Raw genomic sequence first — 243,793 nt, forward strand, 5'->3', positions numbered from 1 at the left:
GCACCTACCCTTCTGAAACATTGCATGTTTCTTAGGGACACCTCTAGGCTGCCTCTAATTCTCAGAACAATGCTCCACAAGGAACTAGGGGTGGAGATAAGCATGTCCTCAAGACTGCTCTTACACAAAAGCCCCCGTGGCTACACTTGGCAGGTTTGATTCCCTAATATTTTCATCCCAATTCCACCAAGATTTTTTTTTTTTAAAAAAAAAATCGACTTTGACTTTTAAAACCAGTCCTCTTTAAAAACAACAAAAAAGGGCAAAATGTAAAGCTAAGTAGCATACATGCACACAAAAACTTGAACCTATTTTTCTGTCATTGAGTGGGCTTAATCCCCTTCTCAGATACTATTACGCCTGCCACTATAATGCTATCCTGAGCAAGAAGGAAAAACATTATAGCCATTAATTTTTGTATTTGCCATGGTAATGAATGGGAAGCATGAAACTTCAGTTTTCCAATCCTCAACTCAAATTTGGTACTGAGTTAAAGTGGATTGGTCAGAGCAGAACGGGCCAATTTCTGAATTGTCAAATCAGGATCCAAGTCAAAGTGGGGGTAGGGGTGGGAGGTCGGTCCACACCTCTGATACCTGAAATACCACAGAGGAAAAAGCACCTGGAGCAGGGGTGTGATTTTGAGGTTGGGGAAAAGCTAGTGGGGAAGACAATTGAGCAACCTATCCTTTCTGCCAGCAAGCCAGCTATTTGCCCACTAAAATCACAAACTCCAAGAGTGCTCTTTTACTGAAAGAACAAAAACAAAACGTTGGTGCTCTGCTACATACCATCGTGTGAAAAAGAAAGTACACCCTCTTGGAATTGCATGATTTTACATATCAGGACATAATAACAATCATCTGTTCCTTAGCAGGTCTAAAAATTAGGTAAATACAACCTCCGATGAACAACAAACATGACATATTACCCCGTGTCATGATTTATTTAACAGAAATAAAGCCAAAATGGAGAAGCCATGTGTGAAAAAGTAAGTACACCTTATGATTCAATAGCTTGTAGAACCACCTTTAGCAGCAATAACTTGAAGTAATCGTTTTCTGTTTGACTTTATCAGTCTCTCACATCGTTGTGGAGGAATTTTGGCCCACTCTTCTTTACAACGTTGCTTCAGTTCATTGAGGTTTGAGGGCATTTGTTTATGCACAGCTCTCTTAAGGTTCCGCCACAGTATTTCAATCGGGTTGAGGTCTGGACTTTGACTGGGCCATTGCAACACCTTGATTCTTTTCTTTTTCAGCCATTCTGTTGTAGATTTGCTGGTGTGCTTGGGATCATTGTCCTGTTGCATGACCCAATTTCAGCCAAGCTTTAGCTGTTGGACAGGTGGCCTCACATTTGACTCTAGAATACTTTGGTATAGAGAGGAGTTCATGGTCGACTCAATGCCTGCAAGGTTCCCAGGTCCTATGGCTGCAAAACAAGCCCAAATTATCATCCCTCCACCACCGTGCTCGACACTTGGTATGAGGTGTTTGTGCTGATATGTTGTTTGGCTTTCACCAAATGTGGCACTGTGCATTATGGCCAGACTTCTCCACTTTGGTCTTGTCTGTCCAAAGGACATCATTCCAGAAGTCTTGTGGTTTGTTCAGATGCAACTTTGCAAACCTAAGCCGTGCTGCCACGTTCTTTTTAGAGAGAAGAGGCTTTCTCCTGGCAACCCTTCCGAACAAACCATACTTGTTCAGTCTTTTTCTAATTGTAATGTCATGAACTTTAATATTTAACATGCTCACTGAAGCCTGTAGAGTCTGAGATGTAACTCTTGGGGGTTTTGCAATTTCTCTGGGCATTGCACAGTCTGACCTTGGGGTGATTTTGCTGGGACGTCCTCTCCTGGGAACTGTCTTGAATGTTTTCCACTTTTGAATCATCTTTCTCACTGTAGAATGATGGACTTTAAATTGTTTGGAAATGGCCTTATAACCCTTCCCAGATTGATGGGCAGCAGCAATTGCTTCTTTAAGATCATTGCTGATGTCTTTCCTTCTTGGCATTGTGTTAACACACACCTGAATGTTCCAAACCAGCAAACTGAAAAAACGTCGACTTTTATAGAGGTGGTCATACTTGCTGATGATCAATTAATCACGGGCATTTGATTAGCAGCACCTGTCTGCTACTTAGCATCTTAATTCCTATGGAAGCAGTAAGGATGTACTTACTTTTTCACACATGGCTTCTCAATTTTGGCTTTATTTCTGTTAAATAAATCATGACACGGTGTAATATGTCATGTGTTGCTGTTCATCTGAGGTTGTATTTACCTAATTTTTAGACCTGCTAAGGAACAGATGATTGTTATTATGTCCTGATATGTAAAATCATACAATTCCAAGAGGGTGTACTTTCTTTTTCACACGACTGTACATGTGCATTTAATAATGTGCAATTTGTCTGTTAGTCTCAGTGCAAGAGCCAAGGAAATTCAACAGTACTGTTTTCATACTGGGGCTTTTGAGCACAAGTGGCAGAAGGACTTTAATGAATAAAGACAACATACAAAACCTGTGAGAAATTCTTATACATGGTGTGAACAGTTAGATGTTTACAAGCCAAACTTCCACAATATTTTTTTTCTCAAGTTCAGCAACAAATCTCAAAAATTAATCTCTCACAAGTAATGTGTTGTAAACATGCTTAACCTTATTCACGTGAACCAAAACAGATTCTAAAGAATATTTGGATTTATTTATTTATTTATTTATTTACCCCATTGGATTCAATGGGGTTTACTCCCAAATAAGTCTGTATCAGGGTGAAGTCATTTCCATTTACTTTAATAGGACTAACTGCTCTATTCTGTATAAGCAAATAACTCATTACAATGAGGTGCAATGACCATTATACCTGTGATGTGTTACACCAAATGAAGCTGCATCCTCTTGCAGGGGTATAATCCTGACATTGCAGGCAGATGCATCGCTGTAGACTGAAAAAGAAATCAAAGCCACCAAAGGGCTCAAATAGCTGTAAAAATATGTAGGACAGACACAAGGAGCTGTATAGGAAAACATAGTATTATATATTCATAATGTGTTCGAAAATTTATTCTTGCTCAAGGGATATACTCTTTACAAATCTGTCAAGGCAATAGACCTGCTCAAACTATGCTGAACTGAAACTGGGAAGGTGAAATTTCTCAAGCAATGTAAAAAAGCACCTTTTTTTGGCTCTTCTTTGGGGTGGCTGTTACCAGGATCAAATGCATTTGCCCCTTTAGAGTGAAGTCAATCCTTCCTACACTCACTCTGAAACAGCATTGTGACATCATCACATAGCCGAAGCTTCTTGGCTATGTGGCACCATGGTGATAATTCATTCAGAGCAAGAGCAAGTATTCATCTCGTTCTGAATTGGCTTTGTGATGTTAACACAATGCCAAATCTGATCGGCTACATTATGATGTTGTTGAGTCATGATGTCATCATCCTGACTATGTGATCCTTGATTGGCTGGGATTATGTAGCCATAAACCTCTGCTTTTTTTAAAAAAAAAAAAAAGGCACAGAAAGAGCTACTGAACAGAAAGCAAACAGCTTTAAACAAGGGCAAAATAAGTAAGCCTGCTGGTTACGCCCCAAAGCACGATTTTTGCTTAACAATATTTGAGTATGAACAATTGATGCAGCTCCAGTTTAACATGACTTCAAACTGACTAAACCTAAACTAACTAAAACAGATTACATCTTCTAAAGTTTTAGGTGTACAGTTGGAAAAAATCTGTATTATTTGTTCCTGTTATGTTCTATTCTTACAAGCCCAGGCTCTTGCTTACATGGATGAGTCAAGAACTCCATAAAACAAAGATTGATATCTTTGTTCTTTGGAGCTCCTGATTTATCCAAGAGGCTGTCAGATTATATTAATCAGATTACAAAAAGGCCTTGCTCAGAAACCTCAGATTAGAGAGACAGTCCAGTGATACAATAGTGAGTGAAAACTATATACAGGAAGTGAAAACATAATTACCAAAAAGGTAATGTATTTCCCCCCTCCCATTAATTCCCCACCAAAGACACAGAAGGCCAATGTGAGCATTCCCTTCAATAGGGAGTACAGTAAAACGCAGGGAATTATTTTAGCATTTCATTTTGCAAATGTATTAAGAAGAATACATTGTAAATTTATGGATATTCTTATCAGAGCTGACATGAGCACAGCTGTGAGGGAATTAACAGAACTAAATACTGATTTTTGCCTTATTATACGACGTGGGCATTTCTGAAATTGCACAAGTCATCTTGATGAATAAAGAAGCAACAGGCCTGGGGGCGGGGGAGGGGAAATCTCCTCCATACAAGTGGCAATTCTGAGCACCATCTTTCTTTCTTTCTTTTTTTAATCATTGTTCCAGTAATTACTATTGTCATATCTTAATAAACTGTTTAGAAGCAAGGGAAGGAAGCTGACATTGGCAATGAATAACCTGATGATTTGGAACACAATTCTAATGAAGAACAGGAGCGTGGCTTAGCAAAAACAAAGTTGCGTTGCGTCTGTTCCTCCCTCAGAATGAAAGCCATCCTATTCCCTCCATTCCCACATACAAAATGCATGTGATCAGTGGCATTTACAAATGCCATAAATATGAATACATTTCAGTTTCTGCCAGTGCAGAGATCGTTATTGCAACAATGCTCCTGTGTATTCTGCCAGCAACAGTTACATTTATAATCATGGGTGGAATTTTTAAAATTATACAGTTTGTGTTTAATATGCACTTGGGAATCTGCTCCCAAGTAAAAGATGCCCTGAGTATAAGAGGTAACATAGGAAGCAGCAGCACAGATAGAACAATAGTTAGTGAAGTTTAATGTATTGTTAACTTAAATCACCCTTCCCCAACCTGATGCAATTGAGATGTGTTGGACTGCTACTGCCACCATCCTAGCCAATGGCCATACTGAGTGGGGATGATGGAAGTTGTAGTCCAACCCATGTGGATGGCACTAGGTTGGGGAAGAGTGACAGACTAATCATTCTTCTAGCCCCATGGTTACTCTGTCTCTGGAGGGAGTGGGTTAGTAAGCCATAGGGTGACCATATGAAAAGGAGGACAGAGCTCCTGTATCTTTAACAGTTGTATTAAAGGGGAATTTCAGCAGCTGTCATTTGTATATATGGGGAACCTGGTGAAATTTCCTCTTCATCACAACAGTTAAAGCTGCAGGTGCCCTGCCCTCTTTTAAATCTGGTCACTCCTGCACTTTAGCTGTTGTGATGAAGAGGGAATTTCACCAGGTTCTCCACATATACAAATGACACCTGCTGAAATTCCCTTTTCTATGCAACTGTTAAAGGTACAGGAGCCCTGTCCTCCTTTTCTTATGGTCACCCTACATAACATTTCAGTTTATGGGTTCTAGGAAGCGAGAGAGAGAGAGAGAGAGAGAGAGTAGCTTTTATTGAAAGTTCAGTACAAACTGTAAATCTAAAATTCAACCCATCAAAAATCCAATGTGTTTGTTTATTTCCTTAAGTTGCCTCCTGGTCTGGGATCTAGAGACCGATTGAACCGTTGCAAAAAACAGGCAGAAACTCTTCCAGATTCTTCTGTTACATTAAAGCAACCACAGAACATGGAAGTCGGAACTTTTGGAATAGACTATCAACATTCCAGACCTTAGTAGCACTCTTACACAGCTCCCATTCATCTCAATGGTGCTTGTGCAGGAGAACGTTCTGATGGATTGTGCCTCTAGTCTTTTTTCTTGATGATGGTTTATTTTTAGTTGGGGCCCTCATACATGTAAATATAAGAGCTGTATGAACTGTGCCCTCCAATTTCTATGTGATGCATTACATGATGGCCTTTTTCTGTATCAAACTCTGCGACAGAATTGTATGTTGCAGTTCAAAACGGAAGTGAAGGTTCAGCTAAAGCTACAAATCTACGTGCGCTACGCATTACAATTTATTTTAGTAATTGCAGCTGCTATGGTTACCAATTGTGCACTTGGCTACTTTCAGTTGAGGATGTTCAGTGTCATGATGTTGTGCATTGTCTAAGAGAAGCTAGGGATAAATCACGTGGGAGGCTTGTAGATGTGACTAACTACCCATTACAGAATGAACAAGTTTGCACATTCTTGACGAGTCACATGGGAGAGGGCAGCATTCTACAGCCTTTTTACAGATGCATTCAAAGTCTTTTCAGGAGTTTGTAAAGTTGGACAAAACAAACTACTTTATAGCTGGCTACTGTATCCAGAAATAGGGCATAATTTGGCTGTAATATACAATGTGTTTACTCCAGATATTCCCATTAAAATTAATAGAATGGTTCAAGAGTAGTTAGGGATTGCAGTTACTGAAATTCATCTTTTAATTTACTTAACATCTGGGCGTAACAGTGGACAGTATTCAATGAAGTCATTCCAGGAAGTCAAATAGCACTAGTGGAGCTCCGCCGAATCTTTACATTATGTAAATGGTTGCCCATTATGCTTATGCAACCGGTTGTGCAAGCAGTTGTGCAACCAGCTGTACAATAATTATGCACAATCGGTTGCCCAATGTGTTGCACAAGCATAATGGACAACCACATGCACAATTGTTTTTTACAAACATAACTTATTTATTTATTTATTTATTTATTACATTTTTATACCGCCCAATAGCCGAAGCTCTCTGGGCGGTTCACAAAAATTAAAACCATCATAAAACAACCAACAAGTTAAAAACAAAAATACAAAATACAATATAAAAAGCACAACCAGGATAAAACCATGCAGCAAAATTGATATAAGGTTAAAATACAGAGTTAAAACAGTATAATTTAAATTTAAGTTAAAATTAAGTGTTAAAATACTGAGAGAATAAAAAGGTCTTCAGCTGGTGACAGTGTAGGCGCCAGGCGGACCTCTCTGGGGAGCTCATTCCACAACCGGGGTGCCACAGCGGAGAAAGCCCTCCTCCTAGTAGCCACCTGCCTCACTTCCTTTGGCAGGGGCTCACGGAGAAGGGCCCCTGTAGATGATCTTAAGGTCCGGGTAGGTACATATGGGAGGAGGTGTTCCTTCAGATAACCTGGCCCCAAACCGTTTAGGGCTTTAAATGTCAATACCAGCACTTTGAATCGGGCCCGGACCTGGACTGGCAGCCAATGAAGTTGTAAAAGGACTGGCGTAATATGATCTCGCCAGCCAGTCCCTGTTAGTAAACGGGCTGCCCTGTTTTGTACCAGCTGAAGCTTCCGGACCGTTTTCAAAGGCAGCCCCACGTATAACGCATTGCAGTAATCCAAACGAGAGGTTATCAGAGCATGGATAACTGTAGCTAGGCTATCACTTCAGTTGAATTCTCTTCTTGCACATAGTTTGGAATCAAATTTCTGCTAGTGCAACATCATTTGTGTTAACATAATCACACAGTTAGATAATGGCCTATGTCTCCTAAGCATTTCTTCTCCTTCAACCCTGAGCACTACAATAATAGCAGGTAGAGTATAAATCAGACTTCCCTAACCTAGTGTCCTCCAAATATATTGGACTACAACTCCCATGCCATTTATGCTGGCTGGTTATGGGAATTGTAGTCCAACACATCTTGATGGCACTAGGTTGGAGAAGAATGCAAAAAAGAAATGAAGAAGCCCTTCTAGAACGTTGACATGAGTCATACACGGCAGTCACAATATTTATTCCAGGCCTGCTTTGCTGAAATTCCACCTCTACAGTATCATTTTTGAATCCGTCATCATCTATGAATTGTTGCCTCCAAATTCAGACAAATGCTACAGTTAATGTCCCCCACTGTCAGCATTACTGTAAATAACGTAAGACATCATGGCTAACCAGCAAAATGCAGACATATCCCGCCAGTCCTTCTACAACTTCATTGGCTGCCAATTCAGGTCTGGGCCCGATTCAAAGTGCTGGTACTAACGTTCAAAGTCCTAAACAGCTTGGGGCCAGGTTATTTGAAGGAACGCCTCCTCCCGTATGTGCCTGCCCAGACCTTAAGATCATCTACAGGCGTCCTTCTCCGCAAGCCCCTGCCAAAGGAAGTGAGGCAGGTGGCTACTTGGAGGAGGGCTTTCTCTGCTCTGGCACCCTGGCTGTGGAATGAGCTTCCCAAAGAGGTTTGCTTGGCGCCTACAGTATACTCCTTTCGTTGCCAGCTGAAGACCTTTTTATTTTCTCAGCATTTTAACACTTAATTTAACTTAAATTTAAACTTTGCTGTTTTAATTCTATATTTTAAACTGTATCCATTTTTGCTGTGTGGTTTTAATCCTGGTTGTGCTTTTATATTGTATTTTGTATTCATGTTATGCTTTTCATGGTTTTAATTTTTGTGAACCGCCCACAGAGCTTCAGCTATTGGGTGGTATAAAAATGTAATAAATAAATAAATATGTTCACTTAAACATTTCTCCAGGAAATATCCTGAGAGATGCTGGTGTGGTTTGTACAGTACTCTGATGGAGTCATAGATTAGCGCAAGTTACATAAGTAGATCCTCTACATGGTTGACTTTACATGGCAGGCTTGGGTACTTTTTCGCAAATAATTTGCACACCGCTCTTCTGCAGGTAACAAGCTGCACATCTGCAAAGAGCAGCAGCAACATAATTCGGAGCGGAAATAACTGAACTGACATGAGTAAAATTAAAATTCACAATAGAAGCTTATCAGCACAATCTTATGTTTACTCAAATGTATGTCTCATTGAGCCCAAGTTACCTTGGTATAGAACTGAAGCCTAAATCAATGGAATTCTATTCATGAGATACAAGTGCTGTACAATATAGATCCAAGATGGAATATTAATAAAAATTATGCTAATTATGCAAACTGTCGCTGCTAATTTCTTATCCACTGGTAACTGCAGTGATACCTTGAGACACCATTAATTATATAGCTGGACCTCTTTCCTAATTAAAATGTTAATAATTCAGCCACAGGCCAACAGGAACAAATCAAGCAGAGAAGAGGCTGATCCATCTATCTCTGTGTGGTGTAAGACATGGGCAAGTAAGACTTGGGTTCAAATCATTTGTCAGCTAGGAAGTTCACTGCTTGGCTCTAGGCAAATTCTCCTACACTGGTTGTGGAATTGTTGTGAAGATGTGAGATAATTGTAAAGAACTCTGTGCATTGAAAGGGGCTACCGAGATCCAGAATAATAACATCAATAATAGCATGTAGAAGAGCAGGGGGCAGGAAGTAGTTTGAGGCCAAGGGGGAAGATAATCTCCTATCTGGCCCTCCATGAGCCGAATGATGTCAGGGGTGTGGCTGCGAAGAGGCAAAACCAAGGAGCTGGGAGGGTGATCAGAGATCAGAGGTAACGACAGAGATTCTTCCCCTTGCCCTCCTGATAGCCTACAGGTAGCAGGACTTGGAGAAAGGCAAGGCTTGGGGAGCCAGGGGAGCCCAAGCTTCCGTGGGCCAGTTGGGGAACCTCTGTAGACCAGTTTTGGCCCATGGGCTGGAAGTTCCCCATCTCTGTAGTAGAGAGCAGAGAGTTGCCTTGCGAACTGGTAATTACTGTGAGCCTTCTTAGCTTGCTCTGCTTGCTTATCCTCTGTTTGTGCCTATGAGTATGACTTGGGCTTTGGGGGGGAAGTCACAAATCCCCACCACATCAAGGGACATCTCCAGAAACTGCAGAACCGAGAAAGAGAGGGAGCTATCCTTCCAACACACCCTGCCTCTGCTGCCTCTTCCTCGTTCCTTTTTCAGGCTCTCCCTGGGCATGTCTACACCAGGGGAGGGAAGGGGGAGGATCTCGCGATATGCTGATTGCGAGATCCTCCCCCTGGGTTCACATGTGGCGTGCAATGTCCAAGGAGTTAGCAGGATGTCATGCCTGCAATTTATTTATTAAAAAAAAAAAAGACAGGAGCTGGAGCACACCTGCACTCCAGCGAAAAAGTGTGGGTTTTTTTGTTTGTTTTAAAAAAAGCCCCAACCCCGCTCTTCCCCCGATGGCCCTGGACTTTCCTGAGCCCAGCTCCTTCCCTCTGATGACGCCCCCCCCACTCGCGGGGAAGAAGGAAGAAGCCGAGATGGGCGGTCACACCACCTGCGGTCCTCAGGATCATTCTGGGACTGTGGGAAAAACCACGAAAAAAGTGTATGGGAATATCCTGGGGAAATGGAGGGATCATCCCTCCCTGCTTCAGGATCCCCTGTGCATCATGTGGATGCACAGGGATGGTCTGGGAAGATCCCCAGGATATCGTCTGGTGTAGACATACCCCCTGTGTCCTCTATGCTGCCAAAACCTTGCTCTGTCCATCATCTCCCTCCTTCTGATCTCCACCTCCAAGCCTGCATGTATTCCCTTCCTTCCAGTTGCCCCCTCTACTCTCCTTCCTATTGTGCTTCCTTGCCCCTCTTCTAGGCCTCACAGCCACCACTCACCCACTCACCCACCCAGATTTTCAGTGGGAAAATAGCCCATGGAATTGTGAATCACTTCATTTGATTTTGAATGAAATATATGGAAATGGTGATGATTGATGAATGGGGTAATTAATTGAAGGGGAATACCTTAATTTTGGAGCAGGATCTGGCTGAGAATTGGAAAATTCATTTGGGACATGACCCCCGTGATTTGTCCTTGATTTGCTTTTAGATTAGCACTATGTCAAATACTGTGGAAACTCCTATTTTGGTGCAAAACTTGCCATTTGTGTCTCTGTGTTGTGAAAGGGCTGAGTTAGAAAGCAACCAGCCATTCCCGCCTTTGCAAGTTTTCACACGATTGCAAATTAATTTGTAACTACTGATTTGGGATGATCTGGTTTGAGATACACGTTTCTTGAAGAATGTATTGGAGGAGATTTGGAAGAGAAATATCTGGCTGGCTTTGCCTTCTGTGAAATGTCAATAAATCATAGTAATTGTTTCTAAATGTGCATATATAGATCTAATTTAGTATATGCAAATGTTAAGCAGATCTGTGTCCTGTGGGCCTGGACCCCAGATCTTTTAAGTGCCTGGCAATGTTCCTGGTGGCAGTATTCAGAGATCTGCCTCTTCAGTTGTTTGTTTCATAGCTTACAGAGGGCACTGCTGCCAATGTATTTGGAAAGGAAAGGAACCTCTCGTGCAAGCACTGAGTCATTACTGACTCTTGGAGGGATGCCAGCTTTCGCTGACGTTTTCTTGGAAGGCCTTATAGCGGGGTGGTTTGCCGTTGCCTTCCCCAGCCATTATTACCTTTTCCCCAGCTATCTGGGTACTAATTTTTTGGACCTCAGGAGGATGGAAGGCTGAGTCGACCCAAGCCGGCTGCCTGAAACCAGCTTCCGCTGGGATCGAACTTAGGCTGTGGGGAGAGTTTCAGCTGCTGAAACTGCTGCTTTACCGCTTGCCCACAAATGTTCGAGTGTAAGTTTTATTTGCAAGTTTTGTAGAACTCTGACAGTGATGTTTGTAATAGAGCTTTGGGAGATATTTTAATAATTATTTTGACTAGCACTAGCTCCAGGTCTTGGAGGGACCTTGGACAAGACACCCTCAGTGGGCCCGTTCAGAAGACACCTTAAACCATGGCTTTAACCATGGTAGATAAGGCTTTCTGGCTTAACTACCATGGTTAAAGCCATGGTTTAAGGTGTCTTCTGAACACGGCCTGGCTTTCTGGCTTAACCACTGTGGTTAAAACAATGGTTTAAGGTATCTTCTGAACAGGGTCAATAAGTCTACCTTCTCACCACCACTGTCACCACCTGCTCTTGCTCCTCATCTTCTTGCTCATCATTCCTACCATTTGGTTACTTGACAGGCAGAAAGAAGTCAGTGAACAAGCAGGTTGTGGCATCTCCTGCTTCTCCTTCTCATCATCTGGGCCAGAATGAAAGGCAGATGAACAAGTAGCTTGAGTGGTGAAGAGAAGAAGGAACTCCGGGGGGCTCTTAACAGTGGGGCGTGGGCCCTTGGCAGGTGCCTGACTGTGCTTACTCTTAATGCCAGCCCTGATTTTAACATATATACAGTAAAGTACTTTAAAAATGCAAGATGTTCTGTATGCATCCCTGTGAGGCAAGCTGGGAGCATTACCATTTTACAGATGGGTTGATAACCTAGAATCATAGAATAATAGAGTTGGAAGGGGCCTATAAGGCCGTCAAGTCCAAACCCACCTACCCCTGCTCAATGCAGGACTCCACCTTAAAGCATCCCTGACAGATGGCTGTCCAGCTGCTTCTTGAATGCCTCTAGTGGAGGAGAGTCCACAACCTCCCTAGGTAACTGGTTCCATTGTTGTACTACTCTAACAATCAGGAAGTTTTTCCTGATGTCCAGCCAGAGAGATAGCGGCTGTCCAACCTCAAAAGCCAGGCACTTCTGATTTGATCCTTCTTTCTGTCCCTTTCTATTCTTTCTCAAAGTTATCATGTGTACTTTGGCTTCTCTTTCCATGCCCACCTCTTTCTATTTCCTGCTGGACTGCTTGCTGTAGCCCTGCCATATCTGGCTCCATTGAACACGCTTTGCAATAAAATTAAGCTGTTAACGACTAACCCTTGCGTACTTCCTTGAAATCTATTTACATCTATCTTTAAAAAGCTGTACAGAAATAGTGCATTTGGGGTAGGGGGTGGGGAACATGCTTCCCAAAATAGCACTTGTAAAATGATCGGTTCACATGCCCATGTAAATACCTCCTAACCTAACAAGATGAGACACAAGACACCAAGAGGTTGGATGAAAAGTACAAACAGGATATTCATGCTGTTTAAATATTCTGAGTCAAAGCTGCAGTGTTGCAGGATTGGCTTAGGTTGGAGCGGACCTCATTCACTGTGGATTGGATTCACTGCGTTAACTGTGTTCAACAAAACAAATTTACAGGTGCCTCATTTGTTTTCATATACAATTTGATTTCATATAACATATATTTCATTACACTTTTGTATGGTGACCATGTGAAAAGGAGGACAGGGCTCCTCCTTCATCTTTAATGAAGAGAGCTTCGGCTATTGGGCGGTATAAAAATGTAATAAATAAATAAATAAATAAATAAATAAATAAATAAATTTAACAATTGCATAGAAAAAGGAATTTAAGCCGGGCTCATTTGTATGCATGCAGTACCTGGTGAAATTCTCTCTTCATCGCAACCATTAAAGCCGCAAGAGCCCTGCCCTCTTTTGTAGAGTGACCAGAGTGACTGTCTAACAGCTGCCTAGCCCTTAAGCATATAATTTTGTGGCAATTGGGTTTAACAATTTAAATGAAGGGAAATGTTAACCTGCTCCTCCCATCCCCAACACACACACACACACACACACACACACACACACACACTGCAAGCCCTTGTTGGGACAATGCAGTCTTAGAGGTTCAGTAAGTGGAGAGGCGGGTAAGAAATAAATTACTGTTATTATTATTTATTAATTATGCCATTAGCACCACCTTCACCATCACACAGGAAAGTTGCTGGTTAATTCATTAAATGACTTACATAATAATAGGTGATCCAGTCGATTTCCTATAGTTATTTTACTCATTTGTTCCAAGTCAGATATTTATTTATTTATTTATTTATTACATTTATATCCCGCCTTTTTTCCTCCAAGGAACCCAAGGTGGCCTTCTGCCTTTTAAGTATCAATGCATGGGGACTGAGTGTGGGGTGTTTTTCTCCCACCTTAACACTTTTTTGTTGTTATTCAGCACACTGTATATTCAGCACCCTGGAAGTATTATTATATGAGTGGCAGAGATGAGGAATAATGCGGAGCAAATTTCGGAATAGCACACACACACACACACACACCAGAGAAGGCGTAATAAAAAGCTGGTGAAATAGTCTCACATAGTCATCTTGTCAGTTTTTCCTTCTACAAGGAGGAGAGAGAGAGAAATCCTTCTTTTCAAACAATCCCACAAGTTTATTTTCCAAAGGGCTTTTGGCAGGCTGTCACAGAAGGGGGAGATTATGATTAACTGAAATGTCATCAGCCTGTTATTCTCTGCAGAGGCGATATGAATGGGAATTAAGTAATGAACTTCTGCAAACAGATGATAGGAGAGCAGGAATTCCAACTCACCAAAGCTGATTTCTCATTTTAAAGCACGGGATGTGCTGACGGGTTGAGAGAAGTGAATCTCGCCCTCTCCCTTGCTATCTCTCTTTGAGCTCTAGAACCAAAGCAGGCAGTGGGGCACGGGGGGGGGGGCAGCATTAATAGCTAACCTTTCTGCAATCATAAGAAAAGAGAAATATAATTCCTAAAGAAAATGAATGACGTTTCTGGAATTGGTAATGTGCAAAGTTTGATTTAATTTTATGACGTTGTGCATGCTGCTTGCTTGCTCTTCTTCATGCACCCCATGGTGATGTTTCTGTAGTAGTAACACGGATGCCTTTAAAGCCAGAGAGTCAAAGGAATAAAGAAAACTCTGTCCTGTGGGAAGTTAATGCCTGATTCAATCAAACACTCTTTAATTACATTTTTTTTATCAAAAGGGAGAAGGCACATTACAAATTAGTCCATTATACAATTATAACTAGGGATGAGTTTTAGCCACATACTTTGTATCTGCATTTCAAACACTGGTTGTGACGCTAATGCTCAGATCTAATTTCACCCTACATTTTGTGGGTGTATAAGCCCCGCTACACAAGCAGATCTCTGCTTGTGCTTCTTTGAGGCTAAGCTGCAGAGTATCTGGGGATGTTTTCACAGCGTTGGGTTGGTACGGCGTCCCTCGGAAACCCTGTGCTTTTCCTCCTCTGGGTTGGCATTGGGTAATCCCAATGCCAAGGATGGAGTGTGAGGTTTCTGGTTGGCCACCCAGAGACTGGAGCCACCCCAGCCCTTTTCCTGGTGGAAGACGACCAATCATAGGTCGCCTTCCACGAGGCACTGCCTGGCCATGCCTCCACTGCATCTCCGGAGTGAGGCTTTGGGGCTGTCTTGACGCCATCTTACACATACTCGCCTTGCTCCAGAGAAAAAAGTCTGAGTAAGTCCCTGACTTTTTTTCTCTCCACAGCATCAGAAGACAGCCCTGGGGTGGGTGAGCGATTGCAGCAGCAGCAGCATATAATCGCAGCTGAGGGGTCTGTACAATCATTCCACCCAAACTGTCATGCTACCCTGATAGGCTGTGCCATTTGGTGGAATCTGAAATGCCAGCGCCTTCAATGCAGCTGTTGTCCTTAACATCCTCCATGAAATGAAGGCAGCCAAAGACCCAGTGTCAGGGCCAGACCAACAGGTTTTTCCACTTGAAGCAAAACCCAAATCACACAACTACCCAGCCCACTTGCTAGCACCAACCCTTGAGAAAGTCTGGCTGCATCATTCAGACACTAATTTCTGCCTTCATTCATTGCTTTGCCACCATGGTGCCACCTGAAGCTGTGGTCTCTTCACATTGGCCCCAGCTTCCCAGGAGCGTTTGCAAAAGAAACAGAAAGAGGCCATTGGCAGCTTGAGCAGAAGTTCTGTTGTAGACTGGTTGCTTCCTGCTCCTTACCTGTTCTGAGGTCCTAGCCCCTTGATCCTGTCTACTTCCTGACCACCATGTGATGAGGAGGGCCATATGTCCTATTTTACAAATGACATGACTCTATTTGAAGGTGTCCTCTGCTTGAACAGCTGTCTGGTCCAAGACTGGCCACCCTTAAGAACCATAAGAAGGGAGAGAAGGAGGCTTGAAGTCCATCAAAATTTAGCACTCGATAGCCAGCTGGAAATGCACATGGATCACCTGACTGCAGTCTTCCCCATGATGTGAAATGTAGCATTCTATTTAATTTATAGTAATTCTTTTCAAATGTGCATCTACACATATAAATTTAAACATGCAACTTTTATGCAAATCTGTCCCATCTTCACCCTCTTTTTTGGTGATGTATTTCCTCTTTTTGCATGATGTGTTAGTGGCCAACGTTATATGTGATTTTGCCTTAAAACTAATCCCAGACCAAGTTCTGCAAAGACCCTTGGCCAAGCTCTCATATTCCCACCCATGATTGGGATTGTTTGAGATATAGTGGAGCAAATTTGCAAATCTCTCTTTAATACATCAATGTATGTGATTAGTGTATTTAAAAATAATTTTAAAAAACAGGTTTGGGGCCTAATAATGTGACAGCATTTTGGCCAAGATCCCAACTGGTCACACACAGGACTTCCATGAGTATATGGTGGCTTTTCTGACCCTTCCTGAAAGTTAGGAGATCCTCCAGTGCAGGAAGTAAGTGCAGGCAAGTAAGGGGAGAGATGATAGAGATGTACAAAATTGTTCATTGTATGGAGAATGTGGATAGGGAGATATTTTTCTCCCTTTCCCATAATAGTAGAACCTGAGGTGTTCCTATGAAGCTGATTGGTGGGACAGATAAAAGGATGTACTTCTTCACACAGCGCATATTTAAACTAAGGAATTTGCTACTGTAAGATCATAGAATCATAGAAGAGTAGAATTGGAAGGGGCCTATAAGGCCATCGAGTCCAACCCCCTGCTCAGTGCAGGAATCCACCTTAAAGAACACCTGACAGATGGCTGTCCAGCTGCCTCTTGAATGCCTCTAGGGTAACTGGTTCCTTTGTTGTACTGCTCTAACTGGTTCCATTGTAACTGGTAACTGGTTCCATTGTTGTACTGCTCTAACAGCCAGGAAGTTTTTCCTGATGTCCAGCCAGAATCTGTCTTCCTGTAACTTGAGCCCATTATTCCGTATCCTGCACTCTGGGATGATCAAGAAGAGATCTTGGCCACCAATTTGGATGGCTTTAAAAGGGGGTTGGATAAATGCCTGGAGAAGAAGGCTATGGATGGCTACTAGTGCTGATAGCCATGTGCTACCTCCAGTATAAGAGGCAGTAAGCCTATATACACCAGTAGCTGAGAACATGGGCAGGAGGGTGCTGTTGCACTTGTGTCCTGCTTGTGGCCTCCTGGTCAACAGCTGGTTAGCCAATGTGTGAACAGAATGCTGGATGAGATGGACCCTTGGTCTGATGCAGCATGGCCCTTCTTATGTTCATAAGAGATAGAACAGAGGGAAGGAGGGTGGGCAATTTCCCTGTGCACATGCAGAAGTGCTTTCTGCTTAAGAAATTTCCTTATCCTGTGACAGACCATTCATCCATCAAGCGCAGTATTGTCTACTCCACATTGACCGGCAGCCAGTCTCCAGGATTTCAGGCAGGGGTCTTTCCTAGACCTGCTTGGAGATGCCAGAGATTGAGCCTGGGACCTTTGCATACACAGCATTGACCATGCGCTCTGCCACTAAGCTACAGCTGTTCCCCAGCCTTGTGCATGGGACTGTTTGGATCCTAGGTTTCAATAGTGCCCATATTCTGCAACAGCACCAGTACTGAATAAAAACCAATGGAATTATCTTCTTCACCAAATTATGTTTTACTGCTTACGAGCTGGATTCGGTTGTGTTCCATTTTCTTAATGTTGTTCAGATGGTGGAAAGGGAGCAGTCCCAGGGAGGGTGTTCCTAGTAGAAGGGCTGACCCTGTAGGTGCACCTGACTGTGTCCTATAACTGTCTAGTTATACCTCCTCTTGTAATTGGGACAGAGGAGAAATGAGGAAAACAAGCATTCTGCTGGAAAGCCACCATCGTTTTACAGGACCTCAGGGAAAAGATGCCATTAAAACACCACAAAACCAGGGCAGTGAAGCAAGTAGCTGGAGTCTGTAGCAAGCTTTCATTGCATTTTCTTTGCACATTTTAGGCCATTGCCTGTATTTATTTATTTATTTATTACATTTTTATACCCCCCAATAGCCAAAGCTCTCTGGGTGGTTCACAAAAATTAAAACCATGAAAAGCATAACATGAATACAAAATACAATATAAAAAGCACAACCAGGATTAAAACCACACAGCAAAAATGATATACGTTAAAATATAGAATTAAAACAGCAAAGTTTTGGAGGTAGCATATTCATTTGCTTCCTCAAAATGGCTACACAGGTTGTTTTTTCTGGTCAATGGCTCTGTACTTTTAATGCCGACATTCAATAGAAGCTTTCCTTTCAATCATAGCCGTGCGCAGCACATTTCATATTCCAGGGATATATATTTTTTAAGGTAAACATTGATTGAATATTCAGTAATAAAGGACTTTTTTTCATTCATCAAACGAAATAAACGAAAACTGAAGTAAACTGTATTTTTTAATTAACAAATAATCTGTACTGCACTGTTGTAATTATTTGATTGGGACTGAAGTAGAGGAGCACTAATTTTACTGTACTTATTGTCTTTAAATATGGTTAAATATCCCACAGTTACCTTGCTATTCTATTTCTACAATTCTTTTTCTCCTGTCTTTTTTTCATCCTCTCATCGTTTTCAGGCTGCATCCTGTGCACATTTACCTCAGAGTAAGTTTGATTGATCTCAGTGGGGCTTACTTCCGAGTAGACGTACATAGGATTGTGCTGCAGCTCTGTTTTAAAGTGACGCAAGATACACACATACCATGTTTACCAAAAGAATGGCTTGAAAAAAGGTGGTTGGACACCTTAAAATAAGCAAGGGCAGATAGGAATTGTTTTAGCAAGCTTTCTGAAAAAGGTGCTGCTGAATGAACCCTCCTTAGCCAGGAGGTCCTGGGGGGCACTGCAGTTCTTTCCCCTTCCCCTTTTCTTTTCTCTTGCTGGAGTCCAGACTGGGGTGGGCAGTAGGACAGCGATGAGGACAGAAGGCACATAAACATACAGCTTCTCTTTCTCCCAAACATTACAGTACCTGCAGGGCTGATGAGGAGAGGAGGGCAGCAGCTCCGAATGGGGGAGGGCCCCAATCCGCAGCTCCGGGCAATCTTACTACTTACAGAAACAGCCCCTCCTCAGCTCCACCATGTGCTGCTTCCAGGCCCCAGTGTGGCTGCTGCTCCCCACCTTGTTCAGCAACTGTCGGGAGAGGTCAGGCAGAGCAGCTGGGAGCAGGGAACAGCTGAGTGAGTGAGTGAGTGAGTGAGTGAAAGAGCGAGCGAGTGAGCGTACAGGGGTGGATGGGCAGCCTTCCGGAGGAGCAGGGTGGGGAGCAGCTGAATTTGTTGCTCTTTCCTACAGCTAGCACCGGCCCTGCTACTGCAATATGGCGGCAGTGGTGGATTAGGGTGTTCAACTGAACCCTTTGAACCTGTTGTCCACACACCAATGCTTTCAATGGATATGCAGGAATGGGAAACTATGTTTGCCACAGAATCATAGAGCTGGAAGGGAACTGGGAGATCATCTGGTCCAGCCCTCTGCTGCTCAGTGCAGGCTCGGCAATGCAGGATGCAGCCACAGCATCCCTGACAGATGACTGTCCAGCATTGGCTGAAATACCTCCAGTGAGGAAGCACTCATCACTTCCCAAAGCCGTCTGATCCACTGCCAAACAGCTCCCACTGTTAGGTCTAGTCCTATGTGCAGTGGAGGCTGATGACTCCACAATATCACTGGGGTTGTGTATTCACTCTGGATTTCAGCCAGAACCAGTCAGAAAGATAAAGGAGCTATACAAGGTGCAGGGCTGGGCTGGCTGCTTCTGACTGAAACCCGGAGCAGATTCACTGCCACCAGCCTCCACTTCCTATGCATGTTGAGAAAAAAGTAGGACATTTTTCTCTCTAACTATGTGTAGGATTGCACCTTTAGGAAGTTTTCCAAATGTTTAGAAGAAATCTGCTTCCCTGTAATTTCTACCAATTGGATGTAGTCCTGCCCTCTGGAGCAACAGAGAATTACTCTGCATCACTTTCCAAAGACCACTATCATGTCTCCCCTTAACCCAATCTTCACCAAGCTAAACATACCAAGTTCATTCAACCATTCCTCATAGGGCTTGATATCCAGATCCCTCACCATCTTGTTTGCTGGTCTCTGGATTGGCTTCTGTTTGTCAGTATCCTTCTTAAAACATGGTTCCAAAAACCGGACACATTAATTCAAGTGAAACCTGACTAATGTAGAAGCAGAACTATTATTTCCCATGACTTGAATGCAGCCTAAGATTACATTAGCATTTTTTGCAGTTGCATTGCACTGTTGGTACCTAAATGCAAGACTTTACATTTATCTCTGTTGAATTTCATCTTGTTAGATTTGGCCCAGTATTTGGCCCTTTTGAATCTCAAGCATGTCTTCTATGATGTTGAATGATTATCTCGCCAACCAGAAAAAAAGTTGTAAACCTTGACTTCTGGCAACTCATTCTAGCTTGATCCCCAACAATGCCTAGTTTGTCTTTCTGGCCTGCTTACCCATGCAGACAGATTTGTCAAGCTACAAGCGTTCTCTCTGGACTTGGGTGTTGCTAAATCCCTGCTGACACTACTTATGACCCAGTGCTGCAAGAATCTGGAGTGTATTCAGGTTTTGCTAAACTAAAAAGAAAACATACCAATATCACAGGACCTTAAAGTAGAGGCAACGTTCCCAGTTGTGGGGATGGGATGTAAATTTCTGTTGACATGTACATAAAATGACCATGTTTGTATAACAAGAATACAGAGTTAGTAGGATAGGAGGAGGATCCTTTCAAGGCTGCCTTGATCAATTTGTGCAAGTTCAGGCAAAGAAGGAAATATCGTATGGGTCAGACTCAGAATACATTTCAGCTTAGGATGACATGTCCTCTAACCAGGCACTAATGATGCAACCCTATGCATATCCATTTGGAAATCTCAGGGCATCATCAGCAAGTGTTTATTGCACACTCGTTGCTGGGAGGCAGATGAGGTCCCTCTCATGACCTCGTCTTCCTCCCGCGCACCTCCTGCCCCTTCTAGACTTCTTTACATGACAAAAACATGCCGCAGTAAATCTGACTTATTTTTTGAGACAGAACTTGCAGGAGAAGCAGCTCAATCAAAACAGTCCACTATCTGGAGGACGTTGGGGGTTGTAGGACTTCTTTCTTTTTAAACATGCATAGGATTGCACCTTCAAAGAACCTAATGCAGAATAACATTTCAAGACAAGAAGCTCACAACTCTATGGGGCGGCTAACCAAGAGATTCGACAATGGTCACTGCTTTCTCAGTGCTATTGATACATAAAAGCCTTTGAGGCATGTCTAGGAATAAAAAAAAACTGCTTAATTTTCCTGCCAGCTATCAATCTGCCTTTCTTCTTCTATGCCAAAATTAGAGCATGATTGTTTATTGATGAGGAGTTCCTGTTTCCTACTTGCATCAGCTCCTCTTGGAACACTACAATGGACCACCTGCTGCCTGCAGAATAACCTACAGCAAGGCCACGTCTGGAGTTCGTAGAAGATCAGTTACTAGTATACCTTTGAGCAGGACCTAAAAAGTAGTGCACTTAGTCTCATTAGCCTTTTGCAAATATATATGGATGATATAAGTTCAATAAACTCTTGAACCAAATAAATTCAGATCTATAATTGAAAACATCACTGCTTTAATTTACAGTGCACCTACTGGTATATATGTAAATGATATCTTACCGATAAAACTGTTCCTATGCAGATACACAAAGCAGCCTCTCCAATATGTAACAGATTCCTAATTGATTTAAATTGATTCAAATGTGGAGAATACAGTACCCCGTGAGCATCCATTTGTACATGCTGTCTCACTTGAAATTAATCAGGAAGCCCTTGTATGCAGGAGCTCAGGACACAATCACCTGTTTCGCATGGCATGTCAGCCTCATTTGGGGGGGGGTACCTTTAAATCAGTCATGGTGGCCAGATTTGTACAACACAGCAACCCCGTAATCACCCCAATCGGGGGTTGCTGCTGATTCAGTCCTACTTACCTATGAGTAGACATGAAGAGTATTATCCTGCTTATTTATGAGGATTATCCTCATAAATAAGAAGCTTGTGAAGATCCAACTTTTGAGTAGCCCTAAAATTGGTAAGAGTTGCATCCCCCCACCTGCTGCAGCTTTTGGTTATGCCCACATGGGATGCAGTCCCCAAGACTTTTCCCAAATTGGAATTCTGACCTTGGACTGAAAAATGTTTTCCACCCTGTGGTGTATGAGAATAGCATTATTAATGATACCTGTTTTCTGTAGGTCACTCCCTCTCTCTGGATGATCAGGGTCAGAATCAGGTCTGCATTAGCAATAATAATAATAATAATAATAATAATAATAATAATAATAATTAAAGTGTTAGGCTGAAATGATGGAGAAAGTTTATGTAACGAATCCAGTTTTTCCTCACCTGCTTCTTTCTGTTAAGGCCCCCGAACAAATACTATGCCCAGACTGTGGCGAATCCTCCATTGTAACATCTCTACACTTTCCTAGCTGGCTTGGCATTATGCTAGGTACTACAGAAATCACTTGGAGGATGCATGACATGGTCCTCCCAGATTATTGACCGGTCAGTTTGAATCTCGCTCCCTGGCACCTGCCCAGCGCCATAGAAATACTTTGTATCTTTGAGATTCAGGACAAATAAAAGGAAGTACTTCTTCACACAGCGCATAGTTAAATTATGGAATTCACTACCAAAAGATGTAGTGATGGCCACCAATTTGGATGGCTTTAAAAGGGGAGTGGATAAATTCTTGGAGGAGAAGGCTGTCAATGGCTACTAACCCTGATGGTTATGTGCTAATTCCAGTATCAGAGGCAGTAAGCCTGTGTGCACCAGTTGCTGGGGAACATGGGTGGGAGGGTGCTGTTGCACCATGTCTTGCCTGTTCATCCCTGGCTGATGGCTGGTTGGCCACTGTGTGAACAGAGTGCTGGACTAGATGGACCCTTGGTCTGATCCAGCAGGGCACTTCTTAGGTTCTTAGATGTTCCTTTATGTCCAGTTGGCTGGCAAGCCAGCTTTATTCACCATGGTTAAAGCCATGGTTTAGGGTGTCTTCTGAATGGGCCCACAGAGTAAGAGGTGCCACTACATGGGCTTCTCACAGTGACCCTGTTAAGATGACACACTAAACCACGTTGATTAAGCATTTTGATCTAAACGTTATGGTTAGCGTGCCATGTGAACGTGCCATGTGAGCCATTCCTAAACATCCTCAAGAGAGGCATTTCAACCTCTCAGAATGGGCGGGGGGGAATGCATGAAAACCAGCAAGCAATGAAATGATCAGCAGGTGGGGGAAGGGGGTGGGGCTAGGGGGAAAGTGTGTGTCCCCACCCCCAGGGAACTCCAGAGAGACGAATTGGGACCCAGGAAGGCCAGATTTGGCCCACTGGCATGAAGTTCAATAGCCCTATTGTAGTGTTTCTCAAAAGAAAACCATTTCACATCATTATTATTTAGTGTAATTTTAAGATGTTTTAAAATGATTTTAGGATGTTTTAACAATGTATATTATGTTTAATTCAGTTTTATGTATTTTATATTACTGTTGTTCCCCGCCTTGATCAGAATGGAGAGGCAGGTAAGAAAATAATAATAATAATAATAATAATAATAATAATAATAATAATTCCAATAAGATTTATTATTTATTTATTTATTACATTTCTATACTGCCCAATAGCCGGAGCTCTCTGGGCGGTTCACAAAAATTAAAACCATTCAAAGTATAAAACAACAGTATAAAACCATAATATAAAATACAATATAAAAGCTCAAGCAGATAAAAACAGCAGGAATGCAAAGTGCAATGACAGCTCAATTCCTGATGGGAGCACAATTCCAGGAAGTAGTAGAGCACACTCATTTCCTGCCTGAGGGCTCAATTCATGCTCTTGCTTCTTCTGGCATAACCATGATGAGGCAGGGAGGGAAGTAGCCTCAGGGCAGACGCTCTTTCCTAGGAGCCTATGAAATGCTGTTGTTTGTCCTCCTTCTAACCACTCAGACTCAAAGAATCAAAAGACTTCAGATTTTTTAAAACTTGATTTTGTTCTAACTTTATACTGTTAGTTTTACCCTACCCAGTGCCTGTTTACCCTACCCTGTGCCTGTTTGCATTCTCTTCCCCTCCTTATTGTTTTATTATGATTTTATTAGAATGTAAGCCTATGCGGCAGGGTCTTGCTATTTACTGTTTTACTCTGTACAGCACCATGTACATTGATGGTGCTATATAAATAAATAAATAAATAATAATAATAATAATAATAATAATAATAATAATAATAATAATCCCTCTCAGAACAACAGGCAAAGGAAAGCTAACATGCCCAAGATCAGGACTAAATTTGAGGCTCTTGTTTTTAAAATGAGCATCGGTCTATTTAAAGTATTTATATCTCAACCTCCTTTGTAAAATCGGGGCAGCTTCCAACAACCAAGTTACAAAATAAATCATATTGTAAACACCCAGATACACAGGAAGTCTATACTGACATCCTGGGAGAGGCCAGTCATATATCAGGCTGAAAATCCTTTGCAGAGTTGCCAGTTATTCCTTGGTTGAGGAAAACAGGAAGAGAAATATTAAAATTTTTACTGCTTTAAAGTTTGGCTTGCGTTTTGAAACTAATGCAGCCCACTTCTCTTGCAAATAACTTGCGGTGCAGTCCTTCTATCAGTTATGCACTGCAGTGGAGGCTGGTGGCTCTGAGGTCACTGGGGCAGTGAATCTACTCCAGGTTTCAGTCAGAACTGCCAGAACTCTAAGGGGACAATTGAAGCACCTTGGCGCTAGCTCCATTAGAGTTCTGACTGGTTTTGAGTGAAACCTGGAGTGGATCACTGGCCCAGTAACCTCGGAGTCACCAGCCTCCATTGTATGCACAGTCTTTGTAGGAGTTATGTCCAAGTACAGGGCTGCAGGGCTGCAGATTTTAATCTCATGTGCAATCCCCCTTCTGCTTAGTTCAATGTGTGTGTGTGTGTGTGCGCGTGTGTGTGTGCGTTTACCCATTAATTTGATAGGATTTGCTGAGGAGGCTGGACTACTCCTTTTCCTAGTGAGGCTGTTAATGGCAGCACTCCTAGTGCTGCTGACACATGCTATAATCATAGAGGAAGCAAAGGGAAAGAGAAGAGCCTTGTAGGAAAAAAGGAAGGATATAAATGTAATAAATAATAAATAAATAAACTACAGGGGCTTAATTCAGTGCTTCCAGTAGACTTCCCTGAGTAGGGAACCGTGGGCCGGGGCGGGGAACAACTGTCTCATTCATTGAACAGCACCTATGGGGCGGATGATGTTCAGTTCTACTAGCTGGATTCGGCCCACCCAACCCTGGTATGGCCATTTCAAGTGCTGCATGACCCAAGAAAGCAGGTTTTTTAAGGTAGTGTTTGCTCTGCTTTTCTTGGCTCATGTGCTACTGATGGACCAAAGCCAATTTCATGAAAATCCGGATCCAGAATAGACCTATCACAAGCACTACACACCCACACTGCACCCTGATTTTCATCAGGACCACAGGATGCAGAGAGGAGAGTTAACCATTTCCTCGCCAGTTGTTAGTGTGATGAAATCTCCTCCTTGCTAAACAGGCATAGGATTGCAACCTAAAGCTGTTAAAGATGGTCATCATCACCATACATTTTATACTGTTGTTTTTATATTTTTGATTGTTTTAAATTTTGTATACTTTTTAATGTTCATTGTTTTTAACTTTTGTAAACCACCCAGAGAGCTTTGGCTATGGGGTGGAATATAAATTTAATAAATAAATAAATATCTAGTGGAAGAAAATGTAATAGTGGGCTTGAGGGGGGGGCATAATATACAGGGAGGGGAGATTTAACTGTTCCCTCACCAGTTGCAATCCAGATTCACGTCCCCTCCCTACCCCCAGCAATGCTATTAGTCATGGGGTGGGAAGCTCCTGTTGTTGCCAACACATCTGGAGTACATCAGGTTGAGGAAGGCTGATAGAGATGGATTATTTCAAAATTTATTTAAATATATCATTCCCGTCAATATGTTTGTGGATATTTTTATAACATATTTCTTGGTGGTTTGGTGGTTAAGATACTGTTTCTGAACTAATGTGAGAGGTTGTACAGATTTTGTAAAAAGTATTAGTCTTCCCGCAGAATGGTACTATCTTACAGTCATCTCCCTCCAGTTTTTCAAAAATAGCTAAGGAGAGTAATGTAACCACAATTTGAGCATTAACCAATCATAATGCAGCTGTTAACAGAAACTATCTTATAGGGCCTCCACCTGCCTCCATTTCTTCTTCTCTCCTTGTTGCTAACACACACACACACACACACACACACACACACACACGGGTGGGAGAGAGAGAGAGAGAGAGAGAGAGAGAGAGAGAGGAACTGTTCCATAAAATCCATTACTGTCATATAAATTCATGATGCTGAGTAGAATTGCTTGAGATCCACACCATTTAAATCTGGCTCTGGGAGTGAATAACATATTTGGCTACAACTAACAAAGTGTTTCAGATCTATTCTCTTTGCTTTTAAATGGGTCCCCACTGTCCTTTTAAAATGATAAGCATGTAATTAGAGCAAGTGTAAGCAATGAAAAGTTTTGTTATCTTTGAGGAGCCCTGTTCATTGTGTGCGGCCAATAAACGTCCCATAATATTTCTGACCGCTTGACATTTCCCTAATATATGGGCAAGCTTCAGGAGTCAACCAATTTTTACAAATTAAAATCAACACAAGCTCAGGAGAAGCCCACACATTATAGGACTGTACATGCGTTCAATGCATGCTGTGTCCTGCATGCACTGAATGCACAAGCTGTGAGCAGGATCACATCTGCTGACAAAGTGTCAGTGAGAAGCATTGCACATGTGTAAGGCTCTTTCTCTCAGTCCATAACCCTAGGCTCATGGATTCATGATCAAGAGAAAGAGAAGAGCCCTACATACGTATAGCTGTATATGTAATTTTTTTTATATAATTTTTATTTGTTTTCTACACTATATAAACATACAACATTACAATAGTAATAATAATAATAAAAAGAAACATCAAACAACTGCTACATACATATTGAATAAATGTTGAGTACATATATGTTGAATAAGTATTACCTATACATTATCATACTACAACATAATCATTCTTAACATAAAAGTGCACCCCCCACCTCGGGATCTATTCCTGAGTCCAAAATCTGATCGTTTCTTCTGCTGGCGGTTTCCCACTTCCCTTAGTAAACACGAATATTAGGAACTGCTTCCAGATTCCTTCAAACTCATTTATTTTAGTTACGCCTTTTCTCCACTTAATATTACATGTCAGTTTATCATTAATGGCTATATCCCATACTTCTTTGTACCATTCTTCAATAGAATATTCCCCTTGAATCTTCCAGTTCCTAGCTACCATCAATCATGCTGCAACCAGCAAACTCGATATCAGCTCTATAGTTTCTTTTCCACACTTTATATCTTCAAATAGTGACAGCAATGCAATCTTTGGTGTTTGTTCTATTTTCATTCCCACTATTTCTTCAATTTCTGAAAACACCATCTTCCATAATCTTTGTACATATTTGCATTGCCACCACATATGTAAATATGTTCCTTTTTCCCCACAACCTCTCCAACAATTTGTCGTAGGGTGACAGCTGAGGCCTGGCAGTAAATCTGTAGAGGACAGAAGCATTTACCTTCTTCTCCTTCTGGATCCATCAGTTATGGTGCTGCGGACCAAGCCCTCTTCAACTTGTAATAAAAATCATCTGAAAAAGTAATGGCAGCTCTCTACATGTTATGGTGGCTGTTGGAAACACCAATGTTTCTTCCAGCAAATGCAGACCCATGAACTGTCCAGTTCAGCCCTGTAAGGGCAGAGTTGTCACCCAGGGGAGGGCTAGGAGGGTGAAGAGTCAGCTTTCCCCCTCCCCCCAGGGCCCCCCTCAATGCTGAGGAGCTGAATAGCTCTTATCACCTTGTATAAGGTAAACTGAATTGATATATTATACATACATGTTGATGAGCAAGGAGAGGAGGAACCAATTTTTGTATCTCTGGTATGTGTCCTATTTACATTGCTATGGCAAGGTTCTGACCTTCAGGATGAAATTGTCATTTGCTCGCTTTGGGACTAAAGTGGTCTGCAGAGGAGTAACTGAAGTGCCCCCCATTTTGGTGAACCAGAGGCCCTTTCTACACCTAAGGGTTATCCCCGGAAATGGAGAGGTCATCTCTGCCTGCTCCTGGGATCCCCTGTGCGTCATTTGGATGCACAGGAACGATCCTGGGACGATCCAGGGGTTGGGGGGAAGGCAGGTGTAGAAACGGGCAGAGGGACCTTTGGAGTGGCCGACAGCAACGTTTTCCAAGGAAGAATTTCATGTTTGTCTTTGAACTAAGAGGGATTATTGTTTGCATTGTCTTGTGTTAACACGTTACTTGTGCAGTTAGTTCTCTCTGGGGAATTGCTGTATTGTTTTATGTATAACTGTGGTTTTAACTCAAGAAAACCTGCTTAATTCAAGTCCTTGCAAGTTTTATTCCAACAAAACCCAATATGACCCATAGAGGTTCTGCAAACACAAACAGTGTGGATGTTACACACAAATGGACCCACACCCATGAACATGCACTCTGGCTCATTCAGCATTTCCAGGTAAATGCACCTGGGTTTTAAGCGTGATCTTTTGCACATGTATGCATTATGTCCACACTTTACTTTCTTTTTGTGGACTCTTTTCCCACAACTATCATAAGAGGTGTTCAAATGAACCCACTCACATGGTCAATGACTGCCTCCCCCATGCTGACACTTCCGGGAACCATGACCCCTGGCAACTATGTGTCTGATGCTAATGAAAAGGCCTTTAGCACATACAGCTACAAGGAACCCAAGGCGGCATACATAATCCTCCTCTTCCTCCTCTCCATTTTATCCTAACAACAATAACCCTGTGAGGTAGGTTGGGCTGAGAGTCTGTGACTGGCCCAAAGTCGCCCAGTGGGTTTCCATGGCTGAGTGGGGACTAGAACCTGGATCTCCTGCCTCCCAGTCCAATAGAAATACAATGCATCTCATCATAGTGGGGAAGACCATGACCTGGTGACCTGTCTGCCTGCTCAGTCTGCTGTCCAGATGCTAAGAGTTGATGGGCTGATTCAAGGCTTTTGCTCTCCTGGGGTTCTTTATCTTTACACTGGACTTGGACTGGACAGCCCATCAAACAGAGCATGCCTTCAAATTGAGGACTGCCTTCTGTAAAGTAAGACACATGATCAGCCTAATATCTTGTGGCAAACTATAGTGCATTTTAAAATGGAGATTAAAATATGTAATTCTTTGTGGAGATACAACATGCTGTACATGAGTTAATTGCTATCTCTAAAAGGAGTGTTAGTTTCTATTGCGTCTACTTCCATTGTTATGATCTGCAGGACCAGAAAGAAGACTTTTTTAAACAGTAGACTGTCTCAGGCTAACGTTATAGCAGTGGTTTCAAGAGACAGACAATGATTTCTTGACCAGAAATCCGGATAAAGTGTTCTTCAAACATGAAAAAAGTCTACTAAAGGTATTTTGTTTGGTTTGTGGTTTGTGTACTTTTGTCTTAATTATCAGGAAGAAAATCTAGGCAGAGACCTTTCTGTTAGTTTGTGTTCTTTGGGCCAGACAGGAATTTTGTAAGTCAACTCGGAACTTATTTTTCTTAACAAGGATATCCTGCGACCTTTTTTCCTCTAGCTTTCTTAGTCACTGGTTAAATTCTGCAAGCTGTATAGCAGACTCTCCGACAGACATCCCAGAAAGTTGCATCAGGAAAGGACTACAGACTATTTGAAGAGCCTATTTCTGAATCGTGAGCTTAGCCGCAAGGGCTCATTCAGGCAGACGTGGGTGTGAGTGATTAAAGGGGAAAATTGGGATATTAATTACACTGTCTCATGCCATAGTTTCAAAATCATGTCTAGAGCTACCACACAGCATTTATTTTGAATGGAATTCAAGTTTATAAACCTTGAAGCCAGGGACAGAAACTGTTTGGGGGAAACAGGGAATAATATTGTGGGAATCGTAGATTTTTATAGTTGCCAATTAGCTAGAATTTTAATTTTACCTTCTTGGTCTATTGCCAGAAATAGGGTGTGGAAAGATAAACATTATTTGAAGTTAAATCACCGTGGAAGTACACTCACTGTGTTGTATACAAATGTACAACTCACAGTCCAGGACTGAGATAAAAGAAATCCAGTCTTACCAGTTTAGATCAGAAGCTGGCTATGACAGCAATGACTGGCTGGCGCTTCAGACATCACAAACCCATCTCTGCCCTAATTACTAGAATGATTTTGCAGCTCTTTCAAAATGGATTGATGGGAGGTGCAAGAGACAACTGAGATTAGCGTTTGAACTGCTAAGTACATGTGTCAAACACATTGCAAATTAGGATGAACCCAAGCTTGTTCTACATGAGGGAGGGAAAAGCATGGTGAATGCTGTTTAAGCATGTGTTTGAATGCACCTGTAGCCCTGCTATAAGGAGGTGGAGTTAAAGTATACTCCAAATGCACTTTTCAATGAAGAATTTACACAGGAGTAGGCCCAGAACGTGGGGGCTGTCTATACACCCTGGAAGTCCTGAAGTGGCTCCAAATCCACACTGCGTTGGTTATATGACGCAGCTGCTGATTCGGTGCCATCCCAGATCAAAGAGCTGAAGATGCGCAGCAGAAGAGTTTGAGGCTTACCCCCCCACCTTTTCCTGCTCGAGCAAGGTCAGTGTGGCCCTTCCCCATCTGTCCTCGCTCAGGCGCTGCACCAGGGGTGTTCCAGGGCAAAAGGTGACTTCTCATTGGTCACAGGAAGCCGCAAGAGGGGCAGGCACAGCAAACCTAATGCCCTCCATGTAAATAACTTGCCGCCACCCTGTGCCAGCAATGCCGTGGGGTTTGGCGGCAGAGCAGCACCAAATTGGCGCTGTGAAGACAGCCCCCTGGTCTTCTGAGGATTGTCCCTTTCATAATGTCCCCATATTTCAGTCGCATGCCCCTTACCAATTTCTTTCTGGAAACAAAAACACATCTGGACATAAAATATTCCAAGGATTTCTTGTTTTTGCCTCAATGTGATTTATTGGGGTAAATGCCCCACCCCACTCTACTGACAGGGGGGATTTTATGGAGATACTGAGAAGAAGATGAAACCATGGGGTTTCATTGGGGAACATACACCTCACCAGAGACAAACTTGTTATTGCTGTTAGAAAAATACACCACACAACACCAAAAACATTAGTCTTGCTAATAATGGGTTTACCTTGAGGATTTATGATATTTCCCCATATTTTGAGTCTAAAATATAGTTTTCATTGTTTCAAATTGAGAACAAAAACAATAGTTTTTTTAAGGGAATTGATATTACATTGGTTATTCTATATGCAGGCGGGGAAGGGCAAGCATGTACTGAAAGTGTTGTGAAACACTTCTAACATCGCAGCCATATATTTCTTAGTGGGATGTTTTACCACCCAAGGGTATGTTGGAAGATAGCTTGGGGCAGTAAAATCACCACAAACGTGTATATATATATTATGAGTTGTGGTTGAGGGATAGAGGGTGCAAAACCAGAAACATTTGCAGGCAAGATATTTTTGCTAAGATCTGGTCTGGGGTTGACCCCCCCCCTTACAATTTAGAGGGCACAGGGCAGGAGGAGGAGAGGATGCAGAAATCCCTTTCTGTCAGTGATATCCATTCCACAGGTTCAATGACAAAGCTGGATCCAACCTTGTTTCTAATTGGCTTGAAGCCAGCTTAGAAGTGCCCAGGGAATTCAAATATGTACCCCAAAATGTATATTGTTAGTTTATGTGCAGCTAAATTGTTTCGTTTGTGTTCTGCGCCTCCTCAAAAACACTCTGGCCTTAGATCCATTTTTACAAATAAAAGTTGTTTCCTTTCAATGACCTGAATCCTACTAAAAAAAGCAAAACCCTACAACAACTTGATCCCCTTCCCAAAGAAGAGCTTCTGTGACAAGCACTCAGCCTGAGATGCTGGCAGCCAAAATAGGTTCAATCTAGGAACAGCGCCCAATGTTGCTGTATGGGGGGGAGGGTCAGATCTTGGGCCTAAACCCAATGGCTTTGGGGTGATTTGGGCAGTGGAATTCACCACAAGAAAAGTGTCCATTTAATGTATACAGTTAAAACAAAAACTGGCAGGGGGAAACCACCCTAGCCCTTTTCTTTTCTGACAACTGGCCCAAAGAATAAAACAAAGCAACAGCAATAAAAGCCACTGGCCAGGCCTAGTGGTTAAGATAATGTCTGCTCAGGCTAAAGAAATTAAGGGTGCAATCCTATACTCACTTACATGGGAATTAGCCCCATCCAACTCAATAGGCCTTGCTTCCAAGTAGATGTGTATAGGATTGTGCGTTAAACCATTGTACACTGATAAACTATTTCCCTTGCTTTCCTTCTCACACCACAGCCTTATCTATTTTCTACACATGTCTATCATCGCCTCTCAAATTTGGCTCAAAGCTGTACTTTGGCACAGCTGAAACTCTTATTCAGACGATAATCACTTCTTGTCACAACATTAATGCTTTCACTTCTGCAGTGTCTACACATAGAAGTTCATTCGTGATTTAACTATTATTTCCCTCCGATATGCCTTTTGTGCCTGGAAACATGAAGTTATGCTTGTTTTTGTGTTCCTGACCTGCCAGTTGGGGACTTCACGACAGAGGGCCATGGATGTCCAGAGGCCTTTATTAGCTGCTGGAAATCGCAACATGTCTTTGAGTGCATTTTTTTTTTAAGATTATATATCTGTAACTTGAGTTGTGGGAGATCTTCTACTGCTAGTACCTTAACCCAGCCTTCCGCAACCTGGTGCCTTCCAGATTCACAACAATCAAGACAGTCAAACTTGTAGCAATGCTTTCCTACTTTGAATTTCCCCCCAATTTCCCTTTTAGGGATTTTAGAAAAACGAGATGCAAAAGTTATTGTATTTGACAAAGGTATATTTTGACATAGTTTAATTTGGCAAATATTTCCTCTCCTCTGTCTGATTGGGTGGTTGTTGTTGTTTTTTAGGATCTGGGGTGTGACAATGACATTAATGACTTTAACTTATTATATAAGAGCTAGAGAAGAACAAATATCTGAGGAAATTTTGGAATGATAAATGTAAAGATAATGTTAGTCCATATTTGTTGTTTTCCCTGATTGATTTTTTGTTGTTGAAAGATACGTACACATGTATTGGGTGAGCATTCAGTGTGTGTGTGTGTGTGTGTGTGTGTGTGTGTGTTTAAAGTATGATTACCATGTGCTCTAATCACTGTATTGAAAGTTGTCATGAAGGTGATCAGGTGCAGTCAAAAGACCACTGTCAAATTTACAGCACAACCAGTTCAGTTAATAATTATAGAAAGTATATAGAATGTGACTGGGGCATCCAGATGCTTTCCTCTGTGAAAGGAAGTAATTTACAAGATGAAATTGAATAGCTATTGGTGATCACCTTATAGATCAAAAGCCATCATTGCTCATAAACATCAGAGCTGCAGGTACAATTAATTTTAGAAGCACATATTTATAAATACACTTTCTGTTAATATCAGCCAGATTAATTCATCATAGTAAGCTTTTTGATGCTCATGCGGTTGCTTGAGTCATACAAATTGCTGGTGAACAACAGTGGGAGATAGCTATTGCCTTCATATCCTGCATGTGGGCTTCCCATGGGCATTTGGTTAGCCAATTTAGGAAACAGGATCCAGCAGAGCCCTTCTAATGCTCTTATGGAGTGATTTACTTATGCTCACCCAGTGAGATTTCCCCCCCCCTTTTCCCCCCATATATTCCATACCACAAACTTCTTTTTGACACACACCTCCAATTTTCAAAAACAGTTTCCCATGTTGCACCAGCATTTCTGTTCTAGGGGTCAGGGGGGCAAGTCTAAAATCCAAAGAGGATGTGACCAGGACCAGCCCTACCATTAGGTAGAGCAAGGTAGTGGGTGCTCAGTGGTGGTGGGCAATGGCAGCCAGGACCCACAGGGAAATAGGAATATTAAAATCACAATCACAACATCTTAGAATTCTTAGGTTTAAAATTCATCTGGGCAGGCCTGCTGGAAGAGACTGTTCTTTAAGGCTGTCTTCCGGCAGGCCATTCCACATTCTGGTGGCAGCAGAAGAAAAGGTCCTCTGGGTAACAGTTGTCAGCCTAGTTGTGGCTGACTGGAGTAAAACCTTCCCAGAGGACTTGAGTATGCAGGGCGGATTTTACGGGAGAAGGCAATCTCACAGGTAACCTGGACCCAAACCATGTAGGGCTTTAAAGGTAATAACCAACACTTTATACTTCACCCAGAAACTAATTGGCAGCCAGTGAAGTGATTTTAAAGTTGGTGTAATATGGTGAAGTACTTTGAACTTTGAGGCTCAACTTCTGCAATGCGTTCTACATAGGGCTACCTTTGTACCTAATCCGGAAGCTTCAACTAGTTCAAAATATGGCAGCCAGGCCATAGGGGTGACACCTAGGGGTGACCACTTTACATCAGTTTTAAAATCTCTTCACTGGCTGCCAATTATAGTTACATCCCAATTACCTGTTTCCCTCGAATTATCCCCTGCAGCGCTAAGCTGCCGGCATTGTTGTTGTTGTTGCTAGCTAAATCACACCCCTGGCGGCAGCGCTCCTAAGATCCTTTGGGTTTAAGGGGGGGGGAATGTAAAAAATCATTTAAAAATCAATGGATAACCCAATCTGATTCAAATTTGGTATGCTTAAAGCTCTCCTTAATATCTATTACTGTGCCATTTTTTATGTTTTTATCTTTAAAACTTACGCAGATGTAAGCATTTGTTTAATTTGTCTTTAAACATATCAAATCCTGCTCCTGCACCCCCAGTGGCCGCTCGGAAAACAACAAATGATTCGCTCCAAAAGTAGTACCAAAATAGGTCGGGTCTTTTGCCTTTGAAGCACAATTAAAGCAGGATGCATGGGAGTACTTCACCGTCAAAGCAGATTATAAACTGGAAAACTTCAGAGTCCTTTGCACGCAATTCATAGTGATTGCACAGTATAATCCTGGTGTGATAAAGCTCTTGGTTTCTGGGTGAAGTATAAAGTGTTGGTTATCACCTTTAAAGCCCTGCATGGTTTGGGTCCAGGCTACCTGCGGGATTGCCTTCTCCCGTACAATCTGCCCTGCACACTCAGGTCCTCTGAGAAGAATTTACTCCAGTCAACAAAAACAAGGCTGACAACTATTACCCAGAGGACCTTTGCCTCTGCCGCTCCCAGATTGTGGAATGGCCTGCCGGGAGAGATTCGTCAACTTAATAGTCTTCTGGAATTTAAGAAAGCCATAAAGACTGATCTCTTCCGTCAGGCCTACCCAGTTGAATTTTAAGATGCCTTTTAATAAAGTGCTGCTTTTAATAATGTATTTGTTTTAAATGTTTTAATCAATTATATGTATTTTATGGTGTCTGCATTTGTGCTGTACCCTGCCTCAATCCGGAGGGAGAGGCGGGTAACAAATATATTATTATTATTATTGTTATTATTATTGTTGTTGTTGTTGTCGTTGAAGTTTCCGACCTGGGTACAAAGGTAGCCCTATGTACAATGTATTGCAGAAGTCAAGCCTTCAAGTTACCAGAGTGTGCACTACCAACTTTATGTCTTCTAATTCTAGGAAGGGGCGCAGCTGGCGTATCAGCTGAAGCTGATAGTAGACACTCCTGGCCGGGATGAACAGGGTGATTGCTCTGGGCACCAAATTCTGGGGGCAGAAAACAACTCCCTGAAGATCAGCAGCACTCTTCATCCTCCTATCCAGCACCAGGAGCCACAGCCACATGCCCTTGGCAGCTGGGAAGATCAGAGCAGAGGACAAACTCCTAGCTCTGAGGGGTTCTCAGAGTGATGCATCAGCTTGCCTGGCACTCCAGAGGGCTACACTGGATACTTTCTTGCTGGGCAATGTCTGGCATATCAATCTGGAGCACTACCTGCCCAACGTCTAACTCTGAGAACCCCTCAGAACTTAGCATGGGGTATACTCTCTGGGAAGCCCTGCTGGTGTCTTGCTCTAGCTAGGTTCAGCTCTTTGCTATGCAAACATAGAGTTGATTACAATAAAGAGAGGTCAATTTAACAAGCAAAAGCCAAGCACAGTTTTTACCAGGCAAATATGGATTTTCCAGAGAGAAGTCAGAAGAGTAGCCAAGGTCAAACACCCAGGATATCAATGAAGTAGAATCAGAATCCAACAGACAAGAGTCCAAAGATAACACAGAGGTCTGAATATGAGTGAAGACTAGGGTACAAAATACTGGAACTGAAGAAACGGCGTTGTTTTGAGCAGCTCTCGATTTATAACTAAGAGGTGTATTTCTTCGATTCTAAGATGCACTTTCCCCCATATAAACATCTCTAAAAATGGGGTGTGTCTTAGAATCGCAGGTGCGTTTATTATTTCTTGGAATCAAAGCTTTTTTTCTGTTAGTGGTACTGAAATTAGTGTGTGTCTTACAATCGATGGCATCTTAGAATCGAAGAAATACGGTAGCTAGATATAGGTGATATATCAGCTGCATAATGTTAGAGACCTGTGACAGATGAGGAGAGCCCAACTCATGAGTAGTCCTCTTCAGTAAGCAGGCATCCCTTCGCCAGGCCACTGTCCTATCAAAAATCTTAAGGTGCCAATGCTTTGGGGGCTACTTGGTGGCCCAGTATCCCCCTCTGCTGCAGAAGCTGAGCTTTCCACCTTTTGAGGAGAAAGAACTGAAGCCCTCTCTCCAGAGGGCCCAGGACCCTCCTGGTTAGCCCCAAATCCACTGAAGTGACTTGTTCCCTGAGGACATTCAACTCAGGAGGCTCCTGATCATCTTTTGAAGAGGATTCCTCCAAGAGGGGCATGACAAATAGTAGAAAAGTTGCTTGTGAGGCTCTTCAGAGAGCCCATCTTGCGGCAGCAACTGAAATGCCTCAATGTGAGGGGTCCTTCATAGTGAGGCACTGAGGTGGCCTTGGAGATTGCCAGTGCTGTGGCAGCATGGTCAATCTCTAGGGCCAGCCTCACCCAGAATGTCTCACTAGGAAGGATCCTTCATGGCTTGGACAGGTGCTTGGACAGGTTCACACAACCATCTCCGTATTGGATCCTTGCCCCTCTTGGCTAATAAAAGCTAGCAGGGATGGAACAACTGGCTGGGCCAGGGAAGTGATTAATGCCTCTTTGTGAGAGGGAGTGGTCCCAGGCCACCTGAAAGAGGCGGTAGTGAGACCACTCCTGAAGAAATCTTCCCTAGACCCTGAAAATCTTAATAACTATAGGCCGGTAGCAAGTGTTCCATTCCTGGGCAAGGTCCTTGAGTGGATAGTTGCGAGCCAGCTATTATCTGGAACTATTATCTAGATCCATTTCAGTCAGCTTTCAGGCCTGGTTTTGGTACGGAAACAGCTTTGGTTGCCCTGCATGATGACCTATGTTGGGAGAAAAACCTATGTTGGGAGAAAAACAGGGGGAGTGTGACTCTGTTGATTCTCCTTGAGCTCTCAGCAGCTTTCGATACCATTGACCATGGTTTCCTTCTGGGACAACTGTCTGAGTTGGAAGTGGGACAAGTCGGCTCCAGAAGGTGGTGCTTGGGGGACATTGCTCAGCCCCGTGGATTCTCCAGTATGGGGCTGTGAAGGGGTCAGTCTTGTCCCCCATGCTGTTCAACATGAAACCATTGAGTGCGGTCATCCTGAGTTTTGGAGTGTGTTGTTATCAGTACACTGTTGACACACAGTTCTATTTCTCCTTTTCATCTTTATCAGGTGGGCTGTGAATGTGCTGAACTGGTGCCTGGCTGTGACAATGGACTGGATGAGGGCTAATAAACTGAAACTCAATCCAGACAAGACTGAGATGCTATTAGTGGGTGGTTCTGCTTACCGGATGGAGGGTGTTCAACCTGTTCTGGATGGGATTGCACTCCCCCTGAAGGAGCAGGTTCGTAGCTTGGCGGTTCTCCTAGAACCATCTCTGTCACTTGAGGCCCAGGTGGCCTCAGTGGCACAGAGTGCCTTGTACCAACTTTGGTTGGTGGCCCAGCTATGCCCCTATCTGAACAGGGATAACCTGGCTTCAGTTGTCTATGCTCTGGTAACCTCCAAGTTAGATTACTGCAATGGACTCTACGCAGGGCTGCCTTTGAAGATGGTTCGGAAGCTGCAGCTTGTGCAAGATGCAGTGGCCAGATTGATAACAGGGACCAGAAGGTTTGAGCATATAAGACCCACTCTGGCCTGCTTGCATTGGCTGCTTGTATGTTTCCAAGCCCAATTCAAGGTGCAGGTTTTAACTTATAAAGCCTTACACGGCTTGGGACCACAATACCTGACAGAATGCTTTTCGCGACATGAACCTACCTGAACACTATGTCCAACATCTAAGGTCCTCCTCCAGGTACCTACTCTGAGGGAAGTTCAGATGACGGCAACAAGAGAAAGGGCCTTCTCTGTGGTGGGTACCCCCCCCCCAACTGTGGAACAATCTCCCTGACGAGGCCCATCTGGCTCCAACTTTGTCATATTTTTGGCGCCAGGTCAAGACTTTTCTCTTCTCCCAGGCATTTAGCAATATGAAATGAGCCTGGGTCTGTTTTTTTAGGCTGATAGTTTTTAAAGTTGTTATAGTGGTTTTAAATGTATGTGTATATTGTATGTTTTCATGGTTTTTAATTTTTGTATATTGTTTTTAGTGTCTAAATATTCTGTAAACTGCCCAGAGAGCTTTGGCTATGAGGTGGTATACAAATGCAATAAAATAAATAAATAAATGGCAAGTGAAGCATCTGGAAGTGTGGAGGATGGTGGTAGCCAAGGGGGTGGGGAGAAAGGAAAGACAGGAAGAGGAGGTGATGGCAGCCAGGATGTCAGTGGATTATGGTGGTGGTGATGGTGGCGGTGGGAGAAAGAAGTCAAGAAGGAGGGTAGAGGTGGCAGCAGTTGCCACCGTGGGGGATAAAAGAGAATTCGAGGATGCATCAAGCACCAAAATACCACCTTGCATATGACACCAAAATAGGTTGAGACAGTCTTGGCTGTGAAATGGTAAGGGCATAGAAATGTGTTTAACACTAGGGTGCAAAGCTGCAATGCTAAGCCCATTTCTGCACATTAACCTACATGGATATGTAATTGAACATCGGATTTTGAGGAATACTCAACAACTTTGGCAGTTTTGTAATTGTTGGCAATCCAGCCCCCTCTCCCACGCACTCCTGTCCTACAGTATACTGTAGGTGGCCATCAGGAAGTTGTTCAGTGGAGAACTACACAGAGCAAAACATCAGTGATCGAAGAGCTATACAAAAAATAACCACAACTATAAGAAGCAGAAAATATTTGCTTGCTGCTTGATTATCTCAAGTGACTTATTCAAAGCATTGTCAAAGTCAAACAAGATCTTACAAACTCAGTACTAGGGAAAGATTCTACAGCAGCTCGTTCATTAACTAATTTGTACATGAGCAAATAAAAAACAATTTAAGTTGGCTTAGTGCCAATGAAGTCATTGAGCTTAGCTTGTTTCCGTGCAAGCAGAGTGACTTAAAGGGGTTCGTGGTTGCAGGCTTTGTCACTGGTGGGGCAGTTTGCTCTGAAGTGAAAAACAACCTCTATGGATGCCAATATCTGCAGCTCAAAGATGCAATCAATGTTTCCAATTAATGAGTCCTGGCAGCTTTTGTTGTTTGCAGTGACTCAAAGTATGATGTTTGATAAGTTTTAATCTTTTTTCAATACTGCCATTTAAATAAAGGTCTGAAAATCTATAAGACCTTGCTAGGAACTTTCAATCACTTCCTTTGTTTGCTCTTCAAATGACTCAGTACTTCCTTCCATATGTATATCACAAGCTGGCATCCAGTCTGATTTATATTTTGAGTGAGTCCACCGGAGATTAAAATTCAAAAGTAAATAGCACATTGATAGGAAAAAGAAAGAATAGTTGTGACTATACCATTGCAGGAACCAAACACTATAATTCACTGAATTGTTTAAGCATTAAGAAAAGTTAGAAAACAAGAAGCCAATATAGGGTAGGCAAACCTCAGCACAGAGAGGGAAACAAAACCAAACCAAACCACAGAAAGTACATACCTTAAAATTACTTATTTTATGTTTAAAAAATACTGGATTCAATGGGTATCTTGGGAAAATGGCAAGTGTTTAATTACAGAACAGGGAAGATGGCAGGCTTTGGAAAAGAGAATTATGTGTACTCATATTGGCATTAATGCACCTTTTAATGTGTGGCCTTCCTTTTCAAATGTACCGTCAGTGTTTTTCTAACTTTTTAATTAAGAGCATAAAAGTAAAGACGAAATAGTTTTTCGATATAACGTGATGAGAGCAGATTTGTGGTTATGCAAGGGGAATTAACTTATGCAATTAAACACCATTAATTCATGGTTTGTGGCAGGGAAAATTTCCAGCTAAAAAGGTTCAGGCAGTAAGGGAGACTATATCCAATACTACTCTGAATATCATCTTCTTTGATATGTCAGTTTTGATTCCCATCCCAGTATGCAACAATAGGAGAGAACTTTGCTTTCTTGGGACCAGATAATGATGGTTCCCTAGTGCACATCCATGTTTTTCAATACCAGACAACATTGAAGCAGCAATAAAATCGCTTCTGAGGATGTGTACATTCCTTTCACTAATAAGTAACCAAAAATACAGCTTCTAGCTTATCTGGGAGCAATGTTGTTGGGTGTGCTGTCCTGGTGGGAAGCAGCAGGAGTCAACACTGTGGCGCCTGATGTCTGGCTCCATATAGAGGCCCAGGAGCCAATCGGGGGCTCTGGTTGGCTTGGCGTGTCTTTGCGGGCAGACCAGAGGAAGAATCATCTCCCTCTGCTCTGCCCATGGCCTATAAAACTGGGCCTCCTACTTGGCTTTGGCATTGCCATCAGCAACTTCTCCACCCATTCACCCCAAGGTAGCATATTACTTGCTGTGGCCTGAGATCAGTCACCAGTTAATAGGGCAGGGGAGGAATTTTATCTGCATATAATTGGCAGCACTGTACCCTGTAATAAAGCCCAACTAACAACTGGGGATAAAAAAGATGGGGACGGGACACACAACCCATTTTGGTGGACAGTGCAACTTTTTGTATGCTGTTTCTAATGCTAATAATTTATTCTCTCAAAATAATAATAAAAAATCTGTTGCAATTATTTTAAAAGTTTGCATGTATTTTTCACTAGTTTTACTGGAATAGTCCCAAGCGCTATGATTCTCAACACCATTGCTTTGAACACCTTTCTTGCAGTGACTTTCCAGTGATACAAGACGATTTTGCTCATATTCTGATTGTGTGTGTGTGTGTGTTTTGTCCAGTACTTACATGATAATTTTTGCTGTCTTTTTACTGTGCTTTTCACACCTTCTCCTGTACCTTATCCTCTGTGTCTGTTTATGTCAATGCTATGACTTCTTCTAAAGAATGTGTGGTGTAGATATTTATTTGTGAGCATATATCCTTCAGTGTATAGACTTTCATTTGTGTTTAGCTGTTTTAATTATTAACCTCTATAGCATTTTAAATGCACAAAGTGCTTTACAATGCTTGTGTATCTTCAGATCAACACTGGATTAGGTAGACACTACCCTTTTGTAAAAGGGAGAGCATTCATTTCAGCTCAGGTGTCTGTCAGCATATTATTGAGGGTATTTAACTAGTGGACTGTGAGGATGAGGACAAGGCAGATATGACTTATTTGTGAGGGAATGATGTAATGAAGTGGAACATAATGACTTGTATTCCCTTTTATTGGCCATGTCTGCATTGCAGTAAACTTGCTTGTTTAATGTAGTGTTAATGTAGTGCTTTTGCTTACAGTACTTCACAGTTTGCTGTCTATTCCTTTAGTGTGCCAACTAATATTAATATTTTCCATATATATTTATTACTGTTTATTTATTTGAAGTGTTTTCATGCCCCTTGTCAGCCAAAAAGCCCCCAGAGCAGCTTACACATATCACTGTAAAAAGACAATCCCTGCCCACAGGCATAACACATAAGGAAAAAGGAACCGGGAGGGAAGATGGAAAAAATAAATTCTTTTAGCAGAGCTGCTGGGAAAGCCTTGCTCTCCCTCTCATCTCAGTCTGTATGCCCTTCTGAAATGGCTGATGGAGGGTGAAGCTGAGGGAGGAGGAGCCTTCATTCAGGGAGGTCTTTAACAGAGATAGGCTGTGCTCTCCTTCTCATCTCCCTCAGCTCAACCAACAGTGAATTTAATACGCTGATTAAATGGATAGGACTGAGCTGGAGGAAGAGAAAATGAGAACCAAAATGAAGTCATGCATGCAACCTGCACCCAGGTGTACCCTGTTTTTGCAGATATAAGAACATAAGCAGACCAAAGGCCCATCTAGTTCAGCATTGTTCCTACAGTGGCCAACCAGATGACTATGGAAAGTCCACAAGCAGGAAATGGGTGCAAAGCACCTGCTTGTGTTCTCTAGCACCTGGCATTCAGAGGCATACTGCCTCTGATACTGGAGGTAATATATAGCCATTATGATTAGTAGCCATTGACAGACTTCTCCTCCATGAATTTGTCTAATCTCCCTTTAAAGCTACCCAAGGTGGCCATGAATATATCTTGTGGAAGTGAAGTCCATAGTTTAACCTTGCACTACATGAAGAACTACCTCTTTTTGTGTGTCCTGAATCTCACCATTAAGCTTCATTGGATGACCTTGAGTTCTATTAGTATGAGAGAGAGAGAAACTTCTCTGGATCCACTTTCTTCACACCATGCATATTTTACACACCTCTAGCCTATCCCCTTCCCCACTTACTTGTCTTTTTTTCTTAAGCTAAAGAGATCCAACGGTTGTAACGTTTCCTCATAGGGGAGTTGTTCCACCCTCATGATAATTTTAGCTCCTCTGCAAGTGGACACCTGCTCATGCAACAAGACTTCCCTTCTCTCTCCTCTCCATTGCATCCCCACCCCCAACTGTTCAGGAAGGTCCCACAACTCTCCAGAGCACAGAGCTGCAGGAAAGAAGAGGAATCCATTCTGCCAATGTTCCACTGATTGCAAGATATCATTGGATTTCATTCTATATTTATATAGAATTTATATTACTTGGAAGTAATTCCTATTATGATTAATAAGATTTAACAGATTGCGGGGCATCTTTCATTTGACATTCAGAAGCACAGACAATGTCAAGAGCAGATATGGTCAGGCACCCACCAAGCAGGGGCCCACTGACAAGTCTCCTGGAGTTGCTCCTCCTCCTCCTCCTCACCATTGTAACTTGCTTACTCACCTGCCTCTCACTCTGACCAAGACAATAGCAGTAGTGAGAAATAGTAGTAGATGCCATTATCTACTTGCTCACTGGCTCTCTGGCTGTCAAGCAAGCAATGATAAGAGGATGAGGAGCAACAGCAGCTGATGACAACGGTGGACTCACTGTGGGAGGGGGTCTATTTTATTTGTTTATTATCTTGCCCAATGGCCCACAAAAACCTGGAGCTGGCACTTTTCAGAAGCACTGAGGAGGAAATGAGTATGTTCTGTTTACAAGCTTTATATATTTTTAGGTGATACATTTCTTTCCTATTTATTGCTTATCACAACATACCATCCCTCAAAGGAGCCTTTCTGTTCATGGAAAGCCTGGTTTTCCAAGTGGTCATAGTGTGCTATTTTGTAGCTGTGAAAACATGGTGCTGTTATGATTACTGTGTAGGATGTGGTTGCATGAGTGTCACTATTTGTGACATAGTGGTGAGCCACAAATGTTACCCTCCCTCTGCACCATTTGGTGCTCTTTAGTTTTGTCTTTAAAATAATTATTTGGAAGCAGGGATTATTATTATTATTTTGAATGGCACAGTCATTCTCTATACCTACAAATGCCCCTGTACAGTGGTTAAAATGGTAAGGCTAATGTATGGGAAGGATGAGTTTGAAATCCCCAGTAAGTCTGATCTTGGAACAGTCGCTCTCAACCCAACTTAACATACAAGATAAAATGTTGTAAGGGAGAATCCTTTATGCTGGCTTGGAAGTCCTTTTGTTAAAAGGTGGGATACATTTTCAGATTTTTTAAATTTAGTCAAAATTATATATTTAGAGTAATGCAGCCTAATCCTGTGTGTAATTACTCTGAAGTAAGTCCCAGTATGTTCTCTAGGTTTTTACTCCCAGATATGGGAGTATGGATGGGATATTGGAACTTTAATACAACTGTTCCACTGTTTGTGAAACTTCTTGAATTAGGATGCAGTCCTGTGCACAATTACCCGGAAGTAAGCCCCAGCGGGACTTACTTCCGAGTAAACATGCATTGGATTGGCCTGTTAATCACTAGTTTGTATGGCGCTGAAAATATTTTTTCCCCTTGTTGGATGGAGTCACTGCTTACTACAGAAGTCGCTGTATAGGAAGGCTTCTGCTGCACCTTCGGGTTTGGGCAGTGAAGCATTATCAGATTTCCAGGCCCTCCGTACCAGTCCCCACACTGAATTTATAAAGGAAAAACGCGCGGGGGAGAATTTAATCTCCCTCTTAGCAGCAGCATTTGTATTATCGATATCAGACGCTAGTAGGCTGTTTGCAGCCGCCAACACGAAGAAGCTGTTGGGGGCGCTCAGGCACCCCCTCCCGCAAGCTCCGTCCGTACAGCCAGCCACTGCTGCAACTGCGAGGACGCGGCATGTGTCCCGACATGCAGCGCCGCTGCTGAGGACAGAGCGAAGCTACCGCAGGAGCAGCAGCAACAGCAGCCGCCCGGGCAGCTTCGCCTTCGCGCAGGCTTCGCCGTCCACCGCTAGGCCGGCGCTTGGCCGTTACCATAGAAACTACCGAGGCTCCTCTAGCCTGCCTGCCTCTTCGGCGAGGCGTGTGGCGGTGGCCGAAGCAGCAGAGTCGCGGCTTCTCTCGCGAGACTTCGACTGGTAGCAGGCGGAGCAGGCAGGCTTGCTGGGTGAGCTCATCCCGGGCGCTGGAGAGAGGGAGAGAGAGGGAGCGAGCGGCAGCAGCAGGAGCTCCTGCAGAAGCGGCAACAGCAACTTTGTTGGGTGAGTTCTAATGAGGCAGGCGGGCTGCACAGCGCTGGGGCGGGCAGCTGCAAGGGCACGCTTCGGAAACACCGGTCCCGGTCGCCTTCCTTGCACTGTAGCCCCTGAGTGTGACTGAACCTGAGGAGAGACGTGCATATATACATCCTCCTCCTCCTCCTCCACATGCCCGGGGCGTTGGTGGGGAGGGGGAGGGAGAGAGGACAGGACAGAGCGGACCAGACCAGACCAGACCTTCCCCCGTCCTCCAACCCAGGCTTTTCCCTCAGCCTGTGGCAGTCGCAGTAGGAGGAACCTGAAGACGTGAATGAAACGGGTGTAGGAAACACGCCCCCTCTTTTCCTCTCCCCCACTTCTCCGAAAACCTCCGTCCTTCAGCCTTCCTTTCTGCACAATCTCACTCCCTTCCCTGGTAATTGACTCCTGAGACCTTGAGTTTTCTGTGCTATTGGTCCTCCCCCCTCCCCACCGCTTCCTCCTCCTCCTCCTCCCCGCCCCGAAGTCCTGTATTCCGCTGCTGCATGATAGTTCGTCTCCTCTGCCCCCAAATTCATTTAATGAGAGCCCCTGCTTCTTTGATAGATTGGTCTGAGAAGAGAGGAGGGCTCCCCATCCCACTCTTCTCGGCGCCCTGGGTCCAAATATTTCCTTATATCCCCAAGAATGATCTGCACGGAAAGTCTGGGAGCTTTTGCATGCGACTGATCAGCAAGAAGAGCGTAGTTGCTTACCCTGCCCCCAATTTAAACAAGGAAAAGAGAAGCAGAGGTATTCACTTGGCTTTCCTTCTTCCCACCCCCTTTCTGTTACTTCGTGGATTCATCTCTGTTCCAGGCAAAATAATAATAATTAATAATAATAATTAAAAAAAAATCAAGAAAAGAAAGGAAGATTCGTATTTTCCCCAAACCTATTGAACAAGTTGATTATTTTTTCCTGCCGGCAAAAACTGAGAGACGGCTGCAGTGGAAAGAAGAGGGCAGCAGTAGCAGTGGGTTTTGTGCATACGTGCTTTTTTCCCCTTAGCAAAGGAATTGGGGGGGGGATGGGCTGAAACAGTCGTTATGAGAAAACGAAAGGGGGTAAGTTACGTGCTCAATCAAATATATGCCAAACTCTAAAAAGACCCAGGAGAAAAACATGTAATACTCAACAAGAACGATGCATTTTTGGCGAGGGTGGGGGGATCGATATAATCCAATATCAAAACTTTTCATTTATATTTAAAAGGCATTTCTTCCAAATATGCAAGCAATTTTAGTTGCCAGCTTCGCTATAGTTACTTTGTTCTGAGTCAGTTTGGACACCGCGATAATAATTAGCTAATTCAAAGCTGATGCCGTTGGGGATATTCTGCATGTTTATAATGTGGGAAAGGGAGTGGAAGAATGAAACGTAGTTTCTGTCCTTGGAGTTCATAGAAGCGATCAAGGAATGCCTTAAAACTGGATCTTGTAGAACAGGTAGGAAGGAGGTTGTTCTTTGTGTTTAAATTAAAACAGTGAAAATGGGTTATAATTGAAGTAGAACTTCATTTTATTTCCTGTTTTAAATGTTCTATTTTGGAAACAAGCAGGTCCCATGATATGATTTTAAAATTAATATATGTATACACATTGGCTAATTGTAGATTGTGTTTATTTGCTGAGGAGTACACTCCTCTGCATTTAGGGAAAAACAGGACTGACAATGATTATAATAGGAAACTCTCCTTGTCTAACCTTGACTGCTGCTATTCATTCTTTATTTCTCTGTAACAAACCCAGCCTTCAATTTTTTTTCTACAACTTATTTTCTCTAAGATGATCTTTTAAAAAAATATGCATTGATTCTTAATGTGCTGTTTTAGTAAATCCTTGTTTTTTTTTACTGTACTAAGCTTGGATTATTGCAATGTACAATTTGCTTTTGGAGTAAAGGTGTGGGGTTTCAGTAGATTCCCCTGTCTGTTTAGATAAAGGATCATTGGTCCTTCCTCTTTAAATCATTTCCTGCTGAACCTGTGACTCAGACCCTCCCCTCTGTTACATATGGGGAGTGTCTTCACTTTTCTTCATTTAAATTGTAAATGAGTTTCATAAAATTTTTTAGCATCTTACTGGTTGTGCAACATGTGTCTGCAATTTTGCTTGAAGTTGGAGACTAGTCATTTACTTTTGTTATGTGCAGGTGAACAATGCACACCATTTTCTGCTTTGGGGGCATAAGGAGAAGTATAAATTATTTTTAATGATAAAACTTTTTGCAATAAATACTATCACATATACGCTACTTTCTATAAGTTAGGTTGTCAGTGATTCCAGAGGGGTAGTTGTTTGAGTCTGTTGCAGCAAAATCAACAAAAGAGTTTTGCGGCACTTTAAAGACTAACAAATATTTTCTAGCATAAGTGACAATATCCACAAATGTTCAAGCCAAAATAAATATATTGGTTAATAGTCAGAGCTCAACAATGGGCAACTCGACTTTGAGTGTTTTATTTTTTTAAAAAGGTCCATTGCAGTGATGGTCAAGCAGCAAAAAGACTTTTATACCCAATTTTTGTAAGAGGAGCCTACTTTTTCCTTCTGCATGAGGAATGATCAGAACTGGTCACCTGTTGGGGGAGGGGAGCAGATGAAGCAGTTTCTATCCAGGAACTGCTTTTCCTGATCAACTGTCTGCTGTATGTAAGGTGCATAAACATTGCATGTACTTGCATGCATGTTGGTTCCCCATTCATATACCCTGCAACAGCCTTTTGTCTCCCGGCCTTCCAGAGCAGATTTTTGAGGGTCTTTAGGGAGAGTGGGGAATTTGACAAATATCCCCTCCTTTCTGCCAGCAGGATGCCTCTACTGGCTCAGAAGCCTCCTGCAGATGGAAGGAGTCCTTCCATCTACAGGAGGCAAATGCTGGATTCAACACATTATTTTCTGTCTGAATCTTCCATGCAATTGGATTTCCTTAGAGTCAGTTTACTTAAGGAGGTAGATGATATACATTTGTCTTTTGTTTGAAATGCTGACAATATTAGTGGATCAACAAAATTTATTTCAAAGATGACTTTAGGCTTGGCCTTGTTGGGTTGATGTTTGAGTTGGGATGGCTGTCCATCTCCTAGCAGACATAGATTTGATCTTTAGGCTAAAGAAGCAGAGTATAAATTGAAATAGCATGTGGCATGTTTCATTCCCCCAACTGTGTGCACAGCTCTGCATATGTGGGAGGGAATCCTTCTAAGACAATACTGAGCCAAACTTCCCAGCTTGTATACACAGTTATAGGGAGGAGCAGAGTTGTCGGATCACTTTATAGCAAGGGTCAGGAACCTGTGTCCCTCTAGAGGTTGTTGGATTTTAAATCTCATCAGTTCTAGCCAGCATGATCAATGTTTATGGACGATGGTTGTTGTAGTTCACAACCTCTGGAGGACCACAGGTTCTCCACCCTTTCTTTATAGCAAATGCGACTCGACCTCTTATTGTAAGTAACTGGCATGTGTATTTAAGTGAGGTACTGCAATATTTTATTTTAAATGTTTAGTTAAAACAAAACTTTTATATTTATAAAAATAAACTTGCAACTATGCACCTAAGTTTTCTGTTGTTATCATGGATCTCTAATAAGTTTAGTATATGGTCTAGAATCTAGATAAACAAGCAGTTTTGCAAATGTAATTGTTATCCTAATAGTGAAACGTGTTTGAACTTACTAATAAGATTTTCCTTTTTTTCTTACTTCTTTTAATGCTTATGTATGTTGAGCTAGAGGGTTTCACTTTTTGTATTGTAGATGGAGCAGGACAAATTGAAAAGCTAGAAGACAACCATTGATTTAGACAATCTACAAGAGCTGAAAGAGAAAGGGGGTTGAGCTCCCCCTTGAATTCCCTTTGTATTCATCTTCATTTATAGTACTATAGTATTTCTCTTCCATGAAAGAAAGAGGCACAGTTTTCTCCATATCAATAGTTCAGTCTTTGCACCAAGGGTCTTGCTGCTTAATATTCACTGCTTACAGGATATTTGGGATACCCCACTGGGAAGTAGCAAAAGCTCCAGTGTTGTTTTTAAAAATGTAAATCCTGCAGTTTGATTGGCTTTCTAAAAGCTGTTTTGTTATTATCAACTCTAAAACTATTCCTAGTGAAAGTTGGGATTACTTTTTGATATGTCAGCAAAATACTTGTTTATTGTCCTATGGGTGTTGAGCTTTCCCCCAATTTATAGAAGTTCTTACCACTTAATAATGCATTCTAAAATTGAACATGATTGAGTTTTTAAATATCCTAAGTGGTGATAACTTTGGGTGTTCTAAAGACAACTTAAATTATCTGTTTTCTGTATGTTCTGTAAGCATGATGGGCAGAGCAACAGCCCAGTGGGGAGATTCGTTGTGGAGCCACTGTTACATCCAGAGCCCTGCCAGGATATAAGTACCCAGGACAGAAGGAGCTGTGTGCTTTTGTTGTTGTTGATTTTTCTTCCAGAAGATCTTGGTCTTCGTCTCCTTAGTATTGATTCTAATGGGTGGGAAAAAGTACCTCTGCCAGTTGGCGTCAGTTAGGTGCCTGAATCTGGGGCGTCAATGAGGAATAGAGGTTGGAAAATCCTGGGAATTGCAGGACTTTGTTGTGTTTAAACATGCATAGGATTATACCCTTAGTGTTTTATTTGTGGACATTTGTTCGGTTTTTAAGCTACTGTCAACTAGGTAAAATTGCTATGCTTCTTTGTATTTTAGGTGGGGTTGGGGTTTGGAGCAGGGAGATTTTGGGCCCTTCTGCAATTTTTCTCAGTTTTATATCATTTTTCTCTGTTCTGTATTTCTCTAATCTATAACAATCTTCAGTTTTAAAAGATCTGGTGTTTGATAGTTCTGGATTTTTAAAAAAGTTTATGTTAAATATAATCTTATATCTAGAGGAAAATATGTGCCACATTGCTCTGAGTTTCACGTTTCCTGGGTGATACAGCTCTGCTTCCAAAGAATCTGTGTTAACCTAGGTAATAATAATAATAATAATAATAATAATAATAATAATAATAAAATTATTTCTTACCCATCTCTCCATTTTGATCGAGGCAGGGTAACATTTCCCAGTTGATATTATTAATAAATAATATTATTTATAATAATATATTTATTTATTTATTTTATTTATACCCCACCTTTTTTCCTCCAAGGAACCCAAGGCGACATACATAATCCTCCTCCTCTCAATTTTATCCTCACAATAACAATAACAACCCTGTGAGGTAGGTTGGGCTGAGTGGGTTTCCATGGCCTAGTGGGGACTAGAACCCGGATCTCCTGACTCCCAGTCCAATACAACTACAATTCATCTCATAGTGGGGAAGACCATGACCTGGTGACCTGTCTGTGAGGTAGGTTGGGCTGAGAGTCTGTAACTGGCCCCAAGTCACCCAGTGGGCTTCCATGGCCGAGTGGAGACTAGAACCCGGATCTCCCGACTCCCAGTCCAATACAACTACAATTCATCTCATAGTGGGGAAGACCATGACCTGGTGACCTGTCTGTGAGGTAGGTTGGGCTGAGAGTCTGTAACTGGCCCCAAGTCACCCAGTGGGCTTCCATGGCCAAGTGGAGACTAGAACCCGGATCTCCCGACTCCCAGTCCAACACTTTAGCCACTACACTGGCTTTATTCTATTTCTCATTTGAAACGCTGTAGCATTTTTAAAATTTAAACAGCACTTTGGTAAACTTGGCATGCTATGATTGGTGGACCTAAATAAGCTTAGTGGTGGTCATTCTTAATTTTAACTTGTATCTTAATATTTATACTATTAATTATGGATGTCAGTCAGGAAAGAGGCAAAGCCCAACGAGGCTGGCTTCTCAGCAGGTCTTGCTTTCCTTCTCTGTTCGTGATGGAATGACTGCTGGAGGAGTGGGAAAACTGGCTATTTTTATATGTAAAAATTAGATAATCATCTGGTTATTATTAGACATTTGACCAGATAGTAGGTTATTGAACTAATATTTCTGTCATCTTTAATTTCGCCCAGTTCCATACCTGGCAATACTACTTATCTCATTGTGATATTGTAAATCCTGAAGGAGAATATGTGAGAGAAGATGGATGTGTCATAACAAAGCACTCACCTTGGTGTTGGACTAGTTATTGAGGTACATGGCACTACTGTCTGAAGAGGGCCAGAAAATATTCCCAGCATGCATGAGCATGGTGGTGTTCTGGATTGTATTCTAAATGGCACAAAGGTGGTACTACTAGTTGTGAAATCCACTATGAGATCTGATTGTTGAGGAAGAAAGGTTTAATCTGCACAGTAGCTGAAAAAGCTGCATGGAAAGCACTTGTTAGGCTATCTAATTCTATCAAGCCCTCACTAAACTCTAATATATGCTACTCATAATCCATAAGAAGCCCAAGTGTTTAACACAATTTTAATACAGTTCTCAAGTAACTGTATTCAAAAGAGCTTTACCACAAACTTGACTTCTTAGCCTTTTTAGGTTAATTTCCCTTCTTTTATTTATATCCCTGATGGAAAGTGCTGAAGGTCGAAACTTGTTGAGATTGGTTACTCTTCTGTTAAATTCTTGATGAAAAATATAAGTGGTGATAACTTTGGGTGTTCTAAAAAACGTTTCCATCGCTTAACTGACAGGGTGCTGCTTTAATTTCCCTTGAATAAACATGACTAATGTACATGCTTTGAATGCAAAAGATTCCAGTTTCAGTCCCTGGTATTTCCAGGTAGGGCTAGGAAACCCTGGAGAGCTTCTCCCCATCAGTATAGACAGTACTGAGCAAGATGGACTAATGGTCTGACTTGCTAAAAGCTTCCAATGTTCCTATCAGTTGGAGGGCAGTAGACGTTTTGAGGGTGGTGGTGGTTCCTTTTATTGATGTACAGGTACTTGTTCCCTATGAAATGATAGGGACTTTAAACTTTTGGCTATTCATCTTTTAATTCCCCCCTCTAAAACATTTTATTTTGCCTTCAAGCCATCAGAACAAAAACCAATGCCAAACAGCAAGCAGCAGATTAAAAGCCAGCAAGTAAAAACACTTAAAAACATTAGGGAGACTCAATCAGCTTATTCATTCGGTGAAATTATAATTTTGTTATGCTAAAATAAAAAACAACCCTTCAATCAGCTAAAAACACCCTGGAGAGTCAACAGGAAAAAAAAAGCTAAACAAAGTTGAATCTAGCCTCTAAAGGTCAAAGGCTTTCTTGAAAAAGAAATCTTGACAATGTGGCAGAAGGCCAAAAAAGAAGGTGTGAGATAGGGCTGTCTAAGAGCGTTCTAGAGCCTAGGTGCTGTCATAGAAAAGGTCCTCTCATATGAACCAAATATGGCATTAGGACTTGAGAGCCTCTAAAGTTGATATTAATATGCAAGAAAGCTCATAACGGGAGAAGGCCTTCTGGTATCCCGGTCCCAAACCATATAGGTCTTTCATAGAATCATAGAATAGTAGAGTTGGAAGGGGCCTTTAAGGCCATTGAGTCCAACCCCCTGCGCAATGCAGGAATCCACCTTAAAGCATTCCTGACCGCCAGCTGTCCAGCTGCCTATTGAAGGCCTCTAGTGTGGGACAGCCCACAACCACCCTAGGTAATTGTCATAATGTTTTTTCAATGGGGAGCGGTATATAAATATTCTAAATAAATAATACTGTTCTAACAATCAGGAAGTTTTTCCTGATGTCCAACCAGAATCTGGCTTCCTGTAACTTGGGCCTATTATTTCGTGTTTCAATGTAACAATCAGCACTTTGAATAAGGCTCAGAAGGAAATACCTTGGTAAATTCTCAAGGTGACATTAGAATCTTGCTTGTCCTTAAGTAGTAGTCCTGCTGTCCATTCCATCTAGCTAATTAATTACTTAGTCAAATCAAAAGCTGGGTCATATTTCTTTTTTAGGTTATAGAAACTGGTGAACCTTAACCATCATCCTGAGCATTTTAGTACAGTTTCATCTTTGCAAACATCTCTGAGGTTTCAGTGCACATGTACTAGTCTTGTGCATAAAGCAATACAAAATTGCATGGATAACTTTAAGAGATGTTCTTTTTTTAAAGAAGTGACCCCTGCAAAATATAACTATAAAAAAAATGAAACCCAAGACTTTTGCTTATTGCTACCTGTTACAATCTCATCTATCATAAACTCCTTTCATGTGTTATATGCCTTAAGGGATCCTTACGTGATTGCCAGGGAGTGGGGCCACTGTGATGGCAAAGTTTGAGGTAGCTCAAATTCTCTTGGTCATGAATTAGGTGTGGAAATCTGCAGAGGTAAAACCTGTGTCTCTAGGCTTCCCAAAGAATCATAGAATCATAGAATAGCAGAGTTGGAAGGGGCCTACAAGGCCATCGAGTCCAACCCCCTGCTCAATGCAGGAATCCACCCTAAAGCATCCCTGACAGATGGTTGTCCAGCTGCCTCTTGAGTTGTCCAGCTGCCTCTTGAGTTGTCCAGCTGCAACCCTGCGTGGTTATGGTTCTAGTTCCTGGGAAATCCTATGTGCATAAAGATCAGAATGTGTAAGTTTCTCCCAGCAGAGGTCCACGCCTAATACACATGGGGAGTGGGGCTAGGGAAAGCTGTATGCCCCAGGTAATCATGTGATGATCCCTTCATTCATATTAACTTAAAAAGGCGGCTCTAGTTGCTTTTAGATGAAATCTCGTTGCTAGCAGTTTTCCTGATTTATATTGAAAGCCTAATGGTATCATGTTTTTTAGCCATGCCTTTCCTGAATGTGCCTATGTGTCTGCCAACTAAGGCTTATATGCTTATATACCCATCCCTCCACTCACACTTGCCAGTTCATGGCTTTTCCCCTCACCCTGGTCTTCTTTAATGTAACTGCATATAGGAACAATTCTTGGTTCATTACTTGGCGTGCAGGAGCTAGATAGTACTGGTAGTGGTCCTAACAGAGCAGTCCTATGCATATTTACTCAGAAATAACTTCCATTAAGGCAAATGGGATTTCTTGTCTAGTGGTTTTAGAATTGCAATTAAATGTATTAAATTAGTCTTTCCTAAACTGGTGCCCTCCAGATGTGTTGGACTACTACTGTTAGCATCCATCACCAATTGAACTATTCTTTGTAACACAGGAATAGAACCAAATTGGCCATGGAAGAATGATAGGGAGTATTCTTGGAAGCTATTTAGGAATACATGGACAATTGCCTGTTGGGAAACCTTTTGGCTACTCTTGGTTTGCTGATCAAATTAGTACCTTCCATCTCCCATAGCCTTGTGAATGAGTTCTTTTCTTGTCCTTTTAGTGAACTTTGACGGATACCTGTGGCATTAACATTTTGGATTATTGCCACTATTTGGATTGATGTCTTCTCTTCTAATAAACCAGATTTTTCTACAACATTTCACCCAGTTCTAGTAAATAATAATTATTTTTATTGGAAAAGTGCCCCATTTGGTCCCTCCTACTCACCTGACCTAATAAGGTTTGACAGGGTTAGCAGGAACCTGTGAGTTGCTTCAGGTTGTTCACATGAAGCAAGTTGCCAAGTAGATGAAAGTGATGCTATAGGGACAGTTAAAGCAGCACTTCTTGAGGTGATAACAATACATTGGAAACGACATGAAAATTACCCTCAATTTTTAACTAATGTTTGTCCCCTCAGTTTTGAAATGTGTGCACGATAAGACTTTTATGCTAATACTGTAATCCTTTTGTTAAACTGGCAAAATCATTTATTGCTCTGGTTTTCGTGTTGCTTTTGAGGTATGTGTAGTTGTGTTAATATGTGTGAACTTGGCAGCCTAAATAATAAATGAAGCTGGGAAGACAGCTCTCCAGTGAAAAGGAAACTTGGAAAGAGTGAGAAAGAGACCAAACATTTATATAAAAAATAGTTTGTTTTCCATCTCCCCCTGAAGTTATTGAAGAAGATTATGTGAACATGGGCACCTTGACTCCCCCACTTGGCATCCAGCTTTGCAGTAGTGTAGTTGGGCTATTCTTGATGCACTTCTGTTTCTATGTTTAAAATGCAGAACTTAAAGCAGCAAAAATAGAGAATATGCAATTAAATTATTCTCCTACCTATTAATAACTACTAAAAACCTGCGTACAAAAATGTCCTAGATTTTTGCCTTCAATGCTGCTTTGAACAATAGTCTGCCATTAACTTTATTTATAGATATTGTTGCAGAATCGGTTTACATAAATTCATTTTTAAAAGCTAACAAGCGATCTTGAGGTGGCCTGATGTTAAGATTTGCTGTGCTGCATTGCAATTTCTGACTGAACACAAACAGCTAGGAGAGGAGGTGGGGCGTTCATTTTTCACTAGGGTTCCCCCCTCACAAATCTCAGAAATCCCCCCCCCCCGGAAGTGATTACAATGAGAGTGGAAATACTTATGCCAGCCTGAGGGGCCTCCCTGGGCAATTCAGGGGCTTTGGATTGAGCAGATTCAAAGCTGCCCCAGTTTGGGGGCCTTCTGCTGGGAGGAACACTGTCAGGGTTAATTTTATACCTGTGGAACTTTCTGCAGTTGTATGTGGGCCTTGGAACAAATGGATCCCTCTGCCGGTGGAGCCCCTCTCTTCTGGGGGACTTCCGTGGCATCCTAATCCCTCCAGTCAGGATTAGGATTGTCTTGTTACTTTATCCAGCAGTATAAGTCCAGTGAGTTAATAGTGTTCAAGGATATGTATTTTTATCTTCACAATATAGTTGATAATCTTTACATTTAACCTTGAATTTAACCTGCATTGAACCGCTTAGGGATTTTACTATATTAAGCGGTATAAAAGTATTATAATAAATAAATTAACCTTCTTTGATATACTGGGTTTTTACTTCCTCTCTTGTTGCTGTAAGTCAGGCATACAATTAGAACTTGATTTGAAGGCATATTATTCAGGAGGAAAAGAGTGTCATTTATTTTATTTATTTATTTATTTATTTATTTATATGAAGACCTTTTTATTTTCTCAGTATTTTAACACCTAATTTAACTTAAATTTAAACTTTGCTGTTTTAATTCTGCATTTTAACCTATATCAATTTCTGCTGTGTGGTTTTATCCTAATTGTGCTTTTATATTGTATTTTGTATTTGTGTTTTTAGATTGTTCGTTGTTTTATTATGTTCTTAATGGTTTTAATTTTTGTGAACCGCCCAGAGAGCTTCAGCTATTACATTTATAAAAATGTAATAAATAAATAAATAAATAAATGAGTGTCATTTAGGCTGGTTGGTGTTAGATATGGAGCTTTGTCCTCAGTCAGGACATATGAAAAAGGTAAGCCCCTCTGGCTCACATGTTCACACATTGCTTGAGGCTTCTAAGGCCTTAGCTAGACATAATGTTTATCCCAGGATTGTCCCAGGGTCATCCTTGTTCATGTAAATGACACACAGAGGATCCCGGGAGCAGGCAGGGACGATCCTGGGATAAACCTTAGGTCTAGCCTAAGAGTCACTTATGCAGAATCTTGCCTCAGGTTTTGGTGCACAGACAAGTCAGTGTGGAAAAGTGTTTCTAACTCTGCTGGGTTCCTGCTGCATTGAAAATGGGCTGTGTGACTTGCTGTTCTACAGGATGAGCAAATTGGTCACTCACAGTTAAGCTTTGCCTCCAGATCTTCTCATTCACTCAAAATATACTAGGATGTACCGGTATGTATCAAGTTACCATGTTAGGTAATCTGGAATGTGCCTTCCAATTATTGAAAATAAAAGGTGCATTCCAGATTAATAAAAACAAGATAGTCCCTGCCCTTGGCCTTACAGTCTAAAATACATGACAAAAAAAGGAAAAAAGGGATCAGGAGGGAAAGGGTGGGGGGGGGGAGAAAAGAAAATTAAGGCAGCAATCCTTAATGTTATAAAGACTGTATAATGGCCAGCTGTGGTAGAAATAGTTGCTGCTTACAGTTGGAGAAATTTATGTAGATATAGGTCTGGTCTTTTTTTGTTTGTTTTAAATGCTTTTGTTACTATGCATTGTGGGAGGTAGAAGGCTCTAAAATGTTAGTTATGTGTTTAAAACAGACATACATTTTTTAAAAAGAAATTAACATAAAACATTGTTTTTCCATCACGAAACACCAAACAAAATGGAGAACATGTTAAGAGAATCCTGCAGTTGTTTTGGTCAGCCCTGAAGACTGTTTGTGTCCTGGAGGGTATTGTTAAGAAGATGTACATGGGAATGGAACCAATGCCTAAAGAATGCAAAGTCAAATTTCTTGCTCTAGACCAGATTTGTGCCCCAAATCCTTTACAAAGTTAGTGTGGACCAGCAATAGCAATATATTTTGTTTCCAGTATCCACCCTCTGATATAATCTGTCATGCTTTGAGTCTTAAAGTGTCATCTGTCTTTAGATGACTCCCAGAAGTAAAGCCTGGTGATTAGTATTACCACCTTTGTCAAAGAGTGGGCTGGTTGGGTAATAGTTGTCTGAGCAGCTAACAAGAATTAATAGCTAGTCTGTCTAGCAGTGGTCAGTCAAAACCTCTAATCCAGCTTCCTTTCTTTATTCATGCATATATATGTATATTTAAAAAGTATATCATTGATGTACTAGTGCTCACACTTACTGCTGTTACTAGTGGAATATGTTTCCCTAGTGATTAAGACCTTTCTTTAAGGGCTTCCCATTAACATTTAATTTGGCCTGGCTGTTATATTCATACTTTTGTTGGTTGTCCGGAATATTGTTAAGACTGACCTAGTGGTTCACCTGCTTTTTTTCTTTTTTTGGTTGTGGTTTCATGGAGAAAAAATTCTCGTGATGCAATGCACATTATTTCAATAATATTTTACAGGTGGTAGCACATAGTGGCAGCTCTTGGCTATGCTTCAGTATGTGGGTGTTTCATGCCTGTTCTTGCAGTTAAGAGCAACAACATTAAGCACTGTTAACAGCGCTTCTTAGAGAATGAACTGTGTGCATTTTATTATGCAAATCACACATTGGGATTGGTTAATGATAACTGATGTGTAAGAGTTCTGGTACTTGGGCTTTAAAATGGTGTTGCTAGGTTAAAAAAAAAAGAAGTATTCCTAGAGAGCATTCCTATGGGATTACTCTGTCAGTAGACAGAGGGCTCTGAGATTGAAGGGCTCTGTCCATCCTATGCCCTGCCAGCAAGAGCCCGGCAGGGTGGGAGGAGGATGGAGTAGGGTGGCAAGAGGATGCGATTTCACCTCTTGTCCTAATTTAAAATAGAAAATTCAGATAGATGAGCTGTTATGGTATGGAGAGGCCATTTGGATCTAATGGGCTCTCCCCTCCCACTGGAATACCCCCTTAATGACAGCCACCGCAGTGGCTTCTGCAATAGAAGTAAGGGGGTGGGGGGGAAGGATCTCTGTTTCCCCCTCCCAAGATCGTAAGAGTGCCTATGGCAGGGGTGGACATACTTTCTGCTTTATAGGTAGATATACAAAATAGTTGAGTATTCCTTCTCATTGGACTAATTCACTGGAGATTGAATTGAATACCAGCTTTTTCCAATCCTCAGCCTTTTCATTTCTTTTGGAGGGTCATGCTATAAAGTTTAACTTCCTTTAAAAGATCGTATGAACACACAAACCCCCCTCCCTAAAACAACTGAATTATATCCAGCATGTATTGTGAATATTACTACTGTTCTTACATTACCCTCTTTGGATGCTGTGAGTGTTATATTAAATACTGAGATGACAAGTTGTATCCAGTTTGCTTGCAAATCTCCTGCTGATTACTTGTAGTGGCAAGACTAGAGTCAGCAGGGGCCTATTGAACATAAATACTTCCTCAATTTGTTGTAGTTTAAATGTCATTAGCATAACATTACCAAAAACTTATTCTGATCTAGTTACTGAATATTGATGTTTGCAAAATGAATGTCCTCCCCTCCAAATATGGAAAACTTAAGTATTGGTATGGTCTAGTCTTATTCCTTCTATTACTTAAGGACAAGTTACCGAAATGCATCAGCAATGTTTCTGTAGAAATCCAAATGAATATTAGAGTTAATTCCCCCCTTAAAATGAAGTAAATAATTTAAAAATAAGCAGTCACAATCAAACATTTAATCTTGTACTTTGTCTAGGAGTGGAGCAGTGCAGAAATAGAACTGCTCTGCTTCGTTGCCCTCCAACACACACTGCGTGTGTGTGTGTGTGTGTGTGTGTGTGTGTGTGTGTAATATTGTTATTTTGAAGTTGCAAGCAGAGGCTTGTGCTAAGCTTCATGTTCAAGGCAGCAGGGATTTGGCCAAGTCTAGGGCAGATCTGTGTTTAGCCATAGGCTTTTAGAATTCATTGCATGTTTGGAGTCTGCCTTTTTGTAGATTAAATAGCATTTTAGGTGTTGTAACAAATGTTATTCCAAATCATCTAGCAATACAAATTTTCTGTAATCCTCAAGGCCCAAGACTAAAAGAACCTTCTCAGGTTCAGAAACCCCTGAGGTTTGGACTTTATAATATTGTCATAGGATTTGATGATGAATAGAGAACCTTATACACTACTTAGTTAATTATCTGTAGTACACACGTGCCTATATTATCTTCTTGATGTAGACTTTTGTAGAGTGACAAATGTGCCACTGAGATCAGCTAGTCAAACAAGTGTATCTGAGGTACCAAAACACAGAAAACGTTATGCCAGGGCTTGACGTTGAGGTGTGCTAGGACCAAAGCTGATATTTATGTATTAACTTGTTACACAGCCCTTGACTAGAATCTTGCTTTCTTGCAACCTGTCCTGTCTGCTTGTAAAATTATTTTCCCATGAGTGTCAGATAAGAATTAGGTTAAACAAGTAGTTAAAACTAGTGATAGGTGAGCCTGCTCCCCCCCTTTCCAGATCACATTCCAATGAGTTCCACATTTTTGAGCTTTCTCAGGTAAAGCTTGAGGGTCTTTCTAAGAATTCCTTGAGAAAGTTCAGAAATACAAGGCTCGGGGAGGACCCTACCAGCTCTTTCCACCCCTCTTTCTCAGAGCTTACCTTTGCTAAAAAGGGAGGTCTGCCACCAAAGGCTGATGTGGAGGGCTTTAGTAGTTAAGGCTTGGATGTTAAAGAGGATTGTCATTATTGCTGGGCTAGTTTGGGAAATAGTTTTCAAAATACCTCTTCATTTATTGATGAAAGGAGCCTCGTGTGGTGCAGAGTGGGAAGCGGCAGTTACTGCAGCCGAAACTCTCCCCATGGCCTGAGTTCGATCCCAGCGGAAGCTGGTTCTCAGGCAGCTGGCTCAGGTCAACTCAGCCTTCCATCTTTCCGAGGTCGGTAAAATGAGTACCCAGCTAGCTAAGGGAAAGGTAACTGTGACTGGGGAAGGCAATGGCAAACCACCCCGCTACAAAGTCTGCCAAGAAAACGTCAGCGAAAGCAGGTGTCCCTCTAGGAGTCAGCAATGACTCAAGTGCTTGCACTAGGTTTTCCTTTCCTTTCCTTATTGATGAAGCTGGGAGGCATTTTTCATGTTCACTGATAGCAAAAGATGTTCTGCACGAGCATCCATATCTTAACTATGACACCTTTGCCATTGCCAAGCCCTTCATATCAGTATTCTTTGCCATTGGCCTTCCTTCTTTGCAACTGTAAGTTTTGGGAAACAGAAGAAATGGGTGGCAGGGGGAGGGCTTTATAGTTCTGGGGTGAAACTCTTATGAGCCCAATCTGATTTTTGGCAGGATTGATAAGCCTTATTTTCTGAACTAGAGGACTTCATTTCTGATCCCCTTCCCAATTCATAATTTTGCCACCATGCTAGTTAAAGCATGGTTCTTCAGGACCACTGTTTAAATATCTATGCCATGTGTTGGAGTGGGGTTGCACCAGTCTCAGTTGTATTGTAGCACAGACTTCTCCAACATGGTGCCCTCCAGTTGTTTTGGACTACAACTCCCATTAACCAGCCTGGATGATGGAACCTGCAATCCAGCTACATCTGGAGGACAAATACTTGCCTGCCCTAATCTTATGACAAAGTTTGAGAATTCGGACAAAGTTCTATATTTGGAATGGCCTGCTGGAGGAGATTCATCAACTTGACAGTCTTTTAGCATTTAAAAAGTAATGAAGACTGATCTATTCCGGCAGGCCTATCCAGTGGAATTTTAGAATGTTTTTAGGATATTTTAATCATGTATACTATGATTTTCATCAGGTTTTATGTGTTTTATATTCACTGTTGTTCCCCACCTTGATCCAAGTGGAGAGGTGGGTAGGAAATAAATTATTATTATTATTATTATTATTATTATTATTATTATTATTATTTTGGCCATTGTTGGCAGGGGCTTTATTGGAGTTGGAGGGCCACAGATTCCTCATCCCTTCCATAGTGGATTTTCTCAGATTAAGAAGCAAAACACTTTGGGCCAGGCAAAACAAAGACAGCTCCTTGTGTAAAAAGCAGTAATTCATTGTATAGCATCTTCAACCAACTCACAAGAACAATTGGTGAGTGGGGACAAGACTTTACTTTGCTTCATGGCATAGGCAGAATGTACATAAAACTGGGGTGTGTCTATGTCAGAGAGCATTACCTTCCCAATAACGGTTTCCATTTCTGAGGCAAGGTCTGCCTAGTGTACGCCGCCCTGAGATCCTTCTGCACACCGCCCTGAGATCCTAATGGTATAGGGCGGGATACAAATGTTTTAAATAAATAAATAAATAAGTGTACCTGATAACTGGGCATAGAGTAGATATAACCCTTCTATAGTTTAATAAAAAAATAGAAAGCAATGGAGTATTTGATGTATTAGCATCAGGAAGTTCTTATGGTGTGCATCATGAAGGATGCCCAAATAAAGTCTGATGAATGTGGATAAATGTGTTGCATTTTGTGCATCAATATTTATATTGCTGTAATTGCACTTGAAGCTTTTGTTTGTTTGATGCTTTCTGCTATTGATTTTGTTGGAACAGTCAGAACAGTGCAAATTAGTTTACTACTCTAAATACTCTAGTTGCTTTCCGAACACATTCATTATTCATACCCTATTTAAACGTTGTTTTTATTTACTGTGATAGGCTGCCAACTTTCAAAAGTTAGAGACCTGTATACTTGTGACATAGTCTTCTAGCTTGTCATGTAGATCAGATAGATTGTCTTGGAAAAGATGTTCCAGAATGATGCCTTTCATATTAACACTTTATAACACATTTTGTTATTAGCTTACTTTGACTCTGTTTAAAAGTGTATGTGTGGGGTCGGTTATACTCATGTGTTTGAGAAAGATTTAGGCAGGCTTTGATGCCTGTATGGTTTGACCTGGATTTCCAAGAATTTATTGTAGCTGTGTGCCTGAATAAGGCTTGGTCCAGAAAGGCATTCTGTTACATAAACTTAGAATTGTATTCAGTTTCTTAGTATAAATGTCTGCCAGCTGATTCTCTTCTGCACATACTGAATAGTTGAGAAATCCAAGAATTCTTGGAGAAAGCTGCTGACACTACGTCCACAGAACTTCATGGTGATGAGAGGGGTACCATACGGTAACCCCTCAGCTTTATAAACCAATGAACTGTGCTCTTCCATCTGTTGGATTGCTTAGAGTGCTTGTCGATACCGTTTTAAAGCCCTAGACGCAAGGGTTCATAAATTTTGGCTGATCTTGGATGTCAGACAAAACGTTGTACTTACAGTGAACATGCCCTAGAGGTGTGATCAGCATATGCCAAAGACAGGTGCCTCCATAATGCAAAGTCAGGGAAAATACCTTGCTGCTGCAAGGCACTAGGAGAGGTCTCAAACTGGGACCTCCAGCAGAACTAGTGCTCTGGTTCCTCAATCAGCCAGACAGATTAGACTCTGTGAATCAAGGGTGCCCTCTAGACTGCTGTCAGCTGACCTCACAGCATGAAGATGGTCAGCTGATCTCACAAGCCAAAGAAGATTTCAGCAGGCACGATAAAACTTTTCCTTACAAGCCAGCTCTTCATTCTGGCTTGTAAGGAACTCTTCAGCTCCTCTTGTATGTGGTTTCTTCTGAATTTTGGGGGGGCTTTGTCCTCATCCTAGTTGTTTAGCAACATATTAACAGTGACCAAACCCACTAAAAGCCTTAGCACTCAGTGTTTATAAAGCAAATACTGAGGCTAACAAGCTCTGATACAGAAATACAGACCAGGAGAATTACTGTCAACACATGGTGTCAGATTTAAGGACAGCCAGGGCTTTCAGCCGAATTCCACAAAGAGCACAGAGATTTGATGAGAGATTAGAAGAGCTCATTGTTCATCATTCAGCTACATTCACTTTTTTTTTTTGCTGGTACTGGCAGTACTGCAATTTTGATTGTGTTTATTACATTTATCATGAGTGGTGCCCTCCAGATGTTTGGGGCTAACTCCTATAATCCCTGCCCACAGTCCAGAACATCTGGAGGGCATCAGGTTGCCTACTCCTGATGATCAGCTATATGAATCGTTCCTTGTAAATAAGCCAACAAAAGTTACTAGGCTACTCCCCGCCAAAACTGGCCATTTGCCACCAACTGCTCTATAGGAAGAATTCCATGGAAAAGTTGGATTCTCTCCCACCCACCCCACCCCCAAAATCTCAGGGCCATCTGCCACCAACAACCCTGTGGGGGAGGATTCCAGGAGAGAGGGGAAGATGTGGATGATACCAGACACTTGCTCCTGTACCACCTGGATTCCCCCTGCCCCCAGGACCATATTCTACCAACTATCCTGTGGGAAGGATGCTGATTATTTATTTTAAAATGTTTATTTTTAAATTTGTTTGCTGTTTATTGTTACGTTCTTATTTTTATGTTACTTTTAAGCCCCGTTGCTAGGATTTGTATCCTGAAAGGCAGCCTGTAAATAATTGTAATAAATAAATAATAACAGGCTAGCAGCCCTCCTCCACTGCTAGCATAGAAATGCAAGCTACTAATCTATTAGACTAGGAAAAAGAAATTGCCATCTATCAAGCATACTGGAGAAGGAGGGCAGAAAGAGTGCAGAAAAGGGCAACTAAAATGATTAAAGGACTTGAGCATCTCCCCTATGAGGGAAGGTTACAACAGCTGGGATTGTTCAGCTTGGGGGGAAAAGGAGGCTAAGGGGAGACTTGATAGAGGTGTACAAAATTATGCATTTTGTGGAGAATGTAGGTAGGAAGACATTTATCTCCCTCTCCCATAATACTAGATCCCAAAGGGGTCATCCCATGAAGCTGATTGGTGGGAGATACAGGACAGATAAAAGGAAGTACTTCTTTGTTAAACTAGTTTAACTATTGTTAAACTATACTATTACAAGATATGGTGATGGCCACCAACTTGGATGGCTTTCAAAGGGGGTTGGATAAATTCCTGGAGGAGGCTATCAATAGCTACTAGTCCTGAGAGCTAAGTATTGTCTCCAGTCTCAGAGGCAGTGAGCTTATATACACCAGTTGTTGGGGAACATGGGCAAGAGGGTGCTGTTGCACCCATGTCCTGCGTGCCCTGATCGACAGCTGGTTTGCCACTGTGAACAGAGAGCTGGACTAGATGGACCCTTGGTCTGATCCAGCAGGGCTCTTCTTATGGGGGAACTATCTGTCCTCCTTCATTCAGCTGCTTCGTTTCTGTTGGTCGTGGACGAAGGGACTTCCCTTCTGTGATTAGGCTCGCAACCCAAACAGACTGGCAGAGATCTGTGCCTCTCACACCAGCCTGCTCACTTGCTTACATGGAATTCCTGGTTGCCTATGGCTACCAGGCAAGTTGTTAAATACAACACTGATATGACCCAGCATGTGAATATTTGCTCCAGATTTCATCAGATAGCTACTCTTTCTGTTATGATAGGAGTACCACCATTCTTTGTTCACTCATTAGACTTGTGTAAGTGTCTTGGTAAGACTGACTTTGTCTTTCTGGGACCCTAGATTTATCTGCTGCAAATGAAGAAGAAAAAATATATTTGTCCATATTATTTTTGTATGTTGAGTTGTGTATACTTATTTATTTATTTATTTATTTAAGGATTTTTATGCCGCCATTCAGCCAAAAAAGGTTCTCCTGGCGGCTTACAAAAGTATACTTGCCTAGAAAAAAACCCAATAAATAAATCTGAGTATATGGTTGCCTATTGATGAGTTCAGTCTTACAAATGGAGGACAAAAATCAGATTTTTGTATGCATACACTGCATGAAGGTGGTGGTATAATTCATATGATTAGGGCCGTCTTTCTATGTGTTGGTGGAAACATAGGTATAGAAAACGTGTGTTATAGTTTGTGAAAAATATGTTGAAAATATGAAGGGTGGGTTCTGTTGCTGCTGTTTAAAAATTCTTCAGCATTATACAGTCTGTCTAACTGAGATCCCATTGATCACCAGCATGATAGCTAACATGTAATCACATATTGCTGAAAATACTTCATTTGGTATATCTTAAGCATTTTGAGATCTTTACGGTAACGTGGTATATCCAGCAAAATCACGTCTGTTTTGAGTTTTGTTTTTGTAGGAAACTTAGCCTGGTTTGTTTGTGATTTCACTTCCACTAACAAAAATATGCACATGTGCATTTGAGAAACCTGAGTAGTCTCAGTGGTATACTAACATCATAAACCTATCCCCTCCTTGCCCTTTCTGTTCTCAAGTCTGGCTTCTTTTTATTATCCAAATTATTTTGACAGTTTCCAAAAAAACTATTAGATGATCCATTTGTTAGTGAAAAAGTCTTGAAAATCCTAATTACTAGCCATTCAGTTCTTAATGGCTAGGAATGAACAGTAAATATATCCACAGCTGGTTAATGATGTAAGGAAGAGTTTTCATGATATAGTGGTTGAACCGAAGAACTACTCTGATTCTCTCTGTTTGCAAAGCTCATGTGGTGAGTGCTGATCCCTATTTAGTCAAAGTGGTACCATTCGTACACAAGTAGGAGGTGTCAGCAGTCTTGACGGATCCCCAAGGTTTATAGAAGTAAAAGAAATCTTGAGAAAAAACACCCTAAGGTGAGCAAATGCCCCAAATCAGCCCAATGAAGACTGAGTATTTTCAGTAGCCATGGAAGGTGAGTAAGTTGGGAAAAAAATCATAAGGGCATAATAGAATAGGTTGGCTGGAAGTGGCTTATGATGGGGAGGGCATGGGTGTGCCCCCCCCCCCCCGGGAGTCTTCTAGTGCTACTGTACTGATGAGATGGCAGGTGGGCAGGAGAGGCCAGCTGAGACAGAAGGCAAGAAGCATTCATGGGACTGGAAGGAGAGTTGAAAGTGGGCAGTTATCTCCATGGTATTTTACTCAATTGCATTTTGCTCCATTTTCCCTCTTCTCTTTCCTCCTCCAAGTGAACCAAGTAAAAGAGGATGGAGGAAAAGGCATATAGTACTGAGAAAAAACATCTCGTTCGGGTAGGTAATTTCCTAGGACACACTGAGCAGCTATTTTTAAATGTTCTCAAGAGAGCTGCACAGAAATCAATGGAGAAATTCAAGATTTTAATGTAGCATTGGGCACCAGTGTGTCCACTCCCACCCCACCCCCTGCAGTGGCAGTAGTAAAGAGATTTCCTGCTTTATCCAACTTAGTTCTTATTTATTGTGAAGCATCTTTTTAGAAAAAAAAGAAAAGAAAAAAGTAGCCCTAGTAATGCAAATTCTCCCCATTTATTTTGAAAAATATAACCTGCCTTTCCAATGTATTTGAATCACTCAGGCCTGATAGATTTGGAGAGTGGGCAGGTTGGTACGGGAAGAGACAGTCTTTTAGGTATTGGACCTAAGATAGGAAGGGGCTTTGATTTATTTATTTATTTATTTATTTATTACATATATTTACTGTCCGATAGCTGAGGCTCTCCAGGCAGTGCACAAAACTATAAAAATACAATAAGTATACAATAAATGAAAAGGTAAAAGTACAATATAAAATCAGATAAATTACAGTCCAGGGAAAGCCTGTGTGAGGAGGTATGTTTTTAGGAGGTGTTTAAAAGCTATTACATTTTCTGCCTCCTGAACCAAACGAGGGAGGGGCTCCAGAGCGTGGGTGCCACTACAGAGAAGGCCTTCCACCGAGGTTCTTCGTGGCAACATTCCGTCCGTTTTGGAATGGCCAGCAGTTGGGAAGAATTCCTTATGACTGTCTTGCAGTGTGGTTCACACAGTTCTGCAGCTCAGGCTCTGAGTAATTTAAAACAACCCTGCAATGTTGGCCTATGGCAACCCTGAAATATTTTCGAATCCTTTTATCCTCCCATGGTGAGCTGGGAGTGTAGTATAAGAAAACTGTGCATTGTAGTTCACTGTTATACCCCTATTTCAGGTAGGAGGAGGAGGATGGAGAGAGAGAAAGAGAGAGTAGCTTATGGCAGCCCTGCAATTGGGCCCACTGTTAGTATTGCCGGGCTGAGGCCAGATGGGATTCCCAGTCAAAATTCCACCATACCTCTTGTGTCAACAGAATCTAGGCAGCATGGCTTGTTGGAGGGGAAAATAGCCCTCAAATAACCCACAGTGATTGTGTGAACCAATTCATTGTCTGTACCCTATAATAAACCCACCTTTTGTATGGCAAAGATGTAGTTGAAGGGATCATTGCTCAGATGGTCTTGAATTCAATGGCCACCACTAAAAGTCACCCCAAATAGACTTTCAGTGCTTCCAAAATGTCTGTGTACCTTCATTTTAAGGGGCTCCACAAAGTTGTTGCTATTAGTATACAGATAGTGCTTCTTTCAAAAAGTGGTCTTTGAAGTCACAATGACTCAAGTCTTTACACTGGTGTTTTAAATGGCCATAATGCAAAAACAGCAAGAGAAAAGGAAAGTAATGTTGTACATCATGTTATAAGTTGAAATTGCTATTCCTGGAATGCTCTCAAATTATTTCTCAAATAATACAGCTGTGTAGGCTGAGAGAAGATTCAGTGGAATTTTTCTAGCATTTCTGTATGAATCCTGTGCTCTGGTACTTCTGGTCTGACACACCATGTGAATTGATAGAATATGGTCCTCTGTTCCTTATAGCAATTAATTTTCAGCAACTGCTATATATAGTTCTCTTTAAATAGTACAATCTGGTTTTTTTTTCATATTTTCCTTCTATTGGGGTATTTTTCTTGAAATCTCTCTTGGCTACCAATGAACTCTCTTGGGTCCAAGAAAGCTTATTCCAAATCTGCATTAGTCATGAGTTTAGAAAGCAATCCTAAAGCTCGAACTGGAGAATTCCCACAAATTCCTGGAAGCCAATACCATATCGTTGTTTTAAGTTAGTGCTGCATCCTAATTAAAGAAACAAATTGGCTTAGGCTGCAGTCCTGTACCTTTCATGGGAGTGGATCTCATTTAATTCAATGGGACTTGCATTTAAGTAAACATGCATAGGATTGCACTGCTAATTGATTAAAACATGATGATTTATCTGTTGTTTTGATTTGCATATTCATACAATAACACCCCTCCTCCCAATCAAAAAAGTTTTTGCTGGCTGTTTTTGTTTTTGACTTTGGGAAAGAATATTCCTTTCCCCCTTGTCTTACGCATGCCCATATTTACATGCCCGTACGCACACTGTCAGCCAAGACTTCTTGTAGCCAAGATTTCCAAAAGCTATTATATTTGATAGCTTTTTATCTTGTAGAGCAGCCTTCCTGAACTTGGTACCTCCAGGTATTTTGGAGTTCCACTCCCATGAGCCCTGAATACAGGCCATGCTGGTTAGGGCTGATGGGAATTTAGGGCCCCAACATCTGGAGAGCACCATGTTTAAGAACGCTGTTGTGGAGATATGTCGTGTGTTTGTGCCTTGAGAGTGAATACATCGGTACCAGATTTAAAGCCTGCTGGAAGTTCACAAGTGGGTGTTGTCATGCCCTGCATAGAGATGGAGTCAGGAGATGAGGAGGAGGTGGCAGAGGCTGGACCTAGTACCGAGAAGCCCAGCTCAGGTAGTGAGGAGGCTGGACTGGCAGAGACTGTGGCAGAGCCTCAGGGAGAAGAGCCAAGGCCAGCTAGGACCTCTGCTAGCTCTGAGGGCCTGATGCCAGCAAAGACTACGGAGGAGCCGCAGAGGTCTGAGGAGGAGGCGGAGAAGCCTGGTTTCAGCCAGTTGCGGGCGGAGAAGGCAACCAGACGCCAGTCTCGCCGCCTCCACCAGAAACGCCAGGCAATTAGGGATCAGCTGAGAGACCATGACTCAGGACTCTGACTGAGCATTCTGGCGGAAGCCTTTGCTCTTGGATCTTGTGACCTCGTGCCTTGTTCCTGAACGCCTGGATTCTGATTCCTGTCTTGATTCCCGGACCCCGTGACCACGTCTGCCTACTCTGGATTCCTGCTTCGACCTTGGACTGGTTTGTGAATACGTCTTGCCTGTTGTTGCCCCTGACTCTGGACTGTGTTACTGGTTTGTTGCTGATTGTTGGCTGTGTTTGAACTTGGACTGCATTATCGAATCTCCTCTTTGCCACGCTCCCTTGACTTTGGACTGGACATTGACTACTCTACAAGCCTGCTCCTTGAACTGTTCCTGTTCCTTGACTTTTGCAGTCAAACCCCCGTTTTCCCCTCCTTTCCCTGCACTGTTTAGCTTCTGTAAATAAACACCTTCATTGCCTAGCTACCGGCTGGTCTTATCCTTCTTTGTCAAGCCATTTGGCGGCTTTCCCAGACAGGTGTAAAATATGGAAGCACTGACAGCCATTCAAAGATTTATATATGGAGCATGGCAGCAAAACTGCAGTGGAATAGAACAGCATAGGTTCATAATCAGAAGGAGGTCTTCCCCAACAAAAAGGTCTGGTGGTGGTAAATGTTGGTCCCTTCTTGCATATTTGTTTCCCAAAAGAAGATGCTGGTGCACAGGCTTCTCTAAATTGAGGGAACTGGTAAGAAGGAAGTTGAACGGTGTCAAGAGGGTTAAATCACTACAAAAGCCTGGAGATTACTCAAAGCCACAATAATAGAAGCTCAGCTAGAATACAACTGGTCAGGAAAAGATAGCATGAAGTCTAAGAAGGCACCAATTATTTAGGTTGGTTAAAACAAGGGATCGTGAAGAGTTCCAAAAGAATCTCTCCAAGCTAGGAGAATGGGCATCAAAATGACACATGCGGTTCAAAGTAAGCAAGTGTAAAGTGATGCATATTGGGGGGGAAAACCCCAACTTCATGTATATGTTGATGCACTGCTAGGAATTTGAGCAGCAGTGACTGACCAAGAAAGAGTCTTGAGTTGTATGTACGTTGTCTGAAAAAGACAAACTCCATGTTAGGCATAATTAGAAAAGGAATTGAAAATAAAACTGGCACTGTCACACTGCCCTTGTACAAATCTATGGTGTCACCACACTTAGAATACTGTGTACAGTTCTGGTCACCGTACCTTAAAAAAGATCGTGTAGAGTTGGAAAATTATTGCGGGGCTGGAGCAATTCCTCTATGAGGAAAGGTTACAATGCCTGAGACGGTTAACTTAGGAAAAAAGATCTGTAAGGGGCCCATGATAGAGTTGTATAAAGGTATGTGTGCTATGGGAAAAGTGGATAGGGTGACATTTTTCTCCCTCTCATAATACTAGAATCCAGGATCATCTTGTGAAGCAGATTGGTGGGAGATTCAGGACAGATACAAGGAAGTTCTTAACAGTGTATAGTTAAACTATGGAACTCCCTACCATAAGTCATAGTGATGGCCTTCAATTTGGATGGCTTTAAAAGAGGATTAGACAAATTCATGGAGGAAAAGGCTGTCAATGGCTCCTCGTTATGATAATTATATGCTACCTCCTGTACCCAAAGTAGTATGTGAATGTATACCAGCTGCTGGGGAACATGAGTGGGAGGTTGCTATTGCATACACGTCCTACTTGTAAGTTTCTCACACTCACAGGCAGCCAGTTGGCCACTGTCTGAACAGAATGCTTGACTAGATGGACCCTTGGTCTGATCCAGCATGGCTCTTTTTATATTGCTCATATCTGATAGTATTTTAGATTGTGCGAGTGTGTAAAAGAATGTAAAGACATTGAATATTGCAAGAAAAGAGGTATAGAATTTGGCATGAATGCATATTTTTAGAAATCACAAATTCTGCAATAGAACCTCAAGAAGAACCTAGACTACTCAACTTTGTTGGATTTTTTTCTTTAAAAGTTGGTCTAGATTTTTTTATCTCGGAAACTGAAGTATTGCAGTAGAATTATGGATTTTGCAGGCATTTCACCGAGGGTGTAGATAAAGCTGTTCTAAAATGTGATGTGAGATTTCCTGATCAATTGAAGCACTGCTAAAATATCTGCCTGATTTCTGACATCTTGCAGAATCTGCCAATACTTGTTTGTGGAAGAAAAGAGCTGGAAATATAAGCTGAAATGTTTAGGATTCGGAAAGAATGGTGATAAAGATTTTCTATTTGTAAACTGCTGTTTTTAAAACGACCTGTCTATTTAGCTTTTTTTTGAGTGCTAGATTTAACTGGACAACAAGTTGAATTTGTTCTAGAAATTCTGTATATGCTTTCTGTGGAAGGAGAGAAGGAAACAGGAGAAACAAAACAACAAAGAACTAGTTAAATTAGGTATGATTTGTTTTTGGAGCTGTGTGTACTCTGAGCAAAATTTCTGTGCCAAGTAAGATTTCTGTCGCTGGTATAAATTATGCAAATTGAGCACACTCACATAATTTACCTTATTTTGCTTAATTCTGCAATTTGTGATGACAATCTTCTCTCTCTGAGCTTTCAACAGGCATTACCCACAGTCTTTCATGAAAATCTTTACAAACGTAAGACTGAATTGATTTTAAACCACTAAGACAAAAGAGCTTTTAAATCCTTGGTGTACCTCAAGTTGCCCATTCTGAAATCCATGTACTTCCTAAACAACATTTAGTTGCTGTAACAATGAAAATAGATTGGTTTGCAACTAAATTTTCCTACCTTGGGGCATAATCTTAGACCAGTCTTCCCAAACCTGATGCCCTCCAGATATGAAGACCTCACAAAGGTTACAAATTCGGCTTGTCAGGGAAAGAGACAAACCAGTATTCCTGATTTGGACATAACACAAAACACACCAGGCACAGAGAATCCCTGGGTTGTGTAGCCATTCCCACTGGCAGGCAGAGCCAGCAAGAACAAATGAGCCACGTGCACTAGCATGCCAGCTTGCTCACAGTAGCGCACAGTAATTTCTGTTAATGCGTGAACCTTCTTATATACTACGGTGAAGCACTTGGTACATTGAAAAGGTAAAGAAATTATATTAAAAAGTTATGCTTCATCTATCATATTTCAAAGCTCAATGTGCCCTGTGTTTTGGTTTAGAGAACAGAGTTGTTTCAAAATGTGCTAAATCAGCCTTTGAGGTAAAAGTGGATGAGACTTCGGAAAATTGTGTTCGCCCATATGTACCAGGTGGCCCAAAAGTAAGTATACAGTTGTTTAGAATGTTGATGGGAGGGGGAGAGAATGTGTGAGTAGAAGATGTGTGGGTGGAGTCAGAATGACAGTTGGGAAGAGTGAGAGGTGTGGAGAGTGAAGCCCAAAAATAGGTATACAGTTGTTTAGTTTTTTAGTTTTTTTTTTTTTTTACTGATATTGTGAATGATAGCAGTGAACTTGAGTCAAGAACAAAGAAAGTGGATTCTAAAGCAGTACTGAAAGACTGAAAATGCCGAGCGGGTGCGCACAGCATGGCAAGAAGCATCTGACACTCCTCCACCAACACATCTGACAATTTATCGTCTTAGAGATAAATTTGAAGCAACAGATGCAGTGGCTAATGCACCAAAATCTGGACGTCCTAGGACGTCTCTGACAGAAGAAAATGAGATGAGAGTCGCTCTGACATTTGTGAACAGTCCGAAAAAGTCCACACAACGTGCGTCTAAGCAGCTATCCATACCTAGAATGTCCTTGCAACGCTTAATGCGTAAATTGAAATTGAAGCCATACCATCCAAGACTGTTACATGGTCTTCTGGAGGACAACCCAGACCGTCGTTTGCAATTCTGCGAGATGATGCGTAACCATATCTCTAACGAACCAGACCTTCTTGATAAGATCATCTGGTCAGATGAGGCTTCTTTCAAGTTGTCAGGCATAATGGGCAGATGGAAATCCTCATTTGACTATCTCAACTGAACCAGCCAGGTGTCACAGTGTGGGGTGCACTGTCCAGTGAAGGTGTTGTAGGACTGGTTTTCTTCGATACAACTGTGGATAGTAACAATTACCTAAAAATGTTATGCAATGTGGCAGTGCCACAACTCAGAATCAAGGCTAACTTTGCTGAACTGTTCTTCCAACAAGATGGGGCACCTCCTCATTATGCTTTTGCATTAAGGGACTATCTTGACAACACCTTCCCACAGCATTGGATCAGACAATATGGCAGCATTGAATGGCCGCCACGTTCACCCGACTTAACACCAATGGACTTCTTTTTGGGGGGCGTAGTAAAGAATAAAGGTTTTTGAGACAAATCCCCAGACAGTGAACAAATTAAAGGAGTTCATCTCGGAAGCATTTATGGACATCGATGCAGACCAGAATTTGTGTCGTACTGTGTGTCACAGTGTTCTGGACAGGTTCGAGGAATGTTGCAACATTGATGGAATACATTTCAAGCTGTTACGAGATTAAACAGTGTTAAACAAATGTAAATGTAATAAACAATGTAATAAAATGCAAATAAACTATACTGTATACCTAATTTTGGGCCACTCTGTATTTATGTCTTAGGCTTGGATGATGAGTCTGGCAAAGTCACTATTTTTCTACCTCGATGACTTACATTTAGAAGATTAAGGAAAAGAATTCAAAGAATGTTGTACAGTAACACTTTTAAAATAGTTTAAATATCTGACCACTACTGCAAATTGCACTCGCTTACATTTCTACTCCTAAAGCATACTTTTGTTTTAAGAGTTGCAGCTCAGGATTGCTGGATTCAGTTTAATACAGCATAAGAGGGATTTAGCCGGACTTTCAAAACATACTTCAAAGTGATTGACCTGGTTCGCACAGCATGACATCCCATGGTCTAAACAACTCATGGTCTGATGTGCATGAGTGGGAGAGAACAGTTATGCTGCCTGCAGCATGCCCACTTCTTTTGTATTTTCTTAGCAATCTATGATAGGTTACTTAGCAATCTGTCATAGGTTTCTTAGAGTGTTGTCCGAACCAAGAGTGCTGGGTTGTTTAAGGACTAAACGACTCACCAGTTAACCCAACAACAAGCCATGGAAACTCAGAAGTAGCAGGCATACTGCAGGTAGCATATTCTTCTTCCCTGCTTGTGCATGTCAATCCATGTGCTGCCATGTTGTGTGAACTGACCTCTCCAAACCTCTAGAACCAAAGTCTTTTTGTCTAAATTTATTCAGCCTTCCATATCTAGTTTTCCTGTGTTCTGTATATGTGTGTGTGATTCTCTGAGCATTACTAGTTTGCTGTCTGTGAAATTGGTATTTTGTTGTGCTTTGTGGGGGCAAAAATATGATTTGGTATTTAGGGCTTATACCTCACCTTTGCCTGTTACTCTGCTTTTTGGCAAAGTAACTTGTCTCCGAGCCGTATCAGTTTGACTTCTGTGAAATGGGTGTTAAAGTAGAAAACTGGGGGTTCAAAAGTGTATTTGTGTTCTTGAACTCAGATCCTATCTGTGCCCTGTTACTTTTCTTCTAGCTTCAACAGCTTGCCTTCTGGACATGGTAGCTATTTTGTGATAGCGCCCACAACACTATTTCAAAATTCCAAATATGCCCACTGCCCTGGAAAGGTTGGGACCCCTGCTGTGTAGGATTGGAGAAGAATCTAGGGAAGTAATGTTGACTTTGGGCTCAAAAAGTGAAGGTAAAGAACTGAGTGTTTCCTCCTTCTGGCTGCTGTTAGCCAAGTGTTGAGATGTGAAAGTCTTCCTTATTTGCATCCTTTCTCACACCTACTGGAATAAGGATTTTCATCAAGGGATTAGAGCTGGTTGAAGGAAGGAAGAAACAGGAAATTTTCAATGCAGAACAATTCCCAGCTGCTTTTCGTCTTCTTGCAGCAATACGATTGCTCCTAGAGTATCATCTTTTGCCCCTATGTGGTTGGGGGAGTTGCCTTTTGATTGAGAGCCCACAATCAAATCTAATGTCTTATTCTCTATCACAGTTTCAGAAAGTCTGCAAGGTTCCTGGCAGAAGGCTCAGTGAGAGACGTTATAGTGGGAGAAGGCTTATTGTGCCCTCCAAGCATTCAATCGAATGCTTGGAGAACCCCTTCAAGAATTTTTGAGTATTCAACTTTAATGCTCAAAGGACGCAGTGCATTTTTGGGGTGACTGCTTGCCCATCCCTACAAAATATTTCATTGTGTAAGAACTGGTGGCTCCTGTCACTCTGGTCTGTCAGTGGCCGATCTTCAGAAAAAAATCATGACAAGATGATTGCTATCTAGTTTCATTTCAGTAGAATAATGATCCTGAATACTTGATTCCTCCCTCCCCCAAATTTGGGGGGTGTTGTACTTAAGTGATGAGTAGAACTGATCTTAAGAGAGAAAAACTTTTGAACAATCTACAAACTGCTATTTCCATTTTCATGGAGATGTTCATTTCTGGTTTTATAGACATTTATTTCCCACCTTTTGACTTGTCTTTAATAAATTCTTTGTTGCTGTCTTGAACACTTACATTCATGTGTTTCTGCCCATTTCCCACTCAATCAGTGGTAGTGTTGTAACACTATCACTGTTTCCTATACAGTCCATCTTTTCCTGCTGTGATCTTTGTATCAAAATTAATCCCTTCACTGCAAAGCAACCAAGGATGCAATCCTATGCAAGTTTAAGGGCTGAGGAATGCTAGGTTGTAGGACTTTTTAAATTCTAAACATGCATAGGATTGCTCCCTGAATGATTTATCTGTCTAAACCAAACTTTCCTTAGAGAAAGTAAAAATATTTTCTGTGTATGTAAATAAACCTTTATTCATTATTCAAATGCCAAAGTGTTAACACATTGGTGTTTAAGATGCACTTTAATTTGAATCTAGTTCACTGTGAGGCCAGTACATGCAAATGGACACACTTACACAGATCCCTTTAAGGTATAAGAGAGTCTTGTTCGCTCACACCATGACATGCTTATATGGGCCTTTAACATGTTGGGGCATTATAATGAACAGCATAATAAAAGTTTGTTCAGGCACCTGAGAATGTTTTCTCTTCTGTTTTTGATCATTACAGTGAACACGAATCCTATATGGACCTCCCGTATCCCCATCCAGCCTTCCACTTCATAAAATAACATAATTGACTGAGTGGACATGGAAGAGGCCTGGATTTGGGAGTCAAGCACAAGCCTCCCATTCTCTCTAATGACATGTCACACTGTGAGTGCCCATATGCATGTGCCATGGTAGGAACAAAAGGGGGAGAATAGAGGCTACATTACACCCTGTGGGGATCCCTCACATGTTGGTGCTATGCCTGTGGTGAACTGGATTGAGTCTTATATGTGCGACTGAATAACTAGATTTTTCTCAAGAACATTTCATGATTATACCTTGCAACTTATAGACTTCTTGTCTGCTGCATTCTTACCGTGTTAGACACTTACACTTTAAAGTTATGCTGGACTATTCAGTGTCTTATTTTTGCATTCCTCAAGTGAAATAGATGGGAAAGTTGAGAGATATTTCTGCAATTTCTGTTTTAGTTACCTGTCTGCCTTTATGTTTATATTTATAGTGGTGCTGGGGTGGGGATACTTTTAACATTACAGAAAATGATGGGAGTATACTGTAAGGGTTGTGTGAATACATATGTAATTATTGCAGTTACATGTTGTTCTCAAAAGCAAGCTTGTAAAATGCATGGACAACATTTGCCAAGATTTGCCTCTTGGTGGTCAAGCAAGAAAGCTTTTCTAAACTGGGAGTGAGTTGGTTCTTTTTAAAATCATCACTGTGCTGCAAATAAGAATAAGTATGGCTGGGTAGGTGGGCTAGTAGCTTTTGTGCACATATTTACAACCTCTATATTGACAATACAGTGTGTGGGAGACCATTTGTAAGCATTCCTATTGTGGGAATAGCCTGATGTGTAATGGAAGACTGTTGAAAGAACCATATTTTCTTTTATTGTTGATGGCAATATTGGTTGTTAGAGTGCAGATTTTTAGGATTGTGGCAGTGAGATGAAGAACTAATTTACTCAAATGTGATTGCAAGTTGGTGGCTGGTTTTTCAAGCGCCTCTGATGTGATTTGAGCTGCTTCCCGGGGAAGCTAGGCTGGCTCCCTCCTTGATGGGCTTTCGGAAGCAGGCTAAAACCCTTTTGTTCCAGCAGGCCTTTGGAGAATAATCTGGCCCCTCCATCTATGTTAATGTCTTATAATTTTGTTGTGTGTTTTAAACGTTTATGGTCGTACCTCCTCAATGTATGTTTTAAACTTAGTAAGGCCGCCTTGAGGCCCAGCATTGGGCAAAAGGCGGGATACAGATGATAATAATAATAATAATAATAATAATAATAATAATAATAATAATAATAAAGGTCTGGTGCTTCCTTTCTAACAAACATACTGGCTCTGACCCCTTATGATAATACAGTTTATACAAACAGAAATTTATTGAGGTTCAACTGAATTTCAATAGAATTAATGGTCACTAATATTGCACTCCCCCATCCACATGGTTTTTGGAAATGAATGAAGCCCTTATACTTCTGTTTACCTTAGATAGGGTGTTCTCAGTCATGGGGAAGCATTTGGTTCAATGCATTTAATGTGTACTCATGACTCCTTAAACTGAAAGTGCAACTGAACTCTTGGTTTCAGAGGATTAAATACTGGGGGATTGGGTTGCACACAAGTTCGATCACGCATTCATGGTTTTGGAACATACAGTCATGCTTGGAAAAACTGAATTCTGTAGATTCCAACTGCATTTGGAATTTACTACAAATCAAAACATTTGATATACATATACTTATAAAAAACTTTTCTCCCCCCCCCCCTCAATCTTCTTATTTTACAGTTGAAATACTTCATGGTTATATCGCACAGGGATGCCATCAAAAAGGATAGCAACTTTAAAGTTATGTTAACGAGTCATTAGGAGAATAAAACATGAGGTAAGAATGTAAACTTTGAAGCAGCAAATTATTTGAATAACTTAGTTTTTCTATGTAGTCTTTTGTTGTTGTAGATTGAACAGCAGAAAGTGCTTGTCTTTGTGGCTAGTTTTGAATTTTCTTTGTTCAACTAGGTGAGAAAAGAGGCAGTGTTTCAAGTGAGGTGAGGCAGTGGACAGAGCTTCTAGGCCAGGGCAATATTCTTAGCAAGGTTTAAAAAATTGCTCTTGGATATAATCAGGACTAAATTGTGACAAAGAGAATTTTTTAAAAGCATTTTTGTGATGACTTTATGGAAACCATTAACAGCAGCATTGTTTTTACTACTTGTCAGTTATCTTCTTTTTTTAAGCAAAGGGATTTGTGCTTTATCATCCATACCTACTTTATAAGCCGAGTTCATAGTATGTTGTTACGGCCCAGAGGTAGGTGTTGTAGTCCAACACTTCTAGGTGGTGTTGGACTACAACCCCCATCATCCCTGACCATTGGCCATGTTGGCTGAGTATGATGGGAGTTGGATTCCCAACAATCAGTCAGTCTGTTGAACAAGTGACTTGGGCAGAAATACTAGTGTTCCTGAGGAATAATTGCATTTGGTTTGAAATATGCATGTTTTGTGAGCTCTGGAAATAATGTCTCTCTATAAGATGCCTTTTTAGTCTTACAGTTGGAGTGCAAAAATAGTGCTAAGCTGAAAAGTAGATTTTTCTATAATTCAATGTAAAAGAATGTATTTTTTATAAAACATTTTATTTTGACATCTTTGAATATTCAGTCACTTATAGTGATACCTGTGTTTTGAAAGTTCACTATGATAAACTTTAATGACAAAACTTTAAAGTTGAGGTGCCGGAAGGGCAATACCCTATCTTCCAGAGCTTGTGACCATCAAGCTGAAAGGCTTCTGGCATTTCCTTGCTTTTACAAGTTGAGAGTAGTTCTGGATGAAGAGAAGCATAATTTGCTCTTGAAGAGCACAGCACTTCCTTACTGCCTGGTGGCTATTGGTTAGAAGCAAGAGCACTTGATAGCAGAGGAGTTATGGTGGTAGAAAAAGAGCCCTTTACATGTTTGATCTCCTAATAAGAGGTACAACTTCTAATCATTGCACTGGATGGGTACTTTTATGTGTAGTCAAGAAATGTAAATCTTACTAACTTGGGCATTTTTAGGTTACAGGACACACTCTCAATTTCCTAATTATGTATATAGTTCAAATCTTACTTGCTATTTTGTGTCCTGGTAAACAAAATATAAAATTAGACACAATGTTGACAGGCCTCATTCTCACAATGCTCCCATCCTAAATACCTTCAGTTTATGTACATGGCTGAAAACAATGCTATTTTTTCTTATAATATTCCATCATCAACTTTTTATTTTCTCGATATAAACATATAATAAGTTTCCAGGCATTCCTATAGAATGTTTCCAGTATACTACAAACCCTAAAGGGCAGTTTCTGTCTTTTAGCTCAGGGGTTAAAGACAGAATCTACTTTGTATTTTATTTGAATCCTGAGATCCACCAACCAGACCCTGATGCAGAAGACATGCATTTAAAATTAAAGAATTCTGATCTCAGAAAATTGTTTGAATACTAGAATTGAACAGAATTCACATTCCTTCAACATAAAAATCCACTTCTGGTTACCCCAAGCTTTCTTCTATTCAGTAGTATAATGTAGGGCAGGATAGGGGAGTCATTTTGTTGCTCTTGTTAAACAATTGAGGAGGCAGAAATTCTTGCTGAGCTCTGGCCTTTGTGGTGTAGTGATTACAGGTTCAGATACAACACCTGTATAGACTTGTGACTCTTCCTAACCCAGAACTATAGCTGCTTGGCTCTCTTTCATATCGATGCTTGCTATATATAGATGTCCCTATTCAACTAAAACTACCGCCTAAGAGCAGGCAGCTTTAGGTGTCTTCCTATGGCATTGGTTTCTGAATAGAAATTGCTGGTTATCCTTCATAGGTAAAGGAATAAACTAATCTGAGATGGTGTCAGACATAGTCAGCGTTAACTAAATCTGAGCAGTTGAGGTTCCCTTTGAGCTACTAAGCAGTTACTGAGTCTGGAGCATCTGGAACGGAGGGGCAAATGATACACTTCGCTCTGATCTCTGTAGAGATCAGAGAGTGATTCAGGCAAGGGTGCTTGCTTAGATGAACACTGGTTATGTTTGAACTCTGTGTGTGTGTGTGTGTGTGTGTGTGTGTGTGTGTGTGTGTGAAAGAAGCTTTCAATAAAAGATTACTTTAAATTGCCAGTCACAATTCTGATTTAATAATAATGGTTTAGGAACGGAAAACTATTATCAGTATGCTTACTTACAAAAATCTATAAACTGTTGTTCTAATTTCTCAGTAAAACATTTGTAAATAGTGTGGTGTAGTAATCAGTGTCAAGAATGGGGAGACTGAGGTTGAGATCCATACTCAGCCATGAAGTTCAGTGGGTGACCTTGGGCCAAGCACCCTCTTGAAGTCTTACCCTACCTCACAGGGTACTTGTGTGGGATGGGGGAAGGGAAGAATCATGTACACTGCCCTGGGTTCCTTGAATGGAAGGAAGAATATACGTAGTAATAAAATAATGCATAAATAAGCAGAACTTTAAAGTGCAACGCAATCTCAGTAAGGACATAGGGAGCTGCCTTATAGTGACTTGGCTTGGATCATTGTGGGTTGGCAGCCCCTGGGCACCGAGTTGCCAAACCAAGTCCCAGCCGTAGCTTGTCATGTTGTCAGAACCTGATGAAGGTGACTTGCTGGGGTGCTTAACAAACCACTCTACAACAGGCCATGAATTCTTTGTTAGCCACCCTAACAAGCCACTCTTGCTTTGTTTGGACGACACAAGAAGCTGCACTGGGCGAGGGTAATTATGCAAAACAGCCGGCACACACAGTGTGGTTAACATGCCACAGTGACTAGTTAACCGCTCTGCGATCATACAAACTGGCCCACACAGTCAGACCATTGGTCCATTTAGGCCACTATTGACACTGACTGGCAGTAGCTGTCAAGGGTTTCAGTCAGGGGTTTTTTCCAGCCCTACCAAAAGAAGCCAGGGATTGCACCTGGTAAATTCTCTGTGCAAAGCATGTGCTCTAATGCTGTACTGCAGCTTTCCCTTAAAGTAAATAGTAATATGAATACAGATTGAGACTTGCTGACATTACTGGATTTTACCCCTATTTCAAGGCCAATCTAGAAAAAGAACTAAATTTTATTCAGCACTGGCTAATCATTTGGGTTTACAATCACTGTGCTGGTTGGGATAGATAAGCAATATGTTGAACATAAGGAAATGGAACAAAATTAACTGTTTGCATACACAGTTTGCAAAAACACTGCAAATGGGGTTAGTATTGCATGTTATTCATCAGACTAGCCAGGAACTTGTGATCTTGATGTGGTTATATCTTTACTCAATGTCCAATTTTCCAAGTTATATAAAATCCCTGAGCCTATTATGTGCTCAGCCATCAATTACACAAGCAGCTGCTTTAATCAACACAAACAGTCTGTGTTTGCTCTTGCAATCTAAAATATATAGGTCTTTAACTTACTTTACTTTCAGAATGGGTCAGTTTCTGCCTTTGTAAAGATCTTTTTAGTTAAGAGACATGCGCATACCTTGTATAAAAGGACAGAATCAGTTTTATTTTTTCCAGAATGGATGCTGAAGCTTTCGATCGACATTATTCTGATCCTTTTATCTGTTTCGTTCTAGTCTCAACAAGTTAGTTCAAGTAGTGGTTACACTGAGGTTAAAATAGACTGTGACTTACAGGATATCTCTCCAAATGCTTAGGTGTTTAAAACACAAATATCTTCAGGCTACTATAGCATTCAGTTGTGTAATTTTTTGGATTATGTACAGGGTTAATTACATAGCATGCGTGTAAGTTATCCCTAAGTGCTTCAGTAATAGTACATAGGTGTCTGATATAAAGATGCAAGCCAGCATGTTATTTTGCAAGTATCTGCAAACTTCATGTATGCCATTGAATACCTTGACCCTGAGGCAATATCCTATCCTATCCGATAGAGAAGAATGTCTTCTTTACTTTGCAGCTGGTATGATTTGGAATTGGGAGGGTTTTCCCTGTTGCTCTGTGGGGGTGTGGAATCTGGATCAACACTTCAATGCTAGGCTTATAGTATAATCATTAGCATTTGGGGGAAAGAGGAGATGGCCAGGGAAGGTCTCACAGAGTTATCTGGAGAACCCTGGAGGACTGAATTGGGACCCTAGGCATGTTGGATTTTGCCCAGGGGGATGAGGTTTGACATCCCTGGCTTATACAATGGGAAAAATACGCCTGCAATAACAAAGGATACTATTTGTGTATGGGGCGGAGGGGGAATATCACATTTCCCCAGGTAAAAAAGGTTGTGAGTTGAGTGCTCAGGAAATTGCAGTATTCTTGTAACAGAAGGACACCCTTCAGGGAAGGCATTTGGACTGTGTACAACAAATAACAAATACACTCATTGCATAAAAGAACTGTGTAGGAGCTTTAATTAACTTGAAAAATATTGTGATGTTCTGGATTATTTTCAGACTAATGTTTTATGCTTTACCCGACTTACCTCATGTAAAGTACCAATATCTATTTTTCTTCTCTTTTTAGTCTTTATATACTGAATTTTGTAAGTTACTTGACTATGGGTACAAAAGTGTACCCACTGTGCTTGTGGAGTGACTCATACAGGCTTTTATGAAAATCCTGGCCAACCCCTGAAAATTACTTTCACATGCACTTTTCTGAGCATGCTGTGACTCTGCATGCTCATTCAATAGCAGCCATAGCTCTCCTGAATCTCCCTGGCATCATCTCATTGCTGGCTCTTCCCCAGGCTCTTCTATGCATGTCTCTGCTCATGCTTCAGCTGGGTATATTCTTCGTACTTCCCTTCTGGATCACTGTGTACTCTAAAAAGAGTGCATGGAAGCAGATAGTAAAGGAGGACTGTCACAGAATTTTGTGAGAGCTGCTCTGTGAGCACAGGGTGGAAGATTGTACTCTGTGAGACAGTTTGCACGATCACTGCAGCCCACTGTGTGTTTATTTAAGCCACAGTGGGTTGTGGCACATGCCAGTGATCATTTTAACTATTCATCTCCTAGCAGAGGCTTTCCATGGTTTGTTGTGTCATCTGAACCTAGATAGCAGGAATTGTTTGAGGGTTAACCATGGGTTATTTGCTACTGGGGTTCAGATAACATGACAACCCATGGCAACTCCTTGTCGGGAGCGGACTATTCTAAATGGCCATCAGCATGTGTCGCAACTTATTGTGGCCTAAATAAGTCGCAGTGGGCTGCAGTAATCATGGAAACCCGGTCTGTGGCTTGGATTCTAACTTCCCTTCCATGAGTGGAACAGAGTTCATGTTTGTGGAATGGGGCGTTCCTGCCTTGTGATTCACTTTGTAGCTCCCTGTGCTCCCCAGTCTCTTCTTGGGACTGGGGGACCATTGGAAATAGTGTGGGATATAGGACAGGGGGCTGCAGGCAGAGTGGGAGTTAATGGAAATTGCCCCTCCATTTATGTGATTAGAGGAGCACCATAGGGGCCAAGTCTATGTCTTGAGGAGTACATTGCTATGCATTCTTTTTAAAAGTCTGGGAACATAATAGCTATGCTGGATCAGAGCAAAGTCTGGGAATATAAGAACTATGCTGGATCACACTAATTTATTTATTAATTACATTTTTATGCTGCCCAATTGCCGAAGCTCTCTGGGTGGTTCACAAAAATGTCATCTCATCCAGCATTCTGTTCATACAGTAGCCAAACGGCTGCCTGTAGGAAATTCACAAATAGGACATTGGTGCAATAACATCCTCCTGCTCATGTTCTCTTGCAACTGTTAAATGTAGGCAAACTGCTTTGAGTACTGGAGGTAGCATATAGCTGTCATAACTAGTAGCTATTGATAGACTTAACCTCCATGTCTCATCCCATTTAAAGCCATCCAAATTGGTGGCCATCACTACCTCTTCTGGAAGTGAATTCCATTATTTAACTATATACTGTGTGAGGAAGTACTTTCTTTTATCTGTCCTGAATCTCCCACCAATCAGCCTCATGGAATAACCACAGATTCTAGTATTAGGAAAGAGGGAGAAAAATGTCTCCCCATCTACTTTCTCCACACCATGCATAATTTTTTATACCCCTATCATGTCTCCTTTTTTCTAAGCTTAACACTTATTGAGTTGCTGTTAATCCTAATTAATAGCAATTAATAGGCAAATGTGTATAGGACTTTGGGTTTGCCTTGAAACCTACTGGATGAAAAGAAGCATTCTTCTTCAGCTGCCTCTCAGTAAAGCTGAATCCCTCATAATGAAATTAATTCATTTGGAAGCATGGGAAGCTCTAAGGATGACCAGCAGAGTAACTGAACCAATAATGTGATGCTATAGGTGTGCCTCATGGCCTGCCCAAGTTCAGTTCTGTCAGTAATGTGAGGTAATTCTAAATGTGTTGTAACTTGTTGCACTCTACTGGCTTAGTTATAAGATGCAGATTAGTGGAACTGTTTGTGTAGCCTAGTCCTTGGAATACTTCAGCCATGTCAAGCTCCAATACAGCTCGTCAGGTTAGCAAAAGTATAGCACTTTAGGGATCAGGACACTTAGAAATAATGCCTGTTGCCTGTTTTTGGTAACACCCTAACTAGCAGATGCCAGGAAAGCGCTCTCTCTCTCTCTCTCTCTCTGTGTGTGTGTGTGTGTGTGTAACATTTTGATATTTGATAATCATTGTTTCAAGCAGCCTTCTGAACATGTAGAGCAACTACTTTGTCTTGTATATCAAATTATGTAATTTGAATAATGCATATTATTGAAATAATACCTGGTTATGTAACTAATTCTCACAGCTACATTTTCAAGGTGGTGTTAGGTAGTCCATCTCAGGTGTGGAAGGTGGTGTGTCTCTCCTTTTTCAAGTGTAGCCTGGCCTTTCCCTTCACGGGTTTGCCTCTGTGGATGCAACTCAGATGTGAAGCGAGATGGAGACTGGGAAACCAGTTTTGCTGTAGGCAGCCATGCATCACACCATCTGTGTGGTGTGATGCATGGCTATCTTATCCTGAGGTTTTCATAGTGCCACATTTCATAGTGTTCAGACAGGCCTATCCAGTGGAACTTTAGGATGCTTTTAGGGAGTTTTTTTAACAGTGTATACTATGTTTTTAATCAGTATTTTATGTATTTCAGTATTTTATGCTTGCTGTTGTTCCCCGTCTCGATCTAATCGGAGAGGCGGGTAAGAAATATATCATCATCATCATCATCATGCTAACCCATACTCAGTGGTTGAGTGTAGGTTGTTTGTTGAACTGTGGATTAGGGTGTTGTTTGAATCCCCTTAGGGTGGTTTGTTAACCGTGCAGTGTAGCCTATTTTCTCAAACAAGCCACCTTGAGAACCTTTGGTTTGTTGTTGGGTTGTTCAGGGTGGTTAATAAGCCACACTGCAGATGTTCAGACAACACTCCAGCCCACAGTTCAACAACAACCCACACTCAGGCACTGCATTATGGAAACCTGGTAATGTAGCCAGAGATAATGACCAGGAATTTGACTTTCTATGGAGAATTATTTTTCATTTGTGTTTGTCAGAATTCCCATTCCATAAAATATAAGGCCTGATTTGTACATAATACAAACCCATGATGTGGTTTGTTGAATTCTGAGTTGTTGTAATGTGTGAATGTGGCTGTGCTAACAGTGGTTTGTTAACCATGAAGAACCCTGAAAGAGAATTCCTGGTTTGTTGTTGGGTTATAAACTCTGTGTTGTTTAAACAATGGATTTTCAATACATGTGAACCCAGAACGATGGGTTATACATGGGTTATTTTGCCAGACTACTGAGGCAGTGGGCAAGACCCCCCAGCTGCTCTACATGCCAGTACTACAGTGCTGCAAAGGCATTTGGGATACAGAGAAGGAGCAGGTGAAGGAGGATGGACACAAATAACCCAGGCATTGAGAAAGCAAACCATGACTTGTTCGATTTCCAGACAAACCCTGGTTCAGGCAGTAAACTATGGGTTAAATTTATTTATTTATTTATTTATTTATTTATTTATTTATTTATTATTGCATTTATATCCTGCCTTTTTTCCCCTACAAGGAACCCAAGGTGGCGTACATAATCCTCCTCCTCTCCACTTTGATGATTAGATCTGGGTGTGGCTTGTTGTGGGTTATTTAATCCCCAATGATCATATTGCATATCCAACCCTTACTGAGGCATTGTCATGTTGTTTGAACCTGGTGACTGTGGATTATGCGAGGGTTAAGCAACCAAATCACCAATGTGGTTAATGACCAGTGTCAAGAAATCTATTGTAGAGAAGAAGGTTTCCTTCAGAAAATGGAAGACCTGCTCAAATGAGTCGAACCAAAGTGAATACAAAGTTGCACAAAGGAGATGCAAGCAAGACAATAAAATACGCAAAAAAGCAATTTGAGGACCATATAGCTAACAAAATCAAGTCCTAAAATAAAGAATTCTTCAAATATATCAGAAGCAGGTAACCAACTAGGGAGTGTCAGGATTGGGCCCAGACTCTCCGCAGAGACAGTGGAAGTGGATTCAGAGTCAGAGGGGGGGATAACCCACCCATTTTCTAACCACACTAAAGCATTTTAGACATTATTCTCTTAGCACAGCCACAATGTTTGGCATCGTTTTGTTTGGAAATGTTTTGTTCAGTGTTGTGCAAAAATGTTCCATAGATACACTAAATTAACATATTTTAAGTATGCGAAGAGGTTTTTAGGAATAAAACATGCCTATGACAGAACACAAAATTAGCCCAAAATACGTTAACAAAAAATACAAATAGTCATGTGTTTAGCCTTTTACTGCAGTAGTCAGGAAAATTATGCCTAAGATCTGCTCCATCTGCTCTCTCCCTCATGTATATCTGCGTCGCACATGTTGTTTGCATGTGTATATCCAGATGTAAAGAGCAGCCCTAAGTTTTTGAAAGATAAACACCCTTCCCCCATTTGTAAATATTCTCTAGATATATTTATGGTATAGAGCAGGCACAGTAGAAGATGGGACAGCTATGCATGAGGCACACAACCTTGTGTTAATTGACAGATGGTATGTGTGTTGAGCATCTGTCTTTAACTGAAAGACAGCCCCCAACATGTCATACATAAATGTTATTTTTGCTTGCATTGCACACATGAGGCTTATTTTAGGATATTCATTTAATCCCCCTTTTAATTTTGTTCTGTTCTCATTATCAGCATTTCATCAAGTAAACCTGCGTAGGAGGCTGTTGTATTACGAGCACTAAACAAAATTTCCTTCTTATTACTGCAGGATTTTTGTGATGCTTAGTCTTGTGGAAGTTTGTAGATATGTTTTACACATGATCTGGGTTCTTGGAAAATAGTGTAAGTAAGTTAACAACTTATGTGAAGCATGTTATTCTAGAACCTGATGTTTAGAATGGCCTGTTCTGTGCTTTGACCTTGTCTTGGCTTTTTGTACTTGGTGTACTTTCTTCATTGCCTGTCGTTTTGCAGGCTGTGTACATGCAGATTTGTGATAGTGCTCAGCTCATTCTTATCCTTTATGATTCTACTGAGTGTTGCCGGCTGTATGTTATGCTCCTTCCTGTATCTGTTTTGTCCTAGACCTTTCAGCGCAGCTGAATTATTTGTATAGTTTCAATTCAGGAAATACCATGAATATGTGCAGTGTGTATTGGTGCACTAAAGCCATTCCATTTAGTACTGTTTCACTGGCATAGCAATCATTCTATTTTGCTTAATAAGACACTTAGCAGATTCAGAAGTTATGGTATTCATTTGGAACAAGAGGTTCAAATGCATTGTGCTTCCTGTTTCTTGTGCTCTTAGGTATTTTCATCTCACCATGTAGGTAACAGCTTGCACATCTCCCGCAGCAAGAGATGTATGAGTTCTGCTCCAGATGACACAGAACTGCAGGAAGCTCTTGTGCTTCTCATGTAGTCCTGCACTCCATAGCTTACAAAGCTGTTCTTGAGTTAAAGGTAGATGCTGAGATAATTGCCTAGATGGTTTTTCCATTCAGTGGCAGAGGTGGATAACTTATTGCCCTCTAGATGGGTTGGCCTACAAATCCCATCAACCCCCACCATTGGCTTTGCTGGCTAGAGCTGATGGGAGCTGTAGCCAAAATATCAGGAGGGCCATACATTGTCCACTCCTGGGACAAAAGCTAGAATTGAATGCAGTGAAGAGGAGAATAAGTAATGTCTTTAGTTCAGCAAGAGGAAATCCTGTAAATTTGGTATTTTAAAAATAAAATGTGACAAAGAATGTAATTGTTTGTACATATGGGGATAAGGACATGGAACAGAGGGTTCACTCATCTAGTAACTTCTGGATTATAAAAGAATAAGGAATGCTAATATATATGATTCATTTATCCTAATATAAGTACTGGCATTTCACAAGAAAAACTTTCATTCTTGGAAATTAATGATTGGAAATTGTAAAGTCGATAAACTTGTCAGTTGTTGAAAACACATTTCCTCTGGAGAGATTTTAGTTATGGATAAATCCTAATTATATTTAAGGTCTTAACAATAATTATTCTTCATATAACTGTGGTGATAGTGAAGATTTTAACCATTTTGCTATTTTACATTGTAATTGTGTTTGGAAGACACAACAACCTACCATGGCTTGTCACCCATGATGGGTTGTCATGTTGTGTGAACCTAGTTAGTGTGGCTCTACAAACCTGGCTAATTGGTCCCGCAGAAACAGTACAATTGCCATCTACAAAAAGGTTTACTGATGATCAGTTTGAGTTTAATTACCAGGAAACTAGATACAATAAAATTACATGATCTCCAGTTAGAGCATACCTTTAAAAACAACATTAAAAACTACTAAAATAATAACCAAAAAATAAATGGGGTAATATGTAGCTGAAAAGCGTAAATAAAGAAGATTTTAACTGTGTAGCTGAAATGTGCATGTGTCTTCTTCCCCCAGCTCTTAACAAGTCACTGTTTTTTGGACTTAACAACAGGTTTTCAAAATCTCATTTTGAAATCTCTCTTTGTAAAACCATGGGAATTCATCACTTGAGTCACACACCTCCTGATGAGCCAACATCAAATGCTTTGTTTGACTATGCCACAATTGGAAGAAAATTGTTTTGTGCTATTCTTTTCTGGAACAGGAAAATCAGCACATTAGCAGCCTGCTAACAATTGTATGGGGATCTGAACCAACAGCCTAAAACTCGCACAAAAAAGTGCAGGAAGGACTTGATTTTAATAATTGTAAATTGAGCATGTGTAAATAGAGTAAATTGAACGATAATGGAATAATTCAAAAGGCTGCAAATCTTAGCAGCCTTAGGAATATGTTACAGCTTTGCCTCTGTGCAAATAGGAATACTCATGAGTGGACCGTTGTGTGAGTCGTCATACAGAAATGGAGATGTTCAATCCCCTCTTCTAAAAGCTTTTTGCATTTTGTTCGTTAGGACAGAACTATTTCTGCTGAGTTCTGATATGACTAACACGGAGAACAGTAAATACAACTTTGAAGCATTTACATAAAATGTTCTTGGTGGGATTTCTTTTTCTTCTACTGTCTTTTGGGAAATACCACACCTCAAAAAGGAGATTGTAGAGCTGGCAAAGGTACAGAAAAGGGTAAGGATAAAGGGGGCTGAGGCAACTCCTCTGTGAGGAAAGGAAAGGAAAGGAACCTCTCATGCAAGCACTGAGTCATTACTGACTCTTGGAGGGACGCCAGCTTTCACAGACGTTTTCTTGGCAGGCCTTATAGCGGGGTGGTTTGCCGTTGCCTTCCCCGGCCGTGATTACCTTTCCCCCAGCTAGCTGGGTACTCATTTTACCAACCTCGGGAGGATGGAAGGCTGAGTTGACCCGAGCCGGCTGCCTGAAACGAGCTTCCACTGGGATCGAACTCAGAAACTGCTGCTTTACCGCTCTGCGCCACACGAGGCTCAAAGGAAAGGAACCTCATGCAAGCACTGAGTCATTACTGACTCTTGGAGGGATGCCAGCTTTCGCTGATGTTTTCTTGGCAGGCCTTATAGCGGGGTGGTTTGCCATTGCCTTCCCCGGCCGTTATTAACTTTCCCCCAGCTAGCTGGGTACTCATTTTAAAGGTAACAACAATAGATGCTTTTTAGCTTTGAAAAAAACAAGTAAGGGGGGCATGACAGAGGTGTATATACAATTATGTATGCTGTGGAGAAAATGGATAGTGTGTGTGTGTGTGTTTCTTCCTCTCTCATAATAGTAGAATCAGGGCTCATCCACTGAAGCTGAATGGAAGGGGATCGAAGAGACAGAGTGAAGCAATTATTCATAAAGTGCACTATAGAATTCGCTTGTATTGGAAGTACTGTTGGTTGCCAATTTGGACAACTTTAAAAGGGGATTAGACCAATTGATAAGGCTATCAATGGCGGCTAGTCATGATAGCTGTATGTTTGCTCAAGTATAAGAAGCAGTTACTGAGAAACATGAGTATCAGGGTGCTCTTGTGCTGATGCCCTTAGGCATCTGGTTGGCCATTGTGGGAACTAGATAGGCCTTTGGTGTGACCCCGCATGACTCTTATGTTTTAGGCATTAGCCCTTTTTCAGTTTTAATTTGGCATTTGGGTTTCTTTGCCTTTTCCAGGCAAGTACTCCATATTTTGGCAATTTTATAACACACAATTAATGATTACTGCATGTTGAATTAACTCCTGTTCCCCTTGTCTCCATGACCATGCATGCAGCTCAGCGCTTATTGGCTGGGATTGTACTTACTGTGTTCTAGATATTGCATTATACAGGGTATAGGGAAAACATCAAATCAATAGGATTTAATAATTGCTGGCATTATACCTCTGACATATGGAATCTCCGTAAATGCATAGTGATCAATAAAGGAAGAATAGCGCAATGGCTTTTATCTAACCACTACTTATAAGTACATTATACTTCTAATGTTCATTCTTAAAGTAGATATTTAGCTATATCAAATATTTTTTTTAAAAAAAACCTGTTGCGCAGTACCAGAATAATAATGTAAATGGATGATGAAAAGCTATCCGCATTTTTATAAGTATATAAATGTTATACAACTAACAGTTAAATTTAATAATGCTGGTTTTGAGTTAAAATGTTTACCATTATTTATGATGGACTTAATCAAACAGATTAATTCTGGTTGTTCCTTGACAGCTCATTGACCTACCTACTACATTGTTTCCTAAATCTTTTATTTAAAATAATATTTCCAGGGACATTTTCTGCTGATTAACCAGCATGGCCACAGTGGTACAGGCATTAGTAATCTCAAGACTGGATTATTGCAATGTGCTCTATGCAGGGCTGCCTTTAAGGCTGCTCTGATAGCTGGAGCTCGTGCAGAATGCAACAGCTCAGCTGTTCTTGGAGCTGCCTCTTTTCAGCATGCAACTCCTTTGCTGAGAGAACTTCACTGGCTGCTTATTCATTACCAAGTCTTGTTTAAGTTTTTGGTACTAGTATACAAAGCCCTAAATAACTTAGGACCAGGATACCTGAGAGAGTGCCTTCTCCCTTACCATCCTGCCTGATCATTTATTTATTTATTACATTTCTATACCGCCCAATAGCCGAAGCTCTCTGGGCGGTTCACAAAAATTAAAACCATGAAGAGCATAAAAACAACCAACAATTTAAAAACACGAATACAAAATAAAACCACATAGCAACAATTGATATATGTTAAAACACAAAACAGCAAAGTTTAAGTTAAATTAAATGTTAAAATACTGAGAAAATAAAAAAGGTCTTTAGCTGGTGACGAAAGGAGTACACTGTAGGTGCCAAGCGAACCTCTCTGGGGAGCTCGTTCCACAGCCAGGGTGCCACAGAGATCATCAGAGGGCATGCTCCTGGTAGTTCCACATGGACCTATGGCCTGATTGAAGTCCACCTGGAAAAGTGTCTTCATTGTGGTGGCCCCGTTTCCATGGAACTCCCTGCATCTAGAGGTAGGGCAGGTGCCAACACTGTGTTGTTTCCAGCACCTGCTCAAAACAACTGTATTCCAGGAAGCCTTCTTTAACTGACTAACTAAGGTTTTATTGGCACTCTGTTTATAAAACAGAATAATTTTAATATGGTGCTTTATTATATATTTTTAGTATTTTATCTCTTATTGTTCACTGTTCCAGAATCTTTTTAGATGTAGAGTGGTATATAAACGTTGTAAATGTTCTAAGATAGTAAGTAATTGATTCCAGATTTCCTAAGATTACTTTATCCCTTTCCTTCCTTCACAAAATTGCATCAGATACATAACTTTGACTCTTTGTAGCAGTTATAGGCAACCTGGTACCATCCAGGTGTTTTGGACTACAACTTCCATCATCCCTGACCCTATTGGCCATACTGGCTGAGGGTGATGGCAGTTGAAATATAAACAACATCTGGAGGTTTTCACGTTCACCTGCCCTTTCTCAATTCTGGCTGCAATTAATATATTGATGTCGGTAGCAAATATATCATGCCTAATAATTCCTCCTGTAATCTTAATTTTATTCATATATTTTAGGCTATTTTAGTATGTTTTTAGGATGCTTTTAGGATACTTTTAAACAGTATATACCATGTTTTTAATCAGTATTTTATGTATTTTATGCTTGTTGTTCCCCGCGTTGATCCAATTGGAGAGGCGGGTAAGAAATAAATTATTGTTATTATTATTATTATTATTATTATTATTATTATTATTATTATTATTATTTCCTCCACCTATACATATCTTTTGCATTAGATCCACCAATATGTATCCGATAATATGCCACAATACCACCACCAATTTTTTGTAATCTCAGGGCAACAGAGAAAGAGAGAGGGAGCGCTTTGCTGCTCCTGCTGCAAGCACTGCTTGCCAGGTAATGTTAGGGAAGGTGATGCTGTTTTTTGGCCAGTGTGAGACTAGCCAGAAGGTTTTGTTGCAGATGTGAGGTGACATGAGTAAGGGAGATGCCAGGAGTTCTTCTCTGGCTCATATTTTGAGAGATTCAAAAGCTAGCCTCTTATATATTGAAGGTTTTTACAAGCCCCTGAAGTTCATAGTGAAGTCTGGCTGGGGAAAACTTGGCTAGTACCATATTTCTTCGATTGTAAGACGCCATTGATTGTAAGACGCACACTAATTTCAGTACCACCAACAGAAAAAAAATACATAGACACACCCGCGATTCTAAGACGGACCCCATTTTTAGAGATGTTTACATGGGGAAAAAGTGTGTCTTCGAATCAAAGAAATAGGGTATATGCCTAACATTCAAGCAGTTGATTCCTTGGCTATAGTCTGAAGTGCTGCAGTTCAGCTGGCAACATACATCATGAGAGGATGCTGATGGTAGTATTTTTTGGTTCTCAGTAATGTTTCCCCCTGGCTTTGAGCCATTACGTCCCTTTTGGAATATTTAAACTGTGTTTTAAAGTGGCAAATATTGTCTAAACGATAGAGAAAAGCTATCTTGGTTGTTTCTGAATGTTTATAACAGTATTTCACAGCAAATTAAATCATCTTGTCTTTGAGGTATATCTTGGACAGGAGACTGACTGGAAAATACTGGGAGTTGTACATCTTTTTTCTGTCTAAATATGCATAGGGATTGAGCCCTAAATATTCTAACACTCATTTTTAGATTGTGCTGTCTTAACCATTATGGTCGGTTTCCATTTATGTTGGTCTCCTGAAGGTCTGATGACTGATAAAATGCATTCAATCATTAATTCTGTTGCCTCACACTTCAAATACTAATGTGGTATAGCAGGTTATGTAAGGCTATTATAGCTAATAAAACATGCATACATTATGGTGTTGATTGCTGAAACTAGTATGTTTCCTGAGCTTCATTTGCACATCAAGGTGTAATGATTATCTACGAATAGGTGAAGCGTCTCTTTCTTTCTCCCTGAAAAATTAGTTATAAGCTGCTTCAGATTTTGACGTAGTGGGAATATAAAAAGAGTGCAATTAACAAAACCCCAGAGTAACTTTAAAATCTTCACACATCATTGTGTAGCATTAATAATCAATAAAATAAGAAATCAGTATCCATATTGTTTTAATAAAAGAAATGAATGAAGTATAGTACTCTTGACTTTGAAATATACATATTTGCAAGCTCTATTGATATCATATGGATCTGGGCATGGTCTTGGGGAGGAAATAAAGAACAGCAATGCATTTGCAGTCAACAGAAATCACATTTTCCCTCATCCTTCTCAAAGGTAATACAAAGGCTTGTGAGATTTATTGCTAGCTAAACCAATTGCCCTGATCCCAGATTTTGGAAATGGGTAGTGGTGAATAGAAAGGCACTCCTTTACCATCAGCAACAAGTGCTGATTATTTCTAGCCAGTTGTTTCCCATTAAAAGACTGCAAAACTGTTCAAATGATTTTCACAGCCAAGGTGGTGGTTGGAAATGTAGTGCTTCTAAATAGTTGTTGTGCAGTTATTCAACAGATATGGCTTAGAACTCAATTCTAAGCCCCCCTGTGTTTCCTCTGTTGCTTGCTTGTACACTCAGAAGAAATAAGCCAGTGACATGAAAAGAAGTGGGATAGTCAGGTTAGAAGTCTGAGATGTTACGGTAGAATGTAAATATATCTATCTTACAGTTCTGGTGTTTGTTTATTCACTTTGGGTTGTGTTGAGGGTCTGCCTTCCTAGAGAGAGAGGGATCTGATCGTGGAAGGTCTTCCACCCAATTTTGGGGATCCCCCTTCCTTAATGCAACAATTCACCCTATTCTGCAGGGGCACTGGACTGGACTGGACTGGTTGCTGTGAGAAACAACGGTGGGAAAGTCCATTCCTGCCTGGGGCTTAGTTTATAGTCCTCTTTATCGACTTAGTTCAGTATTATTCTCTAGTCAGTGTTTACCCTCCTAGTAGCACACAGCTCAGCATACTTAAGATTCTTTCATGAGATAAGCTAGGAAAATTTCAAATAATAGGGTAGAAACAGATTGCTGCTGTTTTTTCGTGCAATTTATGAGGTGTTTTTTTTTTTGTTATCTTCAGGCAGGTTTCAGGGAGCAGTTGTCATAAATGTAGAATGGCGTGGACGTTCATAAATATGGGTGGAATATAGCATTTCAGAGTAAATACTACTCTTCTGGTCTGTAATGGTTTCCAAGTGGATGGTATAACCCCAGGGCATATTCTGCTGGTCCTGCCTGTGTCTGAAACTCTTAAGTTACTGGTGATCTCAATGCTAGGTTAAGTTTCTGTTACTTAGATGCAATTGCTGCTTGATGCTGCTATGTGATATTAGCATAAAAAGTGATAGAAATATTATACAATAGAAAATAAAGTTGAGAGCTCTGTTGCCATTTTGAATATTGTGACTTGCTTTAGTGAAACTGATTTTATGTTATATTTTATTTATTGTTTATTAAAACATTTGTATCCCGCCCTATATCACAAGGATCTCAGGCGGCATACAGATAAAATCATACAAACAATATAAAGCAATAAATATACACAGCTAAAAACAAATTAAACCATTAATCACACTAAATCCAGTATAGAATTTAAAAACAGTAAAAACCAATTAAAACTATGTGCAGGCTTGGTGAATTTAGCCATCAAAGGCTTTGTTAAAACACTTACTCTACCCTGTGCCTGCTTACCCTACCCTGTGCCTGTTTGCATTCTCTTCCCCTCCTTATTGTTTTACTATGATTATATTAGATTGTAAGCCTATGCGGCAGAGTCTTGCTATTTACTGTTTTACTCTGTACAGCACCATGTACATTGATGGTGCTATATAAATAAATAATAATAATAATAATAATAATAATAATAACAACACTTGGTGCCAAAATGAAACCAGCGTCAGGGCCAGTCAGGCCTCCAAAGGGAGGGCATTCCACAGCTGGGGTGCCACAACAGAGAAATCCCTCTCCCATCTCCCACCATAGCATATGTCTTGTATTGATGGGATGCGGAGGAGGGTTCTTCCAACAGATCTCAAGTCTCAGGCATGCATATATTGGGAGAGGCTCAATACTCCCTCAGTTATCAAGGTCCTAAGCCATTTAGGGCTTTAAATATCATTAGCAACACCTTGAATTCTGACCAGAAGTGTATAGGCAGCCAGAGCAATTCCTTTAAGACCGGTGTTATATGGTCTTTGTGGGATGTACCAGTCAGCAGTCTAACTAGCTGTAGCTTCTGAGTCATCTTCAAGGGCAGCCCCACCTAGAGAATGTCCACAGTTATGTGGGAAAGGTCTGGGTGCTAGTAGTATCTGTAGAAGAGAATGAGAGGCCCATGCATACAGGTCTCTCTTGTAGAAGATCCAGATAATATGACAACTTGATCTGTTGATGATAATTTGTGAAACGTACATAACAGAAACTTTAGCATTTTTTGTGAAAGGTGGGATGGCTTCATGGTGATGGCTTCTTGGTGCCATAGTAAAATAGTTTGCGCAGATTGATTATTTGTATTGAATGTGCATTATTCAGATTTTTGGAGAGGCAGGGACATCTAGAAACTTCATCAGGTTGATCTCAGATTCTTCTATCGTTATGTGCTGTTTTGGATGTATTTGTAGCAGGAATTTATGTGACAGAACTTTGTAGTGTTGCTTTTGCTTTTCAAACAGTATTTAAAATCTCCATGTACTTGAAAGACTATTGGAGATTTCTGTTCATGATAAAGTCAATAACACTAGATCAGAGAATATATGCATTTAAAGCTATTTCCACATTCTAAAAGGTGGGTGAAATTATGTCATGTTTCGTTTACGAAGGTAAACATGGAGCTTTAATCCTCCAATTCAGCATAATGACAATAAACAATCTGTCTTGCTACTCCTTGTAATAGCTTTTTGTTCTCTTCATTTAGGTATCAATGACTTCTCGTATCTTTGTTTTTGATGAAGTAGTGGTAAGACAAGACAGGTCTGTTTTTCTGTGATTACTGGTATCATCAAATAGCTGAGATTTGTTTCTTCAATGATGCATTATCATTCACCAAGATTGTATTTTACTACTGTTACTAAACAATAGTTGTACTAAAGGAATATCTTGAATACCATTGATAATTGTTGCTTCTAGGTGAAAAATGCTGCAGTGGCTGCTAGTGTTAACCTCCATCCCATTTCTTTCCTGGCTTTAAGGGCAAGAACTTTGCCATTTTCTTCTTCTTCTAGGAAAATGCTGTGTTGTATTATGGCAGCCTGTTAGGGTGATGGAGAAGGAAAGAGGTCTTACGTGATGGAAGTGGCAGATGAAAATGCATTTGAAAAGCTAGAAGTTTTAGCTATTTTGTTGGTGGGTGGCACTGAAATTATTTGATGGCAGAGCTTGAAGATGCTTCTGGTGGTTTTTTGGTGGGGGGAATAAAATGTTATGAAATGATGATGACTAAATGTACAATGTTGTGCGTGTGGGGTGGGGTGGGGTTGGCAAATGAAACTGAATGTCAGAAGTTGCGGTAAAGAACAAACTAGATGCTACAGATAGCTAGCAATGTTTACAGGGCTTAACTCAATAACTGCTGAAAGAATACTTCTGTTTCTTAGTCTCATGCTATTAATTTTTATTTCTGATTTATTCTTCTTTTTCATTAATGTTAGTCTTGTCAGGTGTATCGTGTTCCTTCTCAACCACTCCTCTGCTATCTCTTTTTCAGCAAAAATTCTTAGTGACCCCTGTTTTTCTCATTGGAAAACAGTGGTTTGAATGCCTGGCCAGCAGAGTTGCAGAAGCTGGTGGTTGGCCAGACTGGAGCAGAGAGGTACCATAATACATATAATAGCATGACACTCATAAAGCTCGCAAGCTGAAGATTCATTCTTGGCTTCAAGGCGCTCATTTGTTATATTCTTATAGCATATGGCTTGCGCTGCAGACTCCCATTTTTATATATTTATGAAGTGCCTTTCCTGAGTTGCCCACACAGAGCAAGTGATTAGCTAAACAAATAAGGGTAAATTGTTTGGCAAATGCTTCTGGCTTGAATCCAGAAATATGTTCCTGCTCAAGAAAGGTGCCTCTGCCCTATTCCCACAGTTCCCTCAGATCCCTGACTAAAGTTCACCCAATTCAGCAGGGCCCTCTACAAACCTTGAGAGAGGTTTTAGTATAGGCTGCTGGGGGCGGGAAAGAGGGGGGAAGGCTATGTATGAAATTTAGTCTTGATCTTGCAAATGCCCAGCACTTCAAAGCCACCAGCCCCATATCGGGGAGATACTGGAAGCGCTGAATTAAGCCTCTGTACTTTACCCTACACCTCTCCCAACTCATTGGAATATTTTGGAAAGTTAAATAGGCTACTGTGTTATTGTCAATGGAGAAAACAGCATCACTCCTCAGGCGGTAGGACTGGAGCGGGAGCAGGCGGATGACTCGGATTATGCACAGCAGTTTATTTGTGTATGGCAGTAGTTTATTTTCAAAATAAGCTACAATGTGTAGCTTATTAAGCCATCATGGCTTAAGGTGACGTCTGAACCAGTGTGGTTCTGTAGACAGAGAGCTTGGGCCCATTAGGAATGGATAACCAGTTGAGATTAATAGATTTTCACATAACTTTAGGTTATTAGTTATACTATTAATTAATGAACTGACCCATAATTAATTATACTATTAATTAATGAATTGGCCCATAACAGAGCAAATACAACATTAAAATGTGTAAAACAATATAAACTATTAAAACTAAAACAACAACAACACCACAAACTTCCTTGTTTTATGGCCACAAAAATGGGTATTTTTACACAAATTGTGTAAATTGTGAAGGTTGTGAATATAGTTTGAAACTACATTATGAATTTGTAAGACAACTCCTTTTATTACCAGTTTAGAACTTAGTTAGCTGCCAGATCTTTTAAGATATTCTTTTTTGTTTTTGACCAGATTATACTATAATGTCTGGAAAAAGAATTAAACCATTTCTGGTATTCTTATATGAAACCTGATCCCATCATATCTGTGTGTTTTATACAGATATTTTCAGGTAATACTGTAGTCTCCAGTAAATAAGGGATCCTCAGGTAATAGTATTTGAAGGGAAATTAGGAAGGATGAGGTCTGAGGTCTTACCAGTTTAGAAGAGGATGTATTTCTTAGATTTATTTATTATTTATTTATTTATTTATTTATTTCATTTATATCACACCTTTTATTCTCCAAGGAACCCAAGGTGGCATACATAATCCTCCTCTCCATTTTATCCTCAGAACAACAACCCTGTGAGGTGGGTTGGTCTGAGAGTTTGTGACGGGCCCAGAGTCACCGAGTGGGGACTAGAACCCGGATCTCCCGACTCCCAGTCCAGCACCTTAGTCACTTCTAAAGTATCTAATCTAAACAAATGGCAATTACCTTTGGACAGATTAGCACATGCTCCTCTGTTAAATACTATGATGGTAACAGGTTGAGTTACCTAATTATGATTTGGCTTCCAGTACCTTTCTGTCCTTCTTCTGCCACCCCTCTCTTCAGCAGCTCTTCTTTAATATGCCTTTAAAATCACACTCACACCTACTTATATTCTATTACATTCTCATTCTTTTCTATTATCATTCCAAATATGCCACTTTCCTCAATGGTCACCTGATTAGGAAGTTTTAGTAATACTAAAGAGCCTTCTCTGCTGTGGCACCCCGGTTGTGGAATGAGCTCCCCAGAGAGGTCCGCCTGGCACCTACACTGTACTCCTTTTGTCGCCAGCTGAAGACCTTTTTATTTACTCAGTATTTTAACACTTAATTTTAACTTAAATTTAAATTTTACTGTTCTAACTCTGTATTTTAATCTTATATCAATTTTGCTGTGTGGTTTTATCCTGGTTGTGCTTTTTATACTGTATTTTGTATTTGTGCTTTTAACCTGTTGGTTGTTTTATTATGGTTTTAATTTTTGTGAACCGCCCAGAGAGCTTCAGCTATAGGGCGGTATAAAAATGTAATAAATAAATAAATAAATAAATAGTATGCCCCACCCAAGCTATTTTCTTAATGGGGTGGGGTAATAAGAGGTGCCTTTGTCTGTCCAACATCCCCACTCCATTTTTTTCTAAAGGGCCTCACCAAAATTTATAGCTTTGGAAGGTACGTTATAGTAAGATCCCACTGCAAGCTGAGGCTTCAACATAGAGTCCTTCATCAACACACCCATAACTTCTCTCCCTGTCATTTCCCTCTTTCCTCACCAGGATCATCACAACATCTGCCTATAGAGATTTTCTCTTAATTATGGCCTCTTCACACATACAGGTTACTTCCTGATGAGACTTTTATTGTGCAATTGCCCTGCTTCATTCATGGAATCTTAATGAAGGTGGGGGTCAGCCTTCTGTTTGTAGCTCTTCTGAGTTTTCCCAATGCTTCCTTCTCTTTTCTTAGTACAGTTAATCCATTAAGGAGCCATTTTAGATTTCTGAAGACTTTTGTCCTGGGGCATTCATAAAGAGTTTAATTTCGTTTTCATATTAGATTAACTTTAATTTTGTTAGAAATAACATTCTGAAATCATTTATTATAGGGAAATAAACGATTCAAAGGGTTGATGTCCTGGCAACTATACTGAAGCTATTTATATGCATACTTATTGTAAATCACCCTGGTATCCATAAGGATGTGCATAGTCCTGATATACATAAGGATGAAGGGTGATTTATAAATTATTTTAATAAATAAATAAACAAAGCCTAAAAACTAAAAAAAATATAACAATAAAAATAATAAAATAGTATTAAGATAGCAATAATAAGAAATGCAATAAAAAAGAATTTTTTTTACAACTGAATCTTAAATCTGAGCACGGCAAAACAGACCCAACAGTGCAATGCTACATGTGCAGTTAACTCCGAAAGTGTTCAGTGGAGCTTACTTCCAGATAGGACTGCATAGGATTGTAGCCTAAAATGGGATAAAAGCAATATTAGCAGTAAATTCTGATTACTAGCCATTTTCTGTAAAGGTTCACTGTAATATAATGGTCTTTGCTGCTTTCCTAAAAGCAAGTAGCAGTGTGCCCAGGCTCTAGGCATACTGTTCTTGGGAGACAAGTTTGGATCTTGGATGCTACAACTGAGAAGAGCATTGCCCAGGTAACCAACAGTGGGGCCAAAGGGAGGAGATCTTCCAAACAGGAACCAGGATTCTTGGGCAGACTCATGCAGGATATGACATTCCCGAGGAACATGTAATGCTAGTTTTGTAGGTTTTATTTGCCAAAATCGGCCTCCACCTCTATATTGGTGTGTCTTTTCTTGGAAATGTTTGAATTAAACAAATCACATTACTGACAAAATGTTGAGAATTTTAAAAATCGCATTACTGACAAAACAAGGCAATGATTCTTTGGCATGATGAATTAATAATGTAGGCTCAGTCTGAGGCTATTCATTATGATAATTAAGTAGTATGCAGCTGACCCTTGTCTGTGTTACTTTAAAGGAAGTGCATACAGCCCTGCTCCAGATTGTGATCTCTGTGTTGGGAGGGGCGGTTTTCGCCTTCTGCCTTAGCTGGCTGCTTCCCCCAAATCCATCGTGCAGGGGTTAAAACAAGAGAAAAAACTCCACTGATACCAATGGTGGTGGTTGTTTTCTTACACCTCCGCTCCCCTCTGTATGTGCAGGTTTCAGAAAGGAAGCAGCTGGTGGGGGGAAGTTTAACGCTCACCTCCTGGCATGCTGTGGCCCTGTTCTGGATTGGGGCCATGTGGATTTACTCTAGAGTAAGTAACACAGAGTGTGTCCAGCTGCATACTGTGTAATTAATGTTGCATGTAGTTTGAAACAGAACTTATAAGAAAATTATGGATAGTATCCAGACTGCTAGCGGAACGGAAGCCATTGGTGGAAAGACTCCTCCCCTGCAGCCCTGTGTGCCTCCCAAATCTGTTCTGGAGGGTTGGTGGACTCTCTAGAACAGATTTGGGAGACATGTGAGGTGCTGCAAGGGGGAAGTCCTGTTCTGCTCATGTGATGTTGGCTTTAAGCCTGTAGATTTATTTGTTCCACGCTACTAAAACGCTGAGTCTAATATAAGTTGAATGAGCTATTTGACTTTTGTAAAAAGGCTAGACATGTGTTTTTTTGGATCGGGCTTTACAGTTTTTTGGATAGGGTTTTAATTGGAAGTGTTTCCCATTGGATTTACATCTCACTCAACATGCATAGAAATGGGCTTGAAGGAATGTCTGTACCAAATTAGTTATGTGGACTTCTATATTCTTAGTTGTAGAAGCACAAATAAAAATCAAAATGTATCTTTTAAGATAAAACAGTTCTGTCTGCAACATGGAGTCTTCCAGCCTGTTATAAATCAGGAAAGCTCAACACTTTGATTCAAAGGGGCCCTTGGTGGTGAAAATTTTCTAAAGGAAGTGTTCCTGAAGGACAGACTGAAGTCCTTAAAATTCTAGCAGTATTATCACTCTAGGCATTTTCGGCAGCATATATAGTGGAATTTTGCAGCACAATTATGTATTCTATCATGGCAATGACAACTGCTTTCAAACTGCTGAGAGGCACTGGAACATCAGCTCTCATAAACAATAACTTTTAAATTAATGGCAAACAAGTGACCTTTTATGCATGAGGATTATTGGATATCTTATTATTTTTCATAAAGGACTGATTGGGAGCCAACTTTGAGGACTGTTGTTGGTTTTATGAGTTTTTTTAAACCTTGCTTTTAAATTAATTTGTGGTGATTGCATTCTTTTCATAGGGTCTGAGTTGCATAATGAGGGCTGATAATGCCTTTGATAACCAGGCGTTTGATTGGAAGATACTTAATTTTTTATTTATACATCTTTAGATGTATGCTTAAAGTTGCACTTATATGATAGATGGGTAAGAGATCTCAGGCAGTTAATTGTCTAGATAGTTGCTATGGTTAGGTGGGTTTCGTTTGCGTATCCAATAAAACCCTTTATTGAAGGGGCTATTTAAAACAATGAAATACAGGGTGAAATACAGTAAAAGAGTTTAAAGCTTCTGACTATAGAATCATGTAAATCTGACACCTATATGTCACTTCATTATCTGTTTTGGTGGTCTTTAGGATCACAGGGGTCCCTGCTGCTTCTCAGTTTGAAGCCAAGAATTACAGCACAAGTTATTATCATAGCTTCTGTGGAATGTGGGAGAGTGTTTTCAAGAGCCAAGAGTCCATGAGGATATATGTTGGCAGAAACTACTGTAAATCATAAAAAGCTTTCATCCATTTTCTTAATCTAAACCCCATTCTTTCCTGATTTTCAATTCATTTTAAATCTTGTTCTGCCCTCACATTGATCTCATCTATCTTCTATATCATAATTACTTATAACTGTACCTCAGAGTTTTCTAGTTACTCCCACCCCGAGTGCTTTCCTTCTAATTGTACTTTATTTATTTATTTATTTTAGCACTTTTATCCCTCCCTTTAGCCAAAAAAGGCTTTCAAGGTAGCTTACAAAAATATTTCTTGAGATAGTCCCTGACCACAGGCTTACAATCTAAAAAACATGACACAAAAGGAAAGGTGATTGGGAGGGAGTAGGAAAAAAGAAGCAATTTTATCACTAGATTCTTCGTTGCAATGTTCAACAGCTGCTCCCTTTCCCTCTCCCTCTAATAGCCTCCTTCAGATCCAGGCACGATGGAGAGGTGCCTGGCTGCCACTTCCTTTCCCTCTGATGGCGTTATTTTCTCATGTGTTCTTAAATCCTGGTGTTAATTTCACTTATGTTGTAAATTCTCTATGTTCTGAAACATTCTGTTAGTCAACATAATTAAGGGTACTATCCTATGCTTAATTTATGTCAGCTGGAGTCCTTTAGAATTTGGTGTAAGTTCTCTGTGCTCACAGATATAAGAAATCTTCTGTCTCCAGCAACCCAGTGCTGGTCTAATGTCAGAGATATGTCAGTTTAATTTTCTGCTGGCATATTTCTGACAAGAGTGCAACTCCGCTGATGCAACACTTGGAAGTGTTTCATATAAATTTACAAAATAAATGAAAAATAAATCAGCTGTGCAAAGGGCTGAAAAGTAATGTTAGGGGCATGTTGGTGACCGAAGTGGACATACTAAATTCTTGTGCTGGTGTAAGATTATGCTGGCAAAATAGGTGCTGTAAATAATAACCTCTCCTGTTGAACTATAAAGACAGACAAAACAGTGTCCACTATCTCCTTCTGTTTTTCCAACACTGCTGCAAAAGAGTATAGGATTCCGACCGCATCTGTAGCGATTTGCAGCACACTCACAGAAGTGTATATAATCCCATAAATCAGATAATAGGACATATGGCATCGGACCTTCTGTCTGGCCCCATATCATGCACATTTAAACCAAATAAAGGGAAACGTTGGAGCTATGCAGAAGAGGTGGCCTCAGAACATATAAAGGATGTCTGTCATTCTGTTTCCTTATGGCAGGGATGGGCAACTTGTGGCCCTCTGAATGTTTTGGCCTACAACTCCCATCATTCATAGCTTGCATAGTGAATGATGAGAGTTGTAGACCAAAACACCTGGAAGGCTGCAAGTTGCCCACCTCTGCTTTATGGGGTTGCTAGTTGTCACATTCAAGTGGGATGCTGAACATGCAATTAAGTATTGGTGAAGCCATACCAATATTGTGATGTAGCACTGTACTCATGCAGTTTTCAAGGGGAGAGGAGCCCTACAGGGACAAGATTAACTTTATCAATCTTTCCCCTTTCCAAAACTCACTCCATCTCAGATGTTGTTCAGTGAAAATTTTCACTTTGTTACTGTTGTTTCATTGTTGATGACATTTAGCAAATAAGTGTACGATCTTGAGGAGCCATAGGATAGTTTGGATTTATAGCTCTGAGGTCAGAGATGACGCTCTGACCTCAGAGCTGGGAACTGGAGCTCTGACTCCCCTCCCCCTCACAGCTGATGTGGAAAGAACTGCACAAGCTGCTCTCTGGGGGTGTTTCGGTGGGCAGGAAGGGCAGGAGACTGGAGAGGCCAGGATATGAGCCATCTTGATGCCTCTGCAACCTCCTTCCCTCTCCCTCCATGATGCTTTTGCTTGATGAGCAAAAAATCCCATCTAGTGAAAATGTAGGGCAAGAGGACAGGGAGGCAAAGATTGCCTCTGCAGCTCCTCTTGCCCTGCATAGGATGACTGTAAGCCTCCGGGTTTAGAGTTGTCCGGTCATTGCCATAGGATTTCGCCCTAAGAGTCTTTTCCTTCCTCTTCTATTTCTTCCTCATTGCAGCTAGACTCAGGATGGGATTTTGGGAGGGATTAAACTGCTACCAAGGCTTAAGAGACTGCAAAATCTCCATGCTTTGCCCACTTGAGCTTCAATGAGAGTAAGTAGGGAGGCTTCTAACAGCCCACAAGCTGTTGCTTACTGCTGGGAATCATGCATTCAGTGTGTGTGGGATAATATGGTATGCTGGAGAAATAACTGGCAGGCCCAGGATATCGAACAAAAACACATCTGGGAAATGTTACTAGATGGGATAACGGGTTAGATGGCACAAATCAACCTGGGTTATGTGGAAGCCAGATAGCCCATGCAGTGGCCCTATGATTGGCTCAGATGCTGCACTCTCGGGTGTGGCTGTACGTGGGGATTCATCCCACCCTTTTCTAGTGAAAATCACAGTTGAGGTTTTATATATAGGTGTTTGTACAGCATCTTAGTCTTTTAACTTTTAGTAATCCGCCTATTTAGTAATTGGTTATTGGGTGCATTAAAAATCTAATAAATAGTAATTAAATATATTTTCACATTCTGCATGTGAAACCAATGCTGTTTCAGAGGAGATCCTCATACAACCTTCTCCTTATACTATCCTCTTAGTTCTGGTGTATATGGATGGGTCTGTAGGCTTGTGGAGGACAAATGCCCATGATGTTTTCTCAACCTGTCTGCTGCTGTGGCTGGTGGGTTAGGGAGCACTGTATGGAATCTGGTATGTGGGTTGTTGCCCTGCTTGCTTCCTCTCTTTCGTCTTTGAAAGTGAATTTTCCGTGCTGTCTGCTGTTCCCGTAACGGGGCTTGAACCTGCCCTTTTCCTATTTAATCCTCTATGCAGTGAGCTAACAGGGGTTGCTTCTATAAAGGTGTAGTTGTGGCTGCCCTTGTTTGTCCTAGTGCCTCCCTTTCCCTGCTTGGCACCAGGCTCCTTATCCTCCTCCAATGGGGTGTGCTTCCCCACTGGCCCCTGAAATCATGACCAGGGAGGTCTGTGTTGCTGTTGTTGTTGTTGTTGTTGTTGTTGTTGTTGTGTGAGCCTTCTCCTAAAGGAGCTGTATAGGGGGTTGCCCTGTACTGTAGTCAAAAGGGTGATTATTAATGTTCTGTGTGTGACTGGGATATATTGTGGTGTCTCCTTGTCACTGCGTGTGGATTGGCATAGCCCATGCATGGCTGAACTGGGACCTGATGTTGTCTTGCAATTCTGCAATTGGCATGTGCTAGTAGTGTTGCCATGGATGCTGGAGGAATGGCTGTCAAAGTTCCTATGTTCTCTATATTTTGTATTGTTGTTTTCTTCTTGATGTTGTTGATTGAGAGTGCATAGGATTCCAACTAATTTATGCTGACATTTCACTGGTTTAAGCCGGCCACCAGTGTGGTGATATTAAAGGAATGCCAAACCTGCAACTGTGAACACAGGACTCTGTGTGTCTGATAGAAATAACCATTGGTTTGGACTGAAGAGTAGTTCTTTTTGTCTCCAGGCAATCAATTGTCCGTGTTTGCCAAATCTGTTTTGAAAAATAATAATAAGGCTACAATAGAGCTCAGTTTTCTTCCTTCTCGTTTCAATATACGCCTACACTATTGTTTTTCCCCTCCATTCTGCAAGTGTTTTTTATCACTTTCTCTGCTGTGTAGGCGGCCTTCCGTGTCATACTTGAACTTTGTAAGAAATTTAAACCCTTTTTGTACAGCAGATCTATAATTTAACATTAAAGAAAAAGAAAATGGAGGAGCTGTGTTTAGAATTGTAATGCATTTTAGTTCTAGCCAAAAAGATTATAAATTGCAGCTCTGACAAAAAGAAAAGGAGTATCTTAACACTCTTATGCAGATGTATATTATATGAGATCTTTTAGATGGTATCATTGGGCTCTACTCGTGAAAAATATTCATCATTTTTCCTCCATGCAAACTTGCTATCAAAATATAGGCTGGGCACGAAAAAAGAGGAGTTTGTATTGTTAGAGCCTGCTCTTCAGATTTGGTAAGCTCCTTCAATCTAGATGCTGAAACATCATTTTAGCTAAGCCACAATCAGTTTACTAAATCCAAAATGCTATAAACATTTCTGGGTTTTGAGTTAATTTAAACTTCTTATGTGGTGGTCATTACATGTTCGTTTTTATTATAACCAGTGATATAAACTGTCTGAGCCATCTGGATTTGTTTTCCTTAAATATATTCCTTAGACTATATATGCACATGGTTTGGCTTCTCCTGTTGTCTGTAAGTGACACAGTTGATTCTAGTCTCTTACTAGATTCATAGTCTTGCTCTTTTTTGCACTGTTTGTGCCCTTAGATCTCCAATAGCAGTGCAGGAAATTGTGATGAACTCAACTCTTGTTGTATACAACAGCTCAGATTTGGCCAGCTTCATGTTCTAGCTTGTCCATTTTAGAGAGTTGGAAAGGCCAATTGATTTTATGAATGTGTTGTTTTTCTGTCACACACATTGATGGCCCTGTCAAAAATTCTTTCCTCGAAATAGACTTTTCTTGCAGGAAGCAGATGTACATTGTATGCCTCTTGCTTTCTCGATGTAAATACTGAATTGCTGATTAACTTTATTGCTAAATGAGATGTCATTACCTAGCTTGGGTTGCATGACACTATTGATACCACAGGGATCGGTATTGGGACCAATTCTTTTCAACTTGTTCATAAATGGTCTGGAATTAGGAGTGAGGAGGGAAGAGGCCAAGTTTACCAATGACACCAAATTATTTAAGGTTGTTAAAACACACAGGGATTGTGAAGAGCTCCAAAGAGATCTCTCCAAGCTGGGAGAGTGGGCATCCAAATGGCAGATGCGGTTCAATGTAAGCAAGTGTAAGGTGATGCACGTTGGGGCAAAACCACCCAACTTCCAGTATAACCAAATAGGATCTGAGCTGGCAGTGACCGAACAAGAAAGAGATCTTGGGATTGTGGTGGGCAGCTCAATGAAAATGTCCACCCAGTGTGCGGCCGCTGTAAAGAAAGCAAACTCCATGTTAGGCATTATAAGAAAAGGGATTGAGAATAAAACGGCCAGTATCATACTGCTCTTATACAAATCTATGGTGCGATCACACTTAGAATACTGTGTACAGTTCTGGTCACCACACCTAAAAAAGATTATTATAGAACTGGAAAAAGTGCAGAAAAGGGCAACTAAATGATTAAGGAGCTGGAGCATCTCCCCATGAGGGAAGTTTACATCAACTGGGATTGTTTAGCTTGGAAAAAAGGAAGCTAAGGGGAGACATGATAGAGGTGTACAAAAGTATGCATGGTATGGAGAATGTGGATAGGGAGACATTTTTCTCCCTATCTCAAAATACTAGAACCCAATGGGGTCATCCCATGAAGCTGATTGGCGGGAGCTCCAGGACAAATAAAAGGAAGTACTTCTCCACACATCACATAGTTAAAATATGGAACTCACTACCACAAGATGTAGTGATGGCCACTAATTTGGATGGCTTTAAAAGGGGGTTGGAAAAATTCCTGGAGGCGAAGGCTATCAATGGCTACCAGCCCTGATGGTGGTGTGCTATTGCCAGTATTTAAGGCAGTAAGCCTGTGTGCTCCAGTTGCTGGGGAACATGGGTGGGAGGGTGCTGTTGCACCATGTCCTGCTTGTTCATTTCTGGCCGATGGCTGGTTGGCCACTGTGTGAACAGAGTGCTGGACTAGATGGACCCTTGGTCTGATCCATCATAGCACTTCTTATGTTCTTATCCTTGCCCTGTTCCAGTTGGCTTTTCACAAGCCCCTGCTTTTTAAACAGTATTGACTGGTGCATGCCACCAGAGTGGTGCAGCCTTTTTAAAAATGCTGATAGATCCCTTTTTACAACATCCTGGGAGAAAAATAATGTTTCTTAAATCAGATTCAGAGAGACCTTTTTATGTTTGAATGTCTAGTGATAATGATTTCCTAATTAGTAAATCTTATCCACCCCATCCCATTACATAATGTGCATATGGTTTTAAACTAGGGTGGGCAACTTGTGGCCATCCAGATGTATTGGACTACAACTTCCATTAGACCTAGCCAGCACAACAAATGGTGAGGGATGATGGGAGTTGTAGGCCAAAACATCTGGAAGACCATAAATTGTCCACCCCTGATTTAAACGTTTTGTACTTTACCTGTATGCTGAAATGCTTTGCGTTACCCTTACTTATTTATTTTCGGTTTATATGAGAAATTGAAACATCTCTAAATGCATAGAGGGTGAAAAGAGAGTAAACTGGAGCTGGTGACAATCAATAGCTACCATTTTAATAATTGTTTATGAGTTTTTGAATTTTTTGGACTTTAGCTCACAGCATTCCATGCTGATTGAGTCTTCTGGGAGTTGAAGTCCAAAAAATCTGGAGATCTACCTTCTGCCCACACCTGCCTTAGTTATCCCCTTGCTAACATGTATTTCAATTCTTTATTCATAAAATGTACACCCTCTTAGTTATTAGACCCTTTATATGCCTAATGAAGCTAAACATAGGCATAAGGCAAATCAAACTAGAGGTAAATATGGTTTAAAATATAGTATTAAAAACAGTAATTATATAATGGTAATAATTAAATAATAATGATAATTAAAGAAAAAGTAATGATATTTTTTGGAAGTAATCTTGTTTGTTTTAATAACTTTTACAAAATAAAGAGATGGTAAATAAATACAAAACAAAGAGATGGGAAGTGTTATTAAAACAAACAATATAACTTCCGAAAATATATTCTTTTCTTTAATTAACATTATCATTTAATTATTATTATTGTTATTAGTAGTAGTAGTATTAAATTATCAATACTTTCTTTTTAATAAAAAGTTTTAATGAGGTTATTGTTTCCATCAGAATCTGGCAATAGAAACTGTAATTCCTCTTCTTAATCAACCATAGGCCAATTCCCCCAACAAGCTCCAACCCAGGCCAGGTAACTCACAGGCCAGGTAATGAGTGTTTGATCGGCAGTCTTCTCTCTGGTAGAATTTGGCTATGAACTGGAACCTTAAAACTGTTCAACAGGCTTTCCCTAAACTCTTCAATCTGGTCCAGCAGCTGTCCTGTCTTCAAACCACTACCTCTGTCACCTGACTCTCAGGCATTAGCTTTTCCCCTAAGGCTGCACCAGGAGTCTTCCTCTCCTCACTTGGAGACATTCTTCAGCTCCTGCCTCACATGCTCTCTCAGACTGTCTTGCTGATCTTGAGGCTGCTTTTCCTTCTGATTTGCTGCCTCTCACAAAGGCACCCTCGAGGACTCTCCAGATGAACTCCTCAACCAACCACTCCTTCATTCCAGTCAAAAAATTTCCAGTCAGTCAGCTTTATTGTGGCCAATTTTCCTTCACCACATCTTCTTTCAAATCCAGGGCCAATAAATACCTTTAGAATGTTCAGATGCCTACCAATCTGGATTCTGCTTTCCCTTCTATACAGCCAGAACCTTGATTCATATCACCTCTTAGTGGCAGTAACAGTTAACTGTCAAGCTGTTAGCATACTAGGTAAACCAGTCTTCCCCAACCTGGTGCCCTCCAGATGTGTTGGACTGCAACTCCCATAATATCGAGCCAGCAAAACTAAAGATCATGTTGTCTAAGAATTATGAGAGTTGCAGTCAGGCCAGGAACTCTAACTTGTCTTTCATATGACAAGACAGACTTGGAGCTCACCTGGCACAAGCATGTTTACTTATTCACAACAACCCAGGTCTTTGAAAACCTGAACTGTGATATGCAAACTGAATCACTCCTGGACTAGATCATCAGCAGTACTGGGCTAAGTGTCATAACCTCCCTCCTGACCCAACCCAGCTGAACTCTCTGTTTGAGGCTCCCCCCATTGCCTCCCCCTTAGTACCTCTGCTGACAGGGAAGGCATGACAGCACAACCTGCTTCCTGGTTCAGTGCATGGGTTACAAAAAGCCTCTTTCTCCTGCTGCGGTGAGTGTACTTGCAGCCCAATCCCATGTAGAACTAACCATGCTTAAGCCCATTCAGAGCCCCCTTTTGCTGCTGACATAGCTAGGTACTCTGTTGTTGTTTTGCTTCTGTTTGGAAATATACCAACTATTCTTTCTCTCTAGTTTCCAAGGCGTACATTGAAATACAGCACTATATAGATACCACACCTTTATCATTCCCATAATGAACTCACTATTGCTAGACGTATCAAATCATGTTATATTTAAGTCATCACCCTTAATTCACCTACTAATTTAGGCTCGGATCCAAAGAAGTATTAGTGGAGCTTCACCTGTGCCTGGAACCTTTTTCACCCTGTACACAGCATTCAAAATGCAGCAGTACTGTACATATATAAGGAAATTATGATACTGACCACTTTTAATTTTATTTTAACTACCTTCCTAATAACTTCTAGCATGGAATTTACTGTTTTCACTGCTGTGAACAGTCTACTCTACTCTAGTTGAGAGTTTCAAGATTTCAGTCATATGTTTTCATGACCCCTCAAATGTGAAGAACATATAGGATTTTGGGAATGGTTTTCCTTTGTCCTGATTCACCTGATTTGAGGATATTGCTTGATTTGAGGAGGCATCTTGGGTGAACTTCAGGTTGAAATAGGGGGTGGCATGAAGTTCTGGTGGGATACTATAGTGGCAAATGGAGGGATGATCCACCCCTAATAATACATATTTTTGTTTAGTAAGTCTCAGCCTTCTATAAGATGTATTGCACGTTCTAAACTTTCTGGGGGAAATTGTTTCTATCTTCAAATCGTAATGTTTTGAATATGCAAGATAACAAAGACCTTTGCTTCTGCATCCAGAAATTAGTAAGTATATGATTGCATCCAGGCTGAGCAACAAACACTCATACTTAGGGTTTTTTAAGGGGGGGATTTCTAGGGTTGGCCTCAGATTAAATATTTTATTTCGTCAATCATTTTAACAAAGGCATTTTAAAATAGCTTTGCATATCTAAACCCAAGTGCCTTTTTGCATTTGTGGAAGGAGGTGTGAGAACATAGAACTTAGAATTTAAGAAGCAAAAGTTCCTTGTCATATTTAGTATTTCATTCCCTCTCATAGTTGCTTTAAACAGTAGTGTTGCTGCGCACAAGCCCCAAATATCTCCCAGAGCTCTTAGTGTTTGTTGGTGCCAATAGAAAGGTTGCCCACCTAAGTTTAATTGCCATGGGGGGAATTTAGGGGTACAGCTAGAGAGAGAAGGGCTAATCCTCCCCTTCCTATGCAGTGCAATCCATTCTGAAAATCACCCTCCTCCCATGTGGCAATTTAGTTTATGAAAAAAAACCCATTAGTGCCAATTCAATTTTTTTTCTAAACTTAATTTAAAAGTTGGGGGAAGGTTTAACCCTCCCCACTTGCTGTGACCCCATGAAAATTGCCCTCTTCATGGTGATTAAGCTTAGAAAAAAAAGCTGTTGGTACCAGTGGAAGATTTTTTCCCTAAGCTTTATTGGTGGGTTGGGAGCAGTTTAACTCTGGGAGAGAAAGGGAGAGAGAAAGTAGGACAAGAAAACAGAGATAGATTGTGGGGGTGTTGGGGGAAGAGAGAAAAATGTGTTCATTGCCTTCCTAAAAGGTTAAATAATTTGATCAGCAAGTCCTTTTCCAGGTTCTCCCAATTGTGGGTTAGAACATGGTGAGATAGATGTGTGGGGGGGTGTGGGGTGTGGGTGTTCGCACCCCATGATAGCCCATTGTGAGTTATTTAACCCATGGTGAGACTGCCACACTTGCCCTGTCTGCACAGCATGATAACCCCCAAGTGGAGGTTGCATATTCAACCTGGCAGCTGTGGGCTCATCATGGATTCAGTAACTCACAATGAACTGAGGCATGTCATCTGAACCCAGTTTGTTTGTGTATAGCTTCTCTTGATCTTACTGCACCTCCTTTGCCCTGCACTGCGCTTCCTTTGCCCTGCATTGTGCCACACAGAGAAGTGGTACTTAGTGTGGGAATTCCTGTACTGCTCAACTTGTGTCTTCCTCTGTGTATGTCTGTCTTTGTTGGGGATCAGGGTGGGGGGGAGTAACAAGAGCCATCCTTCCACAATCTCCTCTTCCTCTTCCCCTTTCTCATCCCAGGCTCCCTTTGTCTTCTCCATGCTGCCCTTGCTCCATCCCTCTGCCTGATCCACATTTGGTGACCTGCTCGTTTTCTGCTTGCTTCCTTCCTTCCTACCTTCCACCCTCCTCCACTGCTCCCCCTTTTAATCTTACTGGCCCCTAGTTCTCCACTACCTGTGTCCTACTCCCTAGTCCTCCCTCCAGAAACACAGCACTGTCAGCCGTTCGTTTCCAGAACAGAATCTTGCAACACTTTGTTTTATTTTGAATTTAATTTGTGGAGGTAATTTATGATTGAGGAGTGGGGTAATAAATTGAAGTGGAAGTGATTTAGCATCTGGATGGGAATTTGGAAGATTACACTTTCATGCCTTGCATCTTTCGCAAGCAAATTTATAGCAAAGGACTTCAGGATGGGAATGAGCCCTGGGCACTCTCCCTCTTAACCAAACTGGAAGCTTAAGCTCAGCAGCCAGGGTTCAGAGACTCCTCCCAAGCCAAGGCATTATACACAAAGGATTCCCCCCCTTTTAGATTCCTCATCCAGGCCTGTCCCCTGATCACACCCAGTATCAACTCACATGATCAGTTTATCATCTAGGTCAGCCATGCAGGTAACTTGAGTCTCCTGTAGGTCCGCTGACCATTTGTGTTTCCAATGTATGAGTTTCAGTAAAGCAGCTATCTTGTCAAGCTTGTTTTATTGCATGTATTTCTGACATCTCAATGTGTGTCTGTGCAGTAAACAATGGTTTTGTCTCTGAAGTTTGTAATTTGAAGAAGAATGTATTTGACTTGTAACACTTCCCCTGAGTGTAATATTTTGTGTGTAGGGTTGGTGGGTGGTCTCTTGTATGGGCTTTTACCCTTATTTTCTTATAAAGTCTGCATTCTGGAATTTAGAATTGTTTCCATGCATGCAATACTATTTTGTTCTGTATAACTCATCATTCTAATTTCCCTTTTTCTTCATCTGAATCTATGGGGTTGTTTGGGTGGTTTGTCGTGCAAACCCAGTCAATGTAAAACAAAATCACTAGGTACAATATAGCATATGTTGTTGCTTGTTCCACAAAATGTAATTATCAAGAATATATGGTTATTTACTTAAAGCAATTGTTTGCATATTTAGAAATATAGGCCTCTGGGGGGAAGTTCATTCATGTTGGCAGTGGAATCCACAATGTTTGTTTTATTTTTTTTTAGGCAGCCAAACTTGTTTGCAGACTGACGTTTCATTTTTCACTCCTGTGTTTCATTTCCTTTTGTTGTGCTTTCAATCAATGTTTTTCCCCCCATTATCAATGTAAGATCTCACTGCAGGAAAGGGATGCTTCTGAAAAATGTGATAATATCTTGAGTATTTCTACAAAGTTGAATAAAAATATTGGCAGCATGCCTCTCCTTTAGAAAGCAGTCTGTTGAATATTGTGTGTGTGTGTGTGTGAGAGAGAGAGAGGGGGGGGGTGGAGACAGAGGGCGGAGAGGGAGAGATCAGCAACATAATTAGCTCTAGCGAAGGATATGGCGATACACAAATCTTCCTTTCCCGGTGTGCTGACCATACTTAAAATACCAGGTATGAACAGTATGGAGAGAGTCAACAGGACTCTCCCTATGTCAGGAGTCTTGCTTGGGTCTCTCTGGGAGGACATTGCTCCTTTATCCACCTCCTCATCCTTCTAGCTCAACTTTCTCCAACCTGATGCTCTTCCAGGCGTTTTAGATTACATACAACTCACATCATCCTTGACCACTGGCCATGTTGGCTGAGTTGATGAGAGTTGCAACCCAAAACATGTATTTCCTTATTTATTACATTTCTATGCCACCCAATAGCCAAGGCTCTTTTGGGGGATGGGGGACCAGGTTGAGAAAGGCTGTTATAGCCTATATGTCTTCTGGAGCTAAATAGGGCCAATCACTCCTTATCCTGCATCCCTTTTCTCTGTGTGGTTGGTCCCATTTCCAACTAGTCTATGTAGAACTTCCGTCCTGCTTGCAGCTGCTGTCTGTGCATATAGCACATCATGTGCATTGCTGCTAGTTTACGAAGCATTCATTTGTTTCCTGCCTTGCTTCCTGCTGAGCCTTGATCTTCATTTTTGGCTGCCTTCATATTTTGGCTTGCCTAGTAGGAACTGATAGCTGCCTGTTTTAATTGGACATTGAGCATGCCCAGCAACATTTTGGGCTGTGTGTGCGTGTGACCCTGCAGAAGCATTCATCCCAACTGATGTATGATGTATTCTTTTTCAGAGCTTATCCAAATGTATAAGGACAATGCATCTAGAATATTTTCCCTATATGATATAGCACTACTTGTAAACTAAGGGGGAAAATCCTTTACATTTTGGGTTCCCTGACTTGAGCAACTTTTAATATCCTGGTGACATTTAGCCCATCCTAGTTCGAAATAAGGGTTAATCACTATGAAAGTTAAGCTCTGTGTTCCCCCATTTCAGCGCTGACAGGGAAAAAGCAGATACAGGTTTTTCCCTTCCTTCTGATGGAACTCTAGGCCTGTTTCTGTGCCTGATTTCCATCTTTTTAAAAGTTGTGCAGTCCTAGCAACTGTAATCTCTCCCAGCTCCATTTCCAGCCTTTATGTAGCTAGGAAGATAGGCCCATTGGTATGCTGCATTTACGAAATTTTCATGAAATCTGCTATGTATCCATCCTAAATAATTATGCTGTTATTTCAAATGGAAGATAGTAAAGAAACACAATGGCCGTTTCCACACCTGCCTTTTCCCCCAGGATCATCTCTGGATCGTTCCTGTGCATCCAAATGCCACAAAGGGGATCCCAGGAGCAGGCAGGGACAATCCCGCCATTTTCCTGAGATAACCCTTAGGTATAGAAAGGGCCAATATTGCTTAAATCCTAGGCACTGCATTCAAATGGGAGATAAATGAATTTAAGTGTGTTGTATTGTAGTTGGAATTTCTATTGCAAAACTATATGAGCCTTTATCTTTCTGTGCCCTGCCCCATGCAAAAGTGCCTGTATGAGAGAGAATTCACTTGGCAAAATAGCAGGCACAGACATTTTAAAAATACATAATACAAATCTTGCCTATCCTTTCTGGTGATAAAAACATGCAATAACCATGGGAACATAAAATTTAGATAGTACGTATGGTCCTTATTACGTAAGAAAGTGGTTAGCTCTGAATCTCACCCTCCTGCCTCAAAATTAAAAACACCCTCTTCTCTGTTGTAAAAATTACTCTGGAGTATTTAAAGAGTAAAACCTCATGCAGGATAGTTGCCTAGGATTCTCTCTCTCTCTCTCTCTCTCTCTCTCTCTCTCTCTCTCTCTCTCTCTGTTTGTGTGTGAATATAATATTAGCTCACCAGCAGAGACATATAAATCCTTGTGTATTGGAATTCCGGGAACAGAAAGTATAAAGGCTGTTGATCTTAATATAGACATAAAGAAATTTAAAACACAGATTTCTTGTATCACAATGAAAAATTTAGTAATAGTATAAAAGGATGTATTCTTTGAACAGCCTGCATCTTCATTAAATCTGTCTGTAGTAAAGATCTGGATATATGTTTTCCCCATTTCTTGATTAATACAGTTAAGGAACACAATTTTCTTCTTCATGGTCTCTGTGCAGCCTCACATATGGGTGTCCCACATGGACATGTTCCTTAGCTATAACTATAGTTCTTCATATAGTCATCTGTCTAGTCACACACATGGTTTCTGCTCTACAAAGGGCCTATTCTGGGAAGTTTCTATTGCTCAATTAGTATTTTGGAAGGCACTTGACCCCACCCTCCAGCTGATGCTCAAGGAAACATAGCTCCCACCTTCCCACTCAGTCTTATTTCTGACTGCCATAGCAGCTATAAAAAACCAGAAGCAGAAATCAGCACCTGCAGCAGGGGAGGAGGGTGGATTGTATGACAGCACAGATGACCACTTGAAAATCTGCAGTTATATCTAAGCAACCTGTCTTTCTTCTTCTCTGCAGTCCCACATATGGCTACCGTAGGAAGCTTATTTAACAGAGGTGGGGCAGATGCTAAGGAGCCAGAGACATGAGCAGAAGAGGCACCTGTCCAGTTTTGAACATCAAGCTCATAGTGGTGGACAATTGTAAGGGGCTGGAACCATGTAGGAGCACACCAGATGGACTGACATGACAACTCAAAGGAACACTGTAGATGCTGCAACAGCCCTGGTAGAGTGCACACAGACTGAATCTGGGGCTAGAAACTTCTCCAGCTGATTAACAGAGGCAGACAGTTAAGGAAATCCATTGAGTGGCGGCAGCTTTTCTTTCTAGGGGCCCTCATAACAAAGGATTGGATATAGGCTATGTCTGAAATTCCCCAGCCTTTCCAGTCAAAATGTCAGCATCCAGAGAATGTCCAGGGTATGTAGCAAGGTAGGAATTATGCCACTTTGAGTTTTAGAGGATGGGAACAAGCAGCTGCCAAAACTCTAGCTATAGAAGCTTTCCAAAATAGGCCCTGTGCATGCTAGTAGATTCTCTAGCATGAGGTTCCATGGGGATTGGGGCCCCCATACCCATGGCTTTCAGCCAGTTTCCAGGCCCAATTCAACATATATTGGTCATTATCTTGAAAGTATCCGGTCATATCAGTCTGCTCTCATTCATGCCCACTAATATACCTGAGATGAGGTTGACCATGATGCGGAGGGAACCTAGGCTTTGCCATGCTGCTGCTTTTATGGAGAAGAACTTTATTTTTTTGTTTATGTATTTGGCCTTTTAATGAAATCTTTTCAAAACTCCCTTTTTGTGTTGTGTCCAGGTTGAGCTGGGCTCTCTTAGTTTACTGATAAAAAATAAGTAAGCATGTTTCCTCCTCCTCTCTCTCTTTTTCCTTCTGTATCCTTTCTTTTAGATTATAAACTGGGACTGTCTTTTTTTGAATTGTAAACTGAGCCTTTTCAGCTGAACAGTGCGATAAAAATGCTTTAAATAACATGTAACTTATAGAAGAGAGATATTTTGCAATTATTATTTTTTGGCCAGCTTTCCTAGAAAGCTGTAGCTACCCTTTAAGTCACCCAGAAAGCCAAATTCCATCTTTCAGTTTTTCAAAACCAAATTCTAACTTTTGTAGGCTTTTAAGGAAAATTTGCCAATGTATTTCTCTGCTGAGAAGCGCTAGGTACTAGGGAGAGCCTAAACTGGCATCAGTAATCAATTCCTGGGCCTGTTGTACAAAACTATGTTTGCGTCTGGGGTAACGGCATTCAAAAACTTGTTTTACCTTTAAAATAGAACACTGTTTTTTTTAGAGGTGGACAATAACTATTGGCGTCCAGTGCAGTTTTTAAAACTTGTTTTCAAAAGGTGCCATACTAAAAACCATGTAATTGGTTTACATTTTTAATTAGTTTCACAAAATGACACTTGCCAGGCATCTGGCAAATGACTCATGCAGGGTTGCTGTAAATTCAAAATAAGATTTGCTACCACGAGAGATCAATTTGAATATTATTTCTGCTGTAGAATTCATAGAACCTTAATATGTTACTCCTGAGTTATTGTCACACAGTTGGCAGAATGGACCAGGTGATATAGGTGAAATTTAGAGACCTTTCTGTAGGAAATCAGTCTAGATTACGCTAGTTAAACTTGATCATGGACTAGAATGTAAAAGGTTGGATCCAGATAAATGCATGTATAATGAGGCTGGTGGAAGCTGACTTCCCTGTCCCCGCCTTCCCCAGTTTCTCCAAGAGTTGGAGGAACCTGAATGTGTGGAGAATGGAGAAGCAAAGGAGGAACACCCAAAAATAGGGTGAAGGCAGCCTGCTTGAGTGTCCCACTCACAGAGGCTGCTTTCTGCCTGATTTGTGGGGAGGGGTGCCAGGGGGAGGGGGGAAGTCATGTTCCCTCAGCACCATCACACACACATTTTTCTGGATCTAATCCATAGATGTGGAGTGGCTGGTCCTGAAAAAGACTCAACCAGATTTACCGGTCACATTTTCACAGGTAAGGAAACAAGACTAACTCCCATTTCCTTTTAATCTCCAAAGCTAATTCTCTTACTATTTTAATGTTTAATAGATGCATGGTTATAGATCTTAGTTCTAAAAATACTGATGAAAATTTTAATCAATATAATTTAATTAATGCATTGGTTTTGATAGAAATAATATAAATTAAGACAAATTAACATTAATTTAGAGTGAGTGTGATGGTGGCTTAATGGGGGAGAACTGGATTAGTTGCTAATTAAATCAGCAAGTTTAGTTCTTTGTTTAACTCTTAGCTCAGTCAATAATAATCTTCTCCATGCTTGTTTATAAGTCATAAAAGCATGTTCAGTTCTGAACCGTGGACTGAACTGCTGTTTGCTTTGAATTATTTATTTATTTATTACATTTCTATACCGCCCAATAGCTGGAGCTCTCTGGGCGGTTCACAAATTAAAGTAAAAATAAAAATATAAGACTTACTTAGGCTGTTTCTGTACCTGCCTTTTTTCCAGGGATTGTCCCGAGATCATCCTTGTGCATGCAAATGACAGACAGGGGACCCCGGGAACAGGCAGGGACAATCCCTCCATTTTCCTGGGATAATCCTTAGGTGTAGAAAGGGCCCCAGACTGCAAAGTAAGTAATGAAGTAGGTTGGATTTTGTGCCATTAACTTCTATAGAAGAGTATAAAGCGAGTTCAGTGCCAATGAACGAATAACCTTTGTATTTCAAACTTTGTATTTGTGAGGGAATCGCCAAACCAGAATGAGTGAGAGTCAGAAATAGAAGGACACAATTTTTACAGAATTCATTGTAATTAATTTACAATATTACTGTTTTATTCAGAGCAAGGTTCAACTCTAAATAGTGGTTGAAACCCTGTGCCAACTTAAGTATATGCATTCCTAGGTTCATACTTGGATGCAATCGCAGTGTATATGTAGGGCACAATATCATTTTGGGGGGCCCATTACAAACATGTAACAGAGGCCCACCACCACATGGAGACCATGATTCACTCTCATACATACAGTGTCATGAATCATGAAACAAAAGTTTGCATTTTAATGTTGAAATTTTGTTTTCTGTATTTTTGAAATTACATCATGGTCAATCTGTTCTTTTCAATATGTTTACAATGATTACAAAACACCTCTTCTTTTTACTATTTTTGTTTAACATGACCTACAGTCTGAAGAAGTCCTGCAAACCTTTCTTGTTTTGTAACATTTTTGGCTGGTCCTTATAAAGGAGATAGGTCTTTTGATACTTTTTACAACCAGTGTCTGGTTTCAAGAACTTCAACGGGAAGGAAAAATATAAACTATTTTCTGTCGATTGGTAGCCAGGAATAGGTTTTATATATCTAATTACTCTTTTTATCAAATTAAAGAAAAATGTACTGGAAGCTTACAGAAATACACAATGCAAAGGCTTAACACATAACTCATACGCTGGCTAAATTGTCTGTAAATTGTATTTTCGTGTTGCTTCCCCCCCCCCCCCCCCGAGTTCTTGGAAGCAGTACAGTGAAATGATTGAAAAGCTTGCATTCCTTTCATAGTCTCATAAATTAATTTTCTCCTTGTGCGAATGATTGCATTCCTGTTGCATGCCATATTTTCCAGATAATAAATTCATGGTAGTCTGTGTTTGTATAAGTATCAGATAACTATGTTCAAGAATTATATTCAGTGTTCCTAGGTAAACATGTTCTGTCTCTACATAGATTAAATTATATTCTAATTAAAATACCTGTGATAATCTAATGACTTCAGGAACAATTTTGAACTTCCTTGTGTGTTATGAGTTGGATCTAACAGGTTAACATACATTTTTACTAGTTGACTGTTGTGTTGCGTAGCTAAACTGCTTACACATAAAGTATGTCAAAAAAAAAGGTGGGAAGACTGAATATCGTGAGTAGGTTTGTAGAGGGAGAAACAGAAACGTTCTTTTTCATTTTTTTTGGCGTTGCCATCTTGTCTGCATTTCTTTCATCTCCAGAGACCTATAGCAATTTTATCTCATTTCATGTAAAGCTTTCCTGAGACTCTGGGGTAGGTTATAAATATGAAAAACAAATAACTTTGAGAGCTAATATAGATGAAATTCTGGCGATCAACTTAACTGTGGGTTAAGCAATCGGGAGAAGGCTGCAGAAAAGAACACTCTTCCCCATCCTCTGTACTACAAATGTAGGTTTAAGAGGGTCTGAAGCTTGATTCTTTGGGATGATCACCATTTCCCTCCTACAATGCCTTGGAACAACTACATAGTGGTATTATATGGGAAACAAATAGCGTCTGAGCTAGGCAGCAAAGGGAAAGAGAGCAAGACTCCCAATACCTCTGCTAACAGTGAGCTGCCACTGATCCTGGCAGCAAATTTTATAACCTTTGGAAAACGAAGAGAAATCTACTCCCCCGCCTGAAGTTTGCTTTTTAGTTGTTTTTATAATGCCGTATTAACTGCTAAATATATTAAGAGGCGGACTAATTTTCTTTAAAAAGAAGGCCAATTCTACAATCGTTCTAGGTTTTCTGATTTGAATATAGCATTTTTAATGAGGAAACAGTGTCTACCACTGCTAATAGTGAAATAGAGAAATTACCAACATTTCACTGATTATTTATAGTGAAAACCTTAAGTGTCTACTCAAAAGTAAACCCAACTGAGTTCAATGAAATTTGCTCACAGTTAAGCGAGTGTAGGATTGCAGCCTAACGAAATATATTATAACACTTTTGAGACAATATTATTTATTTTTTTATAACTTTCCTTCTCTTGTTTAGTTCAAGATGACTAGCAACAAAAAACATAAAATACCATAACACCATCAATATACATATTTTAAAAGCCTAAATAAAATAGCCTACATATCCTTGTACCTTTCTTTTATGGGAGAATGGTTCATGAAGACACTAAACTGAGAAACTACAATATAGGTTAATTGAAAGCTTGAAACATTTTCTTCTGGCATTATTTTTAAGTAATGTGAATGGAGTATGTGTGCGCGTGCATACGTACATATGTACTCACCACAAAAACAAAGCCATTTGCCTCGTTTAATTTCCAGTAGAAATTCAAGCTCTAATTCCATTTTAGGACATGCACTTTCTCCCTTCTTGTTACCACAGAACTTTCAAGTCAAAGCAGCTCTGAAAATAAGCTAATTACTGCAAGAATACTGTTTCATGTAATTGCAAAAGTCGATCCTTTCTCCCTAGACTTCATCTTCCTCATATTTTTTGAGATGAATGTCCATCAGTATTACCAAACAAACACTGTAAGCAAAAGGGAAAACCTGATGATTTTTAAAAAACTGCCATGTTTTTAATATATACTTATCAAATTTAGGAACAACAGATACTACTGACTCTGAGGCATATGGCAGTTAAAATTTTGGTGTACATCTTAAAATACCTTCAGCTAGCTGCTAGATGTTTCCTGTAGATTAATGACCGACTTGGAGATACTGAAAACCAAGATGGTTATTTATGTGCAGAATATCATGGACGTGGGCTTGTTGGTATTTACTCCCATCTGGTAGTATGCTGTTCATATAAGCATTTTTTGAGTACAGCAGAAAACAAAACATCTTAGGCTGTAGTGCTGAGCACACCTATGGAAAGAAGGTTTGTTTTTGGTTAAGAACATATTTTTTTAGGGGGGGAGGTAAACAAAACTTTAGCTGTATTTCTTTTGTGACTAGAATAGTGGTGAGCGCTGAAGTACTGAAATGCAGAAACATGGTGCCAGATCAGAAATGCTGAAATCTGAAGAAATTTGCTTATTCTCCCCCCCCCCCCCCTTGTTTCTGGAGACTCAGGGATTCAACCAAAGTAACCAAATACAGCCCTATTTGATATGGGCTTAGTAAGATGTGAATAAACAAATATTCCTTCCAGTGTTTCTTTCTATCTAATTCCTTGTGTAGATGAAAACAATTTTACTTCTGCAATAGAGTAATTGGTGCTTGGTGACATTTGATTTCAGTTCCTATTTTAGTTTTACATTGGGTTGTACACTCTGAAAACACTTTTATCAAAGGTAACTCAGATCATTGTTCTCTTGTTTCATTTGAATGAAACAAATATATGGCTCGGGTCCAGGTTATCTGAAAGACCGTATTCTCCCTTATTAGGCTGCCCGTGCTTTGAGATCTTCTGGAGAAGCCCTTCTTTCAGTCCCACCATCTTCACAGGCACACTTGGTGGGAACATGGGAGAGGGCCTTCTTGGTGGCTGCTCCAGTGCTTTGGAAATCTCTTCCCAGGGAAGCTAGACTGGCTCCCTCCTTGATGTGCTTTTGAAAGCAGGCAAAAACTTGTTTTTTCTGGCAGGCCTTTGGAGAATAATCTGGTCCTCCATCTGTGTTAAGGACTTCTAAAATTGTCGTGTATTTTAAACATTTATGTTTTAATATTGTATTTTTAAAAAAAAATGTACATTTCTTTACCTACGTTTAAAATGTATATGTTTTAAATTTTGTAAGGCCGCCTTGAGGCCTAGTATTGGGCAAAAGGTGGGATAATAATAATAATAATAATAATAATAATAATAATAATAATAATAATATAAAGACCTGTTGCTATTGCCTTCCCAAACTTGCATTGAAATCCTTAGGGGTAAATATAATAATATATATTGAAGTGCATGGAGTTTGAAAGTCCCAAGTGAGGAAATATTTGATACGGACTTTTGTATCTACAAACAGAAAACACTGACTCAAAGATAAATGCTCTGAAGCTATGTTAATAAGAAAATGTACAACTTAATTACTATTAACTAATACACTGGGGCAAGCTCCTATTCCTTCTTCCGCAGCGAGTGGGAATGCATAGGAAGTTGTTCTCTTTGTCTCCAGCTGTATCAGGGGAATGAGTTTATTGCTGTTTCTCTGGGAGCAGAGCAAAGAGTTGGTGGGTGTAAGCCATTGTATCCACCAGGGTTGAAAAGGGTCAGCCATTAAATGTTCACGTATCACTTGTTTTTTATTTTCAGTATAGCACTGACAACATGGAAGTATTCTTTTAAATTAAGCTTCTTTCTGTTTTTAAAAAGCCCAAATTTTAGAGTTGTGAGATGCTGAGGATTACTAAAGCAGCAACATTCACATAGTAAGGCGCTACACTTGGCAGTGAGCTTTATGACAACTGCACTGCTGTGAATCAAAGTAGTAACACTCTTCTGGAACAGGAATAATTGCCAACCAGTTCTCAGAGCTTATCTGATATTTCTATGGTAACAAAACACTTATTTTTGCATTCACTGTTCAGTACTAGGTTTTTTTTAACACTGTCATCCTCTCTTATCTATCATTTAACTTTCAGTGTTCACTGCAATGTGTAATGCTTTAGAGAAGTAGGCCGTAATAGCTTTATGTTTGAACCTTCAAAGCAAGGTGCGAAGAGAACACTTGCACAGCAAATGCTTATTTGATGCTTGGCAGCAGATTTTTAATACGCCATGAAAAAATGAAGGCATTACTGCATGCTAGCTTGCTGTATTTTGAAATGCAGTTGTGGGAGAAATATTTAACCCAAGAGTTGACAAGGCAGGGAAGTGTATTTGTTGTTGCAGTCAAAAGAAAATCTCAGTGCGTGGTTATGTCAAATTAGAGTGGCTGTGGGATGCTGCTTTAACATATGCTTTGTTGTCATTACTATACTGCAGCAAAACAAGCACAGCTCAAAACAATGCTATTTTTTGTTCTTGTTTAAAGTCTGTTGAAGTTACACCATTAGACATAAGTCCCAAACCAGTGACCACTGAGTGTTTTGTACTTTAAAAGGTATTGTTCCTGGTCCTGGTTCCACAAAATGAAAGCAAAATAAATAAAACTTTTTAAGGCACAGGCAACAAACGAAACAAAGGCACTTTCCCCAGTAAAGGAAAGTGTGTGTTTGGCTGGTGTGTTTGGCTGGTGGGGGGGAAAGAAGAACAGGGACTGCTGGGGCTTCCCTCTGCAGTCTCTCCCCTCACCTGCTGGGCGTCAGCTGACTGAGTGCTCCACCTCTCCCTAACAGGTACATCTGCAGCCTGCCAGAGGCTGGGAAGGTGGGGTGTGTTTGGCTGGTGGGGGGGAAAGAAGAACAGGGACTGCTGGGGCTTCCCTCTGCAGTCTCTCCCCTCACCTGCTGGGCGTCAGCTGACTGAGTGCTCCACCTCTCCCTAACAGGTACATCTGAAGCCTGCCAGAGGCTGGGAAGGTGGGGTGTGTTTGGCTGGTGGGGGGGAAAGAAGAACAGGGACTGCTGGGGCTTCCCTCTGCAGTCTCTCCCCTCACCTGCTGGGCGTCAGCTGACTGAGTGCTCCACCTCTCCCTAACAGGTACATCTGAAGCCTGCCAGAGGCTGCGCCTCGGCGCGCGCCTCGGCGACGCGCAGAGTGCGGCGCCGAGTGCGCACTTGGCGCCGCACTTTGCGGCGCACATAGGAGATACCATTCTACTGTACCTGCAAGATCTCCAACCAGCCAACCAGCAGCAAATTGTAAAATACATTTTAATTACTTTTTAATATGTGCCTGGGGAGCTCTGGGGGATACGGGGATGCCCACATAACTGTGGTCACGGGTAGGGGGAGGTATGGTGCTAGGGGAGGAACAGGCCAGATGAGGAGAAGAGGGGATAGATTCCTTACAGCTATTCCCTCTTCTGGTTCCTACCCCAACCGGATAGTTCCTGGTGGCCATATCAGCTTGCTCTCGGGTCTGGTGGTGCTGCTGCTGAACGCCAGGTCAGTCCAGAATAAAATCTCCCTCATCCATGATTTGATTGTGGATGAGGGGGCTGACCTGGTATGCATCACTGAGACCTGGGTGGGTGAACTGGGTGGGGTTGCTCTCACCCAGCTCTGCCCTCCTGGGTACTCGGTGCAGCACCAGCACAGACTCAAGGGCCGGGGAGGGGGGGTTGCCGTGGTCTATAGGAATACAATCTCCCTCTCTAGGCTTCCTGTTCAGTCGAGTGCTGGTCTGGAGTGTTTGTACTGTGTGTTGGGTACTCGAGACAGATTAGGGATTCTGCTGGTGTACCGTCCACCCCGCTGCCCAACAGTCTCCCTGCCTGAGCTGACGGAGGTTGTCTCGGACCTGGTGTTGAGGACCCCCAGGATGGTGGTTCTGGGGGATCTCAACTTCCATGCCGGGGCTGCTGTATCCGGAGCGGCTCAGGACTTCATGGCTGCCATGACAACCATGGGGCTGTCTCAACATGTCATCGGCCCAACACATGCAAAGGGACACACGCTTGATCTGGTTTTCTCGACTGGACAGGAGGATGGTGATCTGGAAGTGGGGGAACTAACATCTACCCCCTTGTCATGGTCGGATCACTTCCTACTGAGGTTTAGACTCTCGGCGGCCTTTCCCCTCTGCAAGGGTGGGGGGCCTATTAAAATGGTCCGCCCCCGGAGGCTAATGGACTCCGATGGATTCCAGAGGGCTCTGGGGGATTTTCCTGCTGATATGGCCGGTGCTCCTGTCGAAGCCCAGGTCGCTCTATGGAATGCAGAGATGACTCGGGCGGTTGACACGATCGCGCCCAAGCGTCCTCTCCCTCTGAGCAGAGCCCGGTCAGCTCCTTGGTATACATCTGAGCTGAGGGCGATGAAGCAAGAGGGGAGACGGCTAGAACGCAGGTGGAGGAAAACTCGTGCTGGGTCTGATCGAACACGGGCTAGAGCTCACTATCGAGCCTACTCTGTGGCGGTGAGGGTGGCAAAGAGGCAGTTCTTTTCCACCAGCATTGCGTCTTCTCGGTGTCGTCCGGCGGAGCTTTTCCGAGTGGTTCGTGGCCTGTTACACTCTGGGCCAGGGCGTGAGATAGTTGAACCCTCGGTAGCACGCTGTGACGAGTTTGCACGGCACTTTGAAGATAAAGTCGCTCAGATTCGTCATGAATTGGACACCACACTTAATGCAGCACCACTAGTAGAGGCGTTCAGAGCGCCGTCCGGCTCAGTTTTATTGGATGAGTTTCAGTTATTGAGGCCCGAGGATGTGGACAAGGTGCTTGGCCAAGTCCGGTCGACCACCTGTGTGCTTGACCCTTGCCCCTCGTGGCTCATTACATCAAATAAGGAGGGGATCGCCGGCTGGGTCCAGGAGGTTGTAAATGCCTCCTTGAGAGAGGGAGTGGTGCCGGCCTCTTTAAAAGAGGCGGTAATTAGACCACTTCTGAAGAAGCCTAATCTGGACCCGGAAGATGTTAACAACTACAGGCCGGTGGCTAATATCCCTTTCCTGGGCAAGGTGCTTGAGCGGGTGGTTGCAGGACAACTCCAGGCACTCTTGAATGAAACGGATTATCTAGATCCATTTCAATCGGGTTTCAGGCCTGGTTTTGGAACAGAAACTGCCTTGGTCGCCCTGTGGGATGACCTCTGTCGGGAGAGAGACAGGGGGAGTGCGACCCTGTTGGTTCTCCTAGACCTCTCAGCGGCCTTCGATACCATCGACCATGGTATCCTTCTGGATAGGTTGTCTGAGCTGGGAGTTGGAGGTACTGCGTTGCAGTGGTTCCGCTCCTACTTGGATGGCCGATTCCAGAAGGTGGTGCTGGGGGATTATTGCTCTGTGCCGTGGCTCCTAAGCCATGGGGTTCCGCAGGGCTCTATTTTATCCCCTATGCTGTTTAACATATACATGAAGCCGCTGGGGGAGGTTATCCGGAGATGTGGACTGAGGTGTCATCAATATGCGGATGACACCCAGCTCTACCTTTCCTTTTCATCAAACCCAGGTGAGGCAGTGACTGTTCTGAACCAGTGCCTGGGCACGGTAATGGACTGGATGAGGGCTAACAAACTGAGACTCAATCCAGACAAGACGGAGGTACTGTTAGCGGGTGGTTCATTTGTCCGGCGAGGTGATGTTTGCCCTGTCCTTGACGGGGTTGCACTCTCCCTAAAGGATCGGGTCCGTAGTTTGGGGGTGCTCTTCGATCCAGAACTGTCACTTGAGGCACAGGTGAACTCAGTGGCAAAGAGCACCTTTTATCAGCTTAGGCTGATATACCAACTGCGCCCTTATCTGGACAGTGATAGCCTAGCTACAGTTATCCATGCTCTGATAACCTCTCGTTTGGATTACTGCAATGCGTTATACGTGGGGCTGCCTTTGAAAACGGTCCGGAAGCTTCAGCTGGTACAAAACAGGGCAGCCCGTTTACTAACAGGGACTGGCTGGCGAGATCACATTACGCCAGTCCTTTTACAACTTCATTGGCTGCCAGTCCAGGTCCGGGCCCGATTCAAAGTGCTGGTATTGACATTTAAAGCCCTAAACGGTTTGGGGCCAGGTTATTTGAAGGAACGCCTCCTCCCATATGTACCTACCCGGACCTTAAGATCATCTACAGGGGCCCTTCTCCGTGAGCCCCTGCCAAAGGAAGTGAGGCAGGTGGCTACTAGGAGGAGGGCTTTCTCCGCTGTGGCACCCCGGTTGTGGAATGAGCTCCCCAGAGAGGTCCGCCTGGCGCCTACACTGTACTCCTTTCGTCGCCAGCTGAAGACCTTTTTATTCACTCAGTATTTTAACACTTAATTTTAACTTAAATTTAAATTATACTGTTTTAACTCTGTATTTTAACCTTATATCAATTTTGCTGCGTGGTTTTATCCTGGTTGTGCTTTTTATATTGTATTTTGTATTTGTATTTTTAACTTGTTGGTTGTTTTATGATGATTTTAATTTTTGTGAACCGCCCAGAGAGCTTCGGCTATTGGGCGGTATAAAAATGTAATAAATAAATAAATAAATAAATAAATAAAGTGATTCAGTGGAATATAGTAGGATGGAGACATGATATGGAAACCTGAAGAATGTAATAACATTCCATTACAATCTAAGCCATATAAACAGGAGGGAGGGAGGACAGCTCTGTTTTAATATTGCACTAATGATTGAATTCAAAATATATAGTGAGTAGTAATCACACTACTTTAAATAATATATTTTAAAAGGTGAAGCTACCATATAGTTTCAGCCATCAGGATTTTATTTTATGGGCCTTGACCCCCTTTTTTTTTTTTTTGCAGTTTGTCCTCTTGCTGACATCAGTGGCAATGGAAGAGCTGAAACTGCAGTGGAGACTTTAATCCAGATTTGTTTGTTTCAGATGCCAAAATCAGGTAAGGTGCAGATATAAAGTTTAGCGTAGGCTCATTGTGCATACTCCAAGGCCACCAGTTTGCTTCTTTGAGTAACCTTGATTCAGAACTAATTCTGTGATCTGGTTCACATGTTTCAACGGCAGTTCCTGGGTTGATTAATTGGAATTGTTGGGAACAGGCAGAACACGTGAGCCATTTCTGCTTTAAATTAAGAAACTTGTAATGTTCCTGTTCTTGGATTGTTTTGTGATATGTGAATCGGAAAACTCTGGTTTATGGGTTAAACAACCCAGAGTTAACCCATGGTTTTTGGTTGGGTTAACTCTGGGTTGTTCAACCTAAATAACCCAAAGTTTCTGGGTTTGCATGTCACGAAAAAACCCGGGAACATTAATTAATGGCAGAAATGTTTTGTGAGCTCCACTTGTCCCTGCCAATTCTTGGGTTGACCAACCCAAGAATTATTTCTGTGACATGCAAACCATGTCTGTGTTTCGGAATTGTACATTCTCCAAATATACTTACCCATTTTGAGAAGGATTAGAAAGCTATTAAAGACAATGGCCCAGTTTGGTTGATCACACTGTAATGAGCTTTGTGTCTGCACATGCTACCTATTCCCGCTACCATTCTCAGTGCATCTCAGTTAAATTCAGATACTTCTGATTAATTAACTGTAATTTGCCATTTTGTCTGAACTGGGAAATTATGGTTGCCAGCTTCAGAACAAGGTAGGATCTTTTGTTGTTGTTGAACAAACTATGGTTTAAGAACTTGGCTTGGCTTGAATCTGGTAACCCTAGTTTCCCAGTTCAGACAAAATGTCAAACTATGATTAACTCGAAATTTCTGAGTTTAACTGAGATGTACCAAGGAGGAAAGTGGTACGGAGGACACAAGATTTGTTCATCTCAGCTTTTATTTATTTATTTATTTATTTATTTATTACATTTCTATACCGCCCAATAGCCGAAGCTCTCTGGGCGGTTCACAAAAATCTAATCTTTTAAAGCTGAAATAGAATAGTCCGAATCTAGCCATTCTTTGTGGTAATTTGATAATGATTCAGGGAGAAATTAAAAAATGCCTCCTCAGGTTCAGCAATACTATTCTGAAATGAGAATTCTGGAATCATGTTTTACTAGTTTATTCATATGGGTTAAGAATGACTGTGGCGTAAATTTCACCATTTTTATCTGCAAGTTCAAATATATTACAAGGGATTAGCAATGCCTAATAGCAAAAGAGATTTAGAGTCAAAAACTGAGTCCCTAAAAAGCTCGTACCTAGATTTTAGAAGTTTATCCTCGGCCTGCTATAATATGTTTTCCACATAATTTTACATATCCATTGAAGTCCTGTATGAAGCTCAATTATTAATCCCTTGATGGCAGGGGTCGAGAGTAAATGTGGAGATTAATAAGGATGAAAGGAGCAGGGAGAATATCTCTGATTCAGCAAAGTAAAATGTTGTCTAGGTCATTGAGATATCAGACAAACATAGGTAATGTAGTGCTGTGTTAATTCCTTTAAAAGGAGTTGAAAGGAACTGCTGCTATGTAATAGCATCAAGCAGTATCGCTAAGGGATATTTAATAGGTGATTATGCCATGCTGACACAGCAACTAGAGCTGCATTTTTTCTATGATCCTTGAGGCTCCTCCGAATAGTACAAAGTCACCTTCATTTATATATATTTATAATGCTCTATATTACATTCTGTAGAATCTTACAACAGTATTGCTTCTGAAAAATGAATATAACGGTGGATAATTACATTTGGTATAAGACCCCAGGAAGTGACCTGTCTGTTGAATTTTGTCCTAACTACAGTTTCCAAACACTCTTCAAGGACAGCCCCACATAGGGCACATTGTAGTAATCTGAAGGGGAGGTTATTAAGGCATGGATCACAGTGGCCAGAGTTGCCTTTTCCAGGAAGTTCTGCAAAGCCGTTCCTGGCTACAGCATCTTGTGAGTGCTTGCTTGGAAGCAAACACTCCCATGCTGCGAACCTGGTCCTTCAGAGGGAGTGTAATCCATCCATAACAGTCTGTAACTCAAATCCCAGATTTGGCTTTTCTACTGACCACAATTTATCCCTTTGAGAATTGAACTGTGAATTACCTGGGCCAGTTTCAAACATAATGCTACATGAATGAGCCTGTATAGACCTCTGGGTCATATGCTCCTCATTCCCACTCTATGAGCTCAGAGGAGGAGATTAAAAATTAGGTTCTAGTTCTTGATCAGCTATCTGCAAGTCCGTCCGTCCCCCAGTTACATTTTCACTTCTTGAAACATTTTCTTCAGATAATATCTGAAGACAGGAATATACATATTGTATCATGTTCAGATGCTTTATGGGATATTTTTACACTTTATAGTAAACATCATTTTCAAAGGTCTGTCAGACAGATATATTCAGTTTGAATAATAATTGGAAGCTTGTAAAAAAGCAAAAGCACTGTTTTAGAAGGTTTCTCTTTTTCTCCCTTCTTGTAGTAGTATTATCTGCCATAATAGGAAACCAACTAGTATCTAATCTATTTTGTATTTTCTTTCAACCATATGATTACATTTTTTAGCATTATTTATAGTTATTTCCTCTGTAGAGAAGTCAACATTTTTAAAACCATGGCAGAGACCTTGCTGGTCTAGTATGTCAGACTAGCATATATGTTTAGCAAGTGAGTTTCAATATATGGATTTTGTAATTCAGTTTGGTACCAAGTTGTATTTCTCTGATATTACCTGTCAATGTACATCCAGGTTTCCTGGATTGCTTCCTGAAGTTACCAACTATTACTCAAAAATACTGGAAGAGTTTGCAACTCATTTTGTGAATACATTTTGCTCTGTTCCAAGTCTTGCATGTATTTCATTTCAAAGATTTGTAAAGTTGCCAAGTGGATGGTTGTAGATACGCTCAATTCATTAAGCATTACACTCTTGATTTAGCTGTTAGATAAGAGACTCAGTTTGAAAAGCTGTGCTTCAGTTATTATTTGGCTCCAGCATCGTGCCTCATAAGAGCTGACATTCTTGCCCAGAGAAAATAGCACCCTCATTCATACTTCCTTTTGCATGATCTGGGAGTCCTGACGATATTTATAAAATCATGCTTAGTCTGGATTAATTAGTACAAGATCTACAATTGTGCAAAATTTCAAAAATCCAACTCAGAGTGCCAGCTACAGTTAAAGAGTGCTGAAAATCAACAGTTTTGTACTTTTTACTCCAAGCTAGAGCCCATCCTATCATATATTTCTTTCAAATTCTGGGAGAAACTACTGATGTATTTTATTCAGGCTTGTTGAGGAGGTGTGTCATTCATTGGTTTGGTGAAATTCTGAGTAGTGGTTTAAAAGTTAACTAGCTTTTTCTGCCCCATGAAAGCCTATGACAGTAACTGCTGGCAAAGTTGTGTTGGGCATGCTCAGTTTCATTCGGAAGCTAGAATGCTGCCAGTACCCTAGTGTTTTGAGAGGAATTTGAGTGTTCCTGACGGCATTCTGATGGTAGGGCAGGGGAGCAAGAATCTGTCAACAGAGATAAGAGTGAGATAATTTTGGAAGCTGAGGGAAACACTCTTACTGATTGATAGATCACTGATGAAGAGAGGGAGGAAAAAGAGAAAACTATGCTAGAATCCTGTGCAGCCTTACCCAGAAGTAAGCTTTTCTGAACATACGGGGATATAATTATTCATTTGTACATATCTACTCAGTTAATGATGTGCTTGTGTTTTGTTTTTTCAGAACACTGTCATAATACATTTCCTTCTTTAAAAAACACACAGGGAAATTCAATAATCAAGAAATCTGCTGGTTTAAGGCCAAGAGTTAAAGCTATCTCATGTTGGTTCAGGATCCACAAAGCCAGGAAGTTAGAAGCTAAGGCTGATGCCTTAACACATGTGTCTCGTGATCAATAATAGTGTTGTACAATGCCACAGATTGTACAAACAGCAGACAGGCATGGCTCAACTCACAGGAGGATTCCTCTAGCAATACAGTTTGTTTTCAGATACTTCTTAAAGAAATACAGGACCAGGACAGTGTGGGGCATCTTTGCTGGTACCAGCCACTCATCCTTCACATCTGGATTTACATATGAAAGGCATAAGAAACGTGTGGGTGCATGGAGTGTAGGTTGCATGCAAGCGTGATTTGAGACATTGCACTACATTATTACTAGTTGTAGGACATGTCTGTTAAGTCATGAGCCTAAGTTTCTAGCTTCTTGGCTTTGTGGTGCTTGAGTCAACATGAGTTAACCTTAACTCTGGTATTGATCTGGCAGCTCTTTTGATAATTGTGTGTATATATCATAGAATCATAGAATAGCAGAGTTGGAAGGGACCTACAAGGCCATTGAGTCCCACCCCCTGCTCAATGCAGGAATCCACCCTAAAGCATCCCTGACAGATGGTTGTCCAGCTGCCTCTTGAATGCTGTGCATGGTGTCTTACAGATAAAAATTGCAAATAAAAGCTATATTTTAAGAAATTACCTTAATTTTTAATTATTACTTCCAAATAATTGCACCCTAATTCTTCACGTAAGTGATCTTGCTTAGGATGTTTTCATATCTGCAGACAAAGTCAAACCAAAATCTCTCTTATCGCTAAGCAGTATACTTTTTCAATTCATGTGGGCTGCATGACCAAAAGTTTTGGATTTATACTAGGTGACATAAAGTTCCTATTTAGTTACAAATCAATATGATACGATGGTTATATCAACCAAATAGAATGTGTGCTTGTTCCGGAAATACTCCTCAAATCATGATTTTAACCTATCCATGCTGTGAATACCAAACAAAGCCTTGGGAGGAGCTTTCAATCAAAAATTTGAGGTACGCAACAGAAGTGGGGGTTGTGAGAAAAATAGAAGTAAAGATAATGTGATCAATTTGTGTTCAGTTACATGTGCTTAGTTAGGCTTACTTTTAGTAGGGGATGATGATTCAGGTAAGGGGCTAAGTAAAATAAATGGGAGAGTGGGGCTAAGAAGTGAAACATAGAGGACAAGGGTATATTAAAGGTGGAAAATGCAGATTCTAAGGAATGGATAGAAGTGACAAAGAGGGAGAGATGCTTCTGCACGACCCACTATATCAGGCGCTTGGAAAGTGTGGCCCTCCAGATGGTATTGGACGGAAATTCCTATCAGCCCTAGCCAGCATAGCCAATGGCGAGGGATTATGGTAACTGCCATCCAACAACATTTGGAGGGCCACATATTCCCCATCCTTGCATTACATTAGTGGACTGCAAGTCATAGAAGGAGCACGAGGGCTGTGTATGTACTCTGTTGAAGGAGATAAGGTGATGGTTAGACAGAGGGAAGTCCACGTAAAAGAGAGGGAAATGTAGACATGGTCAGCTTTGTCAAGAAGAAAAGCATTGAGGTTAGTATCAGATGAGGGAGCGGAAGAGTGTGGCAAGGAACAGGATGGGAATGTTTTCAGAAAGGTAGAAGGTGAGGCAAGTATCAAGGTCCGAAATGAGGTAGTATAGGTGAGTATCATGGAAATGCAGAGAAGAGAAGAGTAGGACAGAATGAACTTCATAGGTTGAGAAGAAGTGGGATGGAGATGGGTAGATGGGAGGGAGCTAGCAATTGCAAAGCAGAACAGAATAATATTACCACACTAATGTTTATTTTCCAAAACTCTTCATTGGTTGAATAATTAAATAGCTCCTTACATTGATATTTGTGAACTGAAAATTCTAATGAAACTGCTCAGGCAGTAAGTCTCTTAGAAGGCCAATCAGACTATTTTACAATTAGATGGTTGTTGGCTGATGTGGACAAATTCATCAGCTATAGGATAGCTTTATTTGCGCTAGCTGCAAGAAAAATAAGAGCAGCCTTTGTAAACCATACCACTGCCAAATCCTAAGGGGTTAAACAGAAGGAATGTTTTAAATCCTGATCATTTTATTGTATTCTTGTTTTATTATATCAGATGTTTTTCTGTTTTATACCTGTGTGCTTTGCGTTTTTATTGTGATGGCCATTGGCTATAAACAATAAAATCTTGAGCATCTATTAAGTCTCTTGCATATATTTCACTTTTTTCAGATGCCTTCTTGTTTTCATGGGTAGACATTTAGTTACCATAACAACATTTGTATTCCTTAAATGCATAAATTTGGAGGTTCCCCCTCCCTCTCCTAAAGAGATGAGCAATGTGACAGATGGTGCATCTTTAAGTTAAAATTCTTATAAAGGAAACAGTCTTGTGTCATGGAAAATGTAGATTCTAAGGAGTAGAGTGAAGTGAGAAAGAGGAGAAAATGCTTCTGCAAGAGAAAGGAAACTTTTGTAAGAAAAACGTACTTGATCAGATGCTTGGACTGAGGATGTGGTACTGATATGCAAACTTGGATTTGAGGTATGCCAGACGATAAGCCAAGTTAACCAAGTGTGGAGATAAAGAGAGCGGGAATGCAAAATGCTTCCTGATTGCTGAAGCACTAAGTGTATATAGTATTTTCCTGGGAATGTTATGCTAAACAATTACCAGAGCATTTTTGAATCAGTGTGGAATTCTAATACCAGATGCAGGTTTCAGCATTCTTGTTAATCTCAGTTTTTCTGATAAATAAACATTTAAGGAACATTTCTCTGATCCTTATTGCGACAAAGACTGACTTGGCATTATGTGGGCAATGTGTATCATCTCTGAAGCCAGAGGGGGATTTTGTGGTCGGAGGCGGTGGCTTTAGTACTCAGTCAGCATATCTCGTTGCCACTTCTTATGACTAGCAGAAGTAGAATATATCACTTAAAATAAGCAAATATATATGAATTTGCCTGATTTGCATAATCACATAATTCAGTTTTTCTTGGCATAAAATGTAGGTTAACTTGGCACAGATTTATGTATATGCACGGAGAGTACCTGTAGCCCTGGATACATTACAAAGTAGAAAGTGTCCAATTTTGTAGAAGCATGCCACTGGCAGCTCTTATTCAAATACTAAAAATCCTCTCTGGTTACTGAATAATGTCTAGGGCAGTGTTCCCTTTGACTGTCTTATTTGGCCACTGAAAGGCACCAAATGGCTGACATATCTGGTTAGCAGATATACGGAGGCCTTGATGTTGTTTGATCCACTTGTGTTGACAAAGTAGATGAAGCCCTTGGGTGGTTGTCCAGAGATAAAGCAAGGTGCTGCTTCAGCAAAGTAGGACATATTGCAAGTTCTGCCTTGCTTTCCAGGAAACCTCCACTGTTTATTTGTAGTCTGTGTGCATATGGGAAAGCCTACACTACTGCAGAAGATTTGGGGGATATGAGTGAGAACCTAGTCTTGTTTTGTTGCAGCCCCCACCCCCAATCCAAAGCCCATGCCCAAAGGGGATGACCCTCTTGTTTTTCGTAGTTCTTTTTTTGACCACCACAACGGTAGTATTGACAGTAGCATTCTGTTGTTTACTTGACTAAGCCAAGCAAGATAGGTCTGTTTTTTCTTCTTCTCTATTTTCCCCATTTTTGTTTTTGGGTGGTACTTTTTGTCTCGCTTGCATTTTCCTTTTCCATTGCAGTTTTGTTCTGTACTCTCAGCCACATGTCTTATGACACAATCATGTTCTTTTAAGAAGTATAAAACATAAGATTGCCTATCCAACCTACAGAAGCTTGGGCTCCCTCTGTGGGCTCCACCCCAAACTCTGCCCCCTAGCCTAGAGGCTCCCAGGGCCTTGAGAGGAGATGGGGAGAGGATTCTCCTGTGTGCCACTCCCCCTCCCAATGTGGGAGTAGTGGCTGCACACTCACCCAGCCCTTGCAGAAGTTTCTATAAGTGTTGGACGAGTGGACTTCATTCAACTTGCCAGCCCACATTCTCTCCCCAATTGGAGAAGGTATGGGACATGCAAAGCCCTCTGGCCATATTTTTAATCCACCTTTACAAACTGATTTCTGTTCCGAAATGAACAGAAATCAGGAAATAGGTTCCGTTATTACCCTTTGGAGCTCATATATTAATTGTATAGAACTGTTATCTCATCACAACACATTCTGATTAGTTTTGTAATACCTTGGAATGGGAACTAAGTCCATATCCTGCCAGTCTGTCCTCGCTTTTGATACTTTGGATGAGAATATTGTCACTTGAGTTCTACATAGCTTTTTTTTTTCTTTTAATCATCACAGTCTTTTTCTGTTTAATTAAATTCTGCACTGTTGTTGTCCTTCTGTTAGAGAAACAATTTAAATAGCAATAAGATAGTTACTCCAGGGTGTCAGGAGAACTGGGCTTTAAAATGTCATGTATGTTTAGGATTTTAAAAATGGCTACAGCACAATTTTAATGCATTGTCTTGTTAACTGATTTCATTGTGAGTTTACGTATTGAATTGTAATCTCAGTAACATTTTATACATGCCAAGCAAATCAACAGATTTCTCAATGCCAAGCAATATTAATGTGATATTAATGCTGCTTGTGGGTTATGTTTACATACATTTCAACACTGAGGTATTAATACTTAATAGGTTTCTTGTGGAACTAAACCTAAATAAATGCTTTTTTAATTCTTGCCTAGGATGCCTTCAACTTTCATTTGTATTTTGTCCTTGATGGATGATAATCTCTTCATAATGGTCTCTGAAAGCTGGATTGTTTTTTGTGCATTTTGTCCTGCCTTAAGCAATGAAAGTTAACTTTTGGAAACACACGGTTTAATATTTGTTTTTGGCCCCAAAATTCAGTTTCCCAGTTTGTAATTTATATGTTTTACAATGTGTGCACACATGCATTATATATGTATACCACCAACACTAAGGCTACTCACAAGACAGAGATGTTGAGGATGATGATCCCACCATCAAAATCCATTTAAGTAAATCATAAATCAATTTCAACTTACATGTGGCAGTTATAACTGAATAACTGTATAGCCAGTTTTTGCTAGCTGTACCAAAAATCTGAAAAGGAAGGTGAAGGGAAACTAAGGCGATGGAATTATGTGCAATTGCATGGCAAAAAGGTAAGTCTCTCTTAATGCTTTCTGTTAACCTGGAAGCAATAGGTGATGATTGGTAGTTGCCAGGCTACCACATGCTTGATTTCCCTGTAGTTCTCTTCCTTTCCTTTTACAGCTTAACAATTTCTAGTTCAGCCAGCAAAAGCTTCATCTGCATTTAAAGTTGTAATAGTAAAACTGCCAGAAGGACCCTGTTTGGTTAAGGGGAAACGGTTTTAGGATTCAGAATGCAGTGAAAACACGAATGGGTGAAGGCTAAATATTTTTTTAATCTGGAGCAAATTAACAAAGCAGAAGACAGCAAAATAGTACAGAGCAAGATTATAACCTCATATCCTACAATTGCTGGAAGATCCCATCAAAATATGGCAGCGGGCATGACTCCAGTACTGGCCTGGCCTTATGCAGCAACTTTCTAGATCAGCCTGCTTTGAGATCCCACCCTGCAAATGTCTCAGGGATTCATATATACTATTATGCTCATAGTAATCCCACCCCCTATTCTGGACGTAGTTGAATGACTTTTGGAATGTTTGGCAGTAAGCCAGCATAGATAACTCCATCCCAGCTACCTTGAGATCTTGCCAAAGGCTTATCTGCTAGCCTCTCAAGTTTTTCCCGTCTCAAACAGATAACTGACTCTGGGAAGATGAACCACTAAAAGCAACGAGCCCAACTAGAGATCCAGGCACAGAAAGAGCAATTGTTGTACACTACTAACTCCTTAAAATAACACTTATCTTTTGCGTTTCAACTGTAGGCCCCCATCATGATCCATGTAACCTCCTAACAGTCTTCAGAAGGCTGTCTCAATCCACAGTCCACCAATTGCCAGTCCCTATTGCATATATTTCTGCTGTTTGGCAAAGGTTGTATGTAATGTCTGTCCTTGTAAGAATTGGTTTGGGAGCCTGGCAACAGATTCTTTCCTTCCAATTCAATCTAATAACCTTGTTTCAGGGGGAAAGTAGTATTAGAGGGATGTGTGATTATTTGCACTGCTAGAGAGGAGGTAGAGGAATGAACCTACACTCCCTCTTCACACAGTGCAAATAAGATGTACAAATACATGTTCTTCAGTATCTATCTTAAGGCAACTATATGCATATTGAGGAGCCCAGGATACAGATTTTTCTAAAGTAAATGTAATAGTCATTTAGAGTAAAATACTTTTATCCTCTTATTTGCACCAAGTCTGACTAGGGGAAGTTTCTCTTATGTAGACCTGACTTTTTTTTTCCTTCTTAGTTTGACCTTTTTCTTGTTGAATCTATAATTGGTTTTTCTCCTAAACATTTTATAATAGTAGCATATTATTTTTCTTTCTAGGTTACACATTTCAGTGCATAAATGCTGAAGCTAAAGTCGATGAATTTGCCAAGATGCCATGAAACTGTAGTAAGTGTTTCTCCCCCCTACTTTACCTCTTAAGTTTTTATTTGCATGTGAAATCTTTCAGATTCATTCATAGTCTATGATTAATTTTATTGCTGTGATACTGGGTTATAGAACATCCCTCTTTATTATATTTATTTATGAATTTTAGATTGGTTCAATTTAAATCTGGACATCTGAAATACAATCTCGGATCATCAAGCAGAAAGTTGATTAATTTCACCTTCTGTCAAATAACACATTGTTCAGGCAGTTCACTTGAAATGCAAATCTCTTTTTTATTTTTAGCAAACAATTAATCCCTCACAGGAGAATGTGGGTGTAATTGTCGAATCTAGCAAAGGACTGCTATTAAGCCAACTGCCACAGCAGGTGTTGGGTGAAATCTCCTTCAGTTCTTACCAACTAATACGTGCTGCTTTTTCATTGTAAAGATAGCAGAATGAAACTGTCCCTAAAGCAGTTGTGGCCCTTCAGATGTTGTTGGACTGTAACTCCCATCAACCCCTGATCATTGCCCATTGCTGACTGGGGCTGATGGATATTGCAGCCCAACAGCATCTGGAGGGCCGCAGGTTCTCTAACCCCTGCTCTAAAGAAAGGCGTTTCGTGTACATTTGCTTTCCTTTTATTTTGATTGTTTGGGAGAAGTTCCTCTTTCTACGTCTCTATTCATTGACCTTCTATATCTTTGTACTTTGAGAGAGGCAAAGCTTTCAGAGAGAGACAGAGAGAGAGAATGCACTTCTACATGCCACCTGCAGTGCAGAATGGGACTGATCATGTTATCTGCCATCTCCATAAACTGCTGTTAACATATTCATAAAATATAATTAGAAGTTGTGTAATTAGTATTCATGGTTATATCTTTGATTTAAGACCGTTTTTACTAATTGTTTTAAGTAAATTTCAAAATCCAATTTAAATTTTAAAAATCAGGTTTATTTATTTTAAATCATTGATATTTATCAACCCTGCTATAAAAGTGGTCTGAAGTGTTTGAAACAGAGACCAGGGACTGTTAGATGCATCAATATCAGAATAATGAAGTTGCCTTGCTTTCCTTGTGTTGGAGTTATTTTCTCTAAGCTGCTTCCTTCGATGTGCTTTGTATAACTCCAGTTTTTAATGTCTTATGTCTAAATATGCACTACTGTATGTAGAACTATCAGAATTTAATTGGTTTTGTCTTCTGGGTCAAAATATATAGCTTCAGCAAAAAAGAGGAACTTCTGTAAAGTAACTAGCCAATTTACTGACATTCCAAAGTGGCTTTCCACAGTTTTTCTGTTGACCCGTTTAAGTGTCTTGATACTCTGTAGGCTATGCTGCTATCACTGTCATACCATTTCTGATGACACCTCCAGTGCTGCTGTTGCTTCTCTACATCAGAAGTGCTGTTTCAGTCAGCCACATTACATGTGGATGTAACGTTACAGCCCAAAACGATGTGGCATATAGTAATTGCAAGCAAGCATCCTAAAATCTCTCCTCTCCCAAAAGTGTCCACAACAAAAATTGCTGCAGTAAAAGTACCTATTCAGATTTTGTGGATCAGGTGTAGAAGCTTTAAACTAAACTTAAATCACAGAATCATAGAATAGCAGAGTTGGAAGAGGCCTACAAGGCATCGAGTCCAACTCCCTGCTCAATGCAGGAATCCACCTAAAGCATCCCTGACAGATGGTTGTCCAGCTGCCTCTTGAAGGCCTCTAGTGTGGGAGAGCCCACAACCTCCCTAGGTAACTGATTCCATTGTCGTACTGCTTTAACAGTCAGGAAGTTTTTTCTGATGTCCAGCTGGAATCTGGCTTCCTTTAACTTGAGCCTGTTATTCCGTGTCCTGCACTCTGGGATGATCCAGAAGAGATCCTGGCCCTCCTCTGTGTGACAACCTTTTAAGTATTTGAAGAGTGCTATCATGTCTCCCCTCAATCTTCTCTTCTCCAGGTTAAACATGCCCAGTTCTTTCAGTCTCTCTTCATAGGGCTTTGTTTCCAGACCCCTGATCATCCTGGTTGCCCTCCTCTGAACACACTCCAGCTTGTCTGCGTCCTTCTTGAATTGTGGAGCCCAGAACTGGACGCAATACTCTAGATGAGGCCTAACCAGGGCCGAATAGAGAGGAACCAGTACCTCACGCAATTTGGAAGCTATACTTCTATTAATGCAACCCAAAATAGTATTTGCCTTTCTTGAAGCCATATCGCACTGTTGCCTCATATTCAGCTTGTGATCTACAACAATTCCAAGATCCTTCTCATTTGTAGTATTGCTGAGCCAAGTATCCCCCATTTGTAACTGTGCATTTGGTTTCTATAAACTGACTTTGGTTTGGAAGGGGTGTGTTCTTTGTATATGTGCAATATCAGGACAGTCTCCAAGTTATCTCCTATGTCTCTCCAGAATGTATAGGCTTTAACTCAGGATAGGAGGCAGATTTTAGAAAAATTGAAAGACCGTGTCTGTGAGCAATCTGTCTCTTCCTTGTTTATTTGTTGTTGTTTTAAATACATAGCAGCTTGGGGTGTGAGATCTAAATTGCAACCACAAAGTGGGGGAGGATTTAAACCTTTGTCTCCAGCTGGGGTGCAGGGAGGGATCCTGTTCTGGGACCATAGTGGAAGCAAAGGGATAAATCTTTATCTCTCACTCACACATACATGCCCTGTGGTTCCCGTCCAGATCTCTCCCTCACATTCCCTCCCACACTAGAGGCATTCAAGAGGCAGCTGGACAACCATCTGTCAGGGATGCTTTAGGGTGGATTCCTGCATTGAACAGGGGGTTGGACTAGATGGCTTTGTAGGCCCCTTCCAACTCTGCTATTCTATGATTCTATGATTCACATCACGTCTAGTTTGGCCCTCAATACAGAACAGCTTTGCATGCCCTGCTAGATACTGTGCTTCATCTTCAAACTTATGTCTTCCACTCCTCCCAAAAAGTTGCCCTGTGTAGTATCCTCAACTACACACACTGTGGACAAAGCAAGGTGGCCCTTCACACAGATGGATGGCGCATTTGTCTCCCAAAGACCTAATTATCTGACTCCAACTGCCATAGACATCATTCATGGTGATGTTTCTTACAGGCAATTTTCAATGGAGGCCAGGTCAGGTGATCTGTGATCCTCATTAAGATCCTTCATCATCCTTGATCTAGAAAAAAAAAACAGTGTACTTCCCCAAAGATGCTGTTTTAAAAACCCAAAAGGAGGATGAAGTGTTGGATAGGATGATGACTACGTTTATTAGATATATTGGCTTAATGTCATTTGCTTCAAACCACTTTTATACAGTTCCCACCTACAAATACATGCTGACTACTTTCAAACAGTCCTTTTAAGGCGAGTGGAAAGAACCAGCTAAATCTTTTGGAGTCGGTAAGCACACGCTAAAGTTTTACCTTTCCTCTAGTTTCAAGACGAGCATGCTTTGTTCAGCCAAAGTAGTTGGAGCTGCTCCTCTATTAAAAGAAAGTACTACCCATTTTGCATGCAACTACTACCCATGGGTTGTTTAAACTATGGGTAGTTGGGGAATGCACAGGAGTGAACGAGAGTGTTGCCTCTTGGCCACTGACATTTGAACTATTCTGGGTTGTTAAGGGAGAAATAACCCAGAGTTTTAATCCAACAACAAATCATGATGTAAAACGCTGGGTTGTTTCTCCCACAACAATCCAAAATTCTGAATTCAGATATGATGGAGCACAAGCCAGGAATGGATTGTTCCTGGATTGTTTAACAAAATGAAAGCAGCGTGCAATCAGGAGGCAGCATGCTCACTTGCTCACCTGTGTTTCCAACTACCCATGGTTATGTGCAAACAACTTCCAGGAAATGCATCAAAGCCACAGCTAACGGAAAGGTTGTTAAACTCTTAAATTTGATAATCTCAGGTTTATAATTCTTGTCTGTTTTAGGGCCCAATTCAAAGTGTTGGTCTGAACTTTTAAAACCCTAAACAGTTTGGGGCTAGATTACTAAAGAACCATCCCCTCCCATATATACCTGCCTGGACTCTATGATTCCTCTGGGTGCCACCACCAAATGGTTACTAAGGAGAGGGCCTTTTTGGTAGTGACACCCAGTTGTGGAAGGCCCTCCCCAGTGGGTCTCTCCTGGTGCCTACATAGTTTTCCCACCCTCTGTTCTCCATGCAGTCATCCTTCTTTTAAAAATAAGGAAAGGAAAAAAAAGGAGACAAATAAATTATAAATATGTAAAAAAAAAACCACAATATTGGAGGATAATAAAAGTTTTAAATGTTATTTGTACTAACATTGAAATGGTCCAGATACACGAACAATGTGGATTTCTCACCGAACAACTTTTCTCTTCAAACAGCACTACCAATGCTTTTCATTGCTTCTTTTCTGCAGGAACACACGAAAATATTTTATCCAGGGTACTTTTCATTGTGCTCTTGCACAATGGCACTATATGCCATTTGTACCTTCTGGATTTTGCAAAAACATGTTAGTGTTTGGACTATTGAATCCTCCTTGGTTCAACAGTTTCTTTCACTGGAATTCTTCTATGGGTTCTTTTCTGCACAGGAGAATCGTTTAGTGACAATCTCTGCCCCCCCCCCTTTCCTACTTGCCTATTGCTTATTTTGAGGTTGAAAACATAGCCTGTACAATCTGGAGTGGAAAAGACAATAATGAGGACAATTTACATATAAAAACCCAGGGTTTGATGTACTGGTGTCATTTTGCTGAAGGAATTGCTTCCATCAGTGGAACTGAATATGATGCAGGTTCCCACTTCTGATTGTAGCCCCCCATGTGCTGGGAAATCCTCTAGGATAGTTTTTTGGGAAGCGCGGAGAACTGCAGGAGGGGACATAGTGGTAGCTGACTTCCTCTAGCGTGGCATTAGATTTAATCCCCAGTTGGCTGATGCATATGGAGTTAATTAACTTAAACATGTTCTGTTTAACCCTTAATAGTTTTAAAAGTTCATTAACTAAGATCCAAAAGATGGGTGGATACAGGTAACCAGACATCTGCTACTACTATGTGATAAAATTATCCTTTCTTCTTGGTAAGAGTAATAGACAACCAGCTCATGAAGTAGGTAGGTGCACAGGAGTAAATGATAGGGTGGATACAGAGAGTGTTGTTGAATATCTGTTTGATAATTTGATCAGGAAAGATTGTTGCACCTTTTTTTATACACTTTGCAGATGCTAGAGTGCAAAATACATGTGTAGTGCAACAATTGAGAGAGTACATGTGTGTATGGGAAAATAGTTAGGTTTCCATTTAAAATGCACAGATACGGAGGCCTAATTCTTTTCCAATAGCTTCTTTTTTCAAAAAAAAAAGGCAAAGGTATATGTTTCTATACACTTCTATCTTTATGTGAAGTGCATATTTTATATTTGACTGCCTTTGCCTAAGAAAAAAACTGTAGTACAAGAAGCCAATCTCGGATATATTTAGAGAAATTGCTGTTTTCAAGTGCAGTCTGAAAAATACAAGTCAGTTTTTAAATTATAGCTATATAACTGTACTTTACGGCCAGGGGGTGCCTGCTCTTAAACAAAGTAGGTGTATGCATTTGCGATGCATTTGTGGACTCTGATTCTAACAAATCTTGGGCACAAAGACTCAACACTTTTGCCCTTGCAATCAAATGTCACATCATTGCGTAATTAAAAAGGTCAACCAAATCATTCTTGGCATCATGAAATATTTGGCTGATTTGAAATAATAGTGGTCAATTCAGCTTGTGCCATTTGATCAACTAGTTAACCAGCAGCCTTTCTTCATGCTTTGCAAAATCCACTCAACTGAATGGTTTTCTTTTCTACGTACAGATAGCTATGCAATTTAGTGCTGTTTTTCATTTTCACATTAATTATAAAAGTATCTGTGGCAACTTGAAATGAGTTTTAAGGGAGATCAGCTATGTTTTTTACTTCCTTTGTTTACAGATAATCTCTCTACAGATTAAACATATAATTTAGTTTTATTTTTGTATGAACATGACTTGTCATGAAAGCATAAATTATCACAAAGTTGGTATAATTTACAACCTCTCTGCACCTAGAGATGCAGAGCCAATAGAGAGCCAGTGTGGTGTAGTGGCTAAAGTGTTGGACTGGGAGTCGGGAGATCCGGGTTCTAGTCCCCACTCAGCCATGGAAACCCACTGGGTGACTTTGGGCCAGTCACATACTCTCAGCCCAACCTACCTCACAGGGTTGTTGTTGTGAGGATAACATAGAAAGGAGGAGGATTATGTATACCACCTTGGGTTCCTTGGAGGAAAAAAGGTGGGATATAAATGTAATAAATCATCATCATCATCATCAACTAGAAACTGAAAGGAAGAGCAAACTTCCACATTGTGGACCAGTGTGGAGTTTACAAAGAACCAAATAGGGTTTGCATCTCTCTGCGGTTTTATATTTACCTTTCAATGCCTTAATGCTTTTAGTGGTATGCATCAATCGATGGTAATGGCAGTTTCCTTAGTGTGACTGGATTATTATTTTTTTAGTGTGCAATGTGTTAAGGAAACCTAGTTGCATTGGAAAGAGCTGGCAGAAGCAGTCTTCAGCTATTGGTTAAATTCCCCTTTTAATGCTTTTAGTATCTCACATGAAGCGTTGTTCTCTTCCTCCAAGCTCTCTGATTTGTCTGTTCTCTAGGAAAGATTTATGGCAGTGGCAGAAGATGGAAGCGTTTGGGTGGTTTCTGAGAACCTGCTTGAAGCGGCAGGAATTCCAAAAGGAGGGGGAATCTTAGTGACATAGCTGTGAGTGAATTCAAACTATATGCTTCTGGTGTTTGACTTGGCAATCCCCAGGAAGTTTCCTAGCAGGTCACAGCTACACTTCCACTTCCCTCTTAAACTTGGCTATGTGCAAGGCACCAAATTGAAAGAAAACCAGTAGGACACATTGCATGATGCTTCTGCCCTGCATATAGTGATGGTCAAATGTAAGCCAGAAATGGGTACTGTAACTTTTGTCATCTTTTCTATATGGAGTTGTGCAGCTTGGGGAAATGAAATGAAATAAACTCCCCCAAATCTGCCACTTCCTTGCATTTGTTTCCTGAGGCAACATAAGAACAGCCCTGTTGGATCAGACCAAAGACCTATCTAGTCAAGCATCCTGTTTCCAGCAGTGGCCGACCAGTGCCTATGGTAAGCCCACAAGTAAAATGTAATTATAGTAGCGCCCTCCCACTAGTGTTCCACAGAAACTGGCATGCTGCTTCTGATCTTCAGGGTAGCATATAGCCACCGTAACTAGTACACGTTGATAGCCCTATCCCCTATAAATCTGTCTAAGCTCCTTTTAAAGCCATCTAAGTTGGTGGCTCTTACCACATATTGTGATAGCAAATTCCAGAGTTTAATTATGCATTGTTTATCTGTCCTGAATCTCCCACCATTCAGTTTCATTGGATGACCACAGGTTCTCCATATCAACTTTTTCTACACCATTCATAATTTTATACACGATTGTCATGTCCCTATTCCCTGTTTTCTAAAGTACAAAAGCGCAAATGTTGTAATCTTCCTCATAGGGGAGTTCCCTCCTTAGCACCGCAATTAATCGATTAAAAATTATGCTAATCCTGTAAGCCCCAAGCCAATCTGTTTACCATAATAGCTTCATGTCTGTCTTTTGGGAAAGAGGTGAGGATTTTTTTGATGTTTTTTAATGTTATGTATGGCCAATTGAGCTTATAAATTTTATGGATTTCTTCTTAGAAAGAGTTAAACTTGATTTTTTATAGAACTGTTATCCATGTGATTTATATAAGAAACTGCAATCAAAAATAGTGTGGAAGGCTGATTAAGCTGTTTGATGCAGAGGAACAGGCATACGCCTACACATGTACTGTAGGTACTTTGCTTGTGAGGGTTTTGAATTTGAAGCTAAACCAAGTTGTTTATGTAATTATTTATATAATATATACAAAACTAAAAAAATGCAGGTAGGAACATATGTGAATAGTTTCTATTACTGACCATAATGAGGAAAGCAGAACATTCCGAAAAAAACTCTCCACTGGCACTTGCCCAAGATTGTGGCTCACTGCTTCCTAGTTAAAGAAAAGAGTTTGTCAGTACTGAAGGTTCTTCATCGTGGTCTCTGTGCATCACACATATGGGCTCTGCGCCTGCTCATGTTGAGAAACTTCCAAAACCGAAGGGTCGCTTTTGGCAGGAACCCCTACCTGTGGAATCTGCAGAGAGCCCCCATGTGTCCCAGCTGGTACCTTTTGCAGACATTTGTAGTCACTTTGACAATCTGGAGCACTGGTGACTTACACCAGGTCCTAGAGGCTCCTGAGCATCCTGCGGCCTGCACAGTGAGCGTCTGGAGCTTCATTTTATTGGTGGGAAAGCAGGGTATAAAGCATTGAGCAGGGGGTTGGACTCGATGGCCTTGTAGGCCCCTTCCAACTCTGCTATTCTATGATTCTATGATTCTATGAAAAAATAATAAATCTGCTCCTCCAATTTCTATGGAATATGACTATATGTTCAATTGTTTCTTATTTCATCTAGCTTTACTTTAGTGATATGGAGTATTACATTATTAATCCAGGCATAGCTGGAAAAGTGTTAACACCCTCATGTAATAAAAGTTTTATGTTCACATTTAGAGTGGGTGTGCAGTAAAAGCAAAACATACAAACATGCATGGATATGTTATATGCTGTGTGTTTACACAGTTATAAGAAGGGATTAAAAAAAAGCTGGGTGTGCCACACATGATTCAGAGACAAAACTAAACTGTGTAAGTGTGTGTGTGAGGGCAAGGAATAAAATAATGAATTAGAATATAGGAAATAGTGTCCATTAACTAGGGGAAACTTGGAATTTTTGTATGAAATTTCACTTCCAATTTATTGGACTTTTTACACACACACACACACACACACACACACACTGGACTAAGTATGTGGTGTTTGATCCCCTTTTGTCTAATTAGTTATTTAAACTGATGTATGTGTATTGTGTTACATTCTCTATCAAGAAATCTCAAACTCCATAATAAGTTAAGTGATGCAAATTTGGTGGTCTTGAAGTATAAGTTGATTTGGTTCCTGAATGGTTAACTTTTTCTCCCAAAAACTGTTCTGACCTCTTGGGAGAAAAAGTAGGTATAAGTGTAATAAATGGGAATGGGGGCAACCTTTACATAACTGGTTCTTCCACTAAGGACTAGCCTTTTAAAAACATATTTGTTTATTAATGGGCTGCATGGATGAAAGAAGGATGTGTGTAGAAATTGGTGATAGGTATATCATGTTGACAGGACCCTAAGACTACTTGAGGCCTCCATTGGCCATCTTCCAGTCCTCTGTTTTTTAAAAAAGAAGAGTCATCGAATGCAACCAAGCTATAAGCTGGCACCTTACCCCCTGCCGCAGGTTACAAGTGCACAGCCTGGCTGGACCGTTCGGAGACTTTGGCAGAGAGATTGTTTGAGGCTGGAAGATAGAGACGTTGGCTGGCTGGCATTAGGCAGAGAGAGGCTGAAGGAAACCCAGATGTACCTGTAGCTTGGCCCTAAGAGGCTGGGTTGCCACCCAGAGTGTTTTAAGAGTGCATCAGAGTCAAGTAGTTTTGTGGGAGGAGAGGAGGTGGAGGTGGCTGGCAGCGGAGGTTTTTAAAGTAACAGTTACCGAACATGACCAAGCAATAAGCAATACCCCCGGCCACAAGTGCTCAGCCCAGCTGGATCATCGGGAGACTTTGGCAGAGAGAGAGGGAGATTGCCAGCCAGCCGACAGCAAGCCCCGTTAGCAGCAGCAGCAGCAGCTTGCTTCGGAGTGAGGATACATTCAAAAAAGATATTTGAGAGAAGGGATGACTGTATCACACAGAGTATAGCAAAAGGTTCAGAGTACAGCAAAAGCTACAAAAGTGAGAATGAATGAAGTTAATTTCAGATACATTGTCTCACTTGTTCTTATTTCAGTGATTTTAACATTAAGATGTTATGTAGAACAGATTTGTCTTAATTGTGTGCTGTAAAATTAGCTATGTGACCAAGGCTATGTTTGGGTGGGCTAACTCCTGGGGCCAGACATGTTGGTGGGCACGCCCCTTTGGGAACTGACCATGTTGTCTTCCTTTTTGGTTTCCAAAATATGGTCACCCTAATTTTGAATTTGCTTCGCTTTCTTCCTGATAGCTTTTTGAAATGATAATTATTTTCTTTTAAAATTATGCTATACCTTGTATACCTAGCCTTAAATTACACTGAATATAAAATGCTGTATTTTTCCTTCACTTTTTGAGCAATGGTATTTTAGGGGTAGGGTTTGGAATGCTGAAGCTGAGAATGGAACAGTTGTAAGCCCACCAACTTCAGTGGCGTTCTCTTTCCTTCATAGCATTGCTCGGTAGTCTAGTTCTTTAAAGACCCAATTTGTAATACAAAGTTTTCTGAGGAAGTAGCGGTCCCATTGGAAGTTCAGTGCTACATACGTTTCTGCCAGCAATTGCAATTTGAAGATTCTAAACACACACCCCATCATCTACAACTCTGTAAATCATATCTGTTCAGTTGATATGGTTAATACTCATCCTACTCATATTGCAGACAAATAATAGCTTTTCTGGAACTGAGAGTTTATTATTTTATTTGTTAGCTATTTTAAACGAAATGTAAATTGATTTATGAGAAGCATCTTAAAACATAGACTGTTTAGAATGGCTTGTTTGATTAACAAAAATCTAAAGGGGAAAGGTGCTGACGGCAGCAAATGAACAGAGGGAAACAGCTCTCAGAAATGCCTGAATTTATTAAAGATCTATGTATTTCAGAAAATAATGTTTCCTTCCTTGGGACAATTATAGCAATGCAATCATACATCAGAGTTGTCTTTCTGGATGATAGAAAAATTACAAAAATGGGATGAAAAGAATTGCTTAGGAGAGTAAGGTCTTTAGTACCTCCTGATATTCGGAAGGTGCCAACTGTTTAGGCTCCAATTAAAAACCAATCTCTTTAAATGCTTTAGGCTCCAATTAAAGACCCATCTCTTCATCAAGGCCTTCCCTAAGTGAGTGTGCTGCTCAGTTTGTTAATTATGGTATTTTATTGATTTTAACATTTTTATTAATGTTTTATATAAATGTTTTAGCAATTATTATATATTTTAATTGTATTTTACTGTATATTACAATGTATTTTGAAGCATTTAAATTCTCTTCTAAACTTGCTTACAGGTATTTCTTTAAATATGGTGAGTGGTATGTAAAGCATGACAATAATAACAACAATAGTTTATTTCCATCAAGTATCTGTACTTGCTATAAATTTCCTAGTTGCATATTTAAGCTCCAATGTAGGAAGGATTAAGTTCAGTTGTATATGAATGGTGGGGATTAGTTACAAGTAAATGAAGAAACACTGATACAAAGCAATTCTAGTAGCTCGACCTGAAAATCCATTGCACTGATCCTTCTCTTGATGTTTAAGTCATGGTGTCTGCATGACCACAATCTTGACATTGAATTGGGGTGGAAGGGTCTTGCAGATATTCAAATAAGATTCTAAGATTCTAACAGGACTTGTGATGGGCTTCAGCTGGGGCTGCTGGTGGGCGAAAAGGCAGATAAGTTTGATCCTCCATTTTTGAAAATATAGAATTCAGCTGTTACTCAAAAATGTCTCCATCTTGGGTGAAGCACACAGACTGCTTTAGCAGTACAGACAGAGAAAAACTTTTGTTGTTGTTTATTCGTTCAGTCGTTTCCGACTCTTCGTGACTTCATGGACCAGCCCACGCCAGAGCTTTCTGTTGCCACCCCTAGCTCCCCCAAGGTCAAGTCTGTCACCTCCAGAATATCATCCATCCATCTTGCCCTTGGTCGGCCCCTCTTCCTTTTGCCTTCCACTTTCCCTAGCATCAGCCTCTTCTCCAGGGTATCCTGTCTTCTCATTATGTGGCCAAAGTACTTCAGTTTTGCCTTTAATACCATTCCCTCAAGTGAGCAGTCTGGCTTTATTTCCTGGGGTATGGACTGGTTTGATCTTCTTGCAGTCCAAGGCACTCTCAGAATTTTCCTCCAACACCACAGTTCAAAAGCATCTATCTTCCTTCGCTCAGCTTTCCTTATGGTCCAGCTCTCGCAGCCATAGGTTACTACGGGGAATACCATTGCTTTAACTATGCGGACCTTTGTTGTCAGTGTGGTGTCTCTGCTCTTAACTATTTTATCAAGATTTGTCATTGCTCTCCTCCCAAGAAGTAAACGTCTTCTGATTTCCTGGCTGCAGTCAGCATCTGCAGTAATCTTTGCGCCAGAAATACAAAGTCTGTCACTGCCTCCACGTTTTCTCCCTCTATTTGCCAGTTGTCAATCAAGCTGGTTGCCATAATCTTGGTTTTTTTGAGGTTTAACTGCAACCCAGCTTTTGCACTTTCTTCTTTCACCTTTGTCATAAGGCTCCTCAACTCCTCCTCGCTTTCAGTCATCAAAGTGGTGTCATCTGCATATCTGAGATTGTTAATGTTTCTTCCTGCGATTTTAACTCCAGCCTTGGATTCGTCAAGCCCAGCACGTCGCATGATGTGTTCTGCATACAAGTTGAATAGGTAAGGTGTGAGTATACAGCCCTGCCGTACTCCTTTCCCAATCTTAAACCAGTCCGTTGTTCTGTGGTCTGTTCTTACCATTGCTACTTGTTCGTTATACAGATTCCTCAGGAGGCAGACAAGATGACTTGGTATCCCCATACCACCAAGAACTTGCCACAGTTTGTTATGATCCACACAGTCAAAGGCTTTAGAACAGTCAATAAAACAGAAATAGATGTTTTTCTCAAACTCCCTGGCTTTCTCCATTATCCATCGGATATTGGCAATTTGGTCTCTAGTTCCTCTGCCTTTTCTAAACCCAGCTTGTACATCTGGCAATTCTCGCTCCATGAATTGCTGGAGTCTACCTTGCAGGATCTTGAGCATTACCTTGCTGGCATGTGAAATAAGTGCCACTGTCCGATAGTTGGAACATTCTTTAGTGTTTCCCTTTTTTGGTATGGGGATATAAGTTGATTTTTTCCAGTCTGATGGCCATTCTTGTGTTTTCCAAATTTGCTGGCATATGGCATGCATCACCTTGACAGCATCATCTAGACTTTATATTAACAAAGCTGAAGATGATTTTAGATAATGTACTTGGTAAAAAGTCAATATAAGCCAAATTGGGTGCTTTACCTGGTAGTGGTTTTTATAAGAAACTAGTTGGGTACACATTTTAAACATTTTTTTTAAAGGGTTTAATTTTCTATTTTTAAAAAGTGCATGTTTACCTGCATTTTAATGTATTTCATTAATGTTTTTAGATTGCCCCTGAAGAAGCCAACTTGTTTTCTAAAATGTATCAGGCGTTAATAAAATTTTGGTACTTCTGAGAATTGTTTTTCCCTTTCTCATTTTTGTTTAATTAACTATCTAGCAATTGTGTTGCCAGAGTAGTTAAGGCATGGTGCTCATTACTTAGATGTATAAGGTCTAATATTCTTTTAATAATGGAAAATTGCAAGGGATATTGCCACAATCTTGTAAAGCATTTTATTTCACTTTTGTACGTGAAGATTTTGCTTAGACCAGTGGGGCCTGCAACAAAATGGTGCCATGTGGAATGCTTATGTTCACTGTTGTTATATGCCAACCATGTGCTTCTCAACGATACTCCATTGGAATTTGCTGGTTGTTGGAGGCAGAAAGCTTTCTGGCTAGCTGCTTAATTACTGTGGCAGCAAGCACTTCTTACTTTTGAGAAACAGACTGCAGAAAGTGCTGGTTTCCGTAGAACTGTCAGAATCCTTGACTTGTACATAATACTGGTCTGTCAACCTGGTGCTGGTTCAGCAGCATCTTTACATGTGTAGACTTGGCAAGTATTTAAATGCCACATTTTGTGTAATTGGTTGAGTTTCTGAATAGGAAGCTCTTCTTTGTGTTAAAGGGTGTATACAGTAGTGTGGGATTTTATGCTGACATTCCTTTGCCTTTGTCTACTCCCTGCCAGGGTACATTTGTGGAGGTGTTGTTTTGTTGTTGTTAAGGCTCTTGAAAGGACAACAAAGCATTTTGTAATCAGTCTAGGGCCAGGGTGATGTGAGAAGAGCCTTTTGTTTCAGTTGCCTTGTAAAATTAGAATCTAAAAGGTACTTTGTTGTCTGAAGATAAACATTCATGTTCTCATGAGTTTTCTGGATTGAGTCTTTTATTTTCATTTTTCTGTTTTGTGGAGATTCAGGTTATATATATATAGTAGAAATGCTTTAGAATTTGTTCATTTGCTTTTTGTTTTTTATTGTTTGGGCAACTTCAATAATTCAGTTACGTGCGAGCATAAGGCACGTGATTATTTATTCTAAACAATACATTTTCAAATAAGAGTGCCATATGGATATCTGGAGTACCTATGGAGGTTAACCAGATGAGTTAAACACATTGTTGGCCTGCATAATTTATGGTGGTCCACCTTGATAAACCTGGTGTTATTGTCTGCTGCGATATATGGTTGATGGGCCTCCATCCCAACTGAGCCATTTCATCAGCAATGCTGAAAGACCAGTTCCGTTGGTTGGCCGGCCTCCCTCAACTGTCATCTGGTGGCAGCCATCTCTTCAGGTTATAATGGAGGAAGAGATGCGAAGTAAGACCACTCAGTCAGCTCTGCTAAATGATAAACTCCTTTTGGCTCCACTTAACGCTGAATTGTTTCCATCACAGCGTATAAGAACTTTGTAATGTTAATAAATGGTGCCCAAGTTTGTTTTTTTCCTCTCCCCTCCTCTTCCTTTTTCTTTTTGTATCATCTCTTTTAGATTTCAAGTGTGAGGACAGGGACTGTTTTTTGTCTTACTGATCTGTAAGCATCTCTGTAATCTATTTCTGCTGAAGAATGTTTAAATGCATTATGTACACAAATGTTTACATAGTAAGCCACAGATTTGCAGGCCTTGCATTTGTCAGAGTGGTTGCATTGTGGCTCTGACTTAAAATCTTCTGTGCCTATTCCTGTATTTCTGAGCATAAGCAGTAAGGTGGGGATGGGGGGCACAGGCAGAATGCTGGTTAGGAAAGCTGAGACAGAGAAATAAATTGCGGGGAGCATGAAGCTAATAAAGTCAATCTTCTTAATAGGCAGGGCAAGATTGATTTCAGGAACTGTTGTCATTTTCAAACTATATTTTTGCCATCACATGAGTGCCAGTTAGTCATTCTGCCAGTTAGACATTAGACACTAGATTTTGGGCCATCTCTGAACCTTAGCGTCAGCCATGATTCATGAGGAAAAATACTCTGTAGAGGAAGACTCCCCAAACAGATCCCATCAGGAGACCATGGACTTTTCTCTTTGAATAACTTGACCACCAGGTTATTTGAGAGCATGCCTTCTTCCTTATCTGCCTGCCCAGTCACTGAGGTCATCAGATGAGACACTTGTGGTCATTCTATGTGGATCTAAGGTCCATTTTCTGGATCTAATAATTGTTGCTTCTGTCTTTAAGCAGGGATCTAATTTTGTCTTGTGCTAGAGCAAGGGTGTCTGGGGAGACTGGGATGTCCCTAAGATATCTTGCCCCCTGATTAGGCAGCTCCAAGTGGCGGTACTAGTTAGGGGTGGGACATTACTATGGTGTTCCCTCTTAAGAGTCTTCTCCCACATATTGCTTCCCAACCCCTGAAACTGGCAGAGGAAGCTTTTTGCTCAGCGTCCTCTCTGTTTCAGAGACAAATTCAGACAGTTGTTGCAGCCCCAGAACCTCAAAAGGGACTACTATCACCTCTTACCCACCACTGCTGTCTTTCTTCGCCATTTGCTCCTTTATTAATTCTCTTGAGTCGAGTAAGCATATCAAAATAAGGGGAAGAAGGAGATGCCACGGGCAGAGGCATCACCAAGGAGGGTGTCACCAGAGGGGAGGAGAGGAAAGGAGCCCCTTTGAGGTCATCTTTCCAAGGTCCCCACAAAATCTAGAATTACCCCTGGTTTTGGAGCTGAGATTGGGGACTGAGCGCAACATTTTCTCAAATAATAGTCTAAGTAATCTTGGAAGCCCATTTCATAGCACCTTTATATACTTAATTGCTATATTATTAAAATAAACAAATCAAAATATACATTATGTTAATTGTGTGAAAGCTATTAATGTGTGCAGTTTTTTAAAATTGTAATTAAATGCTGTGAGAGTGTGCGTGACCAGGATCAGGGCTGTAACCCTTTCTGCCCGTGTGAATCCCCCCAAGCTGCTCTTAGTTGGAACTCTGCCAGTTGGGAAGGATTAAGTCCCCTCCAACCATGATCCCAAGCCTGCTTCCCCAGCAATAGTTATTTACATTTCAAAAACAGCTTATATGCACTTAAAGTAAGTGTAGTTTGACCCCCACAGAGCTTTTGCTGAGGCCGTTTAACTGGCTTTCTTTTCACATTACTACTGCTACTGAGATTTGATATATTTCTCTTGTTATATTTGGATTGATTCTGGGGTTGGTTGGGGTGGGAAGAGTTAGTTAATTTTGTTGTACAATACTTCATGCATTTTGAATTGAAAAGCATTTTATCAATAATAGTAACAATACTATTATTGGGAATACTGGGAATATTTAAGGGAGTGGCAGTAGCCTAGTTCTTCTCCCTATCGTTCCAGCTGCAGGTAGCAACTCAAAATTTATATCTAATTTTCCTCATTCATATGTGTATTCAGTGGCTTAGGAACCAGAATGGCTGGGTTCCAAACATCTGTTCTGTGAACAAGATAGAGCTCTGTTCACAGAATGGGGCTATCATTCTTCTTCCTTCCTCTGCAGCCTTCTGTACCACCCTGCCACGCCCCCAAATCTGTTCAGGGTTGGAGGATCCTCTGGAGTAGAATAACATGTGAACTTGGGGTTGCAGGAGGTAGGGGTAAATGCCAAAAATCAGGGGGTTACCTCTTGAAGAAGCGGAAATCCTTCCACTTGCGCAACACTGCATTTGGATCCAGTGCAGTATCTCCTCATTGAGTAGAACATCTGTTATTTAGTTGTATTTTGCTGGTTGAAATGATACTATTCCTACAGCTATTGACCTGAAGGAGAGTTTGTTTTATATGTGAAAAAGCTGTAAAATATGTCAGTTGTCCAATGAATACTCATTTGTGTGGGAAAATGTATTGAGAAAGTTGTTAAGTTATAGACATGTTAAGTTTTCATTTATATAACTGATTGTGTGTATTGATTAATTTCTCTATCTTTGTCTTTATTTTTTCTAGGTTTAAAGCAAGTTAACTATTAAAATTTTGGACTGCAAAGCAATGTTAAGATATATATGGATGTGTGGCAAGACGACTACTTCTTAAAATGGATACATTAAGACTTCTACGAAGTCAAGAGTGATTGGACAACAGTGGTTCTTAGAAGAGTTGCACCTCTAGACCATTTAGCATCACATTAAATGATCACAACTGGGATCTCATGCAACCTTTGTATTTTTTGGAGAACCTTCTCCAGAAGAGAGTTATAAATTTAAAAGGCAGAGATGACTGTGTTTTCTTTTGCAGCTTACTAAGAACAAACATATTGTCCAATAATGACCAGCTTGAAGCGGTCCCAGACTGAAAGGGCTGTTGCTACTGGAGTCTCAGATGGAACTCCTAAAATCCATTCAGATGACTTTTACATGAGACGCTTTAGGTCACAAAATGGCAGCTTGGGATCTTCAGTGATGGCTCCAGTTGGCCCTCCACGTAATGATGGGTCTCATCACATTACTTCTACTCCTGGAGTTCCTAAAATGGGGGTTAGGGCAAGGATTGCTGACTGGCCCCCAAGGAAGGAAAACATGAAAGAAAATAGTAGATCAAGTCAAGAAATGGATACATCAAGCTGTTTTGATAGTATGTCTTCAAAAAGTAGTCCTGGGAGTCAGGGGAGCTCTATTAACTTGAATGCTAGTGACTCTGTCATGTTAAAGAGTATCCAAAACACACTTAAAAACAAAACAAGACAATCTGAGAATCTAGATTCTAGGTTTCTCACACCTGATGGCTACCATAGTTCCCCTAGAAAAGCTCTTCGTAGAATAAGACAGCGAAGTAATAGTGACATTACCCTAAGTGAACTTGATATGGATAGCTTTGATGAATGTATCTCACCCAGTTATAAATCTGGACCATCACTACACAGAGAATATGGTAGTACCTCATCAATAGATAAGCAGGGTACTTCAGGGGAAAGTTTTTTTGACTTACTAAAAGATTATAAAGATGAAAAGTCTGACCAGAGAGTCTCAAGCGCCAGCAAGTTCAGCGAACTCCTTATAGCTAGTGGAAGTAAGGGTTCAGGATTTTCTTTGGATGTGATAGATGGACCCATCACTCAGAGGGAAAACCTCCGATTATTTAAAGAAAGGGAGAAACCACTGAAGAGACGTTCAAAATCAGAGACAGGGGATTCTTCCATTTTTCGAAAGCTGCGTAATGCCAAAGGTGAAGGGGATCTTGGGAAGTCTTCAGACCTTGAGGACAGCCGATCAGAAGATAGTGTCAAGCCTTGGACTTGCCCAAAGTGTTTTGCCCATTATGATGTGCAGAGTATATTATTTGATTTAAATGAAGTGGCAGTTAACCGGCACAATGTTATTAAACGAAGGAATACAACAACTGGAGCTTCTGCTGCTGCAGTTGCATCATTAGCTTCTGGACCATTGTCCCATTCTGCAAGTTTTAATTCCCCAATGGGCAGTACAGAAGACCTGAATTCCAAAGGAAGTCTCAATATGGACCAGGGAGATGATAAAAGCAATGATCTTGTAATGAGTTGTCCTTATTTTCGAAATGAGATTGGCGGAGAAGGAGAAAGAAAAATCAGCCTTTCCAAATCTAACTCTGGATCCTTCAGTGGCTGTGAAAGTGCCTCTTTTGAGTCTACTCTTAGCTCTCATTCCACAAATGCAGGAGTGGCTGTGCTTGAAGTACCCAAGGATAATCTGTTGTTACACTTGGACAGAGTGAAAAGATACATTGTTGAACATGTGGATCTTGGTGCATATTATTATCGGAAATTCTTCTATCAGAAAGGTGAGCAGTCATTTACTGCCTTAAACAACGATATTTTGCTATTTACTGAATATTGTCAAACTACTCTCTGTTCATTTTATCATACTAGTTAGAATTCATATCTACAATTAAAAGACATTTTGCAAGTTACTTTTTAATAGTTTTGTGGAGGGGGGCAGAATAGACTCAGTAATTAAGGCAAAACTTTGTAATTCAGCCTTCCCCAACGCCGTACCCTCTGGATGTTTCAGACAATATCTCCCAATGATCCTGACCATTGACTATGCTGGCTGGGCTTGATGGTAATTACAGTCTAAAACATCTAGAAAGCACCAGGTTGGGGTAGGTTATTCTAAAGTGTATGGTCAAGAGTCCAAACCAAGAGAAAAAAGCTGTAGAAATGATGCTGCAAATGTTTTTCAAATTGGGAGGGTGAGCAATCTAGAAATGCTACCAAGCTGTATCTTTGATTGTCTAGTTCACATGCTACATTTGTCCTTGTCAGCGTGTGCCCATGTGTGAACTGGTCCTAAAACCTTTTACTTATTATGAGAATATAAAATGCAGACTCTTCTTTTCTGAGATAATTCTTAAATTCTTCCCCCACCCCCCTCTCTCTTGTAATGCACAAGAACACTGGAACTACTTTGGGGCAGATGAGAACCTTGGTCCTGTAGCTGTCAGTATCAGAAGAGAAAAACCAGAAGAAATCAAAGAAAATGGGTCTCAATACAACTACCGCCTCATTTTCAGAACTAGTGAGGTAAGCAGTGTATGGGAAATATGAGAATAAGGAATGCAAAAATACCTGTTCTACAAACTCTAGGACTTGCTACAAATGTAACTTGAAAGGGGGTACTTTTTCATGTTTTGCATATTCTCTATAATGCACTTATTATTTAATAGTGTTAAATAAATAATTTCAATAATGATGCAAACTACTATTGAGGCATAACAATGGGCATTGAAAACAAGTGATCTGGTATTGTTTTAAATTTAATACTTGCAGATCAAATGGTGCTGTCCCAACATTGGAAGGATGATGGCTTTCAGTTGACAAGTTGTTATGCAAAGTTAGGGATCTTTTGATTGTAATGGCTTATATAAAACTCAGGGAAGGTTTGTTAAAGAAGGCGGGGATTATACAAAATTGTTCTTTGTTTAATACTGGAATTAAGATACAATATTAATGATGTACATTCTATATTATAGTTATAGTTGCTATGTATGTTTGAATTTCCTCTAAATAAAAAAGATCTGACGGGGAAAAATAAGTGTGAAATACTTGGCATGAAGATTTGTCATCCATGTGGCTGATACATTTCTTAAGTAAGAAGAAACATTGGGAAGCAGGGTTATCAAATTTGTCTACTCAGTGTGCATTTAGAAGGCTCAAATTGAACTGGAGCATCTTACAAATTCCAGATTGTTCATTGAAATCTAACCTAAGCAATAAACTAGGTGACATTAGACAAAGCACTCTTCTCAGACCTCTAAGAAAATGTATCCAAATTACTAGTTTTTATATTAGGTTCTAGAATAGGAATTTGGAATAGTGATCAATAAATAATTAGAAGCATCAGAACAATTCCCATGAAAGCACAAAAACATTCCTATTTTTGGTTAGATCAAGACAGTCATCACCTTTTCAGTGTTCTGCTGATAAATTTTCTCAAGAGTAAGGTGCACAAAATTTTGTTTGTTAAAGTAGAACAAGTTTTTACATAATATTCTAGATAAAAGTTTCACACAATATTTTTATCCAATCATTCTCATACTACTAACCCTGGGGCAACATGAGATTTACACTAATATCTAGCAGAAGCCAGATCTGGCTCAAGAGATTTATACAATACAATACAATACACACACATACACACAGCTGCTTCACACATAATGTTAACTAATGGATTGTTGAATTCTCAGTTGTCGTGATGTGCAAAACCAGCTGCGCTAACAAACAATGGTTGTTAACCACGAACAACCCAGAAAGAGAAACCATGGTTTGTTGTTGGGAAATGCAGGCAAGAGTGCTGAAAACACCCATTCTCTCTACATGGCAGTACTACAGTGCTGTAAAGACATTTGGGATACAGGGAGGGAGCAGGTAAAGGAAGAGGGAAACTTAACCTGTAAGGAAGGTACCTGAAAAACCATGATAGAAGCTCATTCTAGAGGGATTGGGCCCTCTCTTTGTACTCACCAGCCTAACTACCGTATTTCTTCGATTGTAAGACGCCATCGATTATAAGACGCACACTAATTTCTGTACCACCAACAGAAAAAAAAACCCCTAAGACACACCTGCGATTCCAAGATGCACCCCATTTTTAGAGATGTTTATATGGGGAAAAAAGTGCGTCTTAGAATCGAAGAAATAGGGTACCTTTAGTGTCAGGCAAGTGAAAAGGGCCTCAGTTGATGACCTCAAAGTGTGGGTAGGATGGTGAGGGAATAAATAAATCACAGTTTTTAATAATGCAATTTTATACTTAAGTTTTCGGGTTGTATCCTAAGGTCTTAAAAGAGTTTACTCATTCATAGTTGCTGAATATATTGTTTGCTTTGCTATATTTCTTGATATTTGCTCATATCATGCAAAGCTTTTGCAATTTCCTTGCTCAATTATTTTAAGCCAAACTTCATTGGACACTTTAATTTCATGCATCCAGCTCAAATACAGTTTAGTGTACAATTGGGACATTTTGTTTGCTAACTGACAACTAAGCTCAAATGCAACAAAGATTAATATTCACCTCATAAATCAGTTCTTGATGATCTTTAGGCTGTTTCATACCTTAAAAAATGCCTATGTTAATATGAAAAAAGGTGTTTTTATTATTACAAGTCCATGGATGGAACTGGCAATATGCACAATATACTTACCCTTCTGCTTGTTCAAGGCAAAAGTAACACTTCCATTAGATTATACACGTTTTCCTAGATAGTAAACCACCCAGAGAGCTTTGACTATGGGGCGGTATAGAAATAATAATAATAATATTAATAATAATAATATCTACATTCAGATGTCACTGTAATCCCTTATGGATTAATCCATGATGTCCCACCACATGAATGGGCTAATAGGTTACAATTCGTAGATTATTAAGCTACTGTGTAATTTCATTCATCCTCCCACCCCTGTCCTGCTGTAGTCCTCCTGCCTAAGCCAGCTGGTATCCCATCTTGCCTTGTGGTATTTAAGCCTCCCACCAAAGCACACAGTTGCCTGTTTAAGCCATTGGCAATACCACAGATGCACATTCAACCCATAAACAATATTGGGTATGCTCCCAATACAGCAGTAGAAGTCCTTCACCCATTCACTATATTGCAGTTGCCCATTTATACCATAGACACTATGGCAATAGCCCATTTAAGCTGTTCCCAATATTGCGGTACCACTGTTTCCATTGCACAGAAAATGTCCATGAGGAGCAGACCAGCAGCAGCAGCAGCAATCTGAACCGCTCTTGCCATGCAAGTCCTTAGGTGAGCAAATTAACCCATGGTGCCCAACAGATGTCACAATAACTCACAATGGGTTAAATAACGGTTACTGCAGATCGCAGGTTATCAGAGGGAGTTTTTTCAGGCAAATTAGCCATGGTTCATTTAAAAATTCCTGACCGACAACACATGGGATATTGTGTCGTCTTAACCCATCGTGGGTGATCATGTTGTCCAAACCCGTCACCGATTGATCTCCATGTAGCAGCATTCACAGCAATCTTTTTGACCGAGGCCCTCTGGCTTACAAAAATGCATCTATTTAAATGTTTTAAAAACCACTAAATGTATTTCATTCTCCTAGTTTATACAAAATACCTCTTGCTTAAAAAGTTTCAAACCTTGATTATCTTCAAATTGTATTTAAAATGTATAACTTCAGAAAGAAGCCACACATGTAATCAATGTATCTCAATAAATTTTTTGGTAGAGAACATATTCAGCGGGACCTTTACTGTTTGTTCTGACTGTTGGCTTCTAAAATATTTTTCAGTGATACAACCATAATATATCATAACAACTTGGATCAAGCATGTCTTAAGGAATGGTTTTCTCCGTAAGAGCTCCTTCATCTTTTTAAGTTCAATAGGGAGGCTCCTACTGTCATGTTGGTTCATAAAGCTAAATTAATGGGGGAAAGCAGCAGGGTCTCCTCAGTTGTGGCCTCCGTCCTGTGGAATTCACTGTTAAAGGAGACTTGTCTAAGCCCCAGTCTACAGGTTTTAAACTCTTCCTTCTTAGGAAATGCTTTAGAAAATTACTACAGTGGGGTAATACTGATTTTAATGTTCTTTCTTAGTCTTCAAATATATAATGTATTTTCTTCTGTAATTTTAATTAAATCTAGATATCTGTTTTTAATTAGTATATTTTGAAACATAAATTGTTCTAAAGTCTGTGATGGTATGTGTATTTAAAATTATATGTACATGTTCTGCTCATGATACCTGGATTGATCTTTAAATTTTTCTGCTGTGATTTTACAAAAGGCACCTACCCATTTTACAAATTTCAAGTCGGTGAAAACAGGACAAAATGCTAGCTTACGGACACTTCAACAAATAGGCTACAGTAAAAAGAATGCTTAACTTGTACTGTCATTCTTGACTGCAATCTGTTTCATAAAGATGGAACATATAACTACTGTAAACATTGAGTTTGAAAAAGTAACATTGTTCTTCTCTTACTGTTGCATTAATTGGAGCTCAGAGGTGAATCAGAACCATTTTGCAGGTTACTGGGGGAGGGGGAAGAAAGTGAATTTATGAGTGACTTGTGCATTTGCTTTTCATACTTCTGTATATGAAGGGAGAAATTGCTGGATCTCCCAGGGGCAACTTGCACATTTTCCCTGAAAGTGCACAAGTCCCTCTTCAGATATTAGCACTAAAAGAAGGTGCACAACTTAGTTTTCCCTTAGAATAGAACATAGGAATCCTCCATGCAGTTCCTCTTTAAGTTACTAACTCTCCCCACATCCCAACACCTTTTATATGTCTTCGTATCTAACTTTTGTTTCCTAGCTTACAACACTAAGAGGTTCAGTTTTGGAAGATGCAGTACCTTCAACTGCAAAGCACTGCACGGCCAGGGGGTTGCCCTTAAAAGAAGTCCTTGAACATGTGGTTCCTGAACTGAATATACATTGCCTCAGGTTGGCCTTCAACACTCCTAAAGTCACAGAACAGCTTATGAAACTTGATGAACAAGGGGTAAGTTCTAAATAACAAACTCCAGTGCTTTAGTGGGCCTTCATTATACTAATAGAACTATGTATGATACACATCATTCATCCTATCTGGAAATTTTGAAGAAGACTACCATGTATCTCTTCATTCTCCAGATTAAGCAACTGGCTTGTCTGAGATCTCAGGAGTTAAAACAAAACAAAAGCACAAATTGGGCCATCAGAGGTGTTAACTGTTCCAGACTGTGCAGCATTTTAAGCATAATAGTGTGCTAAAATGTAAATTAGGGATGTATGGATTTTGTAAAATCCATTCCAACTGTATTTTACAAGTTGCCAGGTGCCTTTTGTCCCATCATCTAATAGAATCAGAATTTGTCCAATTTCATGAATTCGCACAAATTCACACTTGCAAAAATATGCAAATCTCCCAAAATGCACCTTTCCATGCTTTAGCCTGTGGGAGAAATGCACATTTTCAGCTTTGGTTTTATTTTATGTGTTTTTCTATAATGAGGTTTTTGTAAAATACCAGAAAGTGTTTTTTTTTTAATGGTCCGCAGGTCTGTGGAATTTGTGCAATTTAGGAAAAGCTGGTCTGCTGTGGAATCCATGGGTTGGATTTATAGAAATCTGAACTCATTTCATTCTGTTGTGTATTTCTCCAAGCATCCCTAATGTAAATATCTAATTTTGTTTTCAATGGCAGATTATTTTCTTCATAGTGTGCTATAGTGTCCTATTAAATAATAAATCAAATTAAATACAGTGACATTGTACACAATATTTGCAAGGAGTAGCTCCAAATATTTCAATTTCAAGAGCTAAATATGACAGATATATATATATATATATATATATATATATATATCTGTGTGTGTGTGTGTGTGTGTGTGTGTGTGTGTTTGGATTGAAATTGCTTATCTGTATGGATATCCTAATAATAGAGCCCTCAAAATGCCAAATAATGTCAGTTAAACTGGCCCAAACGAATTTTTTTCTGGACAGCTGCAGGAGTTGCAGCATTTTTACATACATATTATATATTAACCATTCTGATCATATTAAATATTGGTTTGATTGCTGCAGTATCTGTATCTCTCTCCATACCTGACAGGGCTTGGTAGTTATTCAAACAGAGGGAACTGTCATTGTAATAAATTTCTTAATCTTCCTAGACACACATTTCTTTAGTATTATTTCATACATGGGGCCAGAAACACTAGTTGTTTCAGCATATTTATAATGGAGCATATTGCAGCTGTAATTGCCACAAAAGTAAGACCTTAAATGTATTTTACAAGCAAAGGGGGTACTAAAGCTATTTATATTTAATTTCACAGAAGTGACAGTTCTCTTCAATGCTAAAGAGATACCAAGAGATGCACTGGTTCATTGCTAAAACTTTTTTTAAAAAATCTGCTAAGTAGACACTGAACTCTGACTGTGCTACTTTTGTTTAATGAAAGTCAGTCCCTCCCCTTGAGAGCTGGTACAATTCTGGGATGATGTCTGGAATGTAATGCAGGATTAAATAAAGCCTTTCAAATGGATGAGTTACATATCATTCCCTTCTGCATTTAGCAAGTAAAAGGTCCTTTAATATCAGTGTTGGCTGAGGAATACATTTTATTGCAGCTGGGACCTCTATCGCCTCAACACATGGGTGGTGTGCATTTGTTTTTGAGAGAGAATCTTCCTATTTTATTACAATATCTCCCACATTCCACTCCCGCGACACACACCATCTCAACTAAACAGAAAACACCTTACTCTCTATCAGCAAATACTCCAACGTGTTCCAAGCAATGCATTTTCCATTAAATTGTTTTCCTATCAAGATTAAAATCTGAAACATATTCCTAATATATTGCACCTTTTCATGCATTTTAATCACAAGCTGCTTTGAGAGCCAGTTTGGGATTTCTTGAGATATGAGAAATCATGTACAGATAATTCATAATTGATAATAAAATGAATAATAACACCATTAGTAGCTCAAACCAGAGTTTGCAAATCTGCTTCTCACTCTGGTTGCAAGCTGTGGAAATCTCATGTCTAGCAAGGTGGCTGGAGAGCGGAGCCACCACTCTCCTCTTGCCCTGCATTGGATACTCAACAGCCTCAGAGTTCAGAGACTGCCAACTATTTGGCTAGGCTTGTGCCCTGAATTGCTTAACTATCTTCACCATGAGCCCCCAACTCGCGGTTTTCTTCATTATGGTTCTAGCTGCTTTGTGTGACAGTGGAACTGACATCATTTTGCAGGGAGAAAGAACTAGTCCGGCTATTCTGCATCCCAAAGTAAGATTACAGGTTCCTTTCTCGTGGTGGAACGGATCCCTATTGCAGCATACCCCAACCAAAGCTTACACTTTCACTGTTCTCTCTCCAGTTTTAATTAATTTTTACATGGAAGTATGGCTAGTTCTTGAACTAATCCGCCATCTTTATTTGGTGACCCACTTTTTAATGTGTAAAGTCAGTCCTGTCATGTCAAGAATTCTTGATTTTGCTTTGACTGATTATTTTGATGGGCTAAGCTACAAAGTTTAATTTCATATGTTTTTCAAACCCAAAGATGATGATAATAAGTTCAAGAAAATATAAGGCAAAGCTAGTCTTGGACAGAATGTTGTACTAAAGATTTTTTAAGTTTGTTTCTAAAAAGAAGCCCTATGGTTTATTGCAGCGGTGGTCCCCTACAACACCCCATTAACTCTTCAAATTAAAACGGTCTGTAGACTGCCAGAAGTTGTCCACTCCTGGTATACAGTTTTGAGGCTGTTTTTCTTCCATTCTCTTTTTGTATTTGGCTTCTGTTGGGGGAATTGGGCATGTCAGAAGCAGCTGATTAACTTTGTAGACTAGTCTGAAGTATAACAGATATCATGCATTTTAATATTTATTCATCATAGTTTTCTCATTGTTAAAGGGGAAGAGAAAGCAGTGGGAACCTTTTGGAACGAGAATCATTTTCATCTTTTTAATGTGGCATAGATGCTTCATAACCTGATAAGATTGCAAACCTTGAGTTTTGATTTGTGTTTACAGCTAAGCTATCAACTTAAAGTGGGGATCATGTACTGCAAGTCTGGACAAAGTACAGAAGAGGAAATGTACAATAATGAATCGGCAGGCCCAGCCTTTGAAGAGTTTCTTCAGTTACTGGGAGAACGGGTTCGGCTCAAGGGATTTGAGAAGTACCGTGCCCAACTAGACACGAAGAGTAAGACAACCTCTTTTATTCAGATTAATGAGACATAATCAAGTACATATAGCAATGGCCAGCAAATAGATTTGACAGTGGAACATGTTGACGAAGTGGTGAGGGGTAGCCAGGGCAAGCTGCCACTCTTTCAGCACTCTTCTTTCTTACCTTTTCAGCCTTCCATGTAATATTCCCATCATGAGAGCTGCAACTCACCTCTGTTATGGAATCCCTCCTGAAACACGAGAATTGGTTGATATTTATGCTGCCCCAGTTATGCTCTATGTCCTTTGTGGCAATTTCTCTTTCTGCTGCTGAAGTGTATTCGTTTACTTGGCACTGTCAATGTACATGGTGCTTTACAGAATAACATAAGCAAAAGATAGGTCCCTGCTCCAAAGAGCTTACAACATAAATCTTCCTTCTTTATTCTACGTAATTCCAAGCAAAGTAGTTGAGTTCTTCAAAACAATGACTTGATTTGTAAATCGCATTACTGTTAAAATGCAATAAAAAGGTGACCTTTCTGCCAAGATTTTGAAGCAAAATAAATATACTCTAGAAAAAAGTACAGTGAATTTACTCTTAACATGCAGCAAGCTCCTTCTCTCTCTGTGGTCCTTTTATAAATAAAGCACGTGCACGCGTGACCTTACTTTGTGTGGTGTTTAGATTGACTCATATGTATTGAGGTCCAAAGTTATTTCACTCTCAGCATAGGAAATTAAACTAAAGAATGTGTCATGAAAGTAGAAAAGCATTTGCAAACAGAGTAATGAATTTCCTGTTGCTATGGTTTTGCTATTACTGACGTTTTGACTACAGGCAGCAGAGGGAAACTATTAAAACATGAAATAGCCTAGAACATTTTGAAAGCTGATTTGGTATATTTAGAAAGACTTAATAAATGGCAAAATCAAAAGTGCAAAATTGAAATCACTGTGTTCCTTTTGAATTTAAGTGAACGTCCTCCATCCTTATTCGGTGTAATTCACTTTACTTTGTCCCCTGCTATGTCAGGGTTCTGATTCAGGAAAGTATTTAGAAAGGTGAGAAAGAGAAATAATGTTGATTCTTCTGGTGAGTGTTGAAGGGCTTATTTTTTTTAACCTTTTCCTTAAATGCAGCCTGGGCTAAACACTGCTCCTGTTCACAATTTGTTTACTTTGCTTAAATACCTTTTTATATTTAAAAAGTGCTACTGATTCCTTGGTTTCAGCATGAACAGGCATAATATTGAATCGATATGTACAAGTAATACCTTTACAGAGTGGGCCACATGTTGCATAGATGTGTGCCACATGTATTGAGGTGTGCCACATGTTGCATAGAAGGGCTAGTAATGTATTTATCTATCTATTTATCTATCTATCTATCATAGTTGTTGTTTATTATTTATTCCCTGCTTTTCAAACTGACAGTCACCGGCAACTGGGATTGTTGTAGTGGATGGGAGGGTGGCCAACATTAAGTGGAACCAACTAATTCGGGGTTTTGTCTACATCCTCCTCCTTTGCAGTGACACCAAGACCACTTGGGTACTACAGTGTTAAATAGGGCTGTGCACGGACCCACTGAACTGCTTCGTGGCCCGATCCGCAACTTTCAGATCGGGCCAATCCGCTTCAGGCCAATCTGCCCCTGCTCCGCGGAGTGAGATCCAGAGGGGCAGATTGACATTTTGCTCCCCCTTCCCTATTTACTTGCCTCCACAGCAGGCGGTGGAGGCAGGTAATTGGGGAAGGGGGGCAAAATGGGGGCCGAATAAGCCCCCCTCCCCCTGCCCCCTTACCTGGCTTCTCTGCCGTCACTGCATGGACTGTGGCAGGGGCGGAGCCAGGTAAGCTCCCCCACCCCACTTACCTGCCTCTGTCGCGGTCTGGTGCCGGCTTTAACTGAGGGCCAGGCCTCAAACCAGAAGAGCAGGCCACAGCCTGCTCTTCCGGCTTGAGGCCTGGCCCTCAGTTGAAGCTGGCACCGGACCGCAACAGACACAGGTAAGTCCCTCTCCCCCCTGCCCCCTTACCTGGCTCCGCCGCTGGCTTTGAGGCTTGGGCCTCAGTTGAAGCCTGCGCCAGGCCTCCACAGACACAGGTAAGTGGGGGGGAGGGGGGCTTACCTGGCTCCGCCGCCATCACCTCACGGACTTCGGTGTTGGAGCCAGGTGAGCCCCCCTCCTCTCTTACCTGCGTTTGGAGCTCTGGATGGAGGCGATCCACTTCACCTCAATCCGCAGCTCCCCCGAGCCGATCCGGATCTGCCTTTGGCGGATTGGGTCGCTCCACTCCCGCTTCTACGACTCAAAACCGAGCAGAGCACAGCCCTAGTGCTAAACACTACCGATTATCAGCAGACCCAAAACTCAGGTTCAAAGCTCCTTCCCTCCATGCACACCCACAAACAACTGACTCTTTTTGTATTTGAATGATTTTTACATGGGATCTCCCCGCACACTGCCATCAGGTCACAGGTGACCTCTGTTTCCATGAAATGAACTGTAAAAATCACAGTGTAATTTCATTATTCACAAGACATGCATTTTTAATGATAAGCATTTACTGCTTTGTTCATAGTAATCTGTTAGTACAGATCTATTCGCTTCAATGGTAAATAGCCTAGAGCCTTTTGAGGACTAGTTGCTCACTTTTTATTTCCCCTGTTTTCTAGTTGTCCGCAAATGCATTTATTTAGTAATATAGGCATTACTAAGCTAAAAGTAGCTAATATTCTATTTGTAAATCTCTGAGTTGATCAGCATAGAAATCCTTGAAACCAAGTCTGAGAAGAGCATTTTCACAAATATTAATCCCTGGCCGTGTTTATACGTAACGATAAACCACAGTTGCTTATTGTCCATGAGCAGCAGGCTGATGCACGCTACCCAGTTGCTCGCAATTGGCTTCTTCCACTAGTTGGAAGCGCTACACTAACCAGGAAGTAAAAGCTTAGCATTACATCTAACCAGGACTCTTGGTTTCTTACTCCCATTCAAGCCAGTATCCAAATCCATTGTTTGTTGCTGGCTTTCAATTCCTAGCTTCTTCTGGAATGCTAAGCCCAAAGTCCCAGATAAGAGCTTAAAGTGACCCTGCCCAATTTATGACCTGCCCAGCTGAAAATGGATTACCATATGTATGGCATTACTCAAAGACTCAATAATCTTCCTGGTTTTGCTGTTTGCCTTGGACTACAAAACTGCAGAATTCTTAAGCACCTGCCACACTATGCATAGCTGGTAATCAGTGTTTAGCTTTGTAGGTTGCAAGTTGTGCAGGCCTGGATTCAAGTGTCAGGTTATTGTTCAAAAATTAACATTGATTTTTAAATTGGATTTTTTTTCCTGGTGAAAAGACTTTTAAAAACGAATGTGTAAATTACACTGGCCAGATTTACTACCCGTTAGGGAGGCAGACTTAATTGTTTCCTCTCTTTTAGGTTGAGATCTTGCATTGTATTTTTCATGTGATACCTCATGTTATCAGTGTCATAGCTGATTTTCATCGCATCTGATAATTACCTAACAATGGAAAGCAAACTGGGAGGGGATAATCATTGAAATATTTGCCAAAGTCACTTCATAAACCTTTTCTAAGATTATTCAGCATTATTAATATACTTGCTTGACAGACACCCATTATTAGATTAAAGATTACATTCAAACTTGTAACACAACTCATGCTTTAAAAATAATAAAAATTCAGCAGAATAATTATATAAATCTGTTAAATGGGTGTAGTAAAGAAAAGTGAAATACTTGTGCTATAAGTGTAGACCATCTTAATCAGGTAAAGCTGGCAATCATATTAACTATTTCATAAGATGTATTCAATCCTAGGATCAGGACGGTAAACAACAGAAAAGTTGCTAATATTTCCAAATATCAAACAGTAAATTGAATTTCTTTAATGTTTAGCTTGTGCTTCGTAATGTTTGTCTGCCACAGTTCAGAGGTCTTCATCCCTTAATCCTGCTTATTTATTTATTTATTATAGCACTTTTATCCCACCCTTTAGCCAAAAAGGCTCTCAAGGTGGCTTACAAAAATATTTCTTAAGACAGTCCCTGCCACAGGCTTACAACCTAAAAAACAGGACACAAAAGAAAAGGGGATTGGGAGGGAGGAGGAAAAAAAGAAGCAGCAAATTCAGGTCTTCTGCTCTGCACTTTCTTTCCTTCATTGTTTGTATGCCCTGTTGAGTAATCACTCTTAATAATGCTTCCCCACCAGTTTAGCTTGGACTGATGTTAGCTTGAAGAATCTGTTTTTTAAAATAGTTATTGGATTGGACAGTTTGCAGTCCTCTGGTTAAGGAGGCTGATTGTAAAGATTTACATTTGAGTTAAAAGATCAACAGTCTCCTATTTGAGCACTTTAAGAACTCTTCAGTGAATTGCCTTCCAGCCTCTAGTGATTTCTTAATTTGTCATCTAGTACTAAAACTTCATCCTTTGTTGCCTTTGCTTAAGCTGGTCGGATCTCAGTGTGTGGGCATCTCTCTGATATCAGTGTTCTGTATACACATCTAGCTTTACACAGTTTGAATTTTCTTCCTATTAGCAAGATTTCTGCTTTTTAACAGAGATAGTCTTAAATGTCATAACTTCTTCTGTTTCTGCCAGTGGGAAGAGTGACAACCAGGGTCCCAACTTCTGCAGTCTAATCATTAACTGATATTAACATGGATCCACACAGAACAAAAATGTAGCCTAATCTCCTTACTAGCCAGTTCTGCCAACTGGACAAATTATAAGGCTATTAGTAAGCGCAACATGATAATTAGTCAGCAGAGTTCATGGCAAAGTTTAGCAAATTGCAAATCAGCTGAAGTAGATAAGCTGCCTCAATTTCTCAAATGGGTTAGTATGCAGAATTGAGGGGGGGGGTTTCCTGTTAAAAAGACACAAGTCCAAATGATGGAGAAGTAGGTGTAGCTCTGCCTTTATGCCTATAATAAATTCAGGACTAAATTATATTCTAGGGTAAAAAATACTTCAAAAAGCTTTTAAAAACTGCTGCATTTATAAAATAATTTCTAACCTACTTACTTTCTCACACCTTCCTGATTTCAAACCAGTCCTTATTTGTAAAATGATTTTAATAAAATATTGTAAACTCCATAGCATATGTAGATAGTTTATATAATATCAAAAATCTAGTGAGCATTTTTATTGTTAAATCTTAAAATGAATAGTGACTGGATTTTATGCTTGATCTGAAATATATTCATGCAAACTTTGCAGATGATGTAAAGGTAAATTTTAATTAATGATAAATTGGATTTTTCTTTCATTATTTCAATTGCAGCTGATTCAACTGGCACCCACTCTCTTTATACAACATACAAGGACTATGAAATCATGTTCCATGTTTCCACCATGCTGCCATACACACCAAACAACAAACAACAGGTAGGATCCATTTTCACCATGTACAGAATTTCATTCGCCCATTTTAGATTTAATGCTAAACCATATTATAGCCCTATGTGAATGAGTAGAAGCAGTCATGAAATACAGATGGGAAATACGTTTCCTGTTTTAATCTAACCAGAGTTTATTGCTGTGTCCAAGCTGCTTAACTCAGATATTAGTATGTTCAATGATTTGCCAATGTCATAGATCACCACCACTACCTAAGTTATCTAGCCACTTGCACCCACTTGGAAGTTTTCTTTTTTCTCCTAGCATGTTTTCAAATGTATTAAATAGTTTGTAGGATCTTAATAAATCACTGAACACGGGGAAAATATTACCATTCACAGCACTTTAAAACTGTGGGGTGTACATGCTATTACAGTTCTGCCTTGACAATGTATGAACCAGAACACAGAATGAAGAAGAAAATGTATATATAAGCAATACCCGAGAAATATCTCCCTTGGTTACTACACAAGACAAAATCCTTTCCCTTGCTATGGCTTGGATCCAAAGTACTGTGTTCAGAAGGAAAAATATATATTACTGCTGCTTTGTGAATTCTTGAGCAAGCACTCCTGGAAGTCCTTACAATGCACTACTATAATTTATTAGGGATTGTTTTACGTTATGAGAATCGTGCTGGATAAGGAAGACACAGTGCCCATAAAAAAAGTCTTCAAAGAGTTTGCCAAATAGTCTTGTACAAGAACTTATTCAAAAGGAAGAATTTATCTGGATTTGGAGTCTCACACAATGCAAAGTTGGAAACAGGCCTTTTGTAAATGTAGAGAAGCTTTCTACTAGCAGAAAGGCACCTTTGGATCCAAGCCTATATATCCCATGACACTCTTCTGCAGATGTATAGTTGTTAAACTAAAGCTCGTGTCCAACTTCTATCTTGAGCAATTGTTATATGTTTTACAAACATACAGTCATTCAGATTGCTTAAAGAGGTACAGAATTGGAAATGTATATCTGGAATATGGGTCTGAATTTTTTCAAGAACAGTAACCATTGTTTCATGGAAGTTACAGGATTTGATTGTGCTTATTTATTTAAAATATAACTACTTTGGATCACAGTGGCAAATCCTATCAAATAGTGTGTTGTGTTATGCTATAACATATAAGAAGCTTTAAGATTTTCTTCTCTAGATTTTTTTAATATAAGCTGAATTGAAAAGCATAACAAGAATTTTCTTGTTAACACTGCCACTGTGAAATATGAAAAAACAATTTTAATTCACTGAAGGATGTTGTCTAGATTACAGGACCTAGCATTTTGTAATAGTTGAAAAAAATAGCAAGTAGATCCATAATAACAAACTATATTACTATAAATTTGATTTTAGAAATAAGAACCTACCCCATAGCAAAATATTTCTTTGCATTAAAATAGATCTGAAATTGTTGTTATGGAAACTGAGGATGCAAGATGCTAGGATGTTTCAGCATGTCAGATATTGGCAAATTCCTCATTTACTTACTCAAATATACGGCATATTAATTCCACAATGGCTTTGAATGGAAAATGTTCCATGATTTGTGTATTAATTAACTTGGATAATAGACAGCATGCTATAAGAAGATTAGCATAGTTTTACCCTAATATCAGATTTCTTGTCTTTACTCACATAGCTCTTAAGAAAACGACATATTGGAAATGATATTGTGACGATAGTTTTCCAAGAACCTGGAGCAGAATCATTCAGCCCAAAGAATATTCGTTCCCACTTTCAGCACGTCTTTGTTATTGTCCGAGTGCACAACCCTTGCACTGACAATGTCTGTTACAGGTAGCTATTACTGGGTTAACAGTCAGTTAACAGTGGTGGGTCTTGCATGCACAGAGGCTTACTTATCTGCTCAATTGTATAATGCCTTTTACTGTTAATTTTCAAGAATATTATTTTGAGTGCAGTTATGTCAAGTACTTGGCAGACTGAGTACCATTTATCATTACTACTTTTCTCACAGGGAAAAGATAACAGACTTTAAATCCAGAGTTAGTAACACAGCTTGAAAAATGGCTGGGTGAGTTTCACATCAGCCTGGTGATAATCCTAGCATGAGGATTAACATCCCACTTCTCCTTCTCCCAAAGGGAGAGGCGGGTAAGAGATGATGATGATGATGATGATGAGTTTTCATTGTGTTTAATTCATAGATAAATAATCAAAATTTGGCAAGTTGAAAGGCAGGATGAAAACCTAGAGGACCATATACACCAGCTTCATGTTGGTTGTCTCACATTGTTTATATGGATGGAGTTCCTCTTGAATTCAAATCTAGGGAGTAGAAAATGTGTTTGTGAAAGTTCACCCCTCTGGAAACCATCCAAGACACACATATGAATTCAGTCAAATTTAGCATATTAACCATAGGCATAAAAGACTGGAGAGGAATATTTCTTCTTAAGAAATGAGACACAATATTGCTGCTGAAGTAGTTAAAAGACACAAGAAGGATACCTCAAAGTTCCCAACCATCAATGCTACGATTCTTTGGGGACAAGACATTTGATCTGGGGGAGGAGCGGCTATGGCTATGTTTTCTGTTCTTGTTTGTACAGCTACGCGACACTACCCTGTTCTTATTGTAGCTGATTAATTTCTAGAGATCACATCAAAGTCTGGAACCCAGTGCCCATACTTGCAGTTCCAAAGCTTAGGTGCTGCTAACTGTTCTTTAACAGTTTAGGAGAAATTAATGTAATTGCTTGGATGCCAAGTAAATGGAGAGAATGCAGATGAAAGTGTGGCCCTAACCGACCACATTCCTTCCCAGCTATCTCTAATCCGCTTCTCTTTCCTATGGTGTATTGATTCTTCTGCATTCTTTCCTCAGGCCCATGCTTCCTTTCCCTCTTCCCCTCAGTTTGTACTCAGTTGTAGTCCATCCATACACCCATGTTACTAGGCATGCAAATAGCAGAGGAAAAATCATTGTACTTACGACATCTGTACCTTCAGCTCATCTAGTACTGCTTTTTCCTTAAAGCAGGGGGAAGTCATGTTATCCCTTTTGCAGATCTAAGGGAGTTTGAGATTAGGGCCGTAGATACACCTTTCTTTCCCCCCCGGGATCGTCCCAGGATCATCCCTGTGCATCCAAATGACACACAGGGGATCCCGGGCAGGCAGGGACGATCCCTCCATTTTCCTGGGATAATCCTTAGGTGTAGGGCCTAGGTCTTAATCCCCAGTGAAAAGATGCTCATTTGTCAAACATAAGCAGGCTCTATACTACTGCTTTATAACAGTATTGAGGAGCACTGACAACTGTTGGTGCCCAGGACACATTCCATATACCATTTTCAAACCACTTTCAAAGTGTTATATCCTGCTTGGTGTAGATCTTGCACAAACTTTTGCCTTCTCCTTTCTCTCAGCTTTTTATGTAATAAGGTATTCAGAGCCCACATCATTTTGGGCTGATAAGAAAAATGCAACAACTTGAATAATTCCCAGAGGATAATAGGAAGCCTGTGCTGATACTTATTTTATGTAATTACTAATTTAATGCATACCCTGCTTTTCCACTAAAAATTGTGCTCAAGGCACCTAACAAAAATAAAATACAGATAAAATGTAATGTAATTAAAACATAACCAGATCACATTAAAATGTATCCATTAAAAAGAAATGAACAGTTAAAACAGCAAACAAAACAGCTTAACAGCCAAAAGTCTGCCTGGGAAAAAAAGGGTGGCTGGAGGAAGGGCAATAAAGGCAGAGCTAGCCTTGCCTCCGCTGGCAAGGGAGTTCCAGAGCCTCTGACTGTGGTGAAGCAGAAAAAAAGAACTCTCCCAAGGATCTTAAAACTTGAGCCGGCTTGTAAAGGAAAATGTGATCTTTTGAATTGCCTGGTAACAAGTTGTGTAGGTTTGGGAGTATAATTTAAATTATGCCCCAAAACAACCAATGAAGCTGTTGTAACAAGCTGTTGTCACATACTCCGTATAACTGGATCAACCATTTGGCCGCATCATTCTAGACCAGGTGAAGTTTTTGATCACTATTCCAAAGAGTGCAACATAGTCCATATGGGATGTAACTAAGATGCAACGTGCTCTTAATACTGCCTCCTCATGCAGTGTTAGCTGAGGTGTATAGATAGTTATGGAAAGCGGAACCATAGAGTACAGCTTAATGTCAAAGACCTCTGTCCTTCAAACCAAGTTCAAATTATCTGATTACAAACAAAAAACAATCACTGAGAATGCTCTGATGCTCTGGAACTCCCTGCCAAGGGAGGAACAATTTGTTCCAACCCCGATAATCTGCCAGCAGGCAAAATTTGTTAGGCATTTGGCTCGTAAGCTGATTTGTAAATATGTTGCAATAGGTTTTATTTGGTTGTGTTTATTGATTTCATTAATGTTTTACCTCCTCTTTATGTTTTGTACTTTGTATTTTATTGGTGTGTACTATTGTTGTTAGCTGCCTTGTAGTTTATACACTGGACCATCTAGAAAAGTTCTCTCATCAAAGGAGTATCTGAGTTTAGTCTAATTTTGTAAAACAGCAGCAGATGGTTTGTTAACAAATAAGCTTCTGCTGAAGAACAAACTTCAGTCAATTATGAGTAATGGCAAACTGCAATTTAAAATATCTAATTTCAGAAATTACCTGTATTATTGCATTATTTTGCACCAGGAAGAACGACCTATACAGCAAAACTATGGTGCACTATGCAGGAAAAAATATAAGGATTTTGAGATGGGCAAAATTCATGTTCAGAAGACTTATGTTAAAGAGAATGGGGGAAGGACTATTGTCTGTACATGTGGCAGCCTTTTTTCTCTCCAGGATATCTTGCAGTGAGCAGCTATTGGAATTAAAGGTGGGACAGAAAGCCAAATTATTAAATGGGCAGTGGTTGGATTCTCTGCATTCAACACACTACCAAACGATAGCATTAAGTCACATTTTCTTTATATTCTTCTAGTGTTGCCGTGACGAGATCCAGAGATGTACCATCATTTGGACCACCAATCCCTAAAGGCATCACCTTCCCCAAATCAAATGTATTCAGGGACTTCTTACTAGCTAAAGTGATCAACGCTGAGAATGCAGCACATAAATCGGAGAAGTTCCGTGCCATGGCCACAAGAACCCGTCAGGAATACTTGAAAGATTTGGCAGAAAAGAATGTCACAAATACACCCATTGACCCTTCTGGCAAATTCCCCTTCATCTCACTTGCCTCTAAGAAGAAGGAAAAGTCCAAGCCTCATCCAGGAATAGAACTCCACAGTTCCGGTGCTGTTGTATGGAGTCTCCATGCTAAAGACTACACCAAGGGTCTAGATATAGACTGTCTTCTGGGCATTTCTAATGAATTTGTCGTTATCATTGAACAAGATACAAAGAGTGTTGTGTTCAATTGTTCCTGCAGAGATGTAATAGGGTGGACTTCAACAGACACAAGTGTCAAAATTTTCTATGAAAGGGGTGAATGTGTTTCTGTGGAAAGTTTCAAAAACCCTGAAGATATCAAAGAGATTGTCAAAAGGCTAGAGGTTAGATCTCTCTCTCTCTCGCTCTCTCTCTCTCTCTCCCTCCCTCCCTGCCCCCCAATGTAGGTAGATTTGGTTATCAGGCATGAGTAAATTCAACTAACTGTCATGGAATCATATAGAAATGGATTGGGTCCATTCTTGGATTCTGGTGTCAGACTAGTAAGGGAATTTACCAACTTGTGTTCTCATTGTGCTACATTAGTAACAGAAAATATATTTCTAACTTCATCTCAGCCACCTACACAAAGTTACAAACTGACTAGGACAAGGAAATGCCTTGTTGCTTATTGCCTGTTCATTGTTCAGATATAAATTAAAGCCTTTGGATAGTGTATCAAATATTATACAAGTCATAATATTAGTATCTACTGTTGTTTGTGACAGATTTGTGTAGGAAATCTTATTTGCATAATCAGAAAATAGCATTCTCCATACCATGAGGGAAAACCTGCATTTTTTTATTGCCCTCAAAAATATTATTAGCAGGCATCCCTTAGGAATAGGAGATAGAAATAGGCAATAAAACAACACTATTTTTCATACCAGCAAATAATTTTACTGAATTACAAAATAATAAACACTTTGTCAAATCAGTGCAATAAACTAACAAAGCAAATGAATCCTGGTATTTAACTCCTCCGTGATTATTTGATACGTATTGCTGTATTCTCTTAATGTTTCTATAATATTCATAACATTTGAAGGTGTTACTAGAGTATAGCCAGAATCAGACTGTCCCTGGGATTTTCATCCAATAGTAAACTAGGTAACTTCCATTGAAACTGTACACAGCAGTAGCTGTAAGAATAAAGACTATCATTGCCCCATATTGCTTGTTATATCTTTTTACAAACCTGTCCCATTTATTTCTGTCTCCTACTGTACATAATTCATTGTACTAAATTATTCTCATTATGCCCCCAAATCCCCTCTGTGTTTCAATTCCCAGCTTGAGACAAAGGGCTGTGAGTCAGTGGAAATGACGTTACGTCGGAATGGACTGGGCCAGCTGGGTTTCCACGTGAACTATGAAGGAATTGTGGCTGATGTTGAACCTTACGGCTATGCTTGGCAAGCAGGATTACGACAAGGCAGCAGATTAGTGGAAATTTGCACTGTGGCTGTAGCTACTTTAAGTCATGAGCAAATGATTGATCTTCTGCGGACTTCAGTTACTGTGAAAGTTGTCATTATTCCACCTCATGAGGATTGTACCCCACGAAGGTATTTGGGGGGCAATGAATGAGTGGTGCCTACTGTTGACTTTGTTCATGGTATTATCTCAATTTATAATGCAGAATCTCTAATTGCTTTGAATTGATAGTGATCTAGTTACAAAACTTACTTTCCAATTCAAATACATATAATGCACATACTAGAACCTCTATCTTACAGTATTTGAAACAGAACAGTGAGATAGAAAACTCCAGACATTTTCTACATGTCATATTTTCAGTTCTTTCCTAAACTAGTATAAAGTCTGTCTCGCCACAGGCACTAGCAGTCTGAGAATGCCTGAATGAAAATATGTTTGGCCATTTCCCTTGTGACAGCGTTCAGGGAGCATCTTCTCCTTTAGCTCCCTCTTCCTTTCTCAACTTTCCAAATATGTCCCACATCAGCTTCCCTTCAATGAGCATCCTAATAATATGCTCTCTTCCCACTACATTAAAGTAAGCCTCCCTGCACCAAAGAAAATGGAGTCTTCCAATCCACCTCCATCCCTTTCATCCACCAACACAATTAGCCTCCGTCCTTCCAAAAAACCCTCCCATTACCTGGAAGCATAGACAGACCCACCTCAACATGGCATGGAAAGGGGGGTGTTACAAGCCCTCACCCAAGATGCCCCACCTTCACCTAGGCCTAAAAACCAAAATGTGAGATGGGAGGGGGAGGAGAAATGACAGCACCTTTCTGTCACCTGCCCTGAGCCAGAGCCATCCAATATGGCATGGGTCTTGTGCCTCATCCACTACCCCCTTCTCTGTCTCATACACACAGACACACACAAACTACACTCGTGTGCAGGGCATCACGGCAACAGCTCCTCCCTCCTTGCTCTCTGATTCAAAACAGAGGGGGTGGGAATTGTCCCTGGCAGCGCCCCATAAAGCCTGTCTGTGTAGCAAAACAAATACAATCAAACCCCACAGAAGCAGAAAAAGGAAAAGCAAGAAGATGCAGGTAATGGAGGTTGGAAACATGACTTCAGATCAGGAGTTGTATTCTTCCTTAACATTTCTTTAAGTTTCAGCTTGAAAATGTGTGATTTCAGATTAGGTGCTGCTTGCTGCAGAGCAAATAAACCAGCACTGTACCATAGAGCAAGAGGAGGCTGTTTGGAATGGAGTCAATGAACTTACTGTTTTGCTGTTATAACTCAAGCTTCCAAAATTTCAACATTTCTGCACATCTACATTGTTTAAGCTTCAGGGTTGTTGTTGTTTTTTTAAAAAATGAATACAATTGGTCTGGTAGATCACTAGTAATAAACCTTTTACTACCATGTTCTTATATTATTATCCCACCTTTTTCCCAGTACTGGGACTCAAGGTGGTTTATAAGATTAAAACATGTACAACTTAAACATATAAATATAAATTACAAAAATTAAAATAGAATTAAATCTACAGTAAAAATTAAAAACATGTTAAAAATTTAAAAAACTCCTAACAGATTAAAAGGGGGAGGGAATCCAATACATTAACACATGTCCAGTATAGTTCCAAAAGCCTGCTGAAATAAAAAAGTTTTTGCCTGCCTCCGAAACTGTAGTACAGAGGGAGCCAGCCTAGCCTCCCTGGGAAGGGAGTTCCAGAGCTTTGGAGCAACCACTGAAAAGGCCCTCTCCCGCGTACCTATCAGGCATGCCTGGGATGTTGGTGGGACTGAGAGAAAGGCCTCCCCAGAAGATCTCAGAGCACAGGCAGGCTCATATGGGAGAATATGGTCTTTCAGATAACCTGGACCTGAGCTTTATAGGTGATAACCAGCACTTTGAATTGTGAATAAGATACTGAATAGACCATTTAGTCTGCAGTGGGAATTCAGTGGGACTTACTTTTAGTATAGGATTGTATAGGACTTACAGCCAAACTTGCTGTTCTATAAACAGAAAGGCTGTTCTTGTATCCAAGGGACGGCCCCCCAGTGCTGGAAAACAAAGAAGTGATTTTCATCAAATCCACCTTCTTGTTATGCCACCTCCCATGCTGTTCTGACAGCCCGTAGCCCTCTGGAACAGATATTCAGGGATTGCAAGGGGAAAGGAGTATTGACAACCCCCCACCCCACCCCACACCTTTCCACCAGTGGGAGTATCCCATGAGCAGAGTTTCACTCACAGGATCTCTGGATCCAAGCTTTACAGTGCATATGAAAAATGCTTATTTAGAAATCTGGTAGAGTTTAATGCACTATCCTAAAAGGGGTGGGTGGGTAACTGGTATGACCAGATTTCTGTTCCAAAGTCTATAAAATCGGGATAGGTATTAGAATTATATTTTGGGAAATGTTAATAAAAAACTGATTATTAAAGTCGTTCATATGCAGAATATGCAGTACAACAATGGAATCAGTTACCTAGGGAGTTGTGGGCTCTCCCACACTAGAGGCATTCAAGAGGCAGCTGGACAGGGATGCTTTAGGATGGCTTCCTGCATTGAGCAGGGGGTTGGACTCGATGGCATTGTAGGCCCCTTCCAACTCTGCTATTCTATGATTCTATGAAACATCCTCATTGCTATCATACCATGGTATAATGCAGCACAAATACTTTCCTTCCTTATTTCACAGTTGCCTTATGCTTTCCCCACAATCTTTCAGAAGTTTTTCAGAAACTCATCGCATGCCAGTTATGGAATACAAAATGAATGATGGTGGAGTTCCGTATGAGTTCAAGTTCCCCTTCAGAAATAACAACAAATGGCAGCGAAATGCTAACAAGGGACAGGGGTCTCATGTGCAACAAATGCCATCACAGATGCAAAGTCCACTTACTACTAGGGGTGCCTCAGGGAAAGGTGAAGGGAAAATGCCTCCTCCAGAGCGAGCAACCAACATTCCACGCAGTATTTCCAGTGATGGACGTCCACTGGAGAGCAGAAGGTAGGTAACTGATTTGTTTTTGTCTTCGTTCCAAGGCAGATTTCAGCATTTTGGAATCCAGCTCATAAAGTTTTAAATCATTAAGAGCATGCTAAGAGTTGTAGGACTTTTTCTGACTAAACATACACAGGACTGCACCCTATAACAACAACAAAATTAAACACACACACACACCCAGTTGCAAAGTTAAAATGCCAACTCCATGTTGATAACTTCCAAAAGGTATCCAGAATCTAAAACAAATGAGCATTTATATGGATAGACTTTTTTAAAGCCATGGTCTTGCAAGCCACGCCATCTCACTTTTTGAGGGTATGTGCACAAAGTCTGTTCCCCCTATTCTTTAAACCCTTTTGGTTTTTTCCTAATCTCTTTTATTCTCCTTAACTACTGCAAGTGACTAAGGGAGGTGAAATTCAAGAAAACACACACACACATCTGCATTTTTATGTGTGTATGAAGAAAAGGACTTGGAGGATAGGGTAAAGAAGATAGTGCTAAAGCCATTCTTGCAGGAATATGAAAGACTTTAGCTGTTTCTGTATTGTGGTAGAGGAAATGTTTGTCAAGTCTCTGGACAGTGTTTAATCTTTCATTTCTTCTATTCTCAATTAATTTAGCATGTAAAAAGAGGCAACGTGTTTTGTTCATTCCAGGTTTTTCCCAGAATATGGAGCAAATGTAGTCTGAAATATGTTAGTATTTCTGTACTCTCTCATGCCCCACAAAACAACCAAGGCTGTATGGTGAATTAATCCTTCCTTTGTTTTTGATTGTTTGATAGTAGCCAGGTGTGCTTACTGCCATTCCATATTGTCATCTGACATAGCCAGTTTTGCCTAAAGATCTGAGCTTTGTCTGAAGCTCATTTGACATTGATATAAACAAGCCTGTGTGCTCTCTGTTGTCATATGTTCTGCCCAAGATCCCAACAAAGTCTGAACTCTGTAGAGTTCATTTTGATGTCATAAAATGTTCTTTAGCTTTATTTCTCCTACTCTTTTCTCCTTCCTAAAGCTCTAGAGTTTGTAGCTGATAGTAATTACTGAAATAAAAAGTGTCAGTTAAACCTTTCTGTGGTAAACACTTTTGATGCTTCTTTCTGTTCTGTTTTAGATGGGCCACGGCTTGTCTAGAACTTCAGCTTTTGTCCCACTCCTGAATAGGAATGTTGGAAGTTTGTGTTTAGTTGTAATATGGTGATTGTCTATGGACTTTGTTCAGACAGCACACTAAGCCAAGGTTAGGTCGCTAACCCATTTGCAGCAAATGGTTAATGAGTATGTTTAAACCATGGTTAAGTAGCTACCATGGTTAGGAGTGGTTCACACAATATGCTAAGTCATGGTTCACACAACACACTAAGCCATAATGTTTAGTTCAAAGATCTTAATGACCGTGGCTTAGCATATTGTCTGAACAGGGTCTGTGAGTGATTTAATCTCTTCTTGTGATGATAAACCCAACATGGGGAGAAAGATTGGAAAACACTTTGCATGCAGGATTTGCAATCTCATCTACTCTTACCTGGGAATAAGATGTATTGAATACAGTTGGTTGTATCCAGTGTGGTAGCTTAGTGCTACCAGAAAGCACTTCTGCTTATGCAAGGAGGGACATCTGATTTTCACCAAAATATCGTACCAGCCCCCATGCCTCATGAGAGTCTCATCCTGATAGTTCGGAGATCCTCGGGAAAAGTATGGGATATCGTGGCATGGAGTAGGGGGGAGGATCAGCAAAAATCCAGCTTCTCAGTTTGCACAAGTAGTATTGATTTACACTAGCACAAGGCCACTGTTGGATGCAACCTCTTGTGACTTACTTAAAAGTAAAAATGTAATCATACTAAATTAATAATATGCTCCATTGGCAGTATTGCTTGCAAACTTTTGGTTTTCCCTATTATTTTATAAGTATAATTCAGGAAAAATATAGCGTGGGAAAGATATTGCAATGCATACAACATCATAGTTTTGAGATGAAATTGGAAACAAAAAGCAGAGGCCCCTGGGCACAGAAGCAGCAACTAAAATAAATGTTTAAAGGAATCCCAGGTAGAAGAGCTACCAAAGAATTGTGCTACAAAACCTCAGCATGAATTTCAGAACAAAATATTTGGGTATAGGTATATTTTTCTTATTATAAATTCAACTTTGCAAATGCAAAACCTGGAAACTGGCTTCAATGCCTCAATGAATATGCAAAGAGCTTGAACTGGATAAATGATTCAAACTCTCTTGTTCACAATCATAGGTCCTCAAAGTTGATGATTTTGCTGCTATGAAATTGGATTTCTTCCCCAAGATGCCCTAGAATTTTATGGAATTCACTCTCTATTGCAGACAGCCAGACAGCGTTTAATGACTAGCAGGCAAAATATTTGAGACATGAACTACAGAGCAGTCATCTGGCAGTAATAACGTTTTACCAAGATCCAGAATATTAATGAGGGCAAAATGGCCGACACTTAATATCTGTGCCAATTGACCAACCAGAACACCCCAGTCTCATCTTGTTTTGTGTGTGTTTGGCATGTGTGTGTGTGTGTGCTGTTTTGTTAAGACAGACGTTGCCAGACAAGAAAGGAAGGGCTGATTTTCTTTCTCTTGTTGGAGTTTCCCACCCATGTTAGTTAATTTAATTCTGACTATTTCCCCACTCAGGACCCACCTGAGGTTGAGCATTATATCAGTGAAGGAGGATCTGACAGCTAGCTAGCCACCCAGCAACAAAAGAGAGCAGGCAATCCTTGAGCCAGGTGATGGGGAGCAGTGCTCCTTATACGTGTGTGTATGGGGATACTTAATCGCAAATCCTGTTCTCCTGTGTGTGCATGATATAAGAGTGACAATGAGTGTGTGTTTCACTTTGATATAGGCTTAGTTCTTTGATAATCTAATACACATGTGTGGCTTGGATCACTCATTCTTATGCAATCCGCTGTGTTTAGATTATTTTGTGTCTTCTGCAGTTATAATCTGGAAAGCATTGGCATAGATTACTGCCAGTATCACAGGCAGTACGCCTGCTTAGGCCAGTTACTGGGAAAGAGGGTACTATTGCACTCATGTGCTGCTTGTGGCCTTCACATAGGCACCTGTTTGGCTACCGTGGGAACAGAATGCTACACTACACAGGCCTTTGGCCTGATCTAGCAAGGCTCATACTTTTCCTCTGTGGGAGCCGATACCATGAGTACATGACATTGCTTGGTTGCAATCACATCCAACCTTCGATCAGCTTTCTCCAACTTGGTGCCACCCAAATGTTTTGGACTACAACTCCCACCATCCCTAACAATTAGGCATACTGACAAGAGTTAAGTTTGTCATCCAAAACATCTGGAGAACACCAAATTGGGGAAGGCTGCCTTAAGTGAACTGCATTTTCTTTTCAATTGGGAAGGAAAATGCTTTTTTGTGGGTTGAATTAATGTCCCCTGGCACTCTGCAGGCCAAATAAAACCCCTCTCTGGTGCTCTGCAGGCTAAATAGCCCCTGAAGTACTCTGTGGGGCAAATGACACCCCCCTCCCTGAACTAAATGAAACCTCCTGCAGCACTTGAAACTTCACAGCACCCTGCAGGTCGGATAATGTCAGATGTGGCCACATCTGTGACATCATTCCTTCCCAACTGAAGCACCAGTAACCCTTGCAACATTCTCCCTAATGGGCGAATCTGCTCCAATGAGGGCCATTTTACTGCTTTGACCATCCTGGCCGTTTCTACACCTGCTTTTTTTCCAGGGATCATCCTGGGATCATCTCCGTGCATGCAAATGACACACAGGGGATCCCGCGAGCAGGCAGGGACGATCCCTCGATTTTCTTGAGATAATCTTTAGATGTAGAAAGGGCCCGTGTCCTTCTCAGAACTGGGTGAAGGTGCGATGCAGGTGAAGCCACCTCAGTTAGGACCTGGCTTTGGTGTGTGCAGGCTTTCTCCAGCAGAGAAGTGCTTGCTTGCACTGAAGTCACCCCAACTGATCATCCATCCCGGGCCTTTCTTCATTAAGGAGATTGCAGGGTAGATGAAGCGCTTAATGTGCCTATCCCCATCTAAGTTTGGAGGGCAAGCAGATCTCTAATTAAAGGGAATCTTCCTGTTATCTCCAATCATCAATCAGAAATAACAGAGGAATTCTCTTCCCTAAGCTCCTGGTAGCCACCAAGGGCATGACTTGGGGAGTGGGTGGGGCCCCTCAGAGGGAGCCAAAACCTCTATGATTTGGATTAGGCCCAAGGGCCAGAGACTCCCTATCCCTGCATGTACTTGTGAATGTTTCAGTGGCCCAAATCTGATTAACTGAATTTAAGGTGGGAGATCCAGATACTTCGAAGCAACATATTAACTTTCTTTAAGCAGACACACTTGAAAATAAACTACCTGCCTGGTCTCTTGAGGCCAGAAGAAATTGCCCTAAGGTAAGCCTTTTAAAAAGTCCATGACATATATACTCAATTGAATGGTGAGTGTTCTCAATTTGTTGCAGAAGCTTCCTGCTTGTTTGTACCTAATCACCAAGTGACTCAGAGTCAGGAGATGCTACCCGATTGTTACTCTTCTGTTGTAAGCTTCAAGCAGAATTGCGGTTGGATGTGACATGGCCGGATGGGCAGGGAAGGGACAATTCATTTGAGCACCACAGTTTTTAATTAGCTAAGTGATAATTGTGAAATCTTTCATCTACCAAAATTACAATGTAACTACTATAAAAACTAATCATATTCACTTGTCTTTAGGGATTTAAAAAATGGTTAGGTATATGATACATAATTTTTGAAAGCATTTCGCCTTTTCATATAGTCTTTGTTTCGGCTGTTGGCCATAATAGCAACAGTTGTTATAGTAAAAACAGAAGGGGAAAAAACTAATAATTCACAGCAAGACAACATAAAATATCCAGCTAATAAATCAATTACCGGAATTTGCATCAAGCCAGTCAACATTGGCCACAGTTAGAGTGACCACTGTTATATGCAATTTTAATTTCTGATTAATAGGTTAGTTGACATGCTCCTTCATTTAGCTAGCATAGTTGTTGTTAAAACACCGAGAAAAATAATAATAGGCAATATGTTCTACTGCTTCCTTGCCACAAACACAGTATGTTAAGTTATTATATTACCCACCTTGTACAGCAGAGGGCATAAATAGAAAATTTAGCAATGTAAAAACTTCCTTTAATGCAAATCTAGACAAATTAGTTGAATAATTCTCCAGCAGATGGTGAAATTGAATCATTCTATACCATTTTAGTATTGGTCATTAAAGACAGATAATGCTGAACAATTCCATCCAACCCTCTTCTTAAATTCTACTGTAGCAGCTGACGCATCAGAACTAGAACATCTAGAGAAATTCCTTATTCTTTGAGAATTGCCTTCAGCAATTGGACTGCAATAGATCATGAAAACAAACACTTGGAAACTATATCTTCCCCATATGAATTTTAATCAATAATTAAATTGAGATGCACATATTCTTATTTCCATTGGTTTATTATGAACTGAATCATTTCCTGATTCAGTTCATAATAAACCCAAAGAGATGTCTAAAATACCATTTAGATTCTTGCTCTGAAATTATTCCTGCTTCTGCCGTAAAAGCCACAGACTTTAAGATCTTCAGATGAGTGCCTTTTTCAAGCACCACCGGTAGGAGAAGTATACTTGTGTATTATATAGCAAGGAAGCTGCTTTTTTTGTGGTGGTCCCAACTTTGCAGTACCTTCCCTAAGGGACTGGTATCAGCATTACTATTTTATTTTTGTCTCTCCACAAATCTCACTATGAGAGTTTGTCACAGTGAATGAATAAACGACTTAAAAGACACCTTTTACCTATATTCTCTTGTCAGCTTTTAAGTATTCTGAGTACCTCTGTTCAGATTCTGGAATGCTGGCATGGCTGTACTATATTCTTTGCAAGTTCTCAATATCTTGATCAAAGGGTCTACCTGCCATAAGCAATAATTGACCTTCCTGTCAACAGCTGTAGCCATTTGTATCTGGTGAATTGTGTTTTTATAATGCATGGTGTTTTAATTTCTTGAGGTTTTACAAATCGTTATGAGATAGTATAAGACCCAATTATTATAGTATTAGGCTATGTGAAAGAGGCAGTGTTAAGTAAACATCAGGAGTTAGATTGGAGGAGTAAGAGTATGAAGAACCCACATACCATTTTTCTTCCTTAAAAGTAGCAGTGCAAAGCCATGAGGCACTGTTCTTTATGTCTTCTGATTCCTCAATAATGCAGAAACATGCATGTTTTGTGAGTTATTTTATAAGAGGAGGAGGAGGACCATATTTGTTGTTTTGTGTTGCAAGTATTACATTCCAGGCACAAGGGAGATATAATGTACTTCATTCATAGTGTACATCATTCAACACGAGTGACTTGTGACCATCTTTTATGCATACTACACAGTGGTGCTTATCTCCATGTATCTGAGAGGCATTTTTAGTGTTGCTGCATTCATAGTTAACAGCAAGAAAAAGACCATGCTTCTCTTCAGCATGTGTAAGAAAATATTATTTTTTCAATTTTAATAGTCAGGAAGAGCATAACTAATGGTTTCACAAAAGCATGATGTCAGAGTAGGTGAGGGTGAGGAGGGCAAGGGTTCGTACTAAACTACTTCAATTAACTGGGGGTGAGAGAACTCACAGAACACCATTAATTAAGATGAAAAATACACCATTTACGGAACTAAAAATAGACATTGGGATGTAATTTTATTACAGAAATGTAAATTAAGAATAATTGGATGTAAAACAAATATGCTAAAACTGCGGGAAAATATATACAAGTTTTATAAGATTGGAAAGGGGGGAAAAACCCAGAAAGTTGATAGTTTCTGATGTGTGTGTATGCTTCTGTGTTATTATGTTACTCATTTGTGTTATTCTTTGTATGAGTGGTTCTTGTTGCTCTTCCTTTCAACCAAAGCATTTTAATGATTATTATTATTATTATTATTTATTTATTTATTTATATAGCACCATCAATGTACATGGTGCTGTACAGAGTAAAACAGTAAATAGGAAGATCCTGCCACATAGGCTTACATTCTAATAAAATCATAATAAAACAATAAGGAGGGGAAGAGAATGCAAACAGGCACTGGGTAGGGTAAAACTAACAGTATAAAGTCAGAACAAAATCAAGATTTAAAAGCTTTAGGAAAAAGAAAAGTTTTTAGCTGAGCTTTGTCATGTCGACAAAATGGAAATTCAATTGTTGGTTGAACAACCTTGAAAGTAAAGAGATTAATTGTATGGTGTACGGTGTACATCTGGAACTAGGAGACTAGTGTAATGCTTGCACTATTAAATAGCTTATGTTTGCAACTGGGATATTTTGTGTTTGAGACTCCCTGGAAATTTACAGTCTGAATGCAGAATACAAAGCAAGCAACAGGCAGTCTTGAAAAAGTGATTCAGCTGAATCAAAAGTATACCTGTGAACATTAAAATAGATATTAATGTTGCCAGGGGTATCTGCCCAAAGTCCATGCTGCTAGGCCATTCTGAGCCTTAGAACTAAGCAGTCTGTGAAACAGGAAACAAAGTGGCCATCATTCATCTGGCAGAATAATCCAGTAATCCCTCTGTTTAAATACTCTAGTAATCCCTCTGTTTAAATACTCCAGTAAACCCTCTGTTTGAATTGGATCCCACAGACTTCACACATCCTTAATTCTAGCACGTTGGACAATATTCATAGAACACTGTGTCAGGCAAAAAATGCCAAGTAAAAGTGACCTTGCAGAAAAAACATTTCTTTGGGCAGCAGTAAAAACATATCATTTCCCATCTGGGAAAAATGTAATGCATACTATATAAAAAGTGATTGTACCTTTACCGCAATTCACTATGATATGAAAGAAGGTCACAGCTTAGCAAATATTGACGTTGTATCGCTTGTTAGATGCGGGTGGTAATGTATGTATATGTGTCAGTCTCACTGAAAACTATTTAACTGAGTAGTGTTTTGAGAGGCATTGCTACTAGCAAAATGAAAGCAAGGAAGTTGTTAATCTGCCTGGCCTGTCTCCCCAAATTTCCAGCTCTTCAGCTGTTCCTTTTCATTGAAAGAAAGTATTACCCAGTATCCAATTTGGCTTACCCAGGTAAATTGAATAGTTTGTAGTGGCAATTAAGTGTACTAAAGAAAAATCATATAGTTTGATGGTGTACCTTTGAGGATCAGAATATAAATCCTGCTTCCTTTTTTCAGTTGAATAAAACATGTCCATGAATTTTCAACCGTACATAGTTAGGAAATATCTATGTATAAAATGTTCATTTGCTGTGGTTTTTTTTCCCCGATCAGTTATCAAGGGAAGAAAAATATGTGGTTTTAAGCTCCTGATCTGGCCACAGATATTTTCTTGCTAGCTTGTTGTTGTTTTTTAAAAAAAAACTTCAATGCCTCCTTCAGTTTAAAAAAAACTTCCAGGACAGCTCACAACCATCTGTCAGGGATGCTTTAGGGTGGATTCCTGCATTAAGCAGGGGGTTGGACTCGATGGCCTTGTAGGCCCCTTCCAACTCTGCTATTCTATGATTCTATGAACATGGGTTTTTAAAAAAGGACTGTTTCACTACATGTGATACAATTCTTGAGTGTGTAAACAAATCAAAAGTTGATATAAGTTCAGGGGCTTGCTATCCTAGGAATGCCGATTGTGTGAACGTGCCCTTAGGCTATTGCTTTATGCCAAACAGCTTTCATTTTTACAAAATGAATGGTGTATATTGTCTAACAATTATCAAGAATGAAATGTTCCCGTAATCTGTGGACGTACATCTGCAAATATTGTACATCTTATTTCTTGGATATCCAGTGGAATAAACTAATTCTAAAATGCCAGTATCTGATTTTACAAACTGGCTTTAGTTTTCACAGATTGTATTGGTTAATACATATATATTTGAATGTGTACTAATGTTTGTTCTAGTATGCATGGATAAATCACTTCTTTATTTGGATGAAATATGCTACATGTTAATATTCCTTGCTTGCAAATAGCAAAAGCAATTCAGCAAGTTTATTTTTAGCAGTCCTTGGAAGCAGTCATTTCTCCTCTTTCCCTGCCCCCAATCTTTCGCCACTGTTCCATAGGGAGTAGATTAATACCAGAAAACACATACTGCCCTCCAGCTGGCTTCGTTTTTTTACTCTCTTGATAAAGGGACACTGCTGATGTGGCAGTTCACATAATAGCATTGCTGCCTTATCAAGCTTTGGACTGTGGTGGTTCCTTTAATAATGTAGAATTTGGGATTGTTTGTATTGAACAGATTATCGCCTGGCTCTGATGTCTACGTCACCGTATCATCCATTGCCTTAGCAAGATCACAGCAGTGCCGTAACTCCCCCAGCAACTTGTCATCCTCAAGTGAAACTGGCTCTGGTGGAGGCACCTCCAGGCAAAAATCTATGCCTGAAGGGTAGGGCCCTCGTGTGTTTATTTACTTCATGCTGCTGCTTCTTTTTGCATGCTCTTTGAGTGCTTTTGCTTGGGAGACTGGAGGAAAATAAATTGGTAGTCAATCTCACATCAAGTGTTCTTAAATTCAGTGAGTAGTATCCAATGTTAGTCCTACATAGAGTAGAGCCATTGCAATGAATGAGACTTATGTTAGCCACAAGCAACTTCAGCCCCATTCATTTCAATGAGTCTACTCTTCATAGGACTATCATTGGATACTGCCCAATAACTCCCTTACTCCCCTAGAAAAAATATGAAATTACAGCCCAGTTTTTTGGTACATTGAAATGAGCTGTTTCTTGTGCTGAAGTAGCTAAAGTAGTATCATGTCAGTACCACTATATGGCTCTTCCACATTTGCCAGGGTTTGGATGCTGCATGAGGCAACAACTTGCCTCTGAAGTACATTAAACCTCCCTTTATGACAGTGTATTGCTGGTGCAAAGTCTACTGGTACTAGAGCACTTGATCTCAGCACTTGACCTCTGCCACAAGCAGTAATTAGCTATCCTGTAAACAGCTTCATCAGGCTGAAACTTGTGTCCTTCCACTTTATGGCTGCCTTGAGGAGTAGGGTAAGCACCCTCCCACTCACCTCTCTTCCGACCACCTCCCGTAGCACAGCTGAGAACGTTCTCTATGTATTTCTCTGAGATTGTCAACTTGTTCAGAAGCCTTTCCATCATCTGGTTTTCCAAGGAAGGATGGTTTCTTTTTTATTTCCTTGGGTTAAGTTTTCTTTTTGGCCTCTCCATGGTGCAGCAGACCACTAATGACAAGGGCTCTGGTTGCAGTGCTAAGGTTTCTACTTCGGGCAGCCATAATTTCTGTTTCATTTACATGGATGAGCATTGTGTTCATGGCCAGAAGATTATAAAACACATTTGCCACAATTAGAACCTTGTTTTGGGAATGAGTCCTGGTACAAACTTCCAATATGGCATTGCTGGTTGGGCACATTGCGCCTTTTTCTCTTCGGGCTCAACTTCCCATCGTCACCATCACTACCAGTTGCTACCATCCTCAGCATCAGAATGATTTCTGAGGGTTCATTTCCAAAAAGTAGAACTGTTCAAATCAAGCTAACATTCTTTTCCAACTTTAGCCTTCTTATTCCAGCTTCCTTTATAAATTATTTAGAGGAATGAGTTCTTCTGCTTAAAACCTCCCCAGCACGAACCAGCTTCTAATCCAGATTTAAAAACCAGTCAGGCAAAAGAGGGATCATGTACCATCTAGGTAGAATTTTGAGTGGCAGCTCTTTTATATTGGCACATAATGAAAGAATTAAATACCTCTTCCTCACTATATGCCAATCTTCCACCTCCAACTCCATTTGCCGATCTGTTTCCCAATAGTACATAAATAAAAAGTTCTGATGGAACTTTCTGAAATGTTCCACTATTCACCAGCGAGAAAAGCTTATTAAGGAAGGAAAGAAATATTCAGCACTTCTCAGTAGATACTGAAAAATAAAAAAGAGCAAGAAAAATAATTGGTAGGAATAGAACTATTGTCTTATTTTCTAAAAGAAATGTTAAAGGGAAACGGATTTGAAAGTTAATAAAAACTGCAATGGAGGTTGGCTTGGAGCTTCCTTTTGGGGTCTTCCTTGGATTTCTGTTAAAGGGCATTCAGTGAACTTCTTTATTTGTGTATTTTATAGGTATTATACATCTGTTTCATGTATTTTGAATCAAATTTCCCTCTTGAATTTATTTTCTTTATATAATTTCTATGTCGCCTTTCAGCCTGTACAAAACCCTCATGACATCTCATCAAGCAGATAGCAGTCATTAAAACAAAAACATTTAAAGAGCAATGCTGAGGGTTCCCCCTTTCAGACTGTAGACTGAGCTACGACCATGGAACAGAACATCCCCATCTAGATTTTCCACTCCCACCCTTCCCAGCTGTCATGGAAGATTCTGCAGCAGTTCCTTGGAAAGAAGATGGAGAGGGGAAATGGGTGGAGAGGTGGGAGGAGTGGCTATGGATCCACTAGATTCAAAGGCCTCTTGGCCCACCCCCAGGAAGGTGACTGAGCTAGATGGACTCAGAGGCCCATCTAGCAGAAAAAGCATAAATGGAGGTCAGAGAAGCTTTAAAAAGCCTCTCCCATTCTTCCCACCCTGCCGAGAACAGCCTGGCAGGGCATAGGATGGATGGAAGCCTCTGAGATTGGAGTCCTCTGTCTCTTGGGCATAAATGCTATAGCACTGCACCCTTAAGTAATGAAAACAGACAAAGGAAAGAGCTATAACCAAAATTGACATTTTCTTGAAAAGGAATGTTTTCACTGATTCTAAGCGGTTGATTAGAAAAGTATCACAGTTGACAGCAGTTAGATTTTTTAAAGAAGTTTGGATAAATCTATTAGATATAAATTCTTATATTCTGGTAATGAAATATAGTATTGCTCAAAGGCAATCCTGTCAACACATGGATCTACCCAGGTCCCAACTCATGGAATTGTTTTTTGAATGGAACCAATTACGTAGGGATGTTGTGGGCTCTCCCACACTAGAGGCATTCAAGAGGCAGCTGGACAGCCATCTGTCAGGTATGCTTTAAGGTGGATCCCTGCATTGAGCAGGGGGTTGGACTCAATGGCATTACAGGCCCCTTCCAACTCTACTGTTCTATGATTCTATGAACATGATGATAGTCTTGATGTTATTTTCACATATAAACACCAGTAAGAACCATCCCTCTCCTTGTCATCTCTCCACCCCCATCCCCAAATACCATGGATGGCAAATGTTACACTGAAACAGGCTCCTTTCTTCTTGGTATTTTTCACATTCTTGGTTGACCACAGAGATTGTAGTTGGACATAAGAAGGTAGTCTTGAGATAAAGGCAGTTTCCCCCCACATTCTTTATTGACTCCAATTGTGAATGGCAGCACTATAATAGTAGTGCATCTTCAGGGTTATGAAGGCATGCATGCATGCCAGTTATTTTCTGAATCTGAAAAAGGGTATGACCTTCTTGACAGATGGAGTTGGTTAAATTCCTGGCTATGGCTATTCTCAGAAGTTCCAGGTTTTTCAGAAACTGCCAATATTGTAATTCTATAGTGCAGTCACACTTGAAATACTGTGTAGAGTTCTGATCACTGCACCTTAAAAAGGGTATTGTAGAGCTGGAAAAGGTGCAGAAAAGAGCTACCAGAAATATCAGGGGGCAACTCATATATAAGGAAAGGTTATACAACTTTGGGGGCTTTTTGTTTTAGGAAAAGGGTGAGTAAAGGGGGGACATGATAGACATGGGTAAAATTATGTAGCGGATAGAAAGGTTCTCTCTCTCTCTCTCTCTCTCTCTCTCTCTCTCTCTCTCTCTCTCTCTCACACACACACACACACACACACACACACACCTAGAACCTGGGGCCATTCAATAAAGCTGTATGGTGGGAGATTCAGGATAGAAAAAGGAAGTACTACTTCACACATGACATAGTTTAACTATGCAATTTGCTTCTTCAAGATGTGCTTATGGTCACCAACTTAGATAGCTTTCAAAGGAGATTAGATGAATTTCATGGAGGATATGTCTATGAATGGGATCTACCGTGTTTCCCCGAAAATAAGACCATGTCTTATATTAATTTTTGCTCCCAAAGATGCACTAGGTCTTATTTTCAGGGGATGTCTTATTTTTCCATGAAGAAGAATACGGTACACATTTATTGTTGAACAAAAAAAAAGGTCTTATTTTCGGGGGGATGCCTTATATTACAGCGAGAGGCAAAACTGGAAGTAGGTCTTATTTTCGGGGGATGTCTTACTTTCGGGGAAACAGGGTATGTGGTGTCCGTATACTAAATCCAGAATCAGAGCAGCATACCTCTAGATACCATTTGCTGGGAATGAACATTAGGAGAGTCTTTTGCCTTTATATCCCGCTTGTGGGCTTCCTATAAGCATCTGGTTGGCCACTGTGGAAAACAGAATGTGGTGTAGATAGGCATTTGGTCTGATCCAGCCGGGCTCTTACGTTCTTAAGCCTGCAAACTTGAGTAACCAAGGGATATCAATAATAATGACTATTTCTATCCCTCGTTACCAGGCCAACCAATCTTCATTATCAGCTTTCTTTGTATTCAGCTTCTGTCAACTCACCCTCATCCTGTCTCTAACCATGGCTATTAACCAGTGCTGAAGCAGTGATCCACAGGGGATTATGTAATTGTTAAAATGAATGATAAATTTGATTGCAGCCAACAGTCCTGAATGGTTTAAGTGATTGAAATCTAGTGGTTAAGAAGTATACGCATTTTAAAATTGTTAGTATGTAGGAAATTAGAATGCAATTGTTTCATGCAATTGCCAATAAAAAAAAGTAATAATGAAGTGACTAAAGCAGAGAGGGAAAAGTTCACATGATCACTGAGCCCACCATGGCTTTAAGACATGGTGGGTTGCAGAGCATGCCAGTAGCCATTTGGAATATTTAACCACAGTGGAGGGTTGCCATGGTTTGTTGTGTCATTTGAACTGGGCGGCAGGGGTTTTTGAGGGTTGAACGAACCTCAAATATCCCCTGCCACTGGGGTTTGGACACAATATTAAGTATATTAATATCTGAGGCTGCTGCTGATCAGACGTGATCCGAAAAACAATTATGACAAAAAGACAGAAATTGACAAAATGTGACTGAAACCAACTTTGTTTTTTGTTTTATTTCTTCACTCATTTTATTTGATAGGGCTATTTTTACTGTTTTAAAACAATTATTGTTTTATTATTGTTGGATATATTCTAGAAAAGTGAACCTAGGACTCCTAGTTTTCCATTTGTTACTGGCTTTCTGAGCTATTCTGTCATATCTGTGGTGCTTCTACCCACAGATGAAAGTCTGGGCTACCTTATGTACTTTTCCTTTCCCACCCCTAAAAATGTCAAGTTACGAGATAGGGGTTAGGATATTTGAACTCCCCTTTTTTTCTACTGTGGTTCACCTATAGCAGGAGTTTATGTACACTACCACCCTTTGCAAATAATAGATAGCACAACATACAAAAGTTTGCCAAGTAGGGATGCACCTCCATGTAACATTTTCATATCCGGCAGATCTATTGACCAAACTCTTAGTCAATTCATGGTTTGCCATCACTTTGATTTCGTTTTGCTCAGACTTGAAGCCCCCTGTTCTGTTGTTGATGTCAGCTCCGAGACGCTTTCAGGGCTAGAAGTGAAAGGAATGTTTGTTGTTAAGGTTCCATCTTTCAAAGTCTTCTCTGAGGAGCAATGGCCACTGGATCACATTTCAAATTTGGGTTAATTACTACTATAATAACGGCTGTTGCCTTATCAGGTGGTAGAGGAGCCCTCATATAAAAGATGTTTGGCTGTTGATTTATAATCCTAAAAAGGAAAGTCAACTTCCACAATGAAGAAAAAAAAAGTTGGCATATTTTGTGTTTTGCCTTATGTATCACAGATGCATTGTGTACAGTTTCTTAATGTAAAGTAGTGCAGAGGTGGGCAACACCAGCTGGTTTGGGGGCCAATTTCCAGGCCCTGGATTCCCCCCGAGGCCTGCATCACACTGCCTACAGTAGCAGAAAAAATGCTGGTTTGCCAGTGAAACTCACGGGCAAGCCACTACAGAATCTCAAAATATCCACATTTAGCTCAAAAAGCAAGGTGAATTTGGCACTTTTGAGTCTCTGTAGCAGAAGGTGCCATTTTATTTTAATTTTTTTGCCACCTTACTGCCAAATTTCAAAAACACGGGGCCGGCAGCGGTGGTGGTGAGGGCACATGGGGACATGGTGCATGCTGTCCCTAGTCCATGTGTTGCCCGCTCCTGATGTATGAGAATTAAGAGTGGTGGGACTCTTTTACACAGGTTTGGAATGAGTCGAAGATCCCCTGCCTCCATTGACAGACAGAATACAGATACTAGCGGCAGTGGTAAATCCACCCCCAGCTGGCAGAGGAGTGAGGATAGCATTGCCGACCAGATGGGTAAGTGGTCACTTCCTACAAAAATTAAATATTGTAAAACACAAGGTGACTTTGCCAACTCATTCTTTCCCAGTAAGTGTAGCCGTTTATAAGAAGCAAGTCCTTTGTTGTTAAATGTTACCTCTTGTTAAACAGAACGAATTATTATATATCGGGTACATTATCCTCTGCAGTCTGTGTCCTTGAGACCTGTGAATATCATGTGTAGAAATAAAGTTCTCTGGAGAATAAATATGTTCTAATGGGCAAGTCCCTGGAGAACTCATGACTTGGCCTTGCAGTTTGCTTGCCCTCATATCCTTTTAATATGGCATCAGCTTAACTTAATTTTTACTTCTTCTTTTTGGCTCCCTTTGTGATACTTCTTTTCTAATAATGCAAAGTAACTTTTTTTATCATTCAAGGTGTAAAAACCTTATGCACAGGATGGTTGGGAGGGATTTTTTTCCACTGGTATGTTTTCATTGCACTTTGCCATTAAGTTGTTAATTGAAAGAGCTGTCCTTACAATGTAAATCCTCAGCATTCAACAGATTTATATTGTTAAAACTTCATTTGGAGGTTTAGCACATAGACCTGTTTCTCTTCATTTGTGGCTGCTGTGCACTGAAGCAATGACCTCCATTAGGAGATTCCATTGAGGCTTTTGCATTGATAGGGATTTTAGTATGGTCTCATCTCGGCAATGACACTGATGCAGTGTCATTGGTTTTCGTCAAAGATGCCGGTGTTGAGACTGTGACTTCCTGGCAGGCAATACACCCAAGACTGGTGTCTATTGGTCTGGAAGGTCCATTGCATCTTTGGTTGTCAGGTTAAATGCTTATGTAACCTTCGCTACAGTGCTGTGGGAGTATAGGCAAAGAGGAATAGCTGTTGGAGGTGAAGACACTTGACTTGGTTATTTTAGAAAGGAAAAGGAATACTGAGGTAAAGGCAGCTAGATTTCAAAAAACTAGGGGTTGGCATAGACCAAAGTCAGCTTCTATATTTAACTGCTTGGAAGACCAGATAAGAGCCAGAAGAAAAGTTAGTGTACCTATTTATTTATCATTTTTACATTTATATCCCATCTTTTCTCCTCATGCAAGGAACCCAAGGTGGCTTACATAGTCCTTCTTCTCTCCATTTTATCCTCACAACAACTCTGGTTAGGCTGAGTGTCAGTGACTGGCCCAAAGTTTCCCAGTAAGCTTCATGGCCAAGTGGGGACTCCTGAGTCCCAGTCCAACACTCTAACTGCTATACCATGCTAGTTGTCTATGGTGCTTCCCTGTGGTGCTGCCTTGGATGGCAAAAGCGTTCTGTGGCTTTTCTGGGATAATAATGAGGTGCACACTTCTTCCTGTCACCCCAAGTATAAGTAATTGGCAGCTAGATTGGGTGGGGTGAGGGGTGGGGGACAACCATTCTCCTAGGTTAGCTGAATGTTAGAAAAAACATAACCAAAATAAAAAATGAAGATGCTGTGCTGGAGATGCTCAGTTCTTGTCACCACAGTAGACTGCTACTGTGTAAGCAAGGTAAGCTTTAAGTCAGATTGAAGTATTCAGTGAATGCCTCAGGAGTTTGAGAAATGAAATATGATTCTCAGATTCAAAAGAAATACTTTTGTTCTAGTAATTTCAAGGGCTCACTGAACTGTGTCTTATTATTAAAGCCATCTGGTGAACCCCCCCTCCCCCAATATCTGCTTAACCGGGGCGTGGGGGGAACTGTGATTATACTGATCCCTAGTTTCCATTTTGGCAGATACTTTAATCACATGTGCTTTTATACTGTTGAGATGGTAACAACACATGTAAAGTTAATCCTTTTCAGAATTACTTTCGCAGATTCTCTGTTGTGTGTTGATGTTGGCACTTAACATAGCTGCCAAAATGTTCTGCTGTGGAAAGTAAAATGCCTCTGCATCAACTTGGAGAAAATGGAAAAGGTAGAAAGAATGTGTGGGTTTGGTGTGAGGAGAGCTGGGTATAGTGCTACTTGCCAGTCTCTCTTTGAGTAGTCTCTTGCTTTTAAGGCAGGTAGAAGTAGTCTCTCTGTCTCTCTCTTTCTCTCTCTCTCTCACACACCCACACCCACACACACCCTGTCAGTTCTATTAAGCCAGGGTTGTATCCAATGCTGCCTCTCTGCTGACAGAAGTCTCTTTGATCCAGCAGTGGCTTCTGACAGTGATATGGAGAGGAAAGCAATTTTTGTCAAATTCCCTTTCCACTCTGCACTCCTTGTGCCCCCTCACCCAAAATCTCTGGAGGGTTCGGGAGCAGCATGGAGCTAGCGCAGGTGGGAATTGCGTAAAATCGCCTCCATCCTCATTCCACAGATGAAAGCCTTCACTGCAACAAGAACCTTCTGTCAGTGGAGGGACACAATTTGATGCAACCCTATGTAGTTAAAAACAATTAGAATGCTTTAGCTTTAAAGGGATGCCATATTCTGCTCTTGGTTCTTGGCATACCGACAGCACTTTCTAAACTTTTTCTTTTATTTACACACCAAGCAATAAATAATGTGAGCTCCCTTGAAGGCAAATGCTGTATTGCATGCTGTATTGCAGAACCAACATGCCATCTCCCTGCAGTGTCAAAGGTGCTGCCATCCTTCAGAGAGAGCCCCACTGGAAGACTGATGAGGCAGGATCCAGTAGTCCACTTGTCTCCAAATAAGCAGGGCCATGTAAGTTCACTTTCAAGATTGTTATTTAAAGTACTTTGCTCTTTCAACAGTTCTTCAAGGGTAAGATATCTTTTAAAAGCCTGTACTATGCCCGAACTATACTTCCTTGTTAGAGTATGGAGGAGGCAGCAGCAGAACTGACCTCAGAATTTTTAGGCTAAATGCAGCTTTAACATAAAGTTTATTAATAGAAACATTTTCCTGCCAACTCAGAAGCAGGGTATTACTCCAAAGTATAGTGTGATAGGCTAAGGATTTGTGGGAACCTTGATTATTCCAGAAATAAGATTCCTGTTCAAATCCCTCTAGCTAGTTCCAGATTTTGGTGAGTTACCAACATTTTTTACAGAGCAATCTGATAGAATTAATCTTCATAGGTACCTTCAGATCTCTATTATCAGCCATGTATTTTTAATGTGTTGTCTTTACTCCTTTTGGGGCATTGAAATTCTTCTTTTGAATATTTCTGGTTATATAAGCTGAGTCCTAACCCCTTATGGTATTGTCTACAATTGACAAGCTAGGCCATGTTCTTGAAAGTGCACAGAAACTATCCTGTTAACAAGATGCAGATATTGGGGGTACTAGCTTGAGAACTGGAAGTACTCCCCAAACCCTGGAAATCCTTATTAAAAGCTTTATGTTTTTCTTTTAATACTACATGCCATTATATATTTCCAGAGCTGTTCTTCAATATATATTACATTCTTCTTCGTGGTCTCTGTGCATCACACTAATGGGCTCTGCGCCTGCGCGGAGACCAATCGGGAAACTTCCATAGCCTAGAGTTTTGGCGGGAACCCCTCCCCCTCCTGTATATATACCAGGGGTCCCCACCCTAACCCCTCAGTTCTTCGTTGACTGCCATTGTGGTAGACCAACTTAGGGCTTCTCTGCTTTGCAGCGCTTAGAGTTTCTTAGAAAGTTTGTATATATATTCTTCTATTCTATCTGCTTCTATCCCCTTATATTTCTTCCTTTCAGTTTGCGTTTCTTTTTCTCTACTCGGATTTCTTTGCGATCTTTGATCGCCCGGCCTTGGCGCATGGCCGTCAAGGCGCCTTTCCGTAAGTGTGTCCGTTGTGGAAGCAAACTCCCACCCCTCCGACGGACACTCTTTATGTGTTTTATGTCTTGGTGAAGGCCACGTTGTAGATTCATGCCACCACTGTATGGCCTTCACCAGACAAACAAGAAAACACCGTGCGGACCGCTTACGCTCTCTACTTTGGGATAAGGCCCTTCAGGCCGTAGACGCCCATCCCCAAAAGGCCAAAACAGCATCTAAAATGAAACCTGCTCCAACCTCGGCGGCTACAAAACCCGATAATTCCTCAGCGGTTCAACACAGCCTGAGAATTATACAGGTTTCTCCATCAAGATCGACTCCTGGCCCAACGCTAATGCACGAGCCAGCAACTGCTAAAGGAACACTTTCCTTAAAACAACTCTCTAAAAAGCCAAAAAAGTCTAAACATTTGGACCCACGTAAAAAGAAAAAGCGAACTGAGCAGCCTCTTGAATCTGCCCCGCGAACGCCCATATACCCATCGACACCAACCTCCGCACTGCCGAGGCCGTCGACGCCGATCGCAGTACAGCCGATAACATCGGTACCTGACGCTATGCCGACTGCTTCGATCTCGGAAGGAGAACTAGTTGAATCTGCGCCAGCAAGCCTCACTATACAGGCTATGGCAATTACGTCTCCTCAGAGACAACAACCTCTAATCTCCGAGTCACCGGGGAGAGGCTCAGAACAAGGACCTCAACAGCCTCGATACCGTACTGACAGATCTAGATCCCCTCATGCAGAGTGGGACAGATCGTCTGTTTACTCATCCTACAATTATAGAAGGGATTACCCTCCTTGGGAATATTACCGACCTCATCGATACGAATACGACACCAGGGAATATCTTCCTCGACGCTCTCCACACCGACATGATAGATCGCCACCTAGGCAGGGACAAGACGAACAATTTATGCCTCCTCCACAATTACCACCCCGCTCGGAGTCGAGGAATAGATCACAGGAGGATCACGCCCCCATACCGGCGCCACTATTAAGACATTCAGACTCACCTGCTCTTGTCGATACCGCCCTATATTGGGGTACTAGCTTGAGAACTGGAAGTACTCCCCAAACCCTGGAAATCCTTATTAAAAGCTTTATGTTATTCTTTTAATACTACATGCCATTATATATTTCCAGAGCTGTTCTTCAATATATATTACATACTTCACTATAGTATACATTTGCTTGCCTTACATATTTCATACTTTTTCTTCTATGTGGATTCTTACCTACTGAGTTGCTGTCAGGTTAACTACTTCATTAATCATTTGCTTTCACAGGCATGCAACTACTATTCTGATGATTAGCATATAATTTGCCAACTGGTAGGCATCAGACAGTTGCTCAGTATGAATTTTTGAATGGATTGTTTATTACTGTCACAGATCATTACAAGTTTTTATACAAAAGAAAGGTACAGCTGATTGAGGGTAATTAAATAAAAATAGTAATTTTTTACATGGGACCAACGTACTTTTTCCCCTTACTCACATTGAGTCATCCTTCGAACACAACATCGCCAACTCTTCAGAAGACAGGAGTACATGATCAAAAGACTCTGTTGCACCCATTTTGCAGGTGCCCAGTAGCTCTGCCGTGTGTGGGAATTCCGCCCCCTTATAACTAGAAGAAGCCTTTTCTTTAGAGCTACTACAATTATTCAGTATACAGGAAATGGAAGTGGCTTGTGCTCTCTGGACAGAACCCAATGGGGTGTTTACGCCCCGCTGATTCTGTTGTGCCCTGCCGAATCTGTTGCGTGAATGGGACCCAATGCATGCAGAGCAGAGATTTAGTGCTTCCCAGAGGAAGCCCTGTAACAAGAACAAATGCTCATTTCTCGATTGGGACAGGTAAGTGGAGCTCCATGTAGAAGCTGCGGTTGCCCTAGGAGTGCTAAATCTTCCTTCCACAATCGGTGTGTGCTGCTTGCGGGTGAGAATTGGTAGGGTGTAAGAGAATCGGCAGAGACGTAAGTGCCCTGTTGGATTCTGCCCTTTGACCTCCACCCTGGCTCACAACATCCAGAGCAAATCTTTTAGTTCCCATTTTGGTGCATCATACCATGAAGTTTCACTTCAGATTACATAAATCGTGAAATAAAGGAAACATGAGTCATTTTGTGTGTTTTGTTCCCCAAACATCTCAAATGTCTGAATCCACACTTAGTAGCCTATGATTCATTGCACTTAATTTAGTCCTGGACTTGTAGAGTCCCATGCACCATGCACATGTTTAAGTATGCTTTGAAGTTGACAAACTGTTCAGCTGTGATGTTTTTAAATACATTTATTAAATTAGTTTGATGGTGAATTTAGAGTGAATTTACCTGCATTTGTTGGCAAGTTATAATGGAAATTAAAACATCCAGAGAGCTTTGGCTATTGGGCAGTATAAAAATGTAATAAATAAATAAATTAGTCTCATTTATAAAGTGGTCCATGGATGAGTGTTACGAGTTACTAATTTTGTATCATGAGTTTTGAGTTGAGGGTTTATGTATTTTGTCTTAGTTATTTTTATATACAGTAACGTGTGTGCACATTTGCTCTTCATGAATATATAGTTGCTTCCATTTTATTTATTTTTCTTTCCAAAGTCTTGAATTTAATCCCAAATCTTTTCTTCCTCTTCTTTGGTAGTCTGATAGCCACTACTCCAGCCATTCAAGCAGTAATACACTGTCCAGCAATGCTTCTAGTGTCCACAGTGAGGAGAAATGGTATGACAGTGGAGATAGGACTGAGTCAGAGCTGAATAGCTACAACTATCTTCAAGGCACTTCTGCTGACAGCGGCATTGATACCACCTCATATGGTCCCAGCCATGGCAGCACAGCCTCCCTGGGCAACTCAGCAACATCTCCCCGGTCAGGACTTATAAAAGAAAAAGTGGCACCACTATGGCACAGTTCCAGTGAAGTAGTCTCCATTGCAGACCGGACATTAGAAAAAGAAAGCCACGTGATGGACAGAAAGGCAGAATCTTCACTGAGCTTGGACATTCACAGCAAAAACCAACCCGCCTCCAATCCTTTAACAAGAGAGAACAGTGCTTTTAGCCTTAGTGATGCTGTTTCTCATGCAAGGTAATTTTCTTTAAAATTAATGTGAACGTCTCTTCCTAGAACTTTCTAGCAGATGTGAGGAGTGGGTGTTAACGGAAAATACACTCCCATGTTTATTGGCAGCCCAGGATTTGGAAAAGAGGAACTCTGCAGAGAGTTTGGAAATGGAAAACAAGTTTGATCTTTTTTGTAGAGGGGGCTCTGTTTCCCCTATTGAAGGAGATCTCAGAGCACTGCACACCCAACTATCTATCTACCTAGGACTGTGCAAACTTTTGTTTGTCTTGTGGAAACTACAGTCATGGATTTTGTAATTCAAATTTTAGCTGCTTCTTGTTTGTTCAGCAAAATATTTTATCCCATCTATATAACTAAAGAGAGAATGAGATAAACATAAAGTTGCTATAAATTCAAGACTGTTTACGGGTACTAAAAGTGGTCTTCATGATATATATGCTATGCTACGCAGCACAATACTGGGTTTAACCTGGATCTGAAACATTCATGCCAATGTATGTGCCTGTAATACTGTGTAGTGTTCAGTAACACTACCCTAAGAGATCAGCATTTATTTGGTAACTCCATAAGCTTTTGGTATCAACACACAATAGTAACTTTGTACAATAGGTTTTTACAATAGATTTTTCCTATGTTATAAAATAGCATATTTTCGAATTGTGGTATTTGTGTCAATAGATGTTTACTTTTCTGATTACCTTTGAATGGCTAGAGCCAAAATACCTTTTTGTGAAATAGTGTTGAATTCTTTTTGAATCTCTCCTGATTCTTCCGTTAAATTCAAAATCCAGTTGCCTCTTTCCATGGAAGTTGAAAAGGCTTTCACTCATGCACAGAGGAAAAATATTTTGTTCCAGCAGTAGCCCCTTGCACAATGGGGGTACTACTGCTTGAAGGGTTTCCAACCTTTGTTCAGGGGGCTGCTTGGAGAGGGGCTGAAAAGCTGCCATCCAAGAGTTGAACACCCCATGCAGTGATTGCTATTCCAACCATTCGCTTTTTCATAAAGCACATTTCAGAGAAAAGTTCCCTGGAGTGCTTATTGTTGAAATCATTTTAGAACATACAATCATTTAGAACATACAATCATTTTAGAACATACAAGTTTCTTCCAAAAGGACACTACTTATAGCCCTTACCTCTTGCAATGGAACATATCACTGCTAATTGAGTGTTGGGAACCTTTGAGAAAGTAGAGTTCAAAATTAGTATGTATCATTCAAGATTAGCAGGCACACAGTTAACCTGTGATTAGTTCTTAGATTAACTGTGGTTTGAATAGCCCACAGTGTTCAGGTTTGCATGTCATGAAACAAATTCCAATCCAGTTGATAGGAGGTTGATTATGCAAAGAAGAAGAAGCACTCACTGGTCACCCAATCTGGCAAACTGTGGGTTAATTGATTAATTAACCATGATTTGCCACCATTACATGCAAATGCTTCCATCTTGTTGATTGGTTCTTAATTTTGGCTTCCCTATCCCCTGTGCTTCGCAAACATTTTGTATTTTTTTAAAAAGTTGTATTTTTCTACCATCTATTAAAGTAGTTGTCCTGGGAAAGATTTTGCTATGGGAAAGACTGAACAGAGTTGCAGAAAGTAGAGGAGCGGGAAATTGGAATGCTATATCCTGTTCTTTACAGTACATCAATAATAATTAATGAGCACATCATTTGACAGTACATTATAGTGATGAGTGAACCCTCTCTCCGGTGTCTGATTCTAAATTGATATAAATTAATTTTGTGGATGTCCACAAATTGCTATATTTTTCTAGAATAGTTTAAAACTGCAGGCGGCATCCAGACCTCATTGCTCTTCTGATGGCAGAGCTCAGGAGCTAACCTTGCTTTCCTTCACTCTTGCAGAGTCATGTGAGAGGGATGGAGGAAGCAATGAGGGCTTGGTTCATCGTGTACTACCCCTCATTTCTCAAAGTGGCCTTCCAGGAAAATTGGTTACTTCTCAAGGTTTCTAGGCTGTCTCTGTGTGGCAAACAGAGCATCGAGATGGTAGAGCTTGAGCCCCAATCCTCCAGCTTACTCTGTCAAAACAGGTCCTTCCACTCATATAGATATCACTGACCTCTCTGCTCAGAAGATACTGTGGTATTGATGGCTGTACATGTTCTGAGATCGTTACAGTCCAACCCATATAGGCTCAGCAATCTTATCTGATCCTCACCTAGCAAAATCTTGGAGATTAGGTAGATTCTATGCATGTATGTGCCCCTTGCATGTGAGGATCATTGTGTAGAAGTGAGCAGCAGACATGGTGTGATAGGTATGATCCTTTGGGCTCAGCACATGTTTCTTTCACAATAACTCCGACTAGATCAGGAGTAGGGAATAATGTTGGACTGGTGCCATAACCAAGGGTAAGAGATAATGGGAGTTGTAGTCTAGCAACATCTGGAGGGCCACACGTTTCCCATCCCTGTGCTAGATTATGGTAGATCCCTGTCTCTTATAATATTTTGTCTGAGAAAATACAATTTATTCAAAATGATGAACTTTTACAGATGTTGGAGGACATTCCAGGGAGTTAAACTCTTAGCTTTCTAACAGAACATTCAGATTTCTCTATTCCAAAAATAAATGCATCACTAATATTCTATGTGTCAGATACTTACCATAAATACCCTGTCCTTTAATATCTTGACTTTTTTTTTCCAAAACAGAATCAGAATTCCTCTGCCAACTAATTACCTTGTCATTTATTTATGGATATTAGGATTACTCGTACAGACCTGCCATTCATGCAGAGTGCTTTTTAATATATACATTTGACTTCTATATCTGTTTAGATCTATAGTTATTCATATATTCATTCTCTTAATTTTTTTGTCTTATGAAGCTGACTTGAGGATTGGCATAACGATGCAGTGTTCAATGCGTTTTCCATCTAGTGCTGTTTGCAGGAATGTGTCAATTACGTGGTTTTATCCCCTTCAATTGCGTGTTGAGGGAATAACAGACACTACATGTGGTGATCAGTCTGCTTCCCCCCCTTAAATATCTGAAATGATAAACTTGTATCTATAGATATAAATGCAGTGATATCAGTTATAGCCAAAATTCCCCCCATCCATTTTGTAGAACAGTGGTTCACTCCTGACAACATACCCTCTCCTTGGATTTCTGTTGAGGCTAAAGCCTTAGTGTACATATAAAGAACAGGCTTAAACACTGATTGCATCACTGAATTTATGCCATCAAACACTGTGCACGCAAATTGCAGAATCCAAGGGGGCTTCTGCAGGCCGGATGGGGAACCTCCAGGGGCTGGATCAGGACTGCAGGCTGGAGATTCCTCATCCCTGCTATGCACCTAGTGTAAGTCCCATTGAACTTAATGTCTCCGACATCTGAATAGACATGTGTAGGAGTGCGCAGTAAACCCTGGAAGCATTAATAGGAATATTACGTAAGTGAAGGAATACACAGAATGGACAAACACACTTGTAGTTTTGAAATTGTAATTCATACCTCTTTAATACTCTATTCATACCTCTTTAATACACTATTAATACACTATGAAGACCATCCTGCCATCACAAGTCTGATGGGGTATGATGAGTCAGAACTCTCTTTCTCTCTCTTACACACACATACACACACACACACACACACACACACACACATTCTGGTGCTAAATAGCTCTTCAGTATTTCTAGAATTTATTAGTTGCCCTATAGCTAAAAGCTCTCACAGGGTGACATAAAAAGAAAACAAACATAAAATCCAAAATCCATGTTAAAAAATGGAAGCCGCACAATAAACAATCAATTAAGAGCAGCAAAGACTAGAAATAAGCACCAGAAGAGAACTAAAAATATTAAGACAAATCTACATAATGCACCATGACAGGAGGGAAAGAGGATTAAAAGGTCTGACCAGGAGTTTGTCTGGTGCTCAATATATATATATAAAAAGTAGGTGGCCAGGTCTATAGACTCTGCAGAGTCTATTCCAGAACGCAGGGGCTACTACTGAAAAGGTCTGCTTTTGAATGGTCACCTGCCATATTTCAGCATACAAGGGCATTCAGAGCCTCTGTAGACTATCGCAGAGCTTGGATTGTAATATATTAGAAGGTGTTTTTCAGTGGGAGGAACATGCTGCTGGCAGATGGCCTCCAAGGTCTGGTCTGGCCTAAAGTAGCTTTATCAGTGGAAAATCGGAATCCAGGACAACAGTAATATAAAAATGCCAGTGAGTAATTTCTTAGGGCAATTTCCCATGTTACAGTTTTCGCTCAGCAGTGTACTTCCTCAAGTCACTTCCATATGTTAATATGTTGCAGGTAAAGGATTTATAGGCTGGCTTCTTAAAAGCCAAATGGCGGTACAAGAAGTTGGGACTGTCATAGTTTACTGAGGCATTCTTGCACATAAACACACACCAAAATCTTCCCACATCATAGTGTTGCTGCAGGAACACTGCTGTGAGTGAAAACGTACAGATTAGTCTGCACCATAATTTCTCACTCTTATTAAGTTAGCTGCTAAGCACGGATTGGGGTGGATGGTTCTGCTGATATTTAAAGGTAGTTAATTGTTCTATGCCCCTACTTTAATATGGTGAATGCTTTAGTTTGCAACTGTAAAAAGAGGTCTTTAGGTTAAACTGCACTCAACCATAATGGGTGTTCCGCATGACAGAATGCAACTTTGAAATTAACTGAACACAATGTAAGCATGTACATTTTAAGTCAAGCTTTGTCTTTGTTATGCTTTTCTCCCAGTACCATGGGTTCCCGACACTCTGCCAGCCCTGTTGTTTTCACCAGTGCCAGAAGTTCACCTAAAGAGGAGCTTCATTCTGCCACTTCCCCACAACTTGCACCTTCTTTCTCCTCCTCTTCCTCCTCCTCTGGTCCTAGGACTTTCTACCCACGCCAGGGTGCTACTAGCAAGTACCTGATTGGATGGAAAAAACCTGAAGGGACAATAAACTCTGTGGGGTTTATGGATTCAAGAAAGTAAGAGCATTTTGGTTCTATTTTGGTGGATGTTATTTTTCAACATGAAGAGGCCTCTAAAATGCGTAGTAGGCATTTCTCTCATGGAAAACTCTTTAGAAGTTTAAGTGGAGCTGTGACTTAAGCCAATTAAAAGACTTATAAAGCAAAAACTCCACTGAAATATATAGAGATTGTTATTGTCTCTTGAATAGTATTCAAATAATTGAATTAAAATGGTTAAATTAATTAATTTAATGAGTTAAAAAAACTTTGTTCCCCTCTCTTCAATTACATATTTTCCCTATAGCAGGATTTGTTCAATGAACTAAAAAAAGTTAGTGCTCCAATCAGTAGTGTTTCAGATCCCCCCAAACAAGTTTAAAATAAATTGCACAAGCTTAGAAAGATGATATCTTAGACGATCTTGAGAGAAATAGCTTTGTTTAGAAGAACTGGCTTTTTATAATAGAGACCAAAATGAAACTAGAGGATTTTTAAGGCATTGTTAGTTAGGCATCCACATGTATTGGCTTGTACTAGTCAGCCATGAGGTATGGGTTGCCACTCATTGCCCCCTCTCTGTATGTAGAGAGCTTGGGATACAGGGTGTTCTTAACTTATTTGTGCGAAGTTTTAAAGAAGATAAGAAGAGTCCTGCTGATTCTTATCTTCTCCAAACTACAACACTAATGAGAGTGGGGCATCATCTTACTCATCAGAACTAGTGAGTGGATTTGTAGAAACCTCCAGTTAGTGTAAAGAGGAACTTTCCCCTGTAATGACAGTAACCCTTCAACTGAGTACCAAGGGGAATGCTGGCACCATAGATCACATCATGATCAAATACGGGCTTTCAAAGATGTTCAGGAGAAATATTTCTGTTGTGTTTTTTCAAAAGGATTTACCGAGTAGTCTTTTAGTTACTGTAGATAGATAGTCAATCTTATGCCAGGGATGGCATACTTAGATGGATAGTCAAGGTCATTATTGAAGAGTCAGGATGGGAGCTTACATACATGAAAGGACATTAAGGTAAAAAGTTATTCCCAGGCCAAGCCTTAAAAATGTAGCCAGGTAAAGGGGGCAGCCTGTGGTGTACATTTGCCCAAAACGGGTATAAGACAGAAAGTAGTGTCAAGGGTTTGTAAACTGCCCAGAAAGCTTCAGCTATGGGGCAGTATATAAATGTAATAATTGATGATGATGATGATGGGTGTGTTCTCAAGAAAGCATACAACGGGAAAAGTGGGGTGGGGTTCTAGGGATAGGATAGAATAAGACAAGAGCATAGTAACAAAAAACACAAGGCCATTGATGTAGCTAGAAGCAAAGCCTCTAGAAGTCTTCGACAGTTTTGTGATGCCATGCACTTTAATCCTAGCAATGGAGAAGCAGGGACAAGTCATTCATGGTTATACAAAGATTTCAACAGTCTTAAAGCTGTTAGGCGCTGGGCAGGCCTTCTGGTAATGATGTGGTTAGGGTTGCTGCTATTATGATGAGCTTATTAATGATGTAGAGAAAGGCAATTGTTCCTAACAGGTTTATTCCTTTAAACAGGTATTCCTACATATGGGGCTGTTAGATAAAATTGAATACCCTCAGTCTTTTCCCCCATCCAAATACCCCTTTCTCTGAATAACTGGCTTGGGCCTATGATTTCTAAACTTTTATGTTCCTTTCGTTAAAGGCGTCACCAGAGTGATGGTAATGAAATGGCACATCCTAGGTTACGTGCATCGGCCAGAGACCTTCGAGCCTCACCAAAGCGAGCATCTAAGTCAAATATCGAGGAAGAGTTGAAGAAGCTGATAGATCTAGACAGCCCAACGCCAGAGTCTCAGAAAAACTTTAAGGTATGTGTTACAAAATTATATTATAGTCTTCGTGCTCAGAAGTGGATGCCAAGGGTAGCTAGCAACTGCTGCAGTCAGTGTGACAGAGCATAGCTCCATTCAGGGATTTAGCAAGTGTGTGACTGCTGAACTTACCTTAGTCATTTATTTTCTTTCTTTCTATCTTTTTTTCTTTAAAAAAATCTGCCTCTCTAGTGTTTGTGTACCAACAACAATTAGAAGACAGCTAACAACAAATAAAAACATCCAGAAAATACAATTAACTTTCAAAATTAAAAGAACAATTGTTATCTTTTCGGCGCCAGGTCAAGACTTTTCTCTTCTCCCAGGCATTTTAACAGCATTTAGCAACGTTAAGTTTGTTTTTAATGGACCCTAGAATTGTTGTTTTTAAATGGATACTGTTGTTTTTATACTGTTTTTATGTTTTTAAATTTTGTATACTTTTAATGTTTACTATTTTTAATTGTTGTAAACCGCCCAGAGAGCTTCAGCTGTGGGGCGGTATATAAATGTAATAAGATAAAATAAAATTAATTAAATAAATAAATGGTCACAACAGATAAAACTTAGAACAAACACCTGCCTAAACAAGAAGGCTTTTTGCCATGCAATGAAAAGGGGTGCCAGTCTAGCTCCCAGGGCAAAGAATTCCACCATGTAGGTGTAGCTACAAAGAAGGCTCTTCCTTTCCCCCCCACCCCCATCAACCATGCTTAGTTGGGACATAGTAAACAGCTGCCAGATCTTAGGGTGTGGGTAGGCTGGTATGGAAGAAGACAATCCCCAAGGTATCCTGGACTTAAGCCTTTTCATGACAAAGTGTAAGCAACTTAGATGTGTCTGTAAGATAAGAGTGAGATATCAGTTATGTAATAGAAACAATTCTCAGTTATCTTGCCAATGCATTGCTCATTTGGTTCAGTACATGGTGCCTGGGACATTAACTAGAACTAGCCACAGAGAAATCATTAGCTTTTTAAAAGAATGACACTGACTTCCAGTTCGTTTCCAGGGCTCAGTTCAAAGTCCTAGCCCTAACCTTTTAAAGCCTTATAGTGTAGGACCAGGGTACTTTAAGGAGATATCTTAAAGTAGATCTGCTTGTGAAGGAATCTGGGGCCAAAAGGAATAGAGTCACCTCCTTGGTGATTGCCCCTCAATGTGGAATGAGCACCCCAGACTGTTGCCAAACATGTCGAGCTCCCGGAAGTTGGCTGAGGAATGGCTTCTTAGGCGGTTTACATGAAAGAAATGGTTTATATAAGCTGCTGGCTATTCTACAGCATCTTACTTTATTGCAGCTTAGCAATGTCTCCTGGAAACCTTCACAGTCTGATCTGTGGTAGGAAGAATGATGCAAATCCTCTGACAGAGCATGAACTTTCCTCGTGAATAATAGTACTGCCCCTGGCTTCAGATGATGAGCTCTGGCTTTTGGGTTCTTACACAGTTTTACCTAGGGGAGATTTCAGTATATTAGCAGCCGCAAGAATTCTTTACAGGGTATTTCTACATGGAGCCTTTTATGGGAAAGAAACACCATGTTTAAGAGCTACTAGTGCTAATTGCACATTGAGTTCCAAATATCGCGTTATTCGCTTGAGTTCCTCTTCCGCTTTTCTGATCAGAGCGCTTGACTAATGGTATGTTGACGGTGAGCTGAACTTTTCTACACCATCTATGTCTCATTTCATCAGGGCCAAAATTGCTTCCCAAACTTTAAAGTGAATACACACACAAAATAGGTCCACTCGAAACAATTCCTTAAGGTTTCACCAGACACTGTAATGACTTAACCATCTTGAAGCATCCAGTGAATAATCTTGCAGAGAGCGCCCTGATTTCTGAGACCTCTGTGCTGAAAGCCACTGCTTAACATTTCATGCTTGTCAGAGTCTAAATGGTTTCCACAGCAACCATGCAAAAGAGGGCACTTGCAACTTCTTTCTTTGCTTGTCAAAACCCAAAGAGGCTTATTAAAACTTGTAAGTATGCGGTTCCATATACAGATTATTTTTCAGTGTTGCCTTTGAGGCTGAAGCAAAGGAAAATTGCCATAGGCAAGGATCCCTCCCGCCCTGCCAACCGCCTACTGCTTTTGTGAGGGGAAAGATGAACACCTTTCTCGTGATTTGTCTGACAAGGACTGTTGTCTTTTCACAAAATCCCTATTCATTTAAATGATTGATTATCCTTGTAACAGTTAGTTCGTATCTGTTCTGGCAAACTGCTGATCAATGGAGTCCTCTTTCTCTCTCGTATTTCTCCTTATTTGGATGATGGATGATTGCCACTCAGTTAAGCAAATATCCTGCCAAAATGCAGGAATCTGATACCACTATTGCCACTCCTGTAAAAATGTTTCCTCTTAGTAGGATTCTTACAAGTTCCTTGAAATAGTTTATTGATAGGTTCTCTCAGTAGCAAGATTAGCTGTTTTAAGGAGATATTTGTTTCCTTCCTAATAGTTCTTGTGTCATTTTTCTCACCTACATTTCCAGAAGATTGGGGAGGGGGGGAGGAGTCACACTGCTCATTGTCTCTTTCAAAGTGGCCAAATGCTTCACCATTTTAAAGGAGGTGCCCTGCAGTGTGAGTCCTCTTTTGGCAAATGATTGCAGAATTACTAGAGGAGGAAGAGGAATAACGTTACAGATACTTTCCCCCTTTTTCTGCAATGACCTCCCAAATGGCTGATGGGGTGCTGGGTGGACAGTTTTCACAACTGACAAAAAGGTTTGTGAAACTCCTCCCCCTTTTTTGGCTCAGCCATATTTCATTGGTTAGGGAGTCTTTTATCCAGAGGAACATTCAGTTGTGTGATTCAGCATCTACAAATTGAACTGGGGTATAGTCCAGGAATGGTTTCACCAAACAATGAGCTAGCTGTCTACCATACTTGCAAGTCACCACCATGTCCGTCAACCGTCATAGCCACTTTCCCATGTAACTCTTCGCAGGATACACATAGAAGACAAAGTAACCTCAATCCTTTTGTAAAAAGAAAATTTAAAAAATGGGCTTTTAAAACAACATAACTACATTCCTTGCAGATATTTCTTATTTTTAGGAAATCACATAAACAAACCTTATAGGAGTATGGCTTCTATTTGCTTTGATGTTTGCCTTTTGGCACGCTCTCCTTCTGTCTAGAATTTGAGAGAGTGCTAAGGGAGATTTTTGTTCTTAGCATTACTTACTATAGAGATGTAAATCTCATTCTGACTGCATAAAGCCTTCAGCAGATTTCTCTATGTGTAGAAAGAATATTGCTGAATTGATCGATAAAAGATGCATAAAGCAGAGGTAATTAGAATAGGGTTTTTTCTGTCTTAGGGTCCCTTCCAGTTGATAGCTTTTTGTGAAGTAAATACACACAAGTTATTCATTGTATTGTGGGGGCTCAAAGCATATTTCCTAAGCTGATACTTCAGTTGCACAGATACAGTGCCAGCTCCAGGCTTTTGGGGCCCTGGATGATAGAGTATCAGTGACCCCTCTTTGATGCTGTCCATTTTGTTCCTCCATTTCTTCTTTTAACCACACCCCTTCCCTATTTGGCCTTTCCCTCTCTAAATTAAATATAAATCTTGTCCAACAGGACAATCCCTTGTCGTCAAAGAAAGAAAATTACAAACTTCTGAACTACTGAACAGTAGTTCCCTTTTATAATATTTTGTCCATACAAAATTAAATCTGTTACGAATTTGATTTCAAGCCAGACAGCACAATACAGAGAATTATCCCACTTTAGCTCAAAGTTCCCTAAAAGGTGGCCTAGGCCAAGCAGTAGTGATTTACCAAGGGCAATAGCCACTCACTCAGGCTGATGCCGCTCGAGAGCCCAGGTTCATATTATTACTGAAAATACTTCTGAGACCAAAATATTTTTCCTCTAAAAGTAAAGAAATAAGCAGATAAAAAAAAGCTGTCATGGAGTGATTTCCCTGCTACCTGGCCAAGTAATTTACTCAGCTAAGCATTACTAGAATGTTTTGAGGATTTAATCCTACGTGAATATACTTGGGAGTAAGCCACAGATGGATTAACTACTGATGTAGCATGAGAAATAGCACCTGCTTAAATTATTTTTATGCAACTAGGGCTGCAAACCCATTTACCTAGGAGTAACCTTCATTGAACTTAATGGAATTTACTTTAAGTATGCATGTATAGGAGTGTGCTGTCAGACTGTAATCCTAGACATAGGGCAGGAATAAATATGCATAGGATTAGGCTCAAAGACTTATCACAGGCTAGCTAAATCAGTGAAGTGAATGAGGTGGACCGTTTATACCAGCCGTCCCACGCATGCTCACAACTCAGTATATTAAAATTGCAGAGGGTCCAGCTTCAAAGTAACCAAAGGACAGTTTCCACAGCTTTATTGAATGGCAACATTGTTTTGGACTACAACTACCACGTGTTTCCCCATCTAAAAATATTCTTGCACACGGAACTAGCATGCCACCATGGTGAAGAGTTGTTCAATGTATATTTTTCTCTGACATGTTATTTCTTAATGCAGGGAAGTTGGCCCGTTTTCTTTGTATTGGGTTTTGCCCGGGGTGGGGGGTTGGGAAGAGGGAGCTATTCTATTTTGCCCACACCACCCGATGGCATTTTGTTACTGCCAATGGAGATCTCCAATTTAAACCTTGTAATATTGCTGCCTTTGAAAAATAAAAAAATATTCAAAGAGAAAGTGTTGTCTTTCGGTGTAATCCCCTCCAGTTTTACCCATGGAAACCTTGCAGAAATTTCAAGTCTTCAAGTGAATTATTTGCTAATTTGTTATGTGTGTATGAATAAGGTTGCAATCCTAAACTCGCTTACTAGGGAGTTAGGCCATGGCTAGACCTGGCCTATATCCCGGCATTGTCCCGGGATCATCCCTGTGCATCCAAATGACACACAGGGGATCCCGAGAGCAGGCAGGGACGACCCCTCCATTTGCCTGGAATAATCCTTAGATCTAGCTAAGGCCTCAGTCCCATTGAACTCAAAGGGATTAACTTTTAAATAGTCATAGGATTGGTCTATAATTGATCAGTATTTAACAATTTATCCAGTTTGTTTGATCACATAATTCCATCTAGCCAGTTAAGAGATGAGGGGGTATCAGCAAAAGAAAGCAACCAAGGTTCATAGAAACAGTGTTTTGGCTTTAAAGCAAGAATTCTTTAAACTGTTACTATTACTTGTATTATAAGAACATACCTGAGTTGGTAATACCTCAGTCGTCTGCTGCTGCTGCAAAGAGGAATGATCTCCTGCTTGCGAAGAATACTGTAACAAATATCATGGGCATCCTATTTCTGCCACTTCTCAGAGGAGGCTGTGTTGGCAACACAAACAGAGGCAAAATGAAACAAGCCAAGGACAGAGGACCAAGTTCCCTCTGGCTCACTTATGTTTGTGCACAGACACACAAAACTGAGAAGCAAGCACAGGCCTTAATGAGCAGGCTTTTCACAGACCTCGCTACCTTAGGTGCTAGCACATGCAGCTCCTTGTGGTTGCTCCTCCTCCAAGGCCGTGTGCAGCTGCCTCTTCAGCATCCCACCTGGCCAGGAAGCTCTGTGGCTGAGCGTGCTTGCTCCTCTGACCTCCCTTTGTTTCATCGTGCCTCTATGCATGTGCGCATGCTCACACTTGCTCCTCCAACATGTTAGGCCAATCTGCCTCAGCTCCTCAGAAACAGAGCGGAAGTAGGATGCCCACGGTGCTTGTTACATCATGGCTAACAAATGGTTAGTCCATTGCTCATTGCAGTAGCAGTAAGAAAGGAAAGTCAGAAGCCCAAGAAATCTGTGGGGCTACAGGCAGGGTATGGTGAGCCAGGGCAGGGCACGGTCACAAGTAGGCAATGCAAAGTGCCCCACAATGTTGCACTGTATTGCCAGCATAATTGTATTTACCCAGCAGCACTCAAGCCATAATATTCCATTGTTTGGCAAATCACAATCTATCCACCCCTACTGCTCCCAGCTATGTCCGTCGCAATTCTGGATGGAATCTAGTTGTGTCAGCTCTCAAGTGCAAGAATGACCCCTTAAAAAAGGCGGAGGCATGGCTTTCTCTCCAACATGCATGTGCACACACACACACACACACCCTCCGCAGCAATGTCGTGCCATTTTGTGAATATTGTGCTTTTAAAAGTACATTTAGATCTTTGGTTGATGTATGCTGAATTCTGGCGCACGTGCCTCCCCTGAAAGTTTTAAAACATTAAACATTAACAAAGCCATTTCTCCTACGCCTCAAACATGCCCAGTTGCCTTCCATTACGTGAAATCAGGATATGATGTTTTTGGTAGAGGCATGAGAATATCACTTATAAAAAGTACATTTTTACACATGGGTCTTTTACAGGATATGATGTTTTCAGTAGAGGCATAAGAATATCACTTATAAAAAGTGTGTTTTACACATGGGTCTTTTATAACTGTAGCTGCAATAAAGTGTCATCTATTCTTGACATGTATTGCTATAGATTCTCACACATTTCTCTTACTTTCTTTCAGTCTCCCTTCCCTAGCACTCCCACCTCAAGGCGTGCCTTGCAGAGGACTCTGTCAGATGAGAGTATTTACAGCAGTCAAAGGGAACACTTCTTCCCTTCGCGAGCTTCTCTTCTGGACCAAGCCCTTCCAAATGATGTCCTTTTCACCAGCACATATCCTTCTCTCCCCAAGTCATTACCCTTAAGAAGGCCATCATACACGTTAGGAATGAAATCTTTACATGGTAAGTATGCTTCCAGCTTGATTGTAGAGGAAGTGCCATATATTGATTGGCTAGTTTAATGGTTAGAGTTTGGGGCGGGGTGTGTGCCTTTTGGTCTACTCTGTCCTTAGGACTCAGGATAAGCAAGCATCCTTCACAGTTATGATGCACTTTTATACTTATGGACAGATTCAGACTGACATATCTTTTGCAGTCTTGAAACTAGAATACTACACTACATTCCGTCTTGGGCTGGCTTTGCTCATTCAGAACTTTCCATTGATACAAACATAGGACTATTTTTCTGAAGGGAGGTGGCCATTCTCAGCACATTATGCGAATGCCTCCATCTGCTGACTGTATATTAGCAACAGAGTATAATTGAAGGTGATTGGCTTGACCTTTAAGGCTCTAATGGCTTGTGCCCTACATATTTTAGAAACACCTAAGACCAAGTGCAATATTGAAGATAGGCAGTTATACTCCCTCTTGACTACTAGTGATGTGCCAAGTTAAGAGCAGCAATGGCACAAAGAATAGGATCCTCAGTCCTACCCTTTCTCTTGAAGATTTTCCAAAGTCTGAACCTAATCATTTTGGGAAACATTGTAAAGCCTTGCTGTTATAGGGCTGTTGCTTAAATAACTAGAGCTGAGCTAGTAAAGTATAAAGTGTTTTGTATTTTTTCATTTTGGCATGATCCAGCCAAAGTAAAGTACTTTTAATTCCTATTGATCTCAGTTGAAATCAATGGGAATTAAGTTATTAATTTTGGTTGGATTGTACCCTTTATTTGTAGTGTTTAATACCTCATATGAAAATAGAGTTTCTTCAGAGCCCTGATTTTCTGGAGGAATTTGGTCAAGTAATAGGAGAATAGGAGGGAAGCAATAAGTGGACTCGAATTATTATTATTATTTACATTTTTATACCACCTCATAGCTGAAGCTCTCTGGGCGGTTTACAAAATGAATTTATTTTTATTTTATTTAATAAATTCACATATCAGCCAACTGGCAAATTCCCCCAGGGTGGTTTGCAATTAAAAAAAAATAGCAGAAGAAAAAAATACATGTATAAAAATATGAAGATAACATTAAAAACACTAAAATATTTTTAAAATTAAACATGTTTACGAGCCTGCAGTAAAATGAATAATCAAAGCAGATTAATACTTGGTGTGGCGAGCTTTCTATGAAAGAGGAATAGTTAACCCTTCACTGTTGGCTCCACTCCCCATTGACCACAAAGACTCCCTTCACAGGTTGACCAATTGTCCATTACCTTTTCAGGAACCTCCATTTGTATCTGAATCTGTGGAAAGTTAAGAGAAAAATTCTTTATTTAGAATAAATAAAGCTAAATGTCTGATTCTTTGTTGCCTCAGGGGAATTCTCTGCCTCCGACAGCTCCCTCACAGATATGCAGGAGCAGAGAAGGCAGCCCATGCCAGACCCAGGCCTCATGCCCCTGCCTGATTCTGCCTCTGACTTGGACTGGTCAAACTTGGTAGATGCTGCCAAAGCCTTTGAGGGTAGGTGTTTTCCGTTCATGACCTGAGAAGCCCGTACACCCCCTCACTGAAGAGTTTTTAATCTGCTATTTCTATCACAGCATGTCAACTCTGAAACCCACGTTCTTTTTCAGTTGCAATGGCATTCCTAACAGTGAGGGTGTGCAACATGCAGCCTAACCCAGTACAGGACCCTGCCACCCCCACAGCCACCACCACCACCACCACCCCACATTCAGAAAAAGTGTGTGTGTGTGTGTATAAAAACAAAAATGGCACCAAGAAGGTCAAATCTGGCTTGTATGCAAGCTAGATTTGACCCTTTTAGGGTTCTACAGCTTCAAAGTCGCATAGCATTTAGAAATAGATTTTCAAAGGAAAAAACAAAACAATTATTATATGACATCTACAGGTTGATGTTAACCTGGTGTTGTTGTTTTTAATGTTCTTTGATTCAAGGGAGCAAAAAAAAAAAGATTAAGTGTTGTGGACTAAATTAAATGATAATTTAATTAAGGATAATTTCCACGTATTGGTGGAGATCATGCACATTTTTTCCCCAACGCCCACCAGCACATGCACAAAGTAACATGTGACCCGATTGCAGCCTTGATTTGCTCAGCCTGTGCTTCCCCCACCCCACCCTTTCCCCTTTTCGTATATAAAGTTTGGGCAAATTTGGCCTACATATCTACTGTCTTAACTGGATTACACTAACCATCTGGACTTGTTTGTGGGATCAGGGTACACACACATGACTCAAAAGCAAGGCAGCAAAAAAGCAGCTACATCTCCATCACTATTATTCACAGGCTGGATCTTGGCCTCCCAGATCCTGGTTCCAGTGTTCTGTCGATAGAGTAAAAGATAGTTCTTTCTGAATTTCCTTTTAATTTTGCCATGGGGATAATTGTGATCATAGTTGCACAATAATAGGACACCCTTTCCACAGAGTCTTACGCTAGAGTACCAGGAATTTTGGTCTACCATTACTATTTATTTTATTTATTTATTTAAAACATTTACATCCCGCCCTATATCACTAGGATCTCAGGGCGGCGTACTAGTTATAGTTGCCTATATCCACTCATTAATGTACAGCATCTTTACCCCATTCTTTAGCCACAAATGCTCAAAGAACGGATTACATAAGATCAATAAAACAAGAAAAGGCCCTGCCTGCATATTACAATCTAAAAGACACATCACACGTGGAAAAAAGGGATGAGGAAAGAAGAGAAACACAAGGAAAACACTGTCCCAGTTCTTAAAGTTACTTAGGGCCCGTTCAGGAGACACCTTAAACCATGGCTTTAACCACGGTGAATAAGGCCTTTTGCTTTATTCACCATGGTTAAAGCCATGGTTTAAGGTGTCTCCTGAATGGAGCCATAGTAGTTCTTATAATCGCCAGCTGGAATGGAAGCAGTCCAGGGAGTGGAGCAGCCAAATAGGATCTGGTTTCTTACCAGAGCCACCGCTGGGGGGCTGTTTCCCATTTGTCCTTTTGCTGCAGCCTTGGGTGCCTCTGTGTCCTAGCTGTTTTTCCTGGGATCGAAGAAGAAAAGCTGGAAGGTTCGTTTGTTTACGTTAGTTAAAAGAAGGATGTTAGGCCGCCTTGAGGCCTAGTATTGGGCAAAAGGTAGGATGATGATGATGATGATGATGATGTCGTCTCACTGCTGAAGATTTTTGCTCCTGAGGAAGGAGAAATTAATTCTCCGAAACGTGTTAAGCTCTGATTTACAATTTTAAAAATCATTTCATCAGCACTGGGGACACATCTTCACCTCTTTTTTTTCAGTTAGCAGACACTGCCTTCTCCATCCTCACCTCCTCTTATTTTTTTGGTGGGGATGCGGGAATGCCATTGCAAGAGCTGCTTGTGCACTCCACAGTTTACATCAGGTCACCAATTCAATACTTGGCTTTCCTACATTTCCCCCCCTTGCCGTCCTTGTCTCCCTGCCTTCCTTCTCACAAAAGAAGGCTCTCTTCTCCTACTCCATGAGAAAAATAATAATTCTGTTGTGTGGGGCATGTGTGTTTGTGTGTCTGACTTTCTCTTTCTCTCCAGTCCAGCGAGCCTCATTTTTTGCCACTAGTGATGAAAACCACAGACCTGTCAGTGTTGCTTCCAATAATGATCAAGCTGAAGACCAGCTTCCAGCACAGATGAAGCCTTACACTGGGTAAGTAATATGCTGAACAATCACGTTCAAGGCAGAGTGAGGAAACTCTGCTGTGCAGTAGGCTTTGTAAACTCATAGAAATTTAAGATGCATATACTGTTATTAATGGAAAAACTGAAAAAATGTGGGTTCAGCATAAGGAAGCAGAGTTTACTACACATTTCTGGAAGTATTTTTTAGGTGATAGATTTGGGACACTGTCCAAGGACCTATCTGATACTCATACTTTCAAGGAACTATTGTGTAGTTAAAGGAAAGATGTGTATTCTGGAATGTGTATTGTGTAGTTAAAGGAGAGATGTCTATTCCATTTTATCTTCACAACAGCCCTGTGAATTAGGTTAGGCTGAGAGTCAGTGACTAGCCCAAAGTCACCCCAAGTCTTAGTATAACACTTATACCACACTGGCTCTCAGAGTAAGTTGGTTCACAGAGTTGCTTAAGCCTCGGTGAGCTGTGGCATGCCAGCTGACATTTTGCATATTCAGGCCCTAACTGGGGGTTATTGTATTCTCTGAACCCAGCCACCATGGATTATGTGAGGGTTAAAAACCCCTCAAATAACCATACAACAGACCATGGGGTATGTGAGGGTGGTTTAACTCTCACGTAACCCACAGTGTCTGGCTTTGGACAATGTAGCAATCCCCAGTTGGGGTTGCCTATGCAAAATGCTGACGGGCATGTGCCTCAGTTCACCTTGGCTTAACTAAACCACAGTGGGCAGTTTGATCATGTAAACCAGGTCACTATCTAAAACAAAGAGCACACATTGCTTTTAGAACCCTAAAACAAATCCACCCTTGAATAGAATCTTAAAAGGAATATTACAAATACCTAATTTGCTTCTATCAAATTCCAAGCCCACTTTATGCAGCTGTTCTGAAACACAGGTAGACCCACTCCAGGCCTAACACTTGCATATGGTTAGCACCAGCTTTGAGTTGTCTCCTTAATCCTGAAAAAAGTAAAATAACTCTTTGGTTTATTCTGCCCTCAGGATAGAGAAAGAAAGTGACCTGCAGACAGAGTTGGAGAAGTTGCCTTAACAATGTTTTTTTTTTTCAGTGCAGATTGAAAGGGTTAGATAAAACCATGGAGATATTCAGTTGCTATCAGCTGTGATAGCTAAATAGACCCTTTATGGTCAGAGCAGTATTCTTCTAAATCAAGTGGAGGAAAGGGGCTGGCCCTTTTTTTGCATATACCTCCAAAACTTGGTCCCTGAGGACAAACAGCTGGCAGGGGTGGGGGGTGGATTGCCTTTATGCCCTGCTTGGAGGCTTCACAGCAGCCTCTGACTGGCCAATATTGGACCCAAAATGATAGGTTAGATGGGCCATTGGTCTCTTTCAGCAGGGCTCTTAGGTTTTTACTGGTTTGCCCAATCCTTCTCATGGTTTGCATATGCCAACATAATACTTAAAGAAAACAAACCATTGGTTATGTCTGCACATGGCCCTAGAGAAGATGAGCATTTAGAAAAGCTTGCAACTCAGTGTCTGTCTCCTCCTTCCTGCAGTAAAGAGTCTCCTCCTTCTCTTGCTTCTAAAGTGAGCCAGCTGGAAGGTATGCTGAGAATGCTGCAGGAAGATTTAAAGAAGGTAAATTACTAAAAGAACTGTTTCTGTTTAAATGCTAGTCTATATTAACCCTGACCTTTAATATTCCTATACTGTATTTCAGAAACCTTGGCCTCTTACCAGTCCGAAGCTTTGGCTAAGGGGCAGTATATAAATTTAATAAATAAATAAATTTGTTGGGTTTACAAACAAACAAAACCTAAAGCCCAGAGAGCTTCAGCTATGGGGCGGTATATAAATGTAATAAATAATAATAGTAGATGCAAGATGAAACTAGAAGATGTACTTTCTAACAGGCAAACAAGACATGACACTAAACATATCATTTGAAGTGTCACAGTTTGTTTTTTATTGTTCATCGTTGCCCCGGGGGAAGTATTGTTAGGACCCTGCGGTGAGGAGTTCAGCCTTTTCCTCTGTCACTGTAGTGACAACTATTAGCTTTGAAGGCAAACTCCCTTGCTTTCCAAGGCTAACAGTGTGGGGTGGGATTGATTTTCATCAGGACTATAGTTAGGGAGAAAAAGATTAAACTCATACCCATGTGCGACAGTACCAATGAAAATTGTGGGGAGGGGTGGCAGCTATGAATAGTGTTTTTTTTGGGGGGGGAGTTTTTAAAACAGCACTTGAAGTAACCTGTTTAGTGTTCTGTCTAAGTCGGCTCTAAGCCTGAAAACCTTGGCTGAAGAGGAAGGGCTCTTCCTTTGCATTGGCCAAAGAGTTTTCAATTTAGTTGAGTGAAAGCTCAGTCCAGGCCTTTTTAGTTGATCACGTGACAGATTAGCACCTGCAGGAGGCTTTAGCAGAAGCCCTGGGTTTATAGAGAAAACCCCAGCAGATTTATCGACAGATCCCAGCAGAGTTTGTGTTTCAAGGATATAGGGAGAGGGACAGAAATGTCATCATGGAACCCAGAAAACTAGCATTTTCCTTAAACTGGGTACACTTGTCATAACATTTCGAATAATAATAAATTACGCAGAGGGAAGTCAGGGCAATTGGAAAGATCGCCTTTTTGATAAAGGTCTAACCTGGTGATTACGACAGGGTTTGTGACATAAAATCCACACATGAGAAGTTGTGTCTTGTCCTCATTCCCCAGGAAAAAGAAGACAAAGCCAATCTTCAGGCCGAAGTGCAGCATTTGCGGGAAGACAATTTACGGTTACAAGAAGAATCCCAGAACGCCTCTGAGAAACTGAAGAAATTCACTGAATGGGTTTTCAACACAATTGATATGAGCTAAGAATAGCACACATGAAACAAACATATTGGCAAAAAAGAAAAAAGAAAATCTCTGTAATGGGACTTAGCTTTAATACCATCCTAATCATGACCTTTGAAAGCCCAGTCAGAGCACTTTCACATGTTTCGTACGGTTTTTTGCATCTCTGCAAGCACCCAGAATTATTGCAGATCAACAATCATTGACTGCCTTTTGTAGAAAAAAAGCAAAAAGTAATTTTAAAGAAATAAAAGTTTAACTGCTAAAATGTGAATGTCTTTATTTTTTTTGCACATTTTCTTTATCTGTCCTGTACAAAATGACTTGGAGAGCAGACCAGAATAACTGTCCATCTGCCTCTGTTTATTTCTATTCACTTCTTTGTATCAGTTTCAGATTAATCTGCTTTATTCTTGCTGCTTTGGCAAATATTACAACTTCTAAACAACAAGAAAGTTGTTTATTTTGTTGCTTCCTTTTTATTGTTTCCACAGGCAAGAGGATGTAAACTATATTTTGGGGTGTCTCCTTAATGATTTGCGCTTGACCTTCTTTAGAGCTATCGCCACATATGTTGTATAGAACCATAGCTCATAGAATAAGTATGTCTGTGTACACACATGTACATGTGCGTATACAGTATAGCCAGCAGAAACTTCAGCCATGGGCATGGCAAGTTATCCAATTCTATTTTTGCTCAGCTTTTTGAATTTTTGTCACCTTCCTATGGAAGTGCAAGGGCTTTTCAGCTATGTAAGGGTCAGACATCACAAATCTGGTATACTAGATGGGCATCCTTTCTCAGGTTGTTTGAGAGAACAGAACACTCACAACTGTTGTAAGAACTGCCCTCTGCCTCTTCCTATCTACAGACCTTTCTGTCATCATGCCTTTTCTGATGGCATATGTTTGAACTTTCTTAAATACTGAAAGCCCCAGTCCTGCGGAGCCAGGTATTGTGTAATTATATGTATCAGCGGCTCATTCTTCTGCAGCTATCACAGCTCCATAAGCGGTCCATTGGGCTGTCTTCCTACCAGAAAACCCTCCTTTCAGCGTCTTGCTTTCATCCAAGGCTTGCACTGTCTTCACTCGCTATACAAGACTCATTGGATGCTACAAAAAAGAAGCCAGAATGGTCCCTGCCCAATTCTTATCCCCTCTTGGCAGCATCACACAAGCACCCATATACAGCATCCTTGTACCTTGCCTGGTAAAGGGCAATCAACCAATAGCTACTGCAGTATGGGGATCCACCAATGTCCATGTGACCGATATTTGTTGCAACTCATAGACTGTATAACATTGTATGACAGTGTGAATGACCTCAGTGGAATTCACATTTTATAACCTTGTGCTCAGTGGAGGTGGGTGGCTCGCATTTCAGTGGGGCAGTGGATCCACTCTGGGTCAGAACTTTAAAGGATCTATCCAAAGCGCTGGACCCTACCCCGAATGTGGGTTCAGCTCTTTGGACAGCTCCTTTAGAGTTCTGACTGAAACCTGGAGTGGATTTACCGCCCCACTGAAATAGGAGCCCAACCAGTCTCCGCTGCTGGTGCTTATCCACATTCCTGCCCAGGTGTCCTCTCTTAGCATCCCTACATATAAAAAAAAGTTAGATGCAAATCAAGAGTTATATCTTTTACTTTATTTGGCAGGTGTTAGGCGTACATAATTTTTTAACAGCTTTAGTATCGGTACCCCAAGTGAAAAGAAAATTGGCTGACTAGAACTAAAGTGATTAAAGCCATTCCTATCCTTTTTAGAATCAGGGTAAGGAGGAAATCAGTTTTCTTACTCTTGAATCTCTGATGTGTGGATTTTCCAGTAAAACTGGCTAATGTGAAAGGTGTGTGCCGGGAGGCTAACTTGTCATAAAATGTCACATCTGCTGAAATAAACTCTTAAGTCCTGGGGATGGGGAGGGGACTGCGTGAGCTGTTGCAGCCTGCCTAAGCATTGTTTCAAGTGGCATGTGGTGAACCTAGTTGTGACCGCTGCTGCATGCAACCATGATATTCTTCCCTACCCATTGCCACCTCTAACAGTAACAATCCAGGTCTGTCCATTTCATGAACGCTCCTTCTTCCCTTTGCTCCAGGCACCTTTCACTACTGGAGATGTTCTTAACCACTGCCATTGAGTCTTCCTAGTCTTTTTTTATATGCATTTTCATAACTCCTAACTGTACAAACCCACATGGTTTGCTTTGACCTAAAGCTTCGTTTGTGGTGATTATCCCGTTGGGATGTATTTCTGATAATTGGCCATGGAAGAGGATTGCTTTGAAAGCATTTCTGGAATGTCTTAGGCGCTCTCTCTCTCTCTCCCTCCCCCCCCCCCATCCCCAGTAACTTGTATGAAGGAGATCCATATAATACCTGATGTAATTTGTAAATGGGAAATATTGCTAACATCTCTAAGCATCCTGACTTATTTTTTCTCTCTTTAGTTTTTTTTAAAACACATTGGGACTTGGGGCAGACTATTTATTAGAGTTTTGCAACAGAGTTCTTGTATGAAGCCTCTAAAAGGCTACTTGTAAAAACAAAAATCTGACAATAAAATTCATTTTAAAGGCTCTTCTAGAAACAATATTCTGTTTGGTTTTTATTCTTTGAGCTTTCTTTATATACTGGTTCCTTGCCACATCACCTGTATGAGAACTCGTCAGTGCCAGAATTAAAGCCATCAAGAGGTGTTGGGTTAAGGTATAATACTTTTACATGCACCATTCTGTATGTTTTTCTAGTGTCCCTCCCTTTTCTTATCTATCTTGTGAACGGGAAAAACATCATTTAGTTTTGGTTTTGATTTAGCTTCACACCTGAGCATTTATCCAAAAGCATTAACAGGAAGCTGACGTTGGTTGTCATGTAAGGTGGTCTCGGCTGTTTTTTTCTGAGGTTAGATGAATCTGAATGTTTGTTGAAGGGGGTTGAGTGGGAGGCTATTTCCGCATCAGATTATTTCTTTCCTTGGCTATTCCTATGTCTACAATTAGCAGTCTGTATGCTGGCATCTAAGAGTGTCCACATAGGAACGGAAGGAGATGGCTTTATCTCATGAGGGGTGAAAAGGCCACAGGTAGCCACCACTACGTTCCCTGTGGTTGCATCACTCTGGCAGATTATATTAAAGGTGAGAGAAAATTGACTCCTAGGAGTTCTCCTTATGAGCCCATCTCAACCAAAAATGCACACTTAGGTGTAGTGAGCATGGTCTCTTTCCTACTATTTAACATATAGGCCGACAGTAGGTTAGGTAGGGAAAAACAAAAATAAGGAGTATAACGTAGGTGCCAAGCGAACCTCCTTAGGGAGCTCATTCCACAGCCATGGTACCACAGCAGAGAAGGCCTTACTCCTGGTAGCCATCTACCTCACTTCCTTTGGCAGGGACTAATGGAGAACAACCCCTGAAGATGATCTTAGTGTCTGGGCAGGTACAGTTAGGTCTTGCCAAACCTCCTCTAGTACATGTACCACCCAAGGCATGTACATGTTATGATCGTGAATAAATTGCAAGGGGACCTAAGTCTCCACTATAACAACTATTTTTGAGGATGGCAGGGAACTGCAGTGGTCCAGTGGTTAGCCGATAAGACAATAGGATAGCTCTGAACACTGCCTGAAAGCGGGCTTTCAAGCTATCCACTCACTATCCAGCAGATAACAAAATTCAACAGGGTGATGTGCTTGACATCCCTCAAGAGAGCGTGTTCCGCAACACAACACAGGAAGGGTGGGGGTGGCTTGAGAGCTTTACATCCTCCAAGCATCACTGTTTCTACATCCCTTGGGTTGTCTGCTGCTGTAGCACACCTCTTCAGCCAAATCAGAAAACAGTTTGGCGAAGTTGTATCAAATCATGGGTATTTCCAACACATCTAACATTGTGAAAAGCCATTTTCTGTGAGTTGTTTATCCATTTTTATTTTTAAAAAGGAGGATTTCAGCGACCAATGTTAAAATGAGCATCAAAAACAACTGCTGGAAAATTCTATGTGCACAGGCTCCTTGGAGAGATGCACAAACTGAGCATAAAGGCAGCTGCTATGCTCCTTGGAACTTTTTGATGCCATGCCACTGCCTATGCAGATGCCTTTCAGGAAAATCTGCATTCTTCCAAGTTTTGCTGCACACTTCATTACCTACCACTGGATCTGGGCCAACATCTGTGAGATGCGTTGAACAGATGGCTCTCCTAATAATTAAAGCAGATTCCTTGCCTCATCGATTCCTCAGTACTCCAGGAAACCCATCCATCATCTAGGAATGATAGCTACTCAAGGTGTAACTCCTTATGCAGCACCTTAATAGTAGGTTACTATTTTAATAGATACATGTAAACAGCTGTTAGGAATTAATAAGCTCCCACCTAAATGAGAAAGGAGTTCTTCCTGCACTTGCAGATTGCTGTCCATTCTTTTCCCTTGTTCTCCACCCTACGTTGTCTGGTTTTAAGATACTCCTTCCTATCTCTGCCTAATAAAGCCAATCAAATAAAAGGACTGCTTGTGAGCAAGTATAAGGGCTAAGTGTGAGCTATTTTGGCTCTGCTGGCCCCCACCCCTGATATACATTCAGTCATCTTTACATCATCCCTGCCATTACCCCTATTGTACATGGGCTTGGCACTACTGAGGACTAAAGTAGATGCTATCTTAGCAGCAGTGTGAGTCTAACCCCACATTTGCCAAGATAACAGGTAATGAAGGAGCAGAGGATAAACAAGGTAAGAGGTAGGAGTGTTTAATCCTTCCTGCTGACCCTGCCTTGCTAATTTCCCCCCTCCAGCTGACCTGGGGTGGCATTTCCTGGACAGAATCTGCTGGTGTGGGGATGGTTAAACACTGATTTCCCATGCAAACCAATTACTCATCCTCATATTACTGGTTCTTTTTAATTTGTTCTTTATTTATTTATTTATTTATTGCATTTCTATACCGCCCAATAGCCGAAGCTCTCTGGGCAGTTTACAAATTTATAACCCACCCACCCCCAAAAATATCTGCCCCACTTTTCCTATCCACAACAGAGTCCTTCAAAGTGCTCACAAAATACAAAACCAGCATTAACACAATAATGTATCATTAAACCCCAATTGCCAGTCTAAAGGGACCAACAGAAAGCAAGAACACAAAGAGCCAAAACTAACAACCAAGAAATTGCATGAAATAGCAGCAGAATTGAAAGCTTATTTTAAGAGAAATTTATGCAATTGCCAGTAGAAGAAATAAGCGCGGAAGACCCAACCCAACCTCTTGGGGCACAGAGGGCTGGATCCAACGGTGCCCTTCCACGGGCAGCCCAGGCCCACCATCATCTTCCCAGCTGTGAATTTGCACAAATCAGGATTTGTACCAACCCACCCCCCAAAAATGGGAAACCGTAAGCCTGCCCAACTCAATGTGCGCCAAGTCGAGCCAGCTCAGGGATCCATAAGCTGGTGACCAGGGGGCCAAGCTGGTAAAACTCCACCCCCAAAATGGGTTCTTCCAACATGCCTGTCTCCAAGTATGATGTGCAAAGACTTTATCTGAAACCCTGGAGAGCTGCTGTTGGTCAGTGTCAATACTGAGATAGATGGACCAAAGGCTCAACATAGGGTAACTTCTTATGGCTTTCCCATTGGTTTTGTATGTTTTTACATTGTTTTATGTCATTGTAAATATTTACATCGATGTTGATGGTGGCTCTGGAAGGAGGGAACAGAAACAAGACACATTAAATAGAAAATTGTGACTGCTGCTGCCAACTGCCCATTGTTATAGGTCAACACTTTGCACAAAACGGATGTCCTGCCTGTTTATTTTCAGTGTCCTGAATGGGAGAAATAATTACTGCTGACTTGGCTCTAATTAGAACGGAACGGACCCTCTTCAGACAAATCCTGCAGCCGTCCCCCAGGGCAATGTGGGTATAATAAGGTCTTATCCATCATTAGTGTCTGATAAGTCTCTAAACCCTTTTCAGATAATTAGTTGGCACGTGACAATAGAGTAATGCTTTCTCCATGATCCATTTTTTGTTCCCAAGTATCTCAAGGCCCCATCAAAACCGTTCCTTATTTCTGGCTCAGATTTACAGCTAATTGGGATTTTATACACGTGCTTTAGCGCATCTATCTATATTGCCAATTTTTTTGTGGAAGTATGTTCACTATCCTCCAGTGGAAAAAACAGGCAATCTTCAAAATGACAGTGAGATTAAGGCATGCGCTTGCAGTTTACCTTTGGATAGACTGAGGTCTCTGAAAGTAAGTGAGCTCTTTGGAAACACACAGCAATTTTCCCATTGAAGCTTGTGTTTAGAATAGGGCAGCCAGAAGACACCTAAGCAGGAGGCCGGAAGAGGTCAACAGCCTGTTATGATGGGGACAAACATACGTGAAGGGATGAAGCCGCACCACTAAAAGGCTTAGAAGTGGACAAATTCACAAAGGTTCGATGCCTTGCTTTCAAACACAGGTTTGGCTGCCTTGGACTTTGTACTACCTCACATTTTTAGCGTGCTTCCATTTTAACCCGCGAAAATTAACTCCTCTTTTTTTCTTTTGAATTTTCCTTATGATAATGGACACTAAAAAAGAAATTACTATAGAGTGAATGTTTCTTGCAACGATACTGACTTGAAATAGGAACCAAAGAGCTCCATGAGGAGTTCCATGGAGGGAAGTATCACCAGGGGGGTTGTGGGGAGGGGGCAACTCAATTGCATAAGGGCCCACAGCATTTACTTCTCCAAAAGAGAAGGCAAACTGCTAACAGCAAAAAACTACGATTTTGGGGGTCATCCAGTAACAAGTCAAAGAGTTCCTGTACCCTGTTTCTTCTTCTAGACCTTGGTTATGTAGCAGAAAACCTCCATCTCCCATCTGAGTTTGGTGCAGATGGACTGGGAAAAGAGCCTCCTTAGGAGCCTTCTGTTTCTTCCAGAAGGCTCCAATACCCTGTAAGATGCAGGCTACTGGAGGACCACCCATTTCGTGGAATGCAGCTTGGCAGAGCTAGCCTGGATCTCAGCACTCCTCTTCTCCCCTGCATACAAGTTTTCCCTTTTAGACTCGCTTCTCTCCCTCCCTGGTATGAAACTTTGGGCTTTGTTCCTGTTCCTGGAGGCCGTTAGGCCCCACCTGCCTAGGTAAGGCCTGAGTTTCTAGTTTTCCTCATGCCCTAATTAGCTATTTTCTTCTTTCTGTTTCCTCTCCCTGATTAATCCTTTGCCCTCCAGAATTTGTTCTGCCCGCCCCCTTGGGTCACAGGAAGTCATTCTGAGCAACTGCAGGTCTTTCAGGAGACACTTTTGCTGTGCAATCACACTGCCTCGTTCACAGATTTTATGAGAGGTCCAGACAATGTTGTCTTCCATTTTTAGCTCACCTGCATTTTCTGACCCCTTCTTCCATCTTTTTTTCTTACCAGAAAAATAATGTGCTGACAAAAAGATGGAGTAGCTACACAATGGCTGAGTTTGGACGACACGCTAATCAACAGTTGTTTCCCATTTTGTTCCCCCCCACCTCAGTTGATTAGCGTGTCAGCCAAACTGAGCCAATGAATGCCTTCTGAGTGTTAGAGCTAGGAGTCCTCCGTCTGGAAGCACTCAATGAATAAGAAAAATAATCTAGAGCAGTAGTCATTTGATATGGTTGTCAAGAGCTGCACAGTAGACAAAAGATAAGATTTGTCAACTTCCATTTGGAGAGCAAAAATTCAAAACAAGAACTATGCAATAAACATAGCAAACCACAGCCAGGTCTGGAGGCAGTTCCTTCACAGCTGCAGACTCATAGCTTACATTCCCTAGACCAGGGATGGTTAAGATGCGTCCCTCCAGATGTTGCTGGACTCCAGTTCTCATTAGCCCCAGCTGTTTCAAAATTGGTGCACTGCACCCCAAAGACTCATATAGACTGTGACTTTCAAACAAACCTAAGTTTTATTTATACAAAGCCTTTCCACTGAGCTCTTTCAAGCAGTGGCCTTTCTCTCCTCAGGCCAAAACTACTGGGTGAGGCCTTCAACCACTTCCTGGTTGCTTCCAGGAAGCACAAATACAATAGGAAAGCAACGTTAGCAGGCAAATGTTCAAGCACAGTTTTACCTAATTGGAACTGTATGAAACCCAGTTCTTCATTCCAAAGAGAGACCTTGGTGTCCTGCTGGATACCCTTGGAGTGTGGGTATGAGCAGGTGGACTGCTTAAACTTTCCTAGTGGTTAGAGGACAAACTGCCAGGCACATCTATTATTAGGAAAAAGAAAAGCACATGGCCCAGAATGGCTAGGACTACAAGTCCCACCATCTTCATCCAACAAGACCCATGCTAATTGGGGATGATGGATTTTATAGTCCAACACCAGGTTGGGGAAGGCTGGGCTAAAACATGTCAGTGTGTATGCAAAGAAGAAACAAAAGCCAGTTGTGGGACAGAAACCGCTGCTCCGAATGGTCCTGAGAAAGAATCAAGAACTCTGCAAGGCTGAAGCATCCTTTGGGAAACCTGGAGCAAATCTACACGTAGTACTGAAGGCGCTTGCGTGCGCCCCCAGTGCGCCGTCAAAACGATGGTGTAGACGGCGAAAGAAGAGACGGAGGAGGAGGCGGCTGGGGAACCGGCCGCGTCCTTGCCGCTGCCGCCGCCTCCCCGCCGTCCTCCTGTTGCCGGGGTAAGAGCCACCCGGGTCGGAGAGCTCGGCTTCCGCTTCCGCCGAGCTCTCCGACCTGGGTGGCTCTTAGCCCGGCAGCAGGAGGCCGGCGGGGAGGCAGCGGCAAGGACCGGTTCCCCAGCCGCCTCCGCCTCCGTCTCTTCCTCTGTCTCTTCTTTCGCTGTCTACACCATCGTTTTGACGGCGCACTGGAGGCGCACGCAAGCGCCTTCAGTACTACGTGTAGATTCCCTCCTGGGCTGCCTTCTATGGGGAATTTGATGCAATGGATTGCTACTTGGTAGAAAGGTTAAGGCTGTTTAGATTCACCTGTGCTCTGCTTGTATGTTTGTATGTCAGGGGTGTTGAACCTCAGGAGCATGGGCTAAATCTGGCCTGGGCGGCCTGTGGTCCCAATCTGGCCCATTGGGCTCATGCCTCTTTCCACAGGCCTACCCCGTTTTATTTATTTATTTATTTATTTATTTTATTACATTTATATACCGCCCCCCAGCCGAAGCTCTCTGGGTGGTTTACAACAATTAAAAATAGTAAACATTAAAAGTATACAAAAATTTAAAAAAACATAAAAACAGTATAAAAACAACAACAGCTGATCCTATGATGGCTTCCCAGCGTTTGTGCATATTTTTCCCCATTCTAAAAGAAGGGAATGTCTCTCCTAAGGCTTACATACTGAGATCCAGTGTGGTGTAGTGGCTAAAGTGTTGGACTGGGAGTCGGGAGATCCGGGTTCTAGTCCCCACTCAGCCATGGAAACCCACTGTGTGACTTTGAGCCAGTCACACACTCTCAGCCCAACCTACCTCACAGGGTTGTTGTTGTGAGGATGACATGGAGAGGAGGAGGCTTATGTACGCCACCTTGGGTTCCTTGCAGGAAAAAAAGGCGGGATATAAATGCAATAATACATAATGCATACATACATAGTTCAATTAAAAATGTGCTGGTAATTTGGCCCCACGCATTTTGCCTTTGGCCCTGCCTACTACCGGAATGTAGCCCCCGACAGCTTCTCTGAAACTGAGGGCAGCCCTTGGGCTGAAAGAGCTTCAAGAGCCTTCCACAAGGCCACGCAATGCCTCCATGATCTCTTCTTCCCAGGAAAGCAAACTCAGGGAAGCCCTGCTCCTCCACAAGGTCTCACTGCGTGGGCAGAGGACCATCCACAGCAATATTAAGGTGTTGCTGCCAGCATTTGCAATGTAGAAAAAGGCGCCTGCCTCAACAGGTGACACATCTGCTACAGTATTGGCACTTCAGACAAATGATGAAAAGCCCATTAGCCCCAAACGATTCATCATTAATGGAATAATCAATGCTGGAGTAATAGTAGCAAAGGATTGCCTCACCAATTAACAGGCATGGGATCTCACCTGCAGCAACGACGAATAGCTTTTGCCATTAAGCGTGGCTTTCAGAGTTCAGTGCAGTCTTTCCTGAATTCTCAACAGAGATGTTAATTTTAATCACACTGTTTACATTGCGGTTCTGGGGAATCTCTCCCCCTCCCTTCCCCAATCCAGACACTGGAGACAACTGAGCTAGAAGGAGGACCATGATCAAGCAAAGGTTGCGAGCGCCCCCTGGTGTGGACTTTGACACACAGAATCGATTATGTAAAGGTAAGTCCCATTGAATCCAGTGGGGCTTAGTTCTGAGTAGATGTTGACATTGTTGCGCTGTTAATGTCAGAAGTTACCACATGACACTACCTCTGAGAGAAGCCCAGGCTGGCTGGTAATAATTGCCCTATGCCTGTTAGGAATAACGTTAAATAATATTAGTAGTCTGTTGCTACTAAATGCTGGATTTTGTTTTTAAGACTTGCTTGAATCAATTGAATACTACAGAATTTTGCTAGAAGCTGCTTTACAGGATGAGTTTTTAGGGCAAAAAAAATAAATTTAATTTAAAAATAAAAGAAATAAGGATTAGGACAATCAATAACTTCTAGGCTTATAATTACAATAATTGTCAAGTTTTTACATATTAAATTAAATATGTATAATAATTTTAAGTATGTGAATAACTTACTCTCATATAATCATAGAATCATATCTATCATATATTGATTGTTATAAATGTGTCTAATATTATTTAACATTCCTGAAGCACTGTAAACATAGGCAAGCATTATTTATTCTACTTCCTTCAGCAAACTTGCATCAGTCTGTCATTTCATAATCAAACATAAGCTGTGTATATGTATATACAAATTCTAAACTCCTCCAACAAATCCTCATTCATCAAACTATCTTACATCCGACAACATCTCAAATTCATGCATTCCAAAAAGGGTTTCCAGTTGTTGAAAAAAATACTTCTTTCTTCTTCCCTTCTTGTAAAATTCTGGGCTCAATCCTATGCTAATTTAGGGCACAATTCTATGCATGTTTAGACAGAAGAAAGTCCTACAACTACCAGCATGGCTGGCTGGTGGGGGATGCTGGGTATTGTAGGGCTTTTTTATTACTATTAATGTCTAAACATGCATAGGATTGCACCCTTAACCATTTTTGGTGTTTCCCATATCTTTATTAACCAAGCTTTCATAATTGATATTTCACTACTTCATTAGGCAGCTAGCAACATTTAAGCTGCTGTAAAGAGGTCCCAAATTAGTTTCTGATGCTTAACCAATACTGATTCTTTCATCTATCCTTATAACAAAAGAGTTGGATCAACTGGAATCCCAGAATTTAGCATGAAATCAGGAAAAGCTGAAATGTTCTTCCAAAAGCCCATCCTTCTCCACCAGTCCTGCCGGCTTTCATAGGCCATTTGTGCTATAAACACGTTAGACTGGTCAGTTAAGAGTTGATGAGTGCAGGAGCAACGCCTAGTAATTTGTACTGCAATTTTATTCTCCATGGATTGAATCTTGCCTCTTTTGAGAGTATGGACAGCTTTCGTGTATGGGGAGGAATTATTTATTTATTTATTTAAAACATTTGTATCCCGCCCTATATCATTAAGATCTCAGGGCGGCGTACAGAAGATGGCAAGTAAGTCGTTCACCACCCTCAATGGAGAAAAAAAAATCTCACCAGCAGGCCATCCATGTTGCAGGATGCTACGTGCTAGCAGAGGCAGAATCTCCTGAGGGGATCAGGGTTCACTCAGCTATAACTAAGGCAACATCTGCGATTTGCCTTAGAAGTCTACCTGTGCATGAAATATGCAGAAACAGTTACTTAGGCATCAATCCATACATGAGTTTCTGCTAGGATTCAATTTCCAGTATGTGGAACAGAGCAAGTAGCTCACTGTGCAGCTTTGGGGAGGTGCTCCTCTCTTCAGAGACCATATGTGCTGAAAACATGTTAGTCTTTCAAAGGATTGTGAGAGACACAAAATGGCCACCTGGGAGGATATCAGTCGTGTAGCTTATAGCAGCCCTCCTGCATGTCTCTGATAAATGATGAAATTTATCAGAGAGAATGAAAAGTCTTCATATGCTAATTGGCAGGGCCGATCCAAGATATTTTGCTGACTGGGGCAAAGGACAAGGTGGCTCCATCCACCCCATTCCACATACAAATGCTAACTGGACTGGTAGTTACTGCAACAGTGGACAACCTCCTCCACTGCACTTGAGGTCACCAGGCATAGTGGTGCTTAGTGGGCATAGTCAGGCTGTGTGGGACACAGAGCTCTGTCCTCCAATGAGGGGAACAGATGGGTGGGGCTGGGGGCAGCCACTGCTAGCCCCCCCACCCCAGCATATGCTGCCTGAGGCAGCTGCCTCAGTCTGTCTAATGGAAGAGTTGGCCTTACTAGCTGGTCCTTCTGCCTTGCCTCTGTCCAAATCAGCTGTTCAACCCAAAAGTAAACAATGGGGGAGCATCAGAAATAACTACTACCATAATTTCATTTCCTCATTGTTCACTGCAATATGTTGTTGGAAAAGGTATACATTGGATACGGTTGCCAAAATTATAGAAACCTCGCTTCAAAGCTTGGTTTGGCTCACTCCCATTTTTCCCTAATGGGGAAAGTGAGCAATTCTATATGCATATTTCAATAGTGTGCACTTTTCTCCCATTGACTAAATAATGAAAATGAGTGTTGTCATTTTTAAAAAAGTGAATTTCAAAGGCACATTTTTCAAATGCAATCACACGTATGGGAATGTGTGGACATTTTTTGAAAAAATGTGCTTGCGTTCGGGATTGAGAATGGGCCAGGTTCAGATCATTTGAAAACTGAAACAAAATTGTCAAACACCCCTACTCCTCCTGAATGAGGTGTGGCGTGTGGTTGCACAATATCTCCACAGGGGACAAAGTGCCTATTCTGCCACCTCCTGGCCTGTGCCATCCAATTGTGAGGTGTTCCCTGTGGTAGCTATGTGCTCCTCTGCTGTTCTACCCATAGCTCATTCAGCTACTAGTTGTAGCTCCATCATTTCAAGAATTCTTTGAAAGCACCCTTGTTGACACCAGGCTTCTTTGCAGCTCCATTTCCTGGAACAAATGAACTTCTTGAGCAACCTCAGGGCAATCCAGGGCCATCTCCAGGTCTGAGGCAGCTCTGAGCCAAGCGCTCTCTAAGGGTAGGGTTCCCTGGCGCTGATGGAAGAACTCCAAGCAGCCCTGGGCCACTGAGTTTTGCCCCCACCCTTCCTTTAATGTTCCCACAGGACTCTAGAGTGGCACTAGGTTGGGAGCACTGTGGGAAATTAAAAGAGTGGCTAGACCAAGCTAAGAAAATAACAATGATCAGGGCTGGGAAAATAACAGCAGTGGGCCCTGCAAAGGTGCTGGGGCCCTAGCAATGGGCCAAGGATGCCAGGTACTGTTGCCAGGTCTCCTGTGTGGGGGACGGGGTGAAGAATTCAGGCTAACCCCAGTATGAAGAGAGTTCTGGTATTTTCTGGGAAAGGCCTTATTCATTCACCATATTTCTCAGACTTGGCCATTTAGTTGTCTTCGCATCTGCTACATTTCTGCCACTGGGTGGTGTTGCACACTGCATAATTGTGTATTACAAAAATATCCCTTTCCCCTCGTTTCTGTTTCTGGGGATTACTGCGATAAGATAGGAGAGAGGATTGTTCAAGAACACATACTGTCTCTCTGGGGAACTGGAGATCGAACTGTAATGGTAAATAGAGAGTGCAACCTTCCCCAACACGGTGGTCTTCAGATGTGTATGGCTGCGATTCTCATCATTCTCATCAGGATGGCTCCAGATGGTTTGGGACTCCAACTCCCATCATTCCCCCACCAATTCGCCATGCCGGCTGCGAATAATGGAAATTGCAGTTCCACACACCCGGAGGTCACCAGGTTAGATAAGTCTGACGTCGTACATAGGTGCATCACATCGGACGAGTGACACGGGCAGTGGTGAGTTGTGGCACACATGGCTAAGAGCAGAGGGCTTCCTGCTTGCCTCATCTGTGAGGTCCTGTCCTAAGGTTGCTGGTGCTGTCACCCAGGGGCAGCACCCCCACTAAGGCACAAGGCAGAAGACTGTGAGCTCAAGTGGCTCCTGCCTCATACTTGGAACCTGACTGATGGCAGAATGTGCCCCAAAGGTTCACCATTACCAGTGTAGTAGTGTATCTCTACTGCAGCCTTCCCTAACCTAGCTGCTTTTCGATGTGTTGGACTACAACTTCCACCACTCCCATTATGGTCAATGGTCAGGGATGATGGGAGTAGTGGTACAAAAACATCTGGAAGGTGCCAGGCTGGGGGAGACTGCTCTGTTACCTTAGGAGGAGTCTACATCAGCCATTTATTGCAGGATTGTATCATAGTCGTCAGTGATGGGGGACATGAAGCACAGCTGCAATATCCCTGACTGCTTTTGTGGCTTTCTCACGTCCATTGCAAGGAATGCATGCAATGTGGCCCCTCCTTTGCAAGGTCATTGCTGTTCAACGTGCGTTCTGGACTCGGCGAACAGCTAATTAGCTGGGAGGGGTGTGTGCATGGCTATCGGCATGTTTTACCATCGAGGTTTTTTTTTTAATACAAACACATCTCTGCGCAGGAGCGCATAATTGATGGTGTTCCTATCCCCCCATGTGTTGCTGAGCGTCTGCGCTCCTGCGCATCCCTCACGAGTAATTTAAAAAATCCTGTGCCCCATAGCCGTCTGCCTAGCCCCTCCCACTTCTACAGATACACATGCGGAACTGCCGTAATGGGTCATGTGTGCTCCCACAACGGCACTCCTCTCACTGTGGTAGAGATCAGTTGCGTGTGCCCCGTGAGGGGTGACTGCGGAAGCAGGGCACTTTCGGGATCAGCCCTCTTCGGTTGTGAAAGGGCGGCAGGTGTCGATTAGCCCTTCGAGATATTAACCACTTGGAGATATTATTGAAATAGGGTAAGTAGTATAGAAGTCTATTAAGGGAGCAACTTTAAGGCCACTGGGCGCTATCTAGAGGACCATAGGGTTATGCATTTTCTGCGAAATGAACAAAGAACCAGGGCTCTGGCCTCAAAGCCTAGCAACCGCTCTCCCTGCCCCCTCTTTACTAGTGCAGTTCTTGTGGGCCTGGCAGCATCTCCACGCTCAGAAACAGAGTGTGGAGAGGGCAAAACAGGGGGCAGTTCCTGAGGCAGGGAGGAGAGGACACTGCAGAGGCTGCTTCACATGGCTTCCTATCAGGTCTCTGGGCCCCTCCCCCTCCCCCTCCCCAAAGCCACACCTAGACAGGCAAAATCGTCCATCTAGGCAAAATGGGGCTGCGGCCACCTTGTTCTTGTGGGAACCAATGGTGTAGACCGACGCAACCTTAGGAAACAGATCTAGAGTACTTTCCTACTTTGGCTTATTATTTCACCCATTTCACCATTGTTGCACTTTCTTACTAAGTTTGTAATATGGGAAACAAAGGAAATCAATGTTTAAAAAAAAAAAAAGAATCGCTATGCAATTCTTTCAACGAATCCTTCACTGAAGAGCTCCTAATGAGACTGACCTTTAGAAGCCAATTAGCCTTGGTAAAACAGCATAATCACATTTAAATAATGTTTTCTGCTTTACCCAATAATCCAAATGAAGCTCTGTGTCATTATGCAAGTTTAAAGAGCACATGCTCTCTAATTGTTCCGTGCCTGGAGGTCTGATACCCTCCTGGGCTGAGCAAGCCACTAGGTGGTCGTCGCAGCCGAACAAAGTCAGAGAGAACCGTTTTCAGCACTGATTGGAGTTACTGTTCTTCCTTGAACTGACATTTTTATTTATTTATTTATTTATTTATTTATTTATTACATTTTTATACCGCCCAATAGCCAAAGCTCTCTGGGTGGTTCACAAAAATTAAAACCATAATAAAACAACCAACAGGTTAAAAGCACAAAAACAAAATACAGTATAAAAAGCACAACCAGGATAAAAACCACGCAGCAAAATTGATATAAAATTAAAATACAGAGTTAAAACAGTAAAATTTAAATTTAAGTTAAAATTAAGTGTTAAAATACTGAGAGAATAAAAAGGTCTTCAGCTGGCGACAAAAGGAGTACAGTGTAGGCGCCAGGCGGACCTCTCTGGGGAGCTCATTCCACAACCGGGGTGCCACAGCAGAGAAAACCCTCCTCCTAGTAGCCACCTGCCTCACTTCCTTTGGCTGTGGATAAACTCTTGCTGTGGATAAACTCTTTAAAGAGAAAAATATATATAATGCAGGAAACAGAGCTAGAACTTGGCAGAATAGCATCATTGCTTAATTTTGAAAAGATGTTTCTTTAGCAGTTCATGGGGGATTTTGTACCCAGCAACAAAATTCTAGATAACAGATTTTAACGCTTCAAGAAAGAATACTAAGGGCAGGCATATTAGAACTAGGCATGTTTAACCTGGAGAAGAGAAGATTGAGGGGAGACGTGATAGCACTCTTCAAATACTTGAAAGGTTGTCACACACAGGAGGCCAGGATCTCTTCTCGAACATTCCAGAGTGCAGGATACGGAATAATGGGCTCAAGTTACAAGAAGCCAAATTTCAGCTGGACATCAGGAAAAACTTCCTAACTGTTAGAGCAGTACGACAATGGAACCAATTACCTAGGGAGGTCGTGGGCTCTCCCACATTAGAGGCATTCAAGAAGCAACCATCTGTCAGGTATGCTTTGAGGTGGATTCCTGCACTGAGCAAGGGGTTAGATTCAATGGCTTTGTAAGCCCCTTCCAACTCTACTATTCTATGATTCTATGTTTTTTAAAAGTCACAATGGAACACTGAGAGGGATGTGGTCTAGGGGATTGGACCACAGTAGGCCTCACTGCACATGTAACTCATTCCACAATGGATTGTGGAATTCATCCTGGGTTCTGAAGAGTTTTGGAAAAACCAGAAAATTTCCCCCCATGCCTGCTGTTATTCCACTTTGTACATAAGACGAGTTGAAAGGCTGAGAGAGCATAATTTCCCCATCCATTTATTCATGGAGTCACATTCATCCATGGAGTCAAGGCCTGGAATAGGATTTAAATCCAGGTCTTAGTTGCTCAGCATCAATACTGTCACCAAGTGATGTTTTGGCACTGAGTTAATGTGATCCACATGACTTGCTCTATCACCAAAAATGTGACTTGGACATCCTTAGATCACATCTGTCTTTACCTCAGCTTTTGCCTTCACAATATGACCTTTCTTGAGAGAGGGACAGGAGGAGCGGCACTCTGAACATTGCTCAATCTCTCCTCAGCTTTTGATGCCATTGACTATAGAATCCTCCTGGATTGACACCATGGGATGGGCATTGGTTTCAATCCTACCTTCAAGGCCAATTTCAGACAGTAATACCATTCCTCGGCCCCTTGGCGATTGAGCTATGAGGTTCTGCATTATCCCCAATATTGTTTATCATCTATATGCTGTTGGGAGTGTCAGGTGATTTGGAGCTAAGTGACAATGGTATGCTGATGACACACAGCTCTATCTCCCTGTGATATCTGAATCAGGAGAGACTGTGCCTAAACGCAGTAATGGGCTGGATGTGGGCCAATAAACTGAAGCTGAATCCTGGCAAGATGGAAGCCCTGTGGGTGAGTGGTTCCCGGGTCTGGGAGACAGGCTCATTGCCTGTTCTGGATGGGGTTGCACTCCCTCTGAAAGATCAGGTTCATAGTTTGGGAGTACTTCTAGATCCATCACTGTCGCTGCAGACAGAAATAGCCATGGTGATCTAGAGTGCCTTTTGCTAGCTCTCGCAAAGATGGCCTCAACGAGACAGGCACTGGTCACCTCAAGGCTGGATTACTGCAATGCGCTCTATGTGTGGCTGCCAGTAAGGCTGTTCTGGCAGCTGGAGCTAGTGCAGAATGCAGCAGTTTGGCAGTTGTCGGGAGCGGTCCCTTTTCAGCATGCAACTCCTCTGCTGAGGGAACTGCACTGGCTGCCTATTCACAACCCGGCAAGTTTACCAACCTGCCCGGTCATTGAGGTCATCAAATGGGATGCTCCTGGTGATTCCACATGGACCTATGGTCCAATTGGAGTTCACCTGGAGAAGAGCCTTCAGTGTGGTGGCCCCCTTCCTTTGGAATTCCCTGCCCCTGGAAATCAGGCAGGCACCAACTCCGGAAAACAGCTCTGTTCTAGGAAGCATTCCAGCCAAAACATTTTTTATTGGAATCCTGTTTTAAAAAAAGAAAAAAGAAGAAACATTTTAATATAGAGCTTTTAATCTTTTTACTATTTTACCTCTTATGTTCACCGCTCCGGAATCTGTTTTAGGTGTGGAGTAGTATACAAATGTTCATGGTCTTTCACCTTCTTATCTTTCTTCTCTCATTTCACTCTACCATCCCCCTCGTACCCTCCATTCTTCAAATGTTATGTTGCTCTCCCGCCCAAGAGTTTCTAGCTCTCTTGCCCGGCTTCGCCCATTCTCTCTGGCTGCCCTGTTTGCTTGGAATGCTCCTCCAGAGCAACTACGTACCACGAGTTCTATTGTAGATTTTAAAATGCGTTTGAAAACTCATTTGTTTCCAATAGCTTTTGGTATTTTAGCTTGATCTACTGTTCTTATTACTATGATTTTTCTCTTATTTCTGCTTTGTGAACCCCTTCCCCCCCTTCATATGTTTTAATGTGATTTTAGATTGTAAGCCTCTAGGCAGAGTATCGCTGTTTTATTTGTATATTTTGTACAGCACCAAGTACATTGTTGGTGCTATATAAATAATAATAATAATAATAATAATAATAATAATAATAATAATAATGTTGTAGAAAACTAAATAATATCTTCTGTGGATCCCTCCTCGCACACAACAGCTTGGAGCTATTTCTTCCCTACTTGAGCCAGAGGCTTGAGGACAATGTTGCCTTGTTCAGGCTTATGCATCCAGCTCTCTGCTAACGGGAGGGTTT

The 243,793-nt window shown here is 40.8% G+C and overlaps 1 protein-coding gene across 6 annotated transcripts; it reads left to right on the forward strand.

Moving 5' to 3' along the window:
- Positions 1–44,870: 44,870 nt before the first annotated feature.
- On the forward strand, positions 44,871–227,238 carry SIPA1L1 (signal induced proliferation associated 1 like 1). Of its 6 annotated transcripts, none has more exons than XM_063117608.1 (23): positions 44,871–44,923; positions 77,889–77,985; positions 129,382–129,474; positions 157,123–158,928; positions 159,540–159,670; positions 163,944–164,132; positions 167,162–167,336; positions 172,624–172,727; positions 174,374–174,531; positions 177,686–178,259; positions 179,209–179,483; positions 182,058–182,369; positions 191,684–191,833; positions 197,736–197,854; positions 200,418–200,536; positions 204,257–204,702; positions 209,448–209,684; positions 211,357–211,522; positions 218,056–218,278; positions 219,645–219,791; positions 221,848–221,962; positions 223,485–223,566; positions 224,651–227,238. In XM_063117608.1, exons 4-23 carry the CDS (start codon positions 157,440–157,442, stop codon positions 224,792–224,794), a joined length of 5,355 nt encoding a protein of 1,784 aa, XP_062973678.1. In that variant the 5' UTR covers positions 44,871–44,923; positions 77,889–77,985; positions 129,382–129,474; positions 157,123–157,439; the 3' UTR covers positions 224,795–227,238. The 6 variants fall into 6 exon arrangements, with proteins under 6 accessions (XP_062973678.1, XP_062973683.1, XP_062973684.1 ...); XM_063117613.1 differs by having other exon boundaries at positions 182,088–182,369; XM_063117614.1 differs by lacking the exon at positions 191,684–191,833.
- The last annotated feature ends 16,555 nt before the right edge of the window (positions 227,239–243,793 follow it).

This window comes from Elgaria multicarinata, chromosome 2 (assembly GCF_023053635.1).
Source record: "Elgaria multicarinata webbii isolate HBS135686 ecotype San Diego chromosome 2, rElgMul1.1.pri, whole genome shotgun sequence".
NCBI classification, from domain to species: Eukaryota; Metazoa; Chordata; class Lepidosauria; order Squamata; family Anguidae; genus Elgaria; species Elgaria multicarinata.

Coding starts and splice junctions, on each gene's coding strand:
- SIPA1L1 (XM_063117608.1), top strand. CDS start 157,440: ATGACCAGCTTGAAGCGGTCCCAGACTGAAAGGGCTGTTGCTACTGGA. Junction 159,671..163,943: donor TCATTTTCAGAACTAGTGAG/GTAAGCAGTGTA, acceptor TTTGTTTCCTAG/CTTACAACACTAAGAGGTTC. Junction 167,337..172,623: donor TGCCCAACTAGACACGAAGA/GTAAGACAACCT, acceptor TTTCAATTGCAG/CTGATTCAACTGGCACCCAC.